Genomic DNA, 288,358 nt, shown 5'->3' with positions numbered 1-288,358 from the left:
CTTTGATATAGCTTGTTAGTAGTGCTGTTTGTGGGTAATAGCTCTCATTAGCATTTTCACTTTCAAACGAAACTTTAAGACACGGATTTTCAGAAACCTTTTGCATCTTCCTTTTTTTTTTTTTTTTTTTTTTTTTTTTTTTTTTAATGAAACTGGGTTTCTTTGCTTCTTGTTTTAATACATCTTCCAGCAGAGAATGATGAAATTTCCAGTCCTGCGTGAGACCTTGTCTTTGCAGTTTTCCAAGGGCCAGAAGCCTGCTGACATGGAGCATGACAAATGTATGGAAATACATGGTATCTCCAATCTGTTTGCTTTGGATAGAGGATGGCGATCTTCTATTACCTATTTATTTAACCCCCTCGTCCTTCCTTTTTGGAGACACAGAATATTTTCTGTCTTTTCCCTACCATGATGCTTTCAGGACATCTATTTCTTTGGATCTTTTCTCCCTCTAATTTCCAGAGCAATAAGCTAGCACAGTTCCTGTCTTGGCTTGGGCTTTTTCAACTCTATCTTGCACTTTCACAAAAATTCTGTGTTCCTATGGCAGGCTTCCTCTGCCTTTTTTCAGTTCCCTTGCTTTTCCAAACTGTGTATCACTTTCATCACAAAAGTGATACGAGGTGCCTTTAGCTTCCCTTTTCTTGATGGGGGATGAACCTGAACCACTGTATAAAAAGACTGAATGTTAGTCATTTGCTCCCAATGCTTTTTCATTCTCCCAATTGAAACCTGTTGGCTTTTGCACCAGTGTCTAATTTAAAAGTAATAAATGAGTGCTTGCAGGCTGGTAGCACATCTGCACATTCTGTAGCAGAGTTGTGGCCTTGTGAGGGAGTTATCTGCGCCCACTCCACAGGCATGAGCAAACTCTTCTCAAGTGACAGCATTCCCTGTCTGGCCTTGTCCTGGCTTGTGTTTGTGCTAGCTGTTCTGGTGTGAGCTCGCAGGGCTGTCCTCCCTCCCCTTTGCCCTCCGAGGTGCTAAGGGACTCTTGCGCATCTGCAGTGGCACAGCGCTGGCCACTCTTCACAGCCATGGTCCCAGCTGGAGGACTAACGTTTGTCAGATTGTGATAGTGTATCAAGAATTAATTTGGAGTCCTTTATTTCTGTTTGAGTGTCTGTCTTTCCCAAGATCTCCCTCACCAGCTGATCTCTTACCAGGTGCTGAAGCTCACTCTGACTTTAGCTGAACATGTCTCATCTGCTTCCTTGTTCTCTTCATTTAATAGCAGAGCTCTTTGATGTTTTATTTTTGTGCAGCATGCAATACTAGGGTGTCTGTAATCCCACTGCCTAATTAACAGCAAATTATGAAGAACATTGCAGTACTTTCTAAATCAACTGTTTCCCTGTACAGATCTGTCATCTGACTGGTTTCTGTTTGCTGACACCCACTGCTTGCAGGTAGAAGGTGAACATCCAGGGTGAGAAGCTCACGCAGACTTGTCTGAATTAAGGGCTTGAAGTGCCTGGGGGTAGTGGGAGCCGTTACAGAGGTATGTGAATATCCTCAAGGTGAAAATTCATAGTCATTTTCTCAGTCAACTTCTGAAAGCTGTAGCTATTAGGAAGCTTCAGAAGCTCTGTTCTCCCAGTCAGAAGACAGAGGTAGTTTTTACTCTCTGTACTGTGTGCTGTGCTTGGTAATAGTGCATGGTGTTTGAAACACTGTTTTCTCTTATTTTGTGTCTAGTCCCACTTGGCTGTGTGTAACAAAATCTTCCCTGCATCCTACCTAGACGTCTGTAGGCTGAGAAACCTTTTTTCTTACAGGCAGAGCCCTCCGTTCTGCAGCCATGGGGACTGGAAAAGAAGGGCATCACAGCCGGTGTAGTGCCCGTGTTACCTGAATCCTTTCTGCCCCAGAGAGGAGTAAAACTGTTCCAGTGAGAGGCAGAGCAGAGTTGCTTGTTCAGGGCTTTTAAGTTGATGTTTGCCCTTTCCGCATGCTCACAGGATTACTATCTGCGTAACTTACTAGACAAACGTATAAAGCTGCAGTTGAAATCTTTGTTTTATATTACACAATGACACTGCATTCAATTTCTCCCGTAAGATGCTTTATATCTCTCCAAAGTGTCTTAGCCAGCTTTTGGCTCCAAGCAATTGCTTTTTATAACTGAGACTGACCAAAAGGACGTTGTCGTCTTCAGTAGCTTAGCTGTGAGGTATGATAGATCAATTTATTATTGTCAAAGGATGGATTTCTTTCACTCCATTGGCAGCATGTTTGATCCTGGATCTCGTTACTTTGGTCTACTGCTGCTCACTGGGACAGAAAGAGGGGAGGGAAGAGGAATTCTGCCTTTTAATGGCAGAACCACTTAGTTTTATTGAGAAGCAAACAAACGTTTGGTCCCGTTTGTAAATTAACTTAGTGACTTGACTGACACATTGCTGGAAGAATGAGAAAGTAAAACACATCGTTGCTTGTCTATTTCTGACAATGTAGATTTCTTGTGAAAAATTGCTTGAAGTACTGGATAGCACCCAAATGCGAAATCTTGTGCTGGCCTAAAACTGAAGTGTTCTTAAAATTGGCTTCATCTGATGTGTTACAAGTAGAATGTTCAGCTGTAGGCTGAAAAAGCTAAAAATTCAGCACCATTCAGATAATTTGGTGAGAGTGCAACACCTCACCTTTATACTGAATTCATCCTCTTTGATTAGGGCTAATTATCATTTGAAATCAGTTTTATGTGAGGGTAATACTGTCAATTTTATCCAGTGATTTGCGCTGGGGCAATGTCTCAGTTTTCCTCCCTTCCCTGCTCCTGCAGGCAGGTTTTATCCGAGAAGCTTTGAGAGGGGCCCATGCTGAGAGTATCTGCAGTGTGTAATTCACAGGGCTGGAGGTGTTTTCTGACAAGGTCCAGCTTTCCCTAAATACCAGTCACACATGGGCATTTTAGTACTGGGAGCAAAATATTGACCGAGTGATCCCTTGGCTTCTTGTCCCTCCACACAACCTCACCACTTGCTGTCGTGCTGCCTTCCCCACACAAAGTCGTGCTTGCTTTTACTCTGGCTGAACTACAGAACGATGCCTGGGGGAACGTGGGCTTGGGATGGTCACAAGTTTTTACTTGAATGCAAGAGGCAAGTTTATTTTTCAGGGTGTGTCTCTGCTGCCAATAGCTGTGATAGCTGCTGTGGGGACTGAACAGAGCCGCATCAGACTGCCAGGCGTGGGCGACGACAGGGCCGTGCTCAAGGCCACACAGGGCCCAGTAGGATTCTGCTGTCTTAGGGCACTACGTCAGACCTTCAGTCCTTTTTTTTTTATTTCCTGCACCTTGTGGACTTTTGTGTTGTTACAGCTCCAATGTGACCTGTGCCTAGATTCACTGAGGTATATTGGGGTGCGCTCCTGCCCCTGGGAGACCTGCACCTGGAGCTGGGGGCTCTGAGGCCAGCGAGGTGGGTGCTTCCACGAGCAGGGCAGCACCACATAGCTTCAGTCTGGATGCTGATTACTACAACTTCCAGCGTCAAGGAGGCTGAATAAGAATTTTATGATTGGTTAGATCCAACCCAATTTATTCTGGAGTAATGCAGTGCTGCATTTTGGTAACAGCAGCCCGTTTCATGTTACTGTTTTGGGAGGATGGGCTTGTCCTGACGGCAGATGCCACTGGTTCCAAGAGCACCTGGACTCCAAAGTTAGGCTTGGTCTGCATCTCAAGCTGTTAAAAAATAAATAAATAAATATATATATATATATATATATATATATATAGGATCTAAACACATCCTGTAAAGACTTGAAGACTAGGATGTGAATTTTTTAGTTCCAGTTTATTGGTATCAAATTTTTATTAAAAAATAAATCCTGAGCAGAAGCTGCTATATATATATATTTCAGATTCTTTGCAGGCTGTGTGCTTAGACTGTAGAGTGTGTCACTTTTGTAAATGGGAAGTCTACAATCCTGTAATTTTTGGCTAAGCTACCTCCTGCTCTGTGCAACAGGATGGTGGGCTCTTTTTGGTGTGTTGATGTGCACATATGGTGCATAGACAGTTGGTGAATTCTAAAGGAATGACCTTCAGGACTGACATTCTTCTATATTTTCATGTTTTTGTCATGCTGTGGTGGGTTTGTTCATTCCTCTTTCATCTCCTCTGAGTAAAAAACTCTGCAGTCTTCCAGACAGCGTCTCTCTCTCCCAGACCATCTGTTCTCAGATTACAGATTTCTCTGCATGAGTACCAGGTAACAGACGTGACTTCGCCCAGTAACTACAGCAAAAAAGACTTTCACACACTCTCTGCAATCTGTGAACATATGATCAGTCTAGGATAACATGTAGTGCCAAACACACACCAGAGAAATTTATATGAGGTATCAGAATGAACCCTGAAATCAGGTACTTGGCAAACCCAAACCTGGCATTTCCTCTGCACGTTTCAAAAAGGGGCTTCGGTGCCTGCAAGGAAGTCTGTATTCCTGCCTGGTGCCTTTTTCCCAAGGGAGAGGGGCATAACATGCATCTCTGGGGTTTTACTTGAGGGGAAGCTGGCAGCATCGCTGCCCCATGTCAGCATCTGAGGTCAGTGTGCGAACAGTGTGTCAGTAATGAGTGTTCGCCAGGTGATGGGAGTCACCAGGAAGGGTATTTTTTAATTCATTTAGCATCTTTACTGGATTCTGCCCATTCTGTGAGTAGGATATATAGACAGAGATACAAATGTCTGAATATAAATTTATCTATAAATAGATAATATTTAAGTACTTTTATCGCCTTTCCTGTTGCTACCTGAGCCCTTAAAGGACAATAACTAGACTGAATATTAAAGGTGTTGTTGACTGGAGAGAGCTGTCACTCACTCAAATGATCATTGAGTACTTTCCTCAAGTCTGTACTGCTCTTTTTTCATTAATGGTTGAAAAGCTTGGAAGCTGGCTTAAAGCTGAGGGACCATGTGTGGGTACCAAGAATAGATAAGGTGCAAAACACCAGTTTGTTGAGCTGTCCTGTAGTCTGTTAGTCTTTATCTCTGCTGCATGGTATGTAGTGCAATGTATCCCAACAAATGGATAGCGTGTTTATTTTTTGATAAGAGGCTCTGCGTGTTAAATATCCAGTGTCTTGTGCCATCCAGTCATTTCAATGAAAATCAGAAGAAAAAAGTCTTACACAAATTAATACCCAAGAGAAAGTATTACAGCAGTATTAAAGGAATTTACTATGAACCGTTTACTTTTTAGATGTCTTTTACAATATTATTTACTACTAGTTGGAGTTCTGATGAGAAAAGGAATTGATCACCTGCACTTTAGGACTACAAGAAAAATAATTGAGCAACTCAAAACTTGAGTGTAAAGATTTTTCACAAAGGTGGGAGGACCTCAGTACATTGTGTTTGTGCGTGCATGGGTTTCTACCGATAGAATAAAAGGAAGTAATGTTCAGGGAGTCAAGATGCATTTATGTCTTCATTTATTATTAATGTGCCTCATGTGGCCTTGCCTGGTTCTTGGGACCCAAGAGCCATCCTACTTTATCATGGTTAAAATGTGATAAACAGTGGTAGAACAGTATTTTGAGAAGTCTCGGTCTTGGAAACAGGCTGCTTCCTCATACCCACAGTGCAAACTGAGGACAAGAAGTTTCTCTGTGTATGCTTGGCAGGATCAAAGACAAAAAGCCAGTAGGTGTGTGCAAGTGGTAAGCTGTAGGCACGTATTGCTGTGTGCAGAACTGATTTTCTGGGAATCCGTACCCACCCCTGCATGCTTGAACTGGGGGGCGTGCTGGTTTGGGGATGAACATGCGTGTCTTCTGAATGTTTTCAAATGAACACACTCATTTAATAGGCATGGTCATTTACCGTACTCTTTTTGTCTCAAAATGCAGATATAATAAGGCAGTGCTGGTGTAAAGGCTTTATTTTATATTTCATAGCGCAGACAACTTATATACCAGGTGTAAGTTTCCAGCAAACTCACAGCTCAAATCTGACCCTGGTCTGATATTTATTTGAGAGACATTCACTGCTGAAACGGTTCCTTTTGTGATTTTGTCCTGTTGAAAGAGCAGTCGTTTTCCATAACATCCAGCAGCTCCTCCTGGAACCTGAAGAGGATTACACCTGCAGGACAGTGTTAGGAGACGTACTGGGGTAAGTTAAATGGGTAGGTCGACCTCATGTCTCCTCATGGAGCTGTTGCATTTCAGATGGTTGGTGCTGCCCAGGCTTCACTGAGGAGGTGGGGCAGAGCCCCTGTACTGTGTACGTAGGGCTGTGTACCCAGGGTGTGTAGGTGCATGTGGTGGGCGACATCATGGACCAAGTCTGGGACATGGGACAGCTCTCACTCTTATCGGGGAATGCCAAGGAAGAGCTTCCTCCACCACACCTCCCTCCAAACCAGGGATCATTTTTGCAGGGATTTTTTTTTTTTTTTTTTTTTGAGCTAGGGGAAGAAATGATGCAAGTTATGTTATATTTCTGGTACCCAGGACAGGAAAACTTGTCTGTTCTGGATGCCAGAGGAGGTAATTCACTTGTGCAGTCACAGCAGCAGACACCTCTCCTTTGCTTTTGGAGAAAACAGAAAATAAACAAATAAAAAATAAAAACAAACAAACAAACAAACAGCCATTTAAGGTCTGGAGTGGTAATATTTTTGTCAGAAAAAATGCTTTGTTATGAAAATTGGGATGATCTAGGTATTATTACTTCTGTGTGTGGCGATTTATGCCTTCAGCATTAGGCAGAAGGTGTTCAAATAAATGTTGACTCAGGCTTCTGCATTTTCTCTCAAATTCCCTACATCTTAATTCTTTACTTTGTGCAACTGCTTCTGCAACTTGAAACTAAATCTTCATTTTAATGCTCTTTTTTTGTGTTTCTTTCACTGCTTCATCCACATTTTTCAGCTTTAATGTTATAATAGTATGTGGGAGGATTAGTTACACTGATTAAAAAAAAGAGAGAATGAATTAATCTAAAAGCCAGACACCTTCATTAAGCAAAGTAGGGAGAATAATATATATAATTAGCAAGAGTTCTGCTTACCGTATGCTCTAATGTAATATATTAGCCAACTAATTATTTTAAAATATTATTAATTGCCTTGAAATTGTTAGCTACTCCTGCTAATAGTCAATTACGGCTACTCTTACAAGGGAGTTACTTGCTGATAATAATCAAATTTTAGACAATCAGGGTACTTAGCTGCATTTGCTTTCATACTTTGTTTGTTCCTTTTCATAATCTGCAATTCATTCCCCCCACATAAAACAGAAAGACAAAGATAAATCAACATTTTATAAAAGGTATATATGTTGGGAAAAAAAAAAAAGCAAAAGGTCTTTCTCCTTTCTGATACTATGAGTGGACAAATACTCTCAGTAAACTTTGCAATAGAGTAGAAGCCTCTGTTTACTGCTCTGAGCCTGTACCTGTATTCCACAACCAGGGAGCATGATGGATACCTGCACAACCTCTGACTTTTTTAGTTAAAAAAAAATATATATATATATATATATTATATATATATACACACACATTTTTCCATTTAATGTTTATGTTTTCCATTTAATGTTTTCAGAATAGTTCATTACACATACCACATTCCTGGTCACTAAGCTCCTCCTGTTCTGCAACCTCTGTTCTCCTGTTTTTACTTTTACTGCTTTTACTTAAACTTTTGCATTCATTTTCTTCCATATTATTACAAATTAACACATAGCTCATTGCATGGCTGGAGTGAGATGGGGGCTGGAAAAATCTATTTTTTCTCTTTGGCATTTACTTCACAGTAGGGAAGTGGATGTATAGGAATTCCCAATTGTGACCAGAAGCTTTTGTAGCTGTGTTGCTTGTAGATTACTGTTTCTTCCCTGTCATGGCTGCATGTTTACTGAATGTACAGAGAGGATTGTGACATATGTTCTAGAATAACAAATACAGTTTTTTGGTAATTTTTGCCCTTGTTGCTGTGTTTGTTATGAGCAGCAGGATATGACCTCTGACAGAAACAAGGATGCGATGGGTATAGGAAATCCAGCATTTTCCCCACCCTGCACATCACAGGGTGCAATCCCATTTTAGCACTTCCTATCTGTAACTAATCTGATTGAGGTGCCCAGGGAACTTAAGTGTCTTAGGGCTTACTGATGAGCTTCTAACCCTTTTTAGGCCTTTTTGAGCACTCTAGCTTTCATTTTCAGTGGTAGCTACTCTCTCACAGCAAGCTCTAGCTCTCAGGATTCCTATAGACATACCAGCAGATTCCTAGGGAGCAAATCAGACTCATCAGAAACCCATAAGCAGCCGGCACATCAATGGCCCAGTCTTGTCCTGAGAGAAATGGGTACAATCCATTAAATAAGCAGAGATGTTTCCACTTACACTTAGGCTGGTTGTGATTCATTAACAGTTGTCTCATTATGTTGACTAAAATTAAAAGGAAATTTTGAATGAAAACTCTTTATCCTATTACTGAGTGATGAATTATAAACCACGCCTTACAAATGTATTGGAATTCTTTGAAGAGGTCACTAATGAAGTGAGGGAGGGTGAGCTAGTTGCTATACTTGTATTTCTAAAAGGCTTTTGGTGAAGTCCTGTGCTATAGACTTTTCTTTCTTTCCTGCTCTTGGATGCTTTGAGGCACATCTGTTGACCAGCCAACAGATGATCGTCTGGTCCAACTGACTGAGCCCACCACGCTAAATAAAGCACAGTTTTAAAGTACGCTCTAAGAATGAGAACTCTGCAGCATTGGGGAAGCCTGCAGCAAGAAACTGTAACAGCTAACAGACCTGTGAGACCCAGAGTCTCTCTTACATATCTCAGAATAAATTAAGAAATATTCTGTATTGTCCAGGAAGAAAAGCTATCAGAAATTGTGAAAGCATTTTCTTCATTGTGAATTTATTTCTAGAGGCTCCTGCACAGAAGAATAGAAATCTGGCTTCTGCATAAATGATGTTACAAAAGGCTGTAAGAAGATCAGCTCTGATTGCTCACTGGTGGCCTAATTTACAGCAATATGCTGCTGTAGCAGAATGAAATTTCACTTTACAAAGCTTATATGTTAAGGCACTATGCTACAGGACTGACAGCATGTAAACTACACTACTAGTCCAGGAAATGTGCTATTGTGGCTCAGGGAAAGCAGTCCAGACATGACTTTTCTGCTTCTCCCATTGCATCTGTACATTAGTAGCAAATTAAAACTCATTATCACTAGCTCAGCTGCTTGGAGTTCCCTTGCTCTAGCGAGTGGCTGATGGGTGTTTTATGATTAGGGTCTGTCTCTTCTCCACCTCTTTCAAATCCCTCCCAGTTACTCCTGAAAAAAAATACAAGAAGAGACCTCTATTTGCTCCGAAGTCCCTAAACCAAAGGTCTGGATGGTGGAGAGTATGCTTATAGTGCCAAAGCCTGGGTCCTTGGGTTCTTCTACACTCATGCAGTATTAGGTTTAGTTGTGCCATTGCCCCAGTAAAAGATTATTCTTTTATGAGATCCGATGTGTGATTTGTAAACATTACCTTTCAAGTAAATCCATTAATTTTTTTTTTTAGCTTTCAATTACATGTGCAAATATATGGCTACATCCATATGTATTAAATAATTATGTATCAACCTAGCAAGATTTCTCTATAGTGTACTGATTTTGGCAAATACAAGAAGTGATCCAGATTTTTGACATCAGTAGACTCAAAATGCTCATGTTCCACTTTCTTTTACATTAATTATACTGTTATAATTTCAAAATGTGTCGTTGCTGCCTAGCATAGATTTTTTAGTTTCTGTACTGAGTAAATTCTGAAATTTGTGGTCCAGTTCTGGTTTAGAATAAAAGACAATTTCAAGATGTTGCAATTTTCCCTAGAAAACGAATACAGGAATTTAGTCAGCTGTATTTGAGCCATTATCAAGCAGGTTGATTTGTACTTGTTTTTAGTTTCTCTGTCCAATCCCAACTCTTCTTGCATGCAATGTTTATATATATGCGTGTGTACATGTGCATTTTTTTGGCAAAAGCAGCCTTCTTTTTATTCTATATTTATAAGGTTTTTTAGTTCCACCAATATTGTAGCCAATGAAAGTTACCTCATTTCACCTGAAGAAATGGGAAATGTATTTTGAATGTGTGTCACGGAGGAATTGTTTTTTAATTAAACCCTTAGCTGCAAAAATTATTCACAGAATGAGGATTTAGATAACACAATTAAACCTTTTTCTATCTTATATTACTGCATATACATGTTGTTTTTTTCCACCTTTCATGGTATGTTTTAAGAAGAAGAAAAGTAAAAATGTATTTTGTAACTGGTATTTTAAAATCCAGAATGTTAATTCTCCAGTATGAATTAACATGAAAAATATATCTAATTGTTTGTTATGTTCCATCACAACATTTCATCACTCCAGGAGGTTTGGTTTTGACCAGTTAATATACAATTCCTGTTTTTATATTCTGCATGGTTTAAAATATCAACTCCAGAAATATTGGTTTTGTTTTAGACATAAAGATCTATGGATAAGAAACAAGGAGAAGTTTATGCGAAGAGGTGCTGTTTTACATGGTAAGTTGAAAAATGGCTAATAAAGAACATTCAATCATAAAAATCACAATGAATGGATAGAATGAATTGATTTGAATTTTTGAGTGAGATTGCTTACATCTTGAAGATGGAAATGAAAATGACAAAAATTCATACAGTTAAATAGGAAGAAAAAAATCCCCTAAAATAATTAATTTATACAAAAGAAGGAAAAGCTGTATGACTCATGGCACTCCAACTAGAAACTCTCCATCCTGAGGGAAAACACGTCTGTGTTGATACAAAATACATTATTAGAGGGAGTGTTCTTTAAGAAGAGACAGAGGGAACTTCCATTAGGTTTTAAATGTCATTGACATGTTAAGAAAATTACAGAGTACTGAGAAGTTCTATTAAAAAAAATATTCTACCACTTGAAACATTATGATTTCTTGGCTAGCATAGGGTTGTTTAGCTTTTAAGACCAGAAGAGATGACTATAATCATCTGCTCTGACCCTATGAATAAAATGGGCCGTAGCAATTCACAAAATTATTCAAGGCAAAAGCTGGAGTGTAGCTTTTGGAAAAGTGCCCAGTCTTGAAAAGTTGAGTGTCTCAAAACACCAACAAAATAAAATATCTTGACATTTATATTTGAAGTGTCAAGGAAAGGCTAGAACCTAACGAATTGTTGTGTTTTTTGTTTTGTTTTGTTTGTTTGTTTTGTTGTTTTAAAACAGTGACTTCAGTTGGCTGTAACTGATGCCAGTAAAGTGTTACCATAAAGGAAAAGTGCAGGGAATATGTTAACTACCTTCCAGAGGATTTTTTTTTTTTTCCTTCTGTATAACATTACCTGAAGTAGTTGCCTTAGCCCTGAGTTTTACCCCTTCTCTGAGATGTGCTCATTTCCTTTTCTTAAGTCCCAGGACCCACTGGAGAATTAACCTCAGGCACTGAATCACAAGCTTGAAATAAGTTGTAGTGAAAGTTGAGACTCCTGTACGCTTCACTATTTTGTTTAATTCAGAAGTCAAGAATGGATTTATCTAACTTAATAAACAAGTTAAGGAAACCTAAATAGCACAGAGCTCTTATGAAACTCTTTAACAAAGGTTTAAAAACTTTCTCTGTGGAGATATGACAGGCTGCTACTGTAATCTTAGGGGAGTTTTTGAAATGGGTAGAGGAGTAAAGCTGTAAAAACAAATAGCAAGCAACACCTTCCACCCATGCCCAAATTCCCATGTGAACAGAAACACCACTAACTACAACATCTTCCTTCTGATTGTATTTATCCTGTCTGTTTTGTTATTTCTTACCCTATAAAGTTTAATTTGGATATTAGTCTGCTTTACAAGAGTAAGTTGAGCCTGTAGCTGTTATGCTAATTCACAGAACAAATGACCATATAAAGAGTTACCATCTTAAATTTCTTTTCTGTATACTTTCAAGTAACAGGTAAGGATTTTTCTACAGTTTGATCTTTTAATGGTCTGTCTCCTGCCTTCCAAGCTTCAAAACTTCAATATGACATTGAGCATTGTTTCTGTCCCTTCTCTAATCCCACTCTACCAGCTCAGTCTTACGTGTACTAGGAAAGAGGGGCATTCAGTATGCTAACAAAATACTTTCAGAAAGACACATTTCAAAGAAAATACCCCATTCCACAAATATCTGCCTCCAATGAAACCGGTGATGTATTACAGATTTTGGACTGTGGAAACCAGAAAATGCTTTTGTTCAGTCCTCATTCAGCTCCTGTTCACAAATATGCAGCTTAATGCAAGTTCTCAAGTGAACATAGCTTATTTTCTTCACCTTTTGCACATAGGAGAACCTAGTTAGCATTGTATCTGTTCATAAACACCTAAATGAATAGCATTTCTGACCATTTTACCTTCATTGTTTTCTCTGGTAAGAAGCACTGATTCAATGTGTATGCTCTCACAACACCTAGCAATACCTTTCAGTATTGAACCTGCCTGTAGTTCAAAAAGATTGTTGGTGTCCAGCTGGAGATGACAGGTATAATGATAACACATTGTTACTCTGTGCTGAACTGAACGTATATGACATTGTCGTGGGCACACACAAAATTAAAACATGACGAAGTCAAATAGCTTCCTTATATTACCTCTTCATGCTAGTTATTAATCAGCACAACCAGGCTGTCCTGGGATGACTTACTCTTGATTTGCATTAAAGTGAGTGGGACCTGTTATTTTATGGAATCCAATTACTTCTAGAAAATATAATTAATGTGCTCAATATTTCCAGTTTATGAAATCCAGATTTTAATAGGGTACCTGCAGATGCTCCTACTCTTTGAGTTGTAAAAAGCAGTTTGTTCCAAAGTGAGAGTAAACACCATCTTAAAAGCAGCCAGCATCACTTTGCATGCCTGAAAAGTGCGTAAAGCAAAGTAAATGGAGAAAGCAAAAGTAAATGGAGAAAGACCACTGTTTGGTTAGTTTTCCACACATCACATCTACCTTAGTGTTTCCAGTGTTTGCCATTTCCTTGATGGACCTGACTGATGAATATGTTTGTACATGTATGGTTTGTAAAGCATAGGTGGTATCTTTATTAGGTGTAATTGCTTTCTTTTCATCTGTGAGAGGTGTGATATGGGTAGCTAGACTAGTACTCTCACCAACAAAAACTACTGCCAAAAAAGAGATGTCCTTTCTTCACTTATTTGTGATATACAAAGGTGAACAGTGCAGTGGTGGAAGATGATTACATGGCTTCTTCAGTTTTAACTTGATATTTCAAGTTATTTGAAGGGCTGTGTGGCTTAGAGGAGGACTGATCTTTTTAGGGTATTGCGGATATTAGGCAAGTTAATCCTGATATAAACAGAAAGTGATTTCTAGATGTCAGTGTGCTGTTTGATCTTCATTTGCACTGGGGCAAGAGTCCCTTCAGTAAGTCAGTCTTGGCTCGATGAGAAGGCATGTCTTTGCTTTTGAGTTGTTGTCAAGTAACTCATTTTGCTGAACCATTAGAGGAAAAATATTTTTGGTAAGAATTTAGCATTTGCTATCCTTTAGGAACTGTCAGATCTCTCACCTACATTTTTCTTAGTCACTCTGAAAGTCTTGTTTTGCCTTAAATTTCCAGGAAAGTAACAACAGGGAAATTAAAACAAAAACTGTACATGTTATACATCTACAGACATCCCCATACAAATGTAAGTCCTTCAGCCCACCCAAAAGCAAGGAGAACGTTTCTCAGGAAGTGAAGTGGTGGTGTTTGCTGTCTGGTATGGCCAGCTGTGGAGATGTCCTGGGCATGACCCTGTTACACCAACTGCTCTCATTCCCATGAATAATTACTGTCAAGTCAGTGGAGAGATTATGTGTAGGAGCAGTCATTTTCAAGAGTCAGGCTTGAGGAAATAAGGGCTGCATTTTTGCAACGGGCTTCTAGACTTGGTTTATGAGATGTTACTTGCTGCATACGTTATCCATTCAAAAATCACTGCGTAGCTGAAGTTGAATATTTAAGTTGGTTATGTGTGTTGTCACTTCTCACTTCTGCAACAGGAGAGGCTGAAAGGCTTGCCATGGGAGTGAGAGAAAAATTTCCGCACAGGCTACACCTGAACAGAGGACGCCCTACCTCCTTCCAAAGGTTTGACCTCTTCTGTCACACTTATGATTGCCTAAATCTATGCCCAACGTGTGCTGTTTGTTACCTAAAATGATATTCTACAAGGATTTCAATACTGTTACTGGCACGTGACAAATGATCTCCTTGGCCTCTAGCATGTTATTATGAATGTTTTTATTGGCGAACAAAGCGAATAGGTTTCAAGTTAGTATCAAAGACTCATGATTTTGAGATACCAGTTTTCTTGTGGTCCTGCTGATTCAATGTGTCCCACTTAACCCATGGAAATATTAATACAGGTGTGATGTGACATCTTCTCTCTGAGTCTTTGACCACTACTAAAGCACAGTACTTTGTAGTGTTATCCTGCACCCATTTGTCAACTGTACCTAATTGATTAAGCTACTGTAACATTTTTATTCTCCCCATGAAGTTCCCTCCTCAGCAATTTCTCCATTACAAAATGTAAATTCATCATTAATTACAAAATCAATAGGAGGGATGGCCTGGACATATACAATTGATAGCTCCCCTCTTCAGATTAGCATAACCTACCCATTTATTATGTGGAGTGAATAATACAATTTCTGCCACTGTGAAAAGGGGCAGGTCACCTGCTGTAAATTCCTTAACAAAGTGTGGTGTCATGTGCCTTTTTATTCACCAAGTGTTTACTGTGTGTTTGGAGAGATTCATCTTCCTTTCTGATTTATCTCCTATTTTATAACAATGATCATGAAGTTAGACAACTTAATGCTGAAACATTGAAAGACTGCGAGGTTTCTCCTGAAAGCTGCAGTGATTAAATTATGAGCTGCCCAGTGCTGAGACTGTGACTATGAGTAAGATATAAAAGGATCAAAAATGTTGGTCCCTTTTAAACCGATGATGTTTCTTGCATGAGAACAGTGATTGGAATTTAGGCCACAGTGTGCACACTTTTCTGTGTTTTAACATATTAAAACAGTGAAATCTTCCAGATATTTATTTCATTCTATACTATATCAGAATTAGTGTCTTCCATTTCTTTCTTGTAAGAGAAACAAACTTTCAATCAATTTTTTCGCAGTAGTTTCTGTGGTCTTTCAGTAGCTACCCACTTAAGACTTAATAAGCCAGATCAATTATGAAAGAGAGAGAACACTTCCTGTAAGGGTCAGGAGTATCTCTCATAGATAGATGGAAGAATAATCCCCACTTTTTTTTTTTTTTTTTGAATGGCAGTCAAGAATCAGATTCTGATATTGTTGTCTACCTAGTACCTTATTCCAACTCTATTTAGAGTCTCACTCTAAATAATTCTTCCCATTTTATAGTGTGCTCTTCAAATCTTAGTAGCCATTTATCATATCTTTCCTGTCTTAGCCAAATTGTGTATACAATGCTTTCATTACCATGACACATGGAAAAAGGAAGGACAGATGAACAAAATCTGATTATTTCTGCATGAGTAAGGTTTTCTTAGCTAAACAGGGAGCTTTTTCATGTGAAAGAAAAACTTGCTGATTATTGGCCTATGTAACTACATTTATGAAGTTTCCTAAAAGCTCATTATTGACTTATTTGTCTGTCATACAGCGTTGTTACATATTATCATGTAAATATGTACTTGGAGGCCTTTGTAAAATACAGGTTACAGACCCAGTCCTATAAATATTTACAAACAGTTTTAAAGCTTAAATGATTTGAACGGGTTGTATAACTATTCATTATTTTTATTACAAAAAAAAAAAAAAAAAAGAAAAAGAGAAAATACCTCTATAGTAGTATATCTGTATTTGAAAGTAAAAAGCAATCAATTGAACAAAGAATGACAACAAAACCCACCACCTTATAATCATTCCAAAAAGCTGTTAACAGTACTTTTGGAATCACTTCTAATGCTGTGCATTGTGTGTTTCTATGATAGCTTAATGGCTTGCAAATTTTTGTTGTTAAAATTCCACTTTTTTTTTTTTTTTTTTTTAATTATAGGAAGAAAAAAATTAAACATATTTCAGTCCTTTACCTTGTTTGCCAAGTTTCAGCCCAGAGAAAAATTCTTATGGTTGAGTTACAAACCTCTGAAAATAGGGGTTTATAATGGAAACACTGACACCACCTTAACTTTAGTGGCACTAGCAGTGCTGTATAATATACACTAGAAATAGAAAACAAGATTAGAGATGACATTTAGGACATGGGTCTTCAGGCTGTGGGAAAAATAACTGTGCTCTATTTTTTTCCACAGCTTGGAAAAGGCATCTAGATCTAAGTGTCATCTCTAATCCTATTTCCCATTCCTACCACATATTCAATTAACCTTTTTTTTTTTTTTTTTATTATTATTATTATTGGCAGACTTTTTTTTTTTTTTTTTTTCAGTTTTAAGTACCATAGGTTCCCTAGCTACTGTATGTCAAGGTGGGGGGAAAGGGCCAAGAAGACCCAGCACTTTGTAGTACTTCTGTACAGAAGACTCGGTCCTGTAGCTGGCTGGACCCTGTCCCTATGACCTGAGTTAGCTGATAAATCAGGTAGAGTTGGGTCCCTTGCCTGTGCAACAGGAAAGTGTAGGACCATGCATGTATGCAAGCTACTTTTCCTAAAGGTAAAATCAAGGTTGGCAATTAAATACATGTAGCTGGGAGCCTCTGGAAACTGTAACTGGGATATGCAGTTACTCAAGTGCCGTGATTTCCACCACCACTTCTGGAGTAGGTCACATCTTTCCCTGTAATTTAGCCTTGAGCCAGGGAGTTATAACTGAGTCTGGAATACTATGAAGTAACAATGCCATTGAACGCTAAGAAATTATTTAGTAATAAGTGTCTCTGGGCTGGGTTGCTTTCATTACAATGCCCTACTGTTAACATTGTCATTGTACCACTGTCTTTGTATGGATATACTCTACGTCGTTTACTGCTGTTCTGAAGAAAAATTCATGCCTAAATTGAGATTAGTGTGTCTAGATATACACTTACTGTACTCCTCCATTAACTAAGAATTTCTCCTTCCAGACTTCATGATAAAGCTCTAGCAGAGCCAGCCACCTTCTGCTGCGAAGCAGATGATGTCCATCATGCTTAACACCATTGCTTTGGAGAAACACAGGGATCCTTGGTGCCCATAACATAACTGTTAGGCCACAGAAGATAGATCTGATGTATATCTCGTGGTGACAAGAGACACAAGAAGAATTGATGTAGAGCACGCAACTTTGCCAAGACAGAGAAAACTGGTGGAAAGCAACTATTCACGTACAACGGAGGGACTTGGTACTTTCTCAGAAGTGTAACTTACCTCTTGAGATAAGTTTTCATTTTCTCAGTGTTTCTCAGAGTGTCTTCCAACTCACAACTACTTCAGTTTCCTATTCATTGCTCTGAATGATGTGGACCTTTAACAACTACTGTGGTGCTACAGCACTGCTTTGCTGTGATGCTGCAAGCTCCATTCTTTCAGTGTGGGATTAAAAGGGGCAATAAGCAAAGTTACCACTGCAGTATAAGTGCGACTGTACTTAACTACTTCCACCCACCAGGATAATATCAGTAGGAAATTAACATCCTTAGGAAGATCAGAATATATCTATCCTGTCTATATTGCTAGAGTGAACAAGGAAGAAAGTTGTACTATGCTTGAACTACATTTTCAGTGCTCATTAATTCTTCTCATTGCTGCATCAATGGTAGACAAAGCTACTGGAAGCTTCCAGCCATTCTCCAAGAAATGTATCCTGAAAAGCTAGCAATGGGGGCATATTATTTGCTGAAGCAACCGCCTGTTGAAAATGCTTTGTTCCAGCACTGTGAAAGTTGATATAAATGTATAGATAAAAGTAAACTAGACTGTTCCTTAGATGCAAATAGGTGTATAATAATGTACATATGGTTTGTTTGCAGTGTCTTCTTGGCAGGTGATCTGCAGCTAGCAGATTTAGTCAGCTGCTAAACATTCATGGAAATATGATTTGAATTGCTCTCCACACTGCTGGTGAGTGGACAGGAAAGGAAAAATTCACATCTAATATAATCAATGGGTTCAGCTCCTGTAAAAAAGATACAGAAAAACTTGTTGATCTATATACATTTTTTTTTAATTTTAATTTTCAGAAAAAGATGTGAATAATAATTCTCTCTTATACAAATCATACATCTTAAAGAATAGGATGGGTTCTACAGAACATCTGAAATATGATTTGGTAAGGCTTTATGATATTTTTTCAACAGGATTTTGACTTCATTAGTGGTACAACACTTTATTCAACCTTGTGTTCTTTATAGACACAGGAAAATGTCATATACCTTAATTTTTAGGAAATGTGAACATTCTTTTTAAAAAAATTATTTCTAGTGACTACACCTCTCACTGAACAGTACTTTTTGTACAAGCCAAATGCATGATATAGTCATCTGAAAAAAGTAGCATGATGTTCTGGAATGGCATTAGTTACTGACGCTGCTGCAGTGGTCTGGTAACCACAGTACTTGTTCGTAGGCAACAACTGGGAGACAGAATGTTCTTCCAAAAACACGTTCTTGGTCATACGGGGTTGTGAACGTGTGACATGAAGAAAGGTTGGAACAAAACTCTGTGTTGGGGAGGCAAAACCTTCCTCTTCAGGATTTAATTGTGTTAATGGCTGCACACAGAGTGCTAAATTACTCCAAGAGACATGCTGAACCCACCTGACACATCAGAACTCTGTGTTACACCAGCCACTATGTTTCACTCGTGACAGTCTCCAGTCACTTTCCTGACGTGCAGGGGTGAAATGGGAGTTCTAGGGAAAAGGTTCTCTAGGCACAGAAACTGCAAGAAGCTCTGTTAAAATGGTACAAGGGGATGAGAGAGTAATGTATGGTAATTTCACCTGATCCAGCCATGATATGATCCAGTATAACTCTGGTTTAAATGGTTACATGAGTTTTTACACCAAAAGCGATTTATCTAAAACACACAGCATTGCAAATTCTGTTATCCTGGCACAGCACGGTGTACAGGTAATTCTCTCACAGCTAACCTTAGATGATTGCTTTGCCATGCTGTCGTGTGGATGGGAGGAATGTATTTACAAAGCAAAGATCACAGCTGGTGGGCATTTGTCTGCAGCTTTCAAGATCCCAGCAATCATCCAAGTCTTTCGTTCTTCCAAATCCTCCCTTCAGGGCCAGAAAACCTTGTATAATCTCTTTAGTGCAGGTAAATGACCTCAGAAATACTCAGATAGTAGGGAATATTAAGTCAGTTCTAGGTCATTTTCCTTGTTTGTTCTTGAAATCTTTTGTGTGATGATTCTGAGTTTATATGGTCTTATGGGTCCTCTACACTGTCAGAGTCAGCATTGCCTGAGTGCTGATAATGAGCAAAGGAAAAGATGTGGCAAAGTTTGAATAGTCTGATTTTCCAGCAAACTTAAATCTGAAATTTGTTGGTTTCCTAAAGTGTAGGTAAGCCAAAGCTGTGAGCTTCATACAGCTCTAGGTCCAGCTTAGCCAATTCTAGCAAAATTTTATCTTTTCATGCTGCCCTTCTTGCTCTGAAAGTCAATGTTACTATCTCCTGGTGTTTTATTTCCTTTTTGAGTATTACAGGGACATGACAGTGAGAGCTCAGTCTGTGTGCATGCAGGGGTTTTGAGTTATCTCGTTTTGACAGCAAGCCTTGTGCTGCATCATCATTCATAGGAGGCATGTTACAAGGGAGGAATGTTACAGTGCCGAATTGTGAAGATTTACAGAAACAGCTGTGATACCTTTATGCTGATCAGAAGTTACTTGAAATCCCTGAAATATCATGCTGATGTTATAGTAGTACTAAACTGGATCCAGAAATTATTCACCGTATTTCTCCCCACGACTTGGTAGGCACATTGGCTGGAGTTGCTGACTGTACAGACTTGCTCCGGCTGATAGAGTGTTTTCAATTTACACTCACCTTGGCCAGTTCCCCTTCTTGGTGAACCTTTCCCTTACAGTCAGCTTGGGAAGCAGCAAAAATCTTCCTGCAAGAGATGAGGGTTTGTGTCAGCGTGAGGATACACACTACACCTGCACAGATAACTGTCCCGTTGCTTTCTTGTGGTGCCTTTGGATCAGTCTTTAAAGCTGACCATCGGCTGACAAATTTATAGGCACCATGTCTCAAGCTGAACCTCCTGAGGGGATGGAGTCTGCTCCATGGTACTCTGTGTCTCTCTTTCTTTCTGTGCCCTAGACATTCCTCACTTCACTCTGGAGCAGATACTTGAATCACAGTTTCAGAGATGACAGGGAGCACCCTAGCCAGCACAATCAGTTTGGCAGTGCTTCTTTATCTGTGTCAGTGACTCTTTAGCAATTCAGATTGGGTTAAAATGCCCTAACAGGAAAAGAGCCTGTCCGTCAGTTCAGGACAGCCCGTGACCAAGTGTTAAGGGCACTCAGCTGAGAAGGAAGCTCTTGCTCTGACTGAGAAGAATTTGCTGATTATTCTAAAATCCTCTCCCACCATATAAAATATGAGACTCCACGAGAATGTTTATATCTGGGAAGGCCCTGGGGAAACAAATACAGAGGTGCCTAAGTCCCACTCCATTCATAGGCATCTCATTTCTTAGCTATTTCTTAGCTTTTTTAGAAACCTAATTCACTGCACAAGTTCTTGAGAAAGCCTGTCTTTAATAAAGATGTGCTACAAGCCAAGCATTGTGATGCTAACCTTGAATATGTTTTGGCAGAAGTTGCTGATGGGTTTTCTTATCTTACCTCCGTACCACTCACTGCAAACGGAGTTTTCTCTTTGGTTTTAGGAAAAAGTCTCTCTGACTTGCAAGTTAAACAATTAAAAAATAAAATGAAAACAAAGTTTGACATGTTGTGCCACACAGAAATACTAAACTACATCATGATTTTGCAGTACTTTGATCACAAAACAGTTACAGCATTGCACCATGAATTCTTTGAGTGAAACTGATTTGCTGCTATTGTGTGGGCAGAATGCTGCCTAAAAAAGACACCGTGTCTCTTGTGACTACTGGGCCATGCCAGATCCTACAGACTGGCCCAAACCTCCCTTTGATCACCTGCAAGGGAAAAACAGTACATTTGATTAACTTATTGAGTGTATAAATAATAGTAATAATATACTGTAGTGAAGGTTACTTTGCAAAACTTAAATATTTGAAGAAGACTCAACACTTCGTGCCTTAATAAAGATATATTTTTACAGAACAGCAGGTTTTTGGTGTATGCTGTAGTAGCGGCTGCAGAGGTAAGGGTCATCTTGCCATGTATTTAATGCAGAAGGTAGCGTGTAGAGCTGCCACCTTGGCTGGGGTCAGTTTCAGGGTGTTGGTTGAATAGCTGAGAGCTCAACTGTGACAAGTGGACCAGCGGTGTGACAGCCTCCATGCTAACGTGTCTGCAGGAATTTGCACAGGGGAAACAGGGCACTGATGAGAGCAGCAGAATAAATCAAAGTGTGAAAGCAACTGCAGTCAAATGTCACACCCAAGTAGTTAGTGACTTGGCATGCTGTTTGGAAATAGGTTGGGTTACCTGTCAGTGTGGCATTTTCTTTCTGTTGCTAGAGCATAATGTTATCTAAGGATAAAACCCAAGGAGCACAGATGGTTGTTACACAGGCCGGATTCTCTAAACCCTTATCGCAGCAAAATTATTCCATTGACATAAATGGGACCACTCCTATGGTTAAGGTCTCAGTTATATTCTCTAATTCTTTTACTACTGAATTATAATTTTGTTTTATGCATGTAAATATCTATGCACCTTAAAAATATAACATTATCTGGGGGACAAACCCTGTTACATTCCTGACAGTCACTGGGATCAAAGTCATTGTTTAGGACTGCAGGATACAAATCTTGCTTGGAAACGTTACCCCTGCACTTTCTAGACAAAGAGATACAGGTTCTGATTTGACTTTACTTTCTCTGCTTGGGAGCCATCAGCCCAGAGCCCTCTGCCTGACCAGCACTTAATGCTTCCCCTTGGTTTATGCACAGGCGTTGAAGGGCATTGAAGATTTGTGGAGCAAGAATTTAGATTGTAAACCAAAGTAATGGAAAGAAAACAGATCAAAATTTAGAATCAAGCATTAGTTCTTCTCACCTATTCCAAATTTTAGTCTATGTATTATGGTGAAAATCTCTTATCCTTTCCTGAACTATTGACCATTTGAATATAAATCATTTTTGTGGGTGCTATTTCTGTTGGCAAGCAAGCCTCTATGCTCTGTGAAACCTTCACACGCAGAGGAACACACAGTTCGAGCTGTTTCCCTTACCCCATGCACTAAGGAAACAGTCCGGCTGGCTTCAGGATTATCACAATCAAAATAAGAGAAAGTTGCCTTCGGATGGAAATCTTGCAGCCAAGAACCTGACTCAGTTGCATAACTTTATGTCAGTGCCTTGCTACAACACTGGATAATTTTGGCAAGACAGCTTTATGCAATTTAGTTAGAAAACACCTCCCTTCTTACTTCTTTTTGCTTGTTTCACTGGTAGTTTAGGATTAAAGTCAAGCTCTCAGATGTCCATTTTATCTAAGCAAGGTAAAATATCGAATACCTGCTTCTCTTCAGCTTTGAGAAAAAATCATATTTCTTAGAAATCTTTGCATATAAAGCTGTGAAATTCAGCTCTGAGCCTAAATTTTCCTCACCTCTCAATTGTTTGTAGGATTTCTGACCATTATTTAGACCTTCTCATTGACAGTATACTATTTTTTTATTATTATTTATTTTGAAAATACCTTTTCTTCAGGAAAACCTGTAGTGTTGGGGTTACAGCTATGTCGTGCTTGGGGGTTTGAGATCTTCAAGGATTAACTCATACTGGTGCCAGGCAGCAGCAGACTGGTTACACAGAAATGTCCCTTAGTGTTTGAATGCTGGCTTGCCTCTAATTGAAAACACATTATGAAATCTCTGAAAGGATCAAAAAAAATAAATTGCAGCATCACTGATTTTCATTATAGCTGTCACTGTCACACCATGGATTCAGCTAGTTGAACTATTTGTTATGAATAACATTTAGTTTGAATTCTGGTATTTTTAATTGAGTAACTAGGAGTATTTTGTCATTATTTTACCAGAGATGGATTGCAGTGATTCTGTCTGCAATATTTCTGACCCATAGTTTATTTAAAAACAACATAACCACCTGCAAGTATTTTGCATTCTTTGGTGCTGTTTACTCCAGCATTCTCCACTAGTAGGAGCATATTTCATCATGAAATACAGAAAAGAATATTGATATTAGTCCTAGGTCCTCAAATACAAAAGCCATGAAGAAAAAGAATGAGCCATTTTCACAAATAACAGACCAGCCCAGAGCTCCTCTTAGCAAACAATGTAAAGAAATTTTAAATGTCTGTCTATGAAGAAAAGAAGCTATCCACTTGGTGGTGGTGGTTTTTTGCCTTTTTTTTTTTCCCCACCAAAACATGTTTGCCTCTGGTATAACGGAGCATTCATCCCTGCCCTTTATCTAAAGAAGCCAATCCATAGACACTGTTTGGAGTCAATTTTCTGGAGTCCCATCTGAAGCTCAGTCCATGTCTGTGTAACTCAGTAACTCATCTGCTGATGGAGAGGCACATACACCTATTGTGCAAGGTTAACCAATGGCTAGGCCTATCACCCCAATTAATACAAATTGCTACAAATTAAATGAATATTTTTTAAAGATCAGTTAGATTAATAAAATTGCTACAAATAAGCAAACTTTAATCCTGACTGCAAAGAAAACTACAGTATAAACACAGAGTCAGGGAATAATTTTTGATACATAGACTTAAAAGGCAAGTTATTTACTTCCTTTCTTTTCCCTTACTGTGCTTTACGTAGTGACACAGCATTAGGAGCCGCACAGGGGACACATCCTAGTTCTGGTCCTCTAAGAGTGAGCAGTAACTTCTCTGATGCTCCTGCTTGCCTGATTCTTCTCTCTCACCAGATCTGCCTGTGGTGGTGATGCCACTCAATATTGTGTATCTCTAGATGTAGAAATAATTCATCTTATCCATTGTCTTTACCACATCTCCAGAAGAGCCATTGCCCTTTCTGACTTACTGCCATCACTTTTGAACACCGGCATATCCTCAACATCACTGGAAAATCCCCCTTGTCTATTTATTCTACCAAAAAAAAAAAAAAAAAAAAACAACCACAAAACAACCTGTTCTTCAGTTCCCATAACTTCTCTTAATTTTCTTCCTGCCTTTCTTCCTCCCTGTGGTTCTGCTCATTCTGTGCTTCCACCTGTCCCCATGTTTTTTTTCTCCTCTTTCATTATTCTGCCCATATCATCAACCCGTAACCTGGGGATACTGGAAATGCTGGGAAAACAATACTATGGAACGAATTCACACTATTACATTGGTTTCCAGCTCATTCTACTAAGGGGCATATGGTGTTAATCTAAACTGTCCAACACGTTAGTGGGAGAGAAGTTGCACCCAGAGGAATATTACAACACTTTACCTGGTAGATGTCAACGTATTTATTGATATGGAATCTCTTTTCCCCCATATAAACCACTGAAACCTCTCTCTGTGGAGTTCTCTTGAATAAGGCGTAACTCTATTAAAATATTTAATTAAACTTCAGTAAGTTTTGTTGTGGCTAGAGTTTGCATTCTTTATTCAGGAAAAGTTATCACTAAGGTCATTATAACTTTAAAGTAATGAATGACTTGTTTATTGTATTTGGCTAGTTGAACACACGTTGCAACTATGAGTAATTTCTGATGGCTATGCATATGTGTATACGCATGTATATGTGTATATTTGATTTTGATCTCTAAAACCTCTATTTTATTTCAAATGTTCCTGAAGAGAGTACTTAAATACAATTAATACTGACACATGAAAATAATAGAAAGCAGGGCCAAAGTAAAGTATTACTTGAATTAGCTTTCAGATAATCCTGAAGTGTGTTAGAATGTCAAGCCAAAACTGGAAAGAATTTATAAAAAATGATAGGAGATATTTGAAGAAAAATCATTAAAGTTTCCTTATTTGTCTTCTGAAAATAATCTTTTGAATCAGATGTCCTACAGTTTTAATCAAGTGCCAATATGAACACAAAGAAAAATGGTTAAAGACAATTTTAAAAAAACATCCCTTGGAAGGGTAGAAGCTGTTTGGTTTTACTCTCACAGAGAAAACTGCATTCAATACAGTGAAGCACTGCGTTTTCAAAAATGTTGTGGTTCTGGCTTGATTCCACAAAAGAGAAAAACTTCAAAGTTAAGGATCAAGCCTCCAATATTTGGTCACAATATGACACAGTCGGGTAAAATTAAGGAAGGTAACCCATTGTGATAGACAGTGGGGAGGGGGCGATCTCCAACCCTGGATTTCCTTTCTTTCGCTGACTGAATCATAGCAAATTCAGGACATAGATGATTTTTTTTTTTTTTCCTTTTGGAAGCGAGTAAGTAAAAGCCTTCTAGAAATTCTGCACACGTGTATTGGTAATTAAACATTTGCTGATCATTCTGTAACCTCTAAGATAGCTACCAGACCTGACTGCTCTACCCTGGTGACCTGTTCCTTGTTCTTTGTGCCTGCAGGTCTTTACGAGCACCCTTCTTTTTCAGCTGGCTGGCATGGGGCCATGATCACCATATCCAGTAAGACGCAATACAGTGGTATGTTGGCCTTCCTCTAATAGGCTGAGAATATGAGAAAAAGCAAGGTTCACACAGGGAAACATCTTAAATAAATCTGTTGTTAGAGCTTGAAAAAGCAGGCAATGTTTTCGGCTCAGAGCCAGTGACATTTAGTGCAATTTTCTGTAGCAATTCAATGGGTATGCAGAAAAGATTGTTTTGGGGAAGAAAAATCATGCGTGTTGTTACATCTTATAGGTTAAAAATTTTCTATCGCCATCTGTTCTTTAAAGGGAAAATTGAATTTTTTGAGAGTATTTTCTCCAGGAAAAAAAAAAAAAAAAGTATCTGCTTTCTGTAGAAAATTAGGGCTATTCATCAGAAAGCCAAACACCTGCAAGCCAAATATTTCTGGTTGAAAGTATTGATTTGGAGAGCTGCTGCTGCACCTCTCGGGAGAATGGCAGCTTGGTGCTTCATTTTTCATGCCCTCTGTGATGGGGCTCACAAGTGCCACATCTTTACTCCCTTACATGGCTGTACTCAGGTAGGGACGGGAGCCTCTGCGGCCAAATGGCTGCAGCACGTGGCAGCAATGCTGTGTGAAGCAGAATCTAGATGCGAGCTGCTTTCTCTCTCCTCGTGCAAGGCAAGGCCCAAGTGCAAGCAAGCCAGGGCAGTGTGGATGCTCAGGCAGTTTGGGTGCCAGGATCGGGCTCAGCAGGGCGCTCGTTCTGATGCAGCACCACAGCGATGTCCCTGATCACCTAAGTCTACCATTTACGTGGCTAGAGGGGTATTTCTGACTAGGAGTTTTCAGATGAAACCTCTGTTATTTCACCATTATAAAAAGAAATCCCTTCAGCTTTTCCAATTAAAAATAAATCAATATGCTCTAATAGCTTTTTGGAAGTAATGGGCCTGACTGCTCCATTAAACTCCAAGAGGCGTATTAGGAGCTAGGTTACCTAAAGCTGGAGCTTCACAATATATGAAATTTTGGTCAATATTCTAACTAATATTTTTTTTTCAGAATTTTAGTTTGGTTTTATTCAAATCCAAATTTAAAAAGAAAAAGTTGGCAAAACAAAAAATAATCAGGAAAAGTATCTTTTTTTGTTCAACCCAAAATATTTAGTTCAGCTTCAAAGGAGTGGCTTCATTTTTGGTCTTGGGCTGTTTCACACATTTCAAAGCTTTTTTCTTTTTAAATTTAGGCCAATTTAAAAATGACAGTCAGAAGTCTTTGTTTTGAAATGGAAGTGTTTTGGCAGTTCTAGAATGAAACGCTCCATTTTGAAAATACTAAAATGAAGTGTTTTGACATTTTATTTTTTTTTTCTCTGCATTGTTTCATCTGGGTCTATTTGCTAAATTCCATTCAAATTCAGGAAGTGTACCGCTCCCTCTGAAATTCATTTGTGTGGTATATTATTTGTCAGAAAGCATGAGTCATTAAGCTCTGCATCAGTTCAACTTTAAATAACAGGAAAGAATGCTTAATAGGGAATTGATTGTATACAGCTATGTTTCTCACTTACCTTATGATAACTACTGTAAAGGAGAGCACCCAGCTCTGCAGAGCTGCTTCACCCATGCGGAAGAAGAGGTGGCAGACAGTCCCCAGATCCTTCAACTGGTGTTGCGTTCTCCTCTCCATCAAGTAGGCCAGTCTTCTTTCTCCATGAGCGACAATTTAAATTGTATGCTATTCTCCAGTGTTTCTGTGGCTGTTTGCTAGGCTTCTTCCTTCTCTTCCTGCCTAAATCACTGCTCCTGCCATTGGTATTTCCTAAAACCTGTGAGGGGAAAGCTTCAGACAGACCTTTCACTCCAGCTGGTGTGAAAAATCCTTCTCCCTGCTCTGTTCTGATCCTTCTTCCCCTTCACCGCCCCTGCAGAGGCCTTGCTGAAGGACGTAACTCCCATTTATAAGAAGCAACTCTAGAAAAATATTTATCACAGTGTGTAATCTGAAAGATGCAATGTGAGGTCGAGTCCAGATCCTCCAGAAGGACTGCATGTTGAGAGGACAGGTACAAAACGCTTCAGGAGGTATGAGGCATTTCCATACCCATGCATAAAATTGCTTTTTCCAGCTTTAATCATTAAGCTGAGACAATAGAGTCTTCATACTCCCCAGTTACACATTTGAACTAAAAAACAAACAAAAAAAAACTAAAACCTTTTTTTTGTTTTTTCTCGTTTCAAGGCTGCTATTTATGAACATTTTAGAGTCTAGATGGCCTCACAAGAACTGCTGTAAATTATGAAGTTGTAGCCTGAGAAGTGTAGTTTGATAAAAGTTGTTCTGAGGAACAGTCCTGCAAATTTCTTGAGTATTGCTTATATTGACTGACCAGGAAAAGACTACTAGAGAGGACAAAAATGTGCCAGGTAATGCTAGTGACACCCAGACAGTACTGAAGTTTCCTAGACAATGCAAGGTTTCCACGTACCACCTCCTCATCTCTGGAAAGACATGGTCTTCTTTTAGGAGGTGCACAATGGAAATTCATGTGTAACCAGGCAGGAAGGAAACTTGAGGAGTACTCAGTCTAGAGAGACAGCAGCAAAACTTTGAAGGAAGAATCTTTGCTGTTAAATGTTGGTATATGTGGTCATTGCACTTCTTATGATTTATTACTTTTCTTCTTTATTTTTCCCATTAATGAAGATTGGAGATGAGTGCACTCCAACTGGTTTAAATATTTCTAAAGCTATTCACCTGCATTAGAAGCAAACAGCTGGCATACCAACATTTATCTCTTTTCAGGCTGCTCGCTTCACCAGGGCTATTCACAGCTTGCACTTTACTAAGGTCGTTGGTATCGCTGTTACACTTTTCCTGTATTACATGAAGATCAAATTCCAGTAGTTAACAAGTCAAAAAAATATTCTTGGGGGTGGGAGAGGAACTAGGTAGATGAGTGTGTTCCACATGTCTGCTTTATTTCTGGAATTACCGCCTTCATCCACATGAGAAATAATTGTGATCAAAAATAGGTCTGACCTGCAGCACCACAAATGACAAAGAAATGCATTTGCAGGGTGGGTTCTGAGTGTTCTGGTCCACCTGGGCCAAAGCACGAAGGGACCTCAACTGCAGGCTACAGCTCAGTGCCTGGACATTGAGTAGTCTCTGGGCCAGAAGTTGCAGTACTGTAACTGGGAATAGTTCCAATAAAATCAGTTTCTCAATATCTATTCTTTTGAAATTCAGAGGCAGATTTGGCCCACTACATGGACTGAATCCAACTGAAAGCCAGGGACCAGATTCTGATTTGTGGTAAAGTAGATGAGAATTAACTCTATTGCAGTTAATTGGTCTCGATCCTCATGTGTCTCACGCTGGCATAACTGTTCTGACCTCAGTGGAATTGATCCTAATTTATGCCACTGTAACTGAGATTGCAGCATGCATTGTTTAAATTCTGTTGGGTGCGTCTTCTTCCAGGATGGAAACTATTTGCAGACTATAACAGCCTCTTTCCTAAAATTGAGGCTTGTCATATCTGAAATTTTTGGTGGGGCAAGGGTGTGGGGCAAAGGATATAAAGCCAACTTTGTGCTTAGTGCTACCTTGTATACTTTGAATCCTGCAGTCCCCTGCTAAATTATCAGTGCCTAATTAGGAGACTTGAAGACTTCCGTACTCTTGCTCTAATACAAAGAATTTCCTAGCTCTGTGATCACCCTAAAGGAAGCTGGGACAGCTCTCGGAACTTGAAATGATAATGTGGTGATTTTTTCAGGCTTTTTTTTTTTTTTTTCTTCTCTAAGCTTTTCTGCTAATTGTTTTTTTCTTGCCTCTGCAGCTTTTTTTTTTTTTCCCACCTTTACATATTCCATTTTTGAATCATTTGATGAATGGGATGTTGTGCAGCTGAAAGATCATGTACATGTATCTCAAATGGCTCACTCGGTGTGCTCACACTGAACTGACTGGCTGAGTTGCAGCTGGTTGCTTTTCTCTCAGGACACTATAAGTCTTAAATGCCACATAAAGAAGCCTTCATCTTGCAAGATATATACATATATATGAGAGTGTATATATTTATACATATATATACACAAACATATGAATGTGTACATACAAAAATATATTTTTGGAGTAAAAGGCAAATCTGTCTTCCTTTGATTGCACTGGAAATACACAGTTTGTCAGGCTGACTTTTTCCCCCGTTAGCAATGAAATTTGGCCAGGAGTCCTATCACGCCATTAGAAATCAAGCCGTGACCACATCAAGTGTGAATGGCAGGGCAAGGTTATAGCATGTAACACTATGCTGTGGTGACCTGTTGCAGAGTTAGAGGCTGGGAGGTGTGAGGCTGGGTCAGATAACTTTATTGCAAGTGAAGCACAAAGTGAAGCTCAAAGCTGTGCTGGCTGTTTACTCTTTCAAGAGGCATTTAGCGAGGACTTTTTATTTTGAGAGCATATTTTGAAAACTTCAGCTGCAGCACTTGTAGCTTAAATTTCATAATTGAACTGGAATACTTACTAGTTTTAACTACAAGTGTACCCATGGCATACTCCTACTTATTCTACGGTGATTTGAAAAGCTTTTCTAAAACCTCCTGCACAAAGTGACTGATGAAAACAGGCCATTGAAGGCAGAGATGTTCAGCTGCTGTGAAATAAAGCAATGCATCACCTAGCCAGTACCAGCAGTAGGTTGGTGGGTCTTTCCTGTGATCCACTCTAGAGTTGTTCTCAGCAGGAAGTTAGGCCCTCTCTTAAGAGAGAAAGATGTAGGTGAATTCTTAGCACCGCTTATGAATTTTCTTCTTCAAATTTGTACTTTGCCTCTTGAAATACTGACTTTTAAAATATTTTTAGGCTTTCTTATTAATTTGTTTTTCCTTTTATTTTTGTCAGTTTTAATTTCACTTACTCCTTAGACCTAGTAGCCCAAGAGGTAGTCTGTTTAATGCACCTCTGAAAGGAATTTGGCGGAGTGTTGTAAGGTAGAGTAAGGAAGATCCTGGTCTTAAAATAGACACAAGACACACGACATAAATCAGTTCCAGGGTCACATTGAAGCCCTGTGTGAACTTTGCTTTGTGGAGTGGCATATCTGAAGGGCATGCTGCCCATTTTCCAAGTGTAAACTGGAAAGAAAAGGACATTTTCAAGACAATCACAACCAGGACTGCAAAAGATCTTAGTGTCCCATCCTCTTACAGTGACAAATAAGTTCTAATGAAGCTCATTCATCTACTCTGTTTTTGTCATGGTCTAAGACCATACATCTTTGTGTGGCATCACTTGTGATTTATCTCACTGTGAGGAGAGGGCAACCCAACTTTCTCACATGACACTCGGTTGGGAAATATTTCAAATTTAGTTGAAGACATCACTGAAGCTCACAGAAAGATGGCCTTTTGATATTTTGGCCCACAAACTCGATGGGTAAGGTAGAAGTACAATTAGGATTTAGGTGTTTAAAAGGTCACTACCACAGCTGTGCTTCAATAATATAATCCAGAGCTGTACACTGGCTGTATGTATCGGATCAGTGGCAGCAGCGCCCCGGGCAGGGAGGTGCCTCATCTCAGCTTACTCATTTGGAAGCTGTGTATGGCCCCAACAAAACACAGACGGCAGAAATACCACCTCTACCTAGGGTGCCGGAGCTGCAGGGAATTACTGAATGCCAGTCCTTGCAAGCACGTGTAGGTTAGCAGAAGTGTGGAGCACTTTCTACATTCTACAAAGCTTAAGATGCTGCAGGCATGAAAGGTCACGTAGGACTGCCCCAGAATAGGCCCTGGCACATCTACTTCATTTCTGGTTGTGTCAGGCTAGCCTGTTCTTAAAACCTTCACAACGCAGCACCTCTGTAGCTTTCCAGAAAGCAAGCTACGTCTGTGCTGGTTCTTATGATTAGAAAGCTTTTCCTAACATCCAGCGTGAGTCTTTCTTGCTGTCAGTTATGTTGCTCTTACTTGTCTCGTTACCTGCTGAGCACATGGAGATGGAATTAATTTGTTTTTATACTAGCCTTCTCTGTGCAGACTGTTATCCCAGTCATCTCTTCTCCACTTTAATTATCTCTACTTTTTCAATATAATGCTTTCTTTTTATTTTCTGTATGTTTGGTTCTTCTCAGAGCTCTTTTCCGGTAGCACTCTCACCTTTCACTTCCCTCTTTGTGAAGGACATGTTCAAGGCTGGACCTCATACTTAAGCTAATGCCTTACCACTGCCCAGTACCCTCTCCTAAGGCTGACTTACCGTTCTTTCAGTCTCTGGTAGCACCAGTTTCACCAGGGGTGCCAATGTCTATTTTCACCACTTCATTAAAAGCAGAAGCAGATGAACTGATGCTAAGAGAAGACAGACGTTTAGCTGTCATATTTCGGTGTCTATAAACAACACTGACTTACATTATCTGAGCATGGTGAACTTACCAGGTTTACAAATGCCCTGGCATTAAAACATCCGAGCCTCCCAATCTGTTTGACTGCAAGGGCTGCTTTTGCCAACTGCAGGTTGGAACTATATCATCTCCCTTGGATCTGTGTCTGTAAGTCTAAACCTGCTTTGATGCTGTGATGGATATAAAACCCTGGTTTATGAATGATTCATGCATGCATAATTAATGCCAATTGTTTAACCAGAAGCAGTTGTTGCATGAAGTATTAAAATCATATTAAATCAAATACTGCGATATTTTGGTTTGTGGATACTACTATTTAAAACTCAGTAAATAAAAGATTGTAATTATTTCAGTTACATTAAAATGCACCAATAGTACATTACATTCATTGTTGTCAGCTCTGACTTACTCTAAAATAGAAAAACATTTCATTGATTTGAGGCATTGCAAAATGTTCATGAAGGTATACCAAGTAACAACGTAATTCAGGTTTATAGGCAGCACAATTGATTTTATAGGCATAACAGTTGAAATTTAACTAATAAAGCCTGAGCAAATAATGCTAATTAGCAGTATTTTGAGAAGCAAAAGATTTCCTTGCAATCAAATTTGGATAGCGTCTTATCTTTTCTATTCTTCCCATTCTGTGCCGGTTTGTTACTCTGCTCCCACATTTTCAGATTTGCTGATCTCTTTGGTTAGACTTGACTGTTGGAGGAAGAGAATGAACATATTTTACAGAAGAAAATCTTTAGCTGATAAATCATACTATTCCATTTAAATTGTTCTCATTTTATTCAGCCTGGCCTTCAGACTTGTTGCATGTTTCCATCTATACCTTGGTCATATGTTTATTTCATTCATCGTATAGCAGAAATAACGTATTGCATTCTTGGAACTGAGAGATTCTAAAAGTTTTTGAGACTGATTACTACGGTGGCATTTATAGCAATGTACTTCTGTTGCCGTGCAGTGGAAGCCTTTCAGAGTAGAATGGATTGGAATAATTATTTTTCTTACACTTGGTTTACTAAAATCACGCAACCCGCATTTCTGTTACCATTATTTGATGTTTACATTGAAGTAACATCAAGAGGTAGAGCTCCATTGTTTTAGTGATCATTCTGTTTTGTTTAGGTGTGTTGGTAAATTCCCTACTTCAGTAAACTGATGAGAAAAGATGACTGAGATGGATGGTTATTCACAACGAAGGTTAAAAGCCTTAAAATTTGGTCCCTCTCTGAAAGCTGTCAGGGCAGATCATTCCATGTCATTAAAACAAAGTGATATAAAATTGCATTCGTAGGTACCACATAGTCTCTGTGCTATAACAAATGTTGTACTGCTGTATGTACCTACTGCTATAACCAATGCCTTTCCATAGAATCACTCTTCTGAATACTGTCACTATACTTGCTATTTGCATTGGCTTTGTTAAAAATACATAATGCAAGAATAAAAATACTGAAGCTGTCTTTCAGTGTTGGCATTTCCTAGTCTTGGTGTAGCTTCTGAAGTTCACGCCTCACTGCGGTGAGTACTCTGAGGTTGGTTTCTTTGGTTGGTTTGTTTTTGTAAAAAGTACCTTTGTGCTTTGAATGGAGGCAGCTTACAGAATTGGGTTATCAGAGCAGCAGCATCATGCTATATTGACAATGTCTTGGCAAATGAGAGACTGAGAAATTGTTTTGTAATGGAATCATAAACTATATGGAATATTGTGTCCCTCTGGTCTCCAAGAGATTGCATTTTTTATTGCCTGCGATATTTTTTCTAATTTCAGTACTGAAGCAGTTTCACTTGAGAAAGTGCTTGTTTCCTTCTGCCTGAGCAGGAGGACCCAGCAATACCCTGAGACCAACACTTGTGCCTGTCAGATTAAGTACAGAAAATCTAGACTGCTGTGTTATAGAGGCTAGTAGCTTTGTTAGGGGTTAAGCACAAAAACTTAAAAATTTGTCCCATCAAAAGAACTTCAGGGTAGGTATTCAAAGAGTTAATGTCAATGGAGATTCAAATTAGACTTCAGGTAAAGGTCTCTGGAAGCGTAGATGGATACAACTTCTTAGGGAAGTTATGGAATGCCTATTACTGTCTTAATTAAAATAAAGTCTCCAGCAAAACACAGTCATCATTAAAGCTAAAAGCAAAGACCATGGAGATTTGACTTGTTGCTGAGGATGCACCAGAGGACTTCTCACAGCTTCCATTTCTGCTTCCTGGGTGAAATCTGGAACTGGTGCTGTGCTCCTCTCAGTTGGATAGAATGTACAGATCTGTGTGTTGGTACTGATTTGTCTTGCTACCTAAACTGTGCTCTATAAAATTATATTTCTGTGGCCTGCTTTTTCACAGGTGTGTTTCTTGACTATTCCCTGATGTATTAACGCAGTCATTCAGAATACTGGCCTCTCCCAAGACACACACTACAGATTGTTCCCTAACTACTGATTTCTACACTTTTAATGTCACAAAGACTCCTGTGTTTTGACATGAAAATTTTTATCACTCTAAAAATGAATTACAGTATACCTCCAATTGTAAAATGACATTATGAAAGCAGTTCTTTTGCTGATGTGGTGACTATAGAGTTGCTTGACATTATTCTGACACAATTTGACTGGATATATTTTTTGGCATCTAGGAAACAATGACACTGATGGAAACTGATGGAGCCAGTGTCAGAAAAACAAAACAACCAAAACCCGCACAAGCTGACTGCAGGAGGACACCCAGCAAATTAACAGGTGGATTGTGAAAAATCCCATTTCCAAAGGGCAAAGTCAATAAAGAGAGGAAGAAAAGAGAGAAGAAAAAAAAAAAAAAAGACAAACCAAGACTCATATTTCTTTCTTATAAAACTAACAAAGAGATACTGAGGGGATATTTAAAATTGTGTAGAAGTGGACTGAGGAAGCGGGAGTTTTAACCAGAATAGTTGACATTCAATATTCATGTTTGTATGTCTGCCTTAGCCTTCCAATATAATTGCATTTGTAATGTGGAGTGCCTTGTTATTAAGCATCCTTTATCTTGTTCATACTTTTAGTCTTTTTCTTAACTTCCAACATAAACATGTTCCAGAATACTGCGAAAAAAATGCCGTCCTCAGGAGTATTTCAAGACATATTTTGTTGTGGACGTTTCATTGCAGAAGACAAGACCTTTTCTTACTTTCCTCAAGGGCCTTTGTAAATATGTCTGCTTTCATGTGCATAAAGTGCACTCATATATTATCTCCCAGATCTCTGAGATTTAAAAAATAAAAAATGTTTTGAGAATCAGCTATACGCAAACACTTCCATATATTTTGTCCACTCTGAAGTGAGCATTTGTATGTATCATAGGTTGGTTGCTTCTCCCTGTCATTGAATGATATGTCATAGGTAAGAGATTTGTGACAGTGCTTAAGGCAGAACTGTGATAAGTAACGCAGTGCCAAGACTTCAGTATTAGCACAGTCAACAAACTCCTCCAAGTAAATGATAACATTTACATATTTTGCCACCTGCTTGACATCATGTTTCCGTTTGTACTGACTCCAGAATCAGACTATATCTAAACCCAGTCAGAAAGACTTGATTATTCTGATGGTTTTGAGCAGTCTGGGAAGTCCTTGAGCAGCAGATTTTGGAAGCTGGGAGTTTGGTGTGGCTAATATGTTATTATTGTTCTATCTTCTGTAGTCATCTAACTGTGGACCACTATTGTATGTAGAATACACATTGGAAAGACAGACCTTTGGCCTTCTCCGGAATGGCCATTCCTATTGTTTTATGAAAAAAACACCTACAAACAAAACCCAATCAGTCATCCAAAGTCATCAATAACAAGAAACAATCTTGTTAGCAAAATGATCCTAAAAGAAAACAAACAAATAATAATAATAATAATAAAAATAAAAACAACTGAAAATCAAGCAAAAGAAAAAAAAGTTTCTGTCAAAGTGACTTGGCTCAGTTTTCCTTAGTTCTTGGCTAGAACATTTCCATTGATAGAGTTGCTAAGTGCATTCTATTTACAAATATAAACACTTGATTTTGATCAGCAAAAATGCATCAGCACACTTGAACAGTGTCAATGATGACATAATTACACTCACAATTTCCTCTCTGTAATGATTTTTAAATGTCAGCAGTCATTTTTTGTCTAATTGTAGCCTGCATGTCAGCACTTCCTCTTAAAACAGCATGTTTCTCTCTGCTGGAATTTCACACCTCTCCACGCTCTCACTCACTTCACCAGTGAAGATAATGAAGATGATATAGGGCTTCAGGATATTTTCACTCCTGTGCTGCTTTGCCATTTAACATCAAGCAGGCAGAATAAAGTTTCTTTTGTTGTAGCGTGTGTTTTGTTGTTTTGTTTTGTTTCTTAAAGTGCAGAGTTTGATCATTTAGGCTGTAAATAATTATTTGATTTGAATGAACAAATCAAGTCTTCATTTCAATGGCCCCTGCTGGTGCTGTGCTAATAACCTGTTTAAAAGCATGGGCTTGTGATAAAAACATTCTCATGCATCTGTGTTGTAACCTTATTCACTGGAGGAGAAGGCTTATCCTGCAATGCCAGACAGTTTCTTGATCAGTTCCATGTTTGATGTGGTGGGAAGCCAGATGACGCTTTCTCTGCAAAGGCAGCATGTTTAGTGATGTTATGCTAGTGTCTCATGCAATGGCCTAGGGAAGTGACTTATTAAATGCCATTTTGCATGGTGCTAGGCCTCCAGAGCCCACAGCATAACAAATAGGTGCATCTGGAGTTCATCTCAGTGCCCTCTTTCTCTTTCCACAGATCACAGACTGCATCGTCAGGTTTATGGAAGTGTATCACTTGTGCAGTGAACTGGAAGACCTGCATTGAGGTTAGCAGCAAACATTTTCCACTTATCTGAACATAAACTGAAGTAGGAAATGGGGGCCAAAGAGGCCTCCCTCAATCCAATTTGCTTGTGACTCCATGTCTCTGATGATGCTTAACTCTAGGGTTTAGGAGATAAAGCTTATAGTTTGCTGGCCCATTTATTATCAAAATAAATGAAGAGCTCCAAAGAATGTGTACAGTGAAATCAAATTAAGAAATAACATTGAGATGCCTGATAAAAAAGAATGCTATCGAATACTCCTAATTAAACACGCACGCAACCCTGTTTGTCTGTCTCAATGGGTCCCAAAAGATGAATAAATAAAAAACATGGTGTTGGGGTTGAGGCAGTCTGAAGGCCATGGTAACTCGTATATTGTGTGTATATTCATACAAACAAATGCTAAACTAGTTCTCTATTTTTTTTTGTTAATTATACTGAATTTGTATTGTACACTTTAATTTTTCCTTTTTGTATAAAATGGCTCCTCAGAAATTTCCTGTTGGACAAGAAAAGAGTTTTTTAACAGTCAAGCCCTACCTGCTTCTGAGAAGTATGCATGAGTAGAAACTATCTGAAGGCAGGTGCTTTTGGGTCACCCCCCTGCAGACGGATGTCCTCAAGGACAATTTCATTAAGGCGCAAAGCAAACCAAAGATGCTAACAACCCAGCAATCAAGAGGAAAAGAAACCAAATTATTTGAGCACTTCCAGGAGAATATGGGTACTGAAGCCAGAGGAAGGCCTACTATGGGGAACACGATGGGTGACACTAGCTTGCTTGTGTCTATCTTTGAGAGAAAAGGAGCGAGTCAAGAACTGGTAAGACTGAAAGCAAAAAGATTGTGTGAGAGATGGACCTAGAAAGATGAGACACAGATCGAGAACTTTCTCCCTAGCTTTTCCCTTCGTATTTTATTCTGGAGAGAAAAGGAGGAGATAAGCTTAACTTAAATTGTGTGTAATATGCTCATAGGGATGTCGGCTATACCAAAACTTTACTACTAAGTTTACTTTTCCTATGAGCAGACAACATTTCTATGCACTGCACTATAAAAAAGAACAACATGTCTTTTCCCAATTGCTCAGCAAAAGCTAAATTGAGAAAAGGAGAAGGAAGGAAAGAGCCTTTTGGGAGTCTTTGGTAGTTCCTGATGGTTTGTTGGAAGCAGTGAAAAGGATTTTCTTTAGGTAAAGAGGCTACTTTGAAGAGCAGGGACATCTGTTTCTATAGAACTGCAAAAAGTATTTATACGCATCCCTCTAATTCTTTAGGCACATGAGCAGAAGACAATGCAAACGCTACACAGAGTTACCTGAGCGAATTCTTGATTACCCTTGCTAGGTGTTTTGGACTTTATTGCTGAGGTTCAGTGTTTCTGGTTTGAACCTCAGGCTTTTTAATGACTTCTAAAACCTTAGAATCATAGAATGGCTTGGGCTAGAAAGGACCCTCAACATTTAAAAGGAAATTTGGAAAAGGAAAGGGGAAATGGAGTTTTCCATTTCAATGGATCCAACTATTTGGTTATTTCATGTTATACACAGGAATGAAGTTTATGTTTTACATTACAGACTTAAGCATTCCTATATTTTCAGACAAATGAGTAAATGTTGCTGGGAGACTATCATATTGTTCATTTAGTGGCTAACGTTGGTAAGGTCAGCCTGCAGGAGTACAGAAGCAGTCCCCATACCAACTGAAATAGGTTTATGGCTTTTCAAAATAAGACTGTTACAGACTGTGCTGTTTGGCAGATTATTCATGAATCAGTCACTGCATACAGGGCATTGGCTTCTGCTGCATCTGAAGGTGCTTGACATCTCATAAATTCATGCCAAAAGTATTTCAAGTTGGCCTCTCAGAAAATGATGCACATTACATTAGAGCCCACATCTGAAAACTTCAGTTGATATGCTTCATGTGAACTTGAATTGAACCTCAACCTTAGAAAACAGGGCATGCTAAAGCATAAAGACAGATGAATGGTAACCATGACAACAGGCCATCCAAAAACCATATGTATAGCCAACATTTATATATACCAGGCGGGATAACACATTATTTTGTGCACTTATTAATATCAGTTCATGCTGTTTGCATTATTTTTCACCAGCAAAACCATAAGTTATGTGGGTCTTTTCAGATAACCTATTCATTTACCTTTGCTGCTTTTTGCCAATCTGACAAGGTGTATATAAAATGCATTCGGCCAAAACTTTTTAAGTTTTAGAGTTGGATGTCATATGGTCTCAAAAATGTTAAGCTGCACTTTAAAATTTATTTCTTTTGGTAACCTTGGTGTTATGAATATAGTTTGTGTTTCACTGACCCATAATATTGTCTATGCTATTTTTACATTTCTAATTGTGCCAAAAAAGTGTTTTTGTTTGTTTCTTTGTTTTTCCATACCTTTGCTTTATGAAGAGGGCTACAAAGATTTCAAGTTGCTCACCATGTTAAATGAGGCTTTAGACTAGATAAATGTCTATTTTTTTTTTGTTAATCTGACATAGTTAGTCTTTAGTATGGACCCTTGTAGGCACTCATGTAAAATGCTTTGTGTCTCATTTTTAATAAGCCATTTCACCTTTTTAATCCTCTTTTCTCTAACTAACTTGAGAAATACAGCTCTTTCCACCAGTTTAAATAGAAAAGATGTTTAGTTTAATTTGAAAGACCCCCATCAAGGGGCATTTTGTAAATGATGATTTTTCTAATCTTTAATTGGCATCAAAAATACTTTTGGTGCCTGCACATTGCTCCAGTGAAAGTTTGTTTAGAGTAAGTGACTGAGCCTCCCTTCCCCCCCCGATCTGAACTGCTAAAGCTACAGGTGCAATGCTGAGGGCTGGATATTGATGACCTGGCTTTCTTGGCTTATATCAGGGTAAGGCTTTTGGTAGCTCTAGAATTCATCTGTCATCTTTTCTTTTGACATGCCATTGCTTTTCTTCCTTCTTATGTGTTTCCTTTACAGTATAGACACAATATTTATTATTTATTTGGAGACCTAATGAAATGCAATTACAATGTTCTTCTTTCTCCTCACAAAACTAGGGTGTATATTGTTCAGGTACTGTTGGAGTCACTACAGAGAGAAGGGGAGAGAGAGAGAGAGGGAGTTTTTGTTTGCTTGTTTTTTAATATATATAAAATGCAGTCCTGTTAAGACATGTCTTAATCCTTTAACTACCTGACATATATCTTTGGGATCAGCCACTTCTGTTATATATCACATATGCGAGAGAGAGAGCTAAGTCAGCTGCAACAGTGCAAAAGCTCTGTTTTTGTGCATATCATTCTTAGCTCACCTGGTACACTGCCTAGTTGAACACTCTATTAAAAGCTTCCCTCACTGGTTCTGTGGTCATAACATTTAATCCACGCTTTGTTTTGGGACCTAGACCCACCTTGTATCTGTCCTGACCTTGATAGCAATGTCTGCAGTCTCAGAATAGTGATTTTAAGTGAGACTTACCTATCCTGCTGGGAGAAACCTTAAATGTTATCTGGTCTTTAATTTGACTTGACTTCCTCTGTCTAGAGGACGTGGTTGGCTTTTCCCAGACTACAACCTGAGTGCAAGGTAACATCTAAGCAGTATGGATAAAAAGAGTGCCAATATTTGACTTTCCATTGCTGCTCGATTTAGCAGCTTGTTGTATAGCTGCCATTACTACAAATTGCATAAGATTTTAAAGAGACCTTCAAAACTTGAGCTGGTGCAGCTCTCCTGTTTTTAAATACACACTTCTATTGCTTGTCTTTTCAAAATAACGAGAGCCAAAAAGGAAACTTTCTTTGCTCATTCCTATTGCTTATTCCAGGTTATGTATAGGTTAAGCTGGATTAATTCTCAGATGATGGACTGACAAATAGATGATAGTTGTTGGGTGTATCAGTGACGGCTGAAGCGATAGTGGCACCTGCCTTTTATTGTTTTTTTCCCTATCTAAATTTTCTCTTCCTTAGTGTTTGAAACCCTTTCCTACCCAGGGAAAAGCAGGAATAGAAAACACTGTAAATTGTATTGTCTCCATTTAGATGTACATCCCCTGTTCCATTCTTCATCTCACACTTATTGCGTGAATGGTACTATAAAGTTACCATGAGCAAGAGTCAAGGGCACAACTACACATTGTTAATTGTCCTAGTACTGAGACATTCAAGAGCCAGTGACACCCTGCAGGCTTTCATAGACAGAAGACTCATGGCATGAGCAATAATGACCTGTCAAGCTGTCCTCTTGCTGTGACCCTTCCTCTGTCTGTTCAGTCCATGCACTGGCCTTGAGCTCTCTCAGGACATGTGCTATTGCAATGGCAACAGTTTGCAGCTGCTGCTGGCACCCGTGATCCTGCCGTCAGTTTCTGTAACTGAAGGCTATTCAAGCCACTGAGCAGAATTTTAGCCTGGAATTGGTCCTGGCATAATAACTGTTTGGATGTCACCACCACATTGAAATTGCATGAGACGTTTTTTATTTTTATTTTTTATCTATCTAATGTCATCATGCTCCTTCCATCTTACATGCAGTTGGCCTAAGAAAACTTGATATTAAACGCAGTGTTAGCTGGAATTTGTGTTGCAGTAATGCTGTGAAATCTTGAGAAGAATGGGGTATTTATAAACAGCAGAACATGCTAAGGCACCCTGGCTCCTCCCAACCAAGACAATGCCTCCACACCACACAGAACAAAGCCAAACAGTTCCCAGCTCCAGTGTGAAGGTATCACCATCTCGGTGTGGCGCTGTGCCTGTGTTGGCCTTGGCATGATGCCACACTGATATGATATGATCCACACTGGCTGGTTTAGTGCAAAACCCAAGCTATCTTTAGCAAGACTTAAACTCTTATTTGTAGGGAAAAGGGAAAAGAGAGGTTCCCTTTCTTACAGTCCTTTGTGAAAAGTTTCTGCTTGCCCAAATACTTAGGGTCTTTAGGAGAAAAGAAACAAACTGACTGACTTCTCCAGTAAATTGGGAAAACACACCCTTTACTGCTGCAGAGGTTCCCAAATGAAGCACAGCTGGATGGCTGCCAGTGAAGCCTTAGTACAGTAGTTGGCTAGGGAACAAGGATGCCCTGGCAACCATGCATTAGCAAGGATGCTGCATAATCTTTAGCAAACTGTTGTGTGCTAAGCCTGAGGGTGGAGGAGGGGAGTGGTCTCTGCCTCCCAGTGATTTACGTAGGAGCTGCTGCAGAGGAACAGGTGAGCACTCTCCATGGATGGAGAGAATAGGGTAGTGATGGAGCCTCAGATGTTTAAGGGTAAAGGGCTTTAAAAAAATTGATAAGTGTACTTACTCTTTCTTGTATCTGCTTGAAGCTACAAAATACAGCAATAGTCTTCACCATCATGGGATGGACAATGTAAGGGAAGGTCACACAGGCTCCTTTTGAGAAAAACAAAATTAAAGCTTATGAAGGGAGAAAACGTGAGTTATGAAAGGTAATTGCTTTAGACTGCACTGACATCTGTTTGAGCTATTATTTAGTTTCGCAACCTTCAACTCTTCCTTTGTGCAAGTGTGCATCAGTGCATTGGTAGTACAGCACTAGTCGTATGTTTAACATGGGTGCTGGTGGTTTCTCTTGCTCTCCTATGAGCCATATCAAGTGACTTATAGCCTGAGGAAGCAAGATAGGCTCTCTTCATACAACTGCTAAACCCCTTTTCATGACAGTCCACTACCACCTACCCCAGGCTAATGTGCTACAGAAGATGTCACTCTTTAATTCTTTTATACACATAAACTACTGATGGAAGACAACAGGAGTCAGAGTGTTGTCTTAAATAAACTGCAGCACACCACTGGTGCCTGCAACCATAAGAACTGAAGCCTTGTAAGTGTGTTCGTTAATTCTGCCTGCTAATGACAACTACAGCAGCTCTTTGTGAGGTTCACATGAGGTCTGGCGGCTTCCAATACCCTACATATGCATTTAGCTGGAGGTTCCTCTTCCAAACCTTTGTGTGATAGGAACAGTGCCTGCTAAGGGGCAATACCATCACAAGAGACTCTAGTTCACTGGGCAGCAGAATAAACTCTCGGGCAGATCTCATATATTTCACACAGATGGTGTAAATATTATTTTGTCACATTAGTTAATATTTATGGAATATTTTACATTCTCAGAGGAATCATTACAAAGTTGCTATGGACATTGTGATTGCTATAATTGACAGGAAAAAGATTGTATTCTATTCTCTACATAAATGCTAATATTGTTTTGTTTCTTCTCTTAAGAGTGTTTATGTGCTTTATAAAATTCATTTTGTATTTTTCCTTGTGTGCTCTGATCTCTAGAAACTTTATAATGGTCTTAAACATTGATGTTTGGGGATTTTTTTTACAGTCTTCTTTTCACACAGACTTCTGTGGAGGGTTTGCTAATGGTATGCACATTTGTTTGAATTAAACCCTTTAATGCTAGGGGAGGAGATCAGTTTGACATGGAATTCAACTGCTGTTGTTTTTTTAAGGAGAAAAGAACTGGTGGATTTAAGAGTGTTTAAGTATATCTGTTTGACTGAACTGTTTCCTCAAGGAAGTATTCATTCAGTCAATGTTCTCAAGGGTTAAGAAAACAGAAACCCATAGTTTTAGTGAGTTGTTGTTATGTACGTTGCCAAGGGAACTGTAGCTGGAATGTTTAAATGTGTTGTTCCTCCCCAAACCCACAGGAGTGGAGCTTGAGTGTCTCGGTGTGCTCTAATCCTTGCAATTAGCTTCTATGTGGTGGGGGGCTCACGTGGCTGAATCAGACCAAATACTTGTTAAGTAGTGGCACTAGGTAACATTCCCACCATTCTGGATGGATCATACTCATTAGCTATGTGAATCACAATCTAAAGCAGAAAATGAAGAATATTAAAAGCCTCTCTTAATGCCTCTCCCTGGGCACCATGGACTTCTTTTAGTAATGCACATTATAGAAATTAATGATCTCCAAGGAACACTCCTTAGGACTTAGGTAAGAGAAATCATGAGGTTAATCGATTGATCTTGACACAGGTCATTAGTATTTATATTGTCTTACCTCAAGTGTAACTTAGGTTCACTGGTATATATTTGGAGGAAGTTATATTGAAAATGATTTTCAACAGAGGAAGCAAATTTTTGTCTTTTTTCCATTTTAATGGTTAGTCTCATGTACTGCCAACAGCTCTGTCTGCAGACAATCTAATCAAACTCCCCTCATTGCCAAATCAATAACTGTACGAAACATCTATATCTGAATCTATATATCTGTAGAGTTCTACTGTGACTTGGGTCCTTCAGGAAACTGGGAAAAATCACAGGGTCCAAACACTTTTCCAAAACCTTCCACTGTACCATCACTCTCAAAAATTGGTCCTCAGCTGCCACCATGCTTTTTCATGAGAGGCCAGCAGCATCTAGCTGAGCCAAACCTAGCTGAGTGGCACTAAACCCCTGGTTGAATCAGACCTTTTTCAAAGCAGAAACTGATCCACACTTTGGTTTATGTATTTTGTCTGGTATGCAGTAGCATCTGCATTCAGGGAAATGCTTTTAGTTCTCTATTTGGACTTCCCTGTGTGACTCAACATAAGATTTTTCATACTGTCCTAGATAAATCTTAACATAAGTTGAGCCATTTCTCATTCCAATGGACATGGAAAACAAAGACTATTTCCTGCTTTGCAGCTGCCATTTAAAAGCCCTGTCTTTCTCCTTCCGTAGGCTGAGCAATGCTCTTCCAAACCATGTTTTTTAAACAGCTGATCATAAAACAGAATCATAGAATCATTAAGATTGGAAAAGCCCTCCAAGATGATCTGGTCCAACCATCCCTCTATCACCACTATCACCCACTAAACCATGTCCCTAAGTACCAAGTCCAACCATTCCTTAAACACCCCTGATGACTCTTACTGCCTTCTATGGCTCCTAAGCAGGACCTGCATTTTGAGCTGTGGCTCCTGAGACAGAATTAAAGTCTGTCTTGTCAGTGCTGAGGCAGATTACAAATGGAATAGAAGTTCTGTGTATATACATCTACTGTGACATTTCTTTTTTATTATTTAAATTTTTTTTTTTTTTAGTACTGCCTCAGTATAAAACCGTTGACCAACAGGCTTTCTTTCTGCATCCAGATAAAACCAGTATCTTTCAGTATATCCTGGGGTCCCTTCACCCTCCAGTTGTCTAAGCTGGGTGTCATCTGAACTGCAGAACAAGGAGGAAGACTGATTCACACTTGTGTCTTTCACAGATCCATGTTCTCAAAACATCCCTCAAGTTCTAACATTCATAAAAAGCAGAAAAACAGACCCATGTGATCAGTGATAGTAAAATCCAGGGGCGAGAAGTCTGGTCAGAGGCCAAGGGCCCTATGTCCGCTCTGGTCAGAACAAGCTGGCAGTGCTGCAGCTACCTTGGGCATTCTGACAGCTCACGTTTCCCAGCCTCAGTGTTGGCATCATTTGCGTGAGACTTCCTGATGAGCATGATGGTTTGAAATAGAACAAAGAAATAAAGGCCAGATCCTGATCCATTGTTTCTGTGTCTCTTTTACTCCACGTCTTTTGATGCTGTGAGGCAAAAAAGGGGATTTCAAGAAAACATTCGTATTTATTTATTTATTTATTTATTCTCTTACCTACATTTGTGCTTCACGAAGCCTCCGCATGGTTTATTTTGACCAGGCGTTTCTGCACACTTCTGAAAGCACAGCTTAAGGCTGGACTGAGGTGCGTTGGCAGGAGCCAAACATGGCTTGCCTGCACTCTGCTTGGCTCAGGTTTGTACTTCATCGCTCAGATTTATCTGCGTTTTTGTTTAAAATAGTCCTTTATCAGTTTCCTTAGATAGCTAAAGTCTTCTAAACTGAATTCACAACAAAAACTCTGATATGAGCTCAGTCTCCTATGTAAAAGGCAACCTCTAAAATGTGGAGGGAAACTGTAACCAAAGCTCTGCACTCAGAAGAGTTAATCCTGCAATGGGTGCTAAACTCCAGAGCCCTAACAGTGCATGGGGCGCGCCTTATGTTTTTTTTGTTTATTGCCATTAGCAGCCACAAGGTATTGGATGAGCAAAAATCTGCCTTTTTCCTTTTATTAGATGCAGGAAACTCTTTTGTTTTGGCAATGCTTCTATTTGTCATTCACAAAGTTTGTTTTTCTCTTGAGTTTTTTGGGAGCTTTTTATTTCCTGTCAGAGTGTGGAGGAGAAAGCTGTTCTCGTCTGTAAGTTATGCGCCCCTTACAGTGCCCCTTAGTTACACAGCACAAGGAAAAGAGAAACAGAATCCATGGCATCGTGCAGAAATGCTGCACTATATGGTTTGCCCTGGTTAAACATTCCCAGAAAGGGAATAATACAACACTGTGGAGCTCTTGAATGTCTTTTGACCATTGTGCTGCAGAGGATGCAGGCGTTCAGGGTTAAACTGAAAGAGCGTTGGATTCTGGGCAAATTTGATTTCAGATCTGAGCACCACAGAATACAATTATTTCCCATTTGTAACAGTACAACAGTGTCTTCTCCATACCTGAAAAAGGTGTCATCTGTAGCCTCGAAAAGCAATACTCAGCTGCCACGAGAGAGCTTCAGTTTGGTTTAGCTGTGTGCCCCAAACATCCCCCACTTTTCTTAATCTTTGTCAAAACAACCTGATGTATGCCTGCAAAATAATGCTGGAAGTTTTGCATGTACAGTTTTGTTTTGTTTGTCTTTCTGTAGTACGCAATTCTGTCATTTTCCCTTTGTGCTTCAGATACTCAGTGAGATGTCAAATCGGAAAGAAAACAAACAAACAAACAATAATTTAATCACACTTTGCAGAACCTGTAAGAGGAAAGGTTTGCATTTTTGGCTCAAGTTTGGGATGGCCTCACTTTGTTCTCAGGACCCATCTTTAATTCACTTTATCTTCCTCTAAAATGTGTTAGTGAGGGAAGATGAGCATTGAATCTAGTCAGCTCCTTACAGCTGCAGGGGTTTTCTGAATTACACCTCAGTACATTCAGAGCTGGTGGTCCCTAATCTAACAACAGAATGGATCAAACCACCGGATCAAAATAGCAGCATACATGAAATTTGAAAGTGCATCTGCATTTTATGACTTGTGTCAGCTGCTTTTTCTTTGCTGGCAGTATTTGAATCTTTCTTGTTCCTATGCATATGCTTTAACGCCTCACCTTCAAGATCAAACACTTTTTATCTGCTTATGTTTATGCTTCTCTGTAAAGTATCATGCAGTACTTAAAGTTGCAAGGACCTTTCAAACTAACATGTTTATCACAGACAAAGTCCACACAAAATGCAGGATGGCAGATCGCATTTTGGCTATGCATTAAATCATCTGCAACTGGGAGACAACAGGATTTTAACAGCGTAAACAAGAAAAAAAAATAAACATTGAGAGCACACATTGCTGTTAACACAGTAGCAGAGAATATGTTTCTACAGGAAAGTGAGCATTGGTTAAGAGAAAAGCCCTTTTCTGATTTGTAAGTAATCTTACTGTAAACTAAGAATTATGGTTTATCTGCTGTTCTGCCAATTAATAACTTACTTTCTGTTATGTTCAATTAATTAGTTATTGGAAATACAATGAATCAAACCTTTCAGCACACTCAGCTGTTGGGGACGGGGGTATACATCCTCCTTTTCTGCAGCTATGTAGAGCAACAACAACAACCGAGCCCACGGCCTTTGGTTAGCCTCTGCATTTTTACACCAGGATTTGTTCGGTTGACATAAAATGGTAGCTCAGGCATTCCGAGCCATCACTACAGGGGGCCTCTGCAGGGGAAAACACAGCCCCTAAACATGCTCCGCAGAGCCCCCCTAACCAGGTTCAAAGAATGCAGCTTTAACCACCGCTCGGAAGAAATCCCCACCAACTTTTACAGAGGCCACCCTCTGCTCACAAAACCTAGTCCCTTCCCTGCAGGCATTCGGGATCCTTTGAAATGGAAAATTTATGCTGTACTGAAATAATTCATACTATAATAAACAACCAGTGCCATCACTCTGCTGGTATTCGGAGTGCAATTAAACCTGAACCTCATGTGAGTACAGCATTTGGGGTGGGGAGGTGGTGGGAAGGGGGGTACGGGCAGCTCACCCCCAAGCATTTTTTCCTACGGGAGCAGGTTTACTGCTTTCCCTCCCCTCCCTCTCCTTTCAATGAAACCCCTTTCCCCCTCCCCACATTTACACGGGGCACGGGGGCTTGTGGGTGATTATATAACTTATAGGTCAATTTGTTGTTTGGGCAGAAGTGCCGCAAGAATGTGGTATGTTGGCCGAAGCTGTTTGTTTGCTTAAGTTCTCAGAGTTCAATGAGGTCATTTTCTCATCTTCCCTGTGTTTTCTGTATTTTCCACAGACCTGCCAGCCTCAAACAACACCCTCTTTCTTCGCATTAGAAATGGAAACACGTCCTCTGCAGGAATTTTCCACTTAATAGCTCCTGCTTTCCTACCGGGGGCCTCAGTGCACCACCACTGCAATGCTGTATTTCTTTCCACTGCAGTTTGACATTTTGCAGCCAGAACAACGAGCGGCATTCACTCCATCCTGATTTTTGAAAAACATATCTCTATAGGCACACAGAGAGCACCCAGCGCAGTAATCACTGGGGGAAAATGGCAAAGGTATTTAAACATCATTACAGGTCACCAAGGATGTGACATTGTCTCAGAATACTGATCTGTTACACAGACTCTTTTCCTTACCCCCCACTCCTCCCCCCTACAACCCTTTCACATACACACACAGACACCAAAGCCTCTGCCCTGCTCTCCCATTGTGAGCCAGGCTCACGTTCTACGCTTGATTGTAATTGTTTTCCTTTGTGAATTATTTCCTCTGCATAATATTTGCAAACTGTATACCGGGTCCTGATATCGTGATGAGCAGAAATGCAGATTGCAGCTAATCTCAGCAGTAAACAAGGAGGCTGCTTTAAAATGCGCCGAGTGACCTGTCAGAAAGCAGAAGCATTTGCAAACTGTTTACTGCTGAGATGCAATGATGTGGTCTGAAATGCAGCAGCCTGAAGATTGGAGCAAAATGGGATCTCAGAGGCTCGGTCAAGCACAACCTGAAATGTTTTCTTTTTCTCATTATTATTATTTTAAAGCTAGAGCTTTATTATAAATTATTAAGAGCTAATTTCCAAAAATCCCTTTGCTGTGTCTGGGGACTATTTTTATATTCCTTTACAGGAAGATAAATGCATGAAGGTAAACATTGTTTATTGGTAGAGAGAAGGTTTCCCCTGTCTGCACAGTGGTAGAGTCTCAGACAGCAAGGTCCCAGTAGGTCAGACTGGCACACTGAATTGCGTATCAAATGAAAGTGGTATTCAGGAGAAAGGGTGGAAAGAGGAAGAGGGGTGTTAGTAAGGAGGTTGTTCAAGCCAGGAGGGTGGGCCACAGAAAAACAACAAGGAAAAAAATAGGATTGATGATTTGCAGGACACCTAGGGTATTTCTTTCAGGGGGTATTACTTCCACTTTTAACCAGGAACAAGAGCTGGTAGAAAAAAAAGCGGCAGGAGCTGACAGCTTTGTGCTGATCAAAGGGACATAGCATTGAATGCCTGCCTTTGCTAGCTATTTATTAGAAAGAGAGAGGGCTCCTTTGCCATTCTACTTGGGAGAGAAGGGATTAAAGATCAAAAAAAGAAAGGAACTGGCCTGACTTCTTTGTTCAGAAAATATTTCTCTCTTTTTTTTTCCTTTGTGTGTGTGTGTGCGCTATGCTGTCCACTATAAGAGAAAAACACCCTTTCTTTTCATGGTGTTGCTGCCTTTATTTTCTCAATGAGCAAAATTTCTGGTGATGAACATTTCCAGCAGCATCTTTTTTTTTTTTTTTTTTTTTTTTTTTTAATGTAAAGAAGGCCCCTTTTGGGAAACTTAGTTAACTGTCTTTTAGCCTGATTAACCTAGGAAATAAAGTTTAAATGCACTGCTGGGATTCTATTAGGAGCCTCACTTCACACAGATAACAGCAAAAGGTGTTAAAATGCACTTCACTGGTGCAAGTGATCTCATGTTGTAAAAATGATTATCCCCGGCAGAACAGGGAAGGATTAAGGGGCCATGTCTACATCTGGGAAACTCTGTAAGTGTTTTATTAGCATTAATACACGTATTGATCCCCACACACACACACCAAAAAAAAAAAAAAAAAAAAAAAAAAAAAGCCTGTCAAGATGGTGGCAAATGGCATAGTGCATTAAACCTATTTGTAAGTCAGTGAAATGTGATCATCTTTATTCCTAGAATTGCAATAAAGCTGTTAAGCAGTTTCAATGAAATTGGGAAACGCCTACTTTTATGATTGTGGATCATCGTGGATTACCTGTCGTGTACAAAGAAAGAGTGTTACCTAAATAAGACTCTCTCATTCCAGAGCCTTTGAAGAAGTGTGGGGTAAATTTGGTGTTCTAGCTCTAAATCAATTGAACTACACTTTACGTGAGTCTGATCAGAGAGACCCAACTCCTCTTTTATATCCTCCAAACATTTCTGTTACATAGACCAGGAATAGTTGCTGCTTCCTAGTGCAAGCACGAGTGAGACTAGACAGCTGTGCAAGCGTGGTTGAGGTAGACACTGATAAAAGTAAATGCTGTTAACCAGACAAGTGAGTAACTCAGCAGCTGAACAGAACAGAACAGAACAAACAGAGTAGTTGGAAGGGACCTACAAAGATCACCCAGTCCAACTGCCTCGCCACTGCAGGGCTGACCAGAAGTTAAAGCATGTTATTGAGGGCATTATCCAAATGTTTCTTGCACATGACAGGCATGGGCTATCAACTGCCTTTCTAGGCAGCCTGTTGTGGTGTTTGACCACCCTCAGGGAAAAGAAATTTTCCTGATGTCCAGGCTGAACCCTGAAACAGCTTTGTGCAGTGCTATTACATTCTGTTGAACTTAGTTGAATACTAAATTATGTTTCAGCTTGGGAGCAACCACAAGTATCAAAATGAAACATAGCCAAATATGCATGATTTTAAAGCAAGGCTTTTTATACTCTCTACTACCAAAGTTAGGCTAGAAAATCAAATACAAAGTGAAAATCATCAGTGTCCTTTTTGATCTACAACCTTGAGCACTACCCAAAAAAATTGAAGTCCTTCAGTGGAAATTAGGAATGCAAATCTTGAAAAAAAAATGTTCTCCCATCTGTGCTGTAGTCTTCTTTCAACGAGGCTATGTTCATTGACAATCGCCATACTAGCATAGCATACAAGACAGTCTTAGTAAAAACTACTTTAGCACCATGATAGATGTTATAGTGAGACAAATTATTGACTTTATTGCTAAAAATATTGTAGTTACACATGTTCAAATCTTGTCAAGCAGTTGCCTCTTTCATTCCTGTATTAAAGATTTCTTTCAGTGGATATTTGGAATATTGTATATGTCTATCACCACAGCAGTGGCTTTTGTTATTTTGCTCATCAAAATGTCACCTGTCTATCAAGAAATCTAGGATAAGTAGGAGTGGGAAACTTCGCTGAGTCATGCACAGGCTCTTTTTCTGCCAACAGATGTATTACAAGAGGCACTTACATTGATGTGGAAGAGCAACAGAAGTCAGCTTTCCTGACTGCAAAATTAAAGGAATTAACAGTTGCCTCAAAAGGACATTTTAGAAATTGCTCCAGAACATTAAGGGAGGGCTGGGAGGACTATTAAACCAGTCCATCCCTGACAATACAGGATTGTTCCTATTGCAACAAGTATTTGCAAAGGACTTCAAAGATGAAGAGGACTGAAAGTGTTAAGCATTTTAAGTCCTATAGCATTTTGAGCCTTCTTAGCACTTGGTAGCCCTAAAAGCCTGAAGAAAAACTTAGCTGAGGGCCTAGTAAGTAGCCAGGTGACAAAAGAGACAGGAAATAGGGATGCTAGATAAGTGGAAAGCAAATTCTAAACAGGGAAGCAAAGATGTAATTGAAAAGCCAAGCCTACAAAAATATGGTGAGGTTTTCAGAAATGACACCATTATGACAAATGATCAACACTGTTTCAAATATACTGTATTTCTCCACCCATCCCTGAGTAGATGTTAAGTACCCTTCACCGCCTTGGAGTCAGATTTCATGCCAAAATGTCTGTGTTACTAGTTTTGCAAGTGCTACCACTAATTGAAACCACATAATGTTGCAGTTCTGAAATAAGGCAGGCAGGGCATCCCTGCTGAAAAGCTACCCAGCAGGACAAACCCTTTGTTCTCTTTTAAAATGAACTAATTCAAGGGAAATGTTGTCTAAATCATTATAACTAAATGTATGCAGAATTTCCTCCATACCATCCCCCCACCTATAATTTTCCTTGTTAGCTATCAAAGGACTTCACTTCTCTTGTAAACTGCAAAAATGTTTTAATATGCACACTTGTCATTTCTAGGTATATAAATTTTGCTTTTTCAGGGATCTTACATGGCACATATTGTGATCACCTGTGGGTAAGGTGGTTAATTAGAAGAGTCCAAGTCCTGTTTCATTTCATTTATACCAGAGTAATTTAAACTAGGAAAATGATCAGAGCCACACTCAGTAATTTAACTCCCTCCTTTCAGGCTGTTTTAGTAATTATATTTTCACTGAATGTGTTCAGGAAGCTTTTACACTGCTTGTTTTCTTCAATCAAGTAGGCTCGCTCCCTTCCCACCTCCCTTCCACCCTGTCTGTTTGTCTTTCTGAGTTGTGTTAGCTTCATGCCTTTGAGAAACAGAAAGATGCAGCTGTCATTATCTTGTTGATTATAAAATCTAAAACAGGCAGAAAGAGTTAGGAAGGGAGGGGGGGGGGGGTTGTATGATTTTTATTGAGAAAAGAGGCTGTACCCTCATCTTTCCAGCAGTACTTCCATTTGACCTGAAAGGAAAGAGTAACAGACAGACATCTATTATCAGGGCTTGGATGTCCAAGTGGATCAGAGCAATGTGTATGCATAAACATCACTTGACACCTGTTTTGGAAACCTCAAACACCATCCTCAACTCATTATGGAAAATAACACATCATATAGTTTCATTCTAAGCTTCCTCATGGTTAACAGCAATCATTTAGCTACATACATGACCAGTAGAATGGGTAATGGGCTGTGGCCCAGACCTGAAGTGTCCCAGTCAAAGTACGTTCCTGGTCACGGTGGATGGAAAAACTGATGATAGCATGTATCTGGTAACTTGCAAATAACCTGCTCATTTGTAGCTTCATAGCAAAGGCCTTGCCCACTGTGTGTCCTTTTAAAATCTGTCCTTTTGGACCCTGAATTCAAGATTTAGGAGGACTTTCTGGGATGGAACGACTTACAGAACCGTATTTTTGTTTTCTCTCTAAACAGACACTAGGAAAAACATGTTTGTGGTAATATCAAGATTCCCAGAATAGATTGTACAGTTTTTCAGTTGAAATTGCGAAGTATTAGACAAATAGGTAAGTACTTCCTTTTGAGTATTCTAAAATGTCTGTCCTTTACTGATGATATTAATATTTCCAGTTAACCATGTTCTCATCATGCGTGCATTAGTTAAAAATCAATTAAATAAAATTCTGCATATTTCTGTATGTCTCCTACAGATTACACACCAAAAAAATCAAACTTTTAACATTTATTGTTGTTGGAAAATATTTTTGTATGCGTGTTTTCTTGACTAAAAATTCTTATTTAATATGCCAAATAATTTGGTACTTATGAAAAATTCTTTCCTGAATATTGGTTATGTCCTTTGTGGGGAAACACAAATCTCAACAGTGACATCACTTGTAATTTAGACAGCTGGTGGCGATCTAATTATTTATTTTCTTGAGTCCATGGCCTTTGGAGACACAAATTTCCAGTCACTGATTAGTCTCCAAGTAGTGGGAAACCTTTGTGAAATGTGGGACTTTGGAGGAGGCGGGAGGGATTTTCTTTAAAACAAGAAAAATGTCTGTGGATTTTGTTTGAAGCTACAATGTGTGATTAATGATTCTCTATTCATTGGAAAACTGTAAATCTCATTAAGTTAAATGAAAGTACACCAGTGTAAAATGCAGCCTAACTGAAAAAAAGAATTAGGCTTAGGAAATCCAAGAATCAACCTTTTTTTCTCAGCAGTGAAAACCAATGTGTACTGTAGAGGTATTAATCTCAAATTTCAAGGAAGAAGCCAGATATTTTGTTACTTTCTCTGTGCTATACAAAGGACAGGTCCTGAGCTTTTCCAAGGGTTGCACATTGCTTCTCTGGGCTAATGGGTGAGTTATCAAAATGCAAGATTTATGACAGCTGTCAAGGAATTAATGAACAGAATTATGAAGGCTGAGGAAGTCTTTGCAAATCCCCAAAATAGAAAGAAATCTCTGCTTGAATCATCTTTGTAGTGAATTGGTATGGCATCTGCTGCTATGAGTCTAAAAGCAGAATGAATAGACAAAGAGGTTCAGATGCACAAGCTATGCTTAATCACCAGATAGTAACAAATAGGAACTCCTCAACAACCCTCTGTGAAATCAGGCTCAAATTAGCTACACATTCAAGTTTTAGAGCAACAATTTCCTCACTTCTATTTATGGGAAAACTGTAGTATTTATACCAGCCACAGAACTTCCTGCATCACATGACATGGATGATTTTCTAATTGACTCACCCTCTATATTGCTTCATGCATGGTCCCTTTGGAGCTTTTTTTTTTACTGTCAAACTCAATGAAGACAATGTAAAGCACTTCTCAAGGGCACATCCTGGCTAACTTTTGGAACTGAAGAACAGAAAAATTAGCAGAACATTTCCTGATGCCCAAAATAAGAGTTTCGACTTTGAGACTTCATGTATTAACCTGAGATATATCTAACTGCTTACTGTGCTTTCACAGTAAGCAGTGACAGAAGAGCTGCACAAGTTTGATTTTTACATAGTATTTTTCATTCTGAAATTATCCCAGTAAACATAGGCAAGTAATGTGCATTGACAGAAGCTGTTAAGTGTGCTTACTGGATAAGCAGAATAGAGCAGTCATGTTGTGGTTAATGGTAATTTACATAAAGCTCCACACAATGAGAACTTGTTTGAATGGGAGAGTAGTTAAAACTTGGCCAGGGACTCAAAGGGTATCAGTATGGCCCTCATTTTTTTCTCTTCCCTTCTTTCCTCCCTCACCAAAAATCTTTAGATCTTAAACTGAGTGAGTAGCAACCTGAATTATGCTTTTCATCCGCTCCTTGACATGCCTTTTTCTCATTCAACCAGGCATAAAATAGTGCACTTCGCTGCATAAAGGGTGAAATGTTGCAGGAGTAGATCTCAAAGGCATTAGATGCCTAAACGTGTAGTTAGGAGTGCAGCAGGAATTATCAAAGGTGAAGGCAGAAGGTAGTCAATGGGAATTAGGAGCCCTCCTGCTTTTTTAGCTGCCCACATGACTTCAAAGAAACACAACCCAAAACATCCTCTTGAGGATCACTGGCCCAACAGCCAGTCCTACAGGAGCTGGGCTGAATTGTTTCAGTTAAATTGAAACTAGAATAGTAATTGGAAGGAGTAGATCTGTTTCAGAAGAGGTATTGGGCCCATTGGAGTTTACATTGTTTACTGCAGAACAAGATGGATCTCTGGCACTGGTGGTAGAAGTCCTCAAGTACACCTCAGCAAGGTTGCCAATGAGGTCCCCAGTTAATGTGACAGCGATGCATATTTAAATCTAGGTATTAATAAAAATGAAGTTAGGCTCAAAACAAAACAAAACAAAACAAAACAAAACAAAACAAAACAAAACAAAACAAAACAAAACAAAACCTCAGACCAGCAACAATTAGTTTATTAATTCAAACAATGCTCTGTGAGTTGCTGTCTAAACTATCTCTGCTGAATAGTTTGAGGTTAATTAACACTATGATATGGGTCTCTTCTGATAAAGCTATTCAATTTTGGATGGAGCTCTACAGCAGCCACTGAGAAAAAAAGCATTTGGACACTTACCCAGGGTGTGGAGCAGCTATGTGCCTGTCTCCTTATCAGCATAAACACCAATAGTCGGTCATCTGACAGAGTCCTGACCATAGGGCCTGCAGCTCCGAATCACACATAGGCTCAGGGTTAAAAGTTTCTCTGAAAGTAAAAGGCTCAGATGAAGTTCTCTTACAGCATGGATGAGTGATCTGGACATTTTTGTTTTTTTTTCACTGCTGGGAAAGAAGGGAACTTTTTCCAATTTCTTGCATGTATAAATCATGCCTCTCATTTCCAGTATTCATATTTAAACAAACACAAACATAATACAAATTGATGCCTGGAAGGGAAAGAATATGTTTTGTAGATGACTGAGTGAAAGCAAATGTCAGTTTGGGGTCAACTGAAACATTTAATTCCACCCCAAATCAATTGTTCACATAAGTCTAAGCACAAGGTGCTAGAACCATGCCATAAAAGCTATTGTCAGGAGCAGAGCTGTTTCTGAGTGACCGTCCATGCTCTGAGGCTGCCTGGAAAGCTGGTGTACAGCCACTAGAGGAGAAATAGGTATACGTTCAATTGACAAATATGAAAAATGTAGTATCCTTTTGCCCTTTTTCTCTTCCTCTCCCATATCTGCTGCAGGTGGCTTCTCCATCATGTGCAGTCCCACCCTCCTTCTCTGCTTTGAGCTACAATTAGTACATATTTTCATAATAAAAATAAGCCTCTCCCTCTGTCCTCCCAGCTGTGCTTCCCACCCAAATTCCCAATATGAATCAAGAAAAGCAGATAACGTTTAAAATAACAAAAAATTGTCTTTGTTCCCTCTCCAGCCCTGTCTTTTCTTTCCACCCATCACCTCGGCTTCACTGAAATATTTCCTGGAGGGCTCCAGAGTTTCTGCTGAGTTGAAGGCGCCTCATCCATCCCACTTCTGCTTCAGTGTTTTGAGAGCAACACATCACCACGGCACCAGGCAGAGATGTCAGGAGTCTCTGTCACACTTGTTTAAGACAGTCAGAAGAAACAGGCATAAAAGGGCCAGGCAAGCTGGAAGGAGACCTAATGGGAACGCAGAAGGGTGAAGGTCATACTTATCTTCGTGAATCTACAGGGGTTTACACCACAGAGCTCAGCTTGCCAACAAACAGGCCATTGCAGGAGCACTCTGGCTGTGAACACGAAGAGGAAGAACATGCCAGCTGAGCGGATTTGCATACATGTATATGGTTCTAGGATTGAAAAATGCATGCCAAGGAGAGTACCCACAGAGGAGACCCACCACTATTCCAACAGAAGATTACAGACTTTCAATAGGTTCACACGGCATGCCCAGAAGCCCTTCCCTGCTAAGGAAGTATGTAGTCTGGCTAGAAATATCACACCACTTCTTCCATGATGCAAATGATAGCTGCATTCATCTCTCTCTGTGCCTCAGAAAAGTTCCTCTGGAACACAACTCCTACTGAACACCTTAAGACACTCCAGGATGAGCTTCTTTGTATTTACAGGTTGTCAAAATAAATGCCAGAAGCATCAAATAATGTATGCTTCCCAAGGGAGGTTTCTGTTCAGTTTCTTTTCAACATTGCCTGCTTTCCTAATCTAACACTACGGTATCACCACTTGAAGTCTGACCGAGGCTTTTTCAAACCAAAGCCTGCTTCCTACTTCTCTGCTTTCAGCCTCTGAGCTATTAATCAGCCTTCATCTCACTGTCTTGCTTCCCTTGGCCTTTAATGGTAACTGGGGTGGCTAACCCAAAGACAAACGGTGTTTTAGATGTGTTAGTTGTGAGGTCCAAAACTGGACTCACCTGGCCACTTCTCTACAAAACTTTACCCACAATGAAAAACACTGAGGATGTTCTCATTTCAAGTGACTGTCAACCAGCGACAACCATGACCTGCAAAAAGTTCTAGGGGTACCCATTGCTTTAAACAAGCTTGGCAGACTGATGCAGAAAAGACATTATTTTGAGCTCATCTAACCACAAGGATTGCATCAAAAAGCACAAGGCCATGGACATTGGCTCTCTTTGCTGCTGGCTGAAAAGGCAAATTATGAACAAAATTGTTTCATATGGAGCTCCCTGTTCCCAGTGTCTTACCTCAGCACACGAGTTTCAGGGCAGGCTGATAAACCTTCCCATAGGCAAAGTGTGGGCCCAGCTAGCAGAGCAGTGCCTGCCCTGACCTCTGCCAAGTGCTCTGAGCCCTCAGGGTGAGCAGCCAAGGCACAGGGCAAGCTCACAGCCATGGGCCACATGCCGAAAGAGGACCCAGAGTCCTTGGGGTGGGCGCCTGCCTGCCTTGCTCTACCTACTACATGTGCCCGAGTCGAGTATATGGGCAGGCAGGTGCATCAGCATTTCCTTTATTAAAAATCAGAACCTAGGTCAAAATGCTATTTTGTCAGTAGGAAGTATTCAGCTCTGTTCTTACCATTAATTACTGATATTCCTAAGGGCGTTATCTAGCGGGCCAGAGGGGACTCATAAAGAATACATGGCTATCCTAGTACATCTGTCATTATTGGCATAAGCATAACCTATTTTCATTGCTTTGTGGGTACTGTGTATAGTTTATATTTATTGTTAAGGCTTGTGCTTTCTGTAGAGATGAGGGTAGGTAAGTTTGCCACAGGAAGGAATAACCTCTGTATGGTGAACAATTCAATCCATCTCCTGGCTTTCCATTGCTTGATCTCACAACCTGTCCACCATCTTAGATGCCTTGACATCTACCAAAGAGATCATTAGAGCAAAGACAGTATGATCTTAAAAAAAAGAGTAGCAGATGGCAGCATTGCTAGGGATGAGTGTTTCTTGAGTACTCCTGGGTACTCCAGGAGGGCAAATCTTGGAATACACTTCTTACCTTGAGAGCTCAGCCTCCTTCTCCAGCAGCCATCAGTGGTGGTGGTCTTGCAGCTCATGATGGAGAACAACACGGAGGTATCTTCCCTGGTAGAGCTCTCCCTGAATCAGATCACATCTGGTGTCAGAGCCAACCACCATGGACTTAGGTTTCTATCTAAAAATTCTGCATTTTATCTGCTTATTAATAGACAACAAAACCTTAACCCTCAGCATGGTGTTTCATGTTTTTTGTTTGTTTGCTTGTTTCCTTCATTCCCAGTACATATTAAAACAGGCTTTTAACATTCCTAAAATACAGGCTGTCTTACCAGGCCCTCCATCCCTGGAGGACGAGCTGTCTTTGGGAGATCACCTGCCTTTCAGCTTGAGTTAGTCCCTGCCCTGGCTGTGCAGGGCAGGCAGCTTGGAGGCAGCGCTAATGAGCCAAACAGCAGCTGAGAGCAGGGGGCAGCTTGGCAAGTGGCGTGTGGCCAACAAGACGGGATTGAAGAGAGAGGAGGAAGGGACTGTGGCTCTGTGTAGCAGTGCAGATAACATATGCTCAGAGCCAGCCCTGGATGGCACAAAACGTCTGGACTAAGACAGTTCTTAGATCTTTTATTGCAGCCAATATTCTGTAATATTTCCACACCAGACAAATCTTGTTTTCCAACAGCTCTTTTTGAAGGAAACCCTGTCCTGATCATCCTATATCAGGCACAAGATGATGGCCTCAAAGTAGGATAAGCATCAACACAAACTATCTTCACCCTAATCTTGACACTGTGAAGAACCATTAGTGTTGGGAGTGACACAGCAAAGGACATGAGAAATCCTAAGGTTCAACATAGTTGGTTAGTATCTCTTGGGAGTGGGGATCTACGAGTACTACTGCCTTTCTACCTGCCTTCAGGCATGTAGGAGTGCAAAGACTTCAGTAAAATTTTTGTTATTCCTCTAGACACCAGAAGAGAGCTGTACACTCAAATCATCATGAAGAAATTCACACTTGCTTATGCCATGTTTGTACTTGATAAGACTGCTCAGAGATGATACCTTTTCTTTCTTAAGAGTTTGCTTGCATAAAACTAATTCTAGGTTCGGGTTGTACCTTGGGAAGATGGTGCAAAGTAGTAGATTTTTTCTTTCTATTTCATTGATATTTCTTTTATTTGGACAATGCTGAAAACATGCTACGTGTTTGTTGTACAAGGATGCCCAGATTAAAAACAACAACAATAAATAAATAAAAAATGGTATATTGAATCATTTACAGAGAACAGGTTGGTGCAGACTTTCTGCTGGGGTAATCACATGGGGAGAAAGGATTAATGTCTCTGCATTATTAAGCTTTGGTGCGCTTGTCATAACCTTCTACCAGCTTTTGCATTTGCTGACTAAAACCTGGCTACCAGATGGCATTATTTGGCTTTGCCTATGCTTCTGAGACACCCTAGCATCATCCTGTATTGTATCCAGAACCCCTTGGTGTGTTGTTATACAGTAAGAAGAGTGAGTCTGGCACCTTTCATTAGCAAACCATGCAATAAATAGCATGAGATCCACAGGAACAAGCTGATGCTGTTTAGATGCTCATTTAAGTCTAGCATTTTTCTGACCAATCTTCTCTGGATTTTAATTTATACAATTATTTCATATGTCTATTTTAGTTTCTGATTATTTTTTTTCTTTTTACCTTCCTGCACCAGGAAAAGCAGGCATAAAAGCTTCAATCATCTAATTTCTCTCCCATTAGTTTTCTGTTTTTGTAATTCTAATGCCAGTATTGATTGAAGTTAACCCCTAAATTTGCTGGTATAAATTGAAAGTAAACTGGCCCTGATATATATCCCAGCATCTTCCAGGTATTTATTTCCTGCAATGTTTTTTGGTCCTCTGCCTCACCCCAGTGATACCTGTCAATATTTTTTGGCCTTTTCCACACATTATACAAAAATGTTCAGCAAAACTAATTTTTGAAAACAGAATTTTCCTCTTATTAAGACTTCATGAAGCAAATCATGAGGTTGAGAAGTCGTGGTATTTCATAATCAGTTAAGCAATCATCCCTGCGTACTACTGATAGCGACATTTTCGTTCTATTTATATTCTTCCTATGTTCTCTATTCTGCTAAGTCTGAGGCAACCCTTTATAGCACTGACTGCTGTTGTGAGCTCTGCCTTCCATCTCCCAGCTAGCCGAAGTACCCATGGCAGTCTACACAGTTGCTTTTAGCAGTTCTGGACAACGATCACACCTATGAAAAGCTCCAGAACATCTTTTAAAACTGGAGGCTAGCAAGCCCTTAGCCATGAGGTTTCATTAGTGAAGACTGGAATAAAAATCTGTTGGTGCAAAAAGTTTAGCCCTTCAGCCTCAGTTCTGTTGAGGAAACCACTGCAGGGCCTGCAAGGGATCTGACTCAGTGCAAAAGTGCCCGACGGACACCTTTGGACCTGGTGTTCACCACGGGCTCAGACCAGGCAATGAACCCTGAGCTGCTCCTGGCTGTGGCCCTGCTGCCTGGCCCTGGGCTGCTGCCTCTCCAGCTCTTCTCACAGAGGTCGCTCCTTTGGAGCCAGACCAGGACTTTTGCAAATATTGGCTGTTCCGACAAAGTGTGTGCATGGGGCATGGGCTGTGCATTAAGAAAATCCCTCAGCAGGATCTGTTTATAGGAATTTCATGACTGCTTGTTATTACCTAATATTAACAGTGTAAAAATAAAATGAATGGTTGTTTGCCTGTGTATGTGAGGGAAAACCTTGACATCTTGCTGCCACGGGTTGTGCTGCCTCTTGCAGTAAACCTCTTCAGACAGGGTTTGGTGCAAACTACAGAGCCTGTGCACTTCCACACACATTTGCCTCCAGGCTCAATTCTGCTTTCTGTAGCTAAAGCTCAAGGTCCTGGTTACAAAATTTTGAGGTTCCACAGTTGGCAGTTCCAGGGAGCTGCCATTTGGCACCTCCTCCAAGTAATGTCATTTGCTCTGTCAGGCTTTCAAGGTCCTGCAGTTAAAATCCCAAGATGAGGCAGGGAACACAATGAGTATCTATGGCCATTGTATTTTCATAAAGCAATTTTTTGCTCATTTAGGTAAATAATGTACATAAGCAAAATAAATCTCTGCAGTTCTTCATATGAAGCCATATTTGTCACCTACTTTTGAATTCTTCTAGTGATATTAGAGAAATCCAGCCACATGAAGGGTAGGAATAAACTCATTGAGTTGGTCACATGTTCTCAGTATCTCTGTAGGACTGGGTCCGGCTACAAAGACATAGTCTGTGCTTGAACATTTGCTTTTTTTTTTCTCTCTTTATAGACCAAGGTGGAGCACATGACAAAAGTATATACACTCCTGAAATATTCCACAGGACAGAGCCGTTTCTTGTGAGGAGGAGACACAGATGTTGTCTTCTTTCTTTCTCTGTTAACAGTTAATTCAGCGCTGCCTTCTTTCTTTCTTCCCAGTGAATGTATAAAAAATTGTCCATCTGTTGCACTTCCTCGGTAATTTAGACCAACTTCTTACTGACACAATGTAGGAATAGCCCAATGATAAATAAGATATGTGTTGATGCATAAGAGGCTTCCTGCAGCTTTCATTTGTTATTGTCTATGCAAGTCTGCAGTTAGAGCACCAACAGCTGCAGGTAGATTTGTTTCATCTCTTGTCCTGCTTGCAGGACAGTGTTTTAGGCAGCAACAGAGCCTGGTGGGAAGCTGAAAACCACAGCTGAAACCAACAGACACATTCGTTGCTGCTGAAGAATCTGTGCTAGAGAAATGGCTCCTTGGTTGCATTACTCTCTGTGTAGCAGAGGACAGGTTTGCATTTGTTTACAGAACTTATACATTTGCAGAGCTAGTATCAGTAAATAAATCCGCTGTGTAGGATCTTTCAGGAAACCATCACAGAGTAGCCTTAGCTGTATTCTCTGAAATCAACCAGTTTAGCAGTGACCTGATGAGACCCTGTTGCCACAAGCAGGGAGAAATCCGGTCAGGCCCTGGGCTGGACCCGTATGTGCTGCAGACGTGGGTGCAGCAGCCCTCGCTCTTTGCCCCTCTTTAGAAGCCTCTGTGGGGCCTTTGAGTCCTGTTACGTTAATGTTACATTAATGCCAGTGGTAGCGTCTCATGGTGCTGTCTTTGCAACACAGCTCTCTTTAGCAATGCAAAAGCCTGCTTTGCTGAAAACACACACACAAACCCCTCATTTGGAGCTGCATAGGAGGGCTGAGAAAATCTTCTCTTGGTGAACATTGAGGGGGGTTACCATTGACATTAGTGGGGCCACCTTCCCACCCCTTGTTCAAGCAAGACTGAAAACATTGTGGCCGGCTGACTGGAGGAAATTGTGCAAGAATTACAACCACCAGGATAGAAACACAGTAGGCTGTGATGTAAATCTTGGGTGTAACAGGGGATCAATGAGTGTCAATGCAGTTTTATGAGCATACATTTATTTATTGATGCCATCACTTCGAGGCAGAGCTTACACGTCCTAGGGAAGTGCTGCAAAGCTCCCACACCTCATTATATAGATGCATGTAAATCTGCCACGTGTCGTAAATGAACTCAGAAAGATTTATTTTGGATGTTGCCTTTCTAAGCTCTTCTAATGTTAGCTCTAAGCAAACATGCAAACAAAGCCTCACAACCACACGTGGAGAAACAAGATGTTAGAGGCATTTCAACCACCTGTCCGAGGGAGCTGCTTTGGGCTGCGAGGTGTGCCAGCAATGGAAAGGTCGGAATGAAGATGCTGGCAAATGGAAAGGCAGGGTCATGTCTTAGTACAGCTGTGCTGCTGTGTTGCCCTTTTGGTTCCCCTGTCTGTCTGAGTCCTGGGACTGCTGCTTGGCCGGGGAGTGGTGGACAGCAGCAGCACAGCCCCCCTGCAAGCTGACGTGTGTACGAGGGCTTGATCAGGCATTTATGCTGCTGCTGAAAAGGAACGAGCAAGGTGTTTTCAGCTCCTAGAGCAGAAGACATGGGGACAGAGACAGCTGGAGCAGGCCACCTGCTCCAACAACTCTGGTGACATCCCGAAGCCAGCAGCACTCGGATCCCACACTGCTGCCAGGGAGCGCACAGCCCCTGTGCAGAACCAGGAGTGTGGACAAGCAAAACAGCCGGGTGCATGGCCTGGAGAGCTCACCCTCAGGCACCAAATAGGAGAGAAATCCCAGAATTTTCCAAATTTTGAGATACTTCTAATCCTGTTTCTAATCTGGAGAGGAGTTATGCTTTCTAGCATAGGCCAGGGTGAGTGAACAGGCTAACACTTTCGTAATTAGCATCTAGGGAAAGGCTCTTCTTGGAGACTCCTGGACTGCTGTAAGTGGCAGGATGATGAAAAAATCCATGGCACAGTGACTTTGTAGTACACCGAATTAATAAATCAGAGAGAGAGATCACACTTGTCAGATACATCAGTAAATATCAATGTCCTTCCCCATAACCAGGCCTGCCCCGGTGTTAAAACAAGAAATGGGCAGAAATTGCTAAGTGTATTTCCATGGATTAGTCTGCATTGCCAAAGCATAATGACTTCTGAAGAAGTACAGATTCAACAACTTTTAAATGTGAATATTCCTGCGGTCCAGATCACTTACAATCAGAGAAAGAAAAGGGAAAAACAGTGAATCAAAAAATGTATTTCTTTCAATTTAAAATAGGCCAATGTAACAGTTCTCTTTTGTGATATTTTCCAAGACCATGTTTTGTGTTCCAGTCTGGAATAGAAAGAATCTGAGATCTTTAAAGTTATCACAGAGTAGACCTGTTTTCCTCTGGTTGGCTGTATTAAGGAACTACCCTCAGAAATGAGAGATGTAAAGAAAAAGTGAGGCATAGGCAGCAGAGAAACTTTACTGTATGTTTAATTCAGGACAACAATAGTCTGTTGTCATCTCTCTGATTCCAAGGACAGTAATATCTTAAGGACCACACATAAGATCTTTGGAATGAAATAACCTTAGACAAGTGAGAACCCACCCACAGAGCATCTAATAATATCATAGCAGAGAGAAAGGGCATATTTTTTTTTAAAGTTGCCTTTATCTCTCTCCAAATAGCTGTGCAGATGCATAGCCCAACCTAGCAACTTTGCAAACATTAACACTTGGGAGCAGTTGATAAATTCTGCAAAAGCCAATGTCTGTACTAGCTCTGCAATAAATAGAGCCTGGAATTTATCGGATTAATAGTTGCAGTGTGGCAGTCTAATACCAAAAGAACTTTTAAACATTTTCATATTTCTGAAGAGAACTTTCATGCTGTTTCTGCAGCTCGTGAAATCACTGTTTCTGGAGGAGTTATCACTACCTAGCTTACCAGCTGGCCAGTGGGCCTGCCCTTCACTACTGGCTTGGCTTTAAGAGATGGCATCAAAATCAGTGAACAAACTGGCAGTGACTGCTAGTAGAATTTCTTGATTTAAATACGATGAATGGATGAGAATGCAGAGTTAAATAAAACAGAGTGGTAATCAGAATAGATGGCAAACTTGCTGCTCGTGTCCATGCCTATCCCAAGCTGCTACATTGACCAGTGAGGCTGAAAGCCCTTTGGGACCCAGGATGCATCTTGTTAATATCTGTAAAGTCCTTGTCACATTTGCAGCTCTGCATTACTATTAAAGCCAAGCTGGAGATTCCAGTGTTGTACAGAAAATTAAATGCTTATTAAAATTAACAAGACTGTGGAGCTCAAACACAGTGCCCTTCTGCTTCGTTCCATGTAGAGAGCGTGTCCTTGTCCCTTGTTTGTACAGCACAGATCCCCGATCTTTGCAATCTTTGCCCACACTGCAAATTAAAGCATTTTACTGCATATTCTTTGAAGGAGACAAGCATGGAGGCACAATAAATGTGCTATATTGTACCAAGAGATAGACAAAAATATGCGGTATGAATTTATTTTTGTTAAGAGTCAGAGAAATAATGCTAGTTATTTTAACTCGCCCTTGGAGTTACTGCTCTGAAGGAATGTGCTAAATGCTATGCATTTCTCATGTGTCTATTTGAATACGAAGATTCAACAGCATGGGGCTACATCTGTTCTAAAAAAAGTCAGTGCTTGGCATCTTGGTGTGCACTGTGCTACGATGCGTCAGATTCCTTGCAATGTAGCTAAGATCTACATTTTTAATATTGGCTAGCAATCCCTCCATTTCTGGCTTGTTAGCCTAAATTGCCTTACAGATGTTGGGTGTTCTGAGAGTGAGCACTCTGTGCTGCTTTGAAAAGTCTTAAATGAGAAATCCAGTAATATTTTGGGAGGCAATCCAGAATTATCAATTGCCTAAATACATGAATATTTCAAGTGCTCCTGAAGATAATAGTGCTTGAAAACCTCATGCAATAATATTCCGAGATGCAGAGCTTACTTCCCATTAAATCTCTTCCAGCATTGATCAAATATTATCTGCTACTTCTTCCAGAATTCCTGAGTGGCTCTGTGAGACTTTAAAATATCTTTAAAATCTGGAGTTGCTTAGCTGAGTCAGAAGCCCTGTTGCTCTGTTGAGAAGTTTCAATATATAGCAAGTTCAGATTTTTTTAAAGGCAATAAAACAGCACTATTTTTTCCGCGGGGTGTGAATTTTGCAAGTCATTCCAATACTGTTGGATAATGCTACATGATTTGAACAAAAACTGAGCCTGCAATTATCTGAACAAGTGCAATAAGCAGCATTTACTGCCAAACAGAATTAAATTAATGATTCATAGAAATGGCTTCATTTGAACTTGAAAATCTTAGTTAATAAATACGTAAATAAATCAGCTCCTGAACCTCAAATTCCACAAAACCAGAGAAGCAGGTGCTGCTAATTACTGTCAAGTAGTGCTTTTTGTCCCTGCCTTCACTTTCAGATCGCAATGGATGCAACATCCAACCTGTGCAACACCTGAACACTTGCACTGTTCAGCCACTTTCATTTCACCCACTGGTAGCCATCTGAAAACAGCGTGTGTGAGCTGGCTGTCTATGGTGCCTCGCTGCTCGCTCCAAAGAGACGAATATGGCCAGAGGGGGTGCAACGAATAGACCTTTTGCAGGTACTAAAGTTATTTGATGTAAAACTCTCCCTAGATTTGCTAAAAAGCAGAGTATAATTCAACTTTAAACACAAGCAAGCACTTTGGAAGATGTGCATTTGCGTTCCTGCCTTCTGTTTTATTAGGTCAGTCCTGACCACGGATGTTTTCATCTGCTAGAATCAGTATTGTTGAAAGCCAGGGAGCAAGAATTCCTCCCCAAACACACATATTCCATTGTTTTTAAAATTCACTTATGAACAACTGTTCAAAATTATTAAAAAAAAAAAAAAGTTTCAAAGGCGCATCATAGAAAATTTGTGGAAACTGGCACATGTGAGGATCTGCTTCATAAATGCCTGAATATGTAAAAAGTACTGTGTGACTTCTCTGATGAATAACAACTGAGCAGCACAGCTTGACTTTCAAATATTCATAATCAATTCATTAAATAAGGAATGAATGGGAGAAAATTATGATCACAGATATTCCACAAACAGAAGGGAAAGCTAAATGACAATTCTGATGTGTCCTCTGAATATTTTCATGAGAAAACTATATTAATATTTAATGCATGCATTACCTTTTTCAGTCTGCTCTAATTTAAGTGAATTTCATTCCCTGTGAAATGTCTGCTAATAGAATACTAATGCTACTGATCGTTGCTTGCCATACAATACTAATGCTACTAATAGTGGCTTCCCATACTTGGGAAGGCAGAAGTTAATAGTACTAACGTCTGTGTCTGAAGATGTTATTCTTAACACTGAATTAGAGAATGTTGTAACCATGTAAATTTATACACCAGCACAATAGAAATGGAAGCAGTGTGTCAGAGTGAGCTATTTAATCTATCTACATAAATACTTAATCTCACAGATGGCAAACAACCCCAGATTTGAGAAACAGACTGTGAGCAATACTGGTACTAGAGAAAAACATGTCCCTAAAATGGCAAAAGCTGGGGTGTCTACCAGCAGAGTCAACACACCAGGCTTCTATTTAGCCTGAGCTGCCAGATGCCTGCCCTGAGCTGCTAGTTGGGTTTCCCAGGTCTGTGGCCCACTCTGAGACTGACGGTGCTGTTTTCTCCCTTTGAGCCCCCCAGTGACTGTTTATTTATGGGTTTCTGAGCAGTCCCTGCCAAGCACCTCCAGGGCGGTTAGCAGGAGAACCTTGCCTCCCATGGGAAGTTCCTGAAGAAACCCAGCCCTCCTCCTCCCAGGGCTGGCTCTCCAGTCCTACTGCTTCCTGCTCTTCAGGACTGGCAGATGGACTGGCCCTCCAGAGCTTCATTGCCTTCAGCCATCCATTTCAAGAGAAGAAACATGCCACCTTGGATTGTTTTAGCTTAATCCAACTCCGTGCTACCAAGTACTAAGGGATCAACCCAGTAGCTACACCTTAGGAAAAGCAAAAGCAAACTGCATGCAGGACTTGATGCACTCACTTGATGTGAAGAGGCATTTCATTCTGCATCATACCACCTCTTTGTAGTTCATTATTTTCTTTCCAAGAGGTCCAAGGAAACAAACAACATTTGAGTTACCAAGAAGTTCATGAAGAAATGAAGGGCACAGCCACATATTCACATGCAAATATAATATATACAATTAAAGGAACTGAGGGCTTAATGAATGCACTAAAGAAAGGTTATTTTAAGTGCCTGATGCTAATGATTTCTCAGTCAGCTTTCTGATATCTGTGGAAATGATTGACTTTAAAAACAGAGCTTCTGTACAAGTTTGTTCAAAGATGTTTAAAAACAAACTTCTGTACAATGCTAGGAGGGATGGACCTACGTCAGTACGTCTGTGAAGAGATATATAACTGCAGGAAGAAATGCCAGCCAAAGGGGAAAAAGAAAAATCCTGAAAAAGCTTGAGCATAAGGAAAAGTACAACTAAGCTTATTGGGGCAGCATGCTCAGGACTTCCTTGAACTAAAAGTGTCACCTTTTAGCCAAGTTCTTGCTAAATTTCTTTGCTAAATCCAGTTTACCAAACAGAATAAGCAGAACAAATTTCATGTAGATTACAAAATATTGAATGTGACCTCCTTTCTATTGGGGTTGAGATGAACCACGTGAATTAATTCCTTACCCATGGCGCCTCTGTCTGATGGCAGCCAAGCCTTACAGGGAGACAGGCCAACACTTCAGCAGACAACAAAACCTCTTTTCTTAGGAAGTTTCTTCTCACACTAGAAAAAACATGGCTAGCTTTTCTTTCATCGTATATCGAAAATAAACTTTTTGTGCTTCCTGGGGTAGCTCCTGCTTCCCAAGTCATCTCCCAGAAGGGAGGTAGGTGTCACTGCTGAGGGAGGCTGAGGGGGAGGCAGGTGGCCCTGCAGCCTGGCAAGGCTCTGGGGCAGGGTCTGCAGTGCCTGGCACAGGAGGCATGGGACAGTGGGGGATCCCCAGCCCTGCGCCCCATGGGGACACTATCCCATGGTGGGGAGTCACCTCCTTGTGCAGCACCGCGTGCCCTCAGACCCGCTGACCAGCATCTCCTGGCTGCCACTGCCTTTCTGCTGGTACGCTCAGCCCCTGAACCAGGAAGGAAAATTACAGCCTGACCAACCAGCACCAAAAAGTTGCCAGAATCAGCTCTGAAGCACAGAAAGGGGGGCTGCATTTTATGTCATCTACCATTCTCCTGTTCATGGGCATCTGAGGCCAGGTGATGCTAAACCAAGGCTCCTTCCTGAGGGAGGAGGTGCTGGGAGAGCAATAACCCACCTCAGAAGCAGGCAGAAGCATCACCAACAGCCTGAAAAATGGAGGATTGGGGCATTTTCTCACTTTTTACCTCACTCTAATGCTATTCAAGAACAGGAGTGTAATAAGTCAGTGCAGCGAGAGGTGGGAAGGCATGCTGGGTTACTCCTGATGTCTACTCTGACGGGCTGACAGGGCTAAGTCTTCGTTTTAGCTGCCGTGTGCAAGTGATTCTTACATCTGAAGATGCACTGACTGAGCCACCTTCCTTCACCTCAGGCATCGGATTTACCAGGGGCACATGTACAAACTCTACAGAGATCCTAGAGGTTTTTCCTCACTTCATCTGGCCAAGCACAAGCAAATTCTTCTAGAATTGAGAGATGTTTTCATTGCATTGCCCTGCCTGTGTTCCCTTTTGCACAGATCAGGTCATGTCCAGATATGAATAATACACTGAGAAAGTAAGTTGCTGAACAGGCATTTTGTAGTGCCCAACCTCCTTACAGAACCCCAGTCTACTGTGGCAGTGGCTGCAGTGAGGTTTGAGGGCTCGTCACATTCATAGCTGTAGAAAAGGAGAGGCTTTCTGCACGAGGGTTTGGAGGATGACACTGAGGACTTTATTCACAGTGCCACCGCGCTGCCCCAGAGCTGTGCCTTTTTCTCCCCTCTTCCTGGAGCATATGAAGTGCTCTGAGAGCAGAAAAACAAATTGGGTCATTGACCTTTCCCATGACCTTGACACAAATTCCAGCTTGCATTGACCAGCACAGCGCCTACTTGAATGAGACCTGTCCTGTCCTCTTTCTCACCATGCCTCACCCATTTCAAAGTAGCAGAAACAGAATAGAAACCAAAGTTCAGATAGAAAGGAGGATTTTTTATTTTTTCATAACAAACCCCTGGAGGCCTTCCTGCCATCACGATTTAAGGAAAATAAGTTATTTCATTCTAATTCTGATATTTAGTAAAGTTGACAGCTTTAATGCATTATAGATCCTTCGGATCATATTGTTAGACCAACTCACTTTTACAAATTAAGCTGTAGCTGTAAAAAGACTGATGCCATAATTCATGAGGCTGATAGGTAATGACAATTGTGCTTGCATTTAAACACAGTGCATTTAATTTCCTCTTGTTCAGCATCCTCTCGTCAGAGAGCACCTTAACATTTTCACAGCAAGAATTGTATCTTAAGTTTGTGTTATGGGCTACTTCTATCATGGGGGAGTAACACAGATCACTTCTTCCTCTTGACTAACAGCAACTACAGTTGTTTATATCAAGTTCCTTACAAATAAAAAAGTATTTAGGTGCAGTATGCTCAAGGACTTACGGTTAATTCACAGCTGCCATGGTTAACTGTCACAAAAAGCCATAGGAATTTAGATGTATGACTTCTTCGAATGCAACTGCTAAAGCTGCTAAATATCTAATGTGGCTAAACTCTATGGCTGTGTGTGTAAGCAAATGTTCAGTTTTGGCCAGAACTATATAATCATTTATAGTGGGGCCAGCAAGATTCAGGGCACGGGCAGCAGAAGGATTTGCATTCTGCAGCTTTTTAAAAACTGTGCACAAGAACCCTGCAACTGGGAAATGCCTGCATGTCTCCTGACCAGCTCCAGTTCTAGGCTGAGAGAAGTGAGCGTGCAGAGGGATTTTCGCAGAAGTCCTATTGCACTGGTGCTAATGAGGGGCTAAAACCCCTTTATCTCCACTCCTTCCCTAGTGAATCCATATTTTATGGGTTTGCCCAGACTTCATGCCACTGATTTCTCCTCCAGCAGGAAGGAGACTTTAAAAGAACTGTGAGTGTGGTGTGAGGTCATTAAGTGATGAGAAGAAAAATTTTGTAGCAAACCATAACGCAGTTCAGTTGGCAGAAGTGATGAGAAGGATCAAGACCCAAGTATATAGCCACGTCCTTCCACACATTTTAGGCTACTAGTCAGTTTTGGACCAAAGTCTGAATGTGTGTGATGACGGAGAAAGTGTTTTCCAGAGTATTCATCACAGGCCTAATTTGATCTCCTGTAAGTCGATAATGAATTCTTGGATTTCTATCAACTGAAGCAGAGTTAAGCTAATGCTAAACAGTTTTGAAAAACTCACCCAAAAACCTCATCCAGCCATTCAATTCCCATTAAGGATCCGCCTGTATAAATCCACAAGCAATGCAGACACACAGTCCCAGCAGCAGTTGCTCACACTGCACGATCAGGGCAGAGTGCTTTATATGTAGTTACCAAAATGGATTCATCCCTTGCTCTTTAACAAGTAGGCATTTGATTTCTTTGCATGAGGAATTCAAGTGTGTGCTCAGCACATGTATAAGCCATTGCCCACATATTTTTGCAGAGAGGCAGAGGACCAGAATAAAACATTTTTTGTTGTTAGGTGACTTTCTGTTTACGAAGACATCTTTCTTCCTCAGCTATGCAGCCTTAAAGAAGAAAGGAGGCTTTAGTTCAAAGAAAAGCTTTCAGCCTTAAGATTATCTTGAAACTTACTCAGTGTTTTGTTGCTCTAAATAATTATGCCAGCTGCAAACCATAAAGATTAAATATACGATCATAGCCTGAGCAGAGGGCTAATCTCCCACAAAGGGAGATGAGCCAAAGACTACATCAACTCAAGGAGGGATTTCAGCATTGCTCCTGCGTTTTATAAGGAAGGTGTCCATACACAATCCTGGCAGAAAGACAGACAGATGAGGAAGGAGAAAACTTGTAAGCTCTGTCATGGGAATTTGGGATGAACTGCATGATTTATCTCATTTTTTTTAAGTAACAGGAAAGGAAAGCATGATTAGGAGGATGTTGGAAATCAGACAAGCAACTTTTTACAGAAGGGATGATGACTTTTCCAAATTATTTCAATAGAAATCATCACAGCTATTAATATTCAATAGTTAAGTAAGAGCTCTTTAGAAACAGAGAAAACAGAAGGAAGCAATTGCATATTTAAAGTAGAAATCACTTATCTGTCTGAAAGGTGTCCCCTGGGACCTGTGCACTTCTCCTTCGTGACCAACCCTACAGTCTAAATCGGGGTTGTCTGGCCTTGGTGGTCAGCTGTCATCAGGGGTTTAGCGAGGGCCTTGATTTCATTTCCCATCTGAGAGTTTACCCTCGTGTTTTCACACCAGAGAGGAGCTGCGTTTCTCACTCAAAGCTGAGTGACTGCTTCCTCCTCAGCCCTGCGCCAGGGCTGTTTGTCAGGAGAGCTCCAGGAGCCACCTGGGGCTCAGTGGCTCTCCGGACACCGCAGGAGAAAGCACGTCCCTCAGCTCCCAGCCTCTTTCCCCATGTGCAGCAGTTCACTGCCAACCAGCTACAACACCTTCTGCAGCCTTCTTCCTCTGCTACCACCATACCACACATGCTTTGTAAACATTTTCAATCATCACAGCTATAAAAAAAGTGAAGCTTTATGGTAACAAAATACTTATTTGTCTCCTTAAGTGCTTGTCTGTAATTCAGTTTAATGATGCTGCACTTTCTTGTGGTGTCTCATTGCCTAGAGGGTAGTTTGTATTGATTTAGTCATTGTGTTGGTCTCAGTAACAAACAACCACATAAAACGCAGACTGGAAGAGGAAAAACCTTCCTCAGGTGGAAAAACACATTTATCAGAGTAATGAAACTTTTGATTTGGAGAATTATTTAGAAGAAATACAAAAAGAAAGAAATTTATTGCTTAAATAGAAACCTTTGTAGAGAGGATAGGGAAATACCCACTCAGTTTGTTGTACCCTGTCCTTTCCTCAACAAACTGACCAGGCTGAAATTCCCATCACAGTATGGGAAACATTGGTGTGTATGCACTGCATCAAGTCCCAGTGAATATGTGTAACGTACACAACACTTACCTGAATTCCAAAACACTGCTTTTGTCACAGCTTTAGTTATTACAAATACTAACTCAATTCAATTTATTTATGTGATAAATGATCAAGCTATTATGTTTACATATGTAATCAGTTATCTGAGAAACAGGACCCATCATCTGTACGGCTGTCACTGAAAGAAAGCAGTTCTGTGGCTGGGAAAACCATATAGTCCGTTCATCTCCATTTACCTGCGGCAGAGTGATGCCATAATCTCAATGCAAGAAGTAGCTCGCTATCCAAAGTGACTTTTGAACACTTGAAATGGGTAAGAGCACAGAAATCTCTTCCCTTCTGGCTCCAGTATAAAGACAACTCTTTCAGTCCTGTAGAATTTTTTCCCAGAGAAGAAATTTGCTGATGTGCTCAGAGCAGTTGCGTAAGAAAAAGGTAATGAAAAAAATGTGAGGATTTCCAGCAAAATATGCAGGCTCCATCGCTGAGGAGCCCTTCAGGTTCCTCCTCCCCAAAGGGACCAGAGCCGTGCCTGACCACCAGGCTCCCCACCTTGATCATGGGCACCGCGGGCGCCTCCGCTGGGACACGGGATGGCAGGCAGCGAGCTGCCTCACACAGCCAGAAGGAAGCAATAGAGACAAAAAGCCTAGGGAAAAGTCTTGTGTTACTGCCTTTCATGTCCAAGTTTACAGGCCAGTGCTCTCCACTAAAAAGCAGTGGCAGTTTCAGCTTCCCATGCTTTGATGGTGATTTCTTGAAGCAAGCTGTTGCTGACAAACGAAGCCATTCCTTAGCTCACACGGCTGTCCCCCTGAACCCTCCCAGCCTCTGCAACTTGGTGTAAAATGTAAGCCAACAGGCAACATCCTGACACTCTCGCTCACGAGGGAATATTATAGCTGCCATTTATTTGACAGCACTGGGTTCTAGGTATCTTTATTTTTTGCCCTCCAGAAGCAGAAATGATGAAGAGAGGCTGTACACCCTATGCAGAAATTTGGGAACTGTAGAAGTGCTCTGCTAAGAGCGTCACCTTGCATGACAGCACCATGCGGGAGCTAAGGAACCCAAGCCTTGGGGACACTTGGTCTGAACCACAACCCCGAGAGCTCCCAGAGTAAGGGCTAGCTCTCAGCGCAGAGGGAAGGCCTTCCCTTTAACTCGGTCCCTTTTTGATTTGCCACTCATCACACTCACTGGTGAGTCGCCTCACACACCCATAACCGAGTGGCTCTGTAAGTCCTGGAAACAGCATTTAGTGCTGATTTACAGCTCTCACACTATTAACCACCCGACTGGCACAAACTGAAAAATGGTATTTAAGACAGTGTTTAGACAATGTCTGTTACCGATTTCCGCAGCAGTAAGGAGATGGATGTGCTTTTTGTGTGGCACACAGCTACAGACAAGCAAAGATAATTTTTGAGGCCACGCCATTTTCTTACTGACATTCATTTGCAATGCTCTTATCATGTGGTAATAGTCATGAAGGACCACAAAACAAGTAAAATAAGACTTACAGTTTGAATGATGTTGGAAATAACTGTATAGACAGTTCCCCCAGAAGAGCAATCTAGCGCTAATTGCCTCAGCCGTACGAGAGGAAGCAGAGTCTTGGTTGAAGGCCTGGAATTCTCTTTTTCAGAAGATGCATGGGCCTGGAAACATATTTGTGTTCCTAACTGTAAGCATGTGAATAATCCCATTAGAGAGTTTTTGTGACTGGTTTTGTGCTTGAAGTTAAAATCACAGTAAGTGTTTAGAGGATCTGTGCCTAAGGCAGGCGTCAATATTGAAAGAGAAAAGCTCGTTAATACACAACAGTTCCTTCTGCCTTTTTTTTTTTTTTTTTAATAATATCATTTTCTGTCATGTCTTTTTTTCTGGAAATTACAGGAACTGAAAAATCAATTTTGTTTTTAATAAATAATTCATTGCACTTCTGATGTTTTATATTTTTTTCTGTGAAATCACCAGAACTGGGAATTTCTCCCTATGCATTTTTTGTCTTTTTGCACAGAGCCCTGATGAGGAATAAATGCTGTAAATGAAAAATTGTTACTGACCACGGCATTTAAAAATTCAGTTTTGGTAGCCAACTTTGCCTCTTTGTTATCCATTTACAGACTTCTAAGTCATATTTAAATATGCCTGCAGTAGACACTTTAAATGAATCAATAGATTCCTAAACAAAAGCTACCTTTGTAAGACTTCCAGAATTTTGAATGCATTGCTTCTATTCAAGCTACTAGCAATAAATATAATATTTATATAAAAATATTGCATGGAACATTAATACTACACCACTAGTAAAAGTGCTTGAAATAATTTATGGCAGATAAACAGCACTTCAGGCATTTTCTTTGGCAGTCTTTAATAAACCATGAACTCTAGGATTTCTGCAAGTCCTCGTAGCTCATGTACAATGCTACACAGTGCTGTAGCTCATCCACAATAGACCAGGAAGGTTTCCCCAGTCCATGTCTCTTGGGCTGGACGTTTTACCACAGATGAGAGAGGAATAGTTTAAGTAAACAAATTCCAACTGATTGCTCTTCAGCAGCATAATCAAGGGTTTGTGGGCACAAATCATTGATCCTGACCCATAGGAGTGCTATCTCGTGTAGGGTTAGCACAGAATCAACAGCCAGCCACTTGCCTGTCAATGTGTTTTCCAGATTTTAAGAATATAAGTGCTATAATTTGAGGCTAAGGATCATAACCAACAATAATACTTAAAATGTGAATAATGCACAGTGCAAGAAATGCCAATACCCTCACAGTGTCCACCCCCCATCCTACACAGGATTTGCAAGAAATTACATTTCACTAGGTGCACAGTGTAGGAGTGGTGGAGGTGGCTGTTGAAAACAGCACGTGATGCTAATCTGTCTCAGGGAGGAGTTAAAGGATGTTTCCTAAAGCCCTGAGCAAAAAGAATATACATTTAATCTAGTTTGCCAGATTTTCTTCATTCAGATCTTTTAAAATAGATAGCGAAGGTGTGGCAGGTGTAAAGGGAGGGTAATAACTTCGGTAATTTCTTAGGAAAAGAAGCAACAATTCTACTGTAAACAAATTCTAAGAGAAGCTACAAACACATCTTTATCATGCAAATCCATGACCTTCCTGGGTTCTTGTCAGAAGCAGTCAAGATTTCATTACCAGCAACCATTCCCCTCAGCTCCATATAAAATAAATCCAGCCTCTAGGACAAAATGAGAAAGGAACACTGAAAATAATATGATCAAATGTCCCAGAGTGACTACATTAGAAGGAATGAACTGTCCACATTACAAACACTTACTTTCAGTCACGAATAAAATGCCACCAGGATCTGCTAAATACACCGACTCCTCCCCCTTATGTTCACAGACAGTGATGAAAACTGGAAGCCAAGAAACTCACAGAAATTAGTCTCTTTAGCCCTTTCAAAAGGAGTTTTTCTGACAGCTGACAGCAATTGCTGTATTGCTGTCTGGGCACAATACAGCCCTGGCTCCTCAGCCTCTGTCCTACAGACTGTCCATGCTTTTAGAGCAAGCTCTCCTGAACTGGCTGTAACTTGTGCAGTTGTAGGGTTGTAGAAGGCTACAGCAGCACCATGTTCACATCTGATTAATGCTAGTTCCACTAGGAGATGGCTTCTCACTTCTTTATCAATAGGATTAGATGTGCTCTTTTTCTGCCATGGGGTCTCTGGCACAGAGGAGCATGGCTACTGGGGATGGTATCCACAACCTCAGGCTCCTGCTCCAAGACATCCTTTGGAGCCTCCTTTTTTCTGCTGGGTGCATAAGAGGACCTCCAAGGATGAGCAGTGCTTCCTGCAAGGTGTCACACCTCTCCCACACAGTCTTGTCAGTGACAGTAAGGCTGGCAAACAATATTCAAATATCTCCACGGAGAGGTAGCTACTGATTATCTCCAATGTCTTTGAGTTTTTCTAATTTGTGAAACAGGTGACAGCACCAACAACTTACTTTTTTATAAGTCAGAAGTGCCCTAATTTTACTTTAAGGCATCCATCTCCAGAATTTCTGGAGTGGAGAAGTCCAAGAAAGAATTACATTTGTTTCTTTCTTATAGAATTTGCTGGGTAATTCTTTTCTTTCTCAGTACATACTGTGCTTGCATCTGGTAAGCATTTCTAGATGCCAGTATAATAGAGAGCAGCCATATGGGAAGGAAGCCAAGTGTGGCTGCTGAAGATACAGATGTGATTTTAAAAACCATGCGGAAGATGTCACAACTCTAACCATCCTCTGGTCCAAAGGGAATCTAAAACATACATGAGAATTAGTATCTGCTGAAATGATCTTTACCACATAGCTCTAGGGCAGTCAGTAGCGGAACCTGTGAACCTTGACGTGCCTTCTGGGATAGAGGCAGGTCATCCTTTTGTGTACTTAAACCACAAAAGTGGGTGTGCAATATGAGGTACTTAAAGTTTATGAGGATTCTGGTTTAAGAAGAATCCAACGGAGCTGTAAAATGCCATGATGATGCTTGTGGATCAGAAAGTTCCCGACCTGCTCATTCCTGGAGGCTGAAGGAGTGCCCCACTGAAGTGCACTTGCCCTGCTCTCTACTCCCAGTGAGGTTTTTGACCACTGTCAGAAACAGGAAATGAGTTTAAGAGACTTTTGCTGGTTCAGTACAGAACAAGAATTCTGATGTTATTAAAAAAAGTTGTGAGTGTGACTTTTAGAGATGCTAACAATCAAAACCCTGCCTGAAGTCTATGGCAACTGTGGGTGTTCAAATCTTCCCAAAAAATCAAACTTTAAGTATTTTATTTATTGAGACTAACAACCAATTTTGAAATTAACAACCAGTCTGAATATTACCATTGTAAATGGCATGGCATTCTCCTGGCATAGCTCTCCTTTCCAGGAAAACCTTAGGAACATCCTGTAATTTGTGTTCATAAGAAATTCAGGCTTAAGCAGCACTGCCAACTCTTGTGATTTTATCTGATTTTTAACTGATGATATTTCATGTTTTTTTTAAGACCTAAAATCTTGGATTGATGATGGAAATCTTAGTTTACACATTTGAAAAGGTAATCTGGTTATCATGGCTGTGGAGAAAGCTTGAAAATCTGAATTTTAGGCTCTGTAATCAGAAGACACAACCTCTAATCATTAGGTAAATTAAAAAAAAAAAAAAGGAAAAAAGAAAAGAGACTGTAAGCCAATTTCTTACTTTTTGGGAACCTGACTCACAGAATATGAATGCTTTGATTTGGCGTTAATGTTTAACTTCAGCTTTGCAAGGCAGTCTTCATGTTAATGTCTAAGTCTTCGTATTTTCCATATGAAATTGGCAGGCTTACACATTTTTAGTGGCTATAGTTTTATGACAATACTTGTTTGTGAAGACCATAAACACAAGTCCTTTCTAGCCATCTTGAACATTTTTTTATTTTTTTATTTTTTCATTATTTCTGGATCGTGACCCACTTGGATTTCCATGCTGAAGTTGGAAGTTTATCAGCACTGCTAATAAAGGTATCTGCACTGTGTTGAGTGCTCTCCCATTGGGTTCAGAGCAACATGCATCTTCAGTTCTTCTGACTCTCACTCAAGAGCAGTTTCTTGCAGGTTTAAACAAACTGTGGTTGATTCTTGCTGCTAGCAGGATTGAGAAAATTGAGCTCTCCCCACGTGGCTGCTTTCCCAGCTGCCTGGCGATGTCCTTGCAGTGCACACACCCTCCTGATGGGACAAGGGAGGGCTGGCAGAGCTGGGCATTGAACACATTGTGAGCCCCCCTCTCAAACCAGACTCGCCTGATCCTGTGTTGGATTCACTGTTTGCCTTGCTTAGCTGGACTGGTAGGCGTTGAGAGACAATAGGTACTTCAGCATCTATCAAGTACCCACAACAGAGTCCAGAGCAAAATTTTTAGGGATGCAATCAATAGGTAGTTTGTTAGATTCTCTTGTGATGCTGTGCCAAGGGTTTCTTCTGCATCCTCATCTGCAAAGCTTCTGCAGAAGGCTGCTTTCCCTGGAGCTCCCTAGATATGCCCATCTTTCCAGAAGGTTTCTATGTTTGATACTCATTTTGCTGTGAGAGGAAGAGGGAAAGCTTAAGTACTATGCCCTACTGTCTTAAGATAGGAAATAAGCTAGTATTTTTTCCCTGACATTTGCTTAAGGCTGCAGAAGAAATTACATGAACACAGTCTTCTGAGGACTGGAGTAGAGAGCTAAGCCTAGTGAGCTTCAGGTCTCCCGTCTACGTGAAGAACTGTCTCTAGCAAAGACTCTGCCTGTCACTACCCCTGTGTGCCTTGGCAGGGGTGTGTCGCATGGTGAGTTGGTCATCAAGAGAATGTGACGGTCACCTACATTCACAACTTTGCAGGTGACAGAAAGCCTCCTAAGGATGATGAAGGCCAAAATAGAAATAAGCCTGATGGTTGCCTTGTGTTTCATAGCTTCCAGAAATTACTCACGTTGGGTGCTTCTCTTGGAAGCTCAGTAACCAGAGGCAGACCCTGCCCATCGAAAGCTGTTGCTCCCCCAGGCTGTGAGCCCAGGTGAGGAGGCCTGGCAGAGCTGGGACCATGCTGTCCTTCCCTGTGTGCCCGTGGGAGCACCACCATGGCCACTGCTCCACAGCCTGGGTATTCCTCATCCCAAAGGCAGACATTAAATAAACGCCCTGCAGAAACACTCTCTCACTAACACGCAATTCTCTTCTCCTGCTCTCCACCTCTACACACACAGACTTCAATAGATACCAATGACATTTTATGTCAGATTAAAAGACAGGAAAAAATGAGAGTGAGAATAATATTGAAAGTCATCTCCAGCATGTCTGAGTTACAGAATATTTATCTTTTGGTAACTACTTATTGGTGCATGAAGAGTGGCTTTCATCTAAAATATAGCTCTGTTCTATCCCCAGCAGAAAATTAATATCTTGTTTAATATTTGCTTTTTTTTTTTTTTTTTTTTTTCTCCCACCAAGAGCAAATGAATGGCCTGCATTAAACTGTTCTGTTTTACAGAATACAGTCCACACAAATAGTTCTGATGTTTGGTCACAAAAATATTGAGGGGGTGGGAGAGAAGAAGAAGGGTGGGGTGAGATCTGCTCCCCAAGCACTCTTGGATATCAGTCGTTCAGGAAGGCCTAAATGGAGCTCAGTAGGGAAGAACGCAAGTAAGCCTCACAAATGTATAATTTTAAATGTAATTCATACCTTTTAAAAATCTAGTAACCTCAGTGTCAAGCTTTCTGAGGTAAGAAATACACAGTAATTGTATCTTGAGTTGCACTCTAAGTAGCTATAACTGAAATAAAGTAGGTCTGAAAAGAAAGGTTATGTAATAACATAATTGAGAAACACCACTACAATCGTTATTAATAACAGAACAATTGAGAAACACTGTGTGGCATTTGTGTGCATTCAAGAACCTTTGATTCACCAGTCCCAGTTGTTTATGGTGAAGTAGGAATGTACTCAATCTCAAGTTATCTGCACCCCATCACTTCACGTCTGCCCATTCCTAGATCTACATGGGGTTCACTCAGTTTTGGGGCAAGGGGAGAACTTGCACATCCTAACACATAACTCTGCCAAAATCCTGCGATGAGCCCATTGCTGTGAACCAGTAAATAAGGTAATTCTAGAAGCCCAAGTTTGTTTCCGTAGCTACATAACATTGCACAAACATTTTGGTTGCAATTTTGTGGCAATGGTTTCACAGTTATTTGATTAAAATACAGTGCCGTGCTGCTTGGAGCCTGGGACTGTCTGATATCAGTGAAAGCTCTTTAGAAGTGCTACAATTTAAAATTACAGCTTACCCTGTTTGAAGGGATATTTTTAGTCTATTTATTCAGAGTATAAATATAGTTCTATACATCACTGGTTTAATGTCCCTCTCCGGAGCTGGTCAGAAAGACATTGTACCCAGTACCAAGCAAAGGTCAACAAATGGGTATCTTTTTTTTCCCCCTCTCTCCCTCTTTTTTTTTTTTTTTTTTTTAATAAAGCAGAATTAAGTGCTTTAGAAAACAAAACATCTTGTCAGCAAAGGCTGCACATCTAACCTTTTTACTGCAGTGACCTACTTACAGGAAATACTCCTAATGAAAAAGGCTTTTCCAAGACGTAGCATTTCAAACAAAAGTGTATCTAAAATTAGGTGGGAAGTGTTTAAGGGATCCCTAAGCAAAGATAATCGAAAGAATAAAAGGCGAGAGCAGGGAAATGGTGATGAATCACTGTGTAGTCAGGAGGAGTGATGTAGTGCATATTTCTATGAATGGCCATTCTCTGGCTTTATTATCAACAACTTCATGAGTTATTTATTTCTGATTATTTGTTTGGGTGTCAGGGGGATGTTTGTGTCTGCAAATCCCTAGAAACCAGAGTTTTATGTGCATACAAAAGGCACAGCAGTGACAGTGCAGGCAACCACGTCCCTGCTCAGCTGTTGCCCTTGCCCTTGACCTAAAGGGAACCTCCCTTCCACTCAACAACCCCACAGCATATATTTGGTTTCTGTGTTAATGTAGCTCTGGGCTTTTCTCGAGCTGGGTTTGCTAGTTGTACTGAACTGTGACAAATTCTTTAAAGAGCAGTAGGGCTGGGCTGATTTCAGGTTTGATTTGTGCTGGGGGAATGCAGAAAAAGGTTGAATTTCTTCTGACAAGTGGCCTCTCCTCAACATGTCGCTCTTCCAGTTGGGGCCTACCTGAGTCCTGCCATAACTTGCACGCCTGGGCAGGTAGAAAAGACCACAAGGATTAAGTGGGCTCTGCAGTTCTCTTCCCACTGGAGTTCCCACCAGGAAAAAAAAAAAACACATCAGATACACTTCTGGGTGGTGTTTCTCATCATCTCACGTCCATAACAGCTATTTATGCTCAACCTCTTTATAATATATTTTTAATACTTGATTTTGGGGGTGATCTTTTTGCTAGTAGCATACAACAAATAAATACTCCAGGTGAGATGGGGCCGGGTTTCAGTGAGGAATATTATGTATGTGTGTGCGTGTTTTTCTTTATTTTTCAGTTTTGACTATATATTTGCAAAATTCTCCCCAAAAATCATTCACCAGAGAGTCAGGAGGGACTTTGCAAGACATCTGAGTCCTGTTTCCAGTTTGCTATAAGGTCCTGCAAGCCTGGGCACATACCACGATCTCTGTATGTCCCACTTCTTTCATTTCTGGTGAATCTCCCTGTCTCATATTTGCAATCTGGGGCTACATTCTTAACATTTTACATATCACTCAGATGCTGGTGAGGACTGAGCAGTAGAATTACAAAAATAATACACATATTACAAAAGGATGAGATGAATTAAATCTTTACTTCATTACCTGAACTTCCTTTTATTCTGTTATTTATTCTCGCCATTTCAAAAAAAATGGAGATTTCCACTTTCCCTCTGCTATTAAAATGCAAGGGGTGATCTGGAGAGCTGTTCTGCTCCCCAGGCTGTGGCGCAGAGGGCTGGATTGCCCGCTCCGCACTCGCCTGGTGTGCGGAATACATATCCACATCCACGTCAAAGGGAGTTCCTCCTGCAGAACAAAGGTGGAATGCGCAAGCGGGAATGCGCGGGGCGCCGCCGAAAAAAGGGGGCTGCTCCTGTTGGGCAGATGAAGGGAAAATACCGTCTCCTCTGCAGTCGGGAGAATGGTGTGAGGTGGTATACTGCTTTCCTGGTACTTTTTATCTCACCGTAAAGGAAGCAGTGAAAAACCCTAAACAGCCCCATAGCGGAACAAATAAAAATATCGGGGAGATCATTTCCCACTCCTGTAAGGCACATGGGAGCCCCAAGAGCAGGACATTTATTTCTGTGCTGCTTGTTCGGATTTGCATCCCCTGAGCACTCTGAATCAAATCCCCAGCGTCTGCACATTGTAACAGAGCTCCCCCACACCCTGCAGTTCTCCCAGCACAAACCTCTGAGTTTCCGAGTACAGACAGCCCTTTCTGAACTCTGGGTGGATTTTATTGTGTTCTCAGCCACCAGCTTCCAGCTGTCCTTTTTCATTCCTTTGTAAATGGTTATGGACATAATGAGAAGTATATACCTTAACCTGGACATCCACAAAGCCACACGAACCATATTGCTTAATAAGAGAAGTAAAACGTGTTCACTCTTTCCCTCAGTGCTTTTGTGTTTTTAATTGCTACTAGGTTAAACACAGATTTTTATGATTATTTTTATATATTTTGAAGTCTTCAGACTACATACAGTAGCCCACATCCTAGTCCACTGAGAAAAATGCCACTTCTTATTTAAAGGGCAGAAACAAAAAAGACAGATGACAAGATGATCACTGGCTAACATATCACCTACCCCACAGCAAGGATTGCACCTGGAAAGTGTTTATTATAGCCAGAAAGACAGCCCTCCCTAAGATATTTTAGGATGTGACTCATGATAATGACTAATAGAAAGTTACTTTACTCATAAATCTGCTCTGTCCTGAATCCATCTGTTATTCTTGTTCTTACAAAAGGCAAAACAATTTGGCAGAATGTTTTTACACAGATATAATACATTTGCATGATTGACTCTCCATTGCTGCTGGAAAAGCAAGCCATTGTGGCATGAGAATATGCTGTAGGAATTCCTTTATGGATAGCATTTTTGCAATGGCAGTTCCAGGTGAGCCATCTAGAGGCAAAAGCAAGATTGTCTTAAGAATACTCTACACTAGTAGTGTAATGAATTCCTCTCAAATAAATATCCTAAAAAAACTCATAGCATCATATGCACCAAGAGCTGAGATTGCCATCTGTTAAATTCATAAACCTCTTAAAGGCTTTAATTTCCTGTATGCTCACACTATGAGTTTAACAGTTTCCTCTGCTTTTAAAAATGATTTCTGAGAGCGATTTGGATTGCTTTATGCTAATGTAGTATCAAGAAAAGCCTATATTAATTATAATAAATAATATATTAATTAAAGGAGAGAGTGTAGAGTTAAAGAGAAACTTGGAATCTCTTCCTGCTCTTGACTCACTGTGTGACGCTGGGCTATTCTCTTAATTGGAGTCAGTTTTACCACCCATAAAGTAGGACTCATGATTTTACTATCTTTGTAAAGCACTTTATGGCCTTGGAAGAGACACCAAAACACTACAATAAAGATACACACAGTGTAAATACAGGGGTTGGCCACGTTTTGCCTTTGCTTCCCTCTTGCTTGGCCCTATTAAAACCCGAACTACGCGGTGCATGAAGCAGAGCGCAGCCAACAGCCGCCTTTGCACTTTGCACAACACAGCTAAAGGAGGATGAAAGTCACCAACCTAAAACACACCTGGGGTGGTCTGGGAGTGGGGGTGCACCTGGTGCTCCCTGTGGGAGAGTTAGAGCAGGTAGCCATCAAAGGCTTATTTACCATTAGAACTGGTAAATTCCTTTGAAAATGGTTCTATTCGCACAAGACTTCCCCATGCCATCTGACTGAAACCACCAAAAGACAAGACTTTCTTCTCAACGTGCTGGCTAAAGTGATGCAGTTGGAAGCCTGACCTCTGCTGCAGAGCTCACAGCTGATTACACGGAGCGACGTCGGCAGGGCTCCTGGGCTGTGAAGCGGGAGGTACAGCAACAACCCCAGGGGTGCCAAGTCCCAAATCCAGCTCAGACTGCCCCAATTTAGCAATTGCTGGTGTCCAGTGCAGCCACAGCCACACCAACTGCTAAAAGGAGATGTGGATGCTGCGCCTTCATACCAATTACAACAATTGCAATGGGAAACAGAAGTGAAAAACCTCACTTAGGGGCACTGTTCCAAGCCCACACATGGGTGTCTCTGCTGCACACATGCGATCACCCTCTGGAGCTGGCAGGGCTGTTCCCTGACTATCAACAGGCCTGAATGACTATTTAAAAAACACCGTGTGAAGCCTGGGCTGTAATCTGTCTGCCATTTAACCTTTCCCTGTAGCATAAAATGTGAAAACTGCATCAGCATATGTCAGGCAGATCACACACTGCGTGTGAGCACTGGCGTGTGATGTTGGCCCGCCGAAGGCCAAGGCCGTCCACATGGTGGCCGCTGTGGGTAGGAGCCTTGGGAAAGCGAGGAAGGACGGGGAGGAGGAACAGGCTGGTGATCTTCTCTCCCTTCCCCAAATTCACAGGGCACGTTGGGATAGCCACTCTGGGAAAAACACTGTGTTCTTGTCAAAAACAAAAATGAAATGGGTAAGGGCAAGGAGCCAATGGAATGATGGTTCCCAGTGGGAGCCAGAATGAAACAGAAAATGGCTTCTGGCCTGGAAATGTAGGCTTCTCACGTGGCATGACTCCGTGTGTGGAAGGGGTGGGTGGGATGCACAGACAAGGGTGAAAAATGTGCTTCAGCCCATGAGCGGGTCACTGCTTTGTGCCGAACAGAGTCAGGATACGAGGGCACCTAAATTTCTGCCTGACCCTCCACCGAGAGCTGGTGTTTTACTGAGGCTCCTAGGACCAGGGCTGCCTGACTTCGAAGACTCACTCTCTTGGCTCCTAGGAGCGTGCTTGGGGTGAGCTGTTCTTCCCCCATGTCTGTTCCTCTCTGCACCGCCGGCTTTGGAGAGCCGTGGGCAGCCCCGGGGGCTCGCAGCATCCTCCAGGTGCACGCTGCTATCTCCTGTGGAAGCGGCCAGCTGGGCTGCCGGCCCCGCTCAGACAGCTGTGGTCTCCTGTGGCTTCTGTCTCTGACCCAACATCTTCCATGCTCGATGATACATTTGAACAGTTCCTCCTTCACCCTTTTCTTTGGGGAATTACAGAGGATTTTTGTTAACTGTTTAAACAGCGCCAATAATTGTCCTCGCGTAGTTGGAGATACCTGGTGTCTGCCTAATCGCACAGAAAAACATTCACCAACTTCCCACAGACACCAGCAGGGTAAGCCTCATGTATATATCACAGACACTTATTCAGACAGAATAAATAAATTCCATCCTACAGCTGTTTCCTAGGTAACTGAACCAGGACCACAGCAACAGACTGTGCACAGCATAAAGAGGCTGAACAACAAACTGCAGCATTTCTTCCTGGCTCCAAACTTTTGATTATGTGGGGCTACAAATATGACAGAAATAAAAATGTTTCAAGAATGAAATGTGCAAGCAGAAATTCTGTACCCATTCTCACATAGCCAAAACACGTGATATCGAGAGTCAGGTGAGATATCGCTTCTATAATCCACTTGGAGCTACCTTGCTCGGGTGTCAGCCAGTGCCTGATCCTCCGGAAAGCCTCAGAGAGCAGTCACCAAAATCCCAGCTGTGAAACCCCAGACAAATAGGCTTAACGTGTGTGCTCAGCAGAAGTCAGTGCTGTACGAGGGACTGGTGAAAGTTGTGGTCTTCTCATCAAGGGTCTCCTACCACCAACAAGCCGGAAGGGTCCAGCAGATGGTGCCACCTTGCATGAGCAAGGTGCAAACAAAACTTTTCCTTAGAGGAAATTGTCTGCACCCGCAATGCAGACATGCTGCAGGAATGTGCAATCAGATCCTTTGAAATCCTGCTCTGCCTTATTTTGTGCACGACACTGGCTGCCATCGTGGCTTATTTATTTTTTCTAATCACATACTTACCAATGTGACTATCTGTACTTTCAGTAAACTTCAGAGTCTGTTTTTGTGGGACATAACCCCCTTTTTTAAGCACTTGCAACTCCACTGAATTAACTACACTCGGTAATGGCTGATTTTCTTGTGCCTTGCTTCTTTTTGCTGCCCAGGGCAGCTGGGCACGTTAGCACACTGGGCTCGTTCCCGAGTCCATGTGCTGACTGCCTCCCCAGGGGCAGAGGCAGAGCCTTGGGCTGAGCACTCCTCTCCTGGGCCCACCAGGAAGGGGCAGCAGCTTGTGCAAAGGGCTCTGCTGCCACACTGGGGAGTTAGGGAAGAAAAATAAATCCACATGATCCTTGGCAGGGAAACAGGCAGGTGCAACTTTGCATCTGCAACGCAAACAGAGGGAGAGCAGTTATGAAAAATCTATGTAGATGGACTATCTGTGTAGACAAAATCTACATAGACAGACAAAGGTAAAATTATTTGGCTTCCCACAGTGCAATAACCTGAAATACTTTCTGTTTGGACCTTGCATTCAGCTACGAAAATTAGAAAAAATAGCTTACACTGGATATACCCTCATTTAATCTATGGCAAGTAATATGCGAGCCATCAGCTGGGAAGTGATGCTTGTTTGTGACACCAGTAATTCTCTCAAATGCATATTGCGCTAGTTGAAATAAATGCGTTTGGTTGTTGGGCACAGCTACGGAGCAGCATCTCTGCCTTGTGAAGCAGCACCTTTCTGCGGATTAGAATCACTATAAATGTGCTTCTCTAATGAAAGATGGCCTGATGAACAAATATTTAAGCAAACTGTTTTCTGTTAACTATAGGGCCATGGAAAGGCAAATATAGTTTCTCATCATGAGAACTGAGCTGGTCTAGTTTTCAGTTCCTAAGTGAATGTCAATCAGACACTGAAGAATCAATGAACTTAGTAATTTTGGTTAAAAATAAAAATCTGACTTCTTCAGTTGTACTAATATATCTAGCTACTTTTTAAAAGACACAAAATTTGTATGCCAATGTGGGGAAGGAAAGTTTTTAAGTAGTAACACCAACGCAAACTCATATTCCTGTGTAAAAGGGTCAGAGGATCATAAATACCATTGGGGAAAGAGAGGCCTTCTGTTTTCATGATGAATTACATGCAATTTTTAGAAGAGGAATTAGAATATGTGCTTATCCACCCAGAAACTGGAGTTCACCGACTGGATTTCAGGAAATGTGGTGCCAGCTTTTCCCTGAACTACATTTGTGTGGTCCCACTGAACATAATGGGGTTATGTGAGGTGAAAGTCTATGCAAAAATGGGCTCAGCCAGACTCTCCAGAGGTACGCAGAAACTGTAGGGCCTGAGTCTGATCTCTTTGGCAGTGATTTGAGTTTCATTTATAGTGAAGTCTATTGATTTCAGTGGATGAACCATGAATGTATACCTATGTAAATGTAGCCAGAGTCAGATCACCCACGGCTATATCCAGCCCTGCAAATATGAAACAGAGTCAGCTTCTGATAATACGGGTTCAATGCTTCTGGTCTGTTTGACTTCTACATGCAAATTCTCAGTCTGCAGGGAAGCAAACTCCCATGTCATCTGCTACCTGTTTCAACTCAGCAATTCTGAGAATTGCTTATTCTGCCCCTTTGCATTTTACCAGTAAATGGGGCATGCAATAGTTACTCTTAAGGTACATATCCAAATGTATCAAGGACAATAAGTCTTCACCTGAACTTCAACTAGAAAATCCTCAGATGACAGGAAAAAAGCTTAGTTCTCCCATTAGATGGCTGGCCAGAAGCAAAAATTAAAACAACAGCAAACACCCTTTGTCACCAAAAATCAGAGATCTCATTTTGAATCCACACACATTTTTCAAGCAGTAAATCATGTAGTCACTGTAGTCACTTGCCTGAATGGCCTTATTTTAGAATCTGATCACTGACATAAAACTACGACTAGGACCATCACCGCTAGCTGCAAGGCATAGCCTTTCTTTAAAGCTGTGCACTACCTTATGGTCCTGTGAACACAGCAGGCACTAAAATCCTGATACTATTCATATTTCATCCCACTAGGAAAAACAGACGCTCTCCTGGGGTGAAGCTCTTTAATAAGCATGGCAGCTTGAGGATTTTACCACCCAGGCAACTTTCCCCTGGGTAACGGGGAAGCACCTGAGGGCCAGGCTGGACCCCCAGCTCACAGAAGTGCTCGACTTTTGGCTGCAGCATAGCTGGCAGGCACCAGGACACGGCTGGCTGGCACCTGTGGCACTAGCCTTTCAGATGCAAGGGTGCCTATTTTGCTCTGACATTAAAAAGCTAGGGACGTGTCTCTTCTGAAGATGTTATCCATTATCAATGCCCATTACCATCTAATGTGAACAGAAAGCTGCAGCCTGCCAGGGGAGCGCAGCTGATCTGCAGGCTGGCTGTCTCACATGGGAAGTTGCCTCCAAATGCATTTTGCTCTCTTCTTGCTGGGTAGTCTTATTCCTTCCCAAACATGATTCAAAAGCAGCCTGCAGAATTGCTAAACCAATAAATCACAGAACTGGATGGCTTGAATGTGAAAATATGGAAGTGAATTTAAAAACAGACAAGAGAACCCTAAGGGTCAGGCTCATTGCCATCCTCTTGATGGACTCCAGGAGAAGCATCTGTTCACGCTGCCTGATGACCTGGCTCATCCAATTTGTTGTGAAGTGCAAATAAATGTACAAGAAAATGGTACTACAGCTAAATTTTAGACCAGAGATAATGCCACAATCACGAGTAAACCTATGCACACACCTCTAATTCTGTGATACAAGCTGCATATATCCTAGAGAGTATAAGATGACATATATCCATGACTTGGCTTGCATTTTCCATTCAACCTTCTTTCTCCCACACCTGTAATTAATGCTAAACTGAAGAAAGCTTTGTCTTTGCCTCCTACATCTACCAGGCTGCACCTACCTCAGGATTTATACTGGCTCTCCTTCTTTGGTTCTGGACTTTATTTCAAATAAGTTCACTACTGTCCCAAAGGGCTTGTGGAAAGACCATAGGCTGGTTTGAACCACCCATCCCTTTTAACTAATGCAGACCGCTGTGAAAAGTTCATCTTTCTCTTATATCTGTGGGATATGATACATCCCACAGGTAGTTCTGTGTTTAGTACATCAGGCTCTATGCGGAGTCTATGGGACATCACGTAAGGTACTCAGGCTCACCCTTTCTTCCCATTAGCTCTGAGAACCTGGCAGATTTTTTTGTCCTGTTGTTTTTAGTTGCCTGTTGATTTGTTTCAGTCATTCTGTTCTAGTTCCCTCCTAGCCTAGCAGACTTTTAAAATATAAGAGAGTGAATTGAAAATATAAATCTGAAGGAAGCCATTCAGCTTTAGGTTCACAAGCTGCACCATTTATGCACATACTTAGGAAGTACAGAATGGATAGCAACTGAAAGGAAGCAAGCCCGAAGTAATTAACCTCAAACACTGTAATTATCAGTGGTTTTTTTCTTTTTTTTTTTTTTTTTTCCCCAGACTCTTAAGAAATCTCTTCAATGACTGTTTTGTTATTATGGAAACCACTTAATACGAAACACCTCACGTTAGACATGTTAATAGCAGATGAGCTTATGTAATCACAGGTCTCCTAGTGATGGGTCAATAAAAGTGGTGTAACTGGCAGGCAGCCAGCAGCTTTTTTTTGGTTGTTTGTTGTTGTTTTGTTGGTTGTTTTTTAGAGCTATTTCTGGCAGAATCTGGTATAGTTATAAATATCATTTTAATATAGAATTCAATGGAAAAACAACGGTGTGTTTTCCTTAGGTTTACACTGTGCAGTATTTCCTGACTGAAGCAACTGTTGGGTTTGGTCGCAAATACAACAAGGCTCATAACGTGCCAACTGCACAGACAAGACAAAATTGCCCTCAATTCTCACTCCAGCATACACTTTAACTTTGTAGGAATGCCTGGCAGTTCATACACAAGTCTTAGTTTATGTGTCTCTCGTTCTCCTCTGTTCCTTTCATCCTTTTCCTTGATCCACCTCAAAAACCTCTTTCAATGAAACTAAGTTAAGACAAAATTTAGTTTAAATGACTAATGCTGTTACCCAAATTGCCATTACGTTGTTCAGTGAACCATTCTACTGGACTGGGCTTTCAAGACTTTAAAGAAAACTAGTGAGATTTAGATGCTGTGAGCCCAATGCTGACATTTTACTTTTCTCCAGCTATAAAAGACTGTTCTCTGGCTGGGGATAATCCATTTCCATAGAGGGGGCATTAGACATCAAGCCTTTTGGGCATGGATAGATCAACGCAGTGAGCTGGATCAGTGCTTCAGGGACCACTTCAGAGCAGGTACTCAGTTTGCCCCGCTGGTGTGAAGGCTTTCAAAGATGATGAATAAGACAAAATTTAAATATATAAATAAGCATTGGAGTCTGTTAGAAATATACTTAGCATATGACATGGAAGATTATACAGGCAGGACATGTCTGTTATGCTCGTGTGATGGTATGAAGATGGTATGTTCATTTTGACATTTAAGGGTGAAAATAAAAGGCAAAGAACACTCAGTGTTTGCCTTACAGTAGTAAATCACAAGTTTGTAGGATATGGATTTTATTTCCTAGGCTAAATTCTTTATGATTATTCACAAGTATCTGAAGGCTCCCCGTGAGGAAAGAAAATGTCCTTGTACACCCTTCAACGTTACCAAAACCTAAAGATCCTCCTTACTATTTGAAAAATTAGAAGAGGATGTGATGGTTCCACCTTGGTGTACTGGGAGTCTTGAGCTGCCACTCCAGAAACATCTGTGTTCTTAATTCTCTGTGCCCCAGGGTGAGAAATGCCTTTTTCTCTTGCATTATATAATCATTAATAGCAATCATTTAATTAATTTATTGTAATGACAAGCAACCCTGACATTGAACCCATCAGGGAACTGTACAAGCAATTAAAAATACAATCCTGCAGAAGGCATCACAAAACTGATAACATAAAATGAAATAAAAGTTATTAAAGTGCCACTTAGAAGTCTTATGAACCTATAAATACGAAGTGCTGAAATATATGAAGTTATTTCTCCCAAATGTAAACAGCTAGTGCTGAGATATGCCAAAAAATAAAGGGTATATAGCGGGAAGCAGGGGACCCTGTTTTCACTCTATAGGTCTGTTTGCAAAATAGGTTATGCAGAAAAGTTTCACGTGCAAGTAACAAGAAATTCTTTGACCTCGTGGGCTATGTATTCCTGGGGTTGAGGTCATGTGTCCCTAGTTTGATATTTCTGGACCCAGAGTATTGTACTGTAATTGCTGATTCTACAATGAAAACGCTAACAATATTGTTAACTGACTTCCCACCCCAATTTATTTTGGTAATACAGTAATTTTTCCACCTCCAGGATTGCATTACCTACCAACACAACCACAAATGGCCTGGAAAAGAAGGGAATGTTATTGCATTGCTTTAGGCCATGTCTACATGGGGTTGAACCACTTTAACTGTGGTTACCTTGCATTAAAGTAGCTGGTGCATACATCAGACTGGTTTTCACAGTGATTTAGTACCTCAGGCTGCACGAAGCATCTCTCCTTGGAGCAGCCACTAATCCATTCTGCAGGGAGCCTGTTCCCTGTGGAGTTCCTGTAACCCTAGCTGTCCTGCTGCCAGAAGCCCTTTACTGAGTAGCTTGTCCTGTCCTAAGCTGCCTTGATATTTTTGTGTCTCCAGTGTGTTGAGGTTGCCTTGGCCAGATACACTTTTTCTGTTTAAGTACCAGCAGCCCTGCAGACATTAACGTATCTAGCTTATACATCAGCTCTAGGACACATGTGTCTCTCTCCAGGTTTCTTCATGGATCCATGCGTAATTCTCAGGCCTGACTGCTCTTGCCAAACACAATTCAGCCTCACCACAGTAAGGTATCCCACAATTTAGATACTTCCACAGAGTTTTTCACAGAATTGCTAGATCAGAAAGGCAAAAGGATGAACAAAGCTTGATTCAAGGCTGAGTCAAAGCAAAGGACTCCGGTGAAGGTGCCTTAGTTGAAAAGGCTATGATGGAAACAGAAGCAAAGCTCCTGGACACATGATGACAACTATATTTTCATACTCAGGACAAAGACAAAGCCAAAATAACATGGTGGATATTTTATGCAGCAGCATTGTGATAAGCACCCATGATTGAACTCCGTGAAACCACCAAGAGCACCCAGCACCCCATGCATACATACATGAGGTCTGACCCGGAGGAGAATTACAGGGTGGCTGAGACTTGGCATATGTGGTGGAGACACAGAGAACCTGAGAAGGACAGCTTCACTGACTCAAACTCAATAGACAGTTAAAAAACACTGCTGGGACTCACCAAAAAGTGTGATGCTACATTATTTAATAAGTATTTACACTGATTTCAATGTGTTTTGTGTTTGTTTTTCACAGTTTTCTTCACCGTCTCTCCTCTGCCCCAAGGACTTGGTCCTTCCTCCTCACAAATCCTATTACTGCATTAAATACACTGATGCTTTACATTTCTGGTTTAGGAGCATATTTTTGCATTTAGGGCTTCATCCTGCTCCTGCAACACATTACAATGTCTCTTAGAGGGGTAAGGCTGCACAGAAGCAAGAGTTCTGGGCAGGACATGGCCCATTGCACCACCCTTGGTCCAGTTGATGACAAAGCCCATACCCTGCACAGCAGCTGGGACTGAATTTCCACCCCAGCAGAGGAGATGATGCTGGCTTAGGAGCAGCCATGGAGGCTGTGGATTTGTGACAGGAAAGGAAAAGAAAGGGGAACAAAGCCAGAATCCTCTCTGCCCCTCTCAGAAAAGAAGGGTGAGGGCACAGAGGAGATGCACACCACACCACATCCCCTTCTGAGCCCAGCCATGTCATTATGGCCCATGGCCTCTAGATGAGGAACACAGCCCTGAAGAGATGCTGTCTTCACTACAGTTGAGCTCTTCAAGAACTGGAAGACCTATGCAAGCTCTAAGGTTTTAATTCCTCCTCGCCAGTGTGCGCGATCATTGTATCTTAATGCTTCACCTATTTGTCGTTCAAGTCCTTTTGGGATAGGCAGTCCAAGTGTAACAAGGCAGTTTTTGCACTCGTAACTGGGGTAAAGCACTGCCAAAGCTTCTACTGACATGAAGTCTACCGACAGTCAACAGTTACACCCAAGAGGGGCTGGTTCTAGTCTCATTAAAAATATCAACTGTAGGATTACTTCTGCAAGTCCCTATGTAAAGACAGAGGTGCAAAAGGTGTTCATCACCCCATTCAGTGACTCTGTGAGCTTGCCACACTGAAGTCTTTGGGGATGACACTCTTACTAGAGTAAACGCAAGACCAGAACCCCCGTTTGGTCTTCTCTGCCAGAGGAAGAGATTGAAGTTAGAGTTTCAAACAGGGAAATGGCCAGCAAAGCCTAGTAAGCCCTTGATTAAAACTTGAATTCAAACTTTCTCAACATCCACATTTCAGAAAGACAAAAGAGCTCTTGATTCTTGCTTCAATAGTTTCAAGCCAGAAAACTCTCTTCCTTTCCAATACAACAGAAGACAGTAAATTTCATTTGTTCTAACCTCTTGTATGAATAAAGGAAGGCTATAATTCCTGAGCAAATGAATAGAATCTATCACAGTGTTGCCCTTGTATTTCTCTTTTATGCTGCAAGTTCTTTCCTTTAGTCTTGAATTAGCTGTAAAGCAAAGGGAGAGAAGAGATATATAATCTTCAAACCTCTGTATACAAAGGTATGAATAGTAGTGGTTACTGGCCTATTTGCCTGATGGCAAGTATCTAGTGCTAGCTGGGTACCCAGAGCAGCCTGCCTGGCCTCCACAGTGCTACTCCAGGAAGTTGCAGGTCAGCCCAAGATCTTCCAGTGCATCTCATCTCCATTCTTAATAAGCAAACTTCTCAAGCAGCCCTAGGTGTTTTCAAGGTACCCAAAAGGTACCTACTTTCCAAGGTTCAAGGTACCTGCTGCTGCTTCCATAATTCTTAATTTCTAAGACAAGTTGTTCATCAGTACACAGGAGCACAGCCTCATGTTTTGTATTGCACAAGTGAAAAAACTCGTCCTGAATGGAAGCACCAGCTATGTGTAATACGGGTCCCTCTAACACCCAGATGCTCCAGCTTCTGCTGGATGTTTTGATCCTTGCTGTGAGACAGCACTGAACGATTCAGGTTCTGACTGGCCATCTCTAACACTGCCTTTGTGTTAGAAAATGCCAAGTGCTGATTTCACATAAAAAAATAATTAAGCTTTGAACAAGCTAGTGTCATGGTATTCAATGTATTACACATCTGTCAAAACGCAGAACCATTTTGACTTAGCATAAAATTCTGCAACCAGATCTGGGTCCCGCTGAACCAAATGGCAAGACTCACTCAGGGCTTGCCCTACACTGATTGTCAGGAATGCAGGTTTCTTCAGATTTTTTTAGTCTGGTTTCCTAAGGGAATGAAATTTATGCAATCGTGCTGTGTGTATAAGCATGTCAGTCTACCCCAGTAACATTTGTACCCACTGGATCGTTTCAAAAGAGAGCCCAAAGATATTGAGTTTCCACTAATTTAGTAAAAATAAGCACATGGGTGGAGGAGGAAGACCCTATCAGCACCCAGCAAAGGCTACGTGGCAAACAGCTCACTCCTTGTTACACATCAGAGAATCTACGGAGGAGACAGCAATACGACACCAGATGATTGTAGTCCTGCAGCTCCTGAGACAGCTCAGTGTTGTTACTTTTTGTCACTCTATGCTTAAGATTCAGGATTGTTTTATATATATAATATACATACATACATACATATATATATATATAGAGAGAGAGAGAGAGAGAGAGAGAGAGAGAATACACCCTGGCTGCACAAGGGAGCAGAGGAGTTGCATTAACAAATCCCAAATCATGGGTTCAAAGGGACCCCTAAAGATCATCTAGCCACACGCAGGGACTTCTTTCACTAGAGCAGGTTGCTCAGAGTCCTGTCTGATGCTACTTTGAACATTTCCAGTGATGGTACACCCCATCCCAGGGGCACAGTATCATCATAGTGAAAAATTTCCTCCTTATATCCAGCCTAAATCTCCTCTTTTCCAGTATAAAACCAACCTCTGGTCTAGCAGCGTTCAAGCACCAGTCTTCCTGTGACAATATCAAGCTCTCAAATATCCTATCTGTAGGCAGGCTGAGAAGTGATTTGGAAGAACACCCTGACGATTAAGGTTTTGCAAAGGCCTAATTATCTTCCCATTTTCTTATTCCTGATTCTTGAGCAGTCACTGACACTGTATTAAGCTATTCTCCAGTTGGCATCTCAGTGATTTTCCTTGGTAAATCAAGAAGAATTGGGTTCCTAAATATTAGTTGTAAAACAAAACAAAACAAAAACACAAAAACAGTAGCCAGGTTGAGCTATGATCCAGTGACATGGACAGAGGTATTCGTAGGGTAGATGTGCAATTTATAGCCATGACTATACATTTTTGTAGGTTTTTTATTGGGCTAACACCCAATTAACATGCATTCATTCAGGTAAATGGCCTTTTCCTGGCTATATTTATAATTTTATTAGATATTTGTTTATTAGAAGAAAACAATTATAAGTTTGTCTATTTAAATTCATAGATGCTAACAAGACACTAAGTATATTTTACACTAGAAAACTACTCTGAACACATTTTTCATTTTTTCTTGAATAAAAGAGATATTACATAGAAAAATGAGTCATTTATCCAGAAGCGTAGCCCTAATAGCATTGCTTTCACATTCATTTTTTTCTGTGCCAAAATGATTACTTTTTTTTTTTTGGAAATACTATTAAAAATACTATAGTTGTAGGATGTTTACACTCTTAGAACCTGAGAACCTTCCATTTTTACTGCACACATTCCAATAAATGAGAAATATTGTTAAATGAGAGAAAGCTTAGTGACAAATGGGGATGGAAAATCTTCAGTAAGACTAAATGATGATCTGGATTTTTTTATTTGCTATAAAACAATTTCTTAAGGACACTATCTAGTTTTGACAGCTTCCACTGACTTCTGATGAATTCATGCATACATGAACACGTGTGCCCACACATGCTTTCATGCTCATGTGCACCCAGCCTTGAAGTCTGTGCTGCATTGTGGTGTGCGGATATTTTTGCATTATCTCCAGTTGCACCATAATGTTGCATCTCTTATTTTAAGGATTTCATTTTAAACTAAAAGGTGCTTTCTCTATATTTATTTCTTCTAGAATCCAATGTTCTGCTTCCGACAAACAGAAAGCAATTGTCAGTCTCAACAAGAGTTATATCCCTAAAAAGATGTCTTCCTTATGTAATAAAAGGATGGCTGTTATTGTAAAACAATTAGTTTTCTTTGCAGATTATGTAAAGTAATCTGCTACTTTGAAGTAGACTTGCTTTATAAAGCAGAACATCTATTTCCTGGCATACACCAGGAAAAGCAAGAGAAAAAGTATCCAAAGAAGATTTATAAACAGTTTATCATAAAAGGATTTAAGATTAGTTTATCCTACTTCTTAATAATGTTATTGCTTGCCTTCAAGTGAGATGGTGCTGATACTGTGACAAGATCAACCAAGATTGTTGGGAGAAACTCTGCACGGCAAGTTGGAGTTTAACCATCACTGTTGTCTTCCAGAGACTGTTTATACCAGCTGCAACTAATGGTCCTTAAAGGCCTTCCATATGGCTATAAGGAATGGTAACCTTGAAAAAGATCTGGGTGCCTTGACAGCCATAGCAAGAACACAGTGTGATAAAGATTCCCCAACAGCAAAATTCAAACGTTTTAATAGAAGTGCAACAGTTGATCAGAGAGATGTGCAGTACTCACAGGTACAGAGAAAGGATACTCAGGGTCCTTATATCAGTCATAAAGCACTAATAGGGACCCGTGAGTACACTACAGCCAATTTACTTAAACTAAAGTAAATTCCGGAACCTTAAATTGTTAGACAACCAGATTTCTTGCATCACTTAATTTCACTTTTGCCTTACACCCCAATGGCTGAAACTCAGAGCCTTCAATCCCACTTGTTTCATAAACTGTGCAATTAACAACTGCTGACTTTGGGTTGGGTTGTACCATATCCAGAGCTTTGTATCACGTAGAGCAGAAATGAGAGATTTTCTTAAGAAAGCATAAGAAAAGTTGCATCTTTCCTATACGATGCCTCAGCACTGGGATTTCTGAGAGTATGACCCTTGCATAGGAGGGCTCCTTGGTGAGTGCTTCCAAGTCCTTACACTCAGTGACAGCATCGGACAGCTGAGGGTTCCAACACAGGCTTATAAACATACAAAAGGAAGCATGATTTTTTTTTTCCCAGTTGGAAAATAATGTAAACTTTCTACAGGGAAACTATTATAGGAATAGTTACATAAGTTAGTCATGTGTACCCCATGTGTGAGACTGGGAGACTAAAATTTCAAGAGCCAGGAGCCTTCAACACCCAACTTTCACTGAGTTCCCTAAGCCCCTCTGAAAGAGCTCTGCCTTTCTGAAGGCCAAGGCTGTAACATTATTTCTAAAGACTTCAGTGGGGTCAGGGTTGCATGCTGGCTATTACTCTAAAACAAATAGGCAGCTTCAACCCCGGGCCCGAGGAGCCGCAGCGATGTGCCGCGCGTTATGTAAGAGGCTGGCCTAGATAACCAGAGTGGGCCCTTGTGGCCTTATGAAACAATCAGGCTTCACATGCCAAAAATATTATCATTTGAAGAAAACAAAACTTTTGCAAAATCAGATCTTTTGGATTTATGCGCATACCTAAACGCTCTGCCAAATCCAGCTTTTTTGCATTATTATTTTAAAATCAGAGTTTTATTGGCTGAAGCGCTCAGTAATTGTGGTTGTTTGCTTTACTGCAGAAGTATGTGACAGCTAGCGATTGGGAATGTGGCTTGAAGAGTTCACAGGGCAATCAGAAGTATCCAAGCGTTTCTGAACTCTTTGCACAAGGGGATGGTGAGATAGCCCAGGGCTGCAGACAGAGATGGTCTGTCCCACCACTAGCTCTCCCTCGGTTTTCATTCCTTTGCCCCCCTGGATCTCACCACACAGCAGGCCCCATTCCCAGGGAGCACAACGAGAGGAGCTGTGGAACAAAGCAGAGTTGGGCTCCAATCCCTCGCTGAAGGCAAAGGGCTCCTGTTGGCAGCGCAGCCCTGGGTTGGCTCTGCGGAACTGTGATGCTGGAGATGCTCATGTGGAAAAAAAGATGTGTATTAGGAATCGACCCAAGATGAGCTTTTAACTGTTGATGCTCGCTGTCCACAAACAATCTCCACACCCCTTTGCAGGAAGGAGCTGACAGTGGATTTCTGAAATCATACCAGTTGCCTCCCCATTTCCCACCCTCACTCCCCAGACTCTGGGTACCTAACGGGGCTTCAGCTCTGCCTCATTCTTGCATTAGCCACGTGCTTGGGCTGCTGTAAACCCAGCTCCTTGCTGACAGCAACTGGAGCTTTCCATCCTCCACTGCCTTGTTTTTGGTCACTGTTTTTTTTTTTTTTTTAAATACTTGGTAGGATCAAGAGCAATGGTCTCACACATATGCTATGATGAACACACATTATAAATTCAAAGGTAAAGTTTGCCACAGAACTGTATCACATACAGTTAAAGTGCTTACAAATGCACAAGTCTCTAAGCTCCCCTCAATATATCCACTTATTCTCAAATCATGTGCCCAGGGACAATTTGGCAACGTACAAATCATGGTTGTGAGGTGCCTTTTTAAAAGTTTTATTCTCTTAAGTGAGGTTTTGATTAGTTTTCAGACCTTTGCCATTATTGCACAGTGAGAACATTTTACAGAGAAACACATGGCCATACTTTGGGGGTTTTGAATTTGCATTACTCAGATTTAGGAAAAAAAAACTCTTGCTTTGGGCTTCCCTGTCAGTAAGTTTGGACTCTCTCTTTGCTGAAGAACACAAAACCAAGCTCTGCTTTCTCTGTTAAAATGCATGGGACTTTTACTTGCACATCTGAAACACTGTTAAAGTGGGGGCCTGCTGATTGAATCATGCAGGTAGGGACAAGACCTTTTGCATCACTCCAAATTATGTTTTGTTTAAATTCAAAGTTTTCTTGGCACACAGTGTTGTAGGTAACATGAATCTGAATTCTAGAGAGAGTATCAATTATCTTATGAAATCATATTTCTAGCCATAATATTGAGGAGAGTGAGGGGGACAGGGAAGGTAGAATTGAGTATAAAACTGGCCTTCAATCATGGAAATACTTATAAGTGAAAAAGACCTACATATCATCCATGTAGCACATGACATTACATATAGGAACATGATTCACACTAAATTCAAATCCTTCACCTATTACCAGAAGGTGAGAAAACTAAAAACTGAATACAGACATCCTAAAGGTAGTTAATATTTCACTACAGTGTAGTAGGTCCAGACCCTCTAGGGGCCTGTCCACTCTCAGCCTCATCATTTCCTATGAGTGCTGCCCTGAGAGCTTGCAACATCCATAAGCAGCCCTAACACAGCTTTCATATACTAAGAGATGTTCCAAAGCAATAGGACTTGCTGCTTTGAACTTGAAGTCTACAATGAGCTGGGTTCAGAAGAGCAGGGTGATAACTACAAATATGAACAGTATGCAAGTATCCTACATGCGTATACACAAGAAATTTCCAATTCCATTGCACATCTTCAACATGGCCATTTATCAATTAATTCCCTGATTAGTTCTACCGTATATTAGATCTTCAACTTAAGCAGAATAAAACAGGTCACGTAAAAATCTGCTGTAGGTAATTCATGTACATCCTGAAGATTTAGTTCAAAACCTGAAAGTTAAGATAATCAAAGCACAAAAGCCCCAGCAAAAAACCCACTGGATCAAGTCATACTTTCAGCTGCACCCAACTAATTCAAATGTGCTTACAGATTCTAGGTGGTCCAAGTGGTAACTTATGTTTACAGCAATAAGACAAACAGCTTTTAGACCAACTAATTGTTGAAGTATACATGTATATTAAACACTACAAGTAACCACTGATTTGTAAGACTAAAGACCATGCTCCAAAAGCGTTAGTTTTTTTGTTTTTAAATAAAATATTAAAAAAATGACCTAGATGACAGAGGTTAATTCTATTTACAGGCAGTGTTTCCATCTAAGCATCTACACTCACTTTGGACTTTTTAAGTTACTATTGGGTGCTGACAACTGTACATACGTAAACATGGGCTGAACTGGAACAAACTTTTTAAACAGATTGTTTGATAGCCAAATTGCAGTAATACAGCCAAAAGCAAAATAAATCTGTGCAATAGGGCAGCAAACATTGCTGGTTAGCTACAGTTCGCTTTGTTCTGAAATAGCATTCAACAGTTGTGCATAACATGTCTGACAAAAGAAGGTAATAAACAAAAAAGTAATTTGTTTATAATGCAGTTATTCAACAATGCACATAAAGAGCACTTTGGTTTTCCCAGCATGCCAGGCAGACATTTGTACTTAAACAGTAAAAGTTTAAGCACGTGTTATGAAAATTAAATAAACTGCAATTTTCTCAGTCACAGAAGCATAAGGCAAGTGTAAGGATGCTGGCTACACTGCAGGAAGGTAGGTGTTTCCAAGTACATTAAAGGAAGCATTATGACTGATAAGCTTTGATTTTACCTTTGAATTCATTATGGGACCAAGTATGGCTCATAGCAGCTTAAGTGTTCAGGAGAGAGGCAAGAAGGGAACTGCCAGAACTGAAGTGCCTTATTTCTGTAAAGAGCGTGCCTTCCCCCTGGGATCTTGAGAAGGAGGAATAAGAAAAATACCAATGGGTTCATGTTCTCTACGTTTATTACCGTAGGATAGATTATTTTCATCTTTTAGGGCTTGAGGAAAGAATGCTCTCCACATTCTCTACAGTTGAATGCTCAAACATAGACCTCAACTGTAGTAAAGCTGGATCAGAAACTTTCTTACTGAAAATAATTTAGTTCCCTAGTATCAACATAACCTTATAAGGTAGGTTTCAGCTGATATCAGGGCTATCACACAGTTATTATTAACTACCAAAGCTGATCACATTGTTGCTTGGATTCATTCTGATGGCCAAATTCAAGTAAATCAACTTCCTCCTTTGAAGTAACATGCATAAAGTCTTTCCAATCAACCCAGAAGTGATACTGGCTATTTGCTTACACTCTTTACTCATGAGGTCAAGGTGAGCCCTAGGTATAACAATATGCTTATTTTCAAGGCAGTTCATAACTAAATTCTTAGATGCATAACTGCTTTAACTATTGATAACAATATTTAAGAATAATTATGACAAGTAATTATGATACGTGCCACCAATGTACAACCTCCTGCTGAGTGCTAGCAGCCAAGAAGACAGCAGAAGAGAAGGGAGGGTGGCTTTGGACCATGCATGTCAGGAGGTGGTCTGTAACCTGCCCTGTCACTGCAACAGTCCCACACAACCTGACAGCATGGGGCCATCACAACCTCAAACTGCAAATTCAGCTCATTTCTTCCTGAGTTTACATGGGATTGAATTACGTCTGTATTAGGAAGGCATCCTCCTTTACCAAAAGCCATAGCTAGGAACAAATTTTTCCCACTGCAAGGTCTAGGTTTAAAACCAGGTGCTGCTAAGTTTCCACCTTCACAAGTCATATTAAGATTAGTCATTAACTCACCTCATTTGGTAGTACAAAAAATAGTAAGAGTTACAAGAAAACACTAACACTTATTACTCGCCAATTAGTTTAACTGGTTAAGCTGTGCCTAGAAAGCATGGAAAATTGACAGTTAATACAACACAGGTACATGTGATTGCAGACAGGTTAAAGAAATTATACCTTTATAAAATGCATTGACTTCAATTTCAGTTTTCATGGAGGTGACAAAAACTAGGAGCTGCATCTTTTAAAAATTCACTTACTCCCTGCAAGCAGCATTTCAAATTCCAGGAACTTGCAGAGGAAGTATTATTCTGCCACTGGATACTTAACAGAGTGGTAAAATGCAGTGATTATTTTGTGAAAGTGATTCTTTCTACAGTTCCTTGAAGTTGCATCTGAGTTTGAAAGACTTCAGTGTTTGAAAACTAGCATCAAGAAAGTACACAAATTTTTCCTTAAAAAAAAAATAAAAAATAATCAGATGAAGGGTTACTAACAGGGTGAGCATGAGCAACTGTGAATGTGAAAACACTAAAATAAATATCCAAGGCCAACATAATTCATGTTCCTAAGGCATACAAAAATACACATGATCAATGTTATCAGTTTCTGCAAGCAAGAAGTTAAAATGCATACTGTCTGAAAGTATGAAAATTCACATTCAGGTGACTCACATAAAGTACCAAATAAAGTACCAGTCCTACACAAATAAATTTGTTACTGGACACCACATCTCCATCCTTCTAGTTCATCCATGCTCTGAACTTCAAGACCTGCTGATAGCGTTTGCCCCTCCACCTTCTGCTCAGTACCCTGGTTCAGACAGCCAACACCCTTCCACTGAGCCTTGGGGTCTTTAAGTGTTTTTTTTTTGCTTCAGCTGAAGCAAATGCTAGCAGGCAGAGGTCATAGCAAAGCCCACCAGTGAATGTAAGGTAAGAAAATAAGGTAAAGAGCATTAAAAGGGGTCTAAAGGAAACTGAACTGCAGGGAGATCTGCACAATAAATGCTCAGCAGAAAAAAAACATTCAAGAGTGAGAAAAGTTACTCTATGAAGCAACTGAGCAGGTATCAAAAGAAGTGAAAAATTGCAGAAGGATCTTGATACACCAAGCCATCAATAAAATGGCAAGTGAAATTGCATGTGAGAGGAAAATAACTAAAATGCACTAGAATTCATCACTGCCTAATTACATGAAAATGACACCGGATTTTACATAGACGGTTGTGTGGAATATGCAGCTTCATGCCCAGAAGCACTCAGGAATGCAAGTGGAAGTGAAAGAAGGGTAATGAACAGAAAAACAGCATTGCATTGCTTTGCTAATCTGCAGTGCAGCCACTCCTTGGTACTTTGTATAGTTATGATCACTTTGCCTAAGACCACAGACTGCCAAAAAACTATTTGTCTGCAGCAAGGACTATTATATGCTTGCCCTATTCTTATACCCCTTGTTTCAGCATCTGCTGATGGCTGCTGTCAAAGGCAAGCCATTAGTTTAGAGGGACAACAAGCCTAAACCAGTAGAGCTGATCTGGATTCAGCCAGGTCTAAAGGATATGTCATAAGTTTTGACCATCCATACCACTTTAAATTAATTAAATGTCAAAAAAGAACAAGGGAATATTTCTGTTGTTTTCAATCTTTAGTAATTTGAATTTTACTACTATTCAGGCCAACTTCCCTTAACTTCAAATATATCCTCACATTACAGAATATTTAAGAAGTCTGTCCCTTATTAAAAAGATTACCATACAGTATTTAAAAACACAAACATCCTTAGTGCATATGAATTCCTTTCTTTTTCTTTGATCCAGTCATTAATGGTTATGTGCTTTCTCTATAAAGTTGTCCAACTGCTGCATTTTAAAAGTAAAAACTAGAACCATCCCTCACCTTCAAATAATAGTACAGAAAATACATAATTTAATAGCTTTGAAAAAATTGTAAGAAAAAATTTGCAAAGGAGAGGCTTTGCAAATACTATTGAGTTGATCTCAAGAGTCTGCAGAAGTCAAGTTTGGAGGAGTTGGGGGGGGGAATATCGAAACTCAATTTTTTTTTTTAGTGCCTTTACTCAGCAAGAGGAATCCAAGTTCAGGCCTTTGACTGAGCATTCCTAAGCATGAGCATTTCTCCTCTCCCCCCACCCACCCCCCACCCCAGACAACAGGAAGATGCATAAAACTTCCATTCCCTTTACTTACCAACACCATCAAACTGAATAAATGCTTTACTTGTTCTCCACAGTGCACAAACCATCTCCTGGTTAAGAAACAGTACTGGAATGCCTCAAATACTAATGCTCCATTTACTAGTACTCCATTTTCAGATGGAAATGGCTTCAAGGACAGCGGGTGGCTAAACCCCTCTAGGAAAAGGAATGGCTTTAACAAGTAAATATCAGGCACTACTGAACTTATCAACAGATAACTTACAAATACAGGACTTGTTCTATATACAAGCAAGAGCATGTTTTATTTCTCTATAACCACTGACTGTCTGCAGAATTATGTAGCCTCTTTGGCTGGCAAAAATAAGGCATCTCCACATTCATCCTTTTCACTTCTGTGCTCTTCTGCGTTAGTCATTGTCAGAATAATTGACCTCTCCCACAATCATTCATACTATTTCATAGACCACTGCTAGCCAACCAACCTTTTTCATCCTGTCCTCAAGATCTATAAAAATGTGTAGTGCTACTGTACCTTATTGTTCTTAAAACAATGAATGTGTGTCACTATAACAAGTAACCTGGGCAAGACATTTGCCTTTCAGACTTTCGTTTTCCATTTCCAGTTTCTACAGACTTCCTCTCCTACAGGCCTAATCTTGCAGTGCACTTCATATCCTTGAAGCTTTGTATTTGAATCAACTGTACTGATACAGCTGAATTGCAGTGACATCACACTCCTGAAAGTGTTTAAGGGTAGATTTTTTCTCCCGTGCTGAAATTTGCTTTAAAAAACAGGCTCAATAAATGAATGCAAGAATTCATGGTTTTGATCACATGTTGTCTTCAACTTCATTCTCAATTTATTTTTACAGAATGTGTTTGCCAGCTGTTCTTTTGTTATTTTCATACCTCTCTATATCCAATTTTATAGTTAAAAAATACTTACTATTTGGCCCAAATTCTGCTTCCTAATGTGCATGATCAGAAGTCACAAGTATATCCAAGAACTGGAATTGGCTCTAGCTATTCACCCACAGCTTGTCATATCCTTGTTTTTTTTGGACTACATCCGTTTCATTTTTCTTAAATGATCTGAGCCATTTTACTTCAGCAGCTTTTAACAGACATGTTTACAGCTAGCAGCAACTTTCCTGAATTTAACATTACCCAGATTTGATGTTTTTAAATTTAGTGTGAAGCATTCTTTCTGATAAAATATTTTTGGTAGCTGAACATAATCCAGTTCTTCTCACGTATCGGTGGAATTTTTAAAATCACATTCAATTAAGGAAGCCAAATTAGATGAGTTATATGAGCTTTCTAGCAAATTTAATCTACAATAAAATACCTGTTTGCCAAGTGTGGGAGCATTTAGATAGTGTTGTTACATTCCCCTCCTTTTATAGTTCTGTAATATATTACCAGGCACTTCTATCACCTCACTCTACATAAACACATGGAAATCTTTTACAGAAGCATACCATAGTCAGACTGTCTGTATACAATATAAGCTTCATCTGTTAATTTGGCACCTATATTTTGAACCTAATAAAGAACTATTTTTAATTTAACATGGAAAACCATACTTAAGATCTGCCTCCACTATTACTTTGTCCTTCATTTTAAACTGACAGCTATTCATTAGGAAAATGGATCATCTGTTAATTTGTGTCTTACCATACTATTTTTACTAAACTAAGAGTTAGAGGGGAAGAAAGCCCTAAACAGTCTTGGATCAGATGATTTATTTGCGTAAGTAAAAATTTGGAGTAAGCATTGGCAAAACTTACCAGGTTGTAAAATGGCTCCTACTACTGACTCACATTTAACTATTGCACAGACTGCGCTTCACTGGGCCAACTTGTAGCAAGTTCCTGCTGCAGAGGAAAAGTTGAACTCTCCTCTTAGCATCAGTGAGCTCAGGCCCTTGCATAAAGTTGTACATAGGAGGTGGCTGTAAAGACTTCTTGCTTGCCACAAACATCTATCATTGTCTGAAGATTCAGATAATCACCTGTCAAATTTCTAGATACTTTCTAACATGAAATGCATGTTATTGCAACTGTAGCATTATATCAACAGATGCTTTAATAGACAGGACACAGTATATACCACCCTGCCTAACTTCAATACCTGGCAAAATATTTTGAGCCATTAGAAATACCTAAAAGAAACCTGGCAATTGACACAGACATATTAGACATTATCCTGGAACAGAAAGGAACTAGAAAACTAGATTGATTTGATATGATTTGCTTTAGATTGTAAGGTCAGTGGAGATAAAGGATAGAGGAGAAGCAGTAGATACCATACCCTGATTTTAGTAAGGATTTTGAGAATGGTTGGAAAGCCATATCCAGAGAGCAGCTGTCTGTTGCTCACTGTCAGGTACAGCAAAGGAGAGTTCTGCAAGGGGCTGCACTGGCTCTGGTACTGCTTGCTGGTTTAGAAATTGGGATGGTCAAAGTTAACCTGAACTCTAAACAAACAAAAGCAAGCACACAGATATAAGTCAATAGATGAAGAGATTGAGTTTTCTTGGACAAGAGGAATGAACTGCACCAGACAGGACTGTGCAAGTAGTGATCTACAGAGAAGAACCAGGGAGCTCCAGAAGCTTTCAATCATGAGTTACGCAAGATGGTCCCTTTGTGCTATTGATCACAATGGTGCCACAGGGGAAGGGCTATTTGTGGACACCAGACTATAACAATTTAGGTCAATTAGAAAGATCAGGGGAAAGCGCAAAAATAGTCAAGGCCTAGAAAGAACAACATGTGAGGAAAGAATGAGTGAACTGGGGTTGTTTAATCTTAAAGAAGCTGAAGCAGACAATGAACAGTGATGAGAGAAAGGAATTCATTCTATCCCCACACCACATAGGCTTAGGGGCTAACAGGCTCCAGCTAATGGAAATGACACCAAAGGACACAAGGAAAAGACATCCAAAGGTAGAGTTCAGAAGGGCAGGAGTGAACAGCAAGAACAGAAGTGGCCTTCACTATAAGGCAAAGAAACAGCTGGAACACAGTGTAGGCACAGCTGACCCCACCTTGGAAAAAAAAAAATGGGTGTACCTTTCAGATCAAACACACACCCCATAGAGCAGGTTGTTTTTTTAGTAGTCCTCTTGCATTTCTGCCACTGTTCTGAAAGTTATACCTACTTTAGTGATATCCAATATTTTCAGGGACTTTCATTACGCTTTCATTTTGAAGAATTTCTTTACTGGTTGAACCCCACTTCCTCACGTTTTGTACTTCACCTTATGGAGAACACTGTGCAACTGCTTGTTACTGGCCAGGAAACAGCAGCATGTTCAGCTACGGAGTACTGATCTGCAGGATTACAAGCAGGGGCAAGCCACAAGAGATCCCCCTGCCTATTTGTGCTTACTTCTGCTTGGTCAAAGCATACAGACATTTCAGCTATTGCCTTGTGAGCTTTTTCAGAAAGAAAATAACATGATCTCTGCATTTCAGGCTAAGAAAGTGGTTAGGAAGTGATGAGAAACTACATGGCACACATTGCTTTAACGGTTCTCCCAAAAGAGTTAATTTCTTAGCAGAAGTTACCAAATTAGGCCATCAGTGAATTAAACAAAAGCTTAAGTTTAATGTACAATAAATAAGCATGCAATGAAAGATAAATGCTGCTACTTAAACAAGATAAAGAATGTAGAATTTTTATAGTGATTTATAAAAGGCTTACCATTTGCAATAAGCAAGATAAGTTTGGGGAAAAAAAGATTTTTTGATGAAAATAGGCTTTGCTTGCATTATTTTTTTTGAAAGAAACCTGCACTCCAAAGTATTTTAATATATTGACAGCATCCAGACTTCAGCCAGACTTTTAAGTTGTTTTATAATGCCACAGCATCATCTATTTTATGTCATGGGTGTCACTTGCATGCATTTTGCAGTGAAATTACATCCCACATCACAGTAGGTCCAGAAACAGGACTCAAGAAGCTCATAACACCTCCCAAATTATTAATTTCTGGATTTCAGACAAGTTTTACACCACCATCATGACTCCTACATAGTCAAAATGTTTTTTTGGAAGCTACCTTTCTTACCCCCTTCACATCTTTTCCCCAATTTTCCATGGCAATTTTTCCATAGTTGTAATACACTCATGCAAACCTCAAATTCCTCTAGAGATAAATTTGACTACTGCCAGATTTTCTGTTACAAACTATACCAAAAGCACAAACTATTAAGTAGAAGAATATCAGAGCTGGGCACGACCTCTGGGACATAACACCCACACTTGCACACACCAGTTCCTATCAGTACAAGAAGAAATTCACCAGCTGCTACAAAACTCAGATTTCAATACAACGAGCATACAAAGAATGATAAAAATAAAGCAGAAACCCTTATCTCATAGGCATCACAACCTGAATTTATTGATATTGCCACATCATACCTGCATCCCATTTTAAACAAGATGCTAGCTTTAAGGAGACAAAAATAAGGAATCCAAGTTTTCCAAGCAAGGCCTAAGGGACATTTTGAAGTATAAAGATGCACGTGCCTGGATGAAGCAGTTTTCAGAATTGCCTAATAAAATTACTTAGGTAATTGAGCTTAGAAAATAAATTTCTCACCCGTTTTTTTTTTTTTTTTTTTTTTTTTTATGGATATGATTCATTTATATATATTTATATTCAAAGAAAACACAATATTCCTTGCTCTTGCCATCCCATTCTGAACATGGTAACACAGAGACTGGTGAAGTCTTTAAAAGACTTCCTTTTCCCTACCACCTCTCTAAAAGCTGCGTAAGCAATTACCTTCTGCCCCAGTTACAGCCATACAGCCTTATGATTGCACAATGCAGCCCAGTTACTCAGCCTTTATATCAATGCCTCAAGACTCACTGTTGAGCAGAGCTTGAGATGAAATACAAGTAGAAATGGGTTATAATTTCCCCCCCTCATGTCTAGTTATGCAACATTGACTCAGCATCAAAACATTTGCTAAATAGGAAGCTTTTTGAATCATGACTTTTAGCTTAATTTACACTGAAGGTTTCAAATGAGATTTATTCCTCCAAGCATTAATCCAGAGATAAATTGTACACATGGGCATGGATGTTAAGTGGGAACATTCCTCCTCAGTCATCAAGCAAACAGCGTTGAACTATTTTAAAAAAGTAGTAAATAACTTAGAGTAAGAATGACATCTCTTGGATTTTTGCTCTGTTTAAATTGGCAGCTTAAACCTTTATCTTATTCTCACTGAATTTCTACATAGCCACAGTTATGCAAAATTAACCTTCTGCATCTGAAGACTAGGTGCCTGATCTTCCTTCTGCAGAGATTAAACCAATATGCTCCCCTTGGCTTCTGAGATGGCAATTCTGCATTTTTAAAGATTGTTTCTTTAACTAAATTGCATTACATTTCATTTCAGATCTCAGCTTGTTAGGGACTTTGTTTTTCAGGATGCAAAACTAAAATGCCATTGGTTTGTTTCTAGAAAGTGGGCTCAGAGACCTATTAGTGCACAAGTTCAACAGAGATGAGATGTAACACAATCACTTGCTCAACAACTATTTTCAAAGAGAAAATGGTTTGCCCCCATTTGTCCACAAAACAGGAAAGGACGTGATCATGAACATGATTAAGTGTGGTACCAAGCATGGATCATATGCTCAATATCAAGTAATTCTTTCTTTAATCGATTTTCTCACCTTCATTCACTTTAACACTGCAAGCCTGTCCTGCTGCACTAAGTGTGAAAACTCATTACAAAGGACTATTTGTCCTCCACATTCATAATACAACAGTAAGTATTAAATACACTTGTGATACAATCTAAGTTATTATATACCATGTGAAGTTTTTTCTTTATCTATGAGTTTATCTGAGTTTAATAAAGCTATTAAAAATGGCTGAAAATTGCTTTTCCTGAAATAGCTTGTTTGTGCCAAATGTCTTCCTATTTAGCTCAGACTCCACAAAGACACTTTACCTCAATCTCCTTTGCATTTCTGAACACTTGTCCATATCTGCAGTTATTTCAGTATTTCAGTAATATCTGCAATATTCCAGTCACAAGAAGAAAGCAAAACCACGTTAAGTTTTTACATTTCTTGTAGTACTTGACCAGAATTTGAAAAGAATAAAGAGACTGTGCATTAAGAAAGTTATCACTGAAAAAAGTACTGTAAGAAGTGTTTGGCCGCAGTTCTTAGTGTCTTGAGACTTACTGATCATTTCCTTTCTACAGCAAAAGGGCTCTCAAAAAGAGTAGTTTTGTTGTGAAACTATTTGCATATAGAACTACAGCATGCCAAAACTATGCGTTTGAGCACTGCCACAAGCCTTGATCAGGTTCTCGCTGTGTGGTTCAGAGATGAGAGTTAATCAGGAAACTCCTGCAGCAGTGCCTCCTTTCTAAAATGCCACATTTCATCATGAAATAGAAGAGCACGCCACAGTCCCATCCAAGAATTCACTGTGCCAATGTTCTAACATTGCTGAAGGAATTGGTTGCTCTTCTTAAGCTTTTCAAGAAGGTTTAAACACCATCTAGCAATGGAGTTATGGCTTTCCAATTACAGAAGATTTCACAACTGCTCTTGAAGTTCAAGCACACTAGAAATACTTAGAATTGGCCCTACACAGACATAAATTGGTCTCAGCTTTGAGATGGGCTCCACATTACAGATCAGCCTGCAGAACCAGGATTTACTTAGTACTAAAAAAAGTGTTCCCTTGTTTTCAAGACCTCAATAGGTAACTGAGACACTGGGAACCATGTCAGAGGCTACCCACACTTGCAGCACTCAAGGCAAGAACAGCTCAGACACCCTGAGCACCCACACAAGTGCTGCTAAGGCACCTCATCCCACCTGCAGTGTTATTACTGGCCATCCACATTTCTCCCTACTTCTCTCCCTTGCCCAGAAAAGTCACCTGAATACAATCCAAGCATTGGCAGGGTCTCCCCCAGGCTGTGCAGATGCCCAGAGCCAAGGCAGTCCTTGAGCCATAAAGCAGGTTCTGCCCACCTCTAACTGCACGTTTCCCCCAGCCATGCCCTGAACTGTCTCTGCTTTATGTATGATGCAGTGGAAGAGCTCACAGCACCCCCAGGAAGAGTGACTGGTGATCCCATTCTGACCCCCCCAACAGCTAGCACTGGATCCTATCTCACAGGTATCACAAGAGAAAGACTTGGTCCCTCTCCAGTCCACAGCACTCATTAACACTACCCTGAGGAGGGACAGCTGGGGCCACAGCAGTTTTTGTGGGACACTGAAGTGCTCCCCTAGAGGAAAAAACAAGACTGCTCTGTAGTCTGCATGGCCATGGTACATTAAGCTACCAAATAGAGGATCTAGCTCTTCTCTTCACAAATTAGAATTACTCCTACTGGATGGACTACAATAATTTCAGAGAAATAAATACCTATTTTAAGGGGAATTTGACAATTAAGATGTGTTGGGCTAATGGGATTTAACAGGTTTTTCAGTGTGATCTAATGAATTCTGAAATACAGTCTCAGGTTTTGCTGTAGAGACAGCTCAACCTCAGCAGATCCCAGGATAAAAATCTTTTAGGGGCATTATGTACTTAGCTGACACAAATAACATTTTAATTACAGTTAATAAGAGTCAGATTTTGTTTTGAATTCCATGATGTCAAACCTGGCATGCTCCTTTAAGGAGTCTGTACAGAGAGCACAATAGATTTTTCTGTAACTCATCTAGACTTTTTTTGCTCATGTCAGTTTGACCTTGAAGAGAACATGATGTCCTTCGAGATTCTTATTTTAAAGAAAGTCACACTCAAGGCCAACAACTCTTCCACTAAAGAGACCTCTATCTTTAGCTGGAGAAATCTGTTGCTTTAACATGGATTAGAGACAGCATTCCTTGTGCTCCCAGTTTGCAATATAACACAAATACATCTGAGCTCTGACTTCAGAAGTAGCACCACCACTAATCCCCACGCTAGAATTTTTTGTATGAGTGTTGGGAATCTGATGAGATAGGCTGTTAAATACAGCAAGGGGATGCAAATCTGAACAAGCTGATTTAAGGCCTGGTCTTTTAATTAGAAAGAAACAAGTCTCAAGTTACTACAGTTTGAATAGTCCAATTGATTTCAGTAAGCATTTTTATGTATTATCCATTATTAAACTATCTGCAAATTGGGGCCATTACACTAACAATCAATTGTAGCTGCTGTCAGTTAATTCATTACATTTGCCCACATGTAACATCTGTTGTTTTTATTGATATCATAAGCTGTCCTTCAGATTTCATTATCCTGCAGCAGTTCAGCAGATAGCCATGAATACTGCTGTAACCTGACTAGGACTTCACTAAATACTTCAGTGGAATTAAGGAAACGAGGCTGATAACAACAGATATTTTCCTACCATTACTGTTCCGCGGAACTGTGAGCAATGTAAAGAAGGAGTTCAGAAAATCCACAGGACCAAATTTATCTATGTATTATGATATTCAAATGCACATCAATACTTTTGTTTACTTGATCCAGAAAGCAAATACATAAAACTCAAGCTCAGTAGGGATATTTATCTAAGATAGGAAGCTGATAATTTGCGTTTGAGTTATAGCATCTTTTAAAGAGATATTCAGTCATAGCTTGAATACTCTACGTGTTGAAGAAACTACCACATGTCTAGGGAAGTTGCTCCAGTCATAACTATCTTTGCTAATAAGAGACTCCCCCCTTGTTTCTAGTCTGAATTTACATAGCTTCACTTTTTGTTATTGGATTTGTGCCTTTTCCTGCTGAATGTAAGAGCTATTTTTCCCCTACAACACTTGTTGACTACTGTCAGCTCTTAACCTTCACCCAGAGAAATTAATAGACCAAGTGGAAATTTGTCAAGGCACGGCATTTCCATGTTCCCTAAAATTGCGGGTTTCTGCCATTTTTTTTGTATTTTGATGTATGCTTTGTGGAATTTCACACCAAAAGGGACAATGTCAATTCTACACCCCCAAGAACATTTCCTGACCTATCGATGTTTGTGCTTGGTGAACAAATCCCCATAAACTTGTCCTCACACATTAGAACTAATTACTTAAATATAGTAGCTTTATAACAGCAAAGTAATTAGAAAATTTAAAAACAATTAAAGCACATAGATATCTTGGTATGTAATTCTCACTGACAGGATGAAAAATAACATCATAGATTTAAAAGCATGCAGCTTTAATAGCTATGGCTTTACTACAGCCTTCCTCTACTGTGAAGCTTGATTTTTACCCCCCTAGGATCGATAAAATTCATAGATTATTTCACAAGCCCATACAGAAAAGTTTGTATTTTTTCTTCAATAATGCTTCCACCACTGTAATGTTGGACATGACCAAAGTCAGGATTCAGTTCTATCAAACAAGGATTTCTTATAACTACCCTTTACTTAAAAGAAGCTAGACCAAGTTCAAGTATTTTTAGAATGTCTGATTTTATCAAAACTTCATATTTGGGTGTGTCATTTTTAGCTTTAGGCTGCATTTCAGTTCCCAGAACCCTAAAAAAAAAAAAAAAAAAGAAATCTCCCTAACAACAAAACCACAAACTTTTGACATTTTTTACCCATACTTAAAAAGTCAGTTTTGACAGGAATGATGTTTTCCAGTAAGGTCCACATTGTTGGAAAATAAATGCAAACAAGTATTTAGCTCTACTTGGTGCTCTTTAGAAATGGCAGTATAACCCCCTGAACTTATGAAAACTTATTCACGGGAAGCGATCACTCCAAACAGGACCCATTAACCCACTCCTTAGCTTGAGCAAGTTTCTATGTCAAGGTGTCTCCCAAGAAACTGCAAAAAGCAATCACTTCTCAGCTCCCCACGTGTACCCTGCTTTTTTATTTCTTCTCTGATTCTCTGGACATCTCACTAATTTTTCCTGAGCTGTGTACATACACGCACACGTGAACTCATACATATGTATCTACTCTGGCTGACTGTCTTTTTCTTTTAAAAAAAAGTTTCTTTGACCAGTGCACACATTCTCTTCCTATGCCAAATCAATTACTACACTGGGCTACAGCATGTTGGGCTCAGTGGCTTCTCCCGAAGTTAGTTGCGTGTGGATATCACTGCACCTCACAGACATAGGTGATGTTAGTTTCACACAAGTAGAGAGCAATTCAACCCAAGATCTATAAAATAATCATGACAACATTTGGGCATGTTATTGCCTACTTTACCTACTTTACAGTCTTAACATAAAAACATTCAAAATTTGTGGTCACTTAAATTGGTTGCTTTATTGATACAGAAAATACTAGAGAAAATGAGAGTAGGGGATTTCTGTTCCATTATGACAGAAAAAGTACAAGATCAAGATCCAGGGCAGCTAAGTTCAAGACTGTCATTAAAGATCTGGTAAGTTAATTACCAGTATTAACAATTAGAAGCCAAGCACAATGTGAGGATATATTTAACGAAACCCATGCCTCAGGCACTAGAGATGACAAGGCACATGACATTAAATATCTTCATATTTAATGCATTGCACAATTATTGCAGGAGATTTTGGCCCTCTGCTAAGGAGTGTCTATGTACAGGGGACTGGGAAACACATGGCAAAAAGGCCTGCTCTAGCTGCTGTGGCAGGTGCCTCTACCTCTCTTAAACAGTTTCAGCAGTGACATCGAGGTGAAAATACAGGATAAGTACAAAGGGAATTAAACCCAGTCTTCTTTGCCTCTCACAGCTTTCTCTGCTCCAGGAGAACAGACAACCAGAGTTACTGTGGAGGTCAGCATGGAAATAGCTGTGCTTAATTAATTCAACATGAAGTTTAAAACTAGATTCAAAAATTACATGAAGCAGTGATATTGAAGAAAAATTGTTACTTATAATTCAAAAGACTTGTAGGGAAATCATAAGTATCTGTACAAGCTTAAAACATTAAGTTTTTGTATAAAAAAAGAAACAGAAGCAAAAATAATTTTGACATAAGAAAATATTTCAAGTTTCTGTAAAATTTTGAAAAATTTGAACAAGAAAGTTTGCCTCATTAACATGTACTGCAAGAAGCTACATGGAAGCAGCTAGGTGTGTCCAGTCATACAGTAAACCACATAAAATGATCAAGCCACTCTTAGGATTTATTCACAGGGTAAATATCTATGGCTTTAGCTCACAAAGTAACACTTCCTGCAGATGCAACACGGAAACCACCAAAAGTCTGACTCATTACTACAAGTTATAAATCACAGATTAAATCTTGATGAAAGTAGCCATGGAAGAGCCCACAGTTTTGAGATCACTGGTGTGGTACAAACAGCTCTAGCATTAGTAATCTTATTTGATAGGGTTAAAGTGAATTACAACTGTTCTGAATTACCCTGTTAGACTCACAGGGTTAAATAATGAAGGTTTAGTTAGAGATCTTACTTTTCAGAGCTTATTCCTGTTAACAGGACAAGCTTAAAATTTTAAAACTGCTCTTATTTTTGAAGGACTATCAGAATACTTCACAAAAGAAGTGTTTTTCCCCCACTGTTTTTTTAATTGCATTCAAGCACATGACTTTCATGAATTTTCTATCCATGATAGATATTGTTGAAAGGACACACCAGAACTAAAAGCATTGTTTCAAAGTCCTTTGCATTATGAATCAATTATGGAAGGGTCTAGACCAACATAAGTGAGAGGTATAATTTGTCTGAAAGCTGCAAGAAAAATTAAAAATAGTGTCACTCTAAGAAGTTCAGGCAATAGTGATGAAAACCATTTTCCTTCTAGAGTTCATATGCCACTGATATTCTGAGAAGAAAAAAAAAAAAGACATCAAAAGGATGATGACACATTGCTCCCAATGAACACTAAATACAAGCACGTTTATATATAATATTGGCTTTTTAGATAGCAATCTTAAGTGCCTGAAGGTAGCCACATAAAAGGACTTGACTTACCTTCACCCAGTTTCCAGGTACTTCATTGCTCTGGAAAAAATGACTTGCTTCTCAGTCCACATCCACTGCCTTCCCTAAAGGGGAAAGGAGAGCTGTGTTAGCAACGCAGCCACAGCTTCCAGAGCCTGCAAGCGGGCCACTGAGCTTACTATGGAGCTAGCCCACCTTTGTCCCACACCACCCTGTCTCCCATCAGGGGGTCTGTCTACAGGAGAAAGGACCCCATGTTTTCCATCAAAACACCAGCTCCTTGGGAACAACTGATAAAACAGCCACACACACAAACATGCCCTTTCAGACATCTCTCACTTGTTCAGTGTCATAGGTGGGTCATCTGAAAGCTTAGATTTTTATCCTAATTCTTTGGTATTAGCGCTAACCTTGAATAGTTTTTCACTTGGTCCCTAGGCTTTTTTCAAGCCAGGACATCCTTGGAAGACCCCAGCATTAAACAAGCACTTAGCTCAGCTCCCAGGAGACTTTTAAATTACCATAAACAATAGAAACACCTCGATAGCACCACAAAGTAACACTGCTCCCCTTCCCCAGGCCCCCTTACCTCCAAGGGACTCAGAGGCTGCACATCACAGAACCAAACCCAGCTTCGCACTGCCCACAGCTTTCCTGCCCCGCACGTGGCAGCAGGAAGGTGAAGATCCAAGGACAGCTGAGCCTCATGGCCCGAAACGATAGCAGCTCCAAGAGAGGCCCAGGTGCTCAGGCTGGCACATTTATCACACCTGAGGCTGGTTGATCTGGCAATTGTGGGTGCACTTGGACGTTGCACATGAAGTAAAACTTTTCACCCCATCCCAAACAAAGCTCTCTTTGACATCAATACATCCAGATATACCTGAGAAAATCTGTTTTATCTGGCAGAGCATTTTACAGGTGCATATACTGTAATTCAATAGGATTGCATGACTCACTCTGTAATTAGCAAGAAGCCTTTTAACAGGCACAAACAAGATCCCAGGAAACTAATACCTTCCAGGAAACTTCTTTCTCACCTTCTAAGAGTCATACACCAGGGTGAGGAGCAGCTGGCCAGGCTGTCCATGAGCAGAGACAGCTGGCAAGTGCTGCTACAAGGTTTCTGCAGAGCCAAATTCAAGACATTAGCAATAAAAATGAATTTCATTGTATTCAGCTGTTCAGAAACAAACATAAGGGAAAAACAGAACAGGCAGCAACAATGGATCTATTCTTGTTAAGTATGCTTTGGTTTTGATATTCATGTATTCCTATGCAGAAGTTAACAGTATACGTATTGCCATGACTTTTTGTTTCTAGGAGGTGTTGATTGAACTATGCAGACCTTTAATAGGAAGATGTTGGAGTCACCACTCCTGTGACAACTTTATCATTTAGCTACAGTATAGTCAGGCAAGGAATCAACTAAGGGACCTGCTGTGAATGTGCCCAGTGTCAAGAGGAATAAAATGTGTGTAAAAAGTGCACAAGCAGCTAAGGTAAACATTGTGTTAGCAAACCTCTTGGTATTGCCTTTGTTATTTTAATTTCAATTTCTATTTCCCTACAGGGTCATTGCTATAGGCAAAACAAAGGGAGAAATAAGCCCTGGACTTGTTCAGGTGAAGAGAAACTCACACCCATTCCAGTCCCCCTTGACTTGTTCCACCTCAGGTTTGTGATGAAGTAATGCAGACTAGTTTAGCTTCTGCTACCCACTGAAGTCTCAATTCTATCTGATAGTCAAGTCAGCATTTGCAGGGAGAGGTACCAGCCTTCATTACCACTGGAAAATTAAAATAAATAAATAAAACAATAATAATAATTAAAAAAAAAAAAAAAAAAAGCTGACTAGTTTGCAGGCACTCAGCCTCTCAGCCCAGGGCAGGCTATGCAGAAAAGAAGCCAATTTCAGACCTGAAGACAAGCTGAGTGCCTGAAAGCCTGTCTTTTTCCAAGAATATCAATCTAATAAAAACTATTACTTCTTCCCACAGATCCTGCCGCCCTCTTAGACTATCATGGTTTCAGAAATGATCTAACAAGCATCTGGGAGCCACTGCTGGCAGGGGCAGCTGAGTTTCAGCAGTGTTGTCTGTGCCAGGCCATCCCTCTCATTTGCCAGCCAGAAATAAAAAGATGTGCTCCCTGTAAGAGGACTTTGAAGGGAGGGTGGCCATCATGTTCACCACAATTAGAGAGAAGACTTGTAAAAAGTATACTATGGGATTATAAAAGAACAACCTTGCTACTTTTTATGTCTCTAGTTCAAAGCTGCCAAGCCTCTCTTTCTCTGCTGGAGTAAGGCTGATTTAGACCACAAGATACAGATTGTTACAGATAAATTGCCAACTTCAGGCCAAAGTAGGAACAAAATACAGTTTTTAAAGAGGCAGGTAGAGCTCACAGAGAAATGCATCAACCCTTCCCATTCATCTCTGACCTTTTACAGAATATGAAAACTCAGTCAATTAAAGAAAACCAAAACTAAAAAGCCAAACCAAAAACCCCAAACCAACTCCAAACTTTTTTTTCTTTAACTAAACACTACAGCTGGATTTACTAAAATTATAGTCAAGACCACTGGAAAATTGCTAGGGTGATAAAACAGCTTGTATCATAACCACCACTTTCATTCTGCTGTGTGGTTTGAGAACTCATCTGGTTTACTCTTGGCATTTTTCTTGTCTGAAAATATGTTGCTACATGATCCTTAGTGGTTAAAACTATGGCTGAGTCATTCTAGTCTGCCACAGTCAACTTATCCTTCAGAAAGCTTGCTCCCACCACAGTGTTTGGAGAGCGATTGGACATGCTTTAGCTCCTGCAGAGCATCCCACAGAAGGAGACTGTATATCCACAGCTTGCAACCATACAGGAAGTTTTTTGGAAGGCACTAGCCAAGAAAATGGAAGAAAAGTGTCTAAACAAAGTAAGAGCAAATGCAAAGCTAATTTCTGTAGTTGTTAGCCTCTATCAAACCTTGGCCAGAGAGTATTTTAGAAAACAGACTGCTTCCTGCACATCTCATCTTCCACTTGTAGGCTGTCACTGAGAGATGAGGATCTCTCTACAGCAGATTATCTGTTTGACTGATTAGTCAGATGGGAAGAAAAAAGGGATGCAAGAAGACCAGGACTGGGAGAAATGAGAGACTGAGACAAGGTTGACTGAGAGCGTGCAGTGGGATGGAGAGAAGTGAGCCTGCCAAATAAGCTCACTAGAACAAGATCACTTTCCATTGTCCTCCACTTCTGCTTGCCAATACTGCATGGGTATCCCATGCTGGTCTGCAAACCCAGCAGACCATTATTCCCCTGGCTTCTGTCATCACATGCTATAAATATACACGCTTTGAACACTAAAGATGTGGCAAGTATCCCCCTGGAGACTTGCTGGGTTTCCATTGCATGTGCCACCCATGAAATAAGACCCTGATTCTTTCTCATGAATAGCAATTTCTCCCTCCATGGCAATAAAAAACTTTAGAAGTCCCTGGATGTGTTGAACTTTCATATTTTATCCCAAAACTCAGCATCCATCTCATTTACTATTTGGCACCAGTTGGTTTATCATGGGAAAAGATACCAAATTGTTGGTGAGATTAGTCAGGCAAAAGGAAAGAGCCACATCAAAAAGCAAATATTTAAAGCAATTCTATGAAAAACTGTTCTTGGGCTTTCATTCCTTGAGTAATAACAGATCTTACTGGAAGTATAAATTCGGATATATAATCTTAAATGATCAGAGAAGTAATTCAACGGACTGTGTTTTCAGACAGTTCAAAGACACCATAATAAACTTTTTTACTGCAGCCCCCAAAGATTGCACAGCAGAAAGGTGTATTCTGTACTGTGCAAGTCCTACCCTAAGTCTATTTCATTCCACTTGGGCATCTTGTTTCATCTTGTTTTCACTGGTTTTAAATGACTTCCTACCTGTCTGTGGGCAGTGAAAGACAGCTAGGTATGGCCTGTGTAAAAGAGCTAGCCAGCTTTCTCTAATTGTTCTCCCTGCATAGCTAGACCTCACAGTAAGCACAGGTAGACTTTTCGTGGTTGAGTAAAGTTGCTGGAAGCTGGTGGAAGTAGGCTCTCTCTCCAGGAGACTCCGGGCAGTTAACACGCACACAGCGGCAGTGAAGGAAAGAATCCCATGACCCTGTGCTGGAGAAGCAGTGAAGCAACATAATGGCCAGGGTTTAAAACACAATGTAAACACAGCAGCTTTCTCTGGACCAAAACAGTGCAGGATTTCATAAAATGAAGCAATTTTTTTAATTTTTAATTTTTTATTTTTTTTTTTTACCCCATGACTTTTGCTTGAGCTATGCAAGAGAAAACATAACCATGAAAACCTGGCCCAGAATACTGGCAATGCCTTAAACATCTCTGAACAAAGCCCAAGCTTTATCAACATAAGCCCATGTATCCTTTGACAGAATAAAAAGTGAAAAAAGCAAAAACTACCACATGTAAACTGTTACCAAAAATTAACCACAAGTGTCTTCTTTTCCAATTACAGGCAGGAATTGTGGCTATGTTGGACATTCTGTGGCAAACTTCAGCAAATGCTGCAGTTATAGCGGCAGATACCATATGCAATACTGCCAGTTCTGAAAGATATCAATTCTGAAAGATGGTTCCTGAATACATGTTTTAACACCACCTTCCTGAAATGCACAGGTGATTGCAACAATGTTGTCTGAATATTTTCAGGTCCACGATGCAAGGGTAGAACAATAACAGAGTTAGGGAGTGCGAGGTGTGAGGGGATGTCTTCACTGCCAGACAACTGACCTTGCCTCTGTCGCCCTCAGGCTTTTCACAAAATTTTGAGAAGTTTCAGACTATTCAATATGAAATAAGAAAAATCCAGATTTAAAATATATATATATATATATTAAATAGAAGTGTTTTCTAGATAAATGTTTATGTTGTCAGAGATGAGCCCATAATGTAATTGCAATACTAAATATAATCTTTAGATTGTAACACTATATTGATCATGACAATAATCAGCACATATAAAGTTAGACAAAACCCTATTTTTCCCTAATTTGAGTGCACAATGCAGCTGTGAAATCCCTGTAATGCTGCATTTTTAGTTAGTGCCTTTTTAAATTTGAGAAGTACTCTGTGAATGTAAAATGATTAAAACTAAAGTTGCCAGTATCTTACATGTTACACATTTAGAGATGTTTAGACTTGTTTAGCTTAATACTAGGTCCCCAAATTTCCTTCCCCTCCAGCAACTCTCAGAACTCTTATTTATTATTAACAGCACAAACAAGAATGGAAGTTTATAATAGGGAAAAGAAAAAAAAAAAAAAAAAAAAAAAGGAAAAAAAGGAACCTTAATAGAAGAGAAAGGTAGCAAAACAAGAAACATTCACTTAGTCCCTAAGGAACTGAATAGTATATATAACGTTGATTTGTCAGGAAAAAAACTATTGACTTTGTTGTTCACATTGAGCTTCAGACGGTAAATAAACTTGTGAAAATCAGATTTGTAGGTAAGCAACAAAACAATCCACCTGCCTTAGTTTCTATCTCAAACAAAGGACAAAGTCTACTAAAAAGATGTAAGAACTAAGGTGTTGATTATTTTCCTGATATGACGCCAGAATAATATTGGTATGTAACTAACCTCTAGAGCTCAGAAATTTGCACTCTGGGGTCAATTAGTACTAATACAATGGAAATCAAACTGTGGAAGGCATCCAAGGCAGAGCTCAGTTGCTTTAGCTTGCTTTGGCTATACTCATAGTTTATCCATAGTCTTTACTCAGCTTCTATCAAATTTAACTGCAATCAAATCTATCCTGAAATTTAATTTACAGGAAAATGAGTAATCCAGAAGCTGAAGCCAACAGGTATGATGATACTGTTTCCCAGAAAGAGACTGGTTTTGTAGTTCCACTATTGTAGAACACATATAACAAAACTGCAAAAAGCAGAGTAAATGAAGGCATTTATTCACCACCTTTACATGAACGCGTATCACAACCGTATTTATATATACCAAATTGGATCAGCTAAGAACTCTTTAGCCTTTGAATAAAGTTATTCTGCTGCTGATGGATGGTTGCACTCCAGCCATCCATAAGCTGAAAAGCAAAGTACAGCATGGAAGTGAAACAGGTGTTTGCCTGGAAACATTTCCAGGTCAGGGAACCTTTCCCAGCCCTACTAAGGCAATTTTTTACCATTTTTGGACGTCTGGTGTCAAGGTATTGCTGCTGTTTCAACAACTAAGTAAAATTCTATTTGTCAGGCCACCTATTGCTAAAGATCATGAAATTAAAATTAGGAAGTGTTCCCTATTTTCCATTAACCACAACATTTTATTTTTTTTTTAAAGGAAATTAACTTGCACATCTTATTTTCACCACTCTCATTTGATTCAGCTCAACTGGTATTTTATTATTATTATTATTCCTGGTTATATCCCAATTTAATGGGCTTTAGACTTATAGTGGTCCAGAAGAAACAAACTGAAGAAGCAAACTCTCCTGTGACCCATCAAGTACTTTGCATGGTCATGCTTGAACAAAACCAAAACAATTTAAAATTAAGTTTTACACTCTATAAACATACAAACACAGTCCCAATGACAGCACGACTTGTGTTTTCCTTTGTTGGTCAGAAGTGAACTTCAGTAGTAAACAGTGGAGTGCCAAATTTCCATGTCTGAATACTGAAGACTTAGCCTTGTTATTAGTATGGGACAGAGAAAGGTAGACCTAAGGCAAATTAAGCTAAGCCTTTTTCACTTAGGCCCAGATCCAGAGCTTTCTATTAGCTCTTAACTCACATTTGTTTCAATCTCCCTCAGAGAATTAGGCAGCTACATATGAGGTCTGCTTTTAAATAACCTTATGAACCTGGGACTTAATTTACAAAGTGCTTAATGGAGGTTAAGGGTAATTTATTTATGAATATTCTCCTGTGCTTCCATTCCAGAAACCGGGGCTGGCATTAAGTTAACTACTGGAAATTGCCTTGACAAAATATGGATTCGTGATCTAGTGCTGAACTAGCAACAGTCAGTGCTTGCAAGAAGAGGTTTTGAGCACATTTTGACTAGCAAAAAAACTTTATACTTAGCAGAAGTTGGATTTTTATATTCAAATCTCTGGAAATGACTTAGAAACTTTTTTTTTTTTTTTAATCAAGAAAATATGCTACAAAGGTTTACTGATTATAAGCTCATACTACACAAGACTGAAATAAGTGACAACTGAACATAAAACAAATCCAATCAATTCCTAATAAATCCTTTATTCTAACTTTCCCAAATTCATGTTTGCTTCTGACAAACTTGTTGGAAGAGCCAAGATCTCCTAGAATATGCATGATTAAATCTTGGAGTGAGGTTTGTTCCCTCAGCCATTCCCTTCTTAGAGGTTCTGCTCCCTAAGATGAGAGGCTCCTTAGTCAGACCTAACTCAAGTTTTTCAATACTCAACCTAACATTGTAACTGCTTGTTATTTCCAAAGGCAGGATGGGATTTCCACATGCCAGCTGATCCCACGCATGCCTTCGGCACGTAGCAGGTGTGCACACAGCCAGCTTGCCTCCTACCTCCTCATTGCTTAAAATAAAATCAAAGCAGCAATTGCCAAAACAAGGTATGTGCAACAGTGACAGCAAAACCACCAAAACTTGTTGTAATCCATGCTTATTTACAAATGGTCTTTCAACAAATAACAGCTTTCACTCGTGAAGCCTGGGATGATCTGGAGTGACAGAACCACAAACATAAGCAAAGCTCACACTCTAGTTAACCTTCCCAGGAAGCCTGGAGTCACACTGCAGCACATCAGAGCAGTTCATATTCACACTTTTGTTTTCCTCAAAGTAGTTTTACCATGCCCACATTCGCTGTGTATTTAATTCATTTTAAAGCACTATATTCCTCTTGAAAAATAACAAAACTCAAGAAAGACCTATCCACTTTAAGACATAGAAAATTGATTACTAGTTTAAAAATCATTACATGGTTACACATTTTTCTTAAAGTGCTTCTTCACTGAGCAATATTTATCATGTAACTGAAGTGGTTTTTGGTGTTGATATATAACAATTGGCATGAAAACACTGTTCTAATGAATGATCCTCATGGTTTCTGTAAAACCCAATGACCCTAAGAAAAGGGAATAATAGATTATTTTTGTATTGACTTTTTTTTTTTTTTATTTTGAAGCTGTTAAACTTTTGTCTTTTTTCTTAGTATACACACTTCAGCTCATGCAGCTTGCCTCAGTTTATGTTCATACATGTCCTGGCATTTGGTGTTGCATAAAGACAGAAGATATATTTGTATTGATTAAATTCCACAGTGGTAACACATTTATTTTGACTGATTCTGACTGATTCTTGAATTACATGTAGGTCAGAGTAATGTAATACCGTATTGCTAGTTTCTATATTAGATGCTAAAAATCCATTACAAGATACTGAAAGTTATTATGCAATGGTGAATGAAGGTTCTTCATCTTTTTCTTAACTAATCAGCCTTGAAAAAGCAGAATTTTTGCATTAAAAAACACAAACTAAGGCATGGCTTTTTTCTTTGGTGAAATTTAGCATCTAAAGATTCCGCTCATGGTCACACAGAGGGTAAATGAAAGCAAAAATGAAAATATGGCATGGTTCTCAAGGGTTTGGACTTGAGCTTTTCCAATGAAGAACAGCTTTTGGGACCAGAAATATAGTTGGCTCCTACTTGTAATTAGAGGCAAAGTCCTGGAACTAACTAGTTTTGTATAAAAACTTTCAAAAGGTTAAATGTGAAAAGGTATAGAAAGCAAGCGACACTTTACTGGGGTTACTGGTTTTGGAATTTACCTTATATTTAACAATGAGGGCTGCTATGGCTTTACAGCTTAGGATGACTCTCAAGGAAGTGAAATCACCTCTGGTGCTTCCCTTTAATGAAAAGAGTTGCTAGTTATTTGTAGTTCCAGCAAAAGAAGTAATTAAAGCCTTATTCTTCCATATTCTTCTATATCTTTGAAACAGAATGGAGCTCCAAATAGTTCACCTGCCTATTTGCAGTAGTATCTACCTAGGGAGGTCAGGGCAAGATTAGCATCTCATCAGTACCACTTGCTGACCCAAGATACTCAATTCACTTCCCAACATGCTGATTAGTTCAATGAACACTAGGACAGTAGATTAGAAGGATAACATGAAAAATGAATTGCTTTGCTGACTATAAAACTGGAGATAGTGTACTACCTATTTTCTACTTCCTGAAATAGTCTTCAATGGAAGTTTTCACAAGAGACATTGATTGCTCAGACTTAATTCAAGGTGAAGTTTTCCAATTTCTACAAGAATACTTGGAAATCTTTCCCAATATATATATAAGCATGATTTACTGAAATTTGCTTCATGCAAATTTGATGGTTCAGAGAAAATTGATACAAAATACACTAACATAGCTGCTAGGCAGCAGCCCCAGCCTAACTACCACTCAACAACATAAAATAAAAGATATAAATGAGCACAAAGGAATAAAAGATATAAATGAGCACAATACCCAGTCTTCATGAAATTAGAGAGATCTGTGTTCCTACTGTAATCTCTTTTGAAGCATCAGGCCAAGTGTTGCTAATGAGAGACTGAGTTACTAGCACATACTTCCCGTTACTCAAGCACAGCCTGTCCAGTAACCAGGCATGGACAAAGTGATAACCAACTATACAGAAGAACCATTGTTGTTGCATATTTGATGCAAAATATCTCAGAAAGAATGACAAATTACATATTTTGGCAGATTTAAATAAAAGCTTTCCAGGTGCCGAAAGAAGTAGAATGTCATCTGGTTGTATCTTTGTGACTAATGGAATTGGACAACGTGTTCTTGTAAATATTGTATTGTGATTTGTCAGCAAGTATAAAGGAAGCAGAAGAGTTCTGATTTCAAGCAACAGAGAATTCAAGGAAGCCCAAGCTTAAATGTCTTGCTGGTAATACTTGAAATTACTCAACCTGAAGTAATTTTAAATTTAGCAGATGGAACTCGCTAATGACAAAACTCAACATGATTAATCTTTGATTTAAATACTATTCTACTCTAAAGTGTTCAAAAAAGCTGAAACCAAATATTGTAACCATAGCTAATTTCAAAACAAATGAGAACATTGCAACATAGGATTCAAACCAAAACATGGAAGCTGAATATTAAACAAGGTCTAGGAGAAAAAACAGTCATATAATTTAAAGTGTCATTCTAAAAAAATTAATGGACATGAAAAGCAATTTTAAGTAGTCTAGTTAGAAAAGGTAAACAAACAGGTTCTCATGTAATCAAACCCACTGAGTTCTACCTGAAGTGTCAAATTGTGTAACTGTAGAGGTAAGATGAAAGCTAGTTCAGAACCATGACCTAGACTCACCTCAAAGAAGAGGTGAAAGAATTAATATTTATTTGAAGCCCTCAGTTACTTTGGTGCATCATAAGCATCAGATTATTATAATCTCTCACTAGAAGTATCTACAAACAAAAAGATTGCCAACAGCACTATTTTTTTCCTTAGTCAACCCAGTCAGAAGTGAACGTGGTTACTTTTTTCTGATGGAAAATTTTACTATTTTAGGAAATTCTGCTAAAAAAATACTGCTCAGGAAATTGACAGGCAATCACCAAAAAATATCATTTAAAATCGAGGAGGCTTGCAGGCTTGAATAACTATGTACCTGCCAAGCAGGAGCACGGGCAGACAAATACATATATGACAATTTCTGAATTTATCAAAGGCTGATCTACTCCCACTTGTGGCCCAAGAACCAGTTTGTCAATAGGAACGTACTGTGTAAATATCAGTTCAAGGGAATCATCAATGTCATTAATCCCAGAATAGGGAACAAGTCAACAAGAGCAAAAAGCACCAAGGCCACAAACTTCCACAGTAGTTTGCAAAGAGAACAAATACATACATCACGGAATTGCACTGATATTATTGCCTTGTCATCCAGGGAGAGCCTTCTAGTATTAAGACGGTGCATGCTCGTTTTAATCATCCGTGGCATAAGCATTCAGGCTATGCCATTTCCTTTTTTACTTTGCCAGAAGGAATACTGGTGTCACTGTCTAGTTCTCCTCTTCTGACATATCTTGGAAGGCGTCTTTCAGTATGATGAAGATTAAAATGCTGTTATCAGTAGGAAACGGGATTGAATCCAACAGATTCGTGTCATGCCCCTTCCCTGCCCCCTAAGAAGGAAGTTTGTATAGGAAAAAAGTAGGTGCTACATAAAGAGAAACACGATAGGAAAAAAAAAAAAAAAAAGATAATCCAGAGAAAGAGATAAGCAGTGAAAAAAAATCTGAACTGGCTGACAAAAGGAATCTTAGTAGACAGCTCTCAGAATTTAACACAATACAATTTGTGTGGCTCAGCTGGAGATTTCAGGATGAAGGAGGCTGCCTATGAGGCCTGTAATATCTTTGATCGTAGGGCAAGCCCACTGAGATGGCAGCATTCACCCCCACCAGGCACAGCGATCCTTCTCATGGCATGGCACTCCTTCCACAATAGCTATGTTGGACAAATATCCAGCGAACGTCTCAGAATTGACTGGGAGGTGTCATCCACTCCTGTAGAAAAAGTGATAAAGGTTTGAATGTTTTCCCCCTTGCTCTGGAGGGAGGTAAAAACTCAGAATTGGGGCGGTTGCTCTGAAGAAAGGGGATTCTAAAAAGCATCATTTTGGGAGAATCACAAGAAATTGTCTCTTCATGGTGTCTACTGAAAAAAATCCTGGCACTTTGACAGGAACAGTCTAGGCTGATAGAGAAGCAGAACACCCACGTGTATTTTTTCCCTCCCTTGACTGGTTGCTGAAGAGGCAAGGAGGCAGGGTACTCAGCATCTTCATCTCACAGAAAGATATTCAGAAGCAAAGATCTCAATATCATTTTCTTCAGACAAAGCTTTCTTGAGTGGAAAATACTTTCTTTCCCATAGAAAATATTTGATTTCACCAAAAAGGGCATTTTATTTAAGAGACCCAAGGGATTTTACCACCCAATAAAACCAACTTCACTATTTTTTTTATGTTGTTAGGAACAGGTTATTAGCTCTTGAGAAATCATTACATTGCCTTTCTATTTAGATTCCCCCCCCCCTTTTCTTTTTAATTATTTTTTATAAATACTGTTTCCAAAGGAATAACTTAAAAATAAGCTTCCTTTCCAACTCTTGGAGTTACTGCTCTTTCCCATCTCTACTGCTCCTCCCAGCACCCCAGTATTTCACATGCCTGTCTGGAGCCACGGGGGTCTTTGAGAAGTCCTCAGCCTCAGAAGGTGAAATGCTGCCTGTCTTAACACACAGGTATGCCTAGACCATCTGTTGTGTTTCCTGGAAAAGGTTCAAGCCATCAGCTGGGAGATTCAGGTTACCAAGCATAAATGGTCAGTAAAATTTCCAGCCTCAGACATGACACAAGAACTGGGAAGGTCGAAGTAAGTAAAGATTAAATGGAACCTCCACTCCTCAGAAATACACATGAAACAATAAGCAGTGAAACCACAGAACCTCCTTGTGCCCCCTCAGCATCATGCAGTGAATCAAGCTCAAGGCCCTTTTAACTTTAGTGGCTGTATTTTTGCTCTGTGTTACCAAATTGATCCCTTAATCTCCACGTGCCAAGTGAACTCCGTTCTCACACAGCTCACCTCCTTCCAAAGCCCTGCTGCAGCCCCAGGGGCTGCCCGTGCTCTGTCAAGGCTCCCAGGTACTTACTGCAGTGATTCATTCAGGAACTCTACGTTCATAACCATTAATGCCTAAAACAAACTCTGTATCAGTTTCAGGTTGGGACATTACTTCTTCATTCTTTCTTAAGTCTTATTTCAGGGATTTTTTTTAAGTATTCCTTAGAATACCCAGGACACAAACAAATCAATGTCACTCTTCTAGATAAATGTGCTCAAAGAATGAGTCAAAAATATTAATTAATTACAGACAATGAATTATCAGTCTCTGAGCAAGGAACATCAAATGCAAAATATCTTAAATAATACAGTTGTATTTCCCTTATTCTGCAATGTAGCCAGTAGTATATAATAAACAGTACTTCACACTTTGCATCATTTGAAAATTCACCTGTCCTGGCTTTACCAAAAAGTCAATGTAGAATAAATACCAACAATTTTATGTGAATTAAATTTGGCTGAATAAAAAAAAAAAAAAAAAACCACACATATCAAATGTTGTAACAACTCCACCTAGTTTCCTGTATGTTTTACTAGGAAACTGTGGTCTTCCTGTGCCAAACACCTCCAGAAAGACTACTCTAAACCAGGAAGCCTTGAAAAAATGCAAATGAATTCATGTATTTCTTCCTACTCTCCATGTAGACACAGAATCTTCATTCAAACCCTCCCATTTTCAGCTGAACTCACAGCCTCTCGAATAATTAGAACAAATTCTTGCCACAGTTAGCTCACTCTGACCTTAGGGAAGTATTGCTCTAGAAAATCAGAAAGCAGTGTGCCCGCTGGCCTTAGGGATATAATCAGATAGATCCGATTCCTTCTCATTCTGAGGTCAGGAGCATCTAAGAATAGACACAAATAAGAAAGTTATTCGGCATAAGCTTTCAGAGACAAAGCTACTTCAATTGAAAGCTTCTTTACTGTTCACTCACCTGCCTCAAAAGGCTGGGAGCCCGTGTTCCTCCTGCAGGTGATACCTCACTCTAAGCTGTTTACAGCTTCGGCACCTCCTGAACCTGGGAGCAGCCTGCTACAGGCTCCCTTCATTATGGCAGCTCTCATCACTGGGCAATCGGGAACACAGGATGCTGGGCCTTGCCTCAGCAGCACCATGCATTTGGAGTGACACCACAGACCAGGGCTCCTGTGAACACCAGCTGTTACCCCAGCCAGCAAGGGGTGGGGGAGTAGCAAGTGGAGTTGAGGATGTCTTTCCTGGGAGGCAACAGGAGCAGAAAAGCACTAATGAAAATCTCGAAGGAAAATGAGTAAAAGCTATGAACAGATGAGAGGGTTTCCCTCCCTGGTGGTACAAATTCTTATTTTAAGAACAGCTTTTACATCTCTCATCCCTTACAGGACAGGTGCAGTGGGAACATCCTCTACTGCAACAGAAATGCTTTGCTTGGAAACCACTTCTGGATGTCTGGAGCTAAGACATGGTGTCACCTGGTTAATAAGCTGCTTCATGGGTTTGTGATCCTTTGTCAGCCTTGTACACAGCTCCCTGCACACTTCTATTTACCACTCCTGTAGCAATTGAGCAGAAGCACTGAAATCTTTGTGGTTTTCTGTTCTTGGAAAGGAAGATGAACAAAGCAAGCACAATCCTGCCTTGTAAGTATTCCAGCAGAGACACCTGATGAGTGAAAGTTCTGATGAGGTACTGACAGCTTGAAACTCAGACCTATAATCATCCTCGGGGTACTTAATAGGCTTAACTAATAATGCCTTTAAATATCAGCTTCATACAAGCCATTAGTTGAGTCATAGATCTCTGTTTAAATGAGTACCTGGGAAATCTGAACAACTCTTGCATGACATTTTTGAAAGCTGAAACGTGCCTTATGGAGGGAGCTTCATTCCCTGGTGTAAGAGTCACTGCAGACAGTAGCAACCCAGCCTCCTGAAATTAAACACAACAGCTCATACATTTGATCAGGAAGGATCCAAAACAGTCACACGATAAGCAGGAGGTGACCGTAATTTGATTTGATGTTAGCAGCCCAGGGACACGAGTTGCTTCAGTAGATAACTGAAATGTGATGCCAAGTGGCTGTTGCTGGCTCTGGGACAATTTCCAACCTCCTCTGCCTGCCTGAGAACAAGAGGCCTGAAGACGCCGCTCTGGAGCAGGTTTCTGCACAGCTCAGCTTCGTAACACCACAGTAACACCATGCCATGCATTTGTTAGCGCTTAGGGACAGAGATGCACCTCTATTCTTGCTCAACGAGCACTTGGGGTAAATAGACAGCGTCCAAATACAGAGTTTTCCAGTCTTAAGAACTGACTGAACCTGAGTAGAACACATGAAAGCAGGCAAGTGTATTTTCTTTTGTTTTAGACTTAACCTTCCTTCAAACATCAATTGTACTTCTGGTATTTCAATATTTGTCTTGTCCTGAAGTTTCTTTATGGTATTCATTTCTGGAGATGTGTATATATATCTTTCATTTTAATTATAGTTTCAAGATACTTGTTAACCTATGATTAGCACAGTGTGAAGCTGAAGGGGAGCATCCATTGGGCCCAGAATAACCTTGTAATTTTCTCCCTATTCTCAGCTTTCTAAGCTCTGAGGCTCCAGATTGTTTGATTCCTGTTTGGATTTTTAGCCCATCATGAACGTGACACAGTTGCTAAGATACATATCAGTCTGCACCATGTTGATACAATATTATTTAAACACTTTAAAGGGCAGCCTAACAGTTCTCTATAAACACACATCTCCGCTGTAAACTGTTCTCAGCAGAAACAAGCAGCCTGACACCAAAATTAAATCCAGGGTATTTCAAAGATTACTGTGCAAGGCTTCACGAGCATCCTCCCACGACCACCACAGCACCTCGCAGACAACACGGGTGTGTTGCCACCCCTGCTCTAGACTCGGTGCGCACACATCCCCTGGCACGATGCCTGCAGCTCCGCATCGAGCGAGATTCCTCTCCTGCTACCGCTGTCACGAATACGCATCGAATTTGATTTGATGTTAGCAGCCCAGGGACACGAATTGCTTCAGTTACCTGCCCAAAGTCAACCCAACCAGCGCAGCTGGGGCTGAGCTGGGGTTCCTGCCCACAGCCCTCACGTGCTGCCTTGCTGCACATCACCACACCGCTTCTCGTGCGGCAGCCAGGGGCCCTGCTCAAGGCCAAAGACCTTGCTGCACTATGTGCTGGTGAAATTTAAATTGGAAGCTTAAAAAGCAAGGCAAGAGATTCGCATGGCCAGCAGGAAAATACTAGGAAATACTACAGAGCAGGCCTGGTGCACCTTCCTGTGTGACCACCCAGTTTCCCTCTGCATCTGACAGCGCCCTGCAAACCACCAATAAACCCCAGCAGCCCGCTCGCCACGGGACAGCTCTGCAACAATACTGATTTTAGTAGCTGTTACAAAAAAACAGCAACTCCCATGACCATTTCCAACTTTCTGAAGCTAGTGAGGAATATTTTAATGGCAAAACATCCAGACTTCAGAAGTACATAGTGGGGGCCCAAGATTCAAGGATGAGAATGTCTCACGGTGGCTGCCAACAGTCACCCCCTGCACCAAACTGAACAGAACACGTTTTCAAACCAAAAACATATCCCAAAACAGTACACCATTTTCAGTGTGGAAAAAAATATCTATTTACAGCATACCTTGGGGAGTCCAGCATACCATAAGCCTCAGAGCTGTTTCACAAGTGCCAGGCATCTATGTAGGCAACGCAGGTGCTCTGAGTACCTGGAATTACTCTCCCACTTACTCAATTAAGTGTTGTGGGTTTTTTAATACACAAAGTGTACCAAGTTTCTTTGCATTGGCTTTAAATTACAACAGTATCTTAGGATGTTTTCCCAGTGTTATTTAACTGTATTACTTAAGATACTGGTAAATATTTATTGCCTCCCTGTAATTCTTGCTTCCTCCACTAGAGCACATCCAGTCCATTCATAAATATCCCCTTTTTTTTTTGGTCAAACTGCAATTTTTTTAGTGCTTTATTTTCTCTCTCCTGAATGCATAGAAAATGCTGCTTTAACTCCACTTCTGCCTGGTTTCACCTCTACTTAGATGTTTCTGTTCAGCCCGTGAAGCACTAAGCTGAAGATGCTGAGATGGCAGCAGCCAGGAGCTCAGCTAGCCAGCCAAGCCCACAGCCACCAGGCAGGACAGGGCTGCAGCAGAACTGGAGACCAGCCCCACTTCCATCCTCCTTAGGAAAGGGAACAAGATCCTTGGGCTGAGTTTAAATGCAGCTCCTGGGCCCACAGCAGGTAAGGTGGGTGCTGGAGGCTCCAGGTGTTGCTGGCCAGGACCAATAAGGAAAATGAGTGTCCACGCTGGCCTGACACCACACACAGAGCCAGGGGCGTTGCAGTAGGACAGAAATGACAGCAAAGTGTCGCTGCCAGCTGAGATGCAAGGTCAGTTATTCAGGAGAGGACAGAAGGGTGGCCTACAGCTATATGGCTTTTAAGTTAATACACTCACTTGCCTGATGCCTCGTTAGGCACTTGTGAGAATCCTCTACAGAATGAAACCAACAAAATATTAAATATCTATAACATATAAGGAAATACTTTTTTATATATATTTTTCCTGAAAATATTTTCAACCTTCCTAACCCAGGGAAATTATAATGTATTGATTTATTTTGGGTGTACTGTCTCATCTGCCAAAAAGTTCTTAACTGTTCTTCATAAGTCTAAGGGCTTGTTTCAGGGGCATTTTCTTAATATTCATGATCACCACTGACACTATGCCCACAGACAGTTCTTCTGAAAGACCACACCATGGCCACTGACCTAGTGTTAATGTGTCACCAGGTCCACTCCAACCTTTTATGTTTTCTTTGCAGACCACACAACCATTTTAAAACTTATTTTTAAAGCCTGTTGCCAAAAGGAACAAGGTTTTTAGTCTTTCCTACTCCCAGTTCGTAAACTTCATGAACAACACCAAAAAGTTGTTTTTGACTTGTTCAATTTTTTATATTCATGTAGAACAGCTACTTAATGTTAACAATGCATTTCAAAATGTAAAAACATCCTGCTTTGGAAATAAAATCATAGGACACCCCAACATTCAAGAATTGATTCTTTTTTTTTTTTTTTTAATCAAAACCAGAATTTTCTAATGTTTTGGTATCAATACAAAAGGATAACTAGACAATTTTTTTGGCAAGAATTTTCTAGTCAACTGTACTTCCTGTTCTATGCACTTATCCTCCTGGTATGTCCTCACATTTATAATATCTATACAAGTTTTTCTTGGCCACATGGTATTTCATTCTGTTGTGAACATCGTCCCCCTCCCCAATGAAAATTGAAAGCAATCCAATTAATATCTTCTTTAAAGCCAAGGCTGAGTGATACAGTAAAATCAGACCACTAATGGCACAAATTATCCCACCTGGCAATCCTTCATTATTCTGCTCATCCTGCCAGCCTGGAGCAGATGCTTGCCTCCTTTCTGCACAGCCACCAGCACTCTGCAAGCCCGGCAGCGCTTCCGAGCACATGATGAGTGCTCAGGGCTTTCAGCAATGCGAGAGATGGCATCAGTGGCCAAACTATTGTACATACATAGCTGCCTGCTGTAGGCACCTCTCTCCTTGTAAACTGACTGTCATTTCAAAAAAGCCACTTGCTTCAGGAAGGACGGCAGTAAAACTCTTTTGCTGCCACTTAGCTATGCAGGCATTCTCTGCTTTCTTTTCCCTAAAGATGTCTCTTTGATTTGAAAATCACTATGTAAGCTAGGAGGTAGGAAGACATGGAATACTTTATTTTGTATGAAGTGCTAAATGACAGAAGACATAACCATTTGTTGATGCTCACAAAGCATTTTTTTGTCATAGTGTGGCAATTGCCAGGCCTCTTGTGTTGGAGACAGATGACCATGGAAAAGCCATTGGAGATGAAGCAGAGCACAGCGGAGGCACCTGGTCACAACACAGATGACACCTGCTAGTACGAGGGCTTTGTTGCAGAGGGAGGGAGAACAGAAACTATTCTCTAGTCCTGCTCTGATCTCATGAACAAACCAGTAAATAAGAACTTTATGGAGAGTCAAGATGTTCCATTCAAGATGTTCTATTACATATTTGTGGGTAAATATTTCCACTATTTTTTAAAGAAAATAAACCAAAGTACTGTTTTAAGATCCTGGTGCTTGGATGAATATTGAACTCAGCATACATTCTTCATCCTGAATTTATCATTAGTAAGTGTTCCCACGTGTTCTTAGGCCACAATGACACTCTCTAGTTAGGAGTTATGAGGAAGGTGATAATGTGAGAAAAATCAATAGTGTTATTTTAAAATGTTCAGCCATGAAAGAACAATCAACGCTTGAAAAGACCAGAAACAATCAATTTCAATGAGCAGTTAATATTAGGTAACAAGGCAGCAAAGCCATAGATAAAGATTAAACTGATGGAAAAGAATATTTAAGGCATTAATTAGATACACTAGAGCTTAATGCCCCCCAGAAGAGTTTTTAAAAGAAGGCTCTATCCTAAAGTTTCACAATCCTTTGCAGAACTGTATCAATCGAATAGCACATGACAAATGGGATGCTGAAAACTATTTTTTAAAACAATTATAATTTGTTAAACTTAAGTATATACTGATGGCTGGATTCTGCAAGAGTAGGTGATGACTGACAATCCTTTCCCCCTATGAAGGCAATATTGTACTCCCCAGAATAAAGATACTCACACACCTAAGTGCCTAAATCTATGGTAAGGTAAATTACATTGTTAGGATTTCGAGTTGGAGCTGTCCTAACATAAACACTATGACACCTTCTTACTGTGAAAGACATGAATGCCAAAAAAGCAGATGACCCTATTTTCTCATTCTTGTTCAGAGACGCTTGGAATCTGGTAACTATTTTCTTGTACTATATGCATACAGGTGGTATGTCCCCTCTTTGTCACGGCAAACCAATGTACATGTATTCTTTATTTCAGAGGCTTACAGGGGAGTTTTCAAGAGAAGAGAAGAATACCACAAGACATTAAAATAAATTAAAAAAAAAAAAAGAAAAAGAAAAAAAAGAGAGAGAAAGAAAGAAAAATAAACCATCTAATAGCAGGAATCTGTAAACCACCTGTAAGGTGCAGATAATAAAAGATGGGACTATATTTAGAAGTTGGGGGAAGGAGGCAACAGCATACTCAGGGCTGAAATCTCCAAAGTTTTAAATGTTCTCTGAAATACAGTGAGACAGGTTGTCACTGGACTCACATTAAGGCTTTGATTTACCCTTGACAGTATCAGACAGCCAATAACAGTCTACCCAAAGATAAATCAAACTGGTATAAAATAATCTCTGTCTAGAATAAATCTAAGAGTGCATTCCTCTTAGCTAGCACAGCAGTAAATGTAGCATTAATTATTCTTTGTTGTATTATCAAGTGCTCTTCAGTAGAGATACAATTTGAAGGACAGAGGACTCTTTGTCATAAGCAAAAATCCCAGGTCAGCATTTTGCCTGATTTCCTATTAGTTTGTCATGGAAACAGTATAAAAGTTTTCTAAGACATGCCTTGAACTAGCAGAACATGTAACAGCTATATTTCACCATACCAAGATTGTAGACAACCCTTCCCTCCCTCAGACTCACCAATGTCACTTCACAGAGCATTCATTTATCTTGTGGACATATAAAGGAAAACCTGAGCAAAAAGAACTATGTATTAATTCTATCTCAGAGAGAGGGGAGAAAGGTGATTTACCTGTGGTAGAAGTCTGTTAACAAAAACAGTTGTGTCTCTGTGGAAATGAAATAGGCAGTAAGAACTTTCTTGCAGAAGTACAGAAAGCCTGAGCTCAAATTTGCTTTCCTATGTTCCTGAAGGTGAGATTATGTTTAGATTATGCTAACTTGGATTAAAACTTGTCAAAATATGAAATTTCTTTTTGGTAGCAAGTCTTAAAATATCATGTGTATTTGAATGCCCAAACCAGATGGAAAGTAGAGGAATCTCAAATTTTTTGAAACAAAACATTTACATGAAGTGTTACTTAGTTCATTTCAAAAAATGTTATTACGAAGGGTTCTCAGCGTTTCTCAGATAGACGTTCAGAGTATTAATTCAGACAGCATACTAGAGATTTTTACATCTCTCTGTATCTACAAAAATACCATAAGTGATAAAACAGAGGAGAGCCTCCGAGTAGAAATGAAATGCCAGCAAGAGTACAAGGCAGCGTGGTAACTGGTCAACGTGGTAACTGGTCAAATCCCTAGTACCCTCCAGTCCATAGCACTAAATCCCTGACACGCGTTGGTAAAATCATTCTAGAATCATCTGTGGTAACTATGTGCAGTACCTGTTTCTGAAGTGCTTACAGCGATACCCTGGTCACACACGAAGGCACACACAGGAATGCGTACAGTGCCAGAGCAGCCCCTGATCTGGTATTCCCTTGAGAAGTCTGGGTGGGCTTTCCCTCAAAGATACATCCACTTTCAGCTTTCCATTCCTCAAAGTGATTCTGCAAATCCAGAAGAGTGCTGCAAGATGCTCTAAACAGGATATTCAGGGTCTAGGAGATGCCTAATTACCCTTCTAGATGTTCATTTTCAAACATTTGACTCAGTGTACAGTACCGCAGGTTTTCCCCTGCTGACCACACTCTCCTTGTCTTACATTGGCAGGTTCTGATCGAGGTATTGCTTGCAGCCTCGAATACCCTGAACACATTGGATTTCAGTTATTTTGGATATTTCATCCCTTCTTTTGTGGTACCACTAGATTATGTGCCTTTAAGAAGTTAGGCCAGACATACTGTCACAATCGTCAAGGAGAGAAATGGCCACAACATAGCAGGAAAGGCTTACAGATGCTGTGTGCAGAAATTTCAATTGGAACAATTCAGAGGGTGAAGCAACATCTCCACAGTTCATATGGTTATAACAGCACAGCAGAAATGTATGCCAGGAGGACACAATGTTTTCCCCTGGTGCATTCATTCTTTTGAATCAGTCTTTGTTTTTCATTCCTGCTTGACTTTCTTCCACTGCATGAAAATACACAAAAGAGGCCTCATATCTATATTGTTCTGAAATCTCTCAATCTTCATGTCAGTCTAGAACAGCATCTGCTGCTGCCTAGCCCAGAAACCAGCATCCAGGGGATGATGAAACAGATTGGGGCGGACACAACCTTACAGCCTGCTGCAAATCACTCATGACAAATTTTGCATGGAGACCTCATTATGGCTCCGCTTCCCAAACACATTGCTCCCAATGCCACAGGGTGTGCCAGCACAGCCCAGCTCACCACAGCCACCTGCAGGCAAGTGCCATCAGCCCTGCTGGAGCTCACTGCCCTACGATCTGACACACCAGGCAGTGTTCGGCCAGGCAAACACTTGCCATAGAGAATTTATCCTGTCAGGTTATTGCATATGTAGTTTCTGTCACTATATCACGACCTTTCTCACACACAGGATAGGAGCCAGGGGAAAGAACGTGTTGGGTTCAAACTTCTTGGATGGACCACACAGCAGAAACTCAGGTGAGACCAAAAGCCAGGCAGAAAGTGAATGCCTCTACACTAGAGATTCAGTTGCTGTGTTTACAAGAACAACTAACAAAAAAAAAAAAAAAAAAAAAAAAAAAAAAAAAAAAAAAAAACCCTGAAGAACTTAGGAAGGAAAAGAGCTCTTTGATGGGAGCTGAATTCCACAGGAGTTACTTTGAATTACACCAGCCAGCTGGAGACCCAGGGAAGGCTGATTTTCCATTGCCTGGCACCTTGTAGAATCATTTACACTCTTCAAGTGGACATAAAAACGTTACCAACCATAACAGCACCGTTTAACACCCACTTTGCAGAGGTGCTAATGTCTAAACAAAGTATAAGGTCATAGAGCACACGGCCCAGAGAAATTCAATTAGGAGTGGTGGCTGAGGAAGTGCAGGCTCCCCTCCTGCACTGACAGCCAGGGCGTGCCTCCCCCACTTCCCCAGGCACTGCACCACCTTTCTGCGGGAACACGGCACAGCGGTCAAATAATTTTTCTGAGTTTACCTTTTGGTGGGTGTCGTACATGCTGGTGAACTGCACCCCTGTGATCTCCCGTCATCTGGGGTGATGCTTCTGAGGTGGCCACAGTGCTTTGCTTGCTTCCACGTCAGCCAGCACAGGGCCTGTCCCCACAGGAAACATCCAGAAGGCCGCCATTATCTGAAATGAGAGCGCAGGAGGGAGGTTGGGACGCTTGCTCAAGATGGCGGGCATGACCCACAGGAATCTCGTCAGCCCAAAGCCTGCTTGGCACACCTGAACATGGGGTAGCTGTGCCCTTGCTTGTCTCACAGACTGAAGACCAGAGCTCTGGCTGCTGGCTCACCTCGGTGGCTTTCTTGCACTGAAGCCTGATGTTTACCACTTACCACCATTTTCCCAGTTATTTCTCACTCCCTAACTCCAACCGCCACACTCCCGCAACCTGCGTTGTGAGACCCAGCCTGTGTGAAAGCAAGAGAGCCCGTCCCTCATGGTGGGGCCTGAGCTGCTTCCCTCTGTCCTCTGCAGGCTGGGGCCCTTCTGTGGTGGCCACCTCACACCTTTTCATCTTCCTGAAATGCCTGGATTTTTATTTATTTATTTATTTATTTATTTATTTATTTATTGTTAACATAACCTTGAGGCAGCAGTTTTATTTTTATTTTGGTTATATCAGTAAAGCTGTACATCTATAAATGTGAAGGGGTTTAATCCAATGCATTTCACGTTTCTCTAAAGGATTTAGAAAACATTTCTGCTAAATTCAAACTGCATCTCAGAGTAAATCATGTATTCTGGTAAAATGATCCAGTCACATATTATGGCTGTATTTGGATCAAGTGAAGCCTCTGAGCACCTGGCCCAGTCATGCCAGAAGCTCATGTACCACCACTGGCCCCCAGAAGGGAAAGCGACCCAGCTTCCTGAGGAGCCCAACCCCAGAAGCCCATCCCCTCCCAAATCCCATCATCTCCTGTCATCCCAGTTGATGTACCCTGCACAACCTCCTACAATGCCCCTGCTCCTCAGAGGCTGCAGTGAGCTCCCAGCAGGTTTGTCACCCATTTTGCTGCCTCCAACCCCAGGGCCAGGCACAGAGCAGGAAGGTGCCCAGCCCACACCCATACCTTGCTTGAAGGTGAAGCTCTTGGACTCCTCTGCCAGCTTCCTTGGGGCTAGGAGAGGTAGGTAGAGCTCCTGAGCCACTGCTGCGGGCTGCTCATGGCGCAAGAGATGTGCAAGAGCTGGCGGAGAAGGTGTGTGGGAAAAGTTGTCCTTAGTTTTAATATACTTCATTTTACTTCCTCCTGGCCTGTGTTGATGTCCTGCCAGCTGCAGTCAGAGAACCTGTCCCCTAATGCCTACTCTTTCTATTCCTCCACCCAAAGTTGCTTTTGGGATGAGGATGTTAGAGCCCAGGACAAATGAGACCACCAGCCTAGCCATTAGCTTCACCGCTGACTGGCTAGTATGCCAGTAGCCATGGCCCAGTATGTAGCTTCTCAGTACGTCCAAGTTTTTTCCACTCTTTTTAGGCATATCTGAATCCCCTCATAAAACTTGCTGTATATACACTTGGAGCAGCAGCAATAAATGCTATTATTTAAAATGAAATTAATGATGTTTCCTGCTCCTGCTTTCTTTGTACATTTTCATGAAAGGTTAGCGAGCATGGAGACAGCTGAGAACAGAGTACAATATTAAAAGGAACAAAAGAGGAGAGGGGAACTCTCACTGGTACCTACAAATATATTTCCCAAAGAACACCATGAAAGAAATGATTGAGACAGAAAGAAAGAAAGAAAGAAGAGGATGAAGAAAGATGAGAATATGCCACAGGTGGGAAGAGCATGAAAACAATCACCCATCATTGTGCCAAAAATCTCAATTAATAGGCGACAGGTATGTAATTTTGTTTTAAAGGCAAAACTGTATCATAAAAGAGATGTTGGCAGGTTTAGAAAACAAATGCCAAATGTGTTCAGTCTTGCCTTTGAGCAGTGTTTCTTTTCAGTTGTCTTTAGTTTTTGTAAATTTTATTTAGTTTCCTGCAGTTCCCTTGCCAGCTCTGTCAGCTCTGGCCATAGATCTGAGGGATGTTGGCCCATCGCTCCTCTAACGGCTGCTTGACTTCTCCGCTTTGCTCAGGGCAGGTTACTTGTTCCCCAGCAAGACAGGCCCCTGCCTGCTTTAATTGCTTCACAGCCACTCTGGCACCAGCTAAGGTCACTCTGAATGACTGCAGCGAAGAAACAGCAGTAACTCCAGCCAGTGTTATTGTGACAGCTTTTAAAATGCAAAGGGAGCAGAGACCCAAGATGTAGCACTGCAGACACCTTTCAACTTTCAAATAAACTTAGAGAAAATGCAAGTGTAAAACTCAACCATTGCTTTTTATGGTCTTGTCTCCTTTTAATTTAAACCTCTTCTGTTTAAGAAACAAAGGCACATAGAAAGTGTTTTTGCAGTGGCAAAGGAAGCCAATGCACATATTCTAAATAGGAAAAAAACAGTCTGATTTTGCCCCAGATTTATGCTCCTTGCTGCATTTGGCAATCTTCCCCCTTCATTCCTTCTCTGGTTCAGTTGTCACTGCCTCCAGCAGTGGTCAGGCATGGCATGGGGAGGGCATGGATGTTGGGGGCATACTGGAAGGTCTTTAGAAAGGAGCTAGGAGGCTGGACTTTGTGAACTGTCCCGCAGAAAAGAACAGACCACAATCTGACTCTTAAACTGACAGAAAAATCCCTTGTCCTCTTTTAGGCATGGAGATCTTTGGAGAAATCCTTGAAAAACCTTGTTCTGTTCATTTCTAGTCATCACTGTAAGATTTCCCTGTAAAATACCAAGCCTAGGACAAAAGGCTGCAGTTTGCAGTTTGCAGCTTGCAGAGGGTGAGTCACTGTGAACATCCGTGGCAGTGGCTGCAGAGGAAGAGGAGCAGAAGGAGGTAGTGAAGCTCTTCAGCTGTTTCACAGGCATTAGCAGTGGGGTTGCTGCTGAAGAGGCTGTGCCTCAGGGAAAGCATGTGGGTCCAGGAGGAGGAAAGCTCTTGGAAAGCACATTTTGGATATCTGCAACCTGATTCAGAATCCATTCCAGAAGACAACCAAAAGAGTCCCACTAGATTAGTTCTGCATACAGATACATGCAAACATGAATAATGCAGCACTGGTGTCAGTGATACAGAAAGAACATTACTGCTCCTTACTGGCTTATTTTTTAAATAGTTGCTTACTTGCTCTTGGAAACTTCATATTATAAAATCTCATCTCAAAAATTTAGGATGGGAGATTCTCAGTTGCAGAATCCAGTCTACAAAACTTCAACAAAATCCATGAAATGAAAAACAACACTAGAAGATCAGTATCATTTGCAAGGTTGTACAGGTTGTACAGGTGCTCTCCTTCCTCCACAGCTCCTCTCCTGACCCCACTGCCCCATGGAAGTCTGCTGGTAGGACTGGGATTTACATCCCAGTAGGAGTAAAGCTTCTGGCTGGATCCACATGAAATTACACTGACTTTTAGATAGTTTTTTTAGAGCTTTATGGAGTATGTGATGTGTCCTTCTCCCCTTAGTGGATATTCTACAAATGGGGATCTCCAGAGAAGAGTCTTTGATGTGACCATCTTCTGTCCCAAACTCTGATAAGCACTTGAAGAAAAAACTTCTGGATGCTCTTCAGAAAAATCTTATCCTGATCATTTACTAGAGGATGGCACTCATGGCATTAGATGCAACCAGGCATGTCTTGCAAATACTAACCTATTAAAGCAATTCATTGATTTCCCTCAACAAATGATGCAATTACGAATGTGCCTATGGAATTCTATGAATACACATCTATGACTTGATTTTCCTTCCAAGGAAAATCTCTGCCTTCTCTGCCTAGTCCCTAGTGAACAACACAGCTTTAAGATGAAACCACCAAATGAAAATGAACAGCCAAATATTTTAAACTATTGCTTTTTATTATAATTACACTGGAGCACAAATAAATAAGCACTAAAATATTGTAAAATATTGTCAATGCACTAAAGAAAGCAGAATTGATCTTCAAACAACATCTTATTACTTCAGAAGTATCAAAGTACATTTAATTACATCTTACCTAAAAAAATCAAGTACAAAAATGAAAAGAAAATTAATATGTATTTATACTGTGTATATAGAAACGGCTAGTAATATATGATTACAGTTAGCCTCTAGCTACTCCTTACTCCTACACAATCTCAGGCACATACCTGACAATTTCTAATGAAATATGAAAAAAAGCAACATGACATTCAATTTTAAGATATTGGTAAATGTATTACATTGGAATGAACACAGAATGATTTCATTTTATTTAAAAACCCTGTCATTTAAAAACATAGTGCTGTTGTCCACTTAAAAAGAAACCCAAACAAACAAACAAAAAAAACCATACCATTTTATACCATTTGCTTTAATTTGTCATAAGGAGCAATAAAGTAGACATACATTGGCTAATATACGTAAACACATTTTTAGTGCAAGAATAACAAGACCTGTGACTTTACTGTGCTTTCTTGAAATCACAGTGCACTTTACACAAATTGCTACACAATAATGTTTAACTTCAGGAGTTTAAAGCAAAATAAGTGCATACCAAACAATTTCATATATACAGTCTTCATAAGTGTGTGTATATATGTGATCTGTATGTATATACAGATTGCATATTTATACAGACTACAGCTTCAATGAGTGCGTGTAACTAAGCACTGTCATTCACCCTGTGACACAGAAACTGCTGAGACAATAGGTGACTTGGGAAATGTGTGAACAGCATTTCGACAGCACGCTCTGGGCAGTACGACACACCTTTTACTCAAGCGATGGGGTGAGCCAGCAATCACCGGACAGAAGGAAACGCTTGTCGTGCCCAGGTCTGTCTGTGACCTTTGGAAATCACTCAGCCTGAGCCTCACTCCCCTCATGATTCTCGCAAGCGTGAGGTTCAGTCCACATTTCTAAAGTGCTTGGAAGGTAAGTGCTAAGTTATATTTTACTTTTTCATGTGGTGTCACAATTTAAAACAAAAAGCCATTGTTTCCATGGGATACAATGGAGGTCTGGAAGCACATGGGCAGTTATTTAAGGACAACATAAATAGCATTGAGTAATAGAAGCAAAACATTGAGTGGCTTTTATGGCAGGCTGAATGTACAAGCAAGTCTGTTTACGACAAGAATGCTTCAATTCCCTGATCATTATTCCTATTACGCGTTGATATGAAAAGGACACAACATGAACAAACACTATTAAACACAGTAACTGTTCACATTAATGTTTGCCATCCTCCAAAGGGTTTGACACCGCAACGCCCGAGCATACCCATGGGTCTGGACTGCAAAGCCAGTGCTTCGGCAGAGCTTTGAAGTGACTGCTCCGGGAGGAGAGCAGCGCGGAGAAGAAGTACCGGGACTGCCTGAATGCTGGCTTTGCTTTTGTTGCCAGAGATTTAGTGCAGCGGAGGGAAAGGGTTGAGCTGAGTATTTCACACATGGTTATGAGAAGTTCTTCTCTTGCCACATAACAAGGAAGACAAAGCATAAACGCTTTCTGAACAATGAACCTGTTATCTCAACAGATTTCTCACGACCAACAAGTCGTCTTCTTTCCAGGAGATTCTGGAACTTTGCGAGATCTCTTGAGTTTTTCTTCTGCCATTTTCTTTCTTTAAAAAAAGAGAATAAGCAGAATGTACAGTTGGTGTCGTGGATGTAACATGTATTCAAAGATTCCTTCACAGCCTCTGGAGTTTTTCATTTCTTCTGTCATTTGGGCTGTGAGGGGCTCTTTAAATCTGCATTTCAATTGCATACCCATTCCAGCCACTGTATATTCATAACACACACAAATATTTAATGCACACATCTATGCGTATAAATAGAGAGATACATGCATATATACATATATATGTGTGTATACATATGCATATATACATACACAATAATGCTAATATACATACACACATATAAACACACACTTTATCTTTTACAGAAATCTCAGTTTGGACATCAAAATATACATTAGTTAGTTATAAAATATTTAAAAACTTTATTTCAGAGGCTGAAAAGAAACTACTACTGATAAAGCATTACTCAAACTCAAACTTTAGCAATATAGATTACAAAAACCTTCTAAAATTTGATATTTTTGGTTTTTTTGATCAGCAATTACAGCTGTGGCAATGCTGTCAATAGAATTTCAAAGAAAAGCCAATATAACAAGAAGTTTCAAACAACACACCTTTTCTTCTCAGAGAATATAATACTAAAATGATTGTTTTAAAGAGGAACTTTTGTGCTACCAAATTTCAGACACATAGAAATTTAAATATACAAAATATATGCCATAGATTTTTTTTTTCCATTCCACAATTCCACAGCAGTACAAGTTTCCCTCGTTCTCAACAGCTTCTTTTGGAAGATTTTTCACCTCATAGATTTCACCCTCATAATCAGCATAAGCCATCTTTTTCTCCCGTTAAAACCAGGAGGTCATAATTCTTTGGTCATGACATAATATTCTGTTAAAGTGGGTGTGATATAATACAAGATTGTAAGCCAATTGCAGAGGCAGCCAGGGAGATGACGTGGCGTACCTGGGAGGATGGATATATGGCCTCTGCTCCCAAACCACATGAAATCGAGGGAGATCTCCCTACCAGCTTTTGGGGGTCTGAATGCCAGCCTTCATAGGTAACACAAGGTAATCTGACACAGGACGTGTTGCTGGATTTAAAACTAATAAACATGTAAACAGGTTTTGTCACCTTTATTTTCTGGACCAAAGACAAAAATGCGGACAGGAGCCGTGGCTGCAGGGCCACGGCCTTGACCTGCTAACGACTGGGGCTCCTCGCCACGGGCTGTACAACGCTCAGTCACAGTGAACCATGGTCTCCGCTAGCCAGCTGAAGGTCATGAAGGAGGAGTTTCTGTTGCAGGCTTTTCTGCAGAAAATTTAGTTTCCCTTCTTGGCCAAATAATTATAGCTGGAGATTTTAATAACTGATTAGGATAAAACCAAGGGCAATTTATGTGATTACGAGAAAACTGATACAGAACAATTCGTGTTGTAAATGCAACTTGGGCATCCACATCAAGCACTTGTATTTGCATTGCTTGCAGTTTTGTTGTTTCCCACCAAAACTCTCTCCCTTGTCCAGCCCTCCCCCAAAACAGCTAAGGATGTCTAATGAGCACAACTCTAGGTAACTTCTACAGCCCTAGCACCGAGTTGTTTTGTACATTGTCATGTTAAACAAAAGGTACAACCACATGCTTTGTACAGAGTCCAAATCTAGGCAGGTAAGAGAAATAAAATGGTGGAAGGGGGTCAGGGGAGAGCGTTAGAATACCACATAGAAAATAGTTAATAAAACAGTATAACAGTAACATTATATAGTAAAATTCTTCATAAATTTTTTTGAATTTATAGATATATATATATTTAAGCAGTGTCATTAGTTTGGGTGTTTTCAATATATCGGCAAAATATTTACATTCTGATATCTTCTGGATCCAAAAAAAATCCTGGATAAATACGTATGCCTTAATCCAGTCAGAAACTTAAATCTCTCTCTTGATTGACAGGTGAGCACTGTATGGGTGTGTTTTTCCCTAGGAAGTTCACCACCTGCAGGTAAGTCTTACGTTAGAGCCTTTGCCTTATTAAGAAAGCTGGCTACCTGTGCATGGTGCAACATGGTGGAGAGGGCATCCTCCACATGCCTGTCAAATTGCAGTGTCCCAGAAAACAGTCTGTTGTTTGGAGTAAGGAGGAGGGCTGTATTTCTTGGTCCCGGTATTCTTTTTCCAACTCGGCAAAATAGGCATGCTGTCCTGTTTGCAGAGTCCTTTTTCTGATTTCTGTCGAGCTTTTATTTCTTTGCAGAGGCAACGTTTTTTCTCAATCATATCCAGCATTGTATGGTCCCCTTGCAACCACTGCATGCACGTCACCTGTTAGGGGGAAAAAAGGATAGAAAGAAAGGAAAGAGAAGAAAAGCATACAAATAACTATTTGGCCATGAATTGATGACATCGTTTCTTTCCAAGTTAGCATTACTCTTGAAATACTCTCATTTGTCTCACAAACAAAAAATCTCTATGCCAACAACAGAAACAAAGTCAGTCTTCACTTCTAACTACTACCCTACGGGGAAAAAAATGGTAATAAAAGGTCCCCTTTCTAACTTCTCCAGAGCACTGAAAGCTAATAAAGATAAATGTTTTCAGCAAACTAGCACTACTTGGATTTTAAATGATGGAATAGATATTAAAAAGGCACATGGATCTTAACAATGTCCTTAAGTTGTGGAAATAAAAAATTCTATACACTCAAAACCATGTTTTATATTGCTTTCCAAATCCAATCTGTCACATTAAAAGCATGGTGTTAACACTAGTGAGTATCAAGCTAAATATAACTCCGTGTTTAATTTTTTTTTAAATGATTTAATGAACTCCATGCGAATTATATGGATTAACCTATCCTCCTCTATGATGATATTTCATTAACTGGAAAGCATCAACTGTTTAGAAACTCCATGTCTTCACACATGTAGAATATTTCAAAACATGATCCTGATCCAGAAAAAGAGGTTAGCATATGTTTAGTTGTAAGTATATGTCACAGCCCCGCCAAAGCCTGAGAAAGTGGCTTCATTAGAGTTCAGTGGGGTGCTCACATGATTGAAAATGTGTGTGCTTTCAAATGCTTTAGACTGTAACTGAAATGCCAAATACTAAACTATCTTGAAAGGGCTTATCATATTTGGATCACACACTGTATACCTGCAGAACAGAGAACTTCCTCTGAGCACTTACTTGCAAATCTGAAGTGATTTCTTAAGTCTCCCAAAATCTACTTTCCACATTAGTCATAAATTAAGGATTTGTAAGTAAATGCATGCCATACATTTGCAGGGGCTGTCCAAGTACATCTCTGATCTTGTCATGCAAATGCACATGTACAGTAATACTTTGGCAGCATTTTATGATTCATGAAGGAAACGTGTGTTTATTATTAGGAGTCTGTGAGTATATTCAACAATGCATATACATTTCGATTACAAATCTGAAAATGCTAAGTGTGGGCATGCACCAAGTTCCTAGCACTGGGGATTGGTCTTAGAAGCCAAAAATGAAACTGTCATCGACTCCTACAGCTTTTGTGGTCAGCTTGAAATGCATTTATAGCATTTATAGATAATGTTCAGATTATAGTAAATAAAGCAAAAGGAATAAACGTGAACAAGAAAAAGTAAAAGCAAACCATGCAGCCAAACAGAAAAAAAAAAAAGAGAATAGAGAAATGTAGTTGTTTTTTTTTCAAAAACAAAACAAAACATGTAACAGAATGTTTTTAATGCCTGACACAGAATAAAAGAATTTCAGATAAAATTACCTTTCTTTATACTGAAACAAAAACAAGTTTACCTTGCCTTATACATTAAATAGTATTTTGGGTACCTTGCCTTATACATTACATAGTATTTCAGGTAGACCACAATAGGAACTTCACTCTCAAATGTTCTTAAGAATTTAGAGTTACAGGGGCAAAGTATCTGTAGGGTATCCTCCTGCACAGATGAACTAAAAGCCTTCTGGAAGCCCACCACGCCTGCTCTTTCTAATACCATCCTTGGGTTTCACCTCAGTGGTGATCTAATGCGGTGCAGGTGTGAGGCATGCCATCTGCCACGACCTTCAGACTTTCTCTCTTTAGGTGCCCAGGCCTGATCCAAAACTCACCGAAACGGAGAGACTCGCTCCTCCCCGCCCCCCGGGCGACTCCACGCATCTTTGGACGAGGCCCAGTGTGGGGCAGGTTTCCTGCCACGCTATTCATCGGTGACGTGTTACTACTTACGCAGCAGTGTCTTCGCTTTGGCTGGGTCCTCCTACGTGGGGCAGGACAGGGACAACACAAGTCTGCACACAATTCATTAAACACAACATGGACAACACACGGTGGCACACCGCCTTCTGGGCTGAACCTGAGAGCACCAGCACTCGAGTGCCGACTGCCCCTTGCAGACATCGGGAGCACCTTCTCCTCCACAACCATCCCGTCAGCACCCAGCACGCTAACACCAGCCCCTCACTGCCTGTGCTCACTTCAGTTCCCCCGCATCGCGAGCACGGCCCTGACACGTTCGACAGTGCGAGGTGCTACCTCTACGCCACCCATGCTCCTGCCATCGCACTATACACAGGGTGGCCAGCACAGCATCGTCTGGTAGCTAATCCTCTTCATGGGATGCAAGGGCTCGGAAGTGGGATTTTGACATGCTAAGCTCTAAAATACCAGTTGCAGCCTCCCAAAGATAGAAGTAGTGTTGCAGAATGTATCAGTTACACCAACACTCTGCTACCCCCTTAAACAACAGCCCCTAAAATAAACCTAAGTGTAGACAGCTCCCAAATCCTTTTTTATACTGGCCACCATATTGTGTAGCAGTTAGAGAATCACTTACTATGACAAATTTGAGTATTTCCACATTCCAGGACAGAGGTTTTTAAGACTGGTGGTTTTTTAAATGTTATTTTTGTTTGAGGGCTAAGCCTTCCATACCATACACAGGTATGACAATAATCATAGAATCATAGAAACACAGGGTTGGAAAGGACCTACAAGATCATCTAGTCCACCCATCCTCCTATCACCAATACTACCCACTAAGCTACTTGTATATCTTGTAGCACATTGTCCAGGCGTTTCCTGAACACCACAAGGGATGGTGACCACCTCCCTGGGCAGGCTGTTCCAGCACCTGACCACTCTTTGAGAGAAAAAGTGTTTCCTGATATCTAATCTAAATCTCCCCAGGTGAAACTTGTGGCCGTTTCCTCGAGTTCTATCTTTAGCTATCTGGAGAAGAGACCGACCCCCCTCCTCATCACGACCTCCCCTCAGCCTTCTCTTCTCCAGACTAAGCAACCCCAGCTCCCTCAGCTGCTCCTCAAAAGACTTGTGCTCAAGACTCCTCACCAGTTTTGTTGCCCTTCTCTGGACACGCTCCAAGGCCTCGATGTCCTTCTTGTAGTGAGGGACCCATATTGCTAATACGAAATCCCAAAGAGTCTTATCTAAATTTTCAGTGTCTGTTGGACAAACCGTGGGCACCAAGGCTCCCAAGCCAGCACAGCACTCAGCACAGCTGTGAAATCACAGCAGTAACCTTTGATGACTTCAGTAGGGCTACTACTGAGGTGTTTAAAGCTTAAGTGTTTAGCACTGTGGACTTAGGCCTAATCCTTTCTGTGACTGCTGAACTGATGGGGCTCACGCTTCACTCCAGTACTAATTCTTTTCATATCCTCCCTCCTTTCTGCCTTCAGCTGGCTCCTCTGGTCATGCACCAGGTTGTTAATATCACTGCTCTATCATAACAAAGGATTTATTTAATGTGAGAGACACACAAAAAAATAATGATGTTACAAGTTAATTTATAGAAAAAAGTAGAGCATTTGTACTATGCACAGCTATATGACTCTCCTGTTCCTGGAGGACCCCAGAGAACATGGGACCTGTACGCATCTGGCAGCATGTCAGAGCTTGGCTGCAGATGTGGATGTAGGCACACAGGCGCAAAACCCATCATGCTAGCAGCCAACGAGACACAGCACAGGAGAAGCAAAGTTGATTTTGACTGAAGAGTCTTGGCCCAAAGCCTGTTTTTACTGAAAAGGGAAGGACAAGGCAGCATCTACCATGAGGCCTGTAAGAACAGGAGGGCTCTCCTGACCACTCCGTATCAGGTGGATCAGGCTGCCACACAATCACTTATGAACTGTGAAATTTGCTGATTCTTCTTGTTAAAGTATCTGGGGCCTAAGACACAATTTATCTTCAAAATCAGAGAGAGCAAGGATTTTCCTCAAAAATCTTATTTAAAGCAAATGTTTGTTCCAAACTTAAACATCAGCAACAACAACAAACATCAAGAAACCTCTTCCACTACGCAAAAGTGAATTCTTCCACACAGTTTTAAACACCAAGTTTCTGAAAGGCCTTAGGAGATATCAATGTGTTGTCACCTTACTTTTAGTACCTGCCCTTATTCCTCTGATATTTTTATTCCCAAAACATTAGAAGTAACTTTTATGATGACCTGTTAAACACTCTCAGATTTTACATTGGCAGTGCCACAGAACAAGAAATAACATTATAAACCATCTTTCAATTAAGAAAAAGCAGTAACTCCAACAACTTTACACATCCTCAAAACATAATGCAAAATATTTCCTCTAAGAAAATCTTTCTGAGTAAAAGATGGAGTCCAAAAGATCACTCCCGGTGAATGTTTCAATGCTTTATGAAGATCTGAGAGACAAAAGAGACAAACTCTATCCATCACAGGAAGTGTGACTGGTGTATTTTTGTGTGTGTAGGTACCCCCATTAGCAACGGGCCTGTCTTTATTTCTTCTGACCTCACTGGACTGATATTTTGCATCATTCTAGAAATACATGAAACAGTCCCAAGGGTTTACAAATTTGTAGTTAAATTAGATTGCCCTGACCAAGATCACAGCACTGTCTTGGGGCAGTGGTTTGATGGGCAGAACACGTACAGCCCAACAGCTCTTAGAGGACAGGTCCTCCAAGCAGAGGGCAGTACGCTCCACAGCTCTCCACCACATCAGAACTTATTGAGAAAAACTCATAATCCTGGAGAAAACCCAGAAGATGCTTTGGGGAACAGGCAGTGACTTACGCTGCCAGGCCCAGCCTGGTGTCACAGCAGACTATTTCTATTTTCTCCTGCCCTGGCAGGGGCTCTGCCCTGGCTCTGGGCACCCCTACAGCTCTGGCAGAGCTATGCCAGCCCCAGCAGCCTGCACTTGCATTGCTCTGCCCATCAGGCAGGCAGTGGGTTCACAAAGTGCTCAAATGTGGATGTCTAAGCAAGAAACTTAAAACTAACATAATTCTTCCCCTTTTCTTAACTAAGCATAATTGTTTTGTTCAGCAAAGAGAATAACAGTCATGGATGGAAAAAAGGTAGAAGGAAATGTTCTCTAGTAACATGATTAAGCAGCTATTGATGGATGTGATTTTTCACACCTGCTAGCTGGAGTTACGAAGTACAGCAAACATCTTGCATCTCTTTGTTGGTGACAACTGAGAACACGGGATAGGACTTTCTGGCCCTTCAGGAATTGGACTTTCACCCGGAGGCCACAACGTGCCACACGAAGTGCACGAACGTAGTGCACAAGCAGTTCTTTGTGAGTTGCTAAACACATGCATGCTACTGAAGAAATATGCAACACCTTTGAGCTTCATACAAACCAAATGATCCCATACAGCACAGCCTTTCCACATGAAAAATACAAGGGCTGTGAAAAGAAAAATGTGGAAGCCAGACTGAAAATATAGAGTGAAATATCCTCAGCACCAGGCCTGGAACTCTGTTTCTTAAGTGTGATTAAATTTTACTTGCTTGTGTGTGACAGATAAAGAGATTCATAAATACGCAGATAAGGCTCTCTCTTGGGAAAAAGACTTATGTGCAATCTAAGTCCCACTCCTATCCTTTTGTCTCAAACTGAGCCCCATGAAAGATTAATCGTGAGCCCCAGGCTTGGGACAGGCAGGTGCCCTGTGCTCCTGCTGCACCGGGACAAGAGGAACAAGTGCAGGGTGTGATTCTGCTCGTCTGGACCCAAAGAGCATCGTCCTCGCTGTAGGGGCCTCTGCTCCCAACCTGGGGACTTCTCTGGAGGCAGGCCCAGCAGGTGAAGCACAGGTTGTAGGAATTCATGCTACTTCCCAGTCATGCTGAGAGGCATTTCAGGAAATGTTTCATTGAGAGGTGCAATACAGTTTCATAAGAGTGCCCATGAAAATATGTGCTGCTATAAATTCCATGGGGGAGGAGACTATTACTAGTCACAAAATTCAAAGATGTTGCCCATTTTCATTAATTTTTGAGCAAACTTTTCTAATATTTGAATTGACCACTCAGTATTTCATGTTCTGAACACTTCCATGAGTGTTTTCTTTTGTGGTGTATGAACCTTTAATAACCTAAAAGACATATTTTTCATTATATGAGGGCTTAGACAATACAAAATCCTATTCTAATGCTTTTCCTTGTGACATTTTAGCTAACAAGTTCCTGGTTTGCCGATTTTTAATGCTCCTGTTTTTTTGGAAGGTAAATCAGAAGCGATAAATGTGTCCCATGATACAGTGGTCCTTCCATAATTTGTTCCTAGTACTGTAGGTTCCCAATTACATTGCTGAAATTGTACGGATTATGGGGCTGAAGAAGACACTACTTTCTCCTGGACCTTTTGAGTGTCCTCCCTCTCCTACGGGACAGTTTGACTTCAATTCCAGGAACAATGGGAAAAACCACATCACACACGTGTGATTGTGGATGCCATACAAATACTCTTTTCTTCATGACAACTGCATACCATAGCTAAAATGAAAGCCAAAGAGCTGACATAAGGCTGTAACAAAGTGATCTTAAACAAATGAAAATTATACTGAAATAAAAAACATCATCGGCATTTGGAGGCTATTATTAGAAATGTCTCCAGTATCAGCACACAAAGTGAGCTATGAGCAGTGCAGTCTGTGAGCAGTGCTACACATCCCTCAGCAGAGCCAAGCATGCTGGTTTGCCTTGGCAGGCTACAACAAGTGAAGAAGAAAGGCTTTCTGAAAGCCACTTACCATCCTCTGGGAGGAAGAGGTACTCCCTCCCTCTTGCCTTTTCTCATACAGGAGTTTCCAAACTCTCTTTCCCACTGAAACTCTCGATGGCACTTGCTCTGATGCAGATGGGTCCCAGCCACCCAACCGGGCAAGGTATTTCCACGCAGGAGGACGACTCCTAGGAGGTAGCCGTGTGCCACGGGTGCAAGTGGCAGAGGGCCATGGTGAGTAGCAAGAGTTACTTCATGGAGTGTTATCTGATAGTCTTAATTTGATGTGGAGATCCTCTTAGCACACATGTGCAAAAGGGGAGTTGTCCAGTGCAGGAGTTCAGCATGAATCAGGTTTCAAAAGCTCTGAGCGCTGAGGACCTTGCTAGAAGCCAACAGGAATGTGCCCACTGGCTTCACGGGTCCAAGAATTCAACTACAGTTTGTTCAGACAAATAGTAAAAAACACTCAAACATTTTAAAAAGCCTTCTGAAAAGCAGTTGGAAAATGATGCCGGACAAGGTTTCTGGTGCTAACTGTGATCTATAAACATTGCACTGTACTTAAACGTTCCTAATTCCAGTGGCTGAAAAGCTGGTAAGCGAGGGTGAAGCTACAGGCTACATCTGCAGCTGTATCTCTCTGTGACAGAGGTACTCTGGAACACTGCTAACAAAAAAGACTGAGTAATTTGGCCCAGGACAGTCAGCCAGCTATATAGCTCTGTACCGCTACTCAGTTCTTCCATTACTGCTAAATTCAAAACAACAACTGATTATTAACACAGAGGTGATTAAAAGCATGTTCGGGAACACGCAGCATGTGCACCGTGAGCTGTGAAAGCAGAAGCTCTCCATGCAGCCAGCAGTGCATGGCAACGCTACCAGGGACACTTGATAACGCGACTGCAAATTCTCTGGAAGTGCCTGAGGTGTTTTCTAGCAGGTGTCCTGTACCAGCAGCCCATGAAGATGGCCCCTGTGCACTCACATACTCGCATCACAAGCACAGGCACACACGATGTGCTAAGCGCCACACAAACTGCCCCCTCCGTTCTTCCACAAATTCTTCTTTTTAAGAGACACAAGTAAACTCCCCATTCTCCCCTGAATAGGGAGGGTTATTAACTCAAACAGGCGTAAAAATCTGTATCAATGGCCTGCACTAGGCATATGTTTCCACAAACCTTGATAGCAGTACATTTCTGATTGACACACAGAATACACCTGAAGTGGGAGAAAACACACTTGTGTTCTGCTTTCTCAAGATTTTTTCCCTCTGCATTTCTAATGCAATACAAGTCACTAAAAGCCAATTTTCTATTTTTGTTTTTATAGCAACATCTTTAATGTTACTGGCACAGATCTGGAAATCAACATTTGCCAGTGAGCTTGTTATGTCTGCTGTGGCAGAAATAATGTAGGTGTTAGGAACACAGTCTTACTTGGTACTAGAATCCAGGTAATAATGCATCTAAGCACTGGAAAAGGATTCTCCTAGCACATCAGTTTTAATTCTAACAAAATATTTGTGCAGGAAGGAACACCTTGTAATCTTACACCGTATATTTAACATTAAAGGAATTCACTGACACCTGCTATTTCAACTTATAAAACTGCATGTGCATCACATTTTAGGGCTATTATAATATTGTAACAAAGGAACTGCTGTGTTTAGTGTTTTGATTTCCATTACTCTGAATTTCTAAACTTCTAGGAATATGTTTTCTTCCAAATGATACCACTACAGGAAAAAAAAATAGAATCCGCGTAAAAATTGTTCTACCACTTAATGAAGATCCTGTAATTATACGATGTGATATCACAAGAGACCTTTTTTAAATATGGGACTCACTTAAAGACTTACTACATCATCTGTGCTCTATGGCCCAACTGATCCACTACTTAAAATCAGTTTAACAGAATCTTTGCAACTCCAAGAATTCTCAAAGATTCGAGATTATGAACAATTAATACTTATCCTAAAATTAAATTAGCAAATGGTTAGTAAACCATCAGCACCTCTGACTCCAGACCTCCAGTTTCATGATTCATTGCTTCCAATTACTAAATGTCACAGCTACTTTATACAGAATCAGCACTACACACACTCCTATGTCTCAAGTTTTCCAGCTACCCTCAGTTTATTGCTGAGGCTATCAATAAAGCAAACTCTAAATGATAAATTTACCATCCTGCATTTCATTTTCACTCTGACAGTCTGGCTATAGATCTTCCTGACCTTGCATTATTAACATATTTGTAAACTTGTATCTGTCTCATCTAAGCTAATTTTTTTTAAGCCAAACAACTGTCTGAAATGTACTGCTTGATCTGCTATTTACACATCCTGTAAATGCTATTCTGTTTAAAGTAAAAGTCTGTAAAGCAACTTATATTAGGCATATCGTGTAAAGTTGTCTCATGCATCTCATTTATGCAGTGGTTCATCACAAAGTGCATTCCTATTGAGATTGCTTATGAAAAATCAAAGCTTAATCTATGCCTTTGCTAAGCAGTAAATGCAGAACTCAAGCAACCCACCATGATACATCCTTTCGCTCACTGTAAAATAGAAAGGAAAATTCAATGTTGTATTAGGTCAGTCACAGGAGGAACAAAGGACAGAATATCCAGACTTTGGTAGAGTTCAGTGATACCGAGACCTCATGAGACCTCATGCTAACCACATTTTGCAGTACAGTACCTGCAGGGTAACACTTTAACATCCCAGATTACATTAAGATGTTACTAACTCTATCTCCTCACCTTTTCCTTGTGCTGGAGGTTGCTACTTCATCACATGTGTGCCTTAACTGTTCATCAACCAGTCTTAAACAGCAGGATGGGTTGAGGTAGCGACCTCAATGATCACTACAGCTGGCCCTGACTATGACTGAGTAACCATGTCCACAGTACAAAACACCTGTAATTAGTGTTTCTTACTCTAAATTGTGGTAGTTTTGAAAAACTGCCAGACTCTAAATCTCATACTGAAAGGAAGTCTGTCCTCCTTTATGCTCAGATGTGGCATGTAGCAGTGATTGTTGCTGGTGGGAAAGATTCTCATCTCTGCAAGACCCAGCCCTTGCAGGCTGCAAAAGCTCTCATGTAGAAGGGTAGCAGAGTGCACACTCTAGGTCACTGTTTCTGCTCATTCAGCAGCAGCCAAGGAAGACAGAGAAAATAAATTCTGAAGAATGACAATGAGTGCTAACAAGACCAAGACTTTGGAAGAACTAAGAGAAAGTCAACAGTGAGGCCAAGTCTAAAGTTAAAAAAAAAAAAAAAAAAAAAAAGTGACACAGAAAAACCACAAAATCAATGAGTTTCTCCACTTTGGGGAACCTAAACTGGACCTCATTTTACCCAAGCCAGAAACACATACATGAGCTTCAGCACTCTTCCTAGTGATGCTAGTATTGAATATTTAACTAACCTTCATTGCTATGACAGCTGAAGAACCTCAGCACACCAGTTTTTCAGCAAAGCCACTAAAGCTTTGCATTTATCTAGCGTTTTCAAGAAAATGGCCACAAGAATATTTTAAAAATAGTAATAAAAAAAAATAAAATGATCAAAGTAATACAGGAAGGGAGAATGCTTCAGCCCTGAAAGGGATGGTTTGTGCATTCAAATCCTCATTCATTATTTAGTGATCTAAACACACTAATACTTCAATTAAAGACTATGAAGTTGCTTTACAGATGAGAAATTTCAATATGTGCTCTTATATTTCTCCTTTTCTAATGGCGAAATTGAGTCAATGACCATTTTCTTACATTACATGTCATTTTTCAAGTATTGCATTGATTGTACCAGAGAAAAAGTTTTTAGGAAAGTATGGCTGAAAACAACACAATGTACACAGATGATCTTGTTCTTTTATGTGCTCACATCTTCCTTTTTAAAGACGCATAAAATGAGATTAATAGACAGGGATAACCATTTATGATTCACCACTAACCCCAATTTGAAATGTAGTTAATGCACAGATACTAGGCTTATAAACTGTACTGAAAATGTCTAAAGAATTCGAATGTGAGAGATATCCTTAGTATAAGATAAGCCTTTACTCTAGCCTCAGAAAAACGTCATGTAATCTCATTTATATCAAGAATTGCTAAATAATACAGTACCCAAATCTCATAAAGACATGATTTACTGACACACAGAAGAGCTGAAATACAGGCAAGAAAAAAAGGCTGGCAACCCAAGAGTCCACTAATTACCACTCTGACTTTTAAGACCAGGCCACTGGCCCATGCACACACAGCTTGATTAATGGAACGTGTCCTTTCCCCATCCTATTCTCTGTTGAGAAAAAGCATTCCTTGGACATTCCAGTTGTAGCTTATGAGTTAAATGGGAATTTGCTATTGACGTGAGTGAGGTCAGAATTTAACCTTGCATCTTTAAAGAAAAAATGAAAAGGATTTTTTATCATGCATTTTTAGTTCGGGTGAAGGCTCTTCGTAACAGTGGCTGTGTCATGCTAAAAATTCTTTTGTATTTCCTGTATAAGGATCTATCTTCTAAGATTTATTTTTTTTTTTCCTGAGTAGCTACTGCCACTGTGCTGCAGTAACTTAACTTTGCACTGAGACTGGCCTGGCTGACATGATAATACGACGATAAGATTAACTTCAAAGGAAGTAAATTTATCACTCATAGGCCTCAGACAGAAACACATATGATTATCATTGTAGCTCCTATTCAATGAAGAACGAACACATGCTCAACTGGAAAACACGTAATTGGCCCCTAGATTTACAGGGATGTTCTGCTATTTAAGATAACCAGTGCTTTGCTGGCTCAAGGCCAGTTAGCTGCGCCTACATGCAGAGGCGTGGTGATTAATAATAACTTTACAAAGGGCTAATAAATGACTGTTGGCTGTTTCAATAACTGCTTAATCAATCGGCAATTATATGTTACTGTGGACTGCGAACTAAGAGGCAGTTTGAAATCATAGCTGACAACCAGTGTCTGCAATGTTCCTGTTCAACTGACTCATAAGGGATGGTATAGCCACCTGCTCCTACTGTGTACCTGCACTGCAGAAACTTTTCTTTCCAGGCTGAGTAAGGCCCTTCTCTATCCGGTTTTGGAACGTGCGAGATGTTACAGACATAGCTTGTCCCCTAGATTTATTGCAAGTGCCCCAGTGAATGAAGTTGGGGTTTTCTGTATGAGAATCCAGCCGGGTAAAGGCATCTCCAAACCTAGGAACCCTTGAGCAGCACAAGATCCAGCACAAGCTACAGAGTGTGGACTGTTATCAAATATTTTTCAGCTACAGAAAGCTGTCATAAGAAATACAAGTATCTTTGCAATTTATTATTATTTTTTTTTCTGAAGAACTGGAAACCTTAAATTAGTAAAAAAAATAATAACCTTTTAAAGTTCTCATTTAAAATACATGACATTTTTATTTTCATTGTTTAACAAGACAAAATGAGGATAAAAGTGGGTTATCAAAAGTGGGTGCCGGCATTCATACCTCTTCATAGTTGGCATACAGAATGTATATGAATAGCCACACATTGCTAGTGAAAGACTATGAACAAACACACATACATATACATAGATATATAAACATACTATACATACATACATGAGTGAATATACATATTTATGTGCATACAGTATACAGACAAGATACTATACAGGTACAGTAAGTGCAATATACTGTATAAGGCTATACAAACATCGAAAGATTCTGGTGAAATGACAACAACCATGAGAACAAAGCTCGGATGGTTCATGACTTAACGCAGATGGTGAGCAAAACCTTGCTGTTCTGTGTTGTGTTTTATGCATCAGGCACACACAGTTCAAACAGAAAATGTGGTACAATACATTCAGTTCATATACGGAAAAGGTAAGACAAGTGGGAGTGCATGGAGGTAACAGAAATGTGTATGAGCAGACAGATAAGTTTTTTTCTACCTAGAATACAGAACATTTGGTTCATTTACAGAAAATGCCTATATATAAACCCATGCTTTCATGAATTCATGCCATTTTTATTTCTACTTTTTTTTTTTTCCTTTAAGAATATTATAAAATTCTTGCCCTGAGTTAAACATAAATACACACAGAAAAGGGAGAAAAAGGAAATTGCATGCTTCAGTTTTTTTTTTTTTATTATTCTTTTTTTTTTTTCTTTTAACCAAGGCACAATGTCTTCAATAGTGGTTGCAACACCATTTGAAATAAACTTTTCAATTGTTATTGTTCTGGTACTGCATCCTTCTTAATGTGACTAAGCTAATTGTTTGCACATAAAAGTCTCAGAACAAGTTTTGAAGTGAATTTACAAGTTTTAGAAGAGAATAAGCAAATTTATGAGAAATGCCTTAAAGAGAGATTCCGTAAAGAGGAAGGAATGCTACTAAATGAAATCCTTATAGGCAACTTATGGATGCTTAGGCTGAAATTATTTCACATAATTACATTATATATTTTTTTACTACTGTAAATTGTTACTTATTTGTAGTAGAATCACAAACAATGCTGTAAGAGCTGTTAAAAATGAGATGAAGAACCTCCAATTAATTCTTAGTTTCTTGTTGTAGACAGGATAGGACAGTGATCTCACTAATTCAGTGTTTCATAAGCTGCAAGAGGTATTGCTTAGTAACATTTTTCCAATTAAACACTAAGACTTTCAAGGCATACATCTCCCCATATGTCTCATGGACCTGCCTAAGTCTTTTATCGGGAATATTAGCTCGTTTCTGTTTCTGAATACATCACATTAAATTCTACACCCCATGCAGAACTCTGACTCTCAAAAAAAAAAAAACCATGGGTGGAAAGACTGTGCTTTGGCTGCTGTGCCTATGTCTGAGCCCTCTTTGTGGGGTACTGAAAGCACGCAGCCATACAAAAGTCCTACAAAGAGAAGGTGCAAAAGTAAGCCAAAGTTGCTGCCCTGTCATTCAGGACAGGCAGCACCAGGAGCAGGGCACCCTGCTCTTCACTGCCTCCTTCCATCTCAGTTCCTGACTACTTTCTTTCTTTTTTCTTGATAAAAGCATTGTGTGCCCACACTATGAGGTGCTGATCCACTTTTGCTTTAATCATGCTGAGAACCTACTTCCTTTCACTTACAATACAGGACGTACAATGGACTAGATCTGCCTGTCTTCTTGTCCTCCTACTGATGTAGTCTGTTTTGAACTCCCCACCAGCTTCCAGGGGCTATGGAGTGTAAGTCACCTTCCAGGGAACAGCTGCAGTGTCTTCTTCCACACATTTATTTCTCTGTTGAGCTAAGGTTATTTTTCAAGGTACTGAAAGACTGTCCCAACTCTATCAAAAACAGACATAACCTCCCCATCTCCTCCCCCAAACCTTCCCCCCCCCCCAAAAAAAAAAAAAAAAAGAAGTAGATAATATCTTGATAATATCTTCTTATGCCTATCCTCTCCATTTTTTAAAACAGTAATCTCCCAGATCTGTGAAACGACTAGGTAAAGCGTTTTTTTTTCTTTTAAAAAAAAAAAAAAAAAAACATGGAGAGGGAAGTGAAAACCATCGTAAACACTGTATTCCATTCTTTGTCAGAGTATTATTGTATTTGAAAAGTTTCAGCTACTTATGTGAGGGAACAAACCTCTTTCTGTACTCTACTGGCAAGCTTACAAGGCCCGTCCAAGAACAACAAGAGATCAGAGCACGAGAATGCAATATTCTTCCTCCCACTCTCTTCCACTGTATCTTAAATAACGGCAGCCAAGCTGGCACTCGAGGAGTGAGGAAAGGTAGGAAGACAAAATATAGGCCTGGTGCTCAGAGATCGCAAGGCCTGATCACTCTGCTCCCATGTCCAACGCCCTCTTTCTGTGGAAGTACATTTCTTGAAGATGGTCTATGTGCCTCAAACTGTGTGTCCTAAAAGGCCTTGACCATTGACACATCTAAAAAATGAGCAACAACGTCGTAGAGGCGCTGCTGCTGTGTGGTCACAGCCCAGAGTGCTCCTGTTCAATACTTTTTGTGCCCGGGAGCCAAGCAGAAGCCCCGCGCTGTCAGCGGCACGAAGTGAGCCACCACCACCATGCCTGGGCCTAGGAGCCTACTGCGGCCACAGCATGCGCTCAGGCCTTGCCGTGTGCGCTTTCTCAGGCTCTTGAAACAGGGACCCAGCTTCTGAAACAGTGACCTGCTCCTGCTGCATGACCAGAGCAGCTGAATGCTGAAGAAAAAATTCTGGGACAGCAGCAGCAGCAGCGGGGCTGTCTGCCAACAGAAGGTGGCTCTGACACGTCTGCTTCCCGTGCCAATCGGTCAGGCGTGCCTTGGAGGTGAGGGATGATGGATGTGGCAATTCCATCCACTTCAAGGTCTGCATTTTCTTTTCTTTCTTTCTTTTTAATAAGAGTTCTCTGTTTGCAGTTTGTATATTTAGAAACTATTTCGCACGGCTTTGGACCCGTTCATGGATTATGTAAGACCAGACTCAAGCTGAAACTCAACATAATGCACTGTGGAGCCTTCCCTACAGCATTAAAATTCCTGTTATTGCTCTCATCCAAAATGTGACAGTGTTTTTAGCTGGACTAACGACAGCAGAATTTTGCCTTCATGTGTGCAGAGTATTTGTCCTTGCAGGAAAAAAAGATGTTGTAAAGTAATCCAATTGCTCCCTCTCGTGGGCATGGGGCCCTGCTGCACTCTGTAAAGGCATGAAAACACCAAGAAATTCAGCCTCCAAGCCCTTTAGCAGTGCAAACTCCCCAGACGGGTGTGTGGCACGGCACTTCAGGACACAGGTTGTGCCCTAGCACTTCTTTCTAGGTGGTGGCAATTGGTGCGATTCCTCGTCTCTGTCCTGTGAGCGTCTGGCCTGAACAAGGCCTGTGGCTCTGAATGACTCGGATTTTCACATACACTCAGGCCAAACTCTGAGCAAATCCAGACATCATCTTAAGGTAAAAGATGGCCCACAGCCCATCAGTGAAGTGCCTGTGCCAGGGGGTTCTCTCAGTACTCTACCTTGGGTTCTTCCATGCCTGTCCATCCTCCCAGGTGGGACCCAGAGGGGCTTCTCCCTCCCAGCCATTTGCAAAACCAGCATCACAAAATCAGTCTGTGTCTACCTTCTCTTGTTTTCTCCTACGCTGACACTAAAGACATCTCCATGGAAGGAGCAATCCACCTCCGTAAGTGGGACATTTGAGAAAGAGACATAATTTGTAAACTTTTTCTAATTACATTTACCTTATTATCTGGTGTTAGACATCCAAATGCATTTCATTATGTTAGTGGCATATAAAAGTAATTAAAATCACTGTAAAAGATATATGGATTTTACACCATATAGTTTTGCACTTCCTAATTTCAGTGTAAACCAAAGCTTAAGCAGTCACATATGTACCAATCTATTCCTTTCTACAACTGCTTTCTTTCTCTTCTGTTATACTGGACTTATAAAACCTTAGGGTAAGGACAGGATTTGTTCTACTAACATTGTCTATCCACACAGATATCTTATTTATGATATTTAGAAAACCTTATTTATGGACCTTATTTATGATTCTTCAATGCCATAGATGGTATTGTGGTAGATCCTACTGGCCAACGTTAGGAACACTTTGGATCTAGTGACTATCCCAAGCCTTATTAAAAGTGACGGTTAAACAGAAGGAGTAATTAAGTCCCTTTAAGGAAACAGCATCACAGGCTACCATCCAAAGCAACAAATGGTGTATAGAAAATGCAGACCAAAAAACCCATGAGACTTTACAGAGCAAGAGGCTAAGGTACTGTTCCTGCACTGTGGACATACATTTTGAATGAAGAAAAACATCAAGTAGCAAAAAGGAACAACCACAGGAGCACAGAGACAGAGATCTCAGAGCCACTGCACTGGCTGAAGGGGAACACAGACTTTACACATAGGAAGGAGAAGAAAACTATCATCACCATGCCATGAATTGTTCTATATGTTTCTACATCTCCTACATCCCAAATACAGAGTATACTTTCAAAAATTTTGAAAATGAAGGGTGAAAAAGAGACGGAGAGCCATACCAGAGCAGTAATTAGCACTGTAGCTAGGTACGCCTTTTGAATAGGAATTTGGGACTGTGTCTCACCTGAGCTCTTTAACCAGCAACCCAGGGGGATCTTTATTTTCCCTCCAGCCCAGAGGGCAGGTATGACAGAAGTTGCTGCTTTCATTGCAACCCCCCTGTACTATTAGAACCATAAAAGCAGAATCATTAGGGTTTGATGTTGCTTTCAGATTATGATTCTTCAAGGACTGCATCCAGCCAGGATTTACAGTACCGAGCAATGACACTCATTTACACCATTAGCAGACACTAATTCTCTTACTAGCACGCTTTTTTTTTTTTTTTTTTTTTTTTTTTTTCCCTGTTACAATTTCACTAGTGTTCAGACAGGATGAAAGAGTACTCTAGTCTACAGAGTTCTCCATCTACCTGCAATTACTGTATTTCTTTCATATAATGGAAATTTTAAAAAGACTGCTGTGATCAGATATGGAACAGCATGGATCTTCATTTATAGATGTTCATTTTTCAGCAGCGGAAGTCATTAAATGTGGCAGCCAGGAACCCAGCCCTGCTAAGAGGCCTAACGAGTGCAGGATGTTTATCGCCTGCGTTGAACTCCTGTACACTACTGCTGGGGAAAACTACAACTTCAAACTGAGAATAATAGAAGAGCACAGATGCATTGTTTGGGCTCAGAGTAATATAGAGACCATATGCTTTCAGATGCACATTTGCCAACTAAAGCATGATAATGCCAATTCATTGAGGATGCTTTTTGTCTAGGTGCTTTCAAAAATAATTATAGCCATAATAGTAACAATTTAACCTTCTTGCATTCATTAATTACAGGGTGAACACAATGCTTACAAGGCATACAAAGACTATAATACACTTTGTATACACAACGAAGGCCGGAGACATTAAGAACTGGGTTTGTGATACTTAGTTGACCCAGAACAGAATTACTCATGCACTTAGCCATGAGGCAAACACTTGGCTGCATTGCTGAGGCATGCTCAGTACCTGTCAGGATTCAACTCTACATTATTTCTCTCAAGTTTTGTGAATTTCTTTCAGTGATACTATACTGCACTTAGACTACAGGGCATTGTTCTAAGAATGCATGCGGAGAGCAGCTAAATAGATATCTAAGCTTTTTTTTGTGTGTCATCGTATTTCCCTCCCACCATTCTTTTTCTTTACAGCGGAACAGTTCACACTGTGCTTGGGATTTTTCAGCTAGGGTATAAAATTAAATAGCAGTTGCCCTGAGGATAAGGTCTCACGTCACTTTTAATGCGAGAAATTTTTTTTCATGATAAAACGTGGGTGTTTTAATTGCATTTTCCTTAGCACCTAAACATTCAGGCTTAAACAGAAGGCTATCTGTGCTGCTGTGCGGAGGAATTTGGGATTTCACTGGTAAGGACGGCCAAGGCCCTAAAGCCAGCGCTGTGCTCCAGCCAGGGAGCTGCCACGGACAGGGGCAGTCTGCAGCCACAGCTGAAAATAATCATTTATATTTCATAATTTATCTCCCAGAGACCTGGGGAGAGGCTCTCAGCACACACCGGGCTTTTCCCCGGGGCCTGCCCCGTGCCGCAGCGGGGCTCGGGGGCCGCCAGGCGGCGCCGTCGCCTCACGGAGCGCCGCGAGCGGACTCATGGCGCGGGGCCGCGCCGCGCTGGGTCGGGCCGGGCCGGGCCGGGCCGGGCCGGGCCGGGCCAAGTCGGGTCGAGCCGGGCCGAGCAAGGCCGGGCCGGGCCGAGCAGGACCCCTGTATGCGGCAGCCGGCGCTTGGTCGTCCAGGCTTTGCTCCGCCCAAGCGGTGACACGACAGAAAGCGCAGAGGCTGTGGGAATGGGCGCGTGGCACTTGGTACTGATGGGAAGACTTCAAAAGCGTCCTCCAGCTGCAGACTGGAGTTGGAAGTTCTGCTTTCTGCTTCCCTGCAGGCCTTAGTATGTGCACAGTAGAAAACTACACTAGAAAAGTCCTGGTTTCTTGCTTTCAGGACTGTGCAAAGCTCGCTTTTCCGTTTCCTTGAATCAGCTTTGGTAGTGGGTTCAAACAGCACAATTAAGTATCTACAATTCTTGCCCATCAAAGACACCCACTCAAATAAAGCGTTGGCAGAGTCCCTTCCTTTGGTGCGAGGCCACCGGGACATGGTCTGCTCGGTGGGGTGTGCGGCCCCCTCCTGCAATCCCACACCCAGCAGGGCACGGGCTGAAAGCTCTGCCCAGCTGCTGTGGACACTGCTGGGTCTGCTGCAGGCTGGGGTAGATACCACACGTTTTGAGCTGCATTTTGGGAGAAAAAAAAAAAAAAAAAAAAAAGCCACACACACACAAAAACAAGTTCAGTGTTGATTCACTTTTCTAGTCTTTTCACTCTGTTCTTGCAATGGAAGTTGAAGCTCCTTCATAGCTGCCCGCCTATCTTTATTCCCTCCTCTAAATTATTCCTTCTAATCTCAGCACGCTTTCTGGATTTTACTTTGATCACCACTGTTACGTTTAAACCTTCTTTCCTTGCTTAAATTGGAGATAGGTATCAGTGCCCTGTACCCCCCACCAGAAGACACCAGGCCTTGCAAGGCACGCTTGCCTTCCAGAGATTAGAACAGCACACCTCAAGGAGACAAAAGTAAAGGGACTAGAGTGCTGTCTTCCCACTGAAAAGCAAGTAACTAACTGGCAGCATGAGGAGAGGCTGCATATCTGCAGATAAGGTACATAGTTTTGTGGAAATGTCTGAAAGCAGGCTCTGCTTCACAGAAAAGCTGACATATTGAATTGTAGCTATCAGGGGCTTTGTTATCAAAGGGTGTGTTTTCCCTGAGGTTGTGGATCATATAAACATGTGGATCTTTCCTTCAGGATGCATCTATAAACATGTGCCATTGTGCTGATATGCAGCTTAATACACATGGCTATGGCTGTCTACATCTTAATGAAAATGAATTTCATTTTGCAAAATTTGTTTGCCAATAAATAAATAAATAAAACAAGAGATAACTATATCAGCTACTTTTCTTTAAAATAGAATTTAGCAGATTTGTGTGTGTGTGTTTCAGAGAAGCCTGGCAGTGACCTAGAGATGGCTTTATGTACATTAAAAATATGGATGCAAGATACTCAGCTATCCAGCAGGGGGACTTCCACAGTACAGGTTGCTTGAAACATTTTACTCTACAAATAAGCATGCTCAGTGCACACACATCCTTTATGTCGCATGGATTTTTGATTCCTATGTAATCCTTTGTTACCCTGAGATGAAGACAGAGAGAATGACAGGAGGCAGGGAACCGTCAAATCATTGCAGTGGTATCCATGACTCCAAATCCTTCTTACTTTTCACAAGTGAAAAATTTAGTTCACTAGAGGTGTGCCCTGCCATGCTTGAGGATTGGCCATTGCGGGGGCAAGAACACCTGAGCATGTCTGCTACAGAAGCTGCAGCAATATGGGAGATCATTTATTTACTGGGGCATCCTGGGACTTGATTTCTACTTTATGAACCTCGTGATCTAGTTAACTTCTGTTTTGTCTGCTTGGGTGGCTACAAAAGACTGGTACTTGTTTGCATTTCAATATAATGGTCAAATTCAGATGGACTTCCACTGTTTCTAGTTTTTCCACACGTTACTTGGATCTAAGGTGCAACTTTCTTTACTTTCTAGAATGTTTTTCCATTCCCGCTAAGCTCTCTGCTAACATTGGAGAACCTCTATAGGGGAACACATTCTGTGATATGTAGAACACCTCTCCACTCCTTACATTCCTCTCTTTAGGATATATGTTTATATTAGGATATGTATTTAGCATATATAGCTATTTGCCACTTCTGTAACTCAAAAATATTCCATACTTCTGCCATATTATATTTTCATGTTCACAGTTGAATTTTGACTTTTTTTTTCTATTTCCTTAATTTCTTCAACATTTTTCTTATACAATTAATAACTTCAGTTACATGATTTATTTATTTTTTTTATCCTTCACTCTAAATTTAGTTAATTCACGACTTAATCCAAGGTTGTGTTCTGCAACCATCTTTCAAAATGCCCTCACCACCTTCTACTAAAGTAGTACTTCTGTACTACTTTACCAGAAGTACAGAACAGCATGCTCTCTGCCTCTGCGTGTCTGGACTGCTGGTCACCACTTCTCAGTGTTACTTTTAAGTGTTCTTCATCAGAGACCAGCCACATAATTCATTGTAAGCCCTTTATTTATAAGTGATCACTGTAATGCTTACCATTCATACGGCATAAATATGTTCCATAAATATTATCTGGTTAATCCTCACAACTCCTACACCATTACAGAAGCAAGAAAATAAGGCATACAGGAGTTAAATGCCAATAGTTATAAAATTAGCCAGTATTTGTTTGAAATTCAAATTCAGGTTTCCTCAGTTCAGACCTTCTTTGAGTTACTAAGCATTCTTACCACTTGCATGAGTCATTCTGTATTAAAACTGATGAGACTTGGAGAGCTCGGTTGTACATCTAAATTTTTCTCAAGTTAAATGCTTGAAAAATATTAGTTGGGGATCCATGAAGATTTGAGAAAAACAATCAAAACAGTATTCTGCCCTTTCCCAGATGTACCCCTCTACCTTGAATCCCTGTGGGAACGTCAGCTGTGCCCATATCATCAACAGAGTGGTGGATGACAAGAAGCATCCTCTTAATCTTTTGGAAAGCGTAACTGCTGATTATGATTTAGTTAAGGAAACCATATTAATATAATCAATAGCCACAGCACACAAAAACAAATACAGTGTATGCCACAATCTGTCAGACTCAGAATGGGTTAACAACCCAGGCATTTCTAAACACATTTCACCCATCATAGACTATTTGCACATGAAGATAGAGTAGGTGTATAACGAACGCAATTGAAGCAATGTTTGTGTCAGCCAGGGAGATAATGAGACTTCTGCCTTTCAGCTGGAATCAGGGTCAAATCCACACCTTTACAAATTTATGCATTCATAATAAATGGCAATTTAATAGATTGATAGTAATAAATTGACAACTGGAGGGGAAGAGGAGCGGAAATAAAGCTTTTACCAGTTTTTGTTTTTTCTTATGAAGCCATGCCCATACATTATTCAATTAACAAGAATACCCTCTACAGTCACTTGAAAATTCCTCTTATCATCTTTGTTCCTTTCTTCTGTATAAAGTGAGGTGGATTTTTCCTCCACAGTTTCAGTGAACCCTGACTGCAGCTTCTAAGAGGCTCATTATCTCTTCTATCACATCGGCTTCTGCTTTCAAGGCTTATTGTTTAGTTCTTAATATAAATTGAGAGACTAAAATGCCTTCAAAACACCCAAGGTGCCTTTGCCACTGAGTATCCAGCAAATCATCATGTCTGACGTGAGACTTGTTTTATCAAAAAAGGAGTACTACATGAACACCAGGACACTCAAATCCTTTGGAAGTAGTATTGCCTTAATTTCTTCCTTCAATAAGAATAAAAATAAAAATAAATACTTGATGCACTATTTAAATAGGCTGTCATTTTGAATCTCCATTATGTATTTGCTTTTATGTAAAATATGTTTTAGTAACATGCAAGGCATTGTGTCCAGCAGGACTCTAAAGTAATACAGTAGCTTCAGTTTTGCAGTTAAATAATTTTAACCAGTATGGACTAGGCTACACAACTATAACCTTCCTAACAAGTACATGATGCTCTGGATTGAGTAAATTGACCTTATTCTTCTGGTCTCTGCTTTGGCCAAGAGCTTCTTGAAGCAACTCACCAAGCTACAATAAACTTAAATAGGGAATTACATGTGAAGTATTCATAAGGGAGTTTACCACTCAGATCTCATTGAAGTTCAATAGGATTATGGGAACGAATTCCCTGAAAACCAATTGAAAATTCACCATCTAAATAAGGGTGCTTGTGTGTGTGTGCATACCTGTATGTGTGTGCACATATATACATATGTGTTCATGCTTGTGTACACGTACACCCACACACATACACAGGCATGTGCAGGCCCATACATGTACACACACGCGGTACAATACGGGAGCGCTCTGAGCTTGACAGAAGGTATTCACGTTATGTTTAAGTGAAACCTTTCCTCTCAATTACTACTCTCAGCAGTTCGTTCTGTCAAACTAATAATACAGGTCTGTGCAGCGAAATGATACAATATCAAGTATTAGCATATAAAATAAAGGTAAGTATAGGTTTCCCATGTCTTTATTTCTTTTCCATTTTCTCTCTGTTGGAGAAATTTGCCAAACCCAAACACTTCCATTTCTTTCTTAAGGGTCTGTGTGGCATTATTGTCTCTGATGGGGGAAAAAAAGTATCTCAGTTTAAGATATGAGGAGAATTTTACCCCTTTAGTTTGTTGGTTTTGTTTTTTTTTGGTTCCTAACAATATACAATAGATATAACTACAGCAGACTATTTCATAGTCCTGTAAGCCTTACATGGCCCAAAGCTGAAGAGAGTCTAGCTGCCTTAACTAAACAAAACAACTTGCTGTAAGAGCAGTTTTCAGGACAGTGATAAATCACAGTGTAATACAATCATGCACTGAGCTCAAAACAAATGTAAGACTGGCACAAATATTATAGTACGACTGGGCAGAAGTCAAAGGTATGTACACGTCATTGACATACATTGGTGCAAGTGCTTTAGACGACATTTAAAAGAAATTTACACTTAAACACAGATTAAATTTATCAAAGTTTGATAAATTTTAAAGACAGTAAAAAAGTACAGAAAACGTGAAAAAATAAAAAATCCAGCAAATCCATACAGTACAGTTTTACTACATTTATATTACAGAATGAAGACAGAAAAGGATACAAAGAATTAAGAGCAAAGAAAATTCTACTGGCTGCATCCAGTGGAATTTCGTTGCCAATGAGAGATGCGCACACACAAATGCACGCAGATGCACAGAAAATAAAGATAAGAAAACAAAAACTCATCTACTGTAACAAATGACAGACACAGAGGTGAGAAACATTTGGCATGTTGCAGCACATGGAGTCATTCACGATTGGCTAACGATGGTACCTGGCTCGGCTGAAGGTCACTGGCTTGCCTGAGCGGAGTAACGGATGGAGGAGGCACACCTGATGTGGACGCAGACCGACCTAATCTGCAACTTGCTTTAGGCTCTGGGAAAGAAGAGAAAAGAAAAGAAACCAGTGAATTGGAGGCCGGTTACCGCTGCGTTAATTGAAACATGGTGGACCCAGGATTCACTTGAAATGGAGTCTCCAGGCTTAGTTCCAGTTCGTCTTGGGCATTTGGCCCAAAAGTTGGGTTAGAAGAAGGGGGGTTAGGATGGAACCCATCCAACATCCCGGCTTCTCTCCTTGCTCTCTATCATCTCAGAAGCTGAAGTAGAGAGTATAAAGCAGCAAACAGACAGGCAGCATATAAAAAACTTTCTCATTGCTCTCCTCCTAAGGAAGGATTGTACAAAAGCAGTGAAGATACTGTGGTACTTTGGATTTGGAATGACACCAAAAGCTCTAGGAAATGTGTTAAGAGCAATAACTTGACAGACAAGAAAGCAGGAAGAAAGGAGAGAAGTTGGAACTTCAACAGTGGTAAATTCCAAACTCAGTTCCCCTGCACTGAGGTGATTACAGAGGCCTTGAATAGAAGGGAGTGTGCAATTCCAGAGAGGAACTGAACAGAAAAAAACATAGGTTTTGCATTTTCCCTCTGTTGTCCATGGAGGCATTTCCCAGAAGGCTCCCCACTGATTCCAGTGCAGCCTACTACTGTTAACATCCTGCCATGAAGGTGACCGTGCAGCTCAGGAGTTCTGGAGGGTTTTTGTGTCTGAGCTATGCTGACACCAGTGTACTACCCCACAGTGTTCTGTGGGGCAGCCCCACGTCTGGTCTAGAAGAAACTGCTGTTTCCTGAGAAAAGGGTCTGCCTGTTTGTGCTTGAGAAAAACAGCTGTCCCTACACTTCGCGTTTATGGCTGAGGAAATATCTCCTTGCAACCTGTGACTTCTGGCTTAGATGAACATGTTTGCTCTCTTCATGTTTTATAAGCCTTCCTCCTAACCCTGTACCTCTCTTTTCTATATAGTGGGTAAACACTGACAACAAGGGCACTCTCATTCAGCAGATACACTTTGTACAATAGTAAACTTCCAATTTTATCTGAAATGATAGTGGTTTAATAGGAATAACAAATAATTATAATAGTACCAGGCCTCTTCACAAGGAGTTGAAAGAATTTCTCCTATTTGGTCCTATATTTTCATGAAGAGAAGACTTATGCCTTCTGTAGTCCAGGTTTAGGATATGCCTTTGAAGTGCATATTCTCATATATCTTATTCTCATATATCTTTTGCTTCCATGTCTCTGAAATATATTTTCTCATGCCTCATTTGCACTGCTGCTTTGTCTGTGTATGCTTTATATTAATATCTCTTTACTACCTGGATCTCTAGTATCATTATTAGCCACTGGTCAGGCCATTGTTTGAAAGGAATAAAATTGTCCATCACTAGCACATCCTTAAGGTCACTTGGCATATCTTGGAAACTTGAGGACAGCTGGCACAGTACGCCACCTACCAGCAGTGTGCTGAAATATGTCCTTCCAATCTCACTGATGCTTTTTCATTGTCACCTTAAATGCTTATTTTCATTGGAATTCAGAATTCAATAGAGTATGGAGAAGAGCTATCCACTTAAGCTGGAGCACTTAGACCAGTGAAAGCATCTGTATGGGTGAATATTCATCAACTAAATATTAATAGGTTGGTTAACATCCAGCTGGCTGAGCAGCAAAAATATTGATGCTGTTTGACGAATGCATTATTCAATTCACTCATTCCTAGTCAGTCTGTAAACATACCACGAGTCAACACAGCAATAAGCAGGCAGAAAGGAGCGGACTGATCTCCCCCATAACCTTGTGTTTTGTACATAATCTGTTGTTTTGCTTTTTTTGGACTTGGGTTGTTATTTCAAAGGTTTGATTAGATTTTTTGTTCAGATTTCACAGTCTGCGTGCCAGATTTCCGACTGGTTCTTTCCGTAGTATAGATATAACAACAGATCTCGTGTCCCCTCCTAGAATTTTGCTGGGGTTTCAGAGAGGGCAAGAAGTGGGGTTTTCGGTTGTTTTTCACCTACTGCTAAGTAGAGGCTTTGTTTTTGCTGTGACAAGCAAAATCAGACGTGCAGCATGTCAAAAACTCTGAGGCATTGTCTGCCATTGCTTCTGAGTTGTTTTCTTTACTTTGGAAAAGCAGAGAGAAGTGTCATAATCTCTAATTTGGATATATATATAGAACCATTTCCTTGCCAAAGAGACTCCTTTCATCTAGAATCAAAGAAATAAAATCTATCACGCACAGATGAAGTATTAGTTCCTTTATCTCCCTGTAATATATTTTACAGTATTAAGGAAACTATTGCATTTTCCATGGTGAACCTCAACAAGAGTGGTTTCAAAGACTGTTCTATCTATTTTATTTTTTAATAAAAAAAAAAAAATCAGGAAGTTAGGTTATGCAGTGAAATGAAATGGATTATTATTATTTTTTTAATATCCATTCCATTGCTCTCAGAGGGAATATTTTTAGACCAAATAAATATTCTGTTCTACTGTAATTAGTGCTCTGAGTAACATCTTCACACTGCACGTTACTGTGGAAAAAAAAACATAAATGCTCTGTTGCATAAGTGATGTCCAACTCACTGTTCTGCATTCTTCAGCATGTTTTTTTCTGGCTGGACAACTTATTCACTGTACTGAGCGTAACTAGATTTTGAGTACAGTGGTTATTTCAAACACTAATTTGTACTTTAGGCCGTCTAAAAAGTAGTGAGAGGTTTTCTTGAATAATTTTGTGCACTATTCAACATCTTTCAGTATCTTGAACTCTTGTTCATATGGTCAGTTCGGCTTGTCTGCAAGGTCTGCATATTGATATTTATCCTGGTTCTAGAAAGAAAATGGTATTAGTATTTCCTGATTAGAACCTTGAAGGCAGACCAACTTCTGGCAGAACATCTCAGGGATAGTTTGTAATGTGAATGATATTGAGATGGCTCACTATTAACATATTGAAATGAGTAGTCATGAGACTTCTTGAGAAGTTCCCTCTGTAACTATAATACATGGTGTGGAGCAGGGGATGTTTTTATCAGGCAGCCTAAGCACATATGTGGATGTATCCTCTGGTTTGAAAGCAAAACTGCTTGAAAGAGTTCCAGAGTCGCCACTCCGAACATAAGACCCTCTCTGCATCCAACCACTAGAAGCTTTTTGCCATTGCTGCAAGCTGTTCGAAGGCTGACGAGGACTAGCAGCCTACTGCCAAGCAAGGGAACTAGTAGACGTATGTCTAAGTGCTTTACTGGACGGGGTCCAGAGGATGCAGTGCACTTGAGTAGCCATTAGAAATGCCCCTTGCAATCAATGGGGCTTGAATTCTGGAGCATGAGGTTGGAATTCAGTAGATTATTCAGGGTAGCTACTGAGCTGCTCTGTAGATTTTATTTAGTTGTGTTATGCATAAAAACGTTCATCAGATTCGGTTGCTATATTTAACCTATAAAACTTTTTTAGTGTCATTTTGCACAGCTTCAAATGACATGTCCCTCTTACCCTGCCGAGTTACAAAAACCGCACTGCTCACCAAGTGCCTGAACCACCTCCAGCAGCCAGGTGCCGATGCAGCGCAGTGCTAGGAGGGGCTGGCTGGTCAGCTGTGTATCAGTGCCATCAGGTCACCTGTTCTGTCACCCACCCCGTGGTAGGGACCACCTCCACCTCCATGTGAAGTATGCCCACAGACATAGTCAGCTGCACTGGGACTGGCATTACTCAACTCTAAAAAGCTGAGTCCTGACAATGCCAGCAGGGTTACATGTGGATATAAGTGAGCAGACAGCCCCACTGGGACAGCATCGTGGGTTGTGAATTTTAGGAGAGAATACCCAACACAGAAATACAGGTTTTCCAATCACAAATAAGATCGCCTTAAAATTGTGTACTTAATTTGTATTTGAGCACTCACAGAAATGACCTGTTTTCCAGAAGTATAACAAAGTGCTGTCAGCTTAGCTAAAAGACGTAGAAGCTTGGTTGGTTGCATTTAGGGCAGAGGGAGTTGCTGGATTTTTCTCAGTAAAGCAGAATGCTGAGATGAGACAAGATTTTATGGAAATATTTTCTATCAGTTTTATACCAATGTGTTATGGCTTTCTATATTCTCCAGAAATACAACAGCTCTGCAGAATTTTTATTTTTGGATCTTAACGGGAAGAGTTCTTTTATTCATCCAAGGAAGACTTCATTCTGCCTATCCTAATCTTAATTCAAAAAAATACTCTGGCTGTCACTTACATTGGAGAAGCTTCTTATCCTGTCACAGTCTCTTCTTTGCACATGAAAAGAGAAATATTGCTTATTTGCTACAGCTGCCAAGAAGCACGTTTTGAATTAAACAAGGCGATGTGACAGGCTGAGAGTAATCACATGCAAAAAAAAAAAAAAAAAAAAAAATAGAAAAAGAAAACATGCATACTGGAAAAATGAATCACACCTATTATCATCATACTGGCCTGGCCATGTTGGTCTCCTAAAAAGGAGTAAGCTGAAACATAATTGGAAATTATGCAACCTTCAGGTGGAATGAAATCTATATTATTCTTTCACATACAGAAAGTATTCAGGACTCCACCTTCAGGAGTCACTTAGTGCTGAAAGCACAGCAGCATGTCAAACTGAACTGTTTTCACAAAGGAAGCACCAAACCCATGCAACTCAGTGTTACTAGATACCAAGAGGCCAAAAGCTTAGCTGTACTCAAAAACAAGTCAGATGACAAAGCCCATGTCTGCATTAGATGAGGTATGTTTTAAATTAAGATTTGTTCTGAACTGTCATGTTTCAGATCAATGTCAACAACATAAACAATGAGGTAAGGAATAAACTCTGGCAGCGTGTTGGTTTTTTTTTGTTTGTTTGTTTTATTTTGTGGTTTTTTTTTTTTTTTTTTTTTTTTTTTTTCTTTAACACTTCTTTCTGTTTTTCTCTGAAGCTTCTGGCATGGATATCCATCAATCTGAGGACTCTGGACCAAAAGGACAATTTGGGAATTGCTTTGTTTCAAACAGCTGTAACGCCACCGCTGCAGAGAGCAGTGCATACAGGCTCTGGCATGGTGTGACCCAGCACACTGGAGATCACACGCCTGGCTCCTGGCACACTGGGTTGATCCCCTTAGTGTACAGCGCCCAGTACTGCTCATTTGGTTTAGGCAAGTAGGCAAACTCCAGCAGCACTGGGTCCTGGCCTGGACCTGGCTGCCCAGTAATGTGCATCTCCAGCGTTAAGTTACCTTTGCTTCAAGAATCCTTGAGGTTTTAGTAGCACAGTGATACCCTGATATTGCTTGAGGAGAAAAAATAGGGTTTGGTGGGAATGCTGAGTCTTTGAGTGAAGCAGCCCTACCTAGCTTTAATTGGTACTTTGCCACTATTTCCTTCTCCTGTTAATGAATGTCACCGTGGGCTCCACAAGCATCTCTTCGTTCCCAAAGAGCTGGAAGCTAACTATTCATTGCTTCTGCAAATCCACCACAATATGAACCAGGAGTTCTAGTGAAAGACTTACTCCCTTCCTGATTATCTGCAACGTTTGCAGCTTGAATACTAAATGGATTGTCTGAGAGACAAGATGATGGCGATTCAAAACCAGTACACAACTGAAGAGAATTTGATAAAGGCAGTGCAGTGCCTGTCTCTAGCAGCAGGTGGCAATGCAAAATACTGCTTCATGGCTGCAGTTAGAAAAAAAGAAGCAACATTCCAGAAAATACTCTTCAAAGCTCCTGGAGTGCAGTTATCACAGCTTTCTGTTTCACAGATCTCATTTGGCTGCTCAGTACAATCACAATGACTTTCTTAAAGGCCAGCGTGTCTCCAAGCCACTTACATTGCTTTCTGTTAAGAAACAATATGATGACAAGAAACAGAAAGTGGTCTTGACAAATTACGTGGCATATGAGAGAACAATCAGTCATTAGTGACAGTGCATCTGACAGGCCATGCTCATTTGAACAAAATGACCAAAAGATTCAAGATCCCATTTGGAGCAGGTTAATTCCCCTACTGATCTTACAAGCAGGTGCAGCGATCCCACAAAAAAATCAGGTACTCACTCCAGTTCCAGTAGTTAATCTGTCTCAGCAGAGCTCCCTATTGAACACACGCGAAAAGTCCTTGCAGATTGTTTCTGTTTTACCGCAGAGCAATTCAACCCCATTTTCTTTAAATTATTCCAACAGTGCCCTAACAAATGGTTGGACCAGTGCAAAAGAGGAGGTAAGGAGGTAGGCAGCAAACTGCGGTGTTTCAAGGGCATGACCACACTTTTATTTATTTATTTATTTATTTCTCGTGTCTATGGTATTGGAAAGAGAGTGAGAACTGTACTGGGGATTGCCCTGATTTTATTTGGTCCTGTGATAAATCTAAGTTCCATATTTGTAGCACAGAATCCCTATCTCCTTGATCCCACAGAATGTTATACCCATACAAATGTATTAAATTTCTTTTCTTGCATTCAGTTACGGTTTTAATTTAATTGTAAGAAATGAACTGTTACAGTTCATGTACAAGTTCATTGATGAGAACTGTATACAGCATTTTAAATGCAATGCCCAACCGATTAAGGTAAACCATGTTGCTCAGGCAACAGCTAGAGACACTGGGAAAAAATACTCCCGGCAGATGAGAGGCAATATTCATCAAATAAAATCACAAAATCTGTGGGGAAGGGAAAATCATAATCAGCTCACAAATTTTCCAGGATAAAAAAGGAGTCAAATTTGAGCCAATAAATATTTCTGTAATTTTGCTTTCCATATGAGTCTTTGGAAGTCTTAGTTAAGCCGGACAAAGTCACAGTTAACTAAATCAAGGCATGATTCAACAACTATTGCAGTTTGCTGACGCCAAACTAAGACTGAGGCCAAAATGTTTTGTCTGCTTTTGGAGATCAACCAACTGTTTAAAATAAAACTTATGCAGATAGTTTGGAGAGAAGTGCCATATTTTGCTAAGAACTTACTCTTTAATTTTCATTTCCCTTCCATTCTGCTGCACGGTGTCATCCAGCAGAACTGAAAATATTGCTACAGACATTTGGTGTAATTATGAAATGTCCTGATATGATTTGATGTGGTACCTTTAAACCTACTCTTTTACCTGCACTAGCACTGATGTTGTGTAATATACCGGGAACAGAATTCTTAGCAAAGCTGTGTGCTAACCTGGAAAATTTCTAGGTACCAGAAAGCTTTGTAAGAGTAGAAATGTTAACAAAAGGAACTAAAACCTACATTACCCATGCTGGAGTCATGAAATTTGCAGAAAAGTCCTTTTTGCTGTTACGGGCAGGACTGTTTCATGGGCATGCTGTAGCAAGAAAAGCTGGACTATACAACTGCTGTAAATGATACTTCACATCAGTAAAGGCTGTTCAAGTTATCTACTGAGTTTCTGGTGTAATTTCCAGCAAGGCAGGGAAAATGCAAGTCCCATTATCATACAGGGAAGTAATGCCCTGCATGAGTGCTGAGTAACTCTGCTATCTCAGCACTGTAAAGACTAATCTCTGCCACTACTGCCCAGCAGACCACTCCGGCAGGAATAGTTTCTTGTTTGAGTAGCTCCCTCATAGCCTTATTTTTACTGAAGACTGGCCATGAGGCTCCATTTCTATATATGCCAGCTGTTTTTAAAGTGGGTATTTTTCACAGCCCAACCAATAAGCAATACTCTAAGTGAACTGTCAAATCTCAGAAGTGATAATGCAGTGCTTATCCAAGAGCTATACATATCTGTTTAGGTGGACATTCATTTATCAGGTGTGTTTGTCTTATTCAATTTATTAAACAGGCTGCATTACTTTTCATGGTCTATGGCAATTCATTATTATATATATATGAAATATGATGGATAAAATGGATAGATATGAATTTGAGACTTCTGAAATCTATAGTCACTTTGATAGAAATTTATGTATAGGCATAAAGAAAAGGCAACTGTGTCCACTCACCTAGCATACCAATAAGAACCTTGTTTCTGCAGTGCGTTTTTGTTACCATATGTGACATCTGAATTTGTGAACTTTTCTCTAAGTTGTCATTTGCAAAGAGGGGAGGGCTCTCTGCCTTAGTGTTCCTCTTCAATGTCAAATGGATTTTTTTAAACTTCTTTTAAAATAGCTGAATGGCAAGTTTACAGGTTTACATTTTCTATCACTATCCCAATCCTGTTTCAGTAGAGAGCACAAGCAGACAGCGCAACGCTTATTACATCAGCAACTAATGGGCAGATTCTAGAAGATATCTGGAAGCCTGAAGAATCCAGATGCTTCCCTACATCTTCAGAGATCCTTTAGCTCACAAGGAGATTCATGAGAGCTTCCCCCCTCTGCTGTTAGACGTACCTGAGCTGTTGCTTCCAGCCAACATGGTTGGACTGACAGAGGATCTCCCCAGCCTGCTGGAGACCATGGGTGGGCCCGGCGTTCCATCCCATTCCTGAGCTTTCCCTGGCTCCCTGGAGGAAGCTGTCCCATGGTGGACTCCCCTCTCTTTGTTTTCCAGCTTTGGTAGTGGTTCAGTGCTGTGACTTCTGATCTTCAGCTCATCTAGCGGTTCTACAAAATACACAAATGCGTATTTCATTATAGAGTGCCTGCTAATTACGTATATCATGTAACAATGTTTTGCTCAGTATTCTATATATACCAATCATAAATCTTTTAAGCACAATTTATATCACCATTTTGCTATCTAGGCCCCAAACCTATTACGTATGTTGGTTTCAACACACTGTTTAATTAAAACAATACACAATGCAGGAGATGGGTAAAATGTGACTTTTTTGCTAAAACTTTGCACACCAGGAAAATATTTCTGAAAATGCTATCCTATCAAATTATGCTTTTATTAACAGTTTAGGGAAATACTTCAATTCTTTTGAGCTGTCATTTCTCTGAGAATAAGTTCTCTGGGCACTTTCTAAGGAAGCTGTCTCCTAAGGCAATATTGTGCAAGCAACATATCTGCACTCCTCCATGAGCACTAACAGAAGGCACACGAACCACAAATCTGTCCAGCATTAATATTTTGGGTGTGCCCAACACCATAACCTAGGGAATAATATTTCACTTCTCTGAAAAATCCTTGGAGTCGTACAATGACTTTCTGCTTGCAACACCACGAGTCAATATTAGGGAAGAAATTCAAAAAACAATTGAATGATTTTTTTTTATTTTTTTTTTCAGGCAGTGATATCAGCTTTCTTCATGGCTGGTGATTTTCTGTTCCTTTCCTGAGACGCTCATTTCTTTTCTTGCAGGTTGAGCAATGCGATGGAGAAACAATTCAACCTTTTCCATCTGTAGCTGTGAAAAACTCACATGAAAAACTATACACTGAAGAAGTATTAGATTACTAAGTCATAACAGCTAATCACTGTGGTACTCAGTTATTCAAAGCCTTAACTGTTTAATTCCTTTTAATAGAAAACATTTGTATGAGTTTGGATTTTTATGCTTCATATTTAAGCTCAAAAACATCCTTATGTGATGCTCTCAGTCCTAGCCATACAGGTTTAGAAATCAGCCCCCTGATGTACCTTAATTTCAGCGTGTACCAACAGTCTTGGAATTTACACTTAATACAGACGGACAATCTTTCCTTGAGACTTGCCTGGAAATCTTTTTGTGGCTACAAAAGACATTCCAAAATGGGGGAAAGCCAAGTGGAGGGAAAATGCCAGGAGCCATTCACAAGCAGGAGGTGACAACAGCCCCCAGGGGATCCACATATCTCCGGCAGTGCTCTGGGTGTGCAGGACTGCCAGAGATGCAGTGCCAAAATTAGCCTGAGTAACCCCTTCCTCTCCTGATCCCCCCCAGGGCCTGGAACTGAGACTCTGCAGCGGGAACTGCCACGCAGGTGGTGCAGTCCCATGAAAATGAACTCTGCTTTGTGGCTCAGCCCTTCTCCCACCATTCACCCTTGCGACAGTAGAAGTGGTAGAGGCAATATTTGACATCTACATGGGATGACAGGGACCACACTTAAGCACAACAGCAACAAAATCTCATATTTTGGCTTTGAGTTCTTTGACAATCCAGTCTGCAGATGAACTTGTTGAAGAGCACTAACAGAGTCATTCTGAAATTTCCTCAAGGAAACATATTGGGAAAAAAAAATCTAACTGGATATGCAGTGTAATATTAATTGTGTAACCATTAATGTACTTCACGAATTACTATTAATTAATAGTGAAAATTCATGTTAAGGATATCATACCACAACCTCCAAAATTTTATTTATTTTGTTATTACTCACAGTAGTAACATTCCATCAGAAAAGTAAAAAACAATCCCAGTTTAGCAAGTCCCATAAACAACACTCAGTGATATTTGTGTGACAAAGACAGTCAAAAATCAAACCACTTCCTTGAACTTCTAGGTCACTTACCTACTTTAATGTGTGCAAAAAAGAATACTGTAATGAAAATCCAAACTGCTTGTTTTTCCTGTTTAGTACCCCCACAGGGTATGAAGTTGAATAGCAGTCTGTATCAGTAGAACATGACATCTGCCTTTCAGGGACCTGTGCTATGGTGTCTGTAACACAGCTCTGTGACTGCGGAAAGAGACTTGCTAATACAAAGAGCTGCGCAAAGAATTGCTGAGCCCAAATTACTAGATTTGAACTGTTTCACTTACCAATAAAAAGGCTTTTTTTTTTTTCTGAATGTCAATCTATCAAAAATAATTGCGCAAAAATAATATGCACACGCATCTGATTTTCTTGTTCTTTTTACCAATAACATGCACTTTGAACGACCAAAATTTCAAAATATTTTGGAAGTGCACACAACTCTCTTTCCCACCAATACAGGACTCTGTCTAGCTTGCAGTGCTTACATTTCAGCAAAATGAAGAGAAAGCCAAAAGAATAGCAAGTGTGTTCAAAAATACCGAAGCTGGCCCTACAAGCACCCCCCAGCTCAACGCATCATGCAGTAGAGTTAATTTACTATGCCATGCTACTGGAAACGCTGTGATTGCCTTGGTGAAAACCTTCCCTGTGTGCATCCCATTGACACTACTTGAACACCAGCCCTTGAAATCTCACATGCTCGTGCAGTCAGCCCTTAGTTACAGTGGAAACACTCCATGTGAGTGTGGAGCTAAGGATCTGTCCACTTCAGTTTACTCAAAAGAGGAGCATTTGTGCTTGGTGCTTGATAAAAATGATTTGTGCATTCCTAGTTTTATTATCAGCTAGATCAAAGTACAGCAGTTCTCTACAAACAGCTGGAAACTATGGAAGTATTCAGGCTAAATAAAGAGTTGGCTTATAGTCTGTTTCTTTGTAAGGTGTAGAAAATCAGTTTTCAGCTGGCTGTCTAGACTTTGTAAATTTATATTCCACTATTCTTTCGGGGGGGCTTTTCAGTTCTCAGTTTATCTGAAAAGTAATATATCCTAAAAATGAAAAGCAGATTGAATCAGATTATAATGTCAAGCAACCCATCCCAGAGCCCAAATCATTATTATTTTGTGATCATTATCAGTAACACTGATACACAATCAGAAAAACAACCTGTCAGTGTTTTATCTGGTTTTCTATAATATTACTTTCCTGTTTACTTCAGAATACATTTAGAAAATAATAAAAAATTGTACTGCTTCACTTTCACTCAAATAATTTGTAGGGAATTTTACAAGAATTTCAGCTTCCTTAATAACTGTCAGTGGGAATCATACTCAGTCAGTAAGAAAAAAATCACTGTGCTAGTTCTTGCTTGATTAAAAAAGTATCTCACTTTTAGTGTGTCTGGGACAGCTCCAGAAGTGCCAAACACTCCTCTCCCAGGTCCTGGAGCAACACTGGGACCTTTTGGTGACTCCCACCTGCACTTGGAGCTTTTCATACTGTCAGCTACTCTCTGCTGAAAATGCAGCCCCATGGAGCAAACTCAGTGGCAGAAATTATTGTCCCTCATAAAAACACGGTGGTCATGGCTTTGTATTTTCACTCATGCCGTCAGGCAGGAGGCACTGGCAGACAGCAGAGCACACATGTAGCTCCTGGCTGTTGGTACCTATGGGGTGGTGGTCTTATCATTGACTGAAACTCAAGCCAGTGTATTAAAAGTGTATTTTAAACAGGGCAATACTTGAAAAAGACTACAGCAAGATTTAAGAGGCCACTTTATCCACATTGCTGCCCTACTAAAGACACAAACTCTGACTGGTCACATATACTCTGCTGGAACATAACAGTAGCTGCCACACATATTTTTTTTTAAATTATTATTATTACTTTTTATTTGAGAAGTGCAGCAACACAGATGGGATCTAAGTTACCTCATGCTGCTAAAAACCTTAATTTGAAGTTCGGAGATACTGAAGCTCAGTATTATGCTGGGAATTCACCGAATCATATGATGGCCACAGGCAAATCTTTTCACAGTCAAGTGCTGTATTTTGAAAGCTGAAATTATTATGGAAAGCATCTTTATTGTTCAATAATTCGTAAGCCAAAATAGTACATAAAAATGTAAATTTCAAGAAATAATTCACTGCTTTAAATATTTATGGATACAGTTGGTTGAACTGCCATAAAGGCATTCAAATGCTTCAAGCACTTCCAGGTGTCACTGTATTTTAATATTCAAAGACATGCATTTTCCTTATTTATATCACGTAAATCTCAGGCTTTTCAATGTCAAGAATAAGATGGTGGCTAGAATCTTGTACAGAGAACATATTTTATTTATAATTGATGTGTACAGTTTCCCCTTTATGAAGGATCCCCTAACAGCTACGCACTCGGCGAGGCTGGCGTGTGAGCTGGGGGACTGGAAGACTTGTAAATGCTGAAGAAAGTGAGAAACAAACCGGGTTAATCAGCTGTAGCTCAGACCAAAGCAGACTGCAAAACACAGCTAAGGAAAACATCTTACCTGAAAAGCTGCCACTCAAATGAATATATACTCTGTGCTCAGGCTGCCACTAAGCTCTTTCAAACACAAATTAACCTCAGGTTCTGGTTAGCACAAAGCTAGGTGATAAACAGCAGAACCTTTGTAACTGTTTGGGCCTTTTCTGGGGGAGAGAAGAAGAGCCATTGTCTTAAGGAACTTTAAAGGAGGCTTGCTCTCTGCCGTCTTTGTCAGTTGTGAGCTGAAACATATAAGCTAATCAACCATGCATTATTCATGTAGTCTTCTTCTGTGTGTTTGTTATAAACCTAAATAAATAATACATCACTCCAGGCAGAACTCGGATACTTTGGGAAGTAAATGGCACTGCTCACAGGGCCTATATTTAAGCATGAGCAGGCACATGTAAAGCCAGAACAGCACCTGGGATGGGGCGATGGGGTGAATGACAAACCCCAAGCACCCCAGTCCTGGCACTACAGGCCTCACCCCACACCTACAGCTGCACGGTGGGCATGCAGGAGCAGTGATGTCCCCAAGGGCACACCTGGCCACCAGCAGCAGTGAGGGACATACCCAAAGGGACACCTGGCCACCAGGAGGGACAGAGACGTGGGATCAGAATGCAGCCAGCACATGTGTGGTCGGAGCTAACAGACATGTCTCAGGCTTCAGCCCCTTCCTCATCCTTTCCCTCTAGGTCCTGGTGAGGACAAAAAGCCACCCCCAGCTCCACCTGTGTCCTACATCATGCCACCAGCACAACAGCAGCATGTGCCCATCCACTGTGGACCTCATATGTGGAGCCCTTGAGGAAATCCCAGGCCGGTGTTACTTCTTTCTGCACACCAGGAATTTGTATTTACCTGTACTACACATTTCAAAAATAGGATCAGCCTTTTAATGGCTTTCTTGATGTGTGGTTGACTGATCTGTACAGTCGTAAATGTATCACAAGCCCGCCCAAAGAAAACAAATAGGCTATTAATAGTGCACATGAGAAACGTGGATAATGCTCGGTGCTTAAGCCATTTTTCCACCAAAACGGGAGTATATTATACTGTCAGTGAAAGCCATTTCCTCATCTTTATTAACTATGGTGGTTTGTCTATGCTGACTTCATCTGCTTGCTAATTAGGCAGAAGTTTGCTTTGCATATCAATTTTTAATACCCCTTTTTACAGTTAAGTGAGAGTTGCAGCAGCCAGCTTGTTCAATTAAAAGCAGCTCTGACCTAGTTCCATGCAAAATCAATAGAAAGCCTGAAAGAGTCTCACAAACCATCTAACATTTAAGGAGACATGGCTGAAATGCTGCTTGGTGTTCACTGAGCACATGCTCCTGTGAGCAGCGTGGGGTTTGTTGTTACAGAGAAATACGGATGAGTTCACATCTGCCCGGTACGGACCTGCCAAGATCAGCCCTGCCTGCTACAGACAGCAAGGGGAGGGAAAGAGGCACCGCTGAAGAATCTGTTTGGTCGATTTTCTGTGTCTATCCCAAAGCTGTTAAGTGGGCAATCCTGGCAAGAACAACGACGAGATAGGAAGAGAAAAAGCCCATACTGCAATTAATTGGAGAATGACCAAAAAAAAATAAAAAATGGGGGGGGGGGGGGGGGGGTAGATTTATAACAAAAGATCATCCAAAGCTTCAGACTTAAAAATAAAATAAAATAAAAAATAATACAAAACAGAAATTTGGAAAAGGAGAAAAACATTGAAAACATTGTAAAGGGAGACAGATATTCTCATATGTTAACTTCATTGAGTAAACTTAGTATATATGAAACTCCAGAAATTTCTGAAGGACCATTAGGGAAGTAAGTGATATTCAATGAAAAATTAAGATTATTAAGATCTAGGTGAGAAAAAGAATTCTTCAAATTTCAATAAATTTCAACCAGCATTATCAGTAGCTTAAAAGATAAAGTTTTAGAAGTTCTGCATTTTAAGACATACATTTAACACTGTTTGATGGCATACAGTAAGAGGAGAAATCCTCTTGTGATTTAGTCAGTCATCTTCTTGATTGACTGAAATATAGGAAAACCTGTTTTTAATCTTACATAAGGAGAGCCATTTAAGACAGTTATATTTTGCCACATATTATAGAAATGGTGACAACATAATACCTCCCGTTTCCAATGGGGCCATCATTATCTCATAATGATTTCTTTCACTCCCACCCTTGATCTTTCACATGTGCCTATTCTGATCCAGTTCACGTCACAGCCTGATCTTTTGACTAAGAATATACCTGAAGTATATGCATTATTTTACAGCTGTATTACCAAGGCAATTAAAAATCAACATCCTGGGATTCTCACCATTAAATCAAGTGGTATTCTTAGAAAGGATGTGTTGTGGTACTCTATTAGTAGGTTTACTACTTACCTCGGAGCAGTCACAGTTACGTAATTAAGCAGAACACTTTATTCTCTGATATATACATATATATATGTCTAATTCCAGTTTTCAAAGCTGGATATATTGGGAATAACCAAAACCTCACAGAACCTCAACACAAGCCTCTCTGTTCCCCAGTGTTTTCTTGGGCAAAAATCTAAGTACAGCAAGTCAAAGGCAATTTTGTCGTTGACCTCAACAAAGCAAGGACTTTCCTGTAGTTATTATTTTGGGCTAGCCAGCTAGGCTGATTCATATGAGTGTATAGCATAGTTGCTATGGGTGAGCTGCAAACATCTCTCCTACGTAGTCTGTGCACCCAGCCCCCCTCACTGATAATCCAGGCTGCCCTTTCAGTCAAACTAAATACGTGCACATAGAATTTGTACTTGTAGATGGGTACATACATGGTCTATGTCTATTTGCAGCAAACAAGATTTAAGTGCAAGAAGAAGAAAGATGATTATTTTGAAATGCTGGGATGGTTTTGTGGCAGTCTTGAGAACCTTACCTCTCCTCCTGCCTTCCATACAGGTATCACTGACCCTGCCCTTGGACTGACGCTATTCAGCGACATGTGTGTGCAACACAAGCACATCTTGCCATCCTCACCCTAAACTCAGCACTGATCAAAGAAAACACTGTTAGACAAAACAGGCAATTAAACTGTGGAAATCAGTGACACCTTGCTATGAAAGGTTGCCCAACTGTTACTAGCTTTCAATGTGAAAGGAAGATGGAACCTACTCTTACTTAACTGCTTTCCTTCCCAACATTGTTCATCTCACTACATTCTCATTCCATTATTCAGGTTCTTAGGTGCACAGCCTTCATGTTTTGATGTGGAACTGAAGGTTGGATGGTCACTGCATATGTGCTAGCACAGTATGACAAATCAGAAGAAAAGGGAGAGACAAAAAAGCTGAAATATACAGACATTTTAATAAAAATGTTTTGGAAGACAGTTCATGACCTTAAGTTTCAAAGCTTCACTTCAAAATATCAATTGTTAATAGAAGTGCTGACTGTATCAAACTTGGCAACATTTTTTGTCAAGTTTTCTGCTGAAAAGCAGCCTTTGAACTACAACAGCGGTTCAAATGCAGTGTTTTTCCATTGTTTGATCACTTTTGTATCTTCTAAAGTATACGGCATCATCCACATACAGCAGTAAACAAAAATCTGTCATTGGTCAAAAAAATATGAAGATAGCAATGCGTGCACTGGTTGTGAAAACTGGAGAAAAAATTCTCACCCTTGGATTTTCACATAAAAAATCAGATAGAAAGTTGGAAAGAAAATAAATTACTTCTTCTTTTTCTTTTTTAACTACCTGTGTGTATATATATATATACATATAGATAAAAGTTATTAATGGTTTTCTCTTTATAGAGCCCTTTAGCAAATGAGAAAATTTACCATTCAATATTGGAACAAATATCTGATCCGTACAGCTTTCCTTCTATCACAGTATGTTACCAGTGAAAGGAAAGACTGAAGTTGTTGTAATGTTGGCTTTACCTGAATTTTGCTCTCAGCCTTACAAAGCCAAGCACAAGCACATGGACTTTTCAGTGCAGATGCTGTGCCAAGCCATAGCTGGGTACTGTTCTGCAAGTTCTACCGATTACAGAATGAAACATCCATACCATTCTGTCTTTCTCTGTCTCTTAACAAAGTTAATGATTTTAGGCCCTCCCTCCTTTCTAATTACTGGTTTCATTTTGTGAAACTGTTTTTTACTCTTGCTAGCTAAGCAACTGTTAAGCCATGGCAGCACAGACTTCAGATCCCGAGGAAATCAGTAAAACCGCAGATGGCCTTACACAGCTCCGGCTGATGCCCGTGCTTGCAAGACATTACTATTATTGCTTTCGCAAGTGCACAGCAAGTGTGTCTGTATGTGTTACAACACATATAAATTAAAAATAAATTATACAAACGTTGCCCAAGCAGTAAAATGGTTGTAGATTTCCTGGAGGAAGGTACTTTTCGAGTTATGAATTCACACGTTAAAATAAAGACATTCCCATCTCCGACAAAATTATACATACAGCTTCTCTTTTTCAGATGAATAGTTACAAGAACAATAGTTCTCCTTACTCATTCTTAAATGCCAGATAAAGTGCTAATTGCATGTTACTGTTTTAACAAAAAATAATTATTAGGGATGGATAATTCCGTTCAGAGAATTGAAAGTAACCTGAACCTTCACAGAAAATTGAATGCAAATGAACCTATTTTTTTTATATGCATTATCATCTTGACAATTATTTCTTCAGTGTTCCTGTACTTCTCACCTTATATATACCTTGGATGTTTATACACTCCTACAGTTTAAGGGTTCAATATTTGAATCAAAGTTATGTGTATAACCCAAATAAAGCTATTTCCAACTCGGTGATTTCTCTTGTTATTGATAGACTCCTGGCAAGCCCAGAGAAAACTTAAGGAGACCGTATCTACCTTTTCTCAATTCAGAGTTTTTTATTTTTTTATTTTTATCATGGTGTTATGGGTAGATTAGATAATACACTGACAAAAAATATGTGGGATACCATGCAGTCCACATGCTATTTTTTTCTTAGACTTTGTATTATTCACTGTTACATTCTGGAGGTATAAATGCCTTGATTTGCAGAGTGGTTTTGCAAGGAACAACAACTTAATACAAGAAGAGGAACACTCTTGCCGTAATTTATAATGGGATCCCCTGAAGTATGTCTTATCTCATACTTCAAGGACCTTTGGATTGGACCTTTAATGACGGGGTTTAAAAATTGAGCTCACTCTGCCAGGAATCAAATCAGACATGCCAGAAAATCTGTGTTTTTAAAAATGGATATATAAGCCACTTAGCCCAAGAAATTGTCAGTCTTTGTTACACAGATCAGCATGGTAAAGACGTTTTAAGAAACATCAAGAAGAGCAGTCAGAAGTACTGGAGGATTTTAGAACTGAGGGAGGAAACCTTGTTCTTTCCTTTATTCTTCCCTGAATTCCCACCATCTTCTCTTAAAAGCACATAGCTTTTAGAGCAAGAGTTTTTTCACTATAAGTGTAGATAAGGCGTTTAATTAAACTCCACCTCTTGTAAAGATGCAATGACAGCAGCTCAAAAGATCATGAAACCAGGTTTGAAGTCATAAGCTAGCATTCAAAGGACTTGCATTTAAAAATGATCTTGAGCAGCTCCTTTGGCTATGATGTAGATATTCCAATTTCAGGGGCGGGGGTTGGGGGTGGGGGTTTGCAGATTTTTGCTAGTGAAACTCTTTTTTGCGTTCATGGTAAATTTGGGTGAAATTGTTAAGCTCTGTTTCATTGTTTCACCTTGGTAAAGCTCACAGTCCTCAGGTTGGTGGTGGTAGGTTGGTCTAGCAGAATTTGGTTATTTTTCCTAAACAAAACTGTGATCTCATTTCTTGTGATTTAATTTGAGCAAACAGGCTGAAATGCTATCTCCATATGCCTACCTATGGAATATGCCACATCTGGTTAAAAGCACTTCATGAACATTGTTCTTCTTAAAAATAAACACAGACAAAATGTAGGCCTTCCTATTAAGGGTCTCTAGTTTTACTTTTTTAAAACAAAGAAAAATGCATTTGAATCCTAATTATAAGAAAAAGTGATTCAATTCCAGGTACCAGCCCCTGGTTATAAAGTCCAGTTCTAAAAGATGTAGCAACTGCCTTGAAAAAGGAGCCCTGTATTGCCAGCCAGATGGCAACCCCAAAATTCATGGCTTCACCCTGACAGCATGGCTGACTGACCAAAAGATGCACTACCTCACCATCCACTGGTCTGATTCACACTTTTATGAACTCACCTTATCCCTTTTGGAAAGCTAACCTGCACAGGTACCCTTTTTGTATGCCCAAACTGCAATTCCACTAAGACTGCTAATGCTCCAATTGCTGCAACGCATGATACGAGTTTAGAAAAGCACACCATGGAAGTGCTATAAACCAAAGCTGTCTGATGCCAGACATCTCCTCTAGCATGAGATTCCATATTATTCCATAATATTCCATATTATCTTCAAATAAATTATCTCTAATTCACACCAGTTTAAAAATAATCAGCCAGTCCTGTAACACCTCTCCGGGGTACAAGGTTTCAACATGTCCATGCTCAATGTAGCCATTCTCTGTTCTAGCAGACAGGAATGAAACGCGGCCACATATCAAATCCAGGACATGGATGGCAGCATGGGGTTAGGACAGCCACCCACTGTAGGTGTCACAGCTGCCACCCTCTGAGCTCTGGGCACATCCTCTCCAGCATCTGACACTGCCAACCTGTGGAGCCACAACACTGCACTGCCGGGCTGGCCACTGCCCTTCGATACAGCCACACCAACATCCTGAGTAGAGGCTATGCAAATAAAAATGCATCATTCCCTTAAACCAAAGTAGTTAGATTCCTACCTATTTGTTTTTATTTATTTATTTATTTTTCTCCTTAGTTCCATTGGAGAAGGAGTACCCAGATACCCCAAATGGCTACTGCCTTACCTAAAAAACACAGTGAGAAATTTTAACAAATTGTATTTATCCCTTTCATTGAAGATAATGTGTGCTTATGGAAACCTTCACCAGATTAAATGTCTTTAACCACTTCTACTGAGCACCCACAAATTGGTCCATAATTATGTAGTCCCATTTAAAACAAAACGACTATAAATTCTCCAATTCACCATTCTGCTGTATGACTACCCCATTCTGTTCTAGCCACAAAGGACAAATTTATTTTCTTGAAGCCAGAAACACAGATGGTGTAAACTGGAGTACCTCTTCTGACTTCAAATAAGAAGTGGTGATTTATAAGTGCTGAGGATTTGGCCTAAAGGTCAAGATATTTCTCTGGCTTAAAAAGCTTTGTTCAGGGAAAAAGAAAAAAAAAAATCAATGGCACTCAAAACTGAGAATCTATTATCATTATCCACATCCTTAAGTGCAGCACATGTTGCTTTGCTTATTGGTGACACTGTAAAATAGTTGCCAGTAACTGAATTAAAGGGGCTTTTTCCTTTATTTTTAACAACTTTCAGACAACTCAACGTTATCCTGTTATATTAAAAACCCAAAGAAACCATCTTTTTCAGTCTTTTACCTGAAACCATCTTTTACTTGAAATCTAACAAACAGAAAGTAGCTTTATCTCTATTTTTTTTCTTTCGTTTTTTTTTTTTTTTTACCATTTATAAGTTGATTTCTTCTTCATAAAAAGACATGTTGATTAAATTGCTACCCAGAAAGTATATCGAGCAGTCAAATAATACAAACAGAAGGAATAAATAAGACCATATACATCAATCAGAAACAGCAGCTGTTTCCAGAAAAACCTGAGCAATTATTTATGAAATTATGTCTTCTTCAATGATTCTGTATACGGTCGTGATCCCAGGAGGACCTGATTTTCTGATGAGCCTAAATTGCTGAATTAGAAGAGGAGACAATGTCATGGTACCAATTAGCAAAACCGTTGCATATCATCTCAAACCGCGTGTTTTTTGTTTTAATAACTGTGGGTAACAAAGACATTCATTCATCTCAAAAGTGGAGGGGACTTCCCACCTTTTAGTGACTTGACTGATTAAGGGCCCTTTAGATAGACATACTCACTTTTGTGTGAAAGCAGCAAGACGACAAATGGTGCAGTGTGCATTTCAATCAAGGAATGGGTACCTACCGATTTATCCTTTCGAAACACAAGCTCTCAAACCTGGCATTATTCCTGGTGCTGAGAGAGGACTGCATTACTGGCACGCAATGCACAATGAGGCAGTGAAGGCACCCAGAGACACGCAATCTGCCACGGAGCTGCCATGCATCCCTTCACACGTTTCACATCTTTGTATCTTTGTTCTGCAGCTCAGTCTTTCCCACTTAGCATAAACCTTGGAAACATTGGTTAGCTTAGTGCTTAGCTGAATACCCTGACTGCCATGATTTTGCTTTCTGCTTCTTTCCTGTGATTGCTAATTGGGGGAACATATTTCACCTTTAACAAGTAAGAGGCTCCAGCTGGCCAGACGAGCTGATGCGTATCAAAGTATTTAGCCCATTGCCCACCATCTCGCAGTGGGGAATTTAGGGATTACTAGTAAAGGACAACAAAAGGCATGGCTGAAGCAGTACTCAACACCATTCAACTGCAGAAGCTATTCTTTTATTTATTGCTTCAAAAGCTTGGTTCCTGAAGGATGCTGAGCACATCCTCATCCTGTCACTCCTGTGTTTACACTTCCACCATTTTCAGTTCTGTCTCCCAACAGCTACTGCTGGCATCCAGTCATCACAACAGGCAGGTTCCTCAGCACAGGGCACTGTTTCAAAGACCTGCTGCCAGCAGAGCAGGCAGCTCGTGGCTTGTATGTGTGCAGACGTACGCAGCTCTTCTCCTGAACATGCACTTACAAGTGGGCACCTGAAGAAGGCATTTCTGATGCTGCAACGCTTAAGCTTGTTTATATCTCAATGAATAGTAGCTCAGGGGCAAGAACAGAGACTTCTTCAGGCTTTAACTAAATGCAACAACCTGTGGTAAGCCCACATCCTGCCTGTGGTGAGTGCGTGTCATCCTCATCAAAGCTGGTGTTCTCCTTCACTCTAATCCACTTCCCGCGGCATTTCCCACTGCTCCCTCACCTAAGTCTCTTCTTTCAGATCAACTTTCAGGACTGTCAAATGAGATGTGACTGCTGTGACCACCTGGTCTAACCCCCTGTATATCACGGGTCACTAGACTAGAAAATACAACCTCTAGTGGAACAGCTGCTTCACCTGTGATGGAGCAGCCAATATACCTCTGGCGCAAGAGTACAGCATCATTCACGAATAATTTCAGGTATGCAGTGTTATTTCTGTTAAACTGTAGCTATCTCAGACTGAACAGAACATTCAGACTGCCTGCAATCAATGGCTATAAAGGGCTGAAGGACTAGGATGACAACCCTCTATATAAAGCCACAGAAAATATATTAACCTAGAGGTTAGACATTATTTCAGCTTCTGAGTTTCGGTATCTGACTCTGACTCTCAGCTGTGCGGTAGCCGAGGAATAGCGAGCGGTATGCAATGGAACAGCTCTAACACTGCCTATAGCCAGCCTAGTCTTGTAGGCAAGCCCTACCCCTTCAGAATACCAGAAGCTGAGAATGTACCCAAATTTTTAGAAAGTTCAATGGCATATTAAGTCCACCTTCCTTAAGTCAGCATTTTTCATTCTAACTTCATTAGAAATACACAAACTGAAATCCTGCCCTACGTCCCTCATCCTGTGTTTAATGCACAGAGGTGGAGGTTAAACAACCAAATAAACCCCATGAGAAGGATTTGCACTTGACTCATTTCCCAAACTCTTTTTCCAAAATACTGTTCTACCTAACGGGGACCCCAAAGCTATTTTCAAGCTCTCTGGAAAATATTAGCATAGAAATAAATTAATTAATTTAAAAGTGCATTTAAAATGTTTCCACTAATACTCCACAAATTATTTGTGGCAGGGCCTCAGCTGTCTGAAATTGGGATGAGTTCCTTTTTAACAAGTTGAACCATTTTTCCTCTCAGCCCTCTATTTACACACTATTTGTCAAATTATAATAAAATATTTTAGATTCCTAACACAGTGGGCACCAGCCAAGAACAGGAAATCTTAATAATCATCCCAATTTACAATCACTTTAACTGAATCTTCAAAGTAGCATGTTCACAAATTTCCTCCCTGTTTATGACTAAAAGCTGAAGAGGGAAACTCCATAGGCAAAACCCAGAAGGTACAAAGCCCCGCAGAGCAGCTAAGGAAAGCAGCAGCAAACTGCCCTGCATCGTGTGTGCCAATCTCATGCATCGTGCACAAGCTCAGAGCATGCTAGATAGGTGACTACCGGGTGCAGTTCATTAGGAGGAACATTTGCAAATTTGCTCAAATCAGGCAGGAAGTTCCCAGGAGGTCGGAAGGAAAGTGGAGCCTTGGCAAATGGAAGCAAGCCGTATACAAACAAAAAGGTTTGGTCAGCCGTGGCAAGGGTTTACGGGACCATTTTGCCCAGAAAAAAAAAAAAAAAACAAAAACAAACAAACAAAAAAAAAAAACCAACAAAAACATAAGAGTGCAGCTCAGATACACAGCAGCAGCTTCAGTGCTTTGCTTTCCAGTAGGTGGGTGTGCCTGGATGTGAACAAGTTCAGGTCAGTATTTTCACGGCGCACTACGTTTCTGTGCTGCAGAATAGACAGACACAGCAAACAGCTCCAGAAACACTATTCCCACCTTCCCTGCCTCCCTCGCTGCCTAATTCCAGCTTTCTGAAGGGCATGTGTAACACAGAAACTTAGTGAATATGCTACAAGGAAAGGCAACGCGGTGTTCAGCACAGCTGGATGCAGCAGCCGTACACGCACACACCTTCCAAAGGCATTAGGAAAGTGCACCGTGTATCCCAACCTCAGCAGCTGGCACTCTTAAAACAGTTTCCTCTAACCTCTGAGACTGACATTATGCTTTATGGGGCTCTGCCAACTTTAGGGCATGCTACCATGTTACCTCACAGTCACTGACAATTAAAAACGTCTGTCTTTTCTATTCTTTCACATTTTTCGTGCTTGACATCTTTCTTCAGTTTTCTGTAGGGTTCTCTCCATCCTTCTGCTTTTATTTGTGATCTTCCCCATTTTCATTTCTGATTTCCCCTTACAATTTATTTTCCTTTGTTCTTCTCTCTCCACCTTCCTAATTGTGTCTTAATGCATATTTAAGAAGCTAACAGCACACAAGAGAACTTTTATGGGAACACAGCACAGTAAGTGAGCTGCCTGTAAAATCTGGCTACGCACATCACAACAGCAGCCTGAGGATGCCGAGCGCGTTTGGTAACTCGGCTGGGGCTTCACCAGAAGCTCTTATCTTCAGAAAATGTGGCCCTGAGGTGACAATCTCCTTCATATCACTGATTTACCCCAATTTCCCACTACTGTAATTCCAGTGAACTCAACAATAATAAAATGGAAGAGGGGGGTGGAGGGAGGAATGCCAGAAGAACAAAGAAAATAATACAGAAGGGGGGACAGGGGCAGCTTTACACGACTGGAAATAGGGGTTGTGCAGGTCCCCTCCCCCAAAAGAAACACACTCAAAAATGCCACAAAATAAAAGCTGGGGAATAAATTCTGAGTCTGGACTCAGGTGCAAAATTTCCACAAAGTCAGTTGCAGCAATAACAATAAAGATGAGAGAGAATTTTCTCTGTAACTGCTGCAATATTTTCCAAATACACTCATCTGAATATAAAATTTAGTATTGTGCTATTTTTTTGGACTAGCATATGGCAGTGAGAGCTTCAGACAAGTCACAGAGGGCTGTGTCTTGGAGGATTCAATGAGAAAGTTACTTGAGATGTGCTCAGAATAATTTCATATTTTAGAAGCACATATTCTTAGTTTCTTAGCACAATTTCATAAAGCCATGTAACTGCTCTTCTGTGTTTTTCTTTTTTTTTTTTTATCCTCTGGATTCTGGAAATCTTTCTTCATGTGGAGACCAAATTACACTGAAGTGTCACATATACAAATGTGGCAGTCCCAGTTAGTCCCATGCTATGCATTTGTTCTCTCGTAGTTTAAAAAACTAATCCAGAACTGAATGAGTGCCTTAAGCTTCCAGTATGATTTACAGGGGCAAGATTTCTTTAACACATCTTACGATTAGTCCAGTCTACCCATGGTATCACTACATATCATCATGGTGAGAAAATGTAGTCTGAGCACGTTCTACTTTAAAATCCCACGGTTTAGATTTATTATTTTATTTTTTTTATGGTGGATCATTTCAGTGCAAAATTGCAGGACATGAAATGCTAGCCCTGTATGTGTTTTCTATGCATCCTAAAAGGACTTCCATAATATCTGAGTACAAACCTGGTTCTTCCTCAGTGCAGTAATCCCGTAGGATTAAGGCATAATGTAAATACCAGACGAATTACAATCGGATTAGGTGGGCAGTCAGTTCATTTACTCAACACAGCTGCACTCCAGAGTCTTTTCACCACTGGCATCCATTTATAAAATGAACGTTTTGTCCTTAAAGTAAAGGAACAAGGTTTCCATTTCATGACTTTTGTATTACCATTTATGACCAATGACGAGCACATTTCTGCTTCCTAAAGAGGAAGCACAATGCTTCTTGAGAGGCCAGTAAGAAAAGCTGCTCTTGGTACAGATCTGCAGGGCAAGATTTATTTTAAATTTATCACTGAGATGTCCTTTGATAGTCTGTATTCAATTTCAGTCAAGTGGAATATAGAGATCTTTTTGGAGTTAGGTATGGGACAGAAGCACACGCATTGCCTGACATTTCCCTGGACACGCCACACTCACTGCAGGTATTTCCACAGGTTCCAAACCTAGTGCTTCTGCCAACAGTAAGCATAAAACCATCAAATTTGTGAGGCTCAACACTAGCTCTGGCGTAGCATGGTGTTTACAGAGGACTTCTGGTCACTGCTCAGTAAGTAGCATATTTAATAATGTTCAGTCTTGCCTGCATTTTGCCAAACTCTCTCTACCACTTCACTACAATTATTTCTAAATGTCACAGCACATCCCTCATAATTGGTCCCAATTGCAAAAATCACCTTACCTTTTAGGCACAGTTTTGCTTCCACCCAACATACAACTCTGGTGTTATTGTATTTTTATTACTGTAATCACTTCATAAAACCCTACTGAGTCATGGAGCTATGGCTCATATAACAATATTTATGATTGCAGGCTACAAAAGTATTACAGCCAGATAAGGAGAGTTGCTGCCCTGACTCACATTCTCAGTATCCTGCTCACTCTCAGTATCCATTCTCACCTCCACCTTCTGACTTCAGTCATTATTCCTGATTTGCAGAGATGCAAGAATAAAACTGCCGGGGCTGAGGCAGAGGAGCCCATGAATGAGGAGGAAGGCTTTGTGCACCAACCCAAGCCATTACCACCGAGCTTCTCCATACTTACCTGTTTGCACGTACTCGCTCAGCAGCTGAGGATGGCACTGATGGGCAGCCCAGTTGAGCTGGTGGTGATCACAGACATGCAGGAACCAAGTGAGCTACTTACCAAGGAGAGGTGTTAGCAGGACACCAGTGCAGTACCTGGTATTGCAGGCACCTCATGATCAACCACTGCTCACCTGAGCTTTGGCACAACCAGCACCAGGCAGAGCAAGGTGACCTGGCAACACCAGCCTAGCTTTCTGTGACCGTAAAGCAGATGTGAAAGGCAGATACAATCTGCCCATAAAAATCTGGAAGGGGAGTTCTTGTGAGCTCCCTGAGTGTGCCCCAAAGCAGTGTGAGCTAAGGAGTTCAGCCGTGACCACTCTGCTGTCAGTAAGGTAACAGAGCAGCATAAACACAACTGCAAAGGCAGTGGAAAATTCACCTTTTCTGCAGCAATATACTGGCCCGGAAACAAGGATACCTTCTTTTAACAGCCACCACGGTTTATCACATGGCACTTTACACATTACAGCTACCAAATAGGTATAACACTTGCACAAACATAAAATTGGCTGTTCTCCAAAAAAGAGCTTTCCTTTCAGGCAGGCAGCAAGACTTCAAATTCATAAACTGATTTTATGGAAGTCAGAGGAGAAAGTGTACTGAGCACACTTTGCTCTCTGACAAAAGGTGTTATGGCTAATGTTCATGGCAAGACATTGCCTTTGGCACCACGGAGCAGGAACATTTCTTTGCACCAGAAACACTGGTGCTAGGTCTTGCTTTCCCTCACACCTCTGACTCCTGCTGTTTTCATTAAGAGTTTCCGTATTTCACTAACTCAGAAGGCGTGCTTTGTGTAAACCTGAATGCACACGGGACAGTGGTTTTACGATATAGTATATTCAAAGTCAATATTGGCTTAAGGTTTTCCTGCACAACTTCCTGCTGTACTTGTCTCTGTGTGCGGTTAATGTGTTTTAGGTCATGTTAGTTTTGAGATTGATTCACACAGTATGGCCTCGCAAGCAGTCACACTACCACAGCTGAAAGAGATACTCCGTGGCACAGCACAGAAGCCGTCAGCAGGAAAGAGGGGAATGGCTCAAGCTGATACTTCTGGTTTACACCATACACCTTGTGATCATTGGCAAAGTTAAGGGCGATAAATCAATCTCTGCCAAAAAACAACTACAGTCTGGTTATTTCACTGCAGACCTCTTGGACAATCACTGCATTTTAGCACCCGCTGCGAAATTAAGAATGTGAGATACTGAGAGGACCCTAACTCACATGAGACCACTATGACTGTGGAAAAGTTAACAAAACTGACTCCTTTCTCAAGACTGAGCCATGAATTGTACTCCTGCCTGACAGGCTTCTGTAGTAAGGTATACATGCTTAAAAATCTTTAAAATATAACCATATGAAAACTAATTTTAACAATAATTACTTTTCTTCTAGATAAATATATATATATATATATACAGAATTCAGACTTTTGAGGGAATTGCTTTTTGCAAATGTTTGATTTAGTAAAATACAGTGGAAGCTGTTACTCTGTGAGGAAGAACGAGGAAAAAATATATCAAGAACTTACTTTCTGCAGGTTCCTTAGATCTTCTGCCACTGGAGGACTTCCTCAGGAGACTTCGTCCTGAGGTAAAGAGGCTGGTTAGTTCCTCTAGAGGACTGGTAGGTGTCCGAGAACGGGAACCACTCTGAGATGACGACCCATATGTACTGACCGAGACATTTACCATCTTTCCTCCTTCTTGCAATGTATTTCTGGCTGTAGAATGAGGCACTGATGGGGAGCTTCTTGAGAGACTTCCTGAATGTACAGAGTCATAAGGTGGAGGTCTTTTGAGGCTTAAAGGGGTAAGAGACCTACCCATACTGACAGGAGAGGGTGAGGCAGAGTGACTTTTAGGATAACCATGTGGAGACTGTGTTCTGTATAAGGTAGAAGGATGAGGAGGTGAGGAGGTGTGCCCAGGAGTGCTAGTTCCATGAGATACTGTCTGCTCTTTCTCCAGTTTTTGATGGCCTGGTGTATGAGGTGGCAATGAAGATGGAGAAGCTCCAGCTTGTTGTTTGATGTAAGACACATTTTCTAAAACGGGAAGCTTTGTGACCTCTAGCGGAGTTAGAGGAGACTCGTCAGAATTTGGGGAACACTGCACTGGTGCTGGTGGGAACACCAGCAGTGGAGGTCTGTGAGAAAGCAGATTTGGAAATGGTGGGGGTATATCACAAAGCAAGCCCTTGGGTGTAGATGGCACTGAAGACTTGGTGAAATCTAGGTCAGGCACTGTGGGAGTAGCACACTGAGAAGAACAAGTGTGATGGTCATATTCACATTGACATTTTGAATCTTGGCCTACGTCATCAAATATAGGGTACTTCATTTCCTCATAAACTGCTTCACTTTGGTCATCCTCATCTTTTTTGAAGTCTCTGAGTATATTCCCAACCATTTCAATGTATACAGGCTCTTCTTCCTCTGTGTCTGGGGCAGGACTGCTGACCTGTGACAAGGAGGCATCCCTAGTGAGTGGTGTCTTCATAGGGCCATGCTTTTTGATATAAGTTTCATCAAAAGATGTGCTTAGCTGAGTGTTTGGATTTCGTTTCGGTTTAGGAGGTGGAATCTTCTTTGTATATTCATCACTGTGAGGTCTTGGTTTGGCTGACACTGAAAAAAGAACAAAATACAAATTCATCAGAAATATTTAACAACCTTTATCAAACGTAGGATGTGTGTTAGTGTCATAATTCTGGAACGGATTTACTGGGACCAGCTTGTTGCTGGTTCTCTCTAGTATTACATCAGTAGAACACTAGTAGAACACTAGAAGAATAACATCCTATTAAATACACTCCTAATCTTTCCCAAGGAGGTTGTGACTCTCCAATATTCAGTAGCTAGTGAGCACTTCCCTTCCTCTAAAACAACTGTTCTCTACCTACCTCTTTGGACAGGGAACTTTCCATTTTTAAATATTACGCTTTTGAAATACCACTGTCGCATAAAAAAAAAAAAAAAAAAAAGTTGCCAAAGACATAAAACCAAATGAATTACTTATGGCTGCAAGACAACAGTTAAGATCCTGGACTCACACTGGAATAACAATAATGCAACTCTGCAGTAACACAGTGATGAATCAGACTTTTTTATTTGTAGTAACTTTTTGTATAAAGTACAACAATTATCAGAGCACTGATTGAGAAAGGAAACTCTAACATACAAATACTGTAAAATGTACTGTTGGGATAATCCTAATCATTTCTCTGGATTCCGTCCTATGGCTTCACAAGATTTCAGTGAAATCAAGAGGAACAAAATACCTCACAGACTCAGATCATTCCCAAATAGGTTGTATGTAGAAATAAGATCATTGTATCTGTGAAATTACAAATCAAAATAGAGTACCAAAATTAATTTGAAATGACAGGTTAAGGGTTTCTTAAAAAATATCCTGATGAATTAAAGACAAAAGAAACTCATTTTGTTCTTTCTCAATGAATATTTAATAAAATATCTCATTAAATGTTGGGGTTAATAAAATATCTCATTAAAGGCTTGGCTGAAGTCAGTTTTGCTCCTATGTGGACTCAACAAACTAATTCAGAAATTAAATTTACCACGTATACTAAAACTAATTAGTATTCCAGAGGGTAAACAGTTCTTGCAATGAAAGCCTTGACACCTCTTTTGTAAGTTTCTCGGTTTCCAAAAAATCCTAAACGATAGGCCAGCTTAGAATGGCAGCTTTCTGGTCTTACCAGACAGCATTGTTCCTTGCAATTCACTGCTACGCATCTGTTGCTGAAAACTCAGCATTCAGAGAATTTTCAGATACCATTTAATGACCCATCAGACAACAGCTAGTGAATATCTGCTGTTAAACCAACCGGGCAGCACTCATGAAGTTAAAAATCCTCATTTAGAAACAGCCTCAATTGTGCTCCTACAGCCAGCAGCTCTGCTAGCTGCAAGGTAGCATTTTGACACCGGCTGCGGGTGGAAGGTACCTGCACAACAGCATTTTACTGATGTGCTTTGGTCAGTGTCAGAGGAGGTTTCTGATACCATGTTACTACTTTGTCACTCTTCTGCTTTGATCTGCTAAATAACTCCTCGGCACTTCTTAAAAGGCATAGCAATAGAGGCAGGTGTTAAACAAGATTCTGGCTTTGTTTAGGAACAAGGGACTTGAATGTGGGTGTGTACGCATATGTGATGTAACAAGACAAGACTACTCTTCTTCAATGCATTTGTTTAAGTTGAACATATAAGTAAGAAAAGAAAAAAAAATGTAGACAAAAAAAAAGGAAAAAAAATCACAAAGAATGATATTATGCTTTCATGACGGTTCCAATTAATGTGTTCCACTTTGCAGCAGGCTAGGGACATGCAAAAGCTACTACAGATAAGTGCACTTGGTAGCTTGATAGTTTTTCACTATGTGGATATATCCTAATGCACTTTAAATTTGTCTTTTTAATTAACCCAAATTAATTTTCTTGAATGTCTTAGGATAGACTTTGGGGAATGAGATGTAGGCTACAGGAATCATTTGGGCTTTGCAGAAAGTATTACTCCTCATGTATTTGACAATACTATCAGATTTTTCTTGCTCTGCTCCAGCTAAATCACCATTCCCTTTCTATTTAGTATCTTATTTGTATATTACATTCATACAAGTTCTACTGACACAAACTTGATCTCAGTCCTCTCTCCACACCTCTGTTAAAGTCATTTGCATCCCTGGCACGCACAATGTTCTTCAGATTAGCGCAATTAAAATGAAGAGGCCGTCAATGAGACTGGCACAAACTGCCCGAGCATTTCTGAACATTTTGCCCAGGACCTGAACTTTGCTTTATACCAGCTCAAGGATTACAGACTTGGATGCCTTTGGAAATTGTGTATTTTATACAGAGGGGCTCCCTGCAGGCTTCAGTTCCATATGCACCATAACTGTTTCCTGCTCCTCTGCCCTCTGTAGACCCCTGTTCCCTATTCTGTCTTCTACATCTCTTATGCTGCTGGTGTCACACAGAGAGCACCATCATAGACATATCCCTGCTCTTCCATCTTTTATCTGGAGAGATGACGATGGACAAAGTAAACAAAAAGACACTCTTGTGCTGGAGGTGATTCAATGCCAGACATTATGCTAGCATTAGTTGACACTAATACCAGTGTCAACTGGCTTTTCACTTAGAAATGGATAAAAGTGGTTAAGAGCACTGTGTTTTCCAACAAATTGCTAGAAATAGCATATTTTGTCTCTTTTTGTCATCTGTTTTCACAATTTTTATCCAAGATGATGAGGTTCTGCCATGTGGTCTAGACCTCTCCTGAAGTGTTGGGGTTCACATATACAACAGTCAGACATTATTACATTACAGACAAGGAAATGAGAAATGTCATGGAAAAATGAGTGACATTCTGCCATCTAGTCTTGTAAAGTATTTTTGCATGGGTTGAAATTAACTGCTGCACTGACACACACAGCATGCTCATCTGCCATTGCGTGATATGTAGCATTAGCCTAAAATATCTTGGTGACATTATCAACAAAAAGGTCAAATGACCTGGTCCTGCTGGATGAACCACAGGATAAAACATGACAAGGTGAAAGATTTGCTTTCCTCTTTCTATTCAAAGCATTTTTCCTCTGCCATAGTTTATTTTATTAAAGCATCTATTGCCAGTATGTCATGGAAATCTTTTTCTCTCCTTAATAAAGAGGACTATTAAAACTAAAATTTAAAATTAAGTTCTTTAAATGCTTTACCTCCTATATTCTACTTAGCGTGGGAACATTGGGTCCTGAAAGACTTCCTAGAGAAAATACCATAGCAAAGAAATCTTTTATCATGATTGGGAACAAAGGAGCTGCTCAACACCTACTCAGAACTCCCTTCATTCCCGCCAATGAGCTGGCGGGGCTCATTGAGAGGGCTTTAAACTAGGTAAGAAGGGGGATGGGGCTGAAGCAAGGACTGTTGGAGCTGTGCCAGGGGGAACAATGGCAAGGCGGGGGGATAAGGTAATGGCCCAGCTGAAGTGCATCTACACCAATGCACGCAGCATGGGTAACAAACAGGAGGAGCTGGAAGCCATCGTGCAGCGGGCAGGCTACGACTTGGTTGCCATCACGGAGACGTGGTGGGACCAGTCTCATGACTGGAATGCTGCAATGTCTGGCTATAGGCTCTTCAGAAGGGACAGGCAGCACAGAAGGGGTGGCGGTGTGGCTCTCTATATTAGAGAATCTTTCGATGTTGTAGAACTCGAGGCTGGGAATGACAAGGTCGAGTCCCTTTGGGTTAGGATCGGTGGGAAGGCCAACAAGGCTAGCGTCCTGGTTGGGGTCTGTTATAGACCGCCGAACCAGGATGAGGACACGGATGAGGAGTTCTACAGGCAGCTGACAGAAGTTGTGAAATCTTCAGCGCTTGTACTCGTGGGGGACTTCAACTTCCCTGACATATCCTGGAAGCACAACACAGCCCAGAGAAAGCAGTCTAGGAGGTTTCTGGAGAGCGTGGAAGATAGCTTCCTGACGCAGCTGGTTAGTGAGCCTACCAGGGATGGTGCCCCGCTAGACCTTCTCTTCACAAACAGAGAAGGACTGGCGGAGGATGTGATTGTCGGGAGCTGTCTTGGGCAGAGTGACCATGAAATGGTGGAGTTCACTATTCTTGGCGAGGCCAGGAAGGGGACCAGTAAAACCACTGTATTGGACTTTCGGAGGGCTGACTTTGGGCTGCTCAGGACACTGGTTGGTAGAGTCCCTTGGGAGGCAGTTCTGAAGGGCAGAGGAGTCCAGGAAGGCTGGGCGCTCTTCAAGAGGGAAATCTTAATGGCACAGGAGCGGTCTGTCCCCACGTGCCCAAAGACGAGCCGGTGGGGAAGAAGACCAGCCTGGCTGAACAGAGAATTGTGGCTTGAGCTTGGGAGAAAAAAGAGGGTTTATAATCTTTGGAAAAGTGGGCAGGCCACTAGGGAGGACTATAAGGATGTTGCGAGGCTGTGCAGGGACAAAATTAGGAAGGCCAAAGCTCATCTGGAGCTCAATCTGGCTACTGCCATTAAAGATAACAAAAAATGTTTTTATAAATACATCAACACAAAAAGGAGGACTAAGGAGAATCTCCATCCTTTACTGGATGCGGGGGGAAACTTAGTTACAAGAGATGAGGAAAAGGCGGAGGTGCTTAATGCCTTCTTTGCCTCAGTCTTTAGTGGCAATACTGGTTGTTCTCTGGATACCCAGTACCCTGAGCTGGTGGAAGGGGATGGGGAGCAGGATGTGGCCCTCACTATCCACGAAGAAATGGTTGGTGACCTGCTACGGCACTTGGATGTGCGCAAGTCGATGGGGCCAGATGGGATCCACCCAAGGGTACTGAGAGAACTGGCAGAGGAGCTGGCCAAGCCCCTATCCATCATTTATCAGCAGTCCTGGCTATCGGGGGAGGTCCCAGTTGACTGGCGGCTAGCAAATGTGACGCCCATCTACAAGAAGGGCCGGAGGGCAGACCCGGGAAACTACAGGCCTGTCAGTTTGACCTCAGTGCCAGGGAAGCTCATGGAGCAGATCCTCTTGAGAGTCATCATGCGGCACTTGAAGGGCAAGCAGGCGATCAGGCCCAGTCAGCATGGGTTTATGGAAGGCAGGTCCTGATTGACGAACCTGATCTCCTTCTATGACAAAGTGATGCGCTGGGTGGATGAGGGAAAGGCTGTGGATGTGGTCTACCTTGACTTCAGCAAGGCTTTTGACACCGTTTCCCACAGCATTCTCCTCAAGAAACTGGCTGCTCTTGGCTTGGACTGGCGCACGCTTCGTTGGGTTAGAAACTGGCTGGATAGCCGGGCCCAAAGAGTCGTGGTAAATGGAGTCAAATCCAGTTGGAGGCCAGTCACTAGTGGCGTCCCCCAGGGCTCGGTGCTGGGGCCGGTCCTCTTTAATATCTTCATTGATGATCTGGATGAGTGCATTGAGTGCACCCTCTGTAAGTTCGCAGATGACACCAAGTTAGGTGCATGTGTCGATCTGCTCGAGGGTAGGAAGGCTCTGCAGGAGGATCTGGGTAGGCTGCACCGATGGGCTGAGGTCAACTGCATGAAGTTCAACAAGGCCAAGTGCCGGGTCCTGCACCTGGGGCGCAATAACCCCAAGCAGAGCTACAGGCTGGGAGATGAGTGGTTGGAGAGCTGCCAGGCAGAGAAGGACCTGGGAGTGATGGTGGACAGTCGGCTGAATATGAGCCAGCAGTGTGCTCAGGTGGCCAAGAAGGCCAACGGCATCCTGGCTTGTATCAGAAGCAGTGTGGCCGGCAGGGCGAGGGAGGTGATCGTCCCCCTGTACTCGGCTCTGGTGAGGCCGCACCTCGAGTACTGTGTTCAGTTTTGGGCCCCTCGCTACAAGAAGGACATGGAGGTGCTTGAGAGAGTCCAGAGAAGGGTGACGAAGCTGGTGAGGGGCCTGGAGAACAAGTCCTACAAGGAGCGGCTGAAGGAGCTGGGCTTGTTCAGCCTGGAGAAGAGGAGGCTCAGGGGTGACCTTATTGCTCTGTATAAGTACATTAAAGGAGGCTGTAGCGAGGTGGGGGTTGGTCTATTCTCCCACGTGCCTGGTGACAGAACGAGGGGGAATGGGCTTAAGTTGCGCCAGGGGAGTTTTAGGCTGGATCTTAGGAAGAACTTCTTTACCGAAAGGGTTGTTAGACATTGGAACAGGCTGCCCAGGGGAGTGGTGGAGTCACCATCCCTGGAAGTCTTCAAAAGACGTTTAGATGTAGAGCTTAGGGATATGGTTTAGTGGGGACTGTTAGTGTTAGGTCAGAGGTTGGACTCGATGATCTTGAGGTCTCTTCCAACCTAGAAATTCTGTGATTCTGTGATTCTGTGTGATTCTGTGATTCATCTGCAATGGGGCATTCAGGAGATAAACTGAGTTAGATTCAAGAAGGCTACAATCCAAGACACTTACTATGTTTAATGAACTAAGGTTCTACTCCGAAATACAGCTCCATGGCAAGGGCTGCTCTATGGCACATGTGGTTATGGAATACCTGCTCACAAACTCCTGCCCTGTCCCTGAATGACAGAGGAAAAATGGGAATCCCGTAACTGAACAGAGCGGTGCAAAGCTAGCGAAAGGAGCAGGAGTATTTGCACAGATCCTCTGTTACCAACATTTGGCAGGGATAAATGTGCATGAATGCAGAAGGCCTGGCAAGAGCCCATAGCCAATGAGAGGAGATTATTTGGCAATCTCCTGAGAAGAGCAGGCAAGATTGCTTTAAGTACTTGACATTTATCAGGCAGAAAAAGCATTCAGTGCCTGCTGGGAACATAAACTCCTTTGAAAAGCAAACTATGCTGACATATTGGTGATACACACACTGCAGTGGTGTCTGCTCTAAACATGGAGTAATGAAGCGCTTTTCAATATGGATTTCCATGTCCCCAGTTCGTCTGTCCCTAGAAACCTGCCCTGAGGCTCAGCCACCAGCACCTCAGAGCACATGGGGCCCAATCCGATGCTAAAAGGAAAATAATGAAAGTTCCTGTGGACTTTGGTGGGCTTTGATCCGGGCTGTGCTTCCTCAAGGCGCTGCTCTGACAGCCACCACTGCCACTGAAATCCAAGGAAACGGCTGAGACTGCAACTCCTCCGCTCCAGGGACTGTCCATCTGTCTTCTGCAGCGTGCTGTGTGCATTGCTATGATCTGGGGGATGCTGAGCCATGGAAAAACATTACAACTGGTCTGTAACCGGAGTTTTCCTTTCTGGAGGATAGCGAGAATCTGTCACAGCTTTTTCAATCGGAAATAAACTTGTTCTTTGTTAATTCTCTACAGGTGAGAAGTCCCAATTAATCATGACATTGAGTTTTAAAACAGTGTTCACTTTTTTTTAAAAAAAATACCACAATCCCACAGAGAAAGTGTATGAAGATAACTCAAGGCAATGACACATTTGTAACAAATAGTTGTCTAAATAGAAAAAAAAGTAAAGCATTTTGCTTTCTTCCCCAAAAGCTCAGAAAGCAGGGCATTACGATACAGTCACCTCACTCCCCACAGTCCTGTCTTGTTTGCCCTCCCTCTTTGATTTTGATGGAAATGCACAGTTTGATATAGCACCTTTTTGGAAATGCGCTGTTTGATGTTTGACTCACTGTATAAATTCCACTTTAAAAGTGTACACATTCCAAGACAGACAAGCCTGGTTAAAGTTTCTGACCCTTGTAATATCATTTTTAACTACCAAGCTGCGAACTGTTGAGACCGGCTTGACGCAGCTCTTGCGTTCAGACCGCTACCGCTCTGCACCCCCATGCCTAGGGCAGGACAGCACTGCAGAGGGAGAGCTTCTTCATACAAAACAAACATTGTTACTCCAAATGTCAAATCCGGTCCAAATCCAAGCGATTTTCCAAAAGGTAAAAAGGTATGCCTGGAATTTTTTTCTTGATTTCTTGATCTACTTGTAAACAGAGAATGAAGCTGGACAGTTGTTAAGAGAGCATGCCTGGAGCCAGCACAACCTGCAGAAAGCAAGAAACGGCTCCCAGCCGTGGGCTCCCCTAGTCCTCCGTGGTCCCCACACACTGCCGCCGCTGGGATGAGGAAGCAGAGGGCACGGAGCAGGCGTGCTCAGCTGCAGGCTGGCAGAGCTACATATTTTCATATGTTCAGTTTCTCCTAAATTGGGCATTTTTCCAGATCTCTCCTCCCAAAACAAAAGATTGTGGATTTTCCTTTTCATCTCCAAACAGGGCAGTTCCCTTCCCTCCCTTTTTCCCCTCCACAAATCTGACATCTCCTCCATAAACCAGCCTGAGGGACCCCCTCAGAGGGATTCTCTGGTTTTCAGTCAGCTCTATTTTTCTCCCCACCAGGGTAAGTCATAGAGTAAGATGAAGGCAGGGACGGTTTCTCCCCCTGCCAGGTGCCAGCTCTGTAAACTAGCCATGCAAAACTGCCTGACAAAGCCCCTGTGGACACCTTTATCACAGAGCACAAAACAGATACACTGCCAGGGCTGCGAGGAAGCAGCGCAGACCTGAGGTGCGAGGAGGATGGCTCGGCAGCTCTGCCACTACCCTGGCTGCAGGAGTTTGGGGGCCGTGCTGAGGGCCCTATTTTTTGGCAATCTGAATTGCCAAAACTACCACAGCTGAAAAACTGGAGGCACCACAAGCCTTGCAAATAAAACTGAACTTCACCGAGTTTACACCTCCTGGGCTGCCACTGCCTGTATTTAATAGCTTTCTGCTACCTAGCAATTATCCACCTCTAATAAACTGCAAAGAAAACCAAACATACAGGCAGGAATAACTTCAGTCCTGATCTGGAAGCAAGCAGCATGGTGCTTAAAATAGCCTTATGGAAGCCCTACTGAATAAGCAGAATATGACATTTTTGAAATGAGATATTTGTAGCGCAAAGGTTACGCATAGCTTTCAGACATGCCCAGATGATCTGTCTTTCACAGTTAATTTTGGAAATACAGAATGCTGCTTGTCATCCTATCCTCTTGAAGTATTTTTTTTTCTTTTTAAGGAGAGAGAGAAATATGAAAATGTTAGCACATTGTTGTTTGTTTTTTTTTTTTTTTTTTTAATTATTATTATTATTTGCACACTCTATAAGGAATGAGCGAAAACATCTGAAAACTAAAATGGATTTTATCATTTTCTGTAATCCTTTAGGTGTTTACCAGCTCCTATAGTTCAGAGACTGGGATGATTTATTGCATTGTTCACTCTAACAAACAGAATAAAAATATGTGTAACGGGAGAATTCCTTCCTTTCAATTTCTGCAAGAGGCCATTGCATTCAATCTATTTCTAAATGAAGGAATGATCTGAGGCCTAGCAAATTTTGAAATTCTTAAAAATGTTACTTTAAACGCACATGGAATTAATGAGGCTGCATTTTGAGGGGTACCTCGATCAAAAAGAGCCTCCAGGAGTGAAAGGAAATGGAATTTCTTTAATTAAACACTGAACTTGCTGGGTACCCAACCAAAGACACACAGATTATGATTTACAACACGCAATTTAACAGAGAAAATCCAGCTCAAACGTAACACAGCACCTCTGTGCGTGTGTCAGTTCAAGCCTATAAGTAATCCCACTGGCTTTAATGAAATGAACTGCTTGTTCAAAGTTGCACCTGATTTTAAGTGCATTTGTGCACTGGTGCTTACATTGGGTCTGATTTCATTATCTCTGTAGATGAATTTTGAATATTCTTAGGGAGATTGAATTTGAAAAGGCACAAAAGTCTTCTGAACTGTGCAAAAAATGGGCACTCAGGAGACCTGAGTTTAATTTCTATCTCTGTCATCAGGCCACAGGGCCTCGGGTGTCATTTCAGCCCTTAAAGCCTGTTTTTCATATCTGTCTTTTGTAAGTTTAACTTCTAAAGTATTTTAGGAAATGGGCTTCTTTGTTGTTTATATCAATCCTTGCACAGGGGCTCCCATCCTTGGGAAGCCATGGTAGAAACAAAAACAAATGTAAATGCATCTATTGGAGACCTGGTGTTTTGAGCAAGCATCTTTTCTTCTCCAAAGAATTTTCAATGGCAAATGTTCTTACACCATGAACAGCCAGAAAATGTACACACATGGAGACATCTTAGCAAATGACTACAGAAACGTCATCTCTGGGCTGCAGTAACTTCAGAGAGCATCTCTCCGTCACGAAGAAAAACTGGCTTTCAAAACAGCACCATTCTCATGGACACCAGTCCTTTCCCTACAGGTTACCTATTGCTAGTGGGAAGAAAGCAAAGAGGGAAAGAACACGGAAGGAATAAAAGAACCATCTGATTCATTCAAACACCTCCGCAAGCAATAAGTGGTTTCAGCACAATGATTTCATGCAGAACATATTTCTTCCACCTCCTGGATCTATTACCTCTTACTGGAAATTATTTGGGCGTTTAAAGAAGACAAAACTGTGCTCAGAGTGAAAGGACTAAAAGTCAGTGTCATAAAATAATACTGACACTAAAATAGCAATACATACTAATGCTAAAATAATCCTCAGATGTCTTAAGGCTATGATTAAGGAGACTTCTTCAAAAGTACTCAGGTCCCTTTATTTTGGCTACAGCTTCTTCCAGCTTTTAAAATGATGGATATCTGCTCTAATTCAGAGTGGTGGAAACCTAGAGGCTTCCACGGTGATATTCCAGAACTGAACACCTGTAGAATATCAGAACAGGGCCCTGCAATTAAATTCTGTTCTGCACTAATCCAACACAACTGATGCAACCAATAGGCACCATGGTCAGAAGACACGCTGCTGCCAGATTTGGTTTAGCCCTTGTATCTGAGCCAAAAAACAAACTTGCAGCGTCAATTCCACGGCTCTTTATGGGCCATATGCCAACTGAGCCACATCTGCCTGGGATTCACCAAACCAACCTGCTGCCAGAGTCTGGACCTAGAATGGCAGAGGCTGAAGGTCCTTTGCTCCACATTATGCAGGTAACTGGAGATCCACAGACGCCAGGAGATTTCAAGAACTTTGCACTCTGGCATATCAGCATGTTGGATGGAGCCTGTCCCCACACTGCCAAGCTCCAAGCAGAGCGACTTCCAGGCTTTCTCCTTCATAGCCCTCCACTGCTCTGTGCATTCACCCGATAAACCGAGCTTTGCTCAGCAACCTTTCCCCCAGTAAAAGCTCTCCAAAAAGCTTTTAGAAAATTGCAGAGTGACTCCTTCCAAATGCCCAGCCCCATGCCTTCATATACTTTGAACTTCATATCCTAGTTCTTTCAAAGAATATGTAATTGATGTCCTCAGTTATTCTAGATAACACTGAATAGGCAAAGGGAAAAAAAAATAAAAAAAGTGTTGTGAGAAATAATTACAAAATATTTGTGATCCAGTCTTTCCGCAATAATCACTGAAGCTGGAAGCTATGGTCAGTCATCACAGCGCTGAAAAGCCATCACAAGCAAGATTTGGGGTAGGTAAAACAAAAAACCAAAGCCAATTTGTATCATCCTCCTTTTAAAGGAAAACTGACAAACTGAGTGTAAATGGAGGTAAACAGAACCTCACCCTAACTTCTTTGAGGTTGCAATGATTCCTGAGTATCCATTTAGAAAAATATCCTTGAACAAGTACACCTAGACACAAGGGGCCAGGATCTATTTCATTCCATGGGTGTTAAGTTGCAGCAATTCCTGTGGAAGCAGGCTCTGAGAGAAGAGGTGGGAGGATAACCAGGGAAATGGGAATCTGAGTAAAGGATCCTTACACTACCCACACAGCACCCGATGTTGCTGCTAAAGTGTCTGTTTGTTCCGTTTCAGATAGCCTGCAGTCCGCATGTGAAACAGATTTTGCAGCCTGTGCAACGGTAGCACTAAAAAAAATTCAAGGACTGTATATAATCGCAAGGGTTTCTAGATATAGAAAGGCAATTGGCATGGCAACTCCCCAATAGCAAGCATCATTAGATGAATTACATGAAGAGTATGTGAATAAAACTACTGAACCATACTTGCTGAGAAATTAATTTACTAAGCATATTCGCTTGTTTGTTCGGGGCTCTGGTGCTCTTCTGCAGAAATCTGTGCAGAGTCGGAGCACTGAAGAGTTAAACATGGTCACAATGGAGTACGGAAAAGCATCCAGAGAACAACGTGAGTGAAGCCCTTCAGCTTTAAAACAACATTTATGGTATCTTCACTGTCACCTTGGAGATGAAACCTGAACAGCTTTCACCATTTTATTGTAAATTAATTGTTATCACTCTATTCTTACAGCTACCCACAAACTGACTTCACCTCACACTGAGTACTCGGGCTGAAATCAGCCCCTGCCAGCCTCCACCTAGCACCTTCATTATGGAACAGCCATTAGAGCCCAGTTCCAGTGCAGCTGTCATCCTGTGTTATCTGCCCCCTTCCCTCCCCACAGCTATCCATCTATCCTTCTCCAAACACCTTGCAAAAGATGGTGAGGCTCTGCGTTTTGTCTTACAGTTTGTGCTGTGTGATGAGCCGAGCTGTGCATTAGACACTGATGTCACATCAGTTCGGTATGTACAGGACACCACTCCGAAACTACTCAGCTTTGGAGGGCTTAGGGGCTCTGCCATGCAAGATCTGCTGCCTGGAAGACACCAACAGCCTCTGCAGTGTCACTCTGCAAGGCTCACATGAACAAAGGCATATTCCAGTCTGAATGCAACCCCGGACTTCATGGGAAGAACACTCATATCAATTACTAGTCATGGGAGCTGAGGGAGATGACGTGTGAAAGCATCACTTGCTGGCCTCCAAGGACTCCTTGGAGAAGGAACAGTGCAGAGGCTTTCTGGTCCCATGCTCACAGAAACACTGAGTGGAACTGACCTCTGCAAGAGTTCCCAGCTCAGTTATTTCTAATACAATACCTACACCCAAATACTGGAGTTTGAAATGATTTACAGAGTAAAAGGGAAAGAATGAAATCAAGCCGGAGAAAGAGCAAACGCTTAATGAAACAATGAGCTTAGCTCACCTACTTCATTTGTTTAGAACAGTATCTTGTATCCACTGACTTGGCCCATAAAAATCCTGCCCAGAATATTAGCAGTGACTATATGCAAATACTTGAATAATTTATCCAGAGGTATGTGACTCTTCATCTTGTAGATCCCCGGTAACGCCTATCTTCTACTCACAGATACAGTAAGTAGGTCAAACCCATTACTCGCTTACATAAGTAGCGATCTGTTTGCCGAGCTTCTAAAATAATTGCAGCCCATTAAATCAAGCTGGCAGACCCACCGAGGTGATATTGTGCATAGCACTGACCCCTTGGGGACTCCAGCAGGAGCCATGTGCCCAAATACTCCCCAGGCCTGGCAGCGTTCACTCGAGGTGTGCGTCCGCAGTGCTTCCCACCAGTGCCATGGACCACGCAGCCTTCCCAAGCCCCTCTCCCCTCAAGTCCTGTGGACTGCGTACAAATCTGTTCCTTGAGGCTGCAGTACGAAAAGCCTCTCGCTGCTGCTGACTGACATATCCAGCAGGCCTGTCCGCGATGAAGTTCGCGTTTCAAAATGAAGCGTGGTGTTGGTTGCAGGGGTCAAACGAGTCACCGCAGCAGGAGTGTCAGGGAAGCAAATAACCCAGCCTTCCCCAAAAGGACACAAAGTGACCCTGCAGAAGCAGTTTCTGCAGGTTGTCACCGGGCATCTTTTGGGGGGTGAACATAATGATAGCTGAAAGGGACAGAGCATTGTCAGAGCAGCTCTCAACCACGCAGCATGGCCCGGAGACGTAACACCTCCGTGGTCAGAGGCTGAGCATTGCTGGAATGCTCTGTGCAATCGGCTTTAGGAAAAGAGCCTCGCAGCTCTTCATTTTACGTCCTTCTCTGCAGGGGTGACTCCTCTCTCCTCCTCAACTCTAAATAAAGTGTTGACAAAATCACAGACACGCCACACATCATCAGCTGCCTCCCCCTCTGAGCTTCTCGGTGTGCCTGGCATCCATCATTTCACAGTGCTTGTTTTTGCAGAGCGGTCAGCTGAAACTAGCAGAGCCAAGTGCTGATCTATAAGGGTCACACAGCCTGGCCTAACCACCATAAATTCACCTGGTATAGGTGCTCTGTACAGTACCATTTTGGAGGTGTTGTATGCGGCTCCAGACAAGCTTTGAGGGAATTTTCTGCTGTTTCAAAGGCCAGACTTAACCTCATTCTGCCACCTACGAAGTCAGACGGAGGGTGAAAGACAAAGATGGAGCACAAAGAGGAACAGAAGAATTGCTGCCAGAAGCTGTTCCAACCTCACCCATGACTGCCAAACCCATTTAGCTCGGGCAGCACTTCCCATCTTATTCACCAAAATCCAAGTATTAAAAGACTTCCATTGTCATTAGCAAAAAATTAATCTCATTAAAATCTTCCCAGTCGAGGAGACAGATCACCTGCACACTTGTGGCATTACCACACTGATCCTAAGTCAAGATTTACAGAGAAGCCACTGTTGTATTCTACCAAGAACATAAATGTTCACGGGGAAGCTGTTGCCTTTGCAGTCAAGCATGAAAGAGAAGATGCCAGCAAGGAATCTTCTTCATCACACAAGGCCCTGTGAGGACCAACACCCACAGGTTTTTCTGCTCCCTACACAGAGCTGAGATTTTCCAGGCATCTTTATGCTCAGAGTCCTGTACTTGCACTACTGCTTTGGTTTTACTACTAGGCATAGAAGGAGCTAGAATTACTCAAGTGTTACACAAATCTGGTTGAGCATTATTCATGGCTACCTCAGAGAAGTGGTGGAAGCCATTGCATATATTACACCACTGCACTGGGAAAGGACGCTAAGTCCTCTTGATGATGATCTCTTGATCATCCCCCAGCTTTTTACTTCCTGCGTTCCAAGCACCCCCAAACCCAAACCAGCAACCAGCTGTAAATTGCACCACATTGGATTTCAGGGGATGTGCTTCTTGTCTGAGATGCCAGCAGTTCAAAGTTGTGGCCACTAAAATTAGCACAAAAAATGTGTTTGTGCTTGTTTTCATTTTTCTTTTAGTTGTTGTTTGTTTTTCCATGCATCTTTGAAAAGTCCATGCTTGTACACTTTGACCTGCAGGCAAGTTGATGGCATTGCAAAAAAGAAGCTGTGCTCTGCTGAGCTGTCACTGCTGCACACGTTATCCCTACACAGCACTGTTTGCACACATACAAACTGAAAAGCATGAAGTGCCAAACACAGTTCCAGCATGTCAGGCATATGTTGCTTGATGTCACCCAGTATTAAGCCAAGTGGAAGAGATGAAAGCAGCAATTCAGTGTACCAAGCAAGACTATTATACTTTAACAGTCATTAGAAAGAAATTACCAATGAAAGGGGATAGCCATGACTGGATCTCACCTGGAGACAGACTTCAGTCTCTTAAGATGTGATTCTGCTAAGCGCTGTGCCTTCCCAGCAAAGCCAACATGAGATTAGGGTGTTTGGCCCCCGGTATCAACCTCTTGGCAGGAAATGCTTTTGAGTGCTTGGTCTTACTTCACTCCGTAAGGACTTGTCTCATTTGTTTGTTTAAATGAGAGTGGAGTTAGGGCACCAGTAAAAATAAGGAAAGATGAAGAGGTGGACATCCAATGCATTTCCTATGGAATAAGCACTGCAGCTGTTTTCTGTTCTTTAATCCCAAATGACTTTCACCACCCATCTCTACTGCCACAGACCAGCTCTAAGAGACCAGCTCAACTTTAGGATTTCAGCCTGATTCCTCAAGCCCTTACCCATTTGTCCATAGTGCCTTTAACAGACAATGCCAAAGACAGTATGGAAAACAACAATGCAGTATGAGCATTCCAAAATTATTTTTGTAGTTTCACAGGCATTGCATTTTACTTAACGTATTCTGAAGGGCTGTCAAAATGAGGCAAGAGAATTACCTGGATCTGTCCTCCCCTCCTCTCCTGGCCCTGATTTCAGGGCTGTTCAGTGATGCAAAAAAATGCAAAAATCTAGTGTTTCATAGGATTTCAGCTCACAGGTGGAAATGCTGAGAAGGCCCATTATTATGGTTCCCTGAGGTATAAATAAGATAAAAAATGAAATATAGTCACAAATATTATGACTTAAGAGGTGTTTTTTTTTTTCTAGCAATTTTCCAGACTTGACATACAGTGACTTGACAATAATGAATGCATGTATTGACTCTATAACCTCCTAGTTACATAGGGGTTGTGTATCGAGGCTGCAAATTAACCATGCAGTGGCCGAGAGCACCCACATGACACCTTTCTGAACAGACTTTCTCTTCATTGTGGTCCTTCTGGTAAAGATTATTGATTCACACCTCAAGAGCAGAGCTGAAGTGCTTTCAGAGCTGGGTTGGCTCTAAAAGCAGCCTAGCGACCTTCATGCAATGTGAAATCTGTGCTAATACTCTCCCCCAGACCCAAGCCAGCTGCATGAACAAGTCACTCATGTTCTCTTGTGCCGTTGACATGCCCTGGAACTGTGGTGACCCTATATAGTCGGTGAGCCTCAGGATGCCAGCAGCCTGCAGTCTCCCTCTCAGTAGCTTTGTATTATACTCAACAGTGCTTTGAGGCCCTAGATGGTTTGCTAATTCTGGGGTAAAATGATGCGAATTCTCCAGCACAGTTTGGACCATGGGCTGCAACCACGGTTACTAACTCCCCTGAACCCTGCAGAACACACTGCAGAAAAATCCACGTGCTCTGCAGGAGTCACCTGAGTTTGGCAGGACTTACTAGCCTTAGCTCAGGGATGCAGCCTCTTCCTGGACTGGCTGCACTTGTAGCCAACCTGGTAAATCAGCACAACGCTCCCTGTACTCACATTATGAAGGCTTTTCCATTACCAAGAACATCACAGCTTCCATCACCCTAGAGAGCAGAGAGAGATCTGTACTGCAGGGTGGCTGCACATTTAATTTTGTGCTTTTTTCAGAGGTGCAGTGTCTCTCTGAGCAAATGAGTAACATCCTAATGTGAAAAGAGACATGAGAAATACGGGAAGCAACTTTGTTAAATTAAAAAAGAAAAAAAAGATGTTAAGTACACAGGATAGACTAGCACAGCACTGCTAAAGTACCAACTGCCAAGTCCTGGGCACAAGGCAATTCCCAAGTCAGTAACTAGATCTTCATGTCTTTTACCACTGCGTGGTCTATTTTCTGTTCAATGCTTGCAACTTCCATTAACGTTAATGAGTATGCATATGTGCCTTGAGGGTAAGAACATACTCCCTCTGTGGCTTCAAAACTTGTTTATAAATCCCTCCAAAAATCACATTGTGTTCATTGTTCTGCGCAGAAAGCTATTATAACAGCTATTAGAACCGCTGCTTCCATTCCTTCCTTCCCCCTTGCCCTCCCTTATCTGAGGGACCAGAAAACAGACCCAAAAGATGAAATGCTGCAGGAAATTGTGCACACAGGCAAGCAACCCAGCTCTGGGAGCTGGCATATGAAAACCAGCTCGCTGCAGGGAGGGACAAACTGAAATCTCAGTTTAAAAAAAAAAAAAAAAAGACAAAAAACTACCACTCCCCACCCCCAAAAGCAAAGCCTTTGAAACTCTCAAAGCTATCAAATGGTAGCGATTAGACCGAAATCTTTGCTGTGTGCCTCCTACTAGAGAGCAACTCAGTGGGAACAGGCTGGCATAGAGCCTGGAGGCACTGCATCCATCCCTGCACCACTCGGGCACCCAGGGCAGACCTCTGGAGTCATGTATGGCAGCTATTGTCAGGAACCAGATGAAAGTAAGGGCAGGAAAACCAGTCCTGCTTTACACATGGCTGCGCACTGGCTGGCATCACACCTCTGTAGCTAACAGCCCCATGGTGCTGCACACCCCCGTGCTCCACCACAAGGCACGGTGATGCCCAGCTGTGGCTACGAGGGAGCCTAAAATATTCCATTCTGCTGCCTCAGCATGGGGCTGCCAGGTCTGGCAGGAGGTGAGCCGACAGCCAGGAGCAGTAACTAGTGCCTGTGGCTACACCCACCAGGACCCGCCTGTCAGTCCCTTTAGACTTGCTAGGTGTGAACAGGGCTCGTTAGTGATGTTTCTGTCTTTTGTAGGCACAGATGAAAAGATGCAGGAGTAAGATCTGGCTATAAGGAAGGCTATGGCATGGTCCTGCAGAGGACACTATTTCAGAGTTCGCATTGAATACAATGTTAGCTAAGGTAGGAAATAAAAGGAAACCAGCACCTTGTAAAAACAGTGAAAGCTTTAACTCCCTTTAACCCAAGTCCTGTTTAACGACAGTAGCAAAAGTTCAAGTTTACAACACAGAGTCACCAGTGTAGCTGACAGAAAACTAGATTTATGAGCGAGACCAGCTGGACTGCAACCCCACTTACAGTTATTGTAATTGCTTTTCTCCAGAGGAAAATTTTCCCTACAAGTCACCCACTTTCAGAGATTACTGAGCAACGGAGAGAGGCTGCCACTGCGCGGGCTTAGAAAGCAGCATGAAGGTTATCTTCTTCCACACCAGGCACCCAGGAGGAAAGCCCTGAACGACCTGAGTGGGCTCCAGAGGTGGGGTCCCTGCAGCATTTTCACTTATCAGACCTAAACCTCCCATGGGCTCTGGCAGAATTACAGTGAACAGCATTTTCTGAGTTTTAACAGGCATTTGCATGCACGTTTATGTGTACACACAAGCACAAGCAGCTGGCATTTACATTACATATAAATGTGAATATTATATATACATAAATTACACTATTATATGTATTTTACACGTATGTATTTTTATTTATATATAATGTAGATGCCATCCGAATTACCCAACAAGTTCAGAAATTTTTAACAAAAATTATTTTTCAAAACACAATTCACTGATCATTTTTCATTCATGTTGGTGCTGCAATAGGTTTGGAAATCTTTCTTGCGGAGAAGCAATGATCACAACAAAAACCACCACTTGAGGCTGGGTACGTTCACCAATTATACTGTTGTACTACTTCCTTTTTCTGTAAGCTTGGGTACTGAGAGCACATCATGTAGTTAAACTCTTGCATTTTCTCATTAAAAAGCCTCTCAGGATCCAGATTAGATATGCCTTCCGTGCTGAAATATGTTATTTAAAATTACCCTGTTCAGTTCACTTCTCACTTCCAACGTGTGATGTAAGGGGCACAGCACATTTGTTTGCTGTTCCTACCAGGGTTTGAAAGCTCTGCAGAAAGGCAGCCTACGTTTCTAAAAACAACTTTCTAGAAATCTGTCTCAGAGGAGAAACGTATTTGGTGGAAGGCTTTCAATGGGTGCATATGGGAGGTAGCCGGAAGAACAAAAAAGGAACATAGGAGGGGATACAAAAGCATGTGTGCAAAACACCAACAAAATTAAAGTTAAGAGGAATCAGGCTTTCGCTTTGGAGACCGCTCTTTGAGGCAGAGCCAAGGTAGACCATGACAAAATACACAAACAGAAGCGTTATCACACTGCTGCATAATGAGACAGGGTTAACGTGTATCATTACATCTTAAAAATAAGTTTTTCACACTCCCACAAATTTGGAAGCAAGAGCACATATAGAAGAGTTTACAGAGCTCCTGAGGCTGCTACGGATGCTATTTGTGTTTCAAGAGGAAAAGGTCTTTCAAGCTCATGACCAAATTTTTTCCTGCTACTTCTGCAGCAAAGTCAGGCTCATATTCAAAACATAATCTACTGTTATGGTAGTTGTTATGATGTGATGGATTCAATATTTTGACTTTACCACGATCAGGAAAAGAATAAAAGTTACCATCAGCAACTGCTTTTGTTGGTACAAACTGGATCATTATCAAAAAACAGAAAGTAAACATGTTCAATAAAAACGAGTGGTAAGGCTGTCCCTGGTTGCCTAGGAAATGCAGCAAATTCCCTTTGAAAGTAGCCACTGGGTCACACAATAGATACTATAGTTTGAATTATTCTGCTTTGCCATAAAAAAAAATGAGCTTGGAACAATTTTTTGACAACTCTTTTGTATAGATTCCACAATAGTTGATGGAGAAACAATAGGGTTTTTTATCATTGCTTTCCGTAGTTCCTGGAAAGAGCTGTAGATATTCAGCCAGCAAATGCCACAAGTACATGCAAATGTGTGAGAGACATATGCATACACAAATATTTGTGTACAATATGGGCAGCAGTAACTGAAATTTAAATCTGGATGTTCTTGTACTTCCACAGGAGAACACGGAAAGCATTTTAGAAACCCAGCCTGTTCATCCAAATACCATACTCTAACACACCTGACTATATCTCAGACTTTAAAATCTGTCTGCTTATTTCAAAAAACACCCTACAATGTGACCCCTAAAAATCTGGCATGTATTAAACCAGACACATGCAAATAGGGCAGATGTTCAGAACACATGAAGATAATGGCACGATTAAAGGGTTCCATCAGTTCAAAATCTCAAGGGAAATCTATTGTCACTATAGTCTAAATCTATTGTGAGATAGTCTAAAGGTGTCCACTGCTGCACAATATATAAACTAGAAGAACAAACAGAATACAGGTCAGATATTAAGCATCAAAGAGATTCTCAATACTCCCTGAAGGAATTTAGTCACACTAAAATGTAACATTTAGGTATTATCTTTCATGAGACTAATGGAGAGTTATTCATTCACCAGTTCTTTCCAGAGATCTTGCTATGAATAGTCAGCTCTTGATTATAATAATGAAGCTGAGATGGTCTGCAATACTTGTTGGAGTGTATGGTAGTACTGTGGTCACACTCATCAGTCAGTGAAGACTGCTACAATGCTTCATGTGCCACTGAAAACCATCGTGTGATGGGACAAATCACACTCAACCTGCACGGAATGGGAGCACCAAAGTGGTACTTCGTCTTGGAAACAGAAATGTCTCAAACCTTCAGATCTATCAGAAGGGATGTGACCACATATTACGTTCTTGGTATCAAACTTCAGATGGCAGGAAGAGATGAGGGAAAAGAGGCAAAACTTTCAGAACCTTGCAAAATGATAATGCTGAAGAAGATTGTGTCATGAGGACGTGGACTGCTTAAGGAGTCTGCCATAACTTCTGCGAGATAGGTAAAAGACATGGATGCATTTCAATTACTATCACCATTATTCCTACTACTGTAAAGGCTGTCATAGTCCCTTGCTTCTCAGTAAATAAGGAAAAGTGCTGGGGGGTAGGTGTAAAATGGACCCCATTCCTAATCAGTCCAGAGAGAAAACCAAGGTTATCTACAGCAAAGAACCCAATGATACAGTGTGACTCAATACACACTTGCAGGAATATTCATTTAACAGGTTAGAAAATCTGAGAACCTATCTAAGAGGTGCCTTCACAGCAAAATGAGCTTCCTTTAGCCTCTGGGAATGTGGTTGCACACATTCAGGGAGAAAAAGTGCTAATAAATACTAAAGAGTTATTAAAATATTTTAAAACACACCATTTTTTAAAATAGCTTTTGAGTACCTTCAGAGCTCCTGCCTTTGCTCTTCACAGCCTATCAGACCAGGAAGTTTGTGCCATACATTCTGTTTTGTAATAAACAACAGACTTCTAAGACTTTCTGATATGAGATTTTAAATCTGTCCATGGCACAAATCTGAATGGTTTCTATGTAGGTTTCAGGTCCAATAAAATCATGGTAAACTGTTTTTATTAAGAACGGCTACTCAATGCTCAGACTTTTTATGTTAGTTGATCAGGGGAGCTGGTGTAGTGGTACTGCAACAAACAAGATATGGAAAGTAATGATAAACGTCACAGGCAAAGTAACGACCCACAGCAGCATAAATAAGCCTCACAGCAGCATAAATAAGCCTATGGTTTTATCCAGCATGTGTTCATCCTTGTAAGTGTAGGCATACATATTGCTAGCTGAAATACACATTCCTTTGTGCCTTTGTTACCACTGATGACCTTATAAATCAGATTTACCTAAAAGGGGTTGCAGCATGAGTGTAACTAACCAGTATTTATGGCCACAACCGCAAGCAAAAGGGATATGCACTAAGAGCATAGCATATTGCGCGGGATGTCAAATCTGATATGTAACATTGCAGTGGGAGAGACCAGCACCGATCAAAACCATTTGTCCCTCAGGGTTCCTCCTACAGTTCACACTGTGAAGCAGAGTCATTCTGATTCTCCTAGCAGGGAGTAGAGCTGGTCCTACTGCCAGACAAAATGTATTTCCAGCATGGAAGAAAGGAAGATCCCTATACGGTTAGCTCATCTGTAGTAGTTCAGAGTAAGAAAGGGATATCCTCATTCGGTGCATTCTTTCAGCAGATTCAGCATTCAGGAGAAAATAAAATTTAATTGGGAGGAATGGGAAGAGAAATGTAAACTAATGAGGAAAGACAAGTTTGGGGCAATAGGTTACACCACCTCAGGTACAACTGTTACCACCAGATGATACTTTCTTGTTGTTGAGTTTCAAGGCCAGAGAGTATTCTTTTAAATAATTTCTGTCCTTTACTTCTATGTTGACCCTCTCCAAATCAGTGGTTTGCACAGTGCTAGTGACCACAGTGGTAAGTCATTGGCTGGTGTGCAGGCAACAGTATCTCATATGCCACCTGACAGCAGTTTCTTCCCTCCATTTTGAATGAATTCAACTCATTCCCCCCTTATATAACAATATAGTAAGTGGTGTAGTTCTGAGAAATGTCACAGTTTGGCAATTAACTGCTAGTCCAAAATCTAGGGAACGGTGATCTAGGATACTTGTGCTGACACTGTGGAAGCATACAAGTAATACCCACATGCATGATTATCAACTGGCTAATCTTAACGCTGGGTCTACAAAACCCTTCTTCCAGAGAATAATAGTGTTTACCTTCAGTCCTATCTGGTAGTTTCCCACTCTTACTTGTTGTTCCAGTGTTGACTGTTTCAGATGAGGTGCTCAGTTTGGTGTTGGGATCTCGCTTAGGTTTAGGTGGTGGCTGCTTGCGAGAGCTGCTACTTTCATCATCAGTTCCTCCAACAGAATGAAGAGACTGGGATCTCACGGCAAAGCCACTGGAACAAGGATGTGGCAGTCTGTCCTGAGGAGCAGGCATTGTCATAAATCCCATGCGGAAATGCTTCCCCACGTAGCTTCCTTCATTTCCTCTCACTACTTCTCCACCTATGCTGTAAGAGAAAATACACACACAAGTAAGTGATCCACCTTGCCTTGGATGTACCTGAAACCATGGTCTCAGTTCTGCCTGTGATGAGCAGACTGCACTTTCTGCATTGTAAATACACAATGCTCTTTCTTTAAAACAAGATGACTACTAGAAAGGAGTAATCAGTTTTTCAACACAAGTGGCCAATAACTGAAATGTCAATATACTGCTATGCACTCATTCCAAATTTTACAAGAAGAAATTGAGAAAAGCTTTTTGTTCAGGTTTCATAGCTCTGTGACTTGAAATTGCCTACAGGGCAAATTTCAAACATCAGAAGTCAGAACTGAGATTTTTAGGATGACAAGAGATTGCCAGTAGGACCAAGAACACAGCTTTAGAAATGCAACGTAGTGTATTGATCTGCCCTCATCTTTAACCACAGACAGACGTGTATCTTGGGAAATAAGGCTGTTTGGGCCCAGTCAATCGTTCCCCTTCAGACTAAAGAACGGTTAGACAAAGTAATGTTCTAAAAATTGTTGGATATAGGAGATTGAAAATTAACACCTTAACAAATCTATGTGAAGCTGCAACATGAGAAGCATCAGACTGGTAAGACAAGTGTAGGTAGGAGATGAAAACACCACGGGCTGTGGAACACTGGGAAGAAAATAACCTCTGGCCATTCAGAAACATGGGTACAGAAGAAGGAAAGCGCAGTTGAAACAAGTGCTGTCACATCAAATCCATTATTCTGAGAATGGCAGGACTCAGAACCTGGTGCTGTTTCTGCTATCCTCACGCATGGCCATGAGTTTTGAAACACAGCTTTTACTCATGCTTATACTGCTAACCCACAGTACATTAAGGCCTTTCAGTGACTGCGTAAAGAAACCCAGCAACACACACAGGTCAAAATGGACCTGTTTGCTAGGAGGGTTGAAGCAGTACTACTGCAGGCATGTAGAGATGTCTGTATGAGAACTGCCGAGTCTCAGAAAGCCCTAATTACCTCCTGTTTCCCCTTCACACCGAATGAAGCTCTAAGCAGGGTCAGTCTGCTCCTCTCTAAGTTTTTACTCAATGTTGCCGTGGGCTGGTGTAATTTATTTGGTGCTGAAAACATCTCCCTCTCTAAAAGACAAGCACATTTCTCAATGGTTCATTTGAAGAGTGAGTAAGGTCACTTCATTCCCTGATACTGCCCCCAGCAGATGGTAAATCTTCATCTTCTTTGTAGGTTACACACAAGCTGTACCTGGTTGTCCTAAAAACATCAGATTGGCACTGTGCAATGCACAACTTTGAGCATGGTAAAGCAGAATCTTTATGAGCTTACTGAGGTCCCTGCATTTTTATTTTAATTTCTGCTAGTGAAGAGGTCCACTTTCAAAATTGGTAACAACCAAACAGGTCTAAATAAAGATGTGCCACCCTCCAGGGGCAATGACACATACCCACACATGTACACATACACACACGAATCCCCTGCTCACACGCATGCCACGCATACACACACACCAGTCCACATTCAAAACCAAGTTATTACCGAAACCTAATTGGCATCAGTTCCAGGGGGATTTGCAGCAAGAAAGATCAAAAGGTAGAACTCATTAATTTCAAGATTAATAAAAAACCTGTAGCCAATTTAAATGATTAACTATGCCTCTACTAATCTTTCATAAATTGTCCTGAAAATAATATAATCCTCAGACGCTAGACTACAAAAAGTGCCTGCCATGTTATTTAAAGAAGATTACTATCCAAATATGCTGAAGAATACAGGTGAGGAATCTGCTTTTTCCTACCTTTATTGTAGAAATCACATTTAGCAAACAAAATTTCAGTTCACCATGTGTCCAACACTATAATTTTTACCAGGTTACTCTATTTACTTGATGCATTTACTTTGCTTCTGTGTAGAGGTGTTCAGACCAACTATTATAGAGCAGATCCTGTTCTGAATGCACTTACATAAATTCCGCTGAGCAAAAAGGTTTGAGTCTTCTCCTAAGAATACACAGAACTGCACTTACACGAAGCTTTTTCTTTTTCATCCAAACTTTCATCTTATATTTCTGAAATAAAAACACTATCTCAAGAAAGAAGAAGAAGAAAAAAAAAAAAAAAACAAAAAAAACAGTATTCTCTCGTTCCTTCCCTCTCCATCATTTCTTTTTTTACTGAATTTCTTTTAACATTACCGGTGAAAACCTGCCTCTCCTGCTTCCTACACTTGAGAATAAACAGCCTATAGCCAGAGAGAGGTGGTGGGCACAGCTGGAGACAGACCTTGTTCTTCTGCTTCATGACTGAAGTAGATCTGGCCTTGCTCTTCTACATCATCTGCTCAGCGACTAGGCAAAGACCGGAGAACACAATCTCCCCCTTTTCAGCCACATTTAAGCAGCAGTCCATTTATTTTTGGGCACAGGAACCGACCTTCTGCTGATGGTTGGGTACTGTAAACTCCAAACTGAAGAACTAATTCTTGGTCCTGGACTCTGCTCATTGACCAGGATCCCAAAGGCTTAGCTTACTTAAGCTGGAGATGATGCCTGAATGTCAAGCAGTGGATGTTTCCTAGAATAGCTTGACTAATAAGCACAAGCATAATATCAGGTGGAGCACCATGTTCACTTGTCAGTTATACAGGCAGAAATACACCATGGTGTGCAAAGTCTCTCCAGACTCATACCCAGAGTACAAAAGCAGAATGGCACAAATCAGATGTGGCATCCTCAACCCTCTGGCAGCAGCATGGTGCAGTTCAACTTGGACATGTGCAGCACAGCTTTGCAATGCACAGAGCTGCTGGTGGTACGTGATAAAACCAGACAGTGTTAAAGGATTTACTTGTACACTCCTCCTGCTTGCATCCACATGAGTTGGCTGAAGCTGGCTACTTCCCACTGTACCACAACAGGCTGGAATAGATTTATATGCACCTTGCTGCATAAATGACTACAGAGACAGCTAGGGAAAATAATTGTGGAGATGATCTCACTCCATTATTTCTGACAGGAAAGAGCCTGTGCTCCTCATTGTACTGATAATGGGTTCTATCTCATTTCAAAACTGTATTATGTGAGTTGCTTCAAGTATTAAGCAGTTTATTAATATATATGGAAATACAGATTTGGATTATTCCTCTGGGAAGTTTCAATTTGAACTTGGCCAGGTTCAACTGCTTCTCTGACAAAGAATTATGTACGGCGTTCAAATAACCGTTAAAAATGCAACAGACATCTGTCTACAAAAAAAGACATGACTTATATAATAACGAAATTACTCATGTTACACACATAAAGCAAAGCTGACTTTGTGCTGAAATGCGCTTTGGCATATGCCTGAGTCTAGAGACTGAAGCTGCAGTGGACGAAAAAAAGCTGTGCGGTGAGGCTATCTCCAGCCAGCCTTCAGAAGAAGGTTCCGAAGCAGATTTCCACCAAAGAACACATTCCAAGCCTTTCCCAAAGTCTCCCTAACAAGACCCTTGTAGACCATCAAGTGCTGCCAGATTACACATTTCCTCCTGGGTGCACTGGGAGGCAGGGGAGCTTTCCATCCCTCTCCCTCTTCTACACAAGACTGGAACTGAATTATTACGGCAAATACCAAAACAGTTGAACCTGCCAGTAATAGTCGATTTTAGCTTCCATTTCTAAAACAAGAGCAAGAGCTCCAGTTGATGGACCTGATGAATCTTGTTGCATCTCCAGTATAGGTTTTAACTGTCAGCTGTGACTTCTGAGGTCAGAAGTGGGCTAGCATAAAACCACACTGCAGCTGCTGTTCCTACCTGCGATATCATCCTGCCTGTATGTAAGCTGCAGTCGATGCAGTCCTGGACACAATATAGCCCAGCCTATTGTGCTCTGCTTGCTCTGTTGGATCAAGCAGGTACTGGAGCATTGACCAAACTGGAACATGGAATAACCAAAACCTTCAAGTGTTTGAACTACAGAGGAAAAAGTCTTTGCCATTATTAATTTTATGACACAACACAAGGGGGCATGTTATAGTGGATAGCTAAATGTAAATGAACACAGAAGTACTCTAAATGGGTAAAGCACTAAGAAGGTCATCATCACCTTGCTTTGCTATGAGTCATAATGTTTCTGTTGACTTGGAAAGTATTTTCAAGTTGTTAAGTTAGAAAGGCAAGAAGAACTCATCATCACATTGCTGGAAAAAACATAGCAAATAAGAAGTATCCAGAGACTGTCTGCCTTAGTCAGTGTGGTCTTTTCAATTTGCATTGTTCCTACTTAGCATTGCAAATAATGGTTTTATTTTCCTGCAAAGTTTCATTACTTGATCCAGGCAGAAATTGAATTAATTCCTGGAAAACCATTGAATAGTTGTGTGCAAATTTGTTTTCCTTGATTTTGCTTCTTTAACTGTAAACAGTATGGAATATTAAATCCCTCAATCCAATTCTAAGGAGTAGGAGAATTCTTGGAAATAAGTCCCATAAAAACAGAATACCCTAGAGCTACATTTTCTTCCCAGCCATCTACCTTCCACTGTTCTTGCTATTCATCCAGAAACTCTCTTTTCAGTTCAGACTTACAATGGATTAGTTTCATGCCCCAGGCACCAAGAACCACTCAGTAGTTTTCATTATCTTTGTTTGGTTTCCATTTTTCTTCCTGTGCTCCTAATATGAGACTTTCAAACTTTTTATCCACAAGCTCAAAAATGGAATTACACCTGAGTATGAAACTTGACTTCCTAAACAGGAGGAAGGGAAAGGCACCCTGCTGATGGCATGGCATCTTTGAAGATACTTTTGCCCTTTCTGTGCTCTGATCCACCCCAGCCGAGGACCACAGTAGGTACCCTTCCTTCTCTGAGTGCTGAAATTCCAGAGAACCAAATGAAGCTGTTGCAATGGCAGCTGTTTGCTCACTCCTCTTCTGAGCAAGGAGGAAGCCTCGGTCACACATACTGTTGTGTTTTTTTTTTTAGCCAGGAGCAACTGGGATGGGAGCCTCTTCAAGCTCCTCTGCAGAAATGGGGAGGACTGTGAACTACTGAGCAAACAGCCCAAGGGGGTGGCCAAAACTCTCCCTGGCAATGAGCTGCCTGCCTGTGCAGTGCCACCCTCACGCGGCAGGCATCTAATCCATCAGGGAAGCCATCTGACCAGAGAGAGAAGAAAAGAGAAATCACAAAAAAATGAACTACAATGAATGATTTAGGAAGATTTTTCTCAGTCCATCGTGAAAATGACTAACAAACAGCAAAAATACAAAAGGAATAAACATAGTTAACTCAAGAACTGTATATGAGCTGACTTGACTGATTAAACAGCAGTCCATCCCTCACTGCCTCTAGCCTTTTTTGGGTTAAGAGAATATCTACAGTTATTTTAGGCTATTTTTTAACCGCTTCCTAACTCTTACAGCAGTGAACATGCAGCTCCTCTGCTCATATCAAATGTTCTGAGTATAAAGGGCTGAAATGGCTTTGAAATGTCTATTCCCCATCAGAATAAATTATACACACACATACCAAGGATGACACATTTTACTTTGTATCTGAGAAGCACTTTCAAGATTAGCATAAATTATATTTGTAAATTAGAGGTTGGATGCCAAAAAACAGAAGATATACTATTTTTATCCCCCTAAACATGATTTCAGCAGACCATGAAATATAATACTGAGGGAAGAAGGGCAGGATCACAATCATGAATTCAGGAACTGCGCTGCAAGTACAGTTTTACACAAAGCTGCACCACTTTTGATTATAGAAATTAAACATACAAACAAATTACATTTCTTCTCTCTCTCTCTCTTTTTTTTTCTTTTTTTTTTTTTTTCAAGAATCATATTTCAGAGGCTTCATTCCTTGGAAGCAAGGAATAGATGATTTTGTCTGCATTACTTTGCTGAAAAACTCTAAACGAGACCCAGTGATCCAACGTCAAGATCCATAGGATAAAGCTACCCTCACTTTTAGATACAGGCTGAAGTGTAAATGAATCATGGCAAAGGTCAAATTTGAGTCCTTTTATGCACCTGGAGGAATATCTACAGTGAGCAACTGATGTGTCCGTGCACATCAAACATTCCTCTGCCATATGCCTCTGCTTCTGAGGCAAGAGATCAGGTGCTGCTTAAGCAGCCAGGCCTCTCAGGACACAGAATGCATTAATGCTATAAAGTAAACTTGATTCTTTTATCATACCTGCCAAACCCATAGGTTTGATCCTGCAAACATGCCATGAGCTTATACTCCCTCTGTGCACCTGCATTATTGCACTGGGATATCTAGGAAGCCCTGCAGAAATTGCGTGTAGCCTCTGAATCTGCTCCAAGCAATAGCACTTGCAGAGGTGTGCCCACATGGGCTTTCCAACACCAGGTTATTTCCAGAAAATCCTTTTTTTTTTCTGCCCAACCTGTATGTGTAACAGAACCCAAACAGGATCCTGCACTGCTGCTGTGAGCCTGGCTCCTGTCACCCGAGGCAGCCCTGAGCTGTGTGTGTGGAAGCCTGCATGCACTGGGGCGTTAACTGGGTCCCTGAAGAGCCACCAAAGGGCAGCTCGGGTCCTACACACTGCATGAGGGAGGACGAACGCGACCAGCCAACCGTGGCCCATAAACAACCAAACAACCTCAGAAGCCAAACAAGAGCATTCCCAACAGAGAGCTGCTATCCTGCAAGTCAATTCGTACAATCCCTGTAACACAAAAGGTTCAGAACAGGACCAGTGGCTGGGATTTTGAAAAATTCTGTAGGTAAAACATTGATAAATAAAACCTATACATACAATTCTCACACCAGATCTGGCAATCCAGTCAGCTTGGACAGAAGTAACTGCGCAGCAGGGCCACTTCAGGGCCACAGAGTGCTGAACGGAGCTGTATTTCATGAAGGAACAGAAGTGCAGGCACCACTTATTGCCCCCAGTGACACTGCTGTCCTCACAGGTTGCCTCAAACAGGGGCCTAACAAGGAGGGTGCCAGGCTGGATGCCTGCAGGAGCCTGGTGCTGCTGCATGGGGAGGCCCAGCGCCCGATGCGGTACCAGGAGCACAAGGCCGCCATGGCCCTGGCCCACACAGGGCTGAGGGACGGGTGTGGGACAGGCCGTGCGTGGTGAAAACACAGGTCTGAGTGAAAAGCTCCCTGCTTTTACAGGACTAGAGATATTTTCAATTTTACATGGGAGATGCACAGCTGAAAGCCAGAAATGAAAGCTCATATGCTCAGTCACCTAGCATTAGACACCAACCATATGCAATGTTTAAACTGAGCGTAAATGGGTGCTCGTGTTAATGGATGGGGGGTTGCATCCTGTCAAAAACGGGTGGAGCTGGAACAAGGTTGTGTTTTTGTCACATTTAGTGGAAAACCACATGGCACAGACTCCATCATGCCTGAGCAACTGGGGAAGAAGGAATTATTTCGATGACATATGAGAATAAATTAACATAGATTTAATTTTATTTTTTTTCTTCTTGCAATAAAATGCTTCTTTGGGTTGGAGTAAGAGTTGTAAATGAAGGAAAAATAAGTAAAAAGTAAAAGAGCCTTTTTGTGGATCAGAGGTGGGGAAAAGATAAAGCCTAGACAAATGAATGAAAGGAGCTGATGTTCTCAGAATGGATATTTGTAAACCAAGTGCACATAAGCCTCGCTGCGCTGCCAAGATATTACACTGTGCCTAACCTTTCCCGATTCAGGCTCATTTCAAACAGTGGCTGTACAGATATTCTTCTGAGTCCCTCAAGCAAACATCACTCTACTTTCCTTTTAAAATCCAAGCTCAAATACAAGGAAATTAAGGTTTTAAATTAAGGTTTTTAGTGCTTCCTAAGGCCTCCAGCCCCAAAGAGAAGGGAGTCAGATCCTGACCTGGCAGGGAACAGGAAAAAAAAAAAATTGTTTTGGAACAAAACCCCTCACAAATTTCACTTCAGAGTGACCCACATCAAAACAGAGAAATAGATTTTTTGGTTCAACTAGTGACCTGGAACTCCAGTTCTTCTCATAATTCTCTGATAATTTGGTTATTCACAAGCCACAGTTCTAGATTCACTCCCTGGGCTGACTTGTCTCTCAGCTGCTTTTATTAATGCCAGATGAGTAGGTAAGGAACAGAGGCATGCACAGCTTGCAGAGCCATGGAGCTATTCTCATTTGCACAGTCACAGTAGGGATGTTGCAGGGACACAAGCTCCATGGGAGGGACACTTTTATGCAAATGTTTGTCTTCTGGCAGCTCACCACTCCAGAGCTGTTATATTCACATAGGGCAGTTTTGCTTCCGGACATTTCAGTGCATGGCAAAACTTGGGGATTTGCATTCTGTAGAACAGGCATGCATCCAAACACTTCAGGTACAATGTTAGGTAATACTTTCATATATACTTGGGTTCAGTTTGCAGTTACCACAAAAGTATCTGCATAATAGCAATTTAAATGGGACTGAAACCATTTTAACGTACAAATTGTATTCTGAAATTCTTTATTTAAGAGGAATGCATAGTTTAAGTTCTGACAAATCAGAATAAGGAGTACTTGGATATTTCCTCCACTTACAGTGTTTGCTGAACTGATCCTTAAGGACAGGGAACAAAAGAGAAAGTTTAACCTACTGTAGCTTACTCTACCTAGCTACATAAACTTTCTGCTGTGCATATCACCTTACTGTCACAGATGCTGGAACCTATAGAAATCATCCCCAGAAAACTCTTTTCTGTCCCGGTACAGCCTTGTTGGAGTCCTTTGCCTTAACTTTACAGCTAGCACTAGCTTGGGGTACCAGGTACACAAACTACCAAATCTCTGCTCCTCCTCAGTTTTGGAGGGAAGGTTTCGGAATGTTTGTTGATCACCTCTGTTATTGTAAATAAACGAACAATAGCTCATCATTAATATCTGTCTGCATCTTGCAAAATGAAACAGACCCTAAAAAAATACGCACATTTTTCACAGGTGTGATAAACCCAGAAAATGGGAGAAAGATTCCTTTCCCCCAGACTTGTACAAGTTATGCCTTCTGATCTTCTTTCACAGGTAGCCTCAGTAAAACATCCTGAAATCTTGTATAAGCTGTACTGACAGGTCTCAGCATCAAAGCCTGAAGAAGCTTCTTCCTAAGAAACAAAGTACCACTGAAAATATCTCTTCGTATGTCACTTTTTTTTTTTTTATCCGTAACAAAATGACCATTATTGTCACATCAGAATATTAATGTGCTTCACACCTATATTTAGAAATAATAATAAGAAAAAAAAGATCTTTCATTGTCTTGATGGATGTCAGTGACTTAGCCAGGATTGTCAGACGCTGGTTATTTGTTCAGAGAAATAAATAAAAAAGGACAATATATCTTCAGAAACATAGTTGATTTAATATTGCATGTCAGAATGTGTGAGAAGCAAATGTAATGTGCATGTGAGGTGGTGAAAACCCCGTGAATTCAGTCAGCTCCCTGGAGAAGGCTAGCCAGCAAAAGCACTGCTTGCCCCATGCACGCACACACAGCCAGCCCCTGAAGCACATCCAGACTTGGGTCTTCCAAAATGGTCACTGCAGGTCCATGCATTTCCCTTTGAAATCAGAGGGAATTGCATAAATGTAAAGTACAGAAATATTTCCTCCTCTATCTACAGACAGAGCTAATGGGACAGATCCAGGGATTCTAGCAGCCATATACACGAATTTAACATCAGAGACAACCAGCTATGATAAAAGCTACAAGTAATCTGCCAAAGCTGCCAAAAAATCAGCACATGCTGATTTTCATCACTCACAGAATTGCTTTGCAAATGGGGATGTTCAGCTAATTACTGGTTTTTGGTCACTGCTGTTTGTGTGGTGTGTTTTGTTATTGTTGTTGTTGTTTTTCCCCTTACAGGGGAAGCTTTTTGCCAAATAGTAGAGCAAGAACTGACACGGAAGGAAGCTGGTATCTAAATGCTCCTTTAGTGGCATACTTACATTGCCCAAAGGACCATCAGTACAGCTTATGAAGCTGCAGCCAAATGAAATTTTGCTTTCAACAGTAGGAATACTTTCCAAGCTGTAAAAATCTGTGTGAAGATTTGTAAGGAGTTAAACATTAGAACAAAAGAAATAGTAAATATTCATGTAGCCTGCAGAAAAGGGGTATGCAATGGTAATGATGCCAAATAAGTGGGGGAATCTATCAGTTTAGTTCACTGCGTGAGGGATGATCAGCTCAATGCTGTTAACAGCACAGGTCTATAAACTCCCTTTATTTCTCATCTCATTCTTTGAGCTGTCATTCATTTAGAGGCATGCTCAAAATATTTGAGTTTGCAAGAAGCAGCACTAGGTGTTGAGGTGGTAAGCTGTGGCAGCTGGGGTTACATGAAGCCGGGACCTCATTTTACAGAAAGATGGCAAACCAGAATAACGTGTTACTACTTTTCTTTGCACTATGAGTTATCATTAAAATCTCCAAATCAGTTGGTAGAAAATTTTAGTGGATGTACATTTCTAGGTCACTTAAGTCCCTTTGAAAAATCTTATTTCTAGATAGTATAATCCTGACTAATCACAGAATCACAGAATCACAGAATTTCTAGGTTGGAAGAGACCTCAAGATCTAATATGAACTTTCATCTCCCGTTGCTGCACTGCAGGCAGGAGTCTACTTTAAAACAACTTAAGCCAGCAAGGGGCCCAGAGATACCAAGTACTGCAGCCCAAATCAGCAGACTAGAAAACATTGAGGGATATCTGTGTGTCTAGTAGGAGCAATTCAGCTTTTTTTTAAAACAACAACAACAACAAACACCTTTAAATACTTTAAATCCTGCTGCAGAATTCTAAGAGGGAAAACCAAGGCCAATCTAAGGATTGTGAGATGCTACATAAAAAAATCAGGAAATCAAAACTATGGAGTTCAGCAGATGTTTGAGAGTGATTCAAGCTAAACTTTTCAATCTACCCTCAGATATTGAAAGGCAGTTTATTCTTCTTCACAGGTGTATCCAGTAAAATTTTCAGGACAGCTTTGATTCAAGACCTAGATTAACTTCAGTAGGGCTCATGAAATAGTTGCATGAAGGAAAGAAAACATTTCCCAGACAGAGAACATTCCCTGCTGTGCAGGTGACAAAACTGGGTTGTCTAACAGAGTTTCTCAAAAGCTAGCATCTATAATTCTTGAACTGCAGGTAAAAATGCAAATTATAATATTTCATAATACATATGAGTTATTTAGGCATATGCTTATTAATCTGTGTTTATTGCCCTTCAAAATGAATAGAGAAACAATTAGATCCCATTTTAGCAGTCGTATTATGGGGCATGCAGATATCTAACTTTGATTTACAGAGTATGACAGGCAATCAATGTGCGTCAGAGAAAGCCTACATCAGCAAAGAGACATGTTAAAGCCGCATTTAAATTTTCTTTTTTAGGATTGAACAGATGACGGTTTCCTTCACATTCTGAGCACAATGGGATTGGGAAATAACCTGAATTTTGGGCTCAGAGAAAACATATTGCTTCAAATTATATGAAAATGAGCAGCATTAATTTTATTCCTCGCTTTCAATAGAATCAAGTAGAGTACACCAGAAAAGGGAAAAGCAGGCATATCCCAAAGTCTGTCATTAGACCTTTCCACTTGCACATACCACAAAGAGTATATAGGAATGACAGCTAGAAGACAACTGCTTTCCTACATTTTTCACTCACATGACATATACATTAATTTCAGCTGATGAACTGAAAAGGAGAAAGAAATTCGATTAATTTTATTTTTTTATTTTTTTTTTTATGACTAAATAAAACAGGAATACAGCCAGGAAATGAAAGACAAAATTCCTGTATTGAGTGCAATGAGAGTAGTTAAATAGCTCGTTTAAAAGACATTGAAACATTCCATAGAAGGTTTACATCAGTTGGCAGAATATGAACCAACCTCCTGTTCCAGCTAGGAAGTACCTGATTGCAAAGTTATGAAGCTAACCAATGAGGCAGGGTTCTAGGATGCAAGCTTGAAAAAAACATTACAAAACCAGGAACCTGAGCAGGGCTCCATTCCCCAATCCCTTCTGTCCCATTATCACAGACATCACATCCTCTGTCAAGGCCAGGCTTGGGACCCTTCCCACCAAAATTTTGCTATCCCTTTGTCCTGCCTTTAGGGCAATTCTGAGGTGAAACAGGGACTAGAACACCCTCAGAACAAAACTCTTGCGATTCAAGCTCCTCCCAAATTTGCTTTAGGTTCAGAATTATACATATGCGTATTAAGCCCCCCAGCACACACACACGATTTAGACATCTCATGCAGAAAGCTGCAGTCTCAGCAGGTGTCATTTTCCAAAGAAAATGCTCCAATACATAATTTGGTAATTCCGCTGGTATTCCTTGGGAATTGTGACCATTATTGATCCTCCTCGTTTTGCTGTATTTTCTATTTTTCGGCCAGCTTTTGTTCCTAGTGTTTTGTTATTATTATGGTCGTTGCCAAGCCTGCCCGTTATATGCTCATTAGAACTTCTGTGACAGAAAACATTCCTTCAAGAAACTAATTCTAGTACCTTTCAGTCTATTTTCAGGCTGAATAAGTCTATAAACTCAGACTATTATTAAGGTGAGCTTGCAGGTGTGTTCAATACACTCTGAATCTTGTATTAAAGCAAAGGAAAATTCCTCTATATAGTTTTAACTTTATACTTGGAAATCTGAACAAAATATACATGACTTCAAACCCTCAAAAAAGCTTGCCTTCACTGGGGTTCTTTGTCCATACATAAAAGAGGAATCTATGGGCACGAGCAACACAGGGTTGTTCTGATGACTGTTACACAATGGAAACCCCTCTGGAATTCTCCACAGCAACTTCAAAATGTCCAAGAGCTGGCAAGCTGAAAACATACCTGCTTTTAGTTAGTATTTCTAATAAAACCATTGAGTAGCTCAGTGAGTTTAACCTACAGTAAGCTCCAACAAAGCAGAGTTTTTATATGCAATTTGAAAGCTGAGTCCCCTACTGAATAATTGTAGAATTCTTATTCCACTACAGTTATGACTACAAAATATTAGCAACCTTAAGTAAATTACGAGAGCTTACATGAGAAAGGCCTTCCATCGGTTAACAGCTGTGCCTCCAAGCTAACCAAAACAGACCTCATTAATAAATAAAAATAATAATAATAAAAAAAAATCAGAGACAAGTAAAGTTATTTACTAACATTTAAACTAAAAAAGAAGTTTAAATAATCATGGTTCAATGGTTTACAGCATGCGCATTTTTTCCAATTTATTATTACTAACAGCACTGAAAATTGACTGTGATTTTACAGGACAGGAAAAAAATAAGCAAATTATCTACAACTTCCAACTTAAATTTTAAGCACTCTGGGGCTTTGAATATAAATGACAATTTTATCATTGGCATTAGAGATGTAGAGACATAGTCTTTGTGCAGAGGGAGCCTGGCTCCACCCCAATCATGCCTTAATGAGAAGCTCATCCCTCCTTATTATGAAAGACACCAAACAAATTTGGATATTTAGGTCTCACATTGCCACAAGAGGGGAAACTGTTACTATTAGTTTATTGCTAGAGTCCATGTCTCAGTTCCCAGGCTTCGGTCTCAAACCCAGAACCACCCTTCCTCTGCCAGGGTTGTCTTATTCACTATGTGGTTAGAATTTCAGAGAGCATGCCCGGTGAGCACAGTGAAGAGCCAAGGCTGGGGGGCCCAGTAAGGACTGCAGAAACACACAGGCAAGTTTTTTTCACTTTTCAGGAGGCAGGTGCACAAGAGGAAGACGAAGAAAGCGGAAGTCCTGCCCTCAGCACACTAAGATGCTTCATGGATGGATGCGTATTTGCTGCACTGCAGATACACTTACACATAATAAACCTGAATTCATTAATACTAAATATTTACGCTCAGCTTGTAACTGGTCCAACAAAGCAATTATGATACATCATGCTGACAGTGTATAAAACCATTAAAACTTGCATCAGCTGCACAATACAGCGTATCAATGCACTGTTAACAATAATGCTCCTAGCACAGTACATTTGCATGGGGACAATTCAATGCTTTCTATTAAAGCAATGCAAAACCTAAAAGTTTTGCTGTTACATGTAACCTGACGTAAGACCCCTTTAATTGACAATAAGCTGCATTCAAGGCCACAAATGTAATTTCAAGTGCCCATTAAATTTAGCATTTTTTGTCTGGAAACTCAGAGGGAGTTCCTGGACTTCACTTTGGCTGTAACATTTTCCTAGCTGCCTAACATGTTACAGGTGTCATTCATGGGGCACTTGGATATTAGGGATGAGCTGGCAGCAACAGAACCTTCACCCTCATGATGGAAGGTGAGGAGTGCCTCTTAGACTATTGTCAGTCCACTGGAAACTCTTTGAAAAATGAAGAAACAATAGCAATAATTCCTCAGTTGGAATTGAAGAGCATAGCTCTCAAAAGTTGGACTTCAAGCTGTGACGCATTCAGCAACCTTCTCTCTTTCACAAACAACAGTCTTAAGAGGCTGACTGTGGCATTTTAAAACGCAACACAATCACTGCGTATTCTCCATTGAAGACATTGTCCACTACAGTGGACTGGGTATGACTTCCAGCTCTGACAACACACTGGACTTGGAATCAAACTCTTACAAGCAGATATAGTAAAAGGTTCTGAAGTTACCAATAGCTACTTCAAAAGACAAACGGTTTAAGATGCAGTCCAAGTACCCTGCAGGGAAACAAATGCAAACTGATGACAGAGGCTTTAAGGGAAGCAGCTCTGCAGCTTGGCACTGTGAATTATATTACTACAACATGACTTAGACAAGTCATGGGTGTCCCCTCATTCCATTTACTCTTCCCTTTAGATAACTCTGTATATAAATACATGGTGCCACTGGTAAAATGTTTGCTGCCAAGATAAATGGTAAAAGACATGGTATTAAATCAGCCATTTCCATGGACCAGATCCAAAGACACTAATCCTTTCATCAGGATTCAAACTGGCAATACTCCACAGAGGAGGACATTTGTTCTCTCTCTGAACTGGATATAAAACCCATCTGTTGAAGAGAGCAAACTCTTTTCTATTTTCAGTTCCATTATTGAATAAAAGGCTAAAACCACATCTGCCTTCTGTGCATCTCCAGAATAACCAAGGTGGTGACGAATGCTACAGTGACACTATCTGGTTACATGTTATAATGCTCAGGTCAGCTCAGATATAAGATTTTGTATTGAATTTTGTAAATCATGTCAGTGGAATAGGAGTATATGACATGTTTGATCTACATCAGAATCAAACACCCTTACCTGTTGTCTTTTGATACAGGCTCACCTTTGCACATGATTTGATAAGGGTCCTGAATTCACAAACAAATCCGAAGTTTGGGTTTAGATCTGCTGACATGGCACTCATTGCTGGCATGGCAAAGATATACCTCAAAAATTCTCTTTGTTTGCAATGAGAAAACTAGGTCAGTGTTTTAGATACCGCACCATGTAACTGCTGACTTTTTTTTTTGGTGACACTCATTTCCTCGCAATACTCATCTACAGCGAGCAGCCTTCCACAACAGAAATTGCCATTCTGATACAGAAAGACAATCTGGTGCTTCAATGACATAAAATGAGAGTCAAGATTACTTCAGAAGAGTCAATCAGTGATCGTTTCCCTGAATTCCAGCTTTGCCATTTCATTTATTCTTGAGGCTAAGCCTGAGAACTTACATCCATGCTCAGATCAAATTGTATGTTGCTACTTTGGGCAACCACACACTGTAAATGTCATTGTACATATAAATCAATAAGGATGTCTTATGTATTTCTCTGCTTGATTCCTCTGCACCATGTTTACAAGATGGCCAAAGTCAAATCAGTATTTTTTTCTGGAAGGAATGAAATCCGATCATTAACTTGGAAATTCTACTTCACCCTAAAACCACTGCATAAAGATATGATACTACCACTTCAGATAAAGGAGACGCAGGATTATTCCAATGATTCAAACAGAAATCCTAGTGACAGTTTACTTAGATTTATAAGGAAGTCTTAGATGATATGTTAAATTAGCCTCTACAACATATCCCAGGTAATTTAATTGCTATAAAGAATTTTTTCCAATTCTAATGCTGGCCATCTTATATCAACATAATAAATGAAGAACCTCATACTGCAGATTCCTATGTCTATAAGCAGAGTATTTTCACTGCAGGGTCTTTTCTATTTCTTTGTGCTTATGAATTATATAATGTCAAATCTGGTTCAGGTAGGTCAGTCTGAAAAATAATTCATTTTTTCTGTACATACTTGCTACATTGAGAAGGAAAACATTTTGATAACAACCGTGTTTTAAAAGTAGTTTTCTCTAGCTCAAAAATAAAGCAAGGCTCAATAAGCTGTGTTTTAGCAACTGCCCAAGGAGAAACCTGCTTTCTAGAAACATAATTAAAAACACTGCTTAGCAGAAATTAAACAACTATTCCTCCCCCCCCCCAAAAAAAAAAAAAAAAAAAAAAAATGTTGCTTTTTTGTACAAAATATACAAAGAAATACTTACCACTTACATCATGAATTGGTAGAACTCAGAATCATAAGATATAGTGCACAAAGCATGAAAACCCAAAACCCTTAAAACTGTGTATTCATAAGTTTTAGCACAGAGGAGTCATAGAATTAAGGTGAAAGAAGAACATTTTTCCCTTCTTTTTCCAAGTCAAATAATCCCCATCTCTTCAGTTGTTCCTTATGCTGCTGTCTAGCTAGACTTACCTTGTCAACAAAATGTCATAATATTTCTTCAAAGTACTTAAAAATACTTTCTAAATGCATTCTTTTAGGATAGATTAAAGCACAATAAGCCATGCCAGTGTCTTAGACAAATTATAACTAGCTTAAACCTGCCTAAATATTGATTCAACTGCTAGAATAAAATAACTCTTTTGGGTAACCCTAATAAAGGATTTAAAATACTTCCTAAACATGTTTGATCTATTGGGTAAACACAACTGTGAAGAATGTATTCCAGTCTCCTAAGTAACACTTTGCATATTTTATAACTTTCTAGGGAAAACTTTCAGAAGTTCAGTAGTTTATTACATATTTATTATTGAAGTATACCTAGGGACCTAATTTAAACTTCCATCATGTGAGAAGAAATTAAGATTGCTGTTCTTTCCCAAGCCTGTACTGTATTTGCCCTGGATCTGAGCACCATGGATCCAAGTGTTCTGCACCAACAACATTGTAAAGAATGCTGCTTCCAAGTTCAACAGCACCAGGATTTTACTCTCTGAATTAAGGATGAATTTTGGCTTCCACTGTGGGCTTCCCTCACTGCTGTAGCTTATTATAGAAAGTTAACAGTGAAATATTGCCTCAGCAGTGGAAAGAAATTGAGGAATAATGCTGCTCCTGGTAATGTTGGCTATACAGGCAAAAGCAGGGTTTGCCTTCACAGCAGCAATGCCAGCACTAGCACATCAGCCAGTAAGCTACAAACCAGATCCAGGCTGCTGGATTTTAAAGGCTTTCTAGTTCTCCTGTCTGGGGTCTCCGTGTCAGGGTCAATCTGAAAAGCAATCTGAAAAGTCCCAGGGGTAGGCCAAAGCTGGTGATCCTGGCCTGAAGCATCCATGTTACTGCTGGCCAAGAAAAACATCGCATTAGTAGAGCACAACCCTGGCACAAACTATTTATTCTGCTTCTTTGCTACCCCACAGAGCAGGCTTCACAGCACAGATTTAAGAACAGCACAAGAGGAGAAACAAACCACCTTTAATAACTACTAATCACCTCAGAGCTCCCATGATGGGTACTGTCTACATGGAGCCTTCCCACTGAAGGACTGTTAGCAATCAGTGCTAGGCTGAGCTCTTACCATTCTCTAGACAGATTGAATGCTGTTCCTCATCCCGGTTCCTCAAAACAAAGGGGTTCTGACTTGGGATGAAAACCAAATTCAGCTGGTACTGTAAAGAGACCATCTCCTCATGTCTGCTCCCACAGCAGAGAGTAAGCTGTAGTGCTTGGATCTGCCTTGTAAAGCCCGGCATACAAACATGAGGTGAGACAGTGTACTGCAGTGAACAGGGAGGGGATACATCTCTGACTTAGCCAACTCCAGCAGGGCTGCAAGGAGGCTAGCTGGGAGAGGTGACTCATTCAGCCTGCAAGCACAACCCACAGCCCTCACCTTGCTTTCGGACAAATGACGCCACCGCCTTCCAGTCCACGCAGCACAAGGCCCAGAAAAACCAGGCAGTGAGCAGCATCAGTGAGACAAGCCAAACAAAGACAGACTGGACCTCTGAGGAATGACAAAACTGCTTGCTCTCTTCAAGTGACTACATTTTTGCAAGTGAAAATGTTCTGCAGAAGGCGGGAGCTGATCGGGGATCACAGTTCAGTGCAGCTTGGGAAAGGCAGGGAAAGCAACAGAGCAGAAGGGGCTGCAGAGGTGCACGAGTGTCTGGGAGAGGGGAGGGATGGGTGGCATCCGTGTACTATGTACTCACTAGACTAGAAAGTTAATTTTGCTTTAGAACAGGAGGAAATACCTTTGGATCTGTAACACTCACTGACTTTCTTTGCCTTGGCAATACAAGCTTTGAGACCAGCCTTTTGCCTCACCTGAAGTCCTCATGTAGCCTAGCCACTTTGTGGGAGAGTTTTGGGGTGATGAGACAAGCCGCTTTAGGAGATGGTTCTAATTCAAAATGGGACTTTTGTGTCAGAAAATCAGGACTTTCCTAGCTCCTTCTCCTCAAACCTGTCTCCAGGAGAATGATACGCAATTACCAATTACCAACTTTCCAAGCAGTGGAAATTCCACTGTCCTTCCCAAAGCATCTCCCACTGCCCTGCATATAACCTCAGGTAGTTAGGTAGATTCCCAGACTGGCAAGGAATCAAGATTAGTCTTAAACCTCAAGGGAAAGAGTAGCAATGGAGCTTTTAAAAGATTTCCAGGTAATTCACAAAGACATTACACCCCTCATTACGGTCATCTTAAATGTAGTAGAATTGACTGAGTTGGAGTTTCTGGAATGAAAGCAGATACAGCCTAAAGCATCCTGAACAGCCCTTTCCTGGGCATCTTCCCCATTTCCTACTCACGCTCCTTGGGTGATACATGTAATCTCTCCATTTATTGGATCATCATATTTTATCAAACACAGATGTATGTGTCACTGTACATCTGTGCACTCTCTAGATGGCCTCTCCAGCTTGTGCTAATGAGGCTGCAACACAACAGAGCAAGGCTCAAGTCCCCATAAAGCAAAACTAAAGACAAGGAAGGCTGACACTGGGAATCAGATTTCTCTGGGTATACATTCAGGGAATGTATGGAAAAGAAATGGTTCGTTTATTCAGAAGAGCTCTCTGGTTTAATTCTCAGCTATGCAACAGTGTGGTTTCTGTTCTTACTTGACTAAAGAGATCCTGGGGTGAGCACCCCCCAAGAACAAGGTTGAGGTAGCAGTGTGTCGTGGTTTAACCCGGCCAGCAGCTAAACACCACACAGCCGTTCGCTCACACTCCCCCCTCCCTCTCTGGGATGGGGGAGAGAAACGGAAAGTGAAGCCCATGAGTTGAGATAAAGACAGTTTAATAAGACAGGAAAATAATAATAACAATAAAAATAATAACAATAATAATAATAACAATAATAATAGTACTACTAATAATAATGTGTACAAACAAGTGATGCACAATGCAATTGCTCACCACCCGCTGACCGATGCCCAGCCTAACCCTGAGCAGTCCAGCCCCCTCCCCCAGCTAGCCACCCCTATATATTGTTTAGCATGACCCCAGATGGTATGGAATATCCCTTTGGCTAGTTTGGGTCACCTGTCCTGCGTCTGTCCCCTCCCAACTCTTGCTGCACCCCCAGCCTGCCTGTTGGCAGGACAGAGCGAGAAGCTGAGACGTCCTTGGCTTGGTGTGAGCACTGCTCTACAACAATTAAAACATCGGGGTGTTATCAGCACTCTTCTCATCCTAAGCCAAAACATAGCATTCCACCAGCTACTAGGAAGAAAATTAACTCTGTTCTAACTGAAACCAGGACACAGTGGCTGATGGCCAGGACTCCTGGGATGGTGGGAGGATACTGCTGTGCACCCATTCACCCTGGCCTGCCACTGGCTCGGATCTGGCTCAGCTTAGGGCTAAACATTGCCAAATCTCTCCAGACAGCAAAATTCAAAGTGGAGCATTCATGCTAGACACTTACACACTGCTCTGTTACAGCAGCCCTGTAAAAGTCCCTGCTATTGCTTTTCAACTGCAGGCACCCTCAGTGGCCCTGCGGGGGCCCAACACGTCCTACAGACCATGAAGAAGTGAGAACCCAGGAAACCAGCTCCTGATAGCTGCTGAATTCTGAGTTTAAAACCCTCAAAAATAATTGTTTATGAACTATTTAGTAACTCACAAATCAGCTATGGAATTATCCAAACAGTTATAAGAAATTTATAAATATATGGATAAAATCATAAGCCCCCTTAAGTAATTTATAAAGGAGAAAAAAAAACAAAAACATGTCAATTATTTGCTGTAAATAATGCTTTCTATTTTAGTTTCTATTTATGTAGCTGCAAAAATAAACTATGTGCAATCCTGTTGTTTTGGCATAACTGCATTTGAATTTAACTCTTAAAATCAGCTGGTTTTTATTATTATTTTGTTTTTAATCTTTGTGCTTATTAAATATGTGTGGACCCTAGCAAGAGTAGCCTACAGTGAAGGGAGTCTGGACTGGAGGAATTGCAGAAGTGCCTCTGGAGATCCTGGAGAGATCACCAAGAGTCACTGAGAAATTAGTCAGGATTCAGAAATTCCCATTTACCAAGGACAAGAGCCTGCAAGCTCACTAAATGTGCCCTATTTCAAATCTAAATGAGGTTCAGATACAAAGCTAAACTCTATGTCTATTGCAAAGACAGTGAGAGGAATACTAGATCCAAACCCATCTGATGTCTCGTTAAATCTAGTTCTGGGGTCCAACTGTAAGGGGGTTACTCTAGAAAACCCCCAGGACAGAAATACAAAGCTGAGGCAGCGTTACACAGTGGAATGTTTTGATGAACAGAGAGAGTGAGAAAATGGATGGAGAACAGCTGAGGCATTACATCAAGAAGTAGCTGAGCTTCATTTAATAAACATACAGAGAATTGATTTCAAAGGGAGAGAGAATAGTAAAATGAACTTCATGGGGAAACCCAAGAGGATCTGGATACCTTTGAATGCGTGTGACTCAGTATCACTCATTGTGCCCATCAACTATAATACTTTGGCCCTACAAATTCCAGCTAATATAAAAATCAGTTAATTATTCATATTCACATGTAAAATAGATAATAGCATACAGTTATTTTCAGAGTACAGTGAGACCTATTTCTCAAATTGTATAACTTCTAAAACCGATATGCTATAGATATGCAGCAGGAAATATGTGAACTTAATATGTCAGCTTTTACTTTAAACAATTTAAAGTTTGAAATTCTTTCTTACTTGTTAAGCTAATAGCATATAATAACCATAAGAACAAGTCATAAAATTATCATCTTATTTGAATGGATATCATACTAGAGTCAATGAAATTATTCCAGATTTACACAGTCACTGTGAGGAAGATCAAGCCCACAGTGTATAAACATTAAAAAGAAATCTAATTAGGATCAAGTATTTTTGACAATTTTATTTCCAGATAATTAGCACTGATGTTTTAGTGCTAGGACCTGACTGTGCTGTGTTCCGCAATAAAGAATGATTCATACCTATATTCAAATAAATAATTCAGCAAAGAAAGATGCATAGAAGTGCTTTTGTTTATAGCGCTGTCAAAACAAAACGCTTGGAAAAAAAATGTTAATCACCACGCACTTTTAACAGGTTGAGACTAGACTAAGTGCTATTTACAGAGAATCAGAGAGCCACCCTGCAGACTCAGGATAATGAGTCACCAGAGCAGGTTTCTTGCAATCTGGCATGTAAGGGCCAATTTCTGGGGTGTGTACACCCTCCCACATCTGTAACAGGAGCAGCACTTCTCCAGATACAACTGGGAGGCTGCGGCTGCAGCCGTGTGGTTGTGACACCTTAGGTGGCTGCCTTTCTCCAGGCCTTCAAGAGACTGAAGGGGGCTGCTGGCAATGAGGGGAAGAATTCTGCCCCAAATCCTGCAAAGGAGTATGGTTTTGTGCTTGCACAACCTGGTGCCCAAAGGCAGTGCCCAGCTCCAGGACCATGCTCCACCCTGGGGCTTCTGTGCAGGGCAGAGAGCTGTCTGGATACCACACACCTGCCATACGAACACAAGGGTGCACCAAAGCTGCAGGTACAAGCCTGAAGAAATAGGACCACAGCACTTGGAAATCTTCATTGCCATGTGTAAAGTTTTCTGTACACATGCAGAACACTTCAGGCTGCACATACAAGCCTCAGCATTTAAAGTAGAATCTGTAGCTGAAGCTACCCAGAAATACACTAACCGCTAAGAAAGGTTTCATATCTAAAACCCAGAAATATACTGGCAGTTGTAAGCACAGAAACCCATAGCATTCTTGTGCACAAAACAATTACTTTATCCAAGGTGATTTTAAAAAAAGAAATGATCTCTAGGCAACAGTGCTATCAGAAACAGCACTCAATGAAAACAGGACATCAGAACAGTGTTCATGAGATTGCTGCAAAGGAGAGGACATTCCTAAACTTACATGACATTCAGGATTTGGAAGATCTCCATACCTCTCTCTGCTTCACTACATACTGCCTGAGCTGCCATTTACATCATCCTTCATAGAAATAAGCCTCAGCTGTGATTCATCCTTTGGAGGCCCCTGTCCTCCCTCAGCAGGTGCCCAGGAAATCCGAACATGCAGCTCTAGTGATTCAAACCATGGGCCTGAATTGGGATGAATCCAAGTTTTTGCCCCATTTCAGAGCTAGGGAACATAGAGATCTGTACACTGTGGATCATAAGATGCAGAGGTGCTACAACAGGCAACATGTAGGTATTTAAGATAAACCAAGAAGAGGTGCGTTACAGCCGTCATCTGTTCAGTACATTAACAAAATCAATTCAACACGTAACTGGCAGCAACTGAAAAAACAGAACTGTATTTTCTCTTCAAATTTCAGTCAATGTGTACAAAACATCCAAATGAGGATAAGCAATTTTAGTGTCTTGTTTTGTTCCTCTGGCAGTGGCAAAGCACTGACTTTGGCTGCAGGAACATTCCTATACACAAGCACCTTGTAAAGGATGTTTCTCTTCCAGTGTCTCAGCCCTCCTTTGGGCCAGATCCTCCGCTGTTGCAGGCCAGCAAAACTTCACAGCACACAAGGAACGATGCTGCCTTACAGCAACCAAGGATCTATGCTTTGTCAAGTACAAGGAGGAGGGAAAAGGGGAATTTATTAGTGTAGTTATTTTAAATGGCCAATTACAATTTTATTAGAGGAAAAGCTTCAGCAATTTCAGTTATTTACAATTTAACAACCATGCTACAAATTAAATTTATATGGATCATTTTTTTCAAAAAATAATTAACACCAAAACCAATAAAAATGAATTTAGTGTTGATCAAGACAGTTTGGAGTAGACTGGTGGTATTTTTCATTTGGTGAATTCTTTATTATTACCACTTTAATGCCCTGAGCTTAGACATTCTACTTCCTTTCACCATATGTCACTTGTACTCTGCTCGTCTGGATACATGCGTGGGAAGGAGCGGGACTGATGTATATTGGAAAAGTTAACTCAGTCAATTAATTAAAGCCTTTATTTTTATGTAACTAGCATTCATAAAGTGGGAAATAAAAAATTAATTCTAAACCAATAATAAAGAATCAACAGCATTAATTAGTCCTTTAATAATGAGTGACAGTAATAACCCAAGAAGAAAAAAAAACAAAAACATTTCAGCTCTAGCGAATAAAAGCTGATGCAATGGCTCGTGGTTCAGGTTAACTCACAGCAGCGGCACTGAGGACAATGACATCTTTGCTGAGGTCCCAGCCCAATGCACAGTGGCTTTTCTGTTGGAGGGCAGTACTCAGCTCAGTCTTACCCCCAGGTGGCTGACACAATTAGCCTGACTCCAGCATCACACCAGTTTAATACATCAGCAACATTTCGGTAGTATAATTCACTCTATGAAAGTGGAGTGAATTGATTTGCACTGATAGCTGGGCAGATGAAAAACCAGGCCACAAGAACAATTGCAGAAGCGAGGTCGCTTTCTCTGGAGACAGAAACACGCACACCTCCCACATACCCATTCTCCACGGTCATTTCAATCCGTTCATCCAGAACAAGCAAACACCAGCAGAAGAAGAAGTGCAGCATTTTGCTTTCTCCTTGGAACCATAGCATGACGAGCTATGACCCACCCTGGCTGCCACGGGCACATAGCGCCGCTCCTTCTGCCTCAAGGGCCTGAAGACTTGAGGGATGAGACAACTCCACCACTGCCCGCCGCCCCAGCAGGACACCACCAGCATGCCATTGGAGCCTGGGAATGAACAGGTCCTCCCTCCTCACCCAGCCAGCCACCAGCACTTCTCCTCCCTCCATCCCCATCTCTGGGGCTGCTCTCCCAGCCTCCTGCTTCCAGCGGGCATGCAGCAGACAGGAGCAAAGCGTCCTGCAGCTGCAGCTCCCCCTCCAGCAACAGCCTTTCTCACGCAGCACCCCTTCCTTGGCAACACTCTCACCCCAAAGGGAAGACAAGTTTTGGAAAGAAGGCACATTTATTTGAAGCAGGCTCCACATGTAGCAGGAGCTGCATCCTTTTTCCAGAAGAGCCAGTCATTTAAACCGCCTGGGCCTGAGTGCCAGACTCTGCTCGCCTGCATTTTACAAAGCAGTTGTGGCAGCTCCTCGTTTGCTGCTCCATGCAAACGCTAGCAATTACAGCTCACACAGACATGAAATGTAGGTAACCTGGGCCTAATTAGAGCTGAAAAGATTTAAAGACAAATATTTTCCTTAGAGAAAACCCATCTGAAACAATACTTCAGACACTTGCTTGGACAGGTCCTTTGTGCTAAAGCGAGTTATCCACATTACACTGTGCTGGAAACCCTTAAGGAGAGGGAAGGAATCAAGAGCTCAGAGCAAGCTTTAATTCCAAGTACACCACTGATGTCTATATTCCTGTGATCCCTTGACACATTTCTATAACCAGCCAGCTGGGACCGCAGCCAGGCCAGTAACACTATTTTACTTTCAGACTACAGGAAAAGCTATTTGCGCGTTCAGCCCTCTACCATAGATCAGCAATACTAATAATTATCATTGCGTTATATATAACAATGAATTAGGGATCAGACAAACTAGCTTTTAAAAGAAGATGCTTTCATTAAACCATAATGCAGCGAGTTTGAAACCAAGTAAAATGCTGTTACCTGTCTCATTTGGGTCGACTTTTACTTTTCTGTATAGCCAGTCTCTTATAGTAATAGGTGGTGATATTTTAATCATCTTTGAGCACTTTTTTTTTTTTTTGGTGGAAACAGATAAAAATAAGGAGTGCGTGGAGCCATGTCATCCTGTCCCCTCTCATACCACTCACACTGACTCCAGAGCTGTGAATTCCTTGGCTGATGACAGAAGTTTTGTAACTTCATCAGAATCAGCGGCATAATGTGAGTTAGCGTGCTTCAACATTTGGCTCGGTAAAGGTTTATCTACCGTACCAAAATGTGGTCCCAGATAGCAATTTGCTTCCTCCAGCTAAATTAAAAATCCAAAGTTAAATTTGTTTAAAACACTAAAACAGAAAATCTATTTTCTTCTTGAACAGACCCCATGTGGAAACTTTAGAAGTCTGAATCTTCATAAGCAGATTAACTTTGGCATCTCCCACCATGAAGCTAGAATATTTAAATCTAAAAATAGCACACTAAAGCTGTTTTAAGTTGGATAATTCAGCTGGAGGTGGCTCTCATTTCATCTAGCTCTACCTAATTTGCTACAGCTAAAACCTATTTGATACATGCTGAGCAAAAGGGACAAGCAGTGTCCCCTTGTCTGTAGCTTAAAGCTCCACATTAAATCTTGCAAGTCATTGCACATATCCTATCCTACATTTAAAAAGCCACATTTGACCAAGCTGTCACTAACCACACATCCGCACAACTCAATCAATTGGTAGAGAGATTATATTAGCAGCTTCCTATAGCAGCATGCAAATCTTTTTGCCCTAGTTCAGCTTCTTTCCAACAAAGCCAAGGCAGTTTAGAGCAGGAAGGTGACAAGCTGATGCTCATCTGCCAGATGAGACAAACATGGGAGATGCCTCTTCTTTTTGTTTTCGTACTCAAAGATCAAGGAGAATGTACATCGGTATGGGGAGGTTGTTGTTTAATTATACAATAGCTGTGGAGAGGTAATCTCTTTGAAGTGCTTTAACTTCTGTGCCACTTTCTCAAGTGAAAAAGGAAAAAAGATCCTCATCACTTTGAATGCTACCAGCTTAGATCTGGGGGAGGAGGCAAGGGGGTAGAATGTCACATTGAGGAAGATATATATTCAAATTGATTAATAAATGTAAACACATCATTAGATTAAATAGTATGTTAGTACTATTTTTTGCTGTCTGTCAGCAAAAAAAAAAAAAAAAAAAAATCACATTAAAAAACAAAGAGCCCCTAAAATGCTAGAATTGTGTGGAGCTTGATGTTGTTTTTATTTGAGTGGGTGAGAATCCTTCCATCAACTTAAGGCAGCAGGAGCTAGCCCTGGGCTGTTTTCCACAATCCTTTCTATTAGCAGAAATTAACTGTTTCTTACTTTATTCAGCTGATGCATAAATAGAAACTAACTCAGCCACGGAGCAATTCCTGCTTCCCTTTCCAGGACTGGGACCTGAAGTGCTTTTTTGAGGGATTTCTTGTTTTCAGGGAGGCTATTCTGGACTGGGGCAGGTAAGTATACTGTCCTGCTAGCCACAAAGATTTTCTTTTCAGCTATGGCAATATTTAGGAGTAGTTGGGAAGAAGGAAAATCCCACAAGTGTCCTGAACTAATCATCAGTGACAAAAAAAAATATATATAAAAAAAAAATTACATTTCAGATAGGTCAGTTTCTTGAATGTGGGAAGGCAGAGCACACTAACCATTTTTGCCTTTTGCTGAAATCCTTTAGTAACGTGCATTCTCAGTGGGAAAACTATACACTTTAAAACAAATCTTTGGAAAAGATGGAAAATCTAGAGCAAGTACGTGAACAAGGAATAGAATGAGTTCCACTGTCTCTGTTATTTATTGCAGGATTGAAGATCTCCAGTTGCAAATTTCTCCATTCAAAAACTCATATTTTTCAGATGTAAGGATGGCTTAATTTACTGAAAAATATGGACTGATAACATAAGCAGTGAAACCGCTGCCAATTCAATTACACAGCTGATTAGTACCCAGTAAAGCAGAGGGAAAATGAAAAGATTATAATTTAAGCACAATATGAGAGAGAACATAAGAACTGATACCTTTTCTTGGGGTCTCCAGATCTAATAAAATAATCTTCAGCTATTGCCTACAGAATTTTTGCCCTTTCCATGACAAATACTTATTTGATCTTATATACGAGATAAATACTTTTAAGTGAAATGCTGCTTTTAAATTAAATGTTGCTTAAAGACAGAAAGAATTTTATTAAATAGTATATCATTTATATGTGCCATAAGACACACATGGTTTGATTATCATAGCAATAACTTACATTTATCCGTGTACTTGCAAATACTCCCCAGGGACCAATAAAAGGGCATATGGCATAATGGCATCTCTTCAGCTGTCATCATTACTAGTGGTACATATTAAACTTTTCAAGGTGAACAGAGGGCTTGTAAAAGAGATATGAGCCCTTTAATACAGATATTTGTTTTTTTTTTGTTTCACTGTACTACAATAGGTGGCACATCATTCATTGCTTTACACTCAGGGTGCAGCTGTAGGAAGCACTAGTTTTGGCAGCAAAACTCCTTAAGAAGTTCTTTACTTCTTTCACAGCTCAAAAGTCTTTCAGCTGAGTTAATTTTACTCTTTGGATTAAAACAACCCTTTTATTTGCAGACACTACCAAAATTTCTTCTCAATAAACATACTGCTCCAAGTGTGCAGTGCTCCTGACTCACAAGGCTTATCTAGACATGAGAAAGTATTTCTGGCAACTCTCCAATCCCACTCCAGCAGAACAACTGGCTGCATCCTATCCTAACTTTCACCACAGCAGGTCAGAGGCATTCAGGCCTTCTGAGCAAGTCATCCGAACTCTCCTCTCAGCATTGCAAATATTGTATAGAAGCAGAGACTGGCTGAGGAACGCAGCCTCCACAACGTCACACATCTCACGGGAATTCCACACTGTGATTTCTCTGTTTTCATTCTAGCACCCAAATAAAATCTCAAATAGTCACTGCCTCAGATCTTCTTGCGAGCTATACTTAATGACCAGGCTTTCAGAAATGCCACTCTACCGTGACGCATGAGGCTGCTTTTAATCTTCCTTAGAGCTTTTGGAAGCTGCAGTTGTACAAATATCAGACAATCAATATTTATTGCATTCCAAACAGAGATAATTAGGATGCATGTGATTGTTTGTCTCGGCAAGAAGATGCATATTAGTAACTTCAAGGCTCTGCCATGTGTACGTCTGTGTCTATACACGAGAGATGGGGTCTGCTCATCACTCCAGATGTATGCTGTGCAAGATGTCTGATGCCCACAATAAGGAGAGATGACATATCAAATGTTTAGCCATTACTAGCAATTTTCTACCACATTCTGCTTCTCCTTGCAATAAAGCAATTCAGTATCACTGTGTTAACAAACACAGGGTTTCAAATAACTGAAAATGCTCTCTTGTCTCAAAATCTATACCTCAACAGCTGTTTAAAAAGCACCTTATCCATCCCTTTTGATAACTCATCTATTCTCTGTAATGAAGAGAAAACTGAAAACTTGTTTCTCGTTGTTTTCCTACAGGTCAAAAGAATTAAGTGGTGCCTGAGCTGCAGTATCTCTCACAATCCACAGTAAGGAATGATACATCTATTTTAGAGATATTCAGTTATTAAAAACAAGCACTGCAAGACAAAAGTGACCCTTGGGTAACATTTTGCCCACTGGAGTGCCATTTACGACAAGAGAGTTCAAGCAGGAGTCTCCCCAACCTTCTTCCTATGGCCAACAGGAGACTCCTCACACTTTAACTTCATGTCTTACTTAAAATGAACTGAGGTTTACTTTACATCAGCTCATTTCATGAAGATTTTTTGAAACATAATTTCCAAAATTTACACACACACACTTGTCTACTGCTTTCCCCTATTACCTTCTCCCTGCTCCTCACCTCTTCTGCCCCAAGACCCTAACTCCTCCAGCTCCCCAGCATGGTAATCAAGTGTATCATAGTCTTCATGGAGATATAAGCACTAAAGCGTGTATCTCCATGCAAAAATAATTCTGAAGGAAAAAAAGGAGAAGAAAAAAAAGAAGGCCAATTTGTCATGAAAAAAAAAATCCTGGGGAAAAAAAATAACTGCACAGAACTAAAAGACACTAGGAGTTTGGATGTATGATTCTTAAGAAGAAAAAACATAACTGAACAGTGTCTTTGTGGGCTTCTGCTTGAAGATGTAAGCAGCTACAGACTCAACAGTGCTGCTGTGTTTATGGCAGCAATCGCAACACGCAACATAAATACTCTTTGTCTCATACAGGAAAGGTATTCCACTTGCTTTGGGAACTGTCCAGTGTTATCTGCTACTCTCCTACTTAAAAGTTGCATACAATAAGAAAACAGAATCCAATGCCATGATCACATGTTAAGAATAACAAATATAAAACTCAGGGGTACTCTATAGGCTGAAATTTGTTTGCACAAATTATTCAGTGAGCACTTATGAATAATGAATACATTGTGGAAATCAGGACCAGTTTATGAATGATTTATGAACTGAAATATGGGCTGAATTTGTCAGATAACCTTATTTTCCACAAGTCACTCAACCATCTCTTACATTAAATGGTACCAACTGGTTTCCGAATAGCCCTACCTGCAAAATACCATCTGTGTTTTCTGTGGCATGAGAAGAGCTTTTTAAACAAAACTTCTGGATAACGTCCACATTATTGTCTGTGAAAGCTTTTCTAGAAAAACAATTATCCAGAACTGATACTAATGCCTCCTCCTCCCAGGTTAATTAGCAAAGGCTACATAACATGACAGTTTGGCACCTACCCTATCAAATGCACGCCTGCAAAGAGCACATGGGTGGGAGCTATCTATCACAGAGTACTTCATAGACTAGGAGCAGTCCTGCCAATCACAGTGCCTTTAAAGCAATTCATTATTTTTGAGCGAGCTGTCTGTGAGTCTGGAAGAGAAAGAATAACTAAACCAATCACAACTAGGGAATTAATATGACCAGAAATGTAAAATATTTAATTTTGAAATATTTTTAAATGCTTAGGAAATTAACTCAAAATTGACAGTTTATAACATAGCCTCATTTCTTGAAGATTTTTCTCTACTGTCAGTTTAGCCAAAGAATCTGAAAGAAACGTATCAGTATATACAAAAGGTTCCTTCCACATGGTACGTAATGCTGGTGCACAGGAGCTGTTCTACTGGATCAGACCCAAAGCCTAGCTAGCCTGCTCTCTTTGATGGCACCCAGTGTTTACAGAAAGCTGTAAAAAATCTGCAGTAAGAAGCAAGGTCCCTGTCATGCTCATAAACATCAGAAGCACAAGCTGCTCCTCTTGGCCCAGTTTCTCCTTGGTGCCAGAGGCATATGGGAGGTGTTATCACTGCATCCCTCTGGACCCAGGCACTGCTTATCTCTGGGCCTCCCACAGCAGCCACGAGGCAGAGCGAGTCTCCTCTTAGTGCCCCCCTTTCCTCAGCATCCCCACAGAGCAAGGAAAGACTTGGCTGAGGGGGACTCAGGGAACATCCTTTCAAAAAGCATCGTGGTTTTACAAGTAATGCCTCTAATGTACAGACAGCAGCGGGTTTAACACACCATTACTGTCAAATGGCGTGTGGGGTCTACTGCCTTCATTTTATGCTCATGATTTGCTGAGTGAACACCAGGATGCAGAGAGCCTGCTAGCCATCGCACGCGATGTCAGCAGCCGCTCGGGTTGTTCCTTCACAGCCTGTCACACCTTCAAAGAAGGGGGACATGAAACAGCTGGTGGATGCAGCAGCTTAAGAAGGAGCAGCTTCTCAGGTGGGATTTCATCTCCCTTGGGGTGGAACAACTCCACACGGTGGAAAGCCACTAATGATCACGCAGTGCTGAGATGAGAAAGGCAACTTGATAGTACTGTATTTGTTGCTTGCTTATGCAATTGTAAGGAAGGATTGCTGCAGAATTGCAAAAAGACCTGGAGTGCTCGTGACCTTTTGTTTTGCTTACTGCAATCCCTGACAGTTTCAGCAGCATGATGGTTGGCAGCAAACAGCACAAGCTGAACTACTTCTTTGGAGTACTAATGAATAATGAATAGGAGCTGAATCAGAACCCCCACATCAGCATTCTTACTTTAACAGTGCCAAAATGCAACAGGCTACTCACAAATAAACTGTACCAGATGAGTAAAAAATAGCACTTCCCCAATGATTTATTGCAAACAAAATTCAGGAACGAGTTCATATTGTTTACACTGATTAGTCTTTGTATGCATACAGATTGCTTGATGCTGTAGTTTTCAGTGCGTAACCCTATGCAGCTGACATCAAGTTTCCTGGAGAGGTAATGCTTGGGAAAAATCATACTTGCCACTGAAGGCAGCCTATACTGGCACTTAAGATCACATTAACTAAATGATTTAGGACCATTTTTCTCAGATCTCCTTTTGACACTGATCTACTGTTGGTTGGGTGCTTTTTGTCCCATTGCTATCAACAGCCCCTTTGGGAGGCACAGCCCAGGGGCCAACACCACTCTGTCCTACACGCTCTGCAGGGCCAGAGCAGGAGGCAGCTCTGCAAGACGCAGCAAAGCCCAGGCTGAACAGGCAATGAGACAAAACTCAAGCAGACTATGAGGCCATTTCCAGCTAAATCTGGTGCTCTTGGGCCTCCTACAAACACCTTCATGAGACTGGAGACACACAACTGCTTCTTTACAAGACCCCAAACAAGAAAACAGAGTGTGTTAGCCAGCTCGCAGAACAACCCTTGGCAACGACCTGTTAGTGCAGGGAAGTTTAGCTGTGTGCTTGCATCCATGAGATCTACAGCAAAAAGCAGCTTATAGTTGGGTACGACTAACAGCAAGGGTGCTGAAAGTCGCTTGGAGGTGGCTCCAGCACGGGGTTAACAGAGAACGAAACACCAGAGCATCCAGATTGGTACTGTAGCTGGCAGCCCACGCTGCCATATTGCCATTCCCTACACTGGCTAGCTGCAAGCTAATGCAGCTGCACCAACTTCTCACATTTTTTCCTCTGTAGCTTTGCACACCAAACCTTAAAGCTTTCACAACTCCTTTTCATCAAATATGTTAAGTAAATATTAGAGTTAATCCATAAAAAATGTCTCAGGCTGTAGTCAGGAACCACATTCAAATACACCTCATGTTTAAAATCCCACTTCAAATGGGCATTATAGATACATATTTTTCAGCACCCATGGTTTTATTTACTTCTTTTTTTTTTTTTTTTTTTTTAAGAGAAAGGCTACTTTTAAGATTAAGCTCAATTCATGCTTAATGCTTGATCAGCTAATAAGACACATTTGTTTGAAAAAGAATTCATGACTGGATCTCATGTTTTCCTTCTATACTCAAATGAGACCCACAGGCTCAAAGTGGGATCAGAGCATGCCATAAATGCCTGAGCCCCCACAGGATCAAAAATGCTCAAATTAGGGTACGTTTCACTATTTCACATGTACACACTTAGAGGAAGATGACAGGGACTGTGAAGAGTGATTTGCATCACTTTCAGTAGAAAGTATTGCAGAGACCAATGAAGAGGTAGCAGTGAAAACAAAATAACTGCAAAGCTTGAGGTGAGGCAATCGGAGAAGATGAATCATCTGAAGAATCTTGCCACTGCTTGTCAAACAAATTATTCATCGAATTAATTCTGCTGATGTTTGACTAGTTCTAATAAATATCCCAAGTTAAAACAAAACAAAACAAAAACAACAAAACCCATGCAATTATAATTCAGTTAGAGTAGATGTTTTTATACCCCACAGACTACATAACCACAGCTAACAACCAAAATGAAGGCATGTCTGAGGACACAAACAATCACTTTTGATCAAACAACCAGAAATGTTTCTTAGTTTGAAGCAAAAATGATTAATGCTTTGATTTCACAGAGAAGGTGAGCAGGCATTATCCTTCTTTTTCATCTTTATCTCCCATTTCATACACTTCCACACTCAAGTGCCACCCACATTAACTTTCTTAAGGCTAAATGTAGCCTTTTAAATAAAAGCTCTGGTAAGCCTGCACCATACTGGGACTTGAGTCCTCTTGCATGTTCTAACACTGAGTTACTTACAGCCATACAGCAAACTTTCAGGCAAGCTTGCTCATCCAGGTACCTTCTGCTACAACATTAATACCTGAGTCATATGGGTGGAGGCACTTACAATGGGATATGGTGCAAAAACTAAACCTGAAAATGCCTGAATCTGAGCACCATCTGCTCTTGAACGCGGCTGTGCTGTTTGACAAGCCAAGAGATGCCCCACTTGAAAACAACAAAAAGTAAATCTTTTAAACCATAAAATCTTGCAGTCACCAGAATTGCAATTCTCCACATATACAAAGCTATCAAAATACTCATGAATTCACAGGGACATTGCAGCAAAGAGCAGGCAGCAGAAATTTGCCCTGTTTCAACCTTTACAGGTGGAGTCTAAAATTTGCAGTCCAAGCTGGAGGTCTGGGAAGTACTGACACTGCCCAAGAGCAGCATGGCTAGGAAATAGCTGCTGGTAGCAAGCAAGCACCTCAGTTTTCTTCACGTGGATGTCTGCTCTCCTGCTTTGATCTACGTGACCAACAAATAGAAAAAATAAAGTCAACTATGCAAATAATAACAGCAATATTAATAGACTTGGACTTAAGCAAGGAGAAAAGGGCAAAGCATATAAAATAACGTTTTAGGTGGAAAAATGAGTTCAATTTGATCTTCCAATGAAATTAAGAAGGCCTTCTTCGATGTAAAGTGTAGTGCTATAATTTGCTGAAGAAAGATTACATCTTAATAAGCCTAAATTATTCTTTATATATTACTTTTCTTTTCTGTGGTCATTTTGTGCAGATCTTACCTTCTCTTTCTTTGCTGAAAGCTAGTGGAGGGTTTTCCATATTCTAGAGAGGACAAAGGGAGAGTGGGCTTCCAGTTCCCAAACCAAGAAATGGAAAGGGTGAGTTGTGGGTCCAAGAACGAACAGTAGCTAATTAAACCACTCTGTCCCTTATGCCTTAGCTGAAAATAATTGAGAAATTCAGTTCCTCTGATGGCTTTCTTTGTTCTCCTATTTCTGCTTCAGTTACTCTGGTGGTAGAAGGTTTCTTTCCGCAAGGCTGATAATAAGTAGAACAAAAGAAGTAGCACTTTGAATCACTGATGGTTCATAAAGCTCATTGAAATAATCATGGCTCAACTAGTGTAGGCCTTCATGCAATCTCAGCCCATTAGTTGTAGGCTAATGCGGGCCTTCTTCACAGCCTCTAGACTTCTGTTTTGGATTAATCTAAATACTGCTGCTCTGTCTTCCCTCACGCACTTCAGTGAAACAATCACATTTCCTTATCACCAGCGTGGAAAACAGCAAATCCCCACACAGGACAGAACAAGCATCAAAGGCATCTTGCAGATTAACAGCTGTGCCACCTTCCAGGGAGAAGGGATACAGGTGATGGTTTCAAACAAGCAGAATTAATGTTTTCAATATTCCCATTGTACCTCCTAAGTATTGCTCAGACATCTGTGCCAAAGGCTTACCTGGAGCCTTCTGACAGCAGACGCACTGCCGTGTAACACTGGCTTAGCCTCCTGCTGCCCCCTTGCCTTTCTCCTTTCTGGCTCAGGCAGCAGGAGACACCACAACACCAGCTGTATACAGAGCAGCTGGTGCGGAAACATGCTTTCTACCTGAAATCCAGTGCTGAGATGCTGCTGGTGGCTCTGCCCAGTAAAACTTGATGTACTCAGAGGAGTGACAGGAGGCATAGTGAGAATGAAGGTTCAAGCTCAGGGAAGCGTCTCTCTGGCCCACGTGTAATCAGACCACAAGGCATAGAAACACTCAACATGAATTTGTGCAACCTTGTGAAGCGAAACAAAAACAAGTACCAAAAAAGTTCCAAAAAGGACCTAGAATATTGAAGGCACTCAAGTACATTGACAGCTTTTTCCACCAAAAGCTTCTTACTCTGTCCTAATACAAAATACAACTGAATATGTGAAGAAAGTTAAATGATTTAGAAAAGTAAAGGGGAAATATTATTCAGAAGATGAACTACATGCCATTTGGACATGGAAGTGACCACGCAGTAGGAGATTTAGCATGACAGCATGTACAGCACTAGGGGACGCTGGAAGAAAACGTTATTTAAATTAAACATTATCTCACAAACTAAACTACAGTAGTGAACACAATACTGCTAATCATGCATGGAATGATGATTTGCATTTCTTTAATTAATGAAAACATAAGCCACCATACACTCCATCAAATTGTTTAGGGTCACTTTTGCAAATGAGTATGAACTAAAATGGCTGGTCTTTAAAATAAAATTATAAAAGGCAGGATTATCACTAACATCTCAAAGATAGAAAACATGAAGGGAAAGACCCTTTGAAACAGCCACTCCAGGAATTTCAGCATCAAAGACATTTAGCTCCCTTTTCAGATTTTACTTGTATTATTTCCATATTGTAAGATTAAGGCAAAGAGTAGGTGATTACTCAAGAGAGCAAATTGGAAATTGCGTAGGAAAAGCTGTGTGCTAAAGAAACAGCAAAAGTACACATACCATCATCGCATTCAGTGTCAACAGCATCACTGGAGTGTTTATCCCAGTCTTTTACAAAGCACTGCATAATACGAGGTCTACAATAAATATACAGTTCTGCTGACATTGCCATTAAAGAAAGACATGCAAAAAAGCTTTTCCTGCCCTTCATTTGCATGAAAGGGGCAAAAAAAAAAAAAAAAAGGTTGAAAATAATCAACCTCACTTTGTGCTTTTTGTCATTGCATTTTATTTGTTCTCAGAGAACATCCTAAAGTGATTCTGCATCTGAAAAAAAAGTAAAAATTTAGGAGAATCAGAATCAAATCTGAACCTTTTTCCCTGTTTGAACAGCAGCCTGTTCATTTTGACAGTTGTACATCTAACACTTGAAACAGGTAAAGGAATACTATTGAAAGGACGTCTTTTTTTCCTGACTACATGTTTATGATGGAGTATAAATTCATCTTAGAAAAAAAAATAAAGAAAAAGTAGCAGCAAATCCCTTCGTGGAATTGCATTTTCTTCCCCTTAAGGTTTTCGGCATCTGAACACAGTACCTGGGCAGTGTTGCAGGGACAACCCCACTACTTTTCTTAACCCCACTGCTTTTCGTAAAACAGCATGCCTTGTCCACGCATCAGCTGTACATTGGAGCAAACAGCAGATCACTGGGTCCCCAAAGAGAAAAGAAGCAACCACCAGAAAGTCCCTCCCAAGCTCCTGTGGCCTAGCAGAGCTTTCCAGAGCAGCCAGCAGGTGTACTTTTTAATAGGACAACTGGGATGTAATCCTTTGGCTATCCATACAGAGTCCCACTGCTGTTGCTGCCAGCAGAAGGGTGACTATGTGAAAGAAGCTGACGTGCCTGAAGCTCTGTTGTTTCTGAGGCAGTCTTCAAAAGACACCTTTAGACAGAACTTAACCGAGACTCCTGCTGCAGCCACGAGGATCAGAGAATGTGTGAGATGGACGCTCATGGGCTGATACTAATGTTTTTCATGACATCTCTGAAAACTCCGGTGTGTTTCCCTGAAGGAGTGTGTACAAGGCAAGAGGTTACCTCTATCTACAAAACAAAAATGTTGTTTTGGGACAACTTTCTGGTGAAGTGACCTGTATTTTGTCCATGCTAGAGCTTCATGAAAACATCTTTCTTCTATTCTGATGAACTTCAGTGAGTGAATGGACTCAAAGCCTCTGCTGGACAAGTTGCTAAGGCCAGAGATGACTAAAGTCTTCAACAATGCCCTGCTCCAGCCTTCCCAGAGCAATGCCCCCAAAACCATGATGTGCATGGACATATTTCATCTACTGACCAAATGCCAACTCAGGTTTCAGCTTACTATGAGGCTGGTCAGAAGCATTTCAGTACTTCAGCGAGTTCTTCAGTTTTACAACTAGTGTTTCATACTAATGAGAATAAAACTCATTTTTTAACTAAATAAAAAAACAGTGGAAGGTGTTTCCATTCTGAAAACCAAGGGAGAAACCTCTGCTGCTCTTTGCACTGTCTGTACCTCATTTGCTAGATACATGCCCTTAAAACCAAGCAAATGCATAGCTTAGGATGGCATAAATCTTACACTGCCTACATAATAGTCACATTGACACAGTGAAATGTTAGCTTCACTGTGGCACCAACTTATTTTGCATGCAAAATAAATCGCGCTACTTATCTCCAAGTGCGAGCGCAACACAAAGCATTTTAGAAAAAAGCGAGTCAATGACTCATGCTGGTCAACCTTAAATTAACATCAGCATACATCAGTAACTTTATCATAACACAGGGATGCTGAACATTGCTACTATTAAAGTAAGACTACCATTTTCAAGAAAGTGTAGTTGGAAATCCTTTGCTAGAAAAATTATACAGTTTATACATTTCACATGTTTGCATTTTCTGTTTCATCAGTTAAAATACATGCAACAAGAATATGCAGATTTGGGGATGGAGAGGGAAATGAAAATAACTGATATACATTTAGAAAAAAACTCACAGGTCACAGTTAAAGCTCCTGTGTCATTTTCAAATGCCCTTTTAGAAAAGCATTTGATAAGAAAATGCATTTTGGCTTATTTTGTGTATGGTTTTGAATTCAGGCAGTCCACAGCTCTCGCCCTGCTAAGTGTTTGGGAATGGTAAACAAGTTGGCAGATAATTGCATGCTGTCTCTTAGCAACCAGAACTGTCTTGCAATGAAGTTACTGGGCCTTTTTTTTTCTGATATATTCTGGTAATGACACGATTTCCACAAATTTTAGACGCAGTCAGGCAAACCCCTTTCATATAGTATCTCCTGGATGAGCCCATCATTAAGCGCCAGTAGAGATCTGCTAGGGAAAGCTACCGCTTTGTTTGCAATCTCTTGGGAAGACAATTCACAATAAACATACACTGAGGACAAACAAATGAGTAAGTAGGAAGAGGCTAGTCAAAATATTTTGTCATGAGCCCAAATAGCCTTTTCCGTGGCTGTAACTGCAACCAAATACAATATAGAAACCTGTGGTGGTGTACATAATCCTTAAAATAGCAAAGCTTGCAATTGCGTAAATGCAGCAATGAAACTCAAATTCTGGAACAGAGGAGAGGCTTAGGCCAGTTTTCCAGAAAAGCTCCAATTTTGGTGACTTCTTTTGCAAACGCAGTCCTGCTTTCAGGCACAAAGGAATTTTGAAAAGCCTGCTCTTTGCACACAGAAGGGGAAACGCTGCTGCCACTACTTCACTCTGCAGATCTAGGACTACACAGTGCTCATAGACAGCTGAGAGTGACTGCCAAAATTTTACTACATTTCATTTGGAGTGGGCAGGGCCTTTGTTTAGTGCCTTCCTGGGAAATCCATGATCTTTAGGTTCTATTTCCCTCTACAGTACCAGAGCAGGTATTAATAAAGTAGCACAAGAATGTTTAAAGAGATCAATAGTGCCATAAAATACAATTAAAACTGCCACTTAAAATACCTTGCCCTGCCAATAGGCTTTTAAAACGTCTCCCTACTCAATGCTGATTTTGCATTACAGCCCGTGTCTGCTGGCTGGCAGAGATGCGTGGATGCACACTTCAGAAGAGAGCACCCTTCTCATCCGTGTCCCTCCATGGACATCACGCTGCTTCTCTGCTCAATGGTCAATTTGTGCATAAGTACCTCTCTAAATTAATTCTCAGAGCAGGTTACTGTTCCTTTATTATGTGCCATCTTCAAAATGGTAACCAAACTCACTTGAAGCAGAATGCAAGGAGCCATTACTCTCTCACTGCCTGGTGTTAGTTGCACGTGTTTGCACCCTGCCTGGCTACTTCGGAAATGAAGATGAAAATCTAACTGACTGATTCTGGAAATTGAAAATAGATTTTTCTTAAGTTCAAAAGCAACACCATAAATCACAAAAAAATATTAATTTCAGCACACAGACTTGAGAGTCTGTCCCTGTAACTCCTGTTAAATTGCAGCTGCACAGCAGACGGAAGAGCTAGCAGGCTTTTCACCACGTTTTGCTGTGCAGAGTGTGGGTCTCCATTTTAGTCAGGCACTTGGAGCTGCACCTGGCCTCAGATGAAGTGCTTTCTACAAAAACTCAGGTTCCAGCTAAAGAGAAAGAGAAACCATGCCACTTCAGTCAGGGATCTGACAGAGGAAAGGAAAACAGAAGAAGAAAGGGATTCCCTGCAATAGGACACTGTTCCAGTAAATAGCTCCAATGGTGCTCTGAGTGCACCAGCATGCTCCCCTCGGCACCAATGGGCAGCAGAAGAGCTGGTGGCACCAGTCCAGCGTGCACAGCACCTGCCCTGGAGCAACATAATTATGCTGTCCTCCTCTCCTTCAGGGCATTAAGGTGCAGGCAAACATAAGTTGTCAACTCCCTCTGGCTTTAATCCACCCCCATCTCCACGTCTCTTTGCCCACCGCAAAAACTAGTCCCTCTGCTGAGGCTGCTGCCCCTCAGATTAGCTCATCATGTGCCTTGGGTGACTTCTCCTAGTCGAGTGAAGTCCTGCCAGGCTGCACCTTGCTGGTGAGGAGCTAGAGATCACTGCCATCTCCATCAGCGCTCCTCTGAGCGGATACGTGTTAAGTGGCAAGGAAAAGCTCTTCTGGTAAGTGCTTTGGCAACACACCATCAATACTGAGATGGATTAGTCTCCCCATCCTCCCCCCGCCCCATTCTTCTTTACACTCAGAATTGTACAGGAGTCCACAGGAGGTAACAACAGACAATGTGTCCAGAGAAGCAGCATACTGCTTGTCCCACTGCAGAGACCCTTCAATTTTAATTACACTAATCAAAACCTACTATTTTATTTTCTCAGACAGATTTTTTCCAAATGAAAGAAAGTGAAATACCTATAGCAGAGCCTTGCCAACTTTCTTGCTTTTTTTTTTTTTTTTTTTAAACTTAACACAGAATCAAAGAGGATAGGAAGGAACTCCAGCAAGATGATGCTGATGAGGAAATCGCGGCGATGCTCAAATACAGTTTCCCTTTAAGAATCTGCCAGGGCTGGAGCAGTCACGTGGCAGACTGGTGTGTGCATGGGTCTGTGCGTGCCTGTTTAATAAGCCATGAAGCTCTTTGGCTGAACTAGCATGTCTGTCATGTGGTATAGGGTTGCCATGGCAAGTACATATGCAGTTTTTGATCTACTTCAGAGACTTAGCAGAATTCAGATTAACAATGCAAGAATATGATTTCACAGGAAAAGCTGTCCTTTGCTTAGCCTAACAGTTCAGATGTGAAGCTGAAATGATTTAAAATATCTGCTGAAAAGTTTTAATCAGCATGTCACAAATACCATTTAGCTCAAAACAATAGCCCTTCAGCGTGAATCCCATCGGCTCTGTCTTTGAAAGCAGCTGTGTATTTGTCACATGTTGCAGTGCATGAATTTCTGTACACTTGTCCATTTACATTCACAGAAAATTGTATTTCTGCTCCAGCCATCAAAACAAGGACAAATATTCCAGTGGGAAATAAATAAAAAAAAATAAATAATTCTCCTGTGAAAGTTGTCCCTGACACTGAGGTAGAAAAGGTCTTCAGGTTTTAATACCTGGTACCAAAGTTAAGATCTTGCTTGTGCAACAGGCTGATGCACACCTGCATTACACGGACTTTAATGCAGCAAGAGAATATGGCTGAAGCCACTTGCAACTCAAAGCCAGACTTGGGAAGGGAGCTGTTTCTGCAGGAGCAGTCAGAGGGCTGTTCTGAGTGACTGAGGCCAGCTCCAACAAAACACACCGCTCATGTGCTTCTGGAAACCTCACCATGGTGCCAGCAGACACCTTGACCTGAGCTCATCAGTGTTTAGTACACATTCAGGTGACTTTCATGTGTGCTACTGCTCCAGAGAAAAGATTTCCAAGTCCTGAAATAATTTTTGATGCTACTGAACAAGCTTCAAGCAAAAACATTGCAAGGAGTCTAGCCATACAGAGTGTCCAAGCCTCTAAGCAACTGAGTAAATGCAAGCAGACCTCAATACCACACAATTTTTTAATAAAAGTTAGCCCTTTGTTTCCTTGCTTTTCATAAAAGTCCTTCAAAAAGAATAACCTATATTGAAAAGACAATTGATTCTCAGTGTTTCCTTCCAGCAAGGAAACCAAATGAAAACTAAATTTGAGTTAAAGCCAAGTGGATTCCTCTCCCCCTCCCACACTGGCTTCCAAACTCTTCCAACAGCCCCATTCATGCCTGTAATTACCACCAACGCATGCCATCAGGAGGTGCAGAGCCTTCCCACCAAGCAGGGAACAAGATGTTGCTTTTGTTCTTTCCCTTTCTTAGAAGATACTGTGTTTGGGTTTTGCAGGCTAAATTTGAATCCTTCTCCTTTTTAACCTTCTGCTTCTTACTCCACTTAGATTCTCCATGTCCCCATACACATCTCACTTCCACTGTGTATCATATCCTTTTCTCCAATAGCAATAAAAGGAAAAATCTCCATTGCAGATCTCTTGCTGATTTAAACAAACCTGAATACTAAAACATGAAGTGATGCTCTAGGATTTCCTCTCCTCTATTAGAGTGGGTTGCATTTAATGTTGATTGATAATCTGATATCCATAAAATTGGACACCTGCATCACTACATTTACAATCAAGAGCTTTCTCCCGTAGAAAAATTGCCTAACAGAGTATACAAATTTTTACTGAAACTGTTTTGAATCTGTTTACAGAAGATGAACATCAAAATCTAGCCACTGAAATACTGGATGCAGTTTCAAGATGCAAATACCAAATTTTCGTAGAATCATAGAATATCCTGAGTTGGAAGGGACCCTTAAGGATCAAATTTTGCTGCACTACTGTTTTTTGTTTATTACAAAATTGCTGACATCTCTCAAGTTCATCTCATTACCAGAAATTAGAAAAATGAGATCACTAGTCAGAGCTCCTACTAATGTGATTTTGGTGTTAGCAGTCTAATTTTTTAATTAGCCTCTCTTTGTTTCCTGATTCAGACCTGCACATTGTGGAAGGCTGCAGGATTTTCTGTCGGAGTTACAGAGCTGGGCACAGAACAACTTGTCATGCTCCCCAGCACCTCTGTTTCAGCCCTGAGCCTTCTGCAGACAGCAGGAATTTGCTTCTGCATAGCTGCATGCAGAGAAGCAAAACAAACTTTATGTTTAATTATAGAAGATTATTCTCTAGATGGGCTACATTTTTAAACAATCTTTTTTTGCAATACTAATGGACTCAGCAGTTTCCTTTTGTCTTTAAAGATTCAATTAAAAGTATGTTTCAGAAATTAAATTACAGCATGAAATTAGCTAAGGGTATGAAATACTGCATTTGCCCTAGCATTCAGGGAAAGGCTGTACAAAGCAATTCACTTAATGGCTCCTAACACGTGATCTTGACTTAATAACTAAAGTGCCCTCAGCTAGCAGAGGATCTACTGGTGAGATATGCCCTATATAACCCACCAAAAGGAAGAATGGATTAAATGCAGGTAAATTTTGTTAATTTATGGTAAGCCCTGCAGTCATTCTCATTTTTGATCTTTTAAAACATTACAATTTTGTCACATAACATACTTGTCAGCAGGAGTATTTCTGTGTGTTTTGGCAGGCTGTGGCCCTCTGTCTTCACGCGTTCCAGAAGCATCTGCCCAGGTCTATTGGAAGCATTTCTTTCTCTCCAGCTTTCGGAGAGTACTGCTGGATGTAATTCATCACAGCCACCAGGGATACACTTCAGTTTATTCTGTGCTGTACTAATATAGGGAAGGAAATGAGCAGTCCCCTAACTCTTCAGCTGTCCCTTTAGTCACTAGTTGGGCACAATTTCGACTCGTGCTGTGTGCTGCCCTTGCGCACGCACAGTGTTAGTGCTACGGAGAAGTCTAACCCATTTGGGATCCTTGGGTACTGTGCAATAACAAAACAAAACCCAATTCCACTTATGACTGCTGTTCTGGGACCAGAACAGCTCACTTGGTTCATTTGTAAGCTCCCCAGCAGCACCCAAGCCCAGTGGGGCTTCCCCCAGGGCTGAGCGGATCCTGCCCTGCGCTGCTGGCACTGCGGTATTGCTGAAGGCCCTGGGCCAACAATACTTTTCACCTCTTTTTTTTTTTTTTTTTTTTTAATATATATTTTTAAACTGATTTCACTTAGGATTACAACACAAATTAGAATAGAAAGCCAGAAAAAATCAAATGAGTCTCAAATTAACTATAAAACCTACAGCTAGTAATTTCTCTGCAATCTATTTCTTCTCTAATCTCTCCTTTCTCCCATTTCATAAAAATCTAATCAGTACAAATGCATATTCCTATTTCATACGCATTTTAGCCACTGATCTAGGTCAATCTGGCAACAAGGTGCCCATCACCTGATGCTTCTGTTGCAGAGGTGGTCTGCTGAAATTCTGCATTTTCAGGGGTATACCTAAGAGCCAACTCTCTTCTTTAGGCTAAGAAAATAAAGATTCTGATTAAATTGTCAAGGACCATACCATGTTTATGTTTTCCTGCAAAGGAAAATGAATAAATAAGAAGCATGTGTAGCCTGTCAGAAGGGTGCTGAGAAAGAGAAGAGGCAAAGTGAACAAATGCCTACCAGCTGGGTGGGGCATGAAGTAATCTGTATTATCATCAACAGGAAAATACATAGAGATGTGATTTATGGCCCCAGAAGGAGCAAGGGACTGAGCTGTTTTGATGAAATAACATGTTTGTTTTCAACTTTATGAACAGCTATTGTTAAACAATAGATTTTCCTGAAGGTACAGAAGGATTCAGCCATTAGGCTAGCGCAGATTTTTGGTTCTGCTGTGTTGTGTGACCGGTGCTCATTACAGATAGCTTTGGCAGAGCTTCCTACATGTATGTGCATGAACATGCTTTGAGCATGCTGAGGACTGTGACTAGCTGTAATTTTACTGCTTATGGGTCACAAGACTACTTTCTGTATGTCTTCATATCCGTGCTTCAGGCTGTAACATGAATTCTTAATCCAGGTCACAGCCAATGACAGCATTTGTCAGGTGTCACTGAACTTCAGTGTGGAGTACATTGTGGTTACTGGAAGCCTTGAACGAACGAGAACAGATCGATGCTTGTGTTCTGCCAGCAGTCCTGGCTAGGCTTGCTAGTGTTACATGACATCAGTTGTGCTGTTGTACTGAATGCATTTCTTCATTAATGAACTCCAACCTAGATTAGTTATAAAGACTTTATCTGGGAATGCTACAAAATAGTCTTGCTTTTTTTTTTTTTTTTTTTTTCAATCCAGTCTTCACAATAGCAGTTTTTATTTTTTTTTCTGCCATTGGTAAACACTATGCAATTTCATAGTGTATTTGAAGACATTTTTCAAAGCACATGCAAGCCTCTGACTAGAAATAGCAGTACCACCAGAACCCTACAGGCTTGTGCAAAATATCTACTTAACAGCTCTACGTGCATTTCTGTCTTGCTAAGGGGGCCTTCTTGGTAAGAGGCAATGCAGGATAATTTTAACTTTCAAATTAAAATCACATTCTCTCATTATAGTGTAATAAAGAGATAGTGAGAAAACTAGAAACAAAGTTAGCTTAGGAACAAATGGCTGAAGTGTACATTATGATCCATACACCCCCGCCCCCCACCACTACACAGCCTTTCCAGTCCCTTCCAACCCAAACCATTCCATGATTCTGTGATTCTGTCATCTCCCAGTGGTACACCAGACCTTCTCCACAATGACTCAGGCTGCCGAAAGCACACGAGACTGTAGGTTGTGTGTGAACATCCGTCCAAATGGAGCTGGACCACGGCCAGCTCACTCATTTACACAGGTGGTCAGACAGCCCGCAATAGCAACAGTGTGGAGCCACTTAGACTGGATCTTCACTAGAAGAGGGCTCTGTAACCCACTTACAAGTCCTTTGGGTTCTCTGTGACCCCATGCTTCTAATTATGCTTTTAAATATAGCAAATGAATCTTGAGCCAAAATGCACTTGCTTATGTAGTGGACCAGTACACGCCTGGGCAATTTGTAAAGTGATGAAGGGGAAGAGATCTCGTACTTCCCCCTGAAAAAGAGTAAAAGGAATAGGCAGAAGCCCTAAAAACATGGAAGATTTATAGAAAACAACATCAATGTTTAAATACCAAACTGGAGATGATTTTATTTTTATTTATTTTTTAAAAACTTTGGATTACCAAGTTGCTATCAGCCACTGTAGTAAATTTTAAATAACATCTGTTGCATGACTGTCCTAAAATAAAACTTCTCAGAACAGCAGCAATAGAAATATAATATAGCTTGCATTGTGTCTGTAGTTTATTTTGTATGGCAATAATACAGGCAGCCATATGGATACAAGCATTTGGAAAGGAGGATTTGTTGGCTAGACCGCCACATCTGTTTACTTATAAAATACAACCAAAATACATTTGGAGGTCACTGACTGCACAACCATTTTACTTACTCTCGATGAAAAAACTGTCAATGCTACTCTTTCTAAATCAACTCAGCTTCAAAAGAGGCTATCATTCTTATAAGGAAAAGGTTATGAAATCATACTAAAATTAGTCTCTATCGTGTCTCATCAGACACTTCAACCATAAAGGTGGTATAACAACATTAGTTTAATCCAGGATGAAATCAGCATGCAACACATCCAGGAGAAAGAAAACTGAACAAATTCCACATGCGTAACTTTCTCATAACCCATGCCCTTTGATTAAGGAGCAAATACCACCAACTCCATATGCAAAGCCTACATTCATAGCGGGAACTTACATTTGAATTAAAAACAGAACACCAGAAGCAGCTGCACACATACACAAAACCCCCACACAAACCATGAACAACAGGTTCATAAGCTAGTAACTTAAAACATCTCAATGACATGCTTGCAGGTTTTTTAATTGAGCCCCTCACCATGATCAGAAAAAATTATTGCACTTCTTTGACATTTTTCTTGAGGTCTGGCTGTAAGCATATTGTAATCTAGTAAGCATACATTCCAAATTTAGAAATGCATAGTTCACTACGCAAAATTTCAACTACAGGCAAGGCAAATGTTTAGGAAAACAACAACAACAACAACAACAAAAAAACCATACACAACAAGCAGTATTTTAAACATTATTTTGCCTAAAGTATTTCTCTGATTTCAATAAGTCATTGAAATTAATTTTATTATAAACAGTAAGATCATAATGAAATTATTTTCCTTTGGTTAATTTTTATTCTGGTAGAAACTTTTGGTAGAAACACATCAATATGACCTCATACTCTAAGTTAACACACATTTTCTCAGCTAAACAGAGCTTTTGGCAGTGAATAGTCCCATACATAGAAGTATTTTTATATTTGCTTGCTGTCGCCCACACTTGATAACACTTAACTTTTAGCCAAAGGACACATAACTTATATCTTGTTTATGAAGAAACCTAAGGACATAATCTACAGAAAACAACAGACAGGCAATACCTGAATGCAATTGCCTCCACAACCTTAAAAAAAAAAAAAAAAAAAAGAGGGGGAGAGAGCAAGAGAAAAATATTATCTTACTTTTGCCGATGGGTTAGTCTTCTTCAATATTTGAGTTGCCATAGAAAGGAGAGGTTAGGATGACAGCTGTTCATTACAATTCCTTCTTTATTATAAGAGCTTAACTCTGCCACTGGCTGGCTGGCCCATTTCTGCTAGCTTTAGCACAAACAGTGCTCCTAAAAGCTCCTCCTCTTGACAGCATCTGTCTGGATACTTCCCTCAACAAGCAGAAACACGGCTTTGCACAGAGCCATTTAGGTGCTGGGAATGAGCTAGGAGTCAGAGAAACCATCAGAAGCAGAAATATTTTGGTGGCAACATCCAAGATTTGGCAGGCAGAAACGTATGCCTACTGACACCACCAGCTTTGCATTAGAGCAGTCACATTCTTGTAGTATTACAAATCAAAATGTCAACTCCCCCAATTGAAACATTATCTTAAATGATACCTAAAAACTAGAAGCCAAAACTTTGAAAGCATGCATCTCCTATGAAAGTGTGCAACCCCTGCCACTCCCTATGATTAATGCAACACGCCTCAGACTTAAGAGAAAGAGGAGGAAGGGTTCGTTATTTCTTACAAAGGCTTTGTACCTATACAATTTTAGAATGTCACCAATGAAGTATCACACAAGACTAAATATAATAGATGCAAAGTATTTAAATATATGTATTTCAATTAAGGATGAGTAAGGAAGCAACTGCTTATTGTAAGAGGTGCCTTAAGTAAACTCAAAATTCTCACCTTTTCCCTGGCACCCAGAGCAGCAGAGCCAAATCTACCTTCTGTTCCCAGAAAAACTGCCTACGGCAAATATTGTATCATCATCACAAATGTACATCTCACAGTACTGCAACTTACTCCCAGTGAAACTAATGCTGCTTCGTAACTTTATTTGCAATTTATAAGCTCTGTGGGCAACACGCCAGTGTATTCTCTTGGTCTGGACACAACCCCCTGAACAGACAATGATCAAGTAAGTGAGTCCAGACAAATAAAAGAAGGAAGAAACAGGGTCTAAAAATTAGGCTCAAAATGTATATGCATTAATATTTACTGTGGCTTACTCCCAGCTAACTGATCAGCATGTTAACCTTATTTTCTCTGCATGATCGCTAAGTACTCTACTAAAATTAGGTCAGAAATTCAGATCAGATCAGCTGACTCAGCCCAGCAAGATCAGACAAAGGCTAGTTGCTTTTTTTTCCAATGCAATGCATGATTTATCCCCTTCAATTTACAATAGATCCATACATTTTTCCCCACAATTAACCTATCAGAACCACAGAGAATGAAACAGCAGTCGCGCTAACAGTACATCAGTGCTATGGAAGAAACACAACACAATGTATCCTTTTGTAAGGCAAAAATATAATTGCACTTTTTTTTTTTTTTTTTTTAAGGGTAATTTTTCAGATCTTGTTTCCAAACTGCCAATACTAATGCATTTCAATGAAGTTTTAAGTCATTCAGCATGGTTATCAGACGACTCAGGTAAATAACAGCTTCTTTGCAATAATGTTTGTGTGAATTCCAACACTGTATTAATATTAAATAAAGTGCTCATTAATTTGTTAATATACATGAACAGCCAATTTCTCAAAGAGACCATCTGAACACCAACATTGAATAGCTTCTCAAAAATTAAATCACCAGACTTATGCAATTTTCAGTAGGTGCCAAAGACTCGCAACTGCTTTATTTTGATTCCTGCCGTCAAAAGGAGAGTATTTGCTGGAACCCTCTCCCCTTCTCAAAATTTACCTGCTGGGAGTCACGGGGGAAGGCTCCCTTGTTGCTACGGAGATTGTTTTTGGCTGTTGATAGTCTCCAGACTGTTAGCACTGCTATCACTGCACATGTGCACCATTTGCTATCTAGGCCACACTATCAGGAAATAGGGTAATATAAATACCCACGAAGATAAGGTAAAGACATAAGGAAACTAGTACAGAACAAAAAAGAAATCAATAATCCTACTTTACCTTTTCTCACTGCCATGTTTCAATAGACATGGGCTTGGGTGAACCTCTGGAGGTTACTACAGGGAGAAGACTTGATTGCAGTCAGCCTAAGTGACTTTAGACGTCACTGTTCCTGTAGCTACATCAGTTGTTTTCCCATAGTCTGTCATTGCTCTCAGTTGTACCGATCAAGGGTTGATCATGAATATCTATTTTCCCTTCCCAAGTTTACACAGGGAAAAGACAGAAAAAGTCTAGGTAAATAAAACATTTTCTAAAATTTCCTAGGGTGCTTGTCCTATTCCATTTCCTTAGAAGGATATTGCACACACACACGCACACACCAATGCTACTGCAATAAGCCAAATCGGCAGGGAGTGGAGGGGCCCACCACAAACACAGTTTCACACAGAATAGTGCTATATCTAAGAATGTTGGTGCCTACAAGTCACATACACACATATATGCATGCACAACACACATATACTGTTCCTCAGATAAACCATAGCATAGCTGGGAATCTTCCTTGCATTTTCTGACACTATCTGGGGAGCAGAGCTCTGTTCTCAGCCATCTCTGTTTAACGTAAGCAAAGAAATTCATGATTTGGCTCAGCCCTAAATCATCAACACTTATCCAGACCTTTTCATCAAATCACTTTGCCAGGATCAATAAACAAAACCACACGAAACAACCACAAGGTTGGAAATACTATTACCACCATTCAAATTAGGTATGGAGAAGCTTAAGAACCAGGTAGGTCCAAAACTTACTCCCTTGCCTCAAGAAACTTATTTACAACAAAGCCTGTTCTGGCATTTAGTGACCTTTATGATCACTCATAAAAGTGCTCATGAAAGACTTAGCCAGAGCACGGCCTAATTAGCTGTCAACCATGAAGACCATATTCTAAATAAATCTGTATACATTGACCGTTTAACAGCTTATCAAATGAAGTTGCCACCACAAGGACCAAGGAATTTATTTTTGCAGCAGTTGTAAATTAGTGAAAAAGTGAAATTTCAGTAAATTAAAAAAAAAAAGTTCAAATTAGATTTGCAAATAATTTTCTTCAGTGGGAAAAGCCAATAATTTAAGATCATAGAATAATTAAGGCTGGAAAAGACCTCTGAGATCATCTAGTCCAACCTTCCACTTACCACCAATATTGCCCACAGATAAGAAGGTACTTTTCATCTTATTACTTTAGAACAGTGTTTTACTGACTGGCACTTTTACTTAGCAGGTGAGACATTCAAATTTTTCCTTTTCTTCATGTAACTACTGTTTAACTCCCCCTTACCATCAGACCCTACTCATCTGCGGTGTATGTAACTACGGTAGTCAAAAGAAAGAGAAGACTCAAACTGCAGGGTTTCTTGTGGTTGTTATTGTTTTGTTTTTTACTGCTAAAGGCACATCTTCAACACAAACTTTCCAGTACCTGCTCCCAGGAACACTAAACAAAACTGGCAAGAATTAAACAAAATGCATAAATCCTGCATAGATCAAAACAAAACAAAAACTGCATTTATTTGCTGCAAGGAAAAATGTTTTTCTTTGTCAAGTCATGCATAGCATAGCTCCTGCTACAAGCTACCTATGCCTTTGACTCCTCAACACTTTGAATCCCTCTAAACATCACCCAGAAGGAACTGACAAGGTAGCTTGTCCAGAAGACATGAAAAAAAACATTGCATTGGCTCTCATTATTCACTTTAATTACACATTACTCTTATATCCTCTACAGAAAACAAATTAGTGGAAATCCAGATAATTCTAATTCCTGGAATGTAAAGCAGCCATTATTTTGCTTTATGTTGCTTCTTCTCCTTCCCCCAAACTATATGGGCTGCTCTTTTCCTTTTAACATTCCATCAAAATTACCAGACTACTGAGGCGTCACTGGAATGTTCACAGCACAGCTTGTCTGTTATACCTGGAAGTACAGTACCCAAGACATGGCATAAAATTTAATCACTTAAGCTGAAATATGGAAAATTCATGCTGGGGGGAAAAAATTCAAAGGACTCCTACCAGTTTGTGCTCAAGCCATCCATTTGCATATAAAAGTTTAGCATTTAAATGAATGGTTTAACTGTATTACACAATTTGTCCATTTTGAGAAAATACAAATTTTGGACATGCAAATGCATGTGTGCGTATACATGTATACAGATAAATAACTCGATAGATGATAGATAGATAGATAGATAGATAGATAGATAGACAGATAGATAGATAGATAACTATCCCATGCATCCTTCTTTTCCTGTCAAAAAGACTGCAGAGATTTCATACTACCCTCTGGCACAAGAGGCCACATCGTGTAAGTGCTCTTCTCATTAACTGTCAATTAAAATTTATGGAATTGTTCAAGAGCCATTACAGGGTTGTGCCCATCAGGTGTGTGATCCACTTCAAATATTCAAACAAATACAATTATTTTTTTACTGACTTCAGAGAGCGCAGAATGGTGAAGAAGCCAAATAACACAAAACAGAATTTTTGTAGATACCAATTAGAGAGCTCAGAATTTGAAACCAACTCAAGAAGAATCTGTTTTCATCTGTGAGACTGTGAGGCTTTGCACAATACGTCTTTGCACAAAGTAGACACTGTTGAACTAAAAGCACCAGATGGCTGAGGACCTATTTTCCATTAGATATAGGTCTCCAGTTGCAAACACCTAACATTTTTTGTTACAAATCACACCTGCTGAAGACGCCACACATGCTTAAATTTAATAAATTTTGATGGAAGTACTCTCTTCCACTGAGGAGAGGAGAACCATTCAGTACTGTGTCTATACAATATAATACACATGCAATTAGCAGCCTGACACAGGCCTGTAATGCCTTTTTTTTTTTTTTAAACCAACAAGCAGCTGGAAGTCAACTGATCTAAGCAGATTTACCACTGCTGAGACTCTGAGCCCCTCACTGTTCATTCACTGTGCCAGACCACTCATCTTTTTATCAAAATATTTACCGTTTTATTGCTTCTTCTTGTTTTCGGCGTTTTTCGCTCTTTTCTTTCAAGTAAGCCAGGTTTGTTTCATTCCTCATGCGATCATTCTCTCGAGCAATGTCTGATGCATTCTGTATAACCAAGCCATCATAGGCCTTCATCCCCATGTCTTCAATATACTGGAGAAAAGCGCCCAAAGTGACCTCCTCCTGATTAGAACTCATCATCTTGCAGGAGATAATGAACAAAGGAAAGCAACGTTTCCTGCAGGTTGAAAAACATATAATACCTTAATCAGTAGGAAAACAACTTATGGTTTATGACAGAGAGACCATGTCAATTATAATCAACATCTCTGTAAGAACTTTTATACTTTCTCCTGCCTAAAGGACAATAAACAAAGCAATTCAGAACACAGAACTGTATTATTATAGAGACAAGAAGACAAAACCCTACAACCTCTTCTTTCCAGTGATGTTGATCTATCCAATTATATATTGTTCAAATCCCCCAAATTATGTGGATTATAAGGTTTTCTCCCACCCCTTGCTTTTCCTAACAGCTTTCAGTTGCAAGGACATTGGTTTCCCCAAATCTTGGTTTGAAGTGGACTGAAAAAGTTTCCAAGGACAACAGGTCCTTTTTACAGTTTAGACACAGCTTCACCAAAGCAGATAACCAGACAAAATTCCTGTTCTGCAGAATATTTCCGCCTCAAAACGTTGAGGTGGAAATCACTGTTCCATTTTTTGGAACAAAAAAGTTCAATTTTTTCTTCAGGTTCAAAATCTAGAAAGAAATATTGTAAAATAGCTTCCTGTACTTCTCAGTAACACAGAAATTAATGCATGAGCCCCTAGTCATCTGCTGCCTGGCAGCTTATTAGCTTGAAGCTCCAAGAACAGACAAGAAACTCAGCTCAGCTGGGACCTTCGGAACTGTGAAGTGCTTGAGTTCTCCAAGTTTCTGTATTTCTTCCACAGGTATGACAGACACTTGCATTTACAGCACCTCCAGCTATGCAGCATGGAGCTGGCACGCACTGGGATCCCCAGCCCACTTACGGCTCCATGGCAGGCAGCCTGAAGGCTCTCAGAAAGGCCTGAAGGCTTCCCACTCAGAAGCAGCCAGCCTTGGAGTCACAACAACCCTGCTGTGCAGGCATCAATAAATACTACAGGTGACTAAAGACAAGGTATAACTTGGAGAAACATATTGGCCAGCTAAATTCTGTACAACCAGATTAACAATCTGTGATGTGAGTAATACAGAATGTTAAAAAGCAGGGGTGCACCACCTTATTTTACATGCTGATTGCAGCCTTCCTGCTCTAAGGTACAGAGATGTTATGATCCTGACTGGCGCCGTCCTGCACCCACTGTGAGGGGGTCTCCATCTTGCCACCGAGGCCTGAGGTGGGGTGATGGCGCGAGGCACCGGCAGGCCCACTTGCCTCGTCGCGGCGAGAGCAGCCCTCCCTTCCTGCAGCAGGATGCTGTGACTTCTCGGAATGTGCCTGAGAACGGTGCCAGCACTGCTCCTAGAAGTGATCTGACTGAATAGGCAATGAGCAGCCTGTCTGCACACAGATTTTTAGGGGCAGAGCCCCTGTGTAATCATCATCAAATTTTTTCCTCTGTCTCCTAGCATTCTGCCATATTTCTAATCTTTATTACTCTGCTGGACAGGCAACGTTCTGATCAGGGTAGGCCCTGATTTATAAAAATAAAATAAAAAAGTAATAGATTCTAGCAGTCACTGTGGACATTCAGGCACAGCCCTGAGCACGAGAACAAAATGTTTCCACATCCATGGAGTAAGCAATCTGCAGGGCACATGAAGGGTAGAGAAATATTTTCCATCCTTTCCCTCCCCTTTTTTGATCATGTGAAGTGGCAATGGCAACAAGCTGATTTTAGACAGTTAATGATTAATGCGATGCACACCAATGACTTTTCCCTTGTTCTTTGCTTTTCTATATCAAGATTATTTCTGTTCAGTGGTAAGCTGTGTTAAAAACCTGAAGATTCAGAGGTTGGGAAGGGCCTGCTCCCGTCACCTCTGCCTCCAAAGACAACCCTTGCTATCATCTCAGCCTGAACACAAGGATGAGCCTGATGTTCAGGGTCACTGGATTGATCTTAATGTATTTTCAGCAGGGATATAGGTATCTTCTACTAATCCCTGCAGGCTACAACCAGTGAAGAGGTCTTAGCACAGCCCAAATGTGAACACTGCCAATTTCACATAGCTGTCGCACTGGAGGTGGCTAGCACTCCACTGGGCCGGAACATGCACTGAGCCATCAGATATATTTACTGTAAGCAGCGCAGTGTCTACAAAGGAGTGAATGCTCCAGTAGACATCATTTTAGACCTGTTCTTAACCCTTCTGATTAAGAAAAATAAGTTCAGGCACTAAATCCCCTACTTGGGGGCTCTCTTTACAGCAGTGAGGCCTGCCTGATTAAAAGCAATACTAATGACATGGGCTGCTCCAGCTCCAGAGCCTCCAAGCTTCCCAAATGGTTCCTGCTTCCTTATGGTTAAGATCTAGGCCATTGCCACAGCAGATGTTTATTTCACTTTATTTTATATTTTGGAATTCTAGTAATGTCTAGTTTCTGCATTGGTGTTGCATTTAATTCAATTCAGATAAACCTGTAAAACAGAGAAACCCCACTATAGTGACCTTAATGGTAGTTTTGCCATTGATTTCTCCAAGGACCAGATTTTACTCCTGAAATATAATATGAAATTTAATCCTGGAGATAACCTCAGCAGGCCCTCAATAAATGCAGTCAAGATCCATTTTTCCAAGAGACAGAACTTGATCTGCTTTGCACCCTCTTTTATGACAATACTGCATTTTTCCATGCTTAACCTTTCTTTTTAGAGGTCTAAAATGATTGACTCTTAAGGGTATGCTGAATCTCCTTTTATAGTTAAATTTATTTATATACGGGGGGATTAATACCAAGGTCGTTCCAATTAGAAAAAGACTAACAAGACTAAAAAGACTAGCAAGTCTCTGGTCACTGCACACAGCTGAACAAATATTTTATATACTGTTTTATCACTACTACAAAGCTCATTCAGAATGCCAAAAATTTGCATGGTATTTAATTAAATAGATCAAGATGTTCTTTGCCCCAACAGGGGTCCAATCCTGCAACAATAATGAGGATAGCTGTTGTTATTGAACTCCTCACTGACAGTCAATGCCTGCATGCTACTGACACCAAATTCAGCTTGGGGTATTCCTGGAGGAACTGTTGGGGGGCTCACAGAGACTTCAAAGCCTTTAACCAGCTCTTATGGCACTAATTTTGAAAAGCATCTATACCTACAGCAAGCATTTTCTGGATCAAAACCTGCATATCTCCTGCCTGCATGGTATTTTACAGCCTCATTGCATTTACTAATATCTGATGGCTGTACATGCTCTGCTTAAACAGGGAATAAAAAGGCAAACAGCTGGGGCAAAAAGCTTAACTAATTACTGTAAACATTTTTATAGTATTAGTATTCCTTGCATAGCACATTCAGAACAATTTTACTGAAAGGTAGCAATACCACTTCTGAGATACTATGTTAATGTAGGAAATGAGCTTTTCAACTGCAGTCCATGTGGCCCACCAAGTCATACACATCATTTGCTTGCCACTCTTATCAGGAAATGCTGATTATGGGCAGCACCGATCAACCTGTGATCAAAGGTTCTGCTTGCTGGTGAACTCAGGCAGCAAGCAATTCCTAGCCATCTGTCAGGGCAGATACAAGTACAAGCAAGTGTTCTGAGTATATTTATATTTGATTAAAAAATGCAAATGCCAGTTGTTAAATACATAGTGTAAGCTGTAGGTGAGGCACCACCATTTTGGTAACCCTAATACACATGTTGCAGGCAGATATTTTATTAGCTAGTAACGAGGACCATGCAGGGCCACTTTCTATTTGTAACCAAATTGTATTCAGTACATTTTGGTTTTGAAATCAATACACTCTGGAAAATAGTGACTGAGAGTTGTTCTGTTTGGGATATTCTCATAATACTCCTTTCTCTTCCTCCCTTCATTGTATGGGGACAGAAGGAAACATGATGAAAAGCCCTGAATTTTGCCCCTTTTTATTTTATTTTATTTTATTTATTTATTTTTTGCCTCTATATACTAGCCAACATACTGAGAGAACTGAAATTACTGGAAGGAACTTTGTTGTAAACATTCAACAAACACTGAACATTTTTGGAAATTCTCCTGAGTGGAAGGGCACATATAAGGAGTTGTTCAACGTGTTCACTTTGCCTCTTAAAGGTTGCAGTATGTGAAACCTCACTGAGAAATACAGTTGTGTTCATTGTCACCTGATTATAGTTGTGTTCATTGCCTCCAAATAGCCACAAATGGAGTTTCACACATCTCCACCTGTAGCTTAATCTTTGTTTTCTAAGCTATAAATAGAGCTTTTACAATTATGAGAACTCTGTACATGTTCTTACAAGCAGCAACATAGGCCAGGTGACTGGACAGTGAATAATCCTACATTTATTACATTATTGTACTTTGGTCCTTTCAATGCTACTCTGTTTGTTAAATACACACTGATGAATTAAAACATCAGGTGTTTTAGATTTAAGTTCTGTAACAAGTGTTACCATCCTGGGGAAAGATTTTAAGACCATCCAGAACAGGAGTCGCTGACAATATAACCTTTTTCAAAATTCAGGAAGATAAAATTTCCTCAAAATCTAGAATAGCTTTCTTCCAAATCAGAGAGACATTTGCAAAGCAGCAGAGAGCAGCTCGCACTGTCATGGCCTGTGCAATAAGCTGTCAGCATGGAAGGCGTAAAGCAAGCAAGATTTTTGTGGGTGGGTGTCCCCTGTCCCCCCCAGCCAGTACATCTGGCTTGCTGCTGGCAAGGGCAAGCAATCCCCTTATTGGTTTTGCCTACTAATATTTACATAACAGAAGTGAAGGTCTTTGTAATGATTCAGAAATAATTTATATGCGAGAGTAATGCACTGTCATTCACAAGACTGTTGCACATCTTACTTTTTACTCAACTATTTGCTCCCATGCCAAACATACAGCTTCTTTGTCAAAACCAAACACCTCTTTTTCATGTGATCAGCATGCAAAGCTACTGAATTCATAAAATAAGATGCAATTCTCCTAGTATCATAATATTGCAGTGATGCTAGGTGCTACCATTTAGATATGTGGTTCTCCCTCTTACTCACATGAGGATCCCCAAAATATCGGTTGCTTTTCAGCATGCTTGACAGCCATAAGCTGCAGCTGTGCTGCACTGAAAATTGGCAATGCTGACATTAAACCGAAGGAGCTTTTTGAAGTAGTAACAAAGGCACTGATTGCCTTCTTCCTAAACCAGGGGGATTTTTTTTTTGTTGTTATTTTAACGTAGCAGAACCAAGCACAGTAACACAAGAGTGCAGTTGCCCAAAGTCCTGACCCGACCTTTTATTTATGAGAGGTCTACACCTCCCCCATCCTGCCTGTCTCCCTTCCAGATACTGCCTCCTCTTTGAAAACACATCCACTTTTGCATTGCCTGTCAATTCCCTCAACAAAATATTTCAGGAGGATTCTGCACAAATCAAGGATACTGACCAGCCATTCAACCCTTAAGTTTGTGCTGTTGTGTTCTAGTCACTTGCAAGGCAATAAGAGATGAGTAGACAAGCCATATCCAATTTTCACAAACTGCTGACCACAGCAGTGCCAGTAAGGACCTAATGGTATGGGGTGTACAAAGAATACTTCCTCTGCAACCAAGAAAAATTCAGTGATGGAAAAAAAATACTAGAGACTACTTTCCAGAATTCTCCTCTTATCATAGCTGTGCCTTATGCCAACTGACCTTTGAAATACCCGAACAGTTGGATATGATGTGAAAAATTTCTAAGACATGCTTTTTGAAGTTGTATTCCCTCCTCATTCTTAATGATCTGGCATTACTATTTTCACACAGTAATGCATTAAATTCTCATCTCAAATAGAAAGTAAAGACTGTCTCAAATAGGCTACAAGTTTCCTGCTATATATCATTTGACAAGTTTTTATGCAGGCATTTAAAGAAAAATACTACATTAATTTGGAAATACAAAATGTACCCCCATATTTTGACTGGGATTACAAATTATATACCTTGTCCTCATTCTATTGTACAGCACGAGCTCTAGCACCTGGATGGAATCAATGAAGCTAAGTAGTGCTAAGTCCTTCACTTAAAGAGGTTAAAAGTGGCTCCTTCAGTAGAATGAGAATGCTATTGCATGGGTTTAAAGTAATAGCCCATTTCTATAGACATCCCGCCCTTCATATGGGAAAGTCATCCTCCCTGTAGTTTTAAGAAACGGGAGAAGAAAAGAAAAAAAAAAAAAAAGAAGAAGGAAAAAAAAGCCTTGAATTTTGCATCCCTTGGTAGTGCTTTCTGAAAAGGGAAAGGTCTTTGCTAACAACGACTCCTCGATGACTCTAGAATGTAAAGGGCTGTTGTTTACTTTGCAATAAGGCAACACTTCTACCACTTTTATCCCCTGAGGAAAATAATGCTTCCTCCTAACCACACGGATGTTGGACAATTACAAAACTAGATTCAGAACAGCCAGTACTTAAGTGCAATTATGACATTTTATCATCCCATTATTATGTGGACGATTTATGAACAAAAAGAAGAAATAAAGCCACACAGGGACATATACACATGTATTCTGTATGCAGACAGGAGTGTATTAGAACTCAGAAGAATGAGCTTGCTCGTTGATAGACATGTTTTTTTTTCTCTCTACTTAAAATGAAATGGAGATTTCACTACCACCAGCATCATGTTAAGATGCTGTAAAATATTAATGGTGTAACGTGTCTAATAAGTAACTAACATAGATGGTAAGAATTATTTCAATTAATTCATCAGAAAATAGCAAAGAATGTTTTTAATTATTTAACAGTGCCTTTTACCAACAAAAAATGCAGCTGCAAAATGTCTCTATTACAAGCACAATCGACATGTGAAGTACACAAAAACAGTCAAATAGACTTCAGCTTTTACTTTAGCAATGGCTTGATTAATACCTCCCTAAAAGACATGCAAGTTCATCATTATGCGTTCCAGCTACTCATTATTTCATTCTGTAAGTATGATTATTTCTTCATTCTAATTAGCACCATATTTTATCAGCATGCTCAAAGAATTTTCAAAAATACGTACGTACCAAAATTCAAGTCCACGGGGACTGCTAAGTGCAATAATCAAAGGTGACTTTTGCCTGTAAAAGCCCTTTCCTGTGGTTATCTCAGTGCAGTCGGAAGGGATATTTCAGCACCATAAGAAACAGATTTGCAGTTAGGCTCAGTTTTTTCTTCAGTTAAAGTGCATTAAATCTTGTTGGCAAAATTGCCCAGATTGTAGAATTCGGCATCACTGTAAGTCAGCGTTACATTACGGATCTTCTTAACGTATGATTAAAATGGCATGGAAAGTTTGGCTTTTAAAAAAAAGCAGTGGCAAGAGAAGACAGGTGCTTGCTTCTTTAAATCCACATTCAGAGAAGAGAGGGTACAGATAATGGGAGGGTATAAACAACACCCTGCTTTGAGGTCCAGCAGAGAAGAAACTGGATGGTTTTTACCCACTTTACAACATAGAAGATTACAGCACCATCATATGCACTAACACAGAGATTGCTAAGGTGCCTCATTTGAATATGTTCTGTGGAGACAAAAAGAAAGGAATGTAAGGAGTAGAAAACATCCTCTCCAAATGGCTTCTTGCAGCAGGAAAGACACTCGCTCCCTCATCGCCACTTAGACATAGAAGGTCTGAAGCAGCCTAGCTTGTGGCATCGCCTCTCTCTCTCTCCCCCCCGTGACTACAGGCAGGCTTGCTCTCTCCAGCTGCCTTAGTCTGCTGCCGCCGATTAATCAGGGCTTCTCAAACAAAGAGCAAGCCTACCTTCGGGTGCCAGCAGGACGGCGGGGCTCGGCGGCTGCTGCAATCCGGCTGCCGGCGCGGCCGCATCCCAGCACCGCGGACAGCTCCTGCCGCCTCCCCGGGCCGAGCAAAGGGGGACGGGGGCAGCCACGGCCCCAACCCCAACCCCAAACCCAACCCTAACCCCAACCCCAACCCCGGCCCGGGGGCTCGGCGCCCCCCCGGCCAGCGCCGGGCTGGTGTCCGCCGCGCTGGGGCCAGCTAGCAAGTCATCCAGCGGGAAGAGCCCTGCGTCAAGAGCACTGGCGCGTTTGGTCTATAGGTAGGAAAGAATATGCAACACCACCCTTCCCCCTCCCCCTCTTCTTCCCTCCTCCCCCTTCCCCCCCCCCCCCCAAAAAAAAAAATGTTCTTCCACGGAGAATGTGTAAGTTAACCTTTAGCCCGTGTTATGGCTCAAGGAAATGAGCAGCCACTTAAAAGGAACGTCTACGCCTCGGTTTGATACCTCGTATTGATGTATCTTTTGCACTCACCCTCACTGAAAGCAGTGCAAGGCACACAATTACTGCTGACGCAGATTAGGCTGCTGCTTGGGGATGGAGGGGAGGAGCTTTTTAACCTCATCAAAACAACCTCCCACCACCTGCTCCCATTGCACGGGAACAAAACTATGCTCCTCGGACAGAACAAGCCTGACATTTATGCTGTTTTACTTGTATTGCTATAAGATGCACGCTCTGGAATGAGGCATTCTGTTTGAGAAGCATCCAGGATGAAATCACACAGGTTTAGGCTCATCCAGAATTTGTAAGCATGGTGCTTTGGAGGGAAACATTTCCTTTTTTTTTTTCTGGAGTGGAAACCTGTGTTATAGCTCCTCCTTTCAGGACGTGTGCAGTTTTGCTTTCTCCCCCAACCTGCAGCCTGGACACAAAGCAGAGGCGTTCACTCCCTGCATTAAAACCAGTAAAAGGGGAGATGTCCAAATATGCACAGAGTGTATTCCCCATTAATAAATGTCAATTCGATCTGCCTCCTTTCTCAACTGACAGGCATATTTCTCTCGCATGAATCTTGGCTCAAATGAATTTATTTCTAAAACTAGCATCTGCTATTCTAATACCAGAAATCAAGTACAAAGAATAAACTCCTTTCAAAATAATGCATGTTCACATCAAAAGCAGTGCTAAAACACAAGCCCTCATGTACAGAGCACAAAATGAGTACTTCCTGCAGATCCCAGCCCCAGATTGGGATGCCAATATCACATCCCCTTCAGGAGCACTCGAGATAGTCACCTAAACAACCACAGTGCAAGACTGGTCACCTCCTTCAGGCTGCATTGGCCAACACTAACATCAGAAGCATGGCCTGAGAAAAGTTTGGTCCTAGACCCCTGCCTGTTGCGGGCAGGACTCTTACTGCTTCCCATTACAGTGCGCAGCCCAGAGCTCCTCTTACAGCCCTGTGGAACAGGGCACTGAGGCTTCCACATAACACTTCCAAAAGAAGATTTCAAATGGATGCTTTAAGAAGGGTTAAAAAGACAGCAGGGCCTGAAGACATGGATGGTTTCTCTTTTGGTCAGGGAAGAAGAAAGGAAAGGAAGTACCTGCAGCACAGAAGAACTGGAGGCAGTCCTAAAAGAAGAGCTCTCCTCCTAGCCCAGAGGCTAGCCTACAGCTCCACCACTGTTTTTTTTCTCCTTGAAGGATACTTTAAAAGGAAGAGCTGTAGCTGTGCTATAATTGAGGAATTCCTTCTTTCCTTTTTTTTTTTTTTTTTCCTCAAGTGGAGATTCCTGTCATGTAATAGCCTTTTATTTCCCATATTTTTCCAAAATTTCAGACCTTCCTTATCTCTGCCCCAAGTCAATGTACCACAAAGAGAAATTGCCTACTGAGATTTCTTCCATGTTACTTTAAAAATGATATCCCTGTAAATTCATTATAATTTCATTAACAACTTGAAGAACTATGAATTTTAATCCATAGGGTTGAAACACCCAAGTAATGGGCATCTCCATTAATAACTTTGTGTGTAGCTCTAACTCAGCCTCCAGAGGAACAGAAATTGAAAGAAAAGATTCTGATACTGGCTCAGAAATAGAGCTAGCATCTTCTTTTCCAGAGTAACTTTGCTCTTGGCTATGTCTTCACCGCATGATTCATCCCAGTAATTGAACTAACCCAGATACAATCCCCTTGCAGACTACATATGTTATTGCAACTTTTGGCAATTTCCAAGTCTTATCACTCTTGTACCAATGATCCCGGGGACCATGTTTCCATTAGCTCTGGAAGGAAATGTTCATTTTGCCTTCTGGTGTCACTGTGGGAAGGGCAGTGGAGAACTATTGTGACCTCTGTAAGGCCAGTGGTTCCATTCCCAGTTAAACTACAGACAAGCTTCTTGTCTCAGCCAGATAGCATCAGCCTGGGAAAAAGTACCTACATTATCAATTGTAGGATTTTCTGCATGGATGGCAGAAGGATTGGATCAAAATTCAGGTAACCTGATTTCCACCCCTCACCCCCCCCCCCCAAAAAAAAAAGAAAGCTCATTACAGAACAATCCAAGGATCATCTTTAAATATATATAAATACGTATAAAGACAATGTTAATGAAGCCATGACTAGCTTTCACTCCTTAGTTATAAAGGGGGCCTAACCAGAACAAATTTCCAAAGAGTACTACCTACGTTCTCATATTGCAGAGCTCTGTACCTGACTTCATGGTTTCAAGACAGCCAGCAGTGGAAAACCATTGAACCATTCCTCAGAGAAGCCACCAAGCCCATCTCCTTTGTACTACATCCTTCCTGGAAGTTACAACCATGCAAGATTCTGGCAGACAGATTATCTGCACTTTGAATTTCTTAAAAACAAGAAAAAAAAAATAAAATAAAATAAACCAAAGCAAAACAAACAAACAAAAAAAAACCACAAACACACAAGGCTTCATTATATAACAGATACATTTATTTTATTTATGTGCATGTACACACATGCGTACATATATATGTGTATAAATATACACAAAGTCAGGGGGAGATATCACTTGACCTGTGGTTGCATTTGCACACTGAGAAAAGAGAGAAAAATGAACAATCTGCTATAGAAATGCACACTGGTGTCTGCTCAGTCTTTTAATAGATACAGGACACAACAGGGCCAGGCAGAGAGCTGCAGTAAGTAGCCTGGAAGGACAAACCACAGAATAGGAGGAGACAGACCTCTGCAGGAGGCTTCTTTGCCAAGGGGACAACAAGCCCTTTCAAGCTCAGAGCAAAGTGGATTTGCAAGGCCTGAAGTCTGCAGGCAGAGAGACAAAAGGCTTTCAAGAGGAAGAGAACATTTAATTTAAGATGCTAACTGACCACTTAGTGACTGAGAAAGGCTGTCCGCCTGTCCCTGAAGTAAGGGAAACTTGTAGAAAAATGGATTACAGAGTTTGGGTTTATTGACTCAGTCTCTGCTTGGCTGGAAAATGGGGGAAGGCTCCCCAAGAAGAAGGAAAACCCATGATTTCCAGGTCTGAGCCTGGCCACACATGACTTAGTGCAGAGACCCTTATGTAATTATTTAGATTAATTATATTTATGTAACTATTAACAGGTTTCATCACCTTGAAAGACCTCCCCACCCTCCCACCCCCCACCCCCCAAAAAATAATTAAATAAATAAAATCCTTGGTTAAGCTAAGATAAACTTGGCTTGCTTCTTTCTCCTTTACACACTTTACACCCTTTACACCCTCCCCTTATTTATTTATTTTTATTTTTATTATTTTTTTTTGTCCTGGTTCTTAGTTTCTATTGCTGCCAGTCTTCAATTGCTGCAGCCACACCATGCTGCTTGTAGTATGGATTCCTTGCCTTCCTGACCTCTGAGCACATCTCTTAACCTAAGCCTTTTCTTGCTACTCTCTTTGACTTTTCCAGGCTTGCACTCAACTCCAGGACCTAGTACCTGGTTCTAAGTAGTTCTAGCTGATAGGACCAAGTTAACACTATTAATTTCATTATAACACAATAGTTTCATCACAGAGACTATCGTAAACCTCGTGTATGAGAGGCAAATGAAATTTTCAATGGCAATGTTGCCTATGCCGCATCCTAAGTCTTGGCTTAGCAATCACGATGACGTGCCTTTAACACTGAACATGCGCATATGCTCACCAGTACACAACAGCCAGAGCTCACGTGTCTGCACTAGGGACTGCCGAAGTTATAGTTCAACTCTCTTAGCAGAAGGACACTTTTTAAATACCAAATGATTTTTTTTTTTTTTTTTTTTTTTTGCTTCTGCATAGACTGAGCAAAAAGGGAATTATTGGTATAGAAAAGAAACTGCTTAGATTTTTATTTGGATTTTAACACGAGTTAATATTTTTAAATGGCAGCAGCCTAGAGGAAATATATAGAAAAGTCTTGTTTATTACATCACCTTTCTGTTTATTATCATAGTAAGCCTAAGGTAGCTTTTACATGACTGAATGCAAGTATGGTGTCACATTAGGAAGCGGAGCTTTTACTCAGAGAGCAATAAGCAAGCCATGTCTACACTTCGCAAGCTGCACAATTACTACCAGAGCCAGAACTCATACTGCCACCACCACAACCACCTGTAGAACTATATAACCTAACACAGAGCTCACTGTAACCCCAACTTCAAGTGACTTTCTGAGGTTTGGTTTGTTAGTATCAGGCTATGATCACTCCAAGCAAAGTGAAAACCTAACCATCTCCCTATTTGCAAGTAACTTTCAACGTATACTGAAAGATTACACAGAGACTTCTAGACAACTGTTTCCAAATTATTTCATCCCATGTGTCAGGACAGCTTTAACATTCACATCTCTTTGCCTCATTCTTAAATGCCTGGAACTTCTGCAGTTTCTCCTTCTTGCAGCTGCGTTTGGCTCCTTTGGCCCTGCTCTCCCTCCTCACACATCCAGTGCTACCACAACAAGCCTAACAGAGAACACAGAGTCAAGGAAGCTCTCACTGCTTTATTGTGGCATTTGTTTCAGCTATTTCATATCCC

At 40.7% G+C, this 288,358-nt stretch overlaps 1 protein-coding gene and 5 long non-coding RNA genes across 11 annotated transcripts; 2 read left to right on the top strand and 4 right to left on the bottom strand.

The window, feature by feature from the left end:
• Positions 1–27,423: 27,423 nt before the first annotated feature.
• LOC137860930 (uncharacterized) lies at positions 27,424–48,367 on the bottom strand. The gene is made up of 3 exons (XR_011099260.1): positions 47,596–48,367; positions 42,306–42,394; positions 27,424–27,539 (listed from the first exon to the last, which is right to left on the bottom strand). It is a non-coding gene; the product is annotated as an uncharacterized lncRNA (long non-coding RNA).
• A 66,966-nt stretch (positions 48,368–115,333) lies between these two features.
• LOC137861250 (uncharacterized) lies at positions 115,334–117,669 on the bottom strand. Its single transcript, XR_011099492.1, has 3 exons — positions 117,392–117,669; positions 116,833–116,906; positions 115,334–116,683 (listed from the first exon to the last, which is right to left on the bottom strand). It is a non-coding gene; the product is annotated as an uncharacterized lncRNA (long non-coding RNA).
• A 140-nt stretch (positions 117,670–117,809) lies between these two features.
• LOC137861249 (uncharacterized) lies at positions 117,810–120,003 on the top strand. 2 transcript variants are annotated; one of them, XR_011099490.1, is made up of 4 exons: positions 117,810–118,041; positions 118,126–118,276; positions 118,376–118,479; positions 118,803–120,003. It is a non-coding gene; the product is annotated as an uncharacterized lncRNA (long non-coding RNA). The 2 variants fall into 2 exon arrangements; XR_011099491.1 differs by having other exon boundaries at positions 117,810–118,046.
• Positions 120,004–126,676: 6,673 nt separating this feature from the next.
• On the bottom strand, positions 126,677–133,752 carry LOC137861207 (uncharacterized). Of its 2 annotated transcripts, XR_011099470.1 has the most exons (6): positions 133,187–133,752; positions 130,474–131,447; positions 130,280–130,383; positions 129,500–129,610; positions 129,082–129,182; positions 126,677–128,416 (listed from the first exon to the last, which is right to left on the bottom strand). It is a non-coding gene; the product is annotated as an uncharacterized lncRNA (long non-coding RNA). The 2 variants fall into 2 exon arrangements; XR_011099469.1 differs by having other exon boundaries at positions 130,474–133,752.
• A 13,528-nt stretch (positions 133,753–147,280) lies between these two features.
• On the bottom strand, positions 147,281–283,903 carry NYAP2 (neuronal tyrosine-phosphorylated phosphoinositide-3-kinase adaptor 2). 4 transcript variants are annotated; one of them, XM_068692156.1, is made up of 8 exons: positions 283,844–283,903; positions 282,589–283,085; positions 275,371–275,613; positions 223,117–223,415; positions 199,321–200,418; positions 179,791–180,003; positions 171,360–171,463; positions 147,281–147,554 (listed from the first exon to the last, which is right to left on the bottom strand). In XM_068692156.1, exons 3-8 carry the CDS (start codon positions 275,574–275,576, stop codon positions 147,327–147,329), a joined length of 2,148 nt encoding a protein of 715 aa, XP_068548257.1. In that variant the 5' UTR covers positions 275,577–275,613; positions 282,589–283,085; positions 283,844–283,903; the 3' UTR covers positions 147,281–147,326. The 4 variants fall into 4 exon arrangements, with proteins under 4 accessions (XP_068548257.1, XP_068548258.1, XP_068548256.1 ...); XM_068692157.1 differs by lacking the exon at positions 283,844–283,903 and adding an exon at positions 283,745–283,827; XM_068692155.1 differs by lacking the exon at positions 283,844–283,903 and adding an exon at positions 283,329–283,465.
• Positions 197,127–199,802, top strand: LOC137861096 (uncharacterized). The gene is made up of 2 exons (XR_011099373.1): positions 197,127–197,239; positions 197,630–199,802. It is a non-coding gene; the product is annotated as an uncharacterized lncRNA (long non-coding RNA).
• Positions 283,904–288,358: the final 4,455 nt, after the last annotated feature.

The sequence above is a fragment of the Anas acuta genome, chromosome 9 (genome assembly GCF_963932015.1).
Source record: "Anas acuta chromosome 9, bAnaAcu1.1, whole genome shotgun sequence".
In the NCBI taxonomy this organism is placed as follows: domain Eukaryota; kingdom Metazoa; phylum Chordata; class Aves; order Anseriformes; family Anatidae; genus Anas; species Anas acuta.
The sequence above is the reverse complement of the archived record's forward strand: the minus strand, read 5'-3'. Positions and strand labels throughout refer to the sequence as shown.

Bases quoted from the DNA above. Each gene is read 5' to 3' on its own strand.
- NYAP2 (XM_068692156.1), bottom strand. From the start codon at position 275,576: ATGATGAGTTCTAATCAGGAGGAGGTCACTTTGGGCGCTTTTCTCCAG. The intron at 223,416-275,370 runs GTAAATATTTTG...TTTCTCTTACAG, and splicing joins CAAGAAGAAGCAATAAAACG to CATAGGTGGAGAAGTAGTGA. The intron at 180,004-199,320 runs GTAAGTTCTTGA...TGTATTTTGTAG, and splicing joins ATCTAAGGAACCTGCAGAAA to AACCGCTAGATGAGCTGAAG.